At 45.2% G+C, this 288,358-nt stretch overlaps 3 protein-coding genes, 2 long non-coding RNA genes and 1 pseudogene across 9 annotated transcripts; 4 read left to right on the top strand and 2 right to left on the bottom strand.

The window, feature by feature from the left end:
* The first annotated feature begins 34,857 nt into the window (after window positions 1-34,857).
* On the top strand, window positions 34,858-56,961 carry LOC139267138 (uncharacterized). 4 transcript variants are annotated; one of them, XM_070884983.1, is made up of 3 exons: window positions 34,858-35,489; window positions 46,699-46,751; window positions 56,684-56,961. In XM_070884983.1, the coding sequence occupies exons 1-3, from the start codon at window positions 34,977-34,979 to the stop codon at window positions 56,784-56,786; spliced, it is 669 nt and encodes a 222-aa protein (XP_070741084.1). In that variant the 5' UTR covers window positions 34,858-34,976; the 3' UTR covers window positions 56,787-56,961. The 4 variants fall into 4 exon arrangements, 1 of the variants encoding a protein (XP_070741084.1); XR_011593836.1 differs by lacking the exon at window positions 34,858-35,489 and adding an exon at window positions 43,044-43,130; XR_011593834.1 differs by lacking the exon at window positions 34,858-35,489 and adding an exon at window positions 43,380-43,641.
* A 10,717-nt stretch (window positions 56,962-67,678) lies between these two features.
* LOC139267133 (Krueppel-like factor 11) lies at window positions 67,679-97,200 on the bottom strand. Of its 2 annotated transcripts, none has more exons than XM_070884980.1 (4): window positions 97,093-97,200; window positions 70,440-70,697; window positions 69,237-70,182; window positions 67,679-68,387 (listed from the first exon to the last, which is right to left on the bottom strand). In XM_070884980.1, the coding sequence occupies exons 2-4, from the start codon at window positions 70,686-70,688 to the stop codon at window positions 68,083-68,085; spliced, it is 1,500 nt and encodes a 499-aa protein (XP_070741081.1). In that variant the 5' UTR covers window positions 70,689-70,697; window positions 97,093-97,200; the 3' UTR covers window positions 67,679-68,082. The 2 variants fall into 2 exon arrangements, with proteins under 2 accessions (XP_070741081.1, XP_070741080.1); XM_070884979.1 differs by lacking the exon at window positions 97,093-97,200 and adding an exon at window positions 71,847-72,032.
* On the top strand, window positions 72,862-169,856 carry LOC139267137 (uncharacterized). The gene is made up of 3 exons (XR_011593833.1): window positions 72,862-72,930; window positions 162,850-163,088; window positions 169,492-169,856. It is a non-coding gene; the product is annotated as an uncharacterized lncRNA (long non-coding RNA).
* grhl1 (grainyhead-like transcription factor 1) lies at window positions 169,739-265,138 on the bottom strand. Its single transcript, XM_070884982.1, has 16 exons — window positions 265,058-265,138; window positions 263,331-263,398; window positions 252,998-253,379; window positions 244,486-244,562; window positions 242,829-242,985; window positions 242,226-242,337; window positions 238,139-238,233; window positions 202,265-202,423; window positions 193,277-193,326; window positions 192,213-192,214; window positions 191,248-191,375; window positions 189,819-189,856; window positions 183,137-183,222; window positions 175,543-175,628; window positions 173,197-173,261; window positions 169,739-169,930 (listed from the first exon to the last, which is right to left on the bottom strand). Exons 1-16 carry the CDS (start codon window positions 265,121-265,123, stop codon window positions 169,816-169,818), a joined length of 1,686 nt encoding a protein of 561 aa, XP_070741083.1. The 5' UTR covers window positions 265,124-265,138; the 3' UTR covers window positions 169,739-169,815.
* LOC139267136 (uncharacterized) lies at window positions 195,617-237,090 on the top strand. The gene is made up of 4 exons (XR_011593832.1): window positions 195,617-195,833; window positions 227,830-227,947; window positions 229,946-230,147; window positions 237,026-237,090. It is a non-coding gene; the product is annotated as an uncharacterized lncRNA (long non-coding RNA).
* Window positions 212,184-212,611, top strand: LOC139266774 (small ribosomal subunit protein eS26 pseudogene; annotated as a pseudogene).
* Window positions 265,139-288,358: the final 23,220 nt, after the last annotated feature.

Genomic DNA, 288,358 nt, shown 5'->3' with positions numbered 1-288,358 from the left:
TGGACCCTCGGTCCCCTAGTACATCCGAAAGGTTATTTGTGTCTTCCTTCGTGAAGACAGAACCAAAGTATTTATTCAACTGGTCTGCCATTTCTTTGTTCTCCATTATAAATTCACCTGAGTCTGTCTGCAAGGGACCTACGTTTGTCTTCACTAATCTTTTTCTCTTCACATATCTATAGAAGCTTTTGCATTCAGTTTTTATGTTCCCAGCAAGGAGGACAAAGATTTAACCTCTCCGTCTCCTGAAACACTGAGTTGTACTGCTGACTTACAGGTTGTCTGAATCTCTATCTGTCCTTTGAAATTAAAGTTAATAAAACCATATTAATAAAACCATATTTTAAAGCTTTAGTTGATATTGCATCTGATTACCTTAAAGAGTAAACAGAGTTAAAACAAAAGCCCTGGATTAGGTTGAGGTAGTCAGGTGGGGACTGGAAGCACAGAGGGCAGGTTGGTCGGAAACCTCTCAGACCGACCAGCAGGTGAACCGGATAGTTTATAATAAGCTCAGCACATCGGATCAAGACTAAGTTCACAATCTTTGTTTTGTTTGTATTCTCATCAATCATATTTTTCTAAGTGTTATCAGGAACAGCGCCGACATATTTGCATCATAAGGTCAAGTATCCCAGTGTCCTTTGAAATACAAACAGACCTCCATTTAAATGTAAAATGAAGACTGGCATTACTTTAGTCTTTTCGCAGCTGCCATGGAAACCAAACTGCTTAAATTATGTCCTAGAATAGACATTGGTACACAGGGATTATATAACTGCAATAAGTTCCCTAATTGAAACAAGATACGTAACAATAGCAAAGCATTTGTTCCTGTTTTCTACTTTATTTATGAAAAATGATTCATGTATTATAAATCTCAACATGCTTGAAATAAATCTACAACTTGAATTATTCAGTTGCAATACACTCACCGATGGTTACACCAATACAATATAGTTAAATACCAATTGTGCTCAATGTTGAGATAAAATACAAAAATGTTTTAGCAGCACTGCAAATTAAAAATATAAAAAGTAAATCTTCAATTTATAAGCTGCTTTTTGTTTAGCTTTCAGCTGTCATCTTGAGCTGGTATTCACAAATGACCCAGACAGTGTACAGGAAACAGAAGTTTCCTGTATGGGGAAAGAGCAGGGGGAGTGGGACTAAGTGGATAGCTCTTTCAAAGAGCCGGCACAGATACGATGGACTGAATGGCCTCCTGTGCTGTGTAATTCTAAGTTGAAGCACTCCTGAACATGAAGTGGGACCTGATTCAACCTAAGACCATGAGCAAGGTTTATAACTTTTTAGCAGGACTAAATTCAAAGAGATGAGGGAAATTTAAAATAATTGGATTGGCGGAGAACATTTAACTACATTTCCATAGAAGGCGAAGGGATACCAAAGATCAATAAGCTCCAACTATACAAGTATAACCTTAAATTAATTGACAAACAGGTTAAAAGTGAAATAAAGAATAAAATTACCTCTTCAAATCGTGCAGCAAGGAGGGGCTCACTGTAATGAATATAAAATCACGTGGAAAGAAGTTAAAAGTGTGATCAGAGAGGCAAAGAGAGACCTAGAAAAGCAGAGCTACAGGGGCACAATTGCACAGTAAAAAAAAAATCTATCAATACTACAACAGCAAGAGAACAGTAAAATGAGCAAATAATCTTGAAATTGAGCATTAGCACAGGATAGCAAATATTCTGTATGATTCCTTCCTCCGTATTTATAAGGGAACATGTAAATATTATGCCCTTCTCGCACCCTTACCCTCCCCCCAAAATCAAATGAGAACCAAGGCAAAATTCAGGATTTAGATATAAATGAAATGGAAGCATTAGACAAGCTGAAAGGATTTAAAACATGTAAATCCTTAGGGATAGATGTATTTATCTCAGTATTCAGCGAGACTAGTGAGGAGCTTTGCAAGGCACTGACAGTAATTGTGAGGAAGTCAATGGGCATTAAAGGGGTATCAGCAGACTGAAAACTAATGTGGTGCCAATATTCAAAAAGGATAACAAAACAAACACCGGCAACTGCAGACTCAATGGTCTTACTTCAATTCAATGTTCAATAATAGAATTGATCAGGAGTAAACTTGTGAATTATCTATAAAACAACCATCTTGTTAACAGCGGGCAATATGACTGTTGGCAGTAGAAGGTCCTGCCTGAACAACCTCTGATTTCTTTGAGGAAATTATAGTCTAAGTTGACTCTGGTAATTCTTACAATGTTGTGCACTTAGACTTCCAAAAGGCATTTGATAAAGTTCCACAAGAAAGGTCAGATATTCTGATGAAAGGTCATCGACCTGAAATGTTAACTCTGTTTCTCTCTGCACAGATGCTGCCTGATCTGCTGAGTATTTCCAGCATTTTGTGTTTTTAGGTTAGATTTCTAGCATCCACGGTATTTTGATTTTGCACAGCAGTTCATTTGATCAGTGCCACTGCCACTGGACTCAACATTCACCCTTTCATCACTGACTCACTGTGGCTGCAGTATGTACAATCTACAAGATGTACTGCAGGAACTCACCAAGATTACTTGGACAGCACTTTCCTTCCTTGCAACCTCTACCACCAAGAAGAACAAGAATGTCATGGGAACACCATTACTCCAAGTTCCCCTCCAAGTCACATACCATCCTGATTTGAACAATATTACTGTTACTTCACCAACAGTGGGTCAATTTCTGGGAATTCCCTATGTCACCATTATGGGAGCACCATCACCATAAGGATTGCAAGGGGGTAGAAATTCATCTTGGGTCGTGGCGTAAAATGGGTGATATTGCATCAGCCACCTGTTGTATGCCCTGATACACCCTGCCTGATTTTTCTGTTCTGTTGAAGTCATGATCAAACTGTGCAGTGCTCGGATCAGACAGGACCTTGAATACTGTATCTGATTCTGGTTAAAAAACAAGGGAGATATTCAGACAGCATTCCCTCTAAGCTGCATGGTCGCGGCACTCTCTGCCAGTCCCACACAGCATGAGGCCGGCTTTTCCAATGTTAAGCGTGTGCGAAACTGTGAATGGGCCGTGTGGCCACTCACTCCACAAAAATTGAGAGAGAACATTGCAGTCAGGGGATGAAGGCAATGCAGAGAAAAGTCATGAGGCATGTCCTGAGTGTCAGGAGTTTTGAGTTATTAGGGAAGACTGAAGAGACTTGGGCTTTTCATCCTGGAGAGGAGGTGTCTGAGAGTTGATTTTATAGATGTATATAGATAATAAATGGTATAGAAAAGATTAATCCTGAACACTACTTTAAATTAAACAATGGGAGAAGGACAAGGGAACACGGGTTCAAACTAGTGAAACATAATAAAGCTAGTATCAGAGGTTTTCTTCACACAGGCTATGGTCAATACTTGGAATGGATTTCCAGGTAGTGTGGTGGAGGCAGCCTGGAATCATCTAAGAAATAATTAGATGCAGCAATGGATGAATGCGGGCAGTACAGGGTTGTTCTGAATTGATGTAATAAGTTGGGCCAAATGGCCACGCCCTTCCATAAGGATCTTGTGATCGGAGTCTTACCCTATGGAAGTGCCTCCCTAAACCTCTTTGCCTTACTATTTCACTCCCCACCTCCAAAAGCCATTTTAAAATAATTTCAAACATGCTTTCGGTCAACTCCCACAGTGCTGTTACAGAGCGAGTACCAGGATTTTGACCCAGCAACGATGAAGGAATGGCGATATACTTCCACGTCAGCATGGTATGTGACTTGGAGGGGAACTTGGAGGTGATAGTGTTCCTTTGCGCCTGCTGCACTTGTCCTTCTAGGGGGTAGAGGTCGTGGGTTTGGGAGGTGCTGCCGAAGAAGTCTTGGAGAGTTACTGCAGTCCATCTTGTAGATGGTATGCACTGCAGCCATGGTACGCTGGTGGTGGACGGAATGAATGTTTAAAGTGGTTGATAGGATGCCAATCAAGCGAGCTGTTTTGTCCTGAATGATGTCGAGCTTCTTGGGTGTTGTTGGAGTTGCACTCATCCAGCAACTGGAGAGTATTCCATCACACTCCTGACTTGTGACTTGTAGATGGTGGAAAGGCTTTGGGGAGTCAGGAGGTGAGACACTCGCTGCAGAATAACCAGCCTTTGACCAGCTCTTGTAGCCACAATATTTATGTGGCTGATCCAGTTAAGATTCTGGTCAATGTTGATGGTGGGGAATTCGGCGATGGTAATGCCGTTGAATGTTAAGAAGCGGTGGTTAGACTCTCGCTTGTTGGAGATAGTCATTGCCTGGCACTTGTGTGGCGCGAATGTTACTTGCCACTTGCCACTTATCAGCCCAAACCTGAATGTCATCCAGGTCTTGCTGCAAGCAGGCATGGACTGCTCCATTATCTGAGGAGTTGCGAATGGCACTGAATACTGTGTAGCCATCAGTGAACATCCCCACTTCTGACCTTATGATGGAGGGAAGGTCATTGATGAAGTAGCTGAAGATGATTGGGCCTAAACACTGCCCTGAGGAACTCCTGCAGTGATGTCCTGGGGCTGTGATGATTGACCTCCAACCAATTCAACTATCTTCCTTTGTGCTAGGTATGACTCCAGCCAGTGGAGAGTTTTCTCCCTGATTCATAGAAATTTACAGCGCAGAAGGCGGCCATTTCGGCCTATCGTGTCCATGTCGGCCGACAAAGAGCCGCACGGCCCTTGGTCAGCAGCCCTAAAGGTTACATATAAACCTTTGAACAATGACAGAAAGGCAAAGGGCACCCAGCCCAATCAGTCTGCCTTACACAACTGCGACACCCCTTATACTGAAACATTCTACATTCCACCCCAACTGGAGCCATGTGATCTCCTGGGAGAGGCAAGAAAACAGATAAAAACCTAGGCCAATTTAGGGAGAAAAAAATCTGGGAAAATTCCTCTCCGACCCATCCAGGCAATCGAAACTAGTCCAGGAGATCACCCTGGCCATATTCGATTCCCTGCAGTACTTACCATTATATCTGCGCCGTCCAACAAAAGGTCATCTAGCCTAATCCCAATTACCAGCTCTAGGTCTGTAACCCTGCAGGTTACGGCACTTTAAGTGCCCATCCAACCATCTCTTAAAAGTGGTGAGGGTTTCTGCATCCACCACCCTTCCAGGCAGTGAGATCCAGATCCCCACAACTCTCTGCGTTAAGAGGCCCTCCCTCAAATATCCTCCAAACCTTCCACCAACCACCTTAAAACTATGCCCCTTCATAATAGACCCCTCCACCAATGGAAATAAGCCCTTAATATCCACTATGTCCAGGCCACTCAATATTTTGTACACCTCAATGAGGTCTCCTCTCAACCTCCTCTGCTCCAATGAGAACAAACCCAGCCTATCCAATCGGTCCTCATAACTAAGATTCTCCATTCCAGGCAGCATCCTAGTAAATCTCCTCTGCACCCTCTCTAGTGCAATCACGTCCTTCCTATAATACGGTGACCAGAACTGTATGCTGTACTCCAGCTGTGGCCTAATCAAAGTATTATACAATTTAAGCATAACCTCCCTGCTCTTATATTCTATGCCTCGGCCAATAAAGGCAAGCATTCTGTATGCCTTCTGAACCACCTTATCCACCTGGCCTGCTACTTTCAGGGATCTATGGATAAGCACTCCAAGGTCCCTTTGTTCATTTACATTATTAAGTGGCCTACCGCTTAATGTGTATACCCTTTCCTTATTATCCCTCCCAAAGTGCATCACCTCACACTTCTCTGAATTAAATTCCATTTGCCACTGCTCTGCCCACCTGACCAGTAGATTGATATCCTCCTGCAGCCCATGACTTTCCTCTTCATTATCAACCACACAGCCAATTTTAGTGTCGTCTGCAAACTTCTTAATCATACTCCCTATATTCAAATCTAAATCGTTGATATATACCACAAAAAGCAAGGGACCCAGTACTGAGCCCTGCGGAAACCCACAGGAAACATCCTTCCAGTCACAAAAACATCCATCAATCATTACCCTTTGTTTCCTACCTCCAAGCCCATTGACTTTAGTTTTACTCGGGCTCCTTGATGTCACACTCGGTCAAATGCTGCCTTGTTGTCAAGGGCAGTCACTCTCACCTCACATCTGGAATTCAGCTCTTTTGTCCATGTTTGGACCAAGGCAGTAATGAGCTCTGGAGCCAAGTTGTCCTGACGGAACCCAAACTGGGCATTGGTGAGCAGTTTATTGGTAAGTAAGTGCCGCTTGATAGGACTGTCGATGACACCTTCCATCACATTGCTGATGATTGAGAGTAGACTGATGGGGTGGTAATTGCCAGATTGGATTTGTCCTGTTTTTTGTGGACGGGACATAACTGGGCAGTTTTCCACATTGTCGTATAGATGCCAGTGTTGTTGCTGTACTAGAACTGCTTGGCTAGAGACGCAGCTAGTTCTGCAGCATAAGTATTCAGCATTACAGATGAGATGTTGTCGGCACCCATAGCCTTTGCTGTATCCAGTGCGCTCAGCCATTTCTTGATATCACGTAGAGTGAATCGAATTGGCTGAAGACTGTGATGGTGGGGACTTCAGGAGACGGCCAATATAGATCATCCACTTGGCACTTCATGCTGAAGATGGTTGGAAATACTTCAGCCTTGTCTTTTGCATTCACGTGCTAGCTCTGCCATCACTGAGGATTGGGATATTCATGAAGCCTCCTCCTTCCATTAGTTGTTTAATGTTCCACCACCATTCACAACTGGATGTGGCAGGACTGATGAGCTTTGATCTGATCCATTGATTGTGGGATTGCTTAGCGCTGTTTATAGCATGCTGCTTCTGCTTTTTAGCATGCATGTAGTCCCGTGTTGCAGCTTCCCCATTTTTAGGTACACCCGGTGCTGCTCCTGGCATGCTCTTCTACACTCCTCATTGAACTAAGGTTGGTCCCTTGGTTTGATGGTGATGGTAGAGCGAGGGATATACTGTGCCATGATGTTACAGATTGTGGTGGAGTACTATTCTGTTGCTGCTGATGGCCCACAGCACCTCATGGATGCCCAGTTTTGAGATGCTAGATATGTTCTGAATCTTAGCACGATGGTAGTGCCACACAACACGATGGAGGTTGTCCTCAGTGTGAAGACGGGACTTCGTCTCCACAATGACTGTGCGTTGGTCACTGGTATCAATGCTGTCATGGACAGATGCATCTGTGACAGGTAGATTGGTGAGAATGAGGTCAAGTAGGTTTTTCCCTTGTGTTGATTCTCTCACCACCTGTCGCAGGCCCAGTCTGGTTATGTCCTTCAGGACTCGGCCAGCTCGGTCAGTAGTGGTGCTACCGAGCCACTCTTGGTGATGGGCATTGATTCCCCCACGCAGAGTACATTCTGTGCCCTTGCTACTCTCAGTGCTTCTTCCAAGTGGTGTTCAACATGGAGGAGTACTGATTCATCAGCTGAGGGAGTGCGGTAGGTGCTAATCAGCAGGAGGTTTCCTTGCCCATGCTTGACCTGAAGCCATGAGGGGGGGTCCAGAGTCAATGTTGAGGTCTCCCAAGACCATTCCCTCCCGACTGTATTACCGCCACCTCTGGTTGGTCTATCCTGCCAGTGTGGAACAGAATGGTGAGGGAGGAATCATAGACATTGCTGAAAGGTATGGTCCTGTGAGTATGATTATGACAGGCTGTTGCTTGACTAGTCTGTGCGACAGCTCTCCCAATTTTGGCATGATTCCCCAAATGATGGTGAGGAGGACTTTGCAGGGTCGGCTAGGCTGGGCTGGTGTGTCATTTTTGTGTTCGAAGCCGGTGCTGAGGTCGATGCCAGGTGATCCGTCCAGTTTTTTTTATTCTTATTGTTTCTCGTAGTGGTTTTTTACAACTGAGTGGTTTGCTGGGCCATTTCAGAGCGCAGTTAAGAGTCAATCACATTGCTGTGGGTCAGGAGTCACATATAGGCCAGACCAAGTAAGGACTGCAAATTACCTTTCCTAAAGGACATTAGTGAGCCAGATGGGGTTTTACGACAATCCGATTCCAGATTTTATTTAATTAACTGAATTTAAATTCCACCACTGCCATGATGGGATTTGAACTTGCATCTCTGGACCATTATTCCAGGCGTCTGGATTGCTAGTCCAGCAACATAACCACTATGCTATCATTCCCGATTACTTTATTGCAGATTTTATTAGTATGTGAATCATATTGGATGCCGGATTGTCAAAAGGTTTCATTTTTCTGGAGCATTGCTGCTATTCCTGTTGTATTTCTGCAGGGCTGATATGTTCAAAAGGGCACTGAAAAATAAAGTTCCAGGTTTGAGAAAAAAACAGCCAGATGTGGGATATACAAACATGCTTAATGATGCAAATCAGTCATTTTGAAGCAGGTGTGGCAGAATCAAAACAACAGCAAAGGGTCAGCCTCTCAGAGGTGGCACCTCTCTCTTATGGAAGAGATCCGCAAACATGCATAGCTGAAATGCACAGCTCTAAAGTGTGAAATAATATTCAGTATAACTAGATCATATATTTGTAGTGTGTTTTACTATATTTCACTCTATAGTACAAATTAAATTCCACATATACTAAATTTTGAGACTAACTATTTTGGCACTTCTATGCTGGGAATGGGAACATTTAACTACTGAGGAATATATTATTTCAGTGTGGACTTCACAATGGATCAAAATAAAAGGTGTTTAAAGCTCAACAATATCTAACCCTCAGGAACTAAATCTACACCAATGAGGGCCCACTTTATGAAATGCAGTTTGAATTCACAACCCTCTATGTTAAAGGCAACGGGCTCAATTTTGCCCAAGCCCGTTTTCTGGCGTATTGCCAGGTTTTTAGGGCCAGAAATGCGCCTTAAATATTTATCCAAACTTTCCCCGATCGGTAAATGGAATTCCGAGCCGCGCAGCATGTCCAGTCACCTCGGGGGGTGGAGCCTGCTGTCTGCACTGAAAAATGAAGTCGGGCCTTCTGCGCATGCGCAGGAAAAAAACGTACATTTTTGACATCGCTTGAATGGACGCGTATGCTCAGTACAGCTCGGATTTGGCAATGTCGATAGGGCTGAGGTAAGCTTGTTGTGTGAGGGTCAGAGGTTTTATTGTGAAGGTATGAAGATGGTGCCGTGCAGGGGCAGCTGGGAGGGGTGATTTGTGGTGGTATATTAAGCCTGCCAATGGGGTTGCATCGGTGTCGGTAGCCGGGAAGGAGGGTGTATTTTCGGTGTTTTTAAACTTATGTCGACAGGGCGGAGGGTAAGGTGTGAGTTGATGTTGTTGGGCGGGGGTGAAGGGTGGCATCAAGCTGGTTCAGTGCAAGGTGGCAGGGCGGTAATTTGTGGTGGCGATGGAGGGAGGGAGGGAGGGAGTCAGTCAAGCCGGCATCTGGTGTAGTATTTCAGGTATAACTTGGCGAGGCAACGTCGGAACTGGTCCCGGTAAATGGCGTCTGCACTGGCTGGAGGAGCGGAACAGGACGCTGCCGAGAGTTTGCGGCTGCCTCTTTGTCTGGCGGAGGTATATGCCCTCCCGGTCAGCTGCCCAACCCTAGCCCAGGCCGAAGGACTTGATGGTCCGCTCCCCGCCCCTAGCCGAGGCCAAATGGCTTCCTCCGATTTCCTTACCTGCACCGATTTCTTTTACTCTCCACAAGGGTTTTCTGGAGAGGCCACATACGCTGGCCTAAGCAGAACTGGAGTAACTCTCAGCTGGCCAAAGTTCCCTAAATGGTCAGAATTGGTGTAGGTGGCTGGTTACACCCACTTTCGCTGAAAAAAAAACTTGCCTAAAAAAAATCGGAACTAACTGAGTTATGCTGGTGCAAATTGATTGGGGAAACTGTGGATTTTTAACTTAGGCCAAAAAAAGCAGCCTGCTCCAAAAAAATGGCACAAATCACTGCGGAAAATTGAGCCCTACGATACTACAAACTGAACTAAACTAAACTGGCACTTAGAAAGAAGATTGACAGTGGCATTTGTCTGACTGGCTTGTTTGTTTAACCTATTTGTAAACTATCTCCAGATTATAGTACTGCATCGTGTTGTTCAATGTCTTGTCTGTAAATAAATCCCGAGTGCTAGATTAGCCTGTTACAAAAAACATCTTACATCATTGAAATCATCCATCTTCTGAAGTGAAATAAGTTGCATAGAATCCTACACACTCATCATTATAGGCAGTCCCTCGGAATCGAGGAAGACTTGCTTCCACTCTTAAAATGAGTCCTTAGGTGGCTGAACAGTCCAATACGAGAACCACAGTCCCTGTCACAGGTAGGACAGATAGTCGTTGAGGGAAAGGGTGGGTGAGACAGGTTTGCCGCAAGCTCTTTCTGTTGCCTGCACTTGATTTCTGCATGCTCCTGGTGAAAGACTCGAGGTGCTCAGCGCCCTCCCGGATGTACTTCCTCCACTTAGGGCAGTCTTTGGCCAGGGACTCCCAGGTATCAGTGGGGATGTTGCACTTTATCAGGGAGGCTTTGAGGGCGTCCTTGTAACGTTTCCTCTGCCCACCTTTGGCCTGTTTGCCATGAAGGAGTTCCGAGTAGAGCGCTTGCTTTGGGAGTCTCGTGTCTGGCATGTGAACAATGTGGCCTGCCCAGCTGAGCTGATCAAGAGTGATCAACCTTCGTCGTCTCCAGGCCAGGTCCAAGACTACCCTAACCTCTGTCGTCGAGCTACAGTACGCAGACGACACCTGCGTCTGTGCACAAACAGAGGCTGAACTCCAGGACATAGTCGACGTACTTACTGAGGCATACGAAAGCATGGGCCTTACGCTAAAAACCCGCAAGTCAAAGGTCCTTCATCAGCCTGTCCTCGCCGCACAGCACTGTCCCCCAGTCATCAAGATCCACAGCGCGGTCCTGGACAACGTGGACCATTTCCCATACCTCGGGAACCTCTTATCAACAAGAGCAGACATTGACAACGAGATTCAACCTACACACTATGCAGTGGTGAGCTTACAGTAAAAAAGAGTAAATTGCTCATCTGATGGCCCACTATATCCCGTACAGTTTATAGGCTTGCCAATGGACTCTGTTTGATCTAGTAAGCATGAGTAAGGAGTACTGTGGAAAAAATCCTGAATCATAATAGAAGGCTCCCAGAGATAAATACATTCTTGTAAAAGTCATATGTCTTTGGAGGAATTAAATAGGGGTGTGATATAAATAGAAGGGTTATTGAATATATGAAATACCAAAACCCCATAACTTTTGTTTGCCTCTTTCTTCAAATGTAATTACAGGTACCAATTTAAGACGAGTACTCGTTTAGATTGATGCAGAACCTGAAAGCCCAGGTAATACAGCCTGCTCCATATTGTTCTTGTGCCAGAGAAAACAAAACTGCGTTGATACAAATGCCAGTCACTTCCGCCGGGTTCTTCTCACCATCTGTTGGAACTTCGGTGGAAACCCTGGCAATATAGCATAAATGGACATTTATACTGTTTCTCCAGGGTTTCTACTGATCTTCTGCCAAAGTTACAGTTGGAGATCCGGGAACCCCACTCCCCATAGGAATTCTATCCCAAAATATGAAGAAGATTAGGGCTACAAATTCTAGAACTTAAGTTTTATGTAGTTTGTCTTCATTGGTTAAATATACCTGTAAACTGCCACCTGACTTATTTGGGTAGATTTTGACTATGTGCGATAGTGTAAAATGGGTGATAGCAAATCAGGGGAGATGTAAAACGGGCTGCCGATTTGCTATCACCAGTTTTGCACTATTGCACAAAGACAAAATGTACTCCATTAAGTTTAACCACTACTAGTATGTGGCTGATCCATACAGGCCAGGAAGCTTCCACGTTTAACCTCTGGCCTGTGCTGAGTTAGCTGACCACAGTTGGGATGGCAGTAGCACAATTCTCAGCACCCTGGGTTATAGAGGAGAAAATAAACCAGGATTCCTACCTGATCAGGCTCAGTTGTGATGCCCTCTGTATCAACTAACCCAGTAACACTCATTGCAAGGCTCAAACATGAATAATAGCCACTTATGTGGAACCTTATCCACCTAGAAGGACATGGGCAGCAGGTGCACAGGAACAGCATTACCTCCATGTTCCCCTCCAAGTCACGCTGCATCCCGACTTGGATATATATCTCCCTACCTGACAGCACTGCGGGAGTACCTTCATCACATGGACTGCAGCAGTTCATGAAGGTGTCTCAGTTGAGATGTGCAACATATGCTGGCCTTGCCAGTGATGCCCATATCCCATGAAATAATTTTTTAAAAGTAAGGAATCAATGCCTTTTGGATAGAAGAGAAAATTGTTTAAAAGAGTGACAGAGAAGGATAACGGCAAGGCTTAGATGGAGCCCTTGGTGAACAATGCTTGTTTTTTGTGTAACCGGTATCAGGACCTTTGTTACACATAGCGAACATGGTAATCATTTCCTTGGTCTATTCTGGCAGTCTCGGGCCATATAATCAGATGTATGTTCCCACTTGGGTACTCAAATGAATCCCAACAATTTTACACCAGGACTACAGAGAGAAATCTCCTGGAGGGATCAAATAAAAACAGGCACTCACACACACAGGGTTGATCATTAACATATTTTCCTGGTCATAATTGCATCTACTTGTAGGACCCATAGTGTGTACTCTGAGATCTTGGATTAATAAACAACCTATACCTATAAAATTCAACCACAAAATACTGAAAATGCACAGCAGGTGAATCAGTAACTGAAAGCGAAAGATTAGTTGAGGTTTGGAGGATAAACCCGACCACCAGACTAGGGAGGCTGCAAAATGTGGGGGAAGCACTGAGTTGCCCCTGGAAACATGCCACAAGATTGCCTTTTAGCCCTCTTCAGAAGGGGCTGAAAAAAAATCACAGAAGAGAAAAATGTCTTTGAGGGTCCAGACCATGACCCAGGCCTGGACTCCCAAGTGGGCAGTATGCCTCCTTTCTTTGGCCTACTGGTCCACTATTGTTCCACCAGGCTGGGGGATAAAGAAAATCCCAGGCTGTGAGTTCCCCTTCTTTGGCATGTCACCTCTTGTGCAGGTGACCTTGATTCGAGTACCTCATTGAGACTAGCAGAAAAGGCCTTGATGCGGTCATTCTGGGTTCTGTTCAAAATCAGTTTTGAGTGCCTCTATTTATTTGATCCCTCTGGGAGATTTCTCTTTGTAGTCCTGGTGTAAAGTTGCTGTGATTCTTTTAAGCACCCAAATGGGAACATACATCCAGCACTTCCTCTGCACTCCCAATAGAATTGCGAGGGGAGTACGCCAGAACAGATGTAGCTTTTCAACCATGAAATGGGACGGATGCTGAAGTGGTGGAGTTCCATTCTTTCAAAACTGCAACCCATTTTCTGCTATTGGCTGCCTAATTTATGCCACGAAAACAAGCGACCAGGAGCAGGAAATCCGGTCTGCATCTTTAAGAACCAGATTAAGAAATTACGTTTACATACAAACCCAAAAGAGGGTTTAATTCATGGTTACAAAACAATTGCTGGGACATTGAATGAGCTTCAATCAGGCAGAACAAAAAATGCAGAAAGGCCAAAAGGAAAATTTATAAATGGACTGAGACACATAAGCAAAGACTTTTCAAAAGAAATTTCAATTTCTTAATTTCTCAAGAGAAAAACTTTACTTAACAAATGCTTTATTTATTGCAAATAAAAAAGGCAAGCTTGAGGAACTGTACTTTGCAGCCCTCTGGCCTTAGTATAGCCTTTAATTATGTAAATTGCTGGTTTCTGCCATTCACCATTTCCCTGGGACTACTGCCAATCTCCCGCCAAAGTGATGGTGATCCATCGGGAAAAACTCTGAGAAATTTCAGTTGAGAATCTCATCATATATTTTCTCTCTTCCCTCTTTTGAGAGAGGGGCAGTGTAGCATTCTCCCACAATTTATACCCAGAACTTTGAGTGGAGTTATCTCAGCATAGGGCTGCCTGTCATGTGCATTAACATCAGAATGGGACTCTGCTAGCAAACCAGTGTGATTCATATCTTTCTTATTCTGGCCTGTGCCTCTATGAAAGGAACTACTAATTTGTACCACGTAATTGGAGTTTTGTGTTATTGATATATGACTGTTCAGAACTGAGTTGTATTTACCTAGAAATGAAAGGACAGATGTTATGAATTCAGGTCTTGCTTTAGAAAATCCCTTGGGTATAATGGGCAGTTTCCATGTGTACGCTGGCGACACCCAGCTCTACCTCATCACCACTTCTCTCGACCCCTCCATGGTCTCTAAATTGTCAGACTGCTTATCCGACATCCAGTACTGGATGAGCAGAAATTTTCTCCAGTTGAATGTTGGGAAGACCAAAGCCATTGTCTTTCGACCTCGCCACAAACTGTGTTCCCTGGCCACTGTCTCAATCCCTCTCCCCAGCATCTGTCTGAATGAAGGGGGAATTAAAGAGTTAAACACGCTTTATACTAGCAAGGCAAAAATAAGTTGATGTAGCAAATCATCAGGTGCAAAGAGCAGTCTGCAAGAGCCTAACCACAGGACTTGTTTTTCAGAATAATGGTCCTAAGTTTATGGTGTTGGTTCCTTTATTCAGAACGAAAGTGTTACGTCTAGGGGGTAAGTTCCTGTTATTGGCAGGATGCAGTATGCCCAAGGAAGATACTGGAACAATCAGCAAGTTAAAATTAACAAGCTGTAACTAGACGAAAATTATCACGCGATAGAAGTGAATGACAACTGATACTGTAAATCACATGTGCCGGAATGACTTTGCAAAGATCTGATTCTGTATAAAAAAGCAGCTCCGAAAGTGTTCGGGGAGAATGGTTGGGAAAGCACCCAGTTGAGGAACTGGTGTAAACCGTGTCTCTCTTGATCAAGCAAATTAAACAATTCTTTTCTCCACAACAGACCTGTGTTGAGTATCTTTGTCATACTCCGCATCATTATGGTGTAGTCGGCAGGATACATTCGGGCGAAAGACAGAGGGACGTTTACAGACCATCACGAGTGAGTATATTTAAACTACCACTAAATAATCCGATGTAGTCTGTTACGAGACTTGTCAGTTGCCCGGAGTATCTGAATCTGTGAAAGATCTGTAATGGTGTAAAAGACTTGAGGGTAGTTAAGAGGTCACAATAGTAATTATTGAAGTAGGATCGGCTTCGTGGGTTTGTAATTACAGACCCGAGGTTTGAGGAAACCAGGTTAAAGGGGACAATAAACTGATAGAAGGGTAGATGTACCAAACATAGATGGCGTGCAAAGATATGCTAAATTGGGGACCGGAAGGTTCGCTGAGTAGGTATTTTGCTGACGACTATAAAAAATTGATAGTTATTATGCTAAGTGATGGATGGGATCTGCAGAAAAAAAATTAAGTAGAGGGAACCTAATTAATCAAAGGGAACCTAATTAAGGAAAGTTAAAAACCAAAAGCAAAGTTAAGAAAAAAAGAAACACAGGAAAATGTTAAAACTACAAATCTCAGGAAGATAAATCACCTTATCACAGTATAAACCAGACAGTTAGGCCAAGGCTAGGTCACATGGGGTGGTAAGAGATTACGGGAAACAAAGAAAAATCTCAACTGGTTGAGAGCAGATCAGACAAGAGGCACAGACCTGAGAATGATGTAGAACGTAACTTATCAGATAAAAGGCGCACAGGGGAGGTAACTAGGCTTGCTGTCAATATAATTGTATTAACCAATTAATATTTGTAATCATAATAGTTAGGCAAAACTTTGTAATGCAGCAGGGAAACAACAAATGGAAAGTTTCCACGCGGTACTTCATGATTTTGTATGTATTTTGACTATATAAAAACAGTAACCCGACAATTGTTCGATGAGAACAGCTGGTTTGGATCACTGAGTTACTGAACTTGTGTAGGAGCTGTCTCTCCCTCGATCGAGTACTTAATAAAGGATTATTTTCTCCAAAACAGACTTGTGTTGAGTATCTTTGTAATACTCCACATTAGGATCCCAGACATGAGCCCAGTAAACAGAAATTATGGTGGGAGAAACAAAAAATAAAAGACGGCCAAAGCAGGTTTGATGGTGGTCAGTCAATGTTTGCAATATAAGGCCATGGCCAGGCCTCAATTAGAGCAATTGCGCAAATTAAGAGTAGGAGATAGAGTGGGTCGATCTAAGAAGCATATAAAACCGACACAGAAGCTTCAGCTTTTGTGCCAAGAAAGAGAAAGATAAGCTTTGTTGAATGAAAGTGATTGCGTGGAAGTTTTCTTGACTGTAGAATATTTGAGGTGGGAGTTCATGAATTTTTCATTTGTCTGAAAGCCGGTCTTTTAAAAGAGAAATGGTGCATCTGTATATTTGTTTTAGCTCCACCCATTTTTTTCGGGCAATGAGCTGAAAGTTTTTAACCCTTTGTTGTGTTGTCCTAGATGTGGGAAGTTTTAGGAACGTGTGAATAAGTTGAATTGTGTACCTAGAATTGAATGACACTAAGTTAGAAACACAGATGTGGATTTATTTTGATGATCAGTTACGGAGCTAGGAAATATACAAAGGATGGGTTTGTTTAACAAAAGATAAAACTTTAATTAAAAATTTGTGGTCTCATTTTAAATCAATTAGAATCGTAACAAAGTGCTGTCTTTTCTATGTTTCTATGTTATTGCAAGCCGAGATGCCCAATTACTTGTTTAAAAAAAAACACATAATCATTGATTACATTGGGTTGAAAGACAATAAATTTAGTCTATGAATGAGATAAAGAAAGGAGAAGGGAGAGTATAATGCCTTTTAAAAAACGCCTGCATAGGTTTCTTGAGGTGACAGGCTGGGGGAAGCTCTGCCCTCGTTTTCCTTTGAGTAGAATCTTATTTTAAATGACATGAAAGCTTCTAGTCCAATAAAAGAGATTTAAATAAAAAGATTGGCAGTACAGTATTTGAATTGTGATTTTGAGATATTCTCCTTGATAAACATTTTGGTTGTATTGGAAAATCTTGGGTTTGGAAATTTTTTTGAAGAAATAATACTAAACAGTTTAGGAAAGAAAAAAATATTATAAAGTTTGGAAACAATCTAAAAATGCCATTTTCTCTGATGAGAGACTGAAATGCCGTTTGGGGAAAACGAGATATGATATGGAAGCAGCCTTGGAAATGAGTTGTGAGAACTTGAATTGCCAGCACTTGTATGTTAAAATAGTTTATAAACTATCACTTGTTTCGAATTTGATGTGTAAATTCGAGAGAGGATGTTTTGAAGATACTAATGAGGTTGCGCGCCACACCAAATCGAATGACAGAATTAACCCCCTATGAGCTAATGACTGGACGAGCAATGAAGTTACCCGAGGGGATAGTTATAGGAGGGGCAGAATTAGGACCATTACGAGACAGAATCAGGAAGTATTGAGTAAGCAGCTGAGAAAGATGCAGGGGGAAGTAAGAGATAGACAAAGGGACGAGGGTAAAGATAAAGGGACAAAAACCCCAAGAGGTAGTACTGGAGGTAGGAGCAAAGGTAATGGTTAAAGAATATGAAGTATTAATCAGTGGTGACACATGTGTGTTTATAAAATGAAAGGTTGGGGCCGATGGAAACATTGGTCCCAGCTGAAAGAATAGAAGGAATGGAGGGATGCATTAATAGATGAACTTTTCGGGGAAACTAGGATTAATATTTGCAATACTAGGGGTACCTGCCATAATAAAATGGACCTGGGAAAGGTCACATGCCCGGAGAAACGGTGCAAACAATCTGGTAGAAGTAGAAATGGTAAGAATCTAACTAAAATCCTGGAATATCCAGGATGTGTTTTATCAACAGAATGTATATAAATATGATCACCACCACCCTTATGATTCTACAAGGACAAGGAAGAAACTAGTAGCCCATCACCCACCCCAGAGGGAAGTACAAGTTGTGACAATCATACAGGAGGGGGAACGATGTTCTTGTGTAAGAGGAGAACTCCAAGGTGACCTCATTTAACGAAGGGGGGTTAGTAATGAAACACACGATGGAAACTATAATACATTTTGGAGTATGCCAGAAGATAATCACGATATTTCTAAATTTGACCAATCTAATGATCCCCAGTTTCTGCGGGTCAAAAACCATAAGTCTATATAAGAATCTGATGCTGCGGGGCTTAAAGGGACCCAAGTCTAAAACCCTGAGGTTTATCACATGATAGGCATGGGTTATGCGGCGGGAGTAGTGACGGTCAACAGCATAGATCTCCAGACTATAGACGAAAAGGTTGCCACACTCACCCAAACCCTAAAATTGTTGCTGGAAAGGGGAGAAGATAATGAGAAAATGCAGGCCCAATAGGGAGATAGGGCTGAACGAGAATTGTTACAAATGGCCCACACACTAAAGGATCATGCCAAGACAATTAACTTAATAAACGCGAACCAAAAGTACAAAAGTGAAAGTAGATGAAATGCAACGGTAGGAATGGAGTATGGATGATAAGTACAGTAGAACATAACTTAGAACAGCTACAAAATACAGGTCCCAGATTGGATAACCAATGATGTATTCAGGGAATGGACCTTGAGAAAAAGGGAAACAGATGCCTATGAAATCAGGCGAGCAGCCATGCGTGGATTCCTAAAACTAAATGTGTAACTGATCATCAGAATATAATTGGATTTGTACTGTCAATACCACAATATGATGTGACCAAGGGAAACCTCCTGTATAAAATTGATAATATAGGAGAAATATGAAACCAAACACGGGTGAGATACCACAAACTGCACCAATACATTATTAAGAAGGGAGATGATACTAAGGGTGTGTGCATTAAAGATTGTTATAAGAATAACCAGGTTGTTTTGTGCCGAGAACACCCCAAAATTGATCAGGACGACTTTGGATACAGCCGCACAGAATGATGCGTCCTGAGCATAATACCGCTGATGCTGGATTTCAAGACACCAGCAGCACCACGAACTAAAGGGCAATGGTGTGTCAGCACCACAGCCACTAACATGACTGTGGGAGGAGTAATGCACTGCCCCATCACTACCACCGACTTTTGCTTCATGACCAAAGAGGTTAATATTCAAGGACATATTACATACCCAGAATTTAAAAGAAGAAACTGTCAGTGGAACAGTGTTAGACACTATAAAAGCGGGGTACAAGGGCTTGGAAGAGCCTCAGAGAAAACCCATTCCCAATCTAAGTGAGGAACAAACAGCATTGGAAAAGAGTGTCCGTGAGCAATGACGAAAATACATCATCTTGATGAAAAAGATTGTTAAGCTGCAAAAGGACACAAAGAAAGTGCTGGCCAATCAACCTTGGTCTATACGACTATGGGATTTTGGACTTAATGTTCATGTACACCCTTACATAAGAATTATATCAAATGTATTAGTGATAGTTGGTTGTACATATGTTACTGTTTGAATGGTGCTTTAGATGTAGGAGGAGAAGGATGAAAGCGCTGGTAAAAGCCGCTCAGAAATATGAAAAGAAGCCTTTGCTGAAAGTAGGTAACAGGGGAGACGAACCAAACTAACACAAATACCTGATATGAGTTGTGAGTGTCCCAATACTATCAGTGTCCTGATCAACGAAATTGGGGCGGGAGACACACGAGTCTAGTAAGGTAACAAAATAAAATTGGTCATGGTGGGTTAATAGAATAACCATATGACCAAAGGGGGGATTGAAGGGGGAATTATAGAGTTAAATGTGCTTTATGCTAGCATGGCAAAAAGAAGTTGATGTAGCAAATCATCAGGTGCAAAGGGCAGTCTACAAGAGCCCAACCACAGGACTTGTTTTTCAGAACAATGGCCCTAAGTTTATGGTGTTGGTTCCTTTATTCAGAACGAAGGTCTTAAGTCTAGGGAGTAAGTCCCTGTTATTGGCAAGAAGCAGAATGCAGGATGCATCTGTTCATACCCAAGGAAGATACTGGAACAATCAGCGTTAAAATTAACAAGCTGTAACTAGGTGAAAATTGTCACGCGATAGAAGAGAATGACAAATGATAATGTAAATCACGTGTGCCGGAATGACTTTGCAAAGATCTGATTCTGTATAAAGGAGCAGCTCCAAAAGTGTTTGAGGAGAACGATTGAGAAAGCACCCAGTTGAGGAACTGGTGTAAACCATGTCTCCCTTGATCAAGCAAATTGAACAATTCTTTTCTCCACAACAGACCTGTTTTGAGTGTCTTTGTCATACTCCGCATTACTGAGGCTGAATCAGACTGTTCGCAACCAAGGTGTCAAACGTGACCCTGAAAGGAGCTTCCGGCCACATATCCATGGCCTATTTCCACCTCCGTAACATCGCTCGTCTCCGCCCTTGCCTCAGCTCATCTGCTGCTGAAACACTCATCCATGCCTTTGTTACCTCTAGTCTTGACTACTCCAACGCACTCCTGGCTGGCCTCCCTACATAAACTTGAGGTGATCCAAAACTCGGCTGCCCATGTCCTAACTCGCACCAAGTCTCACTCACCCATCACCCCTGTGCTCACTGACCTACAGTGGCTCCCGGTTAAGCAAAGCCTCGATTTCAAAATTCTCATCCTTGTTTTCAAATCCCTCCATGACCTCGCCCCTCCCTATCTCTGTAATCTCCTTCAGCTTCACAACACCCGCCCCAGATGCCTGTGCTCCTCAAAATCTGCCCTCTTGAGTATCCCTGATTATAACTGCTCAACCATTCGTGGTGGTGCCTTCAGCTGCCTAGGCCCTAAGTTCTGGAACTCCCTCCCTAAACTGCTCAGCCTCTCTATTACTCTTTCCACCTTTGAGACGCTCCTTAAAATCTATCTCTTTGACCAAGTCTGCCGTAATTTCTTCTTCTGTGGCTCGGTGTCAAATTTATTTGTTTTGTCTTCTAACACGCCTGTGAAGCACCTTGGGACGTTTTACTACTATATAAATACAAGTTGTTGTTGTAATTACTCCCGTAATTGGTTTGAGCCTAAACTGCTCAATATCTATCTGAAATAGCGTAAGCCAGGGGTATAACAATATATATTTTTGTGATCTGAACTGGATATTCATGTATTTTGCACATGCGCATCATCAATCTCTTCAAAGGTCACCCAAGAAAACATTTGAGGCCGGATACAAATTATTAAGCTGTCTTACTTTCCCCAGCATGTGTACATACAGAGCAACATTTAGACCAATATGTCGAGGAACCAACTAGTGGGGAGGCCATCTTAGACTGGGTGTTATGTAATGAGAAAGGATTAATTAGCAATCTCGTTGTGCGAGGCCCCTTGGGGAAGAGTGACCATAATATGGTGGAATTCTGCATTAGGATGGAGAATGAAACAGTTAATTCAGAGACCATGGTCCAGAATTTAAAGAAGGCTAACTTTGAAGGTATGAGGCGTGAATTGGCTGAGATGGATTGGCGAATGATACTTAAGGGGTTGACTGTGGATGGGCAATGGCAGACATTTAGAGACCGCATGGATGAACTACAACAATTGTACATTCCTGTCTGGCATAGAAATAAAAAAGGGAAGGTGGCTCAACCGTGGCTATCAAGGGAAATCAGGGATAGTATTAAAGCCAAGGAAGTGGCATACAAATTGGCCAGAAATAGCAGCGAACCTGGGGACTGGGAGAAATTTAGAACTCAGCAGAGGAGGACAAAGGGTTTGATTAGGGCAGGGAAAATGGAGTATGAGAAGAAGCTTGCAGGGAACATTAAGACGGATTGCAAAAGTTTCTATAGATATGTAAAGAGAAAAAGGTTAGTAAAGACAAACGTAGGTCCCCTGCAGTCAGAATCAGGGGAAGTCATAACGGGGAACAAAGAAATGGCGGACCAATTGAACAAGTACTTTGGTTCGGTATTCACGAAGGAGGACACGAACAACCTTCCGGTTATAAAAGGGGTCGGGGGGTCTAGTAAGGAGGAGGAACTGAGGGAAATCCTTATTAGCCGGGAAATTGTGTTGGGGAAATTGATGGGATTGAAGGCCGATAAATCCCCAGGGCCTGATGGACTGCATCCCAGAGTACTTAAGGAGGTGGCCTTGGAAATAGTGGATGCGTTGACAGTCATTTTCCAACATTCCATTGACTCTGGATCAGTTCCTATGGAGTGGAGGGTAGCCAATGTAACCCCACTTTTTAAAAAAGGAGGGAGAGAGAAAACAGGGAATTATAGACCGGTCAGCCTGACATCGGTAGTGGGTAAAATGATGGAATCAATTATAAAGGATGTCATAGCAGTGCATTTGGAAAGAGGTGACATGATAGGTCCAAGTCAGCATGGATTTGTGAAAGGGAAATCATGCTTGACAAATCTTCTGGAATTTTTTGAGGATGTTTCCAGTAGAGTGGATAAGGGAGAACCAGTTGATGTGGTATATTTGGACTTTCAGAAGGCGTTCGACAAGGTCCCACACAAGAGATTGATGTGCAAAGTTAGAGCACATGGGATTGGGGGTAGTGTACTGACATGGATTGAGAACTGGTTGTCAGACAGGAAGCAAAGAGTAGGAGTAAATGGGTACTTTTCAGAATGGCAGGCAGTGACTAGTGGGGTACCGCAAGGTTCTGTGCTGGGGCCCCAGCTGTTTACACTGTACATTAATGATTTAGATGAGGGGATTAAATGTAGTATCTCCAAATTTGCGGATGACACTAAGTTGGGTGGCAGTGTGAGCTGCGAGGAGGATGCTGTGAGGCTGCAGAGCGACTTGGATAGGTTAGGTGAGTGGGCAAATGCATGGCAGATGAAGTATAATGTGGATAAATGTGAGGTTATCCACTTTGGTGGTAAAAACAGAGAGACAGACTATTATCTGAATGGTGACAGATTAGGAAAAGGGGAGGTGCAAAGAGACCTGGGTGTCATGGTACATCAGTCATTGAAGGTTGGCATGCAGGTGCAGCAGGCGGTTAAGAAAGCAAATGGCATGTTGGCCTTCATAGCAAGGGGATTTGAGTACAGGGGCAGGGAGGTGTTGCTACAGTTGTACAGGGCATTGGTGAGGCCACACCTGGAGTATTGTGTACAGTTTTGGTCTCCTAACCTGAGGAAGGACATTCTTGCTATTGAGTGCAGCGAAGGTTCACCAGACTGATTCCCGGGATGGCGGGACTGACCTATCAAGAAAGACTGGATCAACTGGGCTTGTATTCACTGGAGTTCAGAAGAATGAGAGGGGACCTCATAGAAACATATAAAATTCTGACGGGGTTAGACAGGTTAGATGCAGGAAGAATGTTCCCAATGTTGGGGAAGTCCAGAACCAGGGGTCACAGTCTAAGGATAAGGGGTAAGCCATTTAGGACCGAGATGCGGAGGAACTTCTTCACCCAGAGAGTGGTGAACCTGTGGAATTCTCTACCACAGAAAGTTGTTGAGGCCAATTCACTAAATATATTCAAAAAGGAGTTAGATGAGGTCCTTACTGCTAGGGGGATCAAGGGGTATGGCGAGAAAGCAGGAATGGGGTACTGAAGTTGAATGTTCAGCCATGAACTCATTGAATGGCGGTGCAGGCTAGAAGGGCCGAATGGCCTACTCCTGCACCTATTTTCTATGTTTTCTATGTAACAGTTATGATTAGATTCAGTTGAATCAATACAAATTGTCTTTTGTGTAATGATATAAAATAATAAAATGCCATGCTTCCCCAAGTCAGTGGGTGGTAACTCCTAACTAATCTCTTGCATTCTCCTTCTGAGCCTGGCCAAAGCTTCTGTTTGCCGACTTGTCTGACTTCTTGTCCCTCCGTTCACAGCCAGTAAGGAAGGCCGGTCAGACAGATCGCCCCCGCTGACCAACCAGGACCAGATAGGGAAGCGACATCAGAGCTTAGTTCACTACGATTTTAAGCACCTGTAATCTCAGTACCATTTCTTAAAACTTCCATGAATGCACTTTGATTTAAAAATCCAACACTTAAAAGTAACTTATTTTTCAAATCCTTAACATAAAACATGTCAAGAAAGTTCCAAAACGTGCCAAACCCATTGTAAGAAACACCGTTTCTTACAATGGGTTTGGCACGTTTTGGAACGACCCATTTCACGAAGTTACGTTTTAAGTAAATTCTAATGGCGCCAACTTCCAGTGAGCCGATGTAGTGAGAACACCAGCGATCTGTACGGGTGCCTGCTCTCCACATACAGATAGAAGCTAAAGGGTAACTAGTGCACACCGCCCTCAATAACCCAAGGACCTTATTGCCCCAGGTTTTGCAGTGCATGTCGATTTAGGAACGTGCAGTTTGTACGATTATTGTGCTCTTTCCCCTGGGGTCCTGCCAATCACAAAGTTACCACTCAGGGATGAAGAGCAAAAGTCATACAGCCAAGTAAATTAACTGCATTTGTTGAAATTACTCGGCCACAAAACCTTTCATCACCTAACTGCATTTATTCTAACTATACAAGGGATGGTATATTTTGCGACAACTTTAGGATATTGCGGCTTTAAGTATTTGCAGCTGTTAAAAAATTTAATTTATACTCCAGAATGACCCCTTAGTTACGTTATATGGAAGTTTAACTATAAACATAATCGTTCATCTACGGCAGTCTAGTAAGCACCGCACTGAAAGTCCTTTAAGTTATCTGAATGAACGTTTTGAAGCGGCGTTCGTCAAATCATTTAAGAAAGAAAAATAGGGCAATATACTAAACTTTATATGGAGTCATAAGAGCATTCTATAAGTACGGCGCAGAAACGACCGTGGTAAATGAGCTATACAACTGTACAAACTATTTGAGGTCAACATTATCACTATAAACGTTCGTTTAATAAAAACTGGATCCGACAGTAGATATCACTCCCTCTCTCTCTCTCTCGCTCTCGTGCTCTTACTGTGCTGAATGCGGGCGGGACTGTGTTATAGTCCAACCCTGGTCTGTTAATGGTTTCGTACAAACAGACCTAATAAACTGATGGCTATTAGGATCTCGCGGGCACTGAGTCCGAAGGTTTGTGCAATGTGATCTTTTGTCACTGTCAGCTAAAGTAACGGAGGGAACATGTCATGCAAGGAAGGACAGTGCAGATTGGTCTGTGTCAATCGATGTCCATTTCAGCCGGAAAGGTTGTGATGGTCGGCAAACAGCACCAATCCATTGACGTACGACTCTAACCAACTTGAAAAGATGTAGCAGGGGTGGAATTTATCTACCGGTTCTGTTGCCTTAGCGTTGTAAAAACAAACTGAATGAATGGCTTTGTCACTGATCTCTGGGATGCCCTTCCTCCCAAGAAGGAATGTACAGCTCTTCACAAAGAGAAAATTCAATCATTTACCATCGGGATCCCAAGCAACAATTACAATAACTAAGAGAGCACAACGCTATTTAAATCGGGTCAATAAAAGCCATAAAAGAGAACGATTATACTGAGTATTCCAGCAAGTGTTGTGGCTGAGGTTATTCGGCCTTAATAAGAAGTGATTTCTAAAAAACGAAGGTTTCTGATTATAATTATAAGTGTATTAACGATTGTAATATCACACACAATTGTGGCTATATAAATTAACAATGTAATTCTTCAGAAAATAATGAATTCTAATTAGCCATTTGCTTACTCAACCATTCCATGCTAAAGCAGAGGTTTTCGGCTCACTTACATTATGATTTATTGGCAGCTAAATTTAGCGGTAGTTGGGAAATTAGCATAACACTGGCAGATCTCTTGTGGCATTACTTACCGGTAGCACGGGACCTGGAGGGGAGTATTTGATGTTTCCGGGAGTGCTGCAATTTAAAGGTGAATGCAATTCACGCACCCATAAGAGTACAGCAAATTTACTGGGCCAATATCTCACATAACTGACTCCAGGTAAAAACAATTATACATCTTACTGATACTGAAAGCTGCACACCTCACAAATCTATGTGTAATATTATTTACCTACCACTTTACAAAACTTGCTTAAGATGCAAGTACATTTGTTATTCCTTCTCCAAAACTTCTCATGGTAGATTTTACAAACCCAAAATATAAGAACATAAGAACTCGGAGCAGGAGTAGGCCATACGGCTGATCTGATCATGGACTCAGCTCCACTTTCCCGCCCGCTCCCCATAACCTCTTATCCTCTTATTGGTCAAGAAACTGTCTATTTCTGTCTTAAATTTATTTAATGTCCCACAGCTCTCTGAGGCAGCGAATTCCACAGATTTACAACCTCTGAGAGAAGAAATTTCTCCTCATCTCAGTTTTAACTGGATGGCCCCTTATTCTAAGATCATGCCCTCTAGTTCTAGTCTCCCCCATCAGTGGAAACAACTTCTCTGCATCCACCTTTTCAAGCCCCTCATAATCTTATACGTTTCAATAAAATCACCTCTCCTTCTGAATTCCAATGAATAGAGGCCCAACCTACTCAACCTTTCCTCATAAGTTAACCCCCTCATCCCCAGAATCAACATAGTGAACCTTCTCTGAACTGCCTTCAAAGCAAGTATATCCTTTCATAAATATGGAAGCCAAAACTGCACGCAGTATTCCTGGTGTGGCCTCACCAATACCTTATATAGCTCTGGCAAGACTTCCCTGCTTTCATACTCCATCCCCTTTGCAATAAAGGCCAAGATTCCATTGGCCTTCCTGATCACTTGCTGTACCTGCATACTAACCTTTTGTGTTTCATGCACAAGTACCCCCAGGTCCCGCTGTACTACGGCACTTTGCAATCTTTCTCCATTTAAATAGTAACTTGCTCTTTGATTTTTTCTGCCAAAGTGCAAGACCTCACACTTTCCAACATCATACTCCATCTGCCAATTTTTTTCCCACTCAGCCTGTCTATGTTTTTTTGCAGTTTTTTTGTGTCCTCCTCACACATTGCTTTTCCTCCCATCTTTGTATCATCAGCAAACTTGGCTACGTTACACTCAGTCCCTTCTTCCAAGTCGTTAATATAGATTGTAAATAGTTGGGGTCCCAGCACTAATCCCTGCGGAACCCCACTAGTTACTGGTTGCCAACCAGAGAATGAACCATTTATCCAGACTCTCTGTTTTCTGTTAGTTAGCCAATCCTCTACCCATGCTAATATATTACCCACAACCCCGTGAACTTTTATCTTGTGCAGTAACCTTTTATGTGGCACCTTGTCAAATGCCTTCTGGAAGTCCAAATACACCACATCCACTAGTTCCCCTTTATCCACCCTGTTCGTTACATCCTCAAAAAACTCCAGCAAATTTGTCAAACATGACTTCCCCTTCATAAATCCATGCTGACTCTACCTGACCGAATTTTGCTTTTCCAAATGTCCTGCTACTGCTTCTTTAATAATGGACTCCAACATTTTCCCAACCACTGATGTTAGGCTAACTGGTCTATAGTTTCCTGCTTTTTGTCTGCCTCCTTTTTTGAATATCTACTTCCAATGCATGAAGCTCTATGACTGGAGTGGAAATTCATAAAATCGACGCTCTTCCCATTATAATATGCTGGTCCACCTCCCACATTGGATTCTGAACTTGCTTCAGATGCAAGTACTTTATTTATTTTGAAAATGAGATCATTCCCCATGGTTCAAGCCTGGAAGGCTCGCTGACTCTGCCAAAAACATTGGAGGTTAGCATTAAAGTGCCTCATAAACATTGTCCTCTGACTCCTACGCAAATGTCAATCCCATTTAGCTTCACAAAAAAATCATCCCAAACAACACTATTAGCTTGGAATGGGGGCATGAATTGTTTAAAATTTGGGGAAATTGATTTGTTTTTTGTAAATTGTCTGCAGGTTTATCAAAGTACACTCTGGATATTGTAGTTGCGTAGCCGCACTGTGAGAAATGCAGCTTCTGTGATTCACCTTTTTGATGCATACAGTACTTGTCAACAAGAACCAGAACTCTCTAATTCTTTCCCACTGGATCAGGAAGTATCTGTTGTACTTGTGCACTCTGTCTATAGTAACTGCACAGGAGCAGGGTGAAAGATGCAACCCCATTATGCACCTCTCGCGCACACACAAAGAAATACACTCAAGACCCAGGTTCCTGGTGGAAAGTGATAGTTTAGGAGCTGGGCATGACATTGCAGAGGCAATGGACATTGGGGGTAGGGGATACTGGAGAGGGTGAGGAGCAGAAGAAGTCTATTATTGTACTGCACCTAGATGCATAGCTAAGATAACTGTCATTAATTACAATGTTCACATTTTCTAATTATCAACAAAATACTGAGAGCTTTCAAAATTCAATGAATTTGTATTTTGTTAGGAAAAAGCAAAAGGAATTAAAATTAGGACCAAGAAAGATACTGTCAGCCAGTCTCTATCTGTTTCTCTCTGTTTATGTGTCTACCTTTAGCTCTCTGAGCAGAAAAAAAAAGTTGATAACATAAAACATTGCCTGAAAAAATGTATTATGCAGCTCGACTGGTAAAACTCCAAAAAATCATTTTATGCCATTAAGGAGTTAAGCTATTCCATTTATAAATCTGACTGTCAATTACTCTGATAGAATCATACTGCTTCATGATAGGAAATTCACCATATACTCAGACAGTGCCATTAAGTTTTATGAATGTAAAATCATACAGGCTGTGTTGACCTCCATGCCCAGATTTTTGATATCCATTACCACTGTCTGAAATGCTGCATTTAGAACACTAATTTGTCAAATCTACCCCAATATCAACAAAGGACAGATGATGTAATTAGATTTTATCATTGTGGATCATTTATCAGATTTAAACATAAACAGAGCAAGTGATTGTAAGTAGCTTTCCAAAATTCAATGTGTCTTTTAAAGAAAAATACACTCAAAAATAAGCTTTCTAGCCTAATAAACAAAGAAGACGTACTGGTTTCACAATTCTATGATTAAAACTGTGCTCGCACAGCTTTTCCTTCTCAGCTTTTCTTTCTTTCTTGCTCCCCTCTCTGTGAAAGATTACCTGAAAACAGTGTTTAAAATTCATTCTCCAGGATGATTTGGAAACACAAAGAAGCTGTGAAATCCATTTGTACATGAACAGCACAGGCTACTACTTGGAGAATTGCAACAAATGATAATCAAAAAGCTAGTGAATGTATGAATCAAATATGAGCAAAACAATGAAGAACTATTATGTATACATGCAAGCAACAAAGCAGGCATGAGCAGTCACCCAAATCTGCTAATAATAAAAAGAAGCAGGGGTGCCAATAAAATATCTCCAAATATTTTTTGAAAATTCTTTTGGCTGCTATCTTGGTTTCTTCACTAAGCAGAGGACTTACAACTAGAAACAAGGTTTGTAGCATAAAAAAGACATAAAAAATAAGAGTTGTAAGAAAATAATTAAACTAACCTGTACTGTGGAATTTTCTCTATTTAAAATAAATTTTAACAATGTTTTCTGTCGGAGGCCCAGATGTCTCTGATAAGCCTGAGGCTTGAGTTTATGTGGAACCCAGGAACCTCAAAACAGTCAACACTACAACTCCCAGTATGCAGCTATGGCTACAATTCCCAGCTTGCATCAGCATGAGTATCTGCAGACAATCTCTGCGCTACTCCAATCCTGAGGAATGTCAGTCTGTTCTTGTTAAATATATCAAGAGAAGGTAAATTATGAACCTTGGAACTGATTTGCAGAAAGTTTTGACAGGAAAGCTAATTTCAAATAGTTGTTTATTTACAGAAAGGCAATGTATGAGGGAGCGAGACTGAGGGAGAGAATGAGAACAACGGTGTGTGAGGGAAGAAAGAAGACTTGCATTTATATAGCGCCTTTCACGACGATCGGATGTCTCAAAGCACTTTACAGCCAATGAATTACATTTGGAGGATAGTTACTGTTGTAATGTGGGAAACACGTCAGCCAATTTGCGCACAGCAAGCTCCCACAAACAGCAATGTGATAATGATTAGATCATCTGTTTTTGTTATGTTGGTTGAGGGATAAATATTGGCCAGGACACCAGGGATAACTCCCCTGCTCTTCTTAGAAATAGTGCTATGGGATCTTATACATCCACCTGAGAGGGCAGATGGGGCCGCAGTTTAACATCTCATCCAAAAGACTACAGGAGTGTCAGCCTAGAATGTTGTGCTCAAGTCCCTGGAGTGGGATTTGAACCCACAATCTTCTGACTCAGAGGCGAGTGTGCTAACCACTGAGTCACAGGGAGTGAGAAAGAGTGACAATCTATGTGAGGGGGAGAGAATCAGTGTGAGATAGGGAAAGACAGACAGAGAGAGAGACTGCAGGAGAGGTCAAGTGTAAGAGCGATAATGCATGAAAAAGAGACTTGTGTCAGTGAGAGAGACATACAAAGAGCAAGTGTGGCATGGAGTTCCAGACTTAATGAGAAAATAAAAATGAAAGACATACACACCAAACGAAAGAGAGAGCAAGATAGCAACTGTATGAGAGACAGTGAAGAGGGATTTAGACAGAAGGAACAAAACAAGTAACAAATGAACTTGCATTTATTCTGCATCTTCCATGACCTCAGGACATCCCAAAGCATTTCACAGCCATTAAAGCACTTTTTGAAGGGCAGTCACTGTTGCAATGAAGGAAACAAGACAACCAATTTAACCACAGCAAAATTCCATAAACAGCAATGAGATAAATAACCAGATAATCTGTTTTTGTTTGTGCATGTTGGGGGATTAATGTTGTTCAGGGAACCAGGAGAATTTACACAAAGGGAAGCAGAACTAAACCCAATACTATACAGACAACAAAAGTGTGTGAAGTGGACAGATAGAGCGAAAAAGACAGAAAGAGTAGAAGATAAATAGAGAGAGCATGAGTGAAAGATTTTCAGTGGGAGATAAGTATAAAATCAGTTAAAGGGACAGACATTTTTTTCCATTTCTTTTAACCATGAATAGTGGAATATAATTTATTTTGACAAAATTCAGGCTCTGTATTGGGATAAGGCTAAAATCTCAGGCAGTTGTGAGTTTTTACACTCACTGCCTTTTAATTTTAAGCAGAAGCATGTTTTAAAGTGCTCATGTTCTACTTCTGTTTATCCAACTAACATTGAAATAAGTTTCCAATTAATTGCTTTAGCAGCAACTGTTGGTCTCACCAGCACTGTTTAAAATTAGAGTTTGGATTAAATTGTTGGTAAACCAATTATAGGATAGAATAAAAGGAAAAGGAGGTGGGGTAGCATTGCTGGTTAAGGAGGAGATTAAGGCAATAGTTAGGAAGGACATTAGCTTGGATGATGTGGAATCTATATGGGTAGAGCTGCAGAACACCAAAGGGCAAAAAACGTTAGTGGGAGTTGTGTACAGACCTCCAAACAGTAGTAGTGATGTTGGGGAGGGCATCAAACATGAAATTAGGGGTGCGTGCAATAAAGGTGCAGCAGTTATAATGGGTGACTTTAATATGCACATAGATTGGGCTAACCAAACTGGAAGCAATACGGTGGAGGAGGATTTTCTGGAGTGCATAAGGGATGGTTTTTTAGACCAATATGTCGAGGAACCAACTAGGGGGGAGGCCATCTTAGACTGGGTGTTATGTAATGAGAGAGGATTAATTAGCAATCTCGTTGTGCGAGGCCCCTTGGGAAAGAGTGACCATAATATGGTGGAATTCTGCATTGGGATGGAGAATGAAACAGTTAATTCAGAGACCATGGTCCAGAACTTAAAGAAGGCTAACTTTGAAGGTATGAGGCGTGAATTGGCTGGGATGGATTGGCGAATGATACTTAAGGGGTTGACTGTGGATGGGCAATGGCAGACATTTAGAGACCGCATGGATGAACTACAACAATTGTACATTCCTGTCTGGCATAAAAATAAAAAAGGAAAGGTGGCTCAACCGTGGCTATCAAGGGAAATCAGGGATAGTATTAAAGCCAAGGAAGTGGCATACAAATTGGCCAGAAATAGCAGCGAACCTGGGGACTGGGAGAAATTTAGAACTCAGCAGAGGAAGACAAAGGGTTTGATTAGGGCAGGGAAAATGGAGTATGAGAAGAAGCTTGCAGGGAACATTAAGACGGATTGCAAAAGTTTCTATCGATATGTAAAGAGAAAAAGGTTAGTAAAGACAAACGTAGGTCCGCTGCAGTCAGAATCAGGGGAAGTCATAACGGGGAACAAAGAAATGGCGGACCAATTGAACAAGTACTTTGGTTCGGTATTCACGAAGGAGGACACGAACAACCTTCCGGATATAAAAGGGGTCGGAGGGTCTAGTAAGGAGGAGGAACTGAGGGAAATCCTTATTAGCCGGAAAATTGTGTTGGGGAAATTGATGGGATTGAAGGCTGATAAATCCCCAGGGCCTGATGGACTGCATCCCAGAGTACTTAAGGAGGTGGCCTTGGAAATAGTGGATGCGTTGACAGTCATTTTCCAACATTCCATTGACTCTGGATCAGTTCCTATGGAGTGGAGGGTAGCCAATGTAACCCCACTTTTTAAAAAAGGAGGGAGAGAGAAAACAGGGAATTATAGACCGGTCAGCCTGACATCGGTAGTGGGTAAAATGATGGAATCAATTATTAAGGATGTCATAGCAGTGCATTTGGAAAGAGGTGACATGATAGGTCCAAGTCAGCATGGATTTGTGAAAGGGAAATCATGCTTGACAAATCTTCTGGAATTTTTTGAGGATGTTTCCAGTAGAGTGGATAAGGGAGAACCAGTTGATGTGGTATATTTGGACTTTCAGAAGGCGTTCGACAAGGTCCCACACAAGAGATTGATGTGCAAAGTTAAAGCACATGGGATTGGGGGTAGTGTACTGACATGGATTGAGAACTGGTTGTCAGACAGGAAGCAAAGAGTAGGAGTAAATGGGTACTTTTCAGAATGGCAGGCAGTGACTAGTGGGGTACTGCAAGGTTCTGTGCTGGGGCCCCAGCTGTTTACACTGTACATTAATGATTTAGATGAGGGGATTAAATGTAGTATCTCCAAATTTGCGGATGACACTAAGTTGGGTGGCAGTGTGAGCTGCGAGGAGGATGCTGTGAGGCTGCAGAGCGACTTGGATAGGTTAGGTGAGTGGGCAAATGCATGGCAGATGAAGTATAATGTGGATAAATGTGAGGTTATCCACTTTGGTGGTAAAAACAGAGAGACAGACTATTATCTGAATGGTGACAGATTAGGAAAAGGGGAGGTGCAAAGAGACGTGGGTGTCATGGTACATCAGTCATTGAAGATTGGCATGCAGGTGCAGCAGGCGGTTAAGAAAGCAAATGGCATGTTGGCCTTCATAGCAAGGGGATTTGAGTACAGGGGCAGGGAGGTGTTGCTACAGTTGTACAGGGCATTGGTGAGGCCACACCTGGAGTATTGTGTACAGTTTTGGTCTCCTAACCTGAGGAAGGACATTCTTGCTATTGAGGGAGTGCAGCGAAGGTTCACCAGACTGATTCCCGGGATGGCGGGACTGACCTATCAAGAAAGACTGGATCAACTGAGCTTGTATTCACTGGAGTTCAGAAGAATGAGAGGGGACCTCATAGAAACATTTAAAATTCTGACGGGGTTAGACAGGTTAGATGCAGGAAGAATGTTCCGAATGTTGGGGAAGTCCAGAACCAGAGGTCACAGTCTAAGGATAAGGGGTAAGCCATTTAGGACCGAGATGCGGAGGAACTTCTTCACCCAGAGAGTGGTGAACCTGTGGAATTCTCTACCACAGAAAGTTGTTGAGGCCAATTCACTAAATATATTCAAAAAGGAGTTAGATGAGGTCCTTACTACTAGGGGGATCAAGGGGTATGGCGAGAAAGCAGGAATGGGGTACTGAAGTTGAATGTTCAGCCATGAACTCATTGAATGGCGGTGCAGGCTAGAAGGGCCGAATGGCCTACTCCTGCACCTATTTTCTATTAAAACTGTTATAAGTAGCATGAGAGAGGCAGAGTAGCAGTACTTTAAACCATAATGTTGATTAAAATTAAAGTGCCAGTGAGTGGAGAAAGGATATGGAAATTATGCTCTAGAATGAAAATCATAGGATTTGACAGGGGTTTTACACTTCAACACATATTTGCCCGAACCATAGCAATACATGCTGTATTAACTTTGATTAACGCTCAAGTTGTTATTAACCAACATATTTTAACTTATACAAAAGCAAAATTCTGCAGATGCTAAAATCTGAAATAAAATGAAAGGTCATCGATCTGAAACGTTAACTCTCTTTCTCTCTGCACAGATGCTGCTTGATCTGCTGAGTATTTTCAGCATTTTCTGTTTTAACTTGTGGTGAGCAACGCCACGGAAGATATTTGAATAATCGTGGTTATCACAATGAGCTCAGTTTGACTAAATAAAAATATCTCACCTGGACTGAATGGTTAAGCGTGAAAAGTTTTGCCCATTGGCCATTAAAATGGGCTTGCTCAGTTTGTTATTGCCAGGAGCACTTCGAATGGGAACCCAATCTGTTATGCGAGATACGAAACGCCAGAGATCAAAAAAAAGTCTCAGCAACTTCATCTGAATCTCAAATCTTTAAATAGAAATTCACTGTAGATCTGGATTTTTGATTGAGGTTGAGAGACGGAAAATACGGATCCCTCGTTCATTTGGGTCAGGAACGTGTCAAGTATCCGAAATCTGAAGTACCGCTTTCCCCTTTTGAAGCAATTTGTTCAGATTAGTTTATTAGACACATACACTGGGCACTGAATGTCCACATCATTCAGCCCAGGAAACCATTTGAATAAATGTGCTGCTGCCTCATTACTGTCCGACTGAGTGAATGTTATTGGCACCAGGGCCGGGAAACACCAGGCTCATTCCCATCATATTTTGGCCAGAGTTGAAAATTGACAAGTTCCATCTGTTTTCGGGGAGAGGGGATTGGGCTGGGTTATTTATTATTCTGTCTGCCCCGCCCATGGGCTGGATTGGTGAGCAGAGTCTGACGTGCAGCTGCTGTGTTAAACATTTATCCCCCAAAGTGGGGGGGGGGGGGAAACCCGTAAAAGGTGAAATGTAGAGGAGAGAGAGGAAAGGAGGGAAGCGGTTGACTTGCTGACCGGGGAGTCAGTGATGCAGCAAATCTAGAGTCCGCGTGAGAGGAAACGGCACGATGGGTGGCGGCAGCAGCAAATGGAAAAGGATTTCACCGGGACCCCCGGAGCCAGGTGAGTGCAGAAAGGCGAGGTGGCCAGAGGAGGGAGACGGCCAGCAGCCAGGGCAGGAGGGCAAGAGCGATGGAGGTCAGCGGAGACCAGCAAAGAGCGAGAAGAAAGAGGGTGGAAATTGGCAGCTTGACTGCGGCACCACGAGTGAGAACCGGCGCAACGGAGGCGGACGGCATCCTCCGGCCGGTGACTGCAGCATCGAGCAAGAGCTGGACAGGGTACTGGCGGAGTGCGAGGACTGGCGGCGCGGCTCCAACAGCAACCCGGAGCCCGGCTCCTTCCAGCGAGTCAACATTTACACGTGGACTAACTGCGGGTCCCCCTGCAGCGACCCGGGCTTGAACTCCACGCCCTCTACCCGGAGCCCGGCCGGGCAGGGTGAGGAATCAGAGCCGCTGCTCGCTTCACACACAGCTCGGCTCCCGAGGGCTCCCAGCAACCAGCAACACCGTGCCCACGTGAGTTTACATGTTTTGATTTTTTTAAACAGAGCGTCTGAATGTCGAGTGGAAATATTTAAACCAAATCAGTGGCTTTTAAAAAAAAAAGTAAGCCCAGTGATTTTCCTGCCGCACATTTCACTGAGACCGGTTAATGGGCACAGACTGTAGAAGACGTTTAATTTTAGTAAAACATTGTTCTTAAAAAGCATCCATTTAAGTCCCTTATTTCAGATACACAGCATTCGACAGTTAAGATATTAATAACGTCCTTGTTTATAGCGATTTGAATAAATATAAAAGTTAAATCAATAAATCGGCTAAACTCAACGAAATTCAAATTCAAATTGATCGAGCCGTGAAGCAGGAGTATACTCCGTGTCAAATGCACAGCAATCCGGAAGATTTAACTTGTATCGCTGTATCAGTAACCCATGACATGTGGCCGTGGATGTTTTATAAGTTTCAAAATCCAACTGCAAAGGCAAACATCTGCTTAATGTTAACCATGTGTCTTGAAGATTGTTTCTGATTTTACGTCAATAAATCATTTACCTGGCCGGGAACGCGTTAAGTGCCTGAAATCTGAAGTCTCACATTCTCCGTGTTTTGTGCAATCTTTCCTTGTGTTTACTTTCCCCGTCAGATTGGTGTATTAGACAAGGTGGTTACACACACGGGGCACTGAATGTCCACATCATTCAGCCCAGGAAACCCTCTGAATAAATGTGCTGCTATTGAGTGAATGTCATTGGGCATCAAGGCGAGGAAACAAACTGCAACATCCCATCTGGCCGGCTGCTGCAGGCACGGGACTGACCACCAGTTCAAACAATGTACCAATAAACCACACCAAATGTGGTGAGGCTCTTAACAATTTAGCAAGGCTATCCTTTTTTCTTTTAAGTATCCTACAATATTCAGGGCTTTGCATTAGTGATATTGTTTTCTTCATTTATTTTCTCACCCTGGTCAAGGTAACAAGCGTCAGTGATGGCAAATCCAACACTCTCCGCTACAGAGTACAGCTCTTTCTGCTCTGCCCCAACAAATGGCCTTATATACGACTCTTCTGGAGTTGGGTTAAGTTCCTTTTCTCAAATACCATTAGGCTCAGGAAGCAAGCTGATGCTCACTGCCCAGGGTTTCTGAGTAGCGTCAGTGTTGAGTCGATAGCGGCGAGATTCCGCGGGAGCTCGCTTGCCGGCAGCGGGCGACTCGACTTCACCTTCGCCCCACAAATCGATCCTATACGCACTTTTGTAATCTTTGAGACACGGGTGAGCTCACTTTTTTTTGATAGCATGTAAGTGGGCTTAGTGAGTATAAACACTTTCCACTTTAGAGGTTGTTATGAATTAGGATTACACTAAAAGGGGCAGGGTTTCCTGCTGTCCTACCGGGTTTTTAGCTGGGGGGGGGGGGGGGGGGAGAGAAGAAGAGAAGTGAACCGGGGTCCGTTATCCTCACATCGCCATGCACTTTATCAACTTTTCAGCATCACTTCCGCCTGCTGCAGGAAACACCTGCCCTCAACTAGGCGAACATATTTAAACGAGGTGGTAATGATATGACATTTTCTGTCATCATCTTAGCAATGTTGGATGTAAATCATGCTCATTAATAACGGATGTCCAGTATTGCTAGGCGCTACAGAGAAAGCAGAAATACATTTAAAGGGCACAGCAAGTGAAGCCTAGTAAAACCTCCGACCTGTTTTCTGCTGCTTACTATTGCTTTGCCATCTACCCTTGTGCCTTCTGTTGTGGAACTCTCACTTCCCCCCCCCCCCCCCCCCACAGTATTATAGAGGGCACAATGGTTCTCATTGGGAATGTGCCAGTATCATGTTTTTTGTTGGAGGAACAACAGGCTGGTCAGTCACCATAGGAGCTGCATGATATCTACCCACCAGTATTCCACGCTAGACTATATAGACCAAGGTGATCCTACCTCTACTTAATGCTTGTGGAGGGTGTGCTTTACAAAGAAAGCCATCAGAGGGTTACGTCACAGAAAAACATAGAAAAACAGGTGCAGGAGTAGGCCATTCGGTCCTTCGAGCCTGCATCACCATTCAATAAGATCATGGCCGATCATTCACCTCCATACCCCTTTCCTGCTTTCTCTCCATACCCCTTGATCCCTTTAGCCATAAGAGCCATATCTAACTCCCTCTTGAATATATCCAATGAACTGGCATCAACAACTCTCTGCAGTAGAGAATTCCACAGGTTAACAACTCTGAGTGAAGAAGTTTCTCCTCATCTCAGTCCTAAATGGGTTACCCCTTATCCTTAGACTGTCCCCTGGTTCTGGACTTCCCCAACATTGGGAACATTCTTCCTGCATCTAATCTGTCCAGTACCATCAGAATTTTACATGTTTCTATGAGATCCCCTCTCATCCTTCTAAACTCCAGTGAATACAGGCCCAGTCGATCCAGTCTCTCCTCATGTGTCAGTCCTGCCATCCTGGGAATCAGTCTGGTGAACCTTCGCTACACTCTCTCAATAGCAAGAACATTCTTCCTCAGATTAGGAGACCAAAACTGAACACCATATTCCAGGTGAGGCCTCACCAAGGGCCTGTACAACTGCAGTAAGACATCCCTGCTCCTATTCTCAAATCCCCTAGCTATGAAGGCCAACATACCATTTGCCTTCTTCACCGTCTGCTGTACCTGCATGCCAACTTTCAATGACTGATGTATCGTTGCACCCCCCCCTTTTCCTAATCTGCCGCCATTCAGATAATATTCTGACTTCGTATTTTTGCCATCAAAGTGGATAACCTCACATTTATCCACATTATACTGCATCTGCCATGCATTTGCCCACTCACCTAACCTGTCCAAGTCACCCTGCAGCCTCTTAGCATCCTCCTCACAGTTCACACCGCCACCCAGCTTAGTGTCATCTGCAAACTTGGAGATATTACACTCAATTCCCTCATCTAAATCATTGATGTATATTGTAAATAGCTGGGGTCCCAGCACTGAGCCCTGCGGTACCCCACTAGTCACTGCCTGCCATTCTGAAAAGGACCCGTTAATCTTGACTCTCTGCTTCCTGTCTGCCAACCAGTTCTCTATCCACGTCAGTACATTACCCCCAATACCATGTGCTTTAATTTTGCACAACTTGTGTGGGACCTTGTCAAAAGCTTTTTGAAAGTCCAAATACACTACATCCACTGGTTCTCCCTTGGCCACTCTACTAGTTACATCCTCAAAAAAATTCCAGAAGATTTGTCAAGCATGATTTTCCTTTCACAAATCCATGCTGACTTGGACTGATCCTGTCGCTGCTTTCCAAATGTGCTGCTATTTCATCTTTAATAATTGATTCCAACATTTTTTCCACTACTGTGGAAGGCTAACCAGTCTATAATTACCTGTTTTCTCTCTCCCTCCTTTCTTTAAAAAGTGGTGTTACATTAGCTACCCTCCAGTCCATAGGAACTGATCCAGAATCGATAGACTGCTGGAAAATGATCACCAATGCATCCACTATTTCTAGGGCCACTTCCTTAAGTACTCTGGGATGCAGACTATCAGGCCCCGGGGATTTATTGGCCTTCAATCCCATCAATTTCCCTAACACAATTTCCTGCCTAATAAGGATTTCCTTCAGTTCTTCCTTCTCACTAGATCCTCGGTCCCCTAGTATTTCCATAACATAATTTGTGTCTTCCTTTGTGAAGACAGAACCAAAGTATTCGTTCAACTGGTCTGCCATTTCTTTGTTCCCCATTATAAATTCACCTGAATCTGACTGCAAGGGACCAACGTTTGTCTTCACTAATCTTTTTCTCTTCACATATCGATAAAAACTTTTGCAGTCAGTTTTTATATTCCCAGCAAGCTTTCCCTCCTACTCTATTTCCCCCCCTCCTAATTAAACCCTTTGTCCTCCTCTGCTGGATTCTAAATTTCTCCCAGTCCTCAGGTTTGCTGCTTTTTCTGGCCAATTTATATGCCTCTTCCTTGGATTTAACACTATCCTTAATTTCCCTTGTTAGCCACGGTTGAGCCACCTTCCCATTTTATTTTTACTCCAGACTGGGATGTACAATTGTTGAAGTTCATCCATGTGATCTTTAAATGTTTGCCATTACCTATCCACCGTCAACCTTTTAAGTATCATTCGCACGTCTGTTCTAGCCAATTCACGTCTCATACCATCGAAGTTACCTTTCCTTAAATTCAGGACCCTAGTCTCTGAATTAACCGTGATACTCTCCATCTTAATACAGAATTCTACCATATTATGGTCACTCTTCCCCAAGGGGCCTTGCACAACAAGATTGCTAATTAGTCCTTCCTCATTACACATCACCCAGTCTAGGATGGCCAGCCCTACAGTTGGTTAACGACATATTGGTCTAGAAAGCCATCCCTAATACACTCCAGGAAATCCTCCTTCACTGTATTGCTACCAGTTTGGTTAGCCCAATCTATATGTAAATTAAAGTCGCCCATGATATCTGCTGTACCTTTATTGCATGCATCCCTAATTTCTTGTTTGATGCTGTCCCCAACCTCTCTCCTACTGTTTGGTGGTCAGTACGCAACTCCCACTAATGTTTTCTGCCCTTTGGTATTCCGCAGCTCCACCCATACAGATTCCACATCATCCAAGCTAATGTCCTTCCTTTACTATTGTGTTAATTTCCTCTTTAACCAGCAATGCTACCTTATCTCCTTTTCTTTTCTGTCTATCCTTCCTGAATGCTGACTACCCTGGATGTTGAGTTCCCAGCCTTGTTCACCCTGGAACCGTGTCTCCGTGATGCCAATTATATCACATTCGTTAATTGCGGCCTGCGCAGTTAATTTGTCCACCTTATTATGAATACTCCTCGCATTGAGGCACAGAGCCTTCAGGCTTGTCTTTTTAACACACTTTACCCCTTTAGAATTTGGCTGTAATATGGCCCTTTTTGATATTTGGCTTGGCTTTCTCTGCCCTGCACTTTTGCTTTTCTTCGTTCTATCTTTTGCTTCTGCCCCCATTCTACTTCCCTCTGTCTCCCTGCATAGCTTCCCATCCCCCTGCCATATTAGTTTAACCCCTCCCAACAGCACTAGCAAACACTCCCCCCTAGGACATTGGTTCTGGTCCTGCCCAGGTGCAGACCGTCTGGTTTGTACTGGTCCCACCTCCCCCAGAACCGGTTTCAATGTCCCAGGAATTTGAATCCCTCCCTTCTCCACCACTCCTCAAGCCACATATTCATCTTCGCTATCCTGCAATTGCTACTCTGACTAGCACGTGGTACAGGTAGCAATCCTGAGATCACTACCTTTTTAAGGTCCTACTTTTTAATTTAACTGCTAGCTCTCTAAATTCAGCTTGTAGGACCTCACCCTGTTTTTTACCTATATGCACCACGATAACTGGCTGTTCACCCTCCCCCCCCCCCTCCAAAATGTCCTGCGGCTGCTCCAAGGCATCCTTGACCCTTGCACCAGGGAGGCAACATACCACCCTGGAGTCTCAATTGTGGCCGCAGGAATGTCTATCTATTCCCCTTACAATTGAATCCCCTACCACTCTAGCTCTCCCACTCTTTTTATCCTGCCCTGCTGTGCAGCAGAGCCACACACGGTGCCATGAACTTGGCTGCTGCTGCTCTCCCCTGATGAGTCATCCCCCCCCCCCCCCCCCCCCCACAGTACCCAAAACGGTGTATCCGTTTTGGAGGCGGCTGACCGCAGGGGACCCCTGCACTACCTCCCTTTCACTGCTCTTCCTGCTGGTCACCCATCCCCTATCTGTGTAACCTTTACCTGCGGTATCATCAACTCACTAAACATGCTATTCATGACATCCTCAGCATTGCGGATGCTCCAGAGGGAATCCACCCGCAACTCCAGTGCCGCAATGCAATCTGTCAGGAGCTGCAGCTGGACACACTTGCCGCACATGTAGTTGTCAGGAACACGAAGCGTTCGCAAATAGCACAGGAGGAGCATGACATGTGTCCAAGCTCTCCTGCCATGACTTAACCCCATAGACTAACTTAATTTGGCAATAACAATGATAAAGGAAAAACTACTTACCAATCACTTACCCCCTTGACTGTGACATCACCCTTCGATTACTCCAACCCAACCGAGAGCCCACCTCCTCCACAAGCAGTACACAGCTAGTGGCTGTAAAGGTAATACGCTCCTTGAATGTTTACAATATGAAGGTCTTCCAGACTACCATTGGGGATGTAATGCTTCATCATGCTAGAACAACAAAAAAATGATTAAGAAAGGGAAGATAGATTATGAAAGTAAACTAGCACAAAATATAAAAACAGATACCAAGAGTTTCTACAGGTATATAAAAAGGAAAAGAGTGGCTAAAGTAAATGTTGGTCCCTTTTTAGAGGATGAGACCAGGGAATTAGTGATGGAGAACATGGAGATGGCAGAAACTCTGAACAAATATTTTGTGTCAATCTTTATGGTAGAGGACACTAAAAATATCCCAACAATGGATAGTCAAGGGGCTAAGGGGGAAGGGACTTAACACAATTACAATCGCCTAAGGAGGTGGTACTCAGTAAGATAATGGGGACTAAAGGCAGATAAATCCCCTGGACCTGAGGCTTACATCCTAGGGTCTTAAGAGAAGTAGTGGCAGGGATAGTGGATGCATTGGTTGTAATTTACCAACATTCCCTGGATTCTGGGGAGGTCCCAACAGATTAGAAAACTGCAACTGCAACTGTAACACCCCTATTGAAAAAAGGAGGCAGACAAAGAGCAGGAAACTATAGACCAGTTAGCCTAACATCTGTGGTTGGGAAAATGTTGGGTTCCATTATTAAAGAAGCAGTAGCAGGACATTTGGAAAAGCATAATGCAGTCAGACAGAGTCAGCATGGATTTATGAAGGGGAAGTCATGTTTGACACTTTTGCAGGATCTCCTTGAGGATGTAATGAGCAGGGTGGATAAAGGGGAACCAGTGGATGTGGTGTATTTGGACTTCCAGAAGACATTTGACAAGGTGCAACATAAAGGGTTACTGCACCAGATAAAAGTTCATGGGGTCGGGGGTAATATATTAGCATGGATAGAGGATTGGCTAACTGTTTTCTGTTAGAGAGTCTGGAAAAATGGTTCATTCTCTGGTTGGCAATCAGGAATAAGTGTGGGACCCCAAATATTTACAATCTATATTAACGACTTGGAGGAAGGGACTGAGTGTAATTGCTGACGATACAAAGATGGGAGGAAAAGCAATGTGTGAAGAGGACACGCACAACCTGCAAAAAGATGTAGACTAAATGAGTGGGCAAAGATTTGGCTGTTGGAAAGTGTGAGGTTATGCACTTTGGCAGAAAAATCTAAAAGCAAGTTATTATTTAAATGGAGAAAAATTGCAAAGTGCTGCGGTACAGCGGGACCTGGGGATCCTGGTGCACAATACACAAAAGGGTTAGTATGCAGGTATAGCAAGTGATTAGGAAGGCAAAGGGGATGGAGTATAAGAGCAGGGAAGTCTTGCTACATTTATACAGGGTATTGGTGAGGCCACACCTAGAATACTGCGTACAGTTTTGGTTTCCATATTTAAGAAAGGATATACAGGAAACTCTCGTTTATCCGGGTCGCTCGGGGATTCGGGAATTCGGGGTAAACGAATTTTCCAATAAGGCGAGTTTACATTTTAAAGTTAATATTTGTATATATATATATTTAACAACTCATTGGAAATAAAAATTCCCACGGGTATGTTAGTGATCGCCTACTTAATAGTCGCTGCATCTGAAGTAACTAATTGCAAGAAGAGCTGTGAGTGGTTTCAATGTGAGAATGTGCGAGGCAAACGGTTCATGCGCGACCATCGTTTCTGCAGAAGTTGCCAGCATGCAATTACTTCCCCCGGACTGTAATCGTAGAGGGACGAAAGCTGCACTGGGAGTGGCTGCAGGTGGCCTCGAGGAGGAGATTGTCTAGCTCCGCGGTCCTGGAGCGCGCTCTCCGGGCTGCGTTCTGTGCCTGGAACCCGGCGCCGGCACTGCCCCCGTTCCCAACGTCAGCGGCGGCCGCGAGAGACAGCGGGTGCAGCAGCACTCTCACACCAGCAAAGCAAGGGCAGAGGAGAGTGAACTTGTGTATTAAGTTTTTAGATTTTTACGGTAGATTTTGTGAGTCCTTGCTCGTGGTGAGTGTGACGTTTGCAAATGTTAGCGATTTTGCAACAGAAGTATCTGGATATGATGTATGTCGAAGTGTTACGTGCAGGGCCACCAGTCGGTGAGAAGTGGCGACGCAATATTTTAAATTTCGTAACGGCGGTTTTCCGTTAAATCCGTATCCGGATAAACGAGCGTTTCCTGTACTTGCTTTGGAGGCTGTTCAGAGATGGTTCACTAGGTTGATTCCGGAGATGAGGGAGTTGAGTTATGAGGAAAAGTTGAGTAGGTTGGGCCTCTACTCATTGGAATTCAGAAGAAGGAGAGGTGATCTTATAAAAATGTATAAGACTACGTGGGGGCCTGACGAGGTGGATGCAGAGAGGATGTTTCCACTGATAGGGGAAACTAGAACTAGGGGGCATAATCTTAGAATAAGAGGCCGCCCATTTAAAGCTGAGATGAGGAGGAATTTCTTCTCTCAGGGTTGTAAATCTGTGAAATTCGCTGCCTCCGAGAGCTGTGGAAGCTGGGTCATTGAATAAATTTAAGACAGAGATAGACAGTTTCTTAACCAATAAGGGGTTATGGGGAGCAGGCAGGGAAGTGGACCTGAGTTCATGATCGGATCAGCCATGATCGTATTAAATGGCGGAGCAGGCTCAAGGGGCCATATGGGCTACTCCTGTTCCTATTTCTTATGTTCTTATTGTCAGTTCTTTCCCATGGACAACCAGCAGCAGCATGACCGGACACTGCAATTTTCACAATGATTGGGTTACCCCAAATAAGAAGCTCCAAGATAGCACACACGTAACCATAGGTGCTACCTTCATTAGTGCCATGACTTAACAGCAACAGGAAAGAATTCACTCTATGTCTAACTTGTTTCTAATCAGGAGCACTGCACCAATTAATTGAAAAGTCTTTTTCTGAACAACTCCCACAATGTCTTCATTTTAAGGCAGTCCACTGTTCCAACTGTCTTTCACCCAGAAAAGCAAGTCTCTAGGTGGAGACTGAAAGATTAAGGCTACCCTATACAGCACTGTCAATGAGCCCTGTATGCTTTTCTGGGACACCATCTGAGCATTGCTATAACAAGGTCCCATTCCACCACCAGAGTTTTCAGATAGCACAGTTGGAATGCTGATGGTATGCTTCAGATGCCGAGATCAGTCTCTGGGTGTTCTACAATACTGTCCAGCTAGGATCTCGGCTAGTGGTGACGTGCTACCTGCAGCACAATTTTACCTTCAAAGAGGCTTCGTGATTGGAGCCCATGGAGAAGAAGGACACCCAAGGGCAGGAGAGCAAAGACAGCAGGGAGGGAAATAAATTTTTATTTCATTTAACATGTAAAATTTACCTGACTTGTGGGAGAAAAATAACAAAATGGCATAAGGCCCTGGGTAAATCGGAGCATTGAAGCACCTAGTGGCAAGAACACCGAAGATGTTTTCCATCGCAAAATATTGATGTATTATTTTTCCATTATAACTGTTGACATAAAAAGCGTGACAGAAAAATTAGGATAACGTGAGGTAAGAAGTGTGCATTATGAGCAAAATTTTATATTAAAAAAAACTACTCCCAAATGCACCAAATAAATTGTGAAAAATCAATGTTCTGGGAGAGCATGCTCCAAGATCTCTCTCTCTCTCTCTCTCTCTCTCTCTCTCTCTCTCTCTCTCTCTCTCTCTCCCCCTCCACCCCCCCCCCCCCCCCATCACCTTCCCAAAAATAAATACTATTCATGAAGTAAACTTGCTCCTCCAGTTGCCTGGTTATAATGTAATCCTGTGGTTGATAGTTTTCCTTCTTTATGTCAAGTGCTCGCAACCATGTATTATATTGTAGATGTACACCTTGTGTCATTGACTTTTCTTCATTGGCAGCATTTCTGAATTCAGTATCGTTTCCTCAGATGCATGAATAACATTACCATGCAATTGATATGCTTTTGATTTTACAACACATATAACATTGCATTCCTGATTTACTTCAGGATCATATCTGCCAACTATTCTATATAACATGGACCATGTGCTCAGCTCCATCAATACGACAGTGGCGCCCACCATCATGGACCCTCTCCTGACAGCTCTCGCAGCTTCCATGGAAACTCAGATGGCTGCCAGCTTGACTTTGGGAGCCACTGTTGATGGAGCCACAGGAGTGTTGAGGTGCAGTCCCAGGAAACTGGCCTTGGCTCCATGGGAGATGCACCTACCTGCTGGTCTCTCTCGGGATGATATCACACCTGCTTCCCCGCCACCAACTCTGCCAGTGCCCTTGTTAGTGCCACACAGCCGGGCCCTCAAGGCCCACAGCTGCTCAGATTCCTTGCTACTATGCTATCTGAAGTGTCCTCAATGACACAGACACCTCCTACCACCCAAGCTGTAGCCAGTGGGAAAACACTTTGTGAGAGCACTAGGATATGTAAATGGGCAAAGAAGATGGGCACCAAGGGCTTGCACTAGGGCGATTCATAATTATGTCTGTTAACTATTAATTACAGATGAAGTTGAATTGTTAAATTTGTTTTGTTCTGGATTTGGTGTTGGTGTTTATATTTGTAATAAAACGAGGACAAGACCCATAAGGCTAGACTGAAGGAAGGCAATCGGGTGGTGGTAGTAAATATAGTGGTAAGGATTGTGGAACTGTTGGTCTATTGGGGATGGGAAGGATGTTTTCGGTGACGTGCTCTTCGATGATCTGCTTTGATAGCTAGGGGCACTGGTGATTGATGCCTCTCCTACTCTTCTTCCTCCTCCTCCGTCTGCACTTCCTGCTGTTCAGGTAGTGGTAAGGACTAGTCCCTTGTGATGGCAAAGTTGTGGAGCATGCAGCAGATGTCCATAAATCTGGATACTCGCTCAGGTGTGCAATGCAAATCTTAAAGTTTTTGTTCACCCCTCCCAATATCCTCCTCCGGCTCCGTGTCCATTTTGTCCTTATGCCCCTGTGAAGTGCCTTGGGTATATTTTGCTATGTTAATGGCACTATGCAAATGCAAGTTATTGTGGATATTTAGAAGCTTCATCTAATTTGTGTGTAATTGTCTTTTAACTTTCCAGGATTTACTCACTATAAGTACACAGGACATAGAAAATAACAACTTGGCAAATGGGTAAGTACTATATAAACATGCCAACACTGGTGTGGGACCTTGGAAAGCTAAATATCTTATTCAATTGCCTCTTATTCAAATATGGAGATTGGGGTTCAGTCCCTCTCCACATTGTCCTCCTAATTACCTTAGTCCGTGTTAATAGCAAGCATGTTAACCATTACGAGTTAATTTTTATCTCCACATCTCTCGCAAGTATAAACATTTTAAAATCAGCAGTTTAGGATGAAACTTGAATGAGAAGTTTGTGTGCTTTCCTGAAGTTAATGTTATGGAGTGAGTTTAATTCATTTGTATTTCTGTAATATTTTAAGTGCAAGAGAGTTAAGGAACTGAAGTTTTAAGTGGCTCATTGGCAAGAGTTTAGCACGTAGTTTTGTTTGGGTGATTAATCTAGGCTAACACACCAGGGCAGCACTGAGGGAGTGCTGCACTGACTGGGGTGCCATCTTTCGGATGAGACATTAAAACCAAGGCCCCGTCTGTTCTCTCAGGTAAAAGATCCCATGGCACTATTTTGAACAAGACCTAGGGGAATTATCCTGGGTTCCCTGGCAATATTTATCCCTCAATCATTGGCTTCATTGGCTATAAAGTGCTTTGGGAATAAGGAAATGGCAGAAACATTAAACAAATATTTTGTATCTGTCTTCATAGTAGAAGATGCAAAAAGCACACCTAAAATGGTGGGGAACCAAGGGTCTAATGAGGGTGAGGAACTTAAGTAATTTAATATAAGTTAAGAAAAAGTACTAGAGAAACTAATGGCACTAAAAGTCGACAAATCCCCTGGACCTATCAGCCTACATCCTCGGGTTCTAAAAGAGGTGGCTGCAGAGATAGTGGATGCATTGGTTTTGATCTTCCAAAATTCCCTAGATTCTAGAATGATCCCAGCAGATTGGAATGTAACACCGCTATTCAAGAAAGGATGGAGAGAGAAAACCGGGAACTACAGGCCAGTTAGCCTAACACCAGTCGTTGGGAAAATGCTGGATTCCATTATTAAGGAAGTGGTATCAGGGCACTTAGAAAATCATAACACGATTAGGCAGAGTCAACATGGTTTTATGAAAGGGAAATTGTGTTTGACAAATTTATTAGAATTTTTTGAGGATGTAACTGGCAGGGTAGATAAAGGGGAACCAGTGGATGTAGTATATTTGGATTTCCAAAAGGCATTCGATAAGGTGCCCCATAAAAGGTTATTACACAAGGGCTCATGGGATTGGAGGTAATGTATTAGCGTGGATAGAGGATTGGTTAACGGACAGAAAACAGAGTAGGGATAAACTGCTCTTTTTCAGGTTGGCAGGGCGTAACTAGTGGGGTGCTGCAAGGATCAGTGCTAGGGCCTCATCTATTTACAATCTATATTAATCTAGATGAAGGGACCGAATGGAATGTATCCAAGTTTGCTGACGATACAAAGCTAGGTGGGACAGTAAGCTGTGAGGAGATCAAAGTCTGCAAAGAGATATAGATAGCCTAAGGGCTCAATTTTCCCGGGTCATTTGCGCCATTTTTTTAGGCATGCGTCGTTTTTTCTGCCGTAAGTATTTAATTCAAAGTTTCCCCCTGGAATTTGCGCTGGCGTAACTGCTTTAGTTATGATTTTTCTACGTTAGGTTTTTTTTGATGTTCTCTCGTATCTGCGCCAGTTTTCTTCATTTTTCGCAGTTGGCCCAAAAATTTTAAATCTTAGGTCGGAGTATCTGGCCACTTCTGAAAAACCTTCTGGTGAGTTAACAGAAAGCAGCGCACATTGAAAAATCAGCACTGAAAGATGCCATTGTGTTTGGAGAGAGTCAAGAACACTTTAAATATCCACAATAAGGTTCAACTTTTTTTTTAACCTTTCAAATGAAGTACATTGAACTTTCTTGGATTTCTGAAGTTTTCATTTTGTTTTTACTCCCACGCCACCACCGAACATCTTCAAGCAGTGCTGGAGGGTCGTAGCATTGGCCGTCAGAATCGGCCCTGCGCCCGGACAAAGGGGCTCTAGGCTCGGCTGGAAAACAAGCCCGGGGGGAGAGGTGGCGATCGGAAGGCTGCTGCACTGAGCCCGGGGAGGGAGGTGGCGATCGGAAAGCTGCTGCACTAGGCACAAGACTGCAATGCGTTTGGGGGGTGGGGGGAGGAGGAGAAGGGGAGAAGTCAAGACCTGGGTGTGATCCATCCATACAGACCTTGGGGAGAGAAAACAAAGAAACTGTCCTGCTTGCCTTCCTGCCATTTTGTGCTTCTTGCAAAGGTAAAATTTAACTATTGGGCAATACTGACAATGCCATACCTTGTGCGAGCCATCTGCATCATGGTGCTACGTAGGAGACAATTGATTCAACGTCATTGCATGAGGGACACCAGAGCCCGTAGGGTGCTGAGCTCTGATTTCTCCAATGCTTTCACACAGCACTCAATGTTGTCACACACACCTGGATCTTTAAAGATGGCTGATTGCCAACCCGGAGTTGTACTGCGCATGTGCATCCATTGAAATAACGAATCTTCACTTTTTTCCCCCCAATGCACATACACATTGTTTTTTCGGTGCAGACAGCCGGCTCCACCCCGAGACGACTGGACACGCTGTGCGCTGCCAAATTTGAATTCTACATCGGGGAAACTTTTTGGCAAAATATTTCTGGCCTAGAGAAATAGGTGTAACTCTGGCAGTATGCTCGAAAACTGGCTTGGGCAAGATTGAGCTCTGAGTGAGTAGGCAGTAAGGTGGCAGATGGAGTATAATGTAGCGAAATGTGAGGTCATTCACTTTAAGAAGAGTAGAAAAACAGAATATTTTAAAAATGTTGGTGTTCAGAGAGATTTGGATGTCCTCGTGCAAGAAACTGAGTGAACTAGAATTCAGGTACAGCAAGCCATTAGGAAGGCAAATGCATGTTGTCCTTTTTATTGCAAGGGGGTTGGAGTATAAGAATAAGGAAGTCTTTCTACAATTGTACAGGGCCTTAGTGACACCACACCAGGAGTACTGTGCACAGTTTTGGTCTCATCTAAAGGATATACTTGCCTTGGAGGCGGTGCAACAGAGGTTCATTAGATTGATTCCTGGGATGAGAAGGTTGTCTTATGATGCGAGATTGTGTAGAATAAGGACATAAGAAATAGGAACAGTAGTAGGCCATACGGCCCCTCGAGCCTGCTCCACTATTCAATAAGATCATGGCTGATCTGATCATGGACTCGGCTCCACTTCCCCATCCGCTCCCCATAACCCCTTATCCCCTTATCATTTAAGAAACTGTCTATTTCGATCTTAGATTTATTCAATGTCCCAGCTTCCACAGCTCTCCGAGGCAGCAAATTCCACAGATTTACAAAATTTCTCCTCATCTCAGTTTTAAATGGACGGCCCCTTATTCTAAGATCATGCCCTCTAGTTCTAGTCTCCCCATCAGTGGAAACATCCTCTCTGCATCCACCTTGTCAAGCCCCCTCATAATCTTATACGTTTCGATAAGATCACCTCTCATTCTTCTGAATTCCAATGATTCGAGGCCCAACCTACTCAATCTTTCCTCATACGTTAACCCCCTCATCCCCGGAATCAACCTAGTGAACCTTCTCTGAACTGCCTCCAAAGAAAGGATATCCTTTCATAAATATGGAAACCAAAACTGCACGCAGTATTCCAGGTGTGGCCTGACTAATATCTTGTATAGCTCTGGCAAGACTTCCCTGCTTTTATATTCCATCCTCTTTTCAATAAAGGCCAAGATACCATTGGCTTTCCTGATCACTTGCTGTACCTGCATGCTATCCTTTTGTGTTTCATGCACAAGTACCCCCAAGTCAATCTTTGCAAACTTTCTCTATTTAAATAATAATTTGCTCTTTGATTTTTTTCTGCCAAAGTGCATTTCTGACATTATACTCCATCTGCCAAATTTTTGCCCACTCACTTAGCCTGTCTATGCCCTTTTGCTCATTTTTTTATGTCCTCCTCACACCTTGCTTTTCCTCCCATCTTTGTATCGTCAGCAAACTTGGCTAAGTTACACTCAGTCCCTTCTTCCAAGTCGTTAATATAGATTGTAAATAGTTGGGGTCCCAGCACTGATCCCTGTGGCACCCCATGAGAGGTGATCTCATTGAAACATACAAGATTCTGAAGGGGATTGACAGGGTAGATGCTGAAAGGATGTTTCCTCTGGCTGGAGTGTCTAGAACTAGGGGGCACAGTCTCAGGATAAGGAATAAGTCTGGGATGAGGAGGAATTTCTTCACTCAGAGGGTTGTGAATCTTTGGAATTCTCTGCCCCAGAGGGCTGTGGAAGCTGAGTCTCTGAATATATTCAAGGCTAAGATGGCTAGATTTTTGGACTCTAGAGGAATCAAGGGATATAGAGATCGGGTGGGAAAGTGGAGTTGAGGTCGATGATCAGCCATGATCTTATTGAATGGCAGACTCGAGGGGCTGTATGGTCTACTCACGTTCCTATTTCTTATATTCTTAGCTCCTGAGGTCATGAAAGGCACTATAATTCTTTAATTTTTCAAGATAGAGCACCAAGTCTTGCAAGGGATGGAAATCACTTCATACAAAGATGACATAAACAGTGAGAAAGGATCTTGGCTCGGAAGATCAGGAAGTAGAATCAGTATGGGTGGAGATAAGCAAGAACAAAGGGGCAGAAAACACTGGTGGGAGTAGTTTATAGGCCCCCTAACAGTAGCTATACCATTGGACAGAGTATTAATCAACAATTAATAGGAGCGTGTAACAAATGTAATGCAATAATTGTGGGGGACTTTAATTTTCATATAGACTGGGTAAATCAAATTGGCAAAGGTCGTCTGGTGGACGAGTTCATTGAATGCATTCAAGACAGTTTCCTAGAACAATACGTCATAGAACCAACCAGGGAACAGGCTATTTTGGGTCTTATATTGTGTAATAAGTGAGACGGGTTAATGAGTAATCTCATAGTAAAGGATCCTCTGGGGAAGAGTGATCATAATATGAAAGAATTTCACATTGGGATTGAGAGCAAAATAATTATTAAATGTTGGTGTTCAGAGAGATTTGGGTGTTCTCGTATAGGAAACACAGATAGCATGCTGGTACAACAAACAATTAGGAAGGCAAATGACATGTTAGCCTTTATTTCAAGGGAGTACAAGAGTAAGGAAGTCTTGCTACAATTGTACAGGGCTTTGGTGCGACCACACCTGGAGTACTGTGTACAGTTTGGTCTCCTTATCTAAGGAAGGATATACTTGCCTTCGAGGGTGTGCAACAAAGGTTCACTAGATTGATTCTTGGGATGAGCGGGTTGTCCTATGAGGAGAGATTGAGTAGATTGGGCCTATACTCTGGAGTTTAGAAGAATGATAGGTGATCTCATTGACCGGATCTTCCCCAGAGGATCCTTTACTATGAGATTACTCATTAACCCGTCTCACTCATTACACAATACAAGATCCTAAACCCACGACCTCTACCGCCTAGTAGGACAAGGATAGCTGGCGCATGGGAACACCATCCCCTCCAAGTTCTCCTCCATTGCACACCATCCTGACTTGGAAATTTATCATAGTTCCTTCATCGTCGCTGGGTCAAAATCATGGAACCCCCTCTCTAATAGCTCTATGGGAGTACCTTCGCCACATGGATTGCAGCAGTTCAAGAAAGCGGATCACCACCACCTTCTCAACGGCAGTTAGGGATGGGCAATAAATGCTGGTCTTGCTAGCGCTGCCCACATCCCAGAAACAAATTTAAAAAAAAAAAGGAAACATATAAGATTCTGATGGCGATTGACCAAGTAGATGCTGAGGTGATTTCCCCTGGTCAGAGTTTAGGGAGCATAGTCTCAGGAGAAGGGGTTAGCCATTTAAGACTGGGATGAGGAGGAATTTCTTCACTCAGGGTTGTGAATCTTTGGAAGTCTCTGCCCCAGATGCTGAGTCTCTCTGAGTGAGTATTTTCAAGGCTGAGATGGATAGATTTTTGAATTCTAGGGGAATCAAAGGATATGGAGATCGGGCAGGAAAATGGAGTTGAGGACGAAGATCAGCCATGATATTGAATGGTGGAGCAGGGTTGAGGGGCCATATGGCCTACTCCTACTCCTAATTTTTATGTTCTTGTGATGCATGATTCTCTAATAGATTGTACAGTAATAATCAATAATAAGCTCTATCTATAGTGATTGCTGCTAGTATCCTCTAACATGTGAAAGTTTGTATAATTCACAATCAAAATAAGCTTGCATGCTTTATGAAGTAGTTCATCCAGCAACATTGCTTGTATGGCGACATTTGCATCATAAGAATAGGAATGTGCCATTTAGCCCCCTCGAGTCTGTTCCGCCGTTCAGTTAGATCCATACCTCATCTCCATTTACCAACCTTTGTTCCATATTGCATGATGTCCTTGCCTAATAAAAATCCACCAATCTCGGTCTTTGAAAATTTCAATTTTCCCAGCATCCCCACAGCCTTTTGAGGTGAGTTCCAAATTTCCAGCAACCTTTTGTGTGAAAAGTGTTTCCTGATTTCACTTCTAAATTGCCTAGCTCTAATTTTAAGATTATACCCTGTTGTTCTGGATTCCCCCACCAGACGCAGTAATTTCTTTGTATCTACCCTTGAGAATCCCTTCATCATTTTAAATACCTCGATTACACCACTATTCAACCTTTCGAAGGCCAATATATCTTTCTTGAGGTTCAGTGCCCAAAACTGAGCACAGTACTCCAGATAGGGTCTGACCAAAGCTCTCTACAACTGAAGCATCACCTCCTCACCTTTTTGTATTCCAGTCACCTTGAGATAAAGATCAATATTCCATTAGTATTTGATTACACTTTGTATCTGTGCATGAGCTTTTAGTGATTTGTGTACATGGACACTTGCATGCTTTTGCTCCCCCACACTCTCACCATTAAGAAAATATATCTGATTGTCTTTCACAGATCTGAAATGGATGATTTCACGTTTCCCCACATTGAACACTATCTGCTATCGTTTTGCTCACGCACTTACTCTGTCTGTGTCCCTTTGTAGCAACTTCCTCCCATCCATACAACTCACTGTGCCTCCTAACTTCGTGTCCTCTACAAAAGTGAATAAACAACACTCTCTTCCTTCATCCATGTCATCGTGAAATGCTGAGGCCCCAGTATAGATATAACGAGCATGGTGGATAGAGGTGTACCAATAGATGTGGGTGTGGCACCTTATCAAAAGGCATTTGATAAGGTGCCACACAAAAGGTTACTGCAGAAGATAAAGGTATGCAGAGTCAGAGGAAATGTATTAGCATGGATAGAGAATTGGCTAGCTAACAGAAAGCAGAGAATCTGGATAAATGGGTTCTTTTCGAGTTGGAAGTTGGTGGTTAGTGGTGTGCCACAGGGATCGGTGCTGGGACCACAACTGTTTACAATATACATAGATGACCTGGAAGAGGGGACCGAGTGTAGTGTAACAACATTTGCAGATGACACAAAGATTAGTGGGAAAGCGGGTTGTGTAGACGACACAGAGAGGCTGCAAAGAGATTTAGATAGGTTAAGTGAATGGGCTAAGGTTTGGCATCTTGGGGGAGAAAAAAAACAGTAAAAGGGAATATTATTTGAAAGGGGAGAAATTACAACATGCTGTGGTGCAGAGGGATCTGGGGGTCCTTGTACATGAAACTCTTTTAGGAGTTAACAGAAAAACATTCAACCGTGCCCCCCGATCTGGGGGAAACACCAACATTTACAATGCCATTTTTTTTTAAAAGTTAGTTTGCAGGTGCAGCAGGTAATCAGGAAGGTGAATGGAATGTTGGCCTTCATTGCAAGAGGGATGGAGTACAAAAGCAGGGAGGTCCTGCTGCAACTGTACAGGGTATTGGTGAGGCCACACCTGGAGTACTGCGTGCCGTTTTGGTCACCTTACTTAAGGAAGGATATACTAGCTTTGGAGGGGGTACAGAGACGATTCATTAGGCTGATTCCGGAGATGAGGGGGTTACCTTATGATGATAGATTGAGTAGACTGGGTCTTTACTCGTTGGAGTTCAGAAGAATGAGGGGTGATTTTATAGAAACATTTAAAATAATGAAAGGGATAGACAAGATAGAGGCAGAGAGGTTGTTTCCACTGGTCGGAGAGACTAGAACTAGGGGGCACAGCCTCAAAATACGGAGGAGCCAATTTAAAACAGAGTTGAGAAGGAATTTCTTCTCCCAGAGGGTTGTGAATCTGGCATTCTCTGCCCAAGGAAGCAGTTGAGGCTAGCTCATTGAATGTATTCAAATCACAGATAGATAGATTTTTAACCAATAAGGGAATTAAGGGTTATGGGGAGCAGGCGAGTAAGTGGAGCTGAGTCCACGGCCAGATCAGCCATGATCTTTTTGAATGGCGGAGCAGGCTCGAGGGGCTAGATGACCTCCTCCTGTACCTAATTCTTATGTTCTTATGTTTTTATCCCTGGTGAAAACTACCTTTCACATATTTCCAATCAGAGAATGAATCCTTTATTCCTACTGTTTTCTACCTCCCAACCAATTACTAACCCATATCATAAGATTACTCCCAATTCCATGTGTCCTTATTTTTTTTAAATAATCTCTTGTGCAAAACCTTATCAAATGCCTCCATCCATGAAAACTCCCCTATCCACCATGCTAGTGACCTCCTCAGACAATTAGATTAATCAAACATGACCCAATCATCACACATCCATGCTGACTCTTTCACTAACTGATACCTGTCCAAATGCCAGTCATTCTGTTGATAGATTCCAGTAACTTTCCCATAATTCATATTAAATTGTAGTTACCTGGTTTCTCCCTCAGTTCTTAAATAATGGAGTGGCATTTGCAATATTCCAATCTATTGAAGCCTAAATTTAGAGAGTGTTGGAAAATTATAATTAATGCATTTATAATTTCTGCACCTATTTCTTTTAATATTTTGGAATGGAAACCATCAGGTCCTGGAGTTTTCTCTAGTCCCATTATTTTCTCCATTACCTTAAAAAAAAATTATGTTAAATTCACTAAGTTCGTCTCCTTGACTTATTTTAAGGTTCAATTTATACTGTTGGTATTTTGTCCTCTTCCTCCTCTAAAAACAGATTAAAAGTACTCACTTACCATGTCTACATTTTCTTATCTATCATAGTCTTGCCTGCTTCTGTCTTTTTAATGGGCCCATTTTCTCATTTACCACTCTTTGTCTTTATTATCTACGTATATATATTTGCTGCATGCTTTGATATCTCTTGCAAGTTTATTCATATTTCCTTCTTGCATTTCTTTGTGTTCCTTCGTTGTTTTTTATAACTCTCCCAGTCTGCTGGATTTCTACTTCTCCTTGAATTTGTGCAAGATTTTTCTCTTTGCTTCATCAAATGACCTGCCTGCTGTCCGCAGCAGCAAAACTTCACCATCCTTGGAACACGGGATAACTGTCAATAAATCAATAATTCAATCTTGGCATTCAGATGGCAAATACAATCTATTCTTTTAGAGATTATCCTTGCCATTGTAGCAAATGTTTATTCTGGCCTTCAGACATTCAAATATGCCATGTGGTGAGATTGAAAGAGTATTTTCTTATCTAAGTATGAAAACTGGGGTGTTCATATGGTAATATTGATCTTAAATATGACAGGATTTTACCATATTGAGATTGCTACTGGCTTTAGAAAAGCAGGACAAAATCATTTTGATTATGAATGTGGGAATACAGCCACAAAATGTGATAGGTGGGTAAACCTACCCATGAGCAAGATGGACCAAAATGTAAACTCTTGTGGCATTCCAGGCATACTTTTAAACTAATCATCATTCTTCACTTCCTGAAATGTCATGACTTTTTTTTTTAAAAACCCTCTTCTAGCCATAAATGGATGGGGGCATTCACAAGTACATTTAGAAATGTGTTCCCGTCTTCTCTTTCAGATTCCATATCAATGGAAACAATACCTCTCCCAACTCAATTCCAATTCTGTACGATTATTCCGAAGAGGAACTAATGGCCAGTATTGAAAAAGAATACAGCTGACCAGGAGTTAAAATGGGAATGAAATCTGGTCCATTTGACAGAATCCATGCACTTTACCAAAGTGAAAAGGAACTTTAAATGTATTCAGCACTTTGCAACAGCGTTGCAAAATACATCAGTAACATCCATTATTTTGTATATCTTTTTTTTAAGAATAAATGATTTGTATAAGGAATTCAGTGTTGGATGTTAACAATTACTGAGTATCAGTGATTGTTTTTCTGAAGCTGGTTTTTAAACCGCTTGGTGGATGTAATTAGTAATGGCCAGAGGCAGGCGCACATACTTTGCAAGGGATGTGCGATCACAGAATGTGCTTTGTACAAACAGCAGCTAAAAGCCAATAATTCAATAGTTTAAATGTAAAAGCAAGTGATCTGCTGCAGGATATTACATTCAAAATGTGGTAAGAACTACTGGTAAAGTAGCAATTTAATCAATAAATATACCTTAATGTTTACTTCAAAATCATTCACAATTGAGCCACAACATGCAGCTACTTTGGCTAATCAGTAACTAGGCTGCAGTAGGCGATGAAATACAAAATCTTCCTGTCCTTGGCGAGTATGAGTACTTTTCTTGACCTTTTTGATTGCTCTCAAAAGCTGACCATTTGCAGCCTTTATGGTAGAAGTATGCATTCACTTTTTAGGACAATTGAGAGAAGGCTGCACACATCCTGCAGCCGAGCTGAAGCTGCATCTTTCCTTTTCCTCCCTACACGCTCCTGCCACACTTCAACATGCACCAGACAAATAGGGACTGAAATTCACCGTCCCCGAAGGGACGGCTACCTCGGAGTTTAGACAGGCAACCAATTAAAATCAATCGGCCGCCGCAGTTAGATGATTTACCCGAGCCGAGCCGTATTCAGCTTGGGTGGGGGGGGGGATTTGAGCGGTGTGCACTTCTGCTGGAAACGACGCGGTGAAGCCACTGTAAGGGAGAAATTCCAGCGGAGAGCTCTGCAGCCTGCAGGCCGCTAAAAAGCGGCAAGAACAGGGATTTTCAGCTGCAAAAAGGTAAGGCTTTTCCCAGCGGTGCCCCCGCGTGGTATTTGAGTCAGTGCTCGAATGGGACACCGTTGGACTGTTGCTGTGATCGGGGCCCTTTGGTAGGGAAATAGTTTTAATTTTAGTGTTTTTATTTAAGATTACAGTATCCACTGTATTTTATCTTTTCATAGTTTTATTCGTTGTTTTGGCTCCATTCAACCTGCTGAGTGCTGCTCAGAGGTTTGCACATACTCTTGTACAACTTTCAGGTCTGACTCTTGAGTGGAGGCCTGTGGGCTGCAGAGACCTGCTTGGCAGGGTTCACCCTGAGGATGGGAGGAGTGTTGGGAGGGTGACACCTGGTACATCTGGTCAGAAACAGGGCAGCACACAGGAGAAGGTGTCACTGTCAGCACTGTGCAGACAGGCAGCGGGCAAGAGAGGCAGCAGCCATGATTTGTTCATTCTGCGCCAGACCAGTGTGCCTGAGCAGTCAGGATTGCGATTGGCTGCTTGGGGACAAGGGATATCTCCTGTCCACTTGGCTGCTCACTCCTCTGTGGAACCCCAGGACAGCACCAGAGCTGCATACAATGACACTCATTGTGCCACCAGGTGCATCATCGAGCAGTGCATAGGCATCCTTAAACAGAGGTTCCGGTGCCTCTGGTGGCACCTTGCAGTACTCTTCTCAATGGGTCTCCATCATCGTGGTCTGCTGCATGCTGCACAACCTGACCATCATGAGGGGACAGCTGCTGGAGATCAAGCCAGCAGTACCACCTGAGGAGGAGGAGGAGGATCCCCATTGCCCCAGAGCTAGGAGGCGTTGACCCATCGCCACCCTGGAAGGGCTGGGTGCAGAGTGGCCAGCACACTCCTGGGAGAGTGCATCCTCACATATGGAGGGGCCTGACACCTCCCCTGCAATCTCCCTCCATGCATTATGTACTGGCGGTCTGCCAGGTCTCCCCAGGTCAGGAAACACTATTCTTCTATCCTCCACACCGTCCATCAGTGTCTCCAGCTCCATATCAGTGAACCTGTTGGCTCTCCTTGTGCCTCTTACACCAGCCATCCTTCCAACCTCCTTCCCCCCCCCTCAGGGGCTTGCTGCAAACCCTGGCCGAGCAGCTGACTCATTAGAAAGCCTTAACCTGCATGCTGAATTTCTCAGTGGTGATAACACTCAAATTAAGACCGTCACATCACTGAAAAATCCAGTTTGGAAGGGTTCATTAGCGCTGGAACCCATTTGTTCACTTTTAGAGCTGAATATGGGGTGGCCCAGCCATGATATAATTTTTGCTGCTAATGGCCACAAAAAGTTGGAGGGAGCACCAGCTTTCCAGCGGTACTGAATTTCGGACCCATAGTACCCAGCTTGGTGTGGTTTGTTTTGTGGGAAGTCCATTTAAAAAATCATCTCGTACCCCAACACACATTCTCATGTAAAATATGGTCCTTTTTTGAAAAATTCTGTACACGTTGCTCAAATACAAATCTCTTTCTGTCAACTGATAGCTGACTTGCCTCAGCTGCAAATATTAACATGTAGGAAATCTTAAATTTGATGTGCAAGCAAATCTACCATTGGATGAATTATATGTCCCTCGTTAACATACGAAAGGGGGCAATGCCTGTTTTAGGTGGCCATCAGTGGCCTAACTGTTTTAGTGAGGGAAATTGCTACCTTCCAGTCTGTACCATCCATGATTTTTAGATGAGTTAAGATGGAAACTGCATTGAGGTCTTTACTGGATTAGACTTCCTAGGGCAGTGTCCTAGGTCCACCCATCTTCAGCTGTTTCGTCAATGACCTTCAATCCATCATAGGGTCAGAAGTGGGAATGTTCGCCGATGATTGCAGTGTTTAGTTTAATTTACAAATCCTCAAATAATGAAACAGTCTATGCCTGCATGCAGCAAGCCCTGGATGTCATTCAGGCTTGGGCTGATAAGTGGCAAGTAACATTCGTGCCACACTAGCGTCACAGGAGAAAGTCTAAACCACCGCCCTTTGACATTCAATGGCATTGTCATCCCAATCCCCCAACATCAACATCCTGGGGGTTACCATTGACCAGAAACTTAACTGGACTAGCCACATTAATTACCATGGCTACAAGAGCAGGTCAGAGGCTGGGTATTCTGTAGCGAGTATCTCATCGTCTCACTCCCCAAAGCCTTTCATAAGAACATAAGAAATAGGAGCAGGAGTAGGCTATTTGGCCATTCGAGCCTGCTCTGCCATTCAATAAGATCATGGCTGATCTGATCTTGGCCTCAACTCCACTTCCCTGCCTGCTCCCCATATCCTTTTTCATTCAAAAATCTGTCTGTTTCCACCTTAACTATATTTAAATGACCCAGCATTTCCACCATCTACAAGACACAAGTCAGGAGTGTGATGGAATACTCTCCATTTGCCTTGATGAGTGCAACTCTAACAATACTCAAGAAGCTTGACACCATCCAGCATAAAGCAGCCCACTTGATTGGCACACCATCCATCACCTTAAACATTCACTCCCTCCACTACTGGCGCACCATGCATGCAAGTGTGTACTATCGACCTGATACATTACAGCAACTCGCCAAGGCTTCTTTAATCCCCAAATCCGTGGACTCTACCACCAAGAAGGACAAGGGCAGCAAGTGTATGGGAATGCCATCTCCTCCAAGTTCCTCTCCAAGTCACACATTATCCTCACTTAGCAATATATCGCCGTTCCTTCATTGTCGCTGGGCCAAAATCCTGGAACTCCCTCCCTAACAGCACTGTGGGAGTACCTTCACCACACGGACTGCAGCAGATCATGAAGGCAGCTCCCCACCACTATCTCAAGGGCAATTAGGGATGGGCAATAAATGCTTGCATCGCCAGCGACACCCACACCCCAGCTTCAGCTGTGAGTTAAAATCAGCCTTTAGGCCCTCTGTACCATATTTAACTTAAAACTGAAAGGCTCGGATTTTGTGGTAAAATAGTGAGACTATCAACTATAAAGAGTAAATCAGACAACATGTGCAGTTAAATGCAGAAATCAGGAAGCTCCTATCTGTGTTGCCCGGCTCCACCAGAAGCTTTGCTATAACAGTATCTCGCCGAGTGACTTGGCATTGAAACACATGGAAGGGTGTGAAGTTGCTGTATTTACATGATAGATACCCACTAAACATGCCAGAAAAAGTTAGGCCTTGTCCATTCCAGTGTAAATACATTTTTAATAGCGTGATAAGTCATCAAGGTTCTCTGAAACTTACCTCCGATAAAATTCTGAAGTTCACATTTACCTTTAGTATCCCTGATATTGAAGCATTCTCTAGTTATCCTAAAGTTTTATTTTGAAGCAGTGATCTGCTATTTTACCACCATCTTATTGTGTAGAGTCCTTTAGTGTTGGGTACCTAAGCACTTGTACCCACTAGCTCAGGCTCTGAACAATCCCCCGAAACTCCATCTAAATACGTATCAGTTCATTAAACACTACTATTCCAGTTATTCAAACTGCAGTATGGTTAGTATACTATAAAACCAGACACAGCCTGGTCTGAAAATGCCCATAGCATTTGGGAAAATATATATTTAAGCAGGTGTAGTGTTTGCTGCAACATAAACCATTTGCAAGACATCGGCCCAGAAGTGAGACATCTCGTGGCGTGCCTTCTTAGTTAGAATTGTTTCCCTCAACCTTCAGCTCGCAAAAAATGTTCCCCTGCAAGTTACTGAAGGTGCAAGTTGATAGCGTGCAGTGAGGGCAATGGGGCATCTCCAACCATGTTGAACAACGGGACCAACATAAACCAGAGATTTAAGTTTTTGTGAAAGAAGCTGAGGAATAGCGAATAGGGTTAATTACAGTCAAATCAGGTACAGAGAGAAGGAAAGACAGATTGGATTAAGAGAGAGGGGTAAAAAAAGTGAAAAATAATTAAAATGTTAAAAGCTCTAACAACAATTTACTACCTGCAGGAATGAGACTCCATCATTTCAATTGCTCTCTTTCTTGGCCAGAAAGATTGAGTGGCATTGCAGGAACATAACTCTCATAATTAAAAAGGTACTTACGCTGTTAAATAGTAACCTTAACCTTCTCAGAGAGTTTAATTGGCAATTATTGTGCAAATGCAGCAATTTCATGAAAATAACGGAGGTTTTTGTGAGGCTAAAGGCGGAGTGGCGCAAATCGTCCAACAACTTGTGCCGATTCAAAATTCACGGGGTATATCTTTCATACTACAAGCTGTTGAACAATTTACACCTTAATAATGGTGAGCGGCATTAAATGCTTTGGCAGCAAATTCTGCGCCATTGATTAATTTTACTACAAATTTCAAAAGCTTATAATGGAATAGGTGCTTATCAATTATGCTATGCCACTGACCATCCATTCATCATTAATAAACCTGGCAAGGAGTCTTTACACATGGTAGCAGACAGTAATAACTTTGTAATAGCTAACTTCTTGTCAAAGTAATTATTTTATGCTGGCCAATAGTAATGACTTCCATGGAGCAAACAAATTAAAATCTGTATAATTATTCTGTATGAGTGTATACTGGGAGCCAACTGCAATATGTAGCCCCACTGAAAACATTATACTGTTTACCAAGCATACAAGTACACAGAAGGACATTTTGACTTTAGATGATGATGTAAAACAGGCGATATCAGATCGACCGCCCATTAAAACATTTCTCCCGATTTCCGTTTCCATTGATAGTCTAATGCCAAAACTACCCTCACTATGTCATGAAATAAGATGTTTTAGACAGAGATCGCATTTTCACTGAATTTTTGTCCTGATTACAGCTGTAAACCTGTGATTTTTTTTTTTCTGAATGGATGACACATACCTGTTGCTATCCCAAATGTGATATATTCACAGAGCAAAAGCACACACAGCTTCCAACATGGCAGGCAGCTCTCTCGGAAGCCTCCAGAAATCTGCCTGGTTCTGTTTATTATTAACCCCGCACTTGCAGTACACAATACGTCCACATCCACAGTGTGGAGCTACAAGCATTATAAGCTTACAGACATTACACTTCTCCATCCTTAATGAAGAAGTTATTATAACAAACATCATACATAACTTTCATGTTTTATACATAACACAGGATATAAACTTATTTTTTTCCATATTTACAAATTCAACTTTACCACTTGTTTTCTGTTTCGAAGAGGATACCTTCACTCTCGAACAGAACATGATGTCGAATCTAAACTCATTCGAGGCTCATCCTGAGGAACGTTTTCCTCCACGGAATTGCCTTGATTTTCACTTGAACTCACTCTAACTTCAGGCTCTTTGTTTTCCTGACTCGGACTCGGACTTTATTTCTGATTCTCTCCTTGTTTCCAATACATTGAATTTAGGATTTGCTACTGGTATATCAAAACTATCTGATGATTCAGAAATAATTGAATCATTCCCACCTTCAACTCCTTCCATGTCTGTAGGTAAAATATCAATATGAACAAACCTAACCTGTCCATTATCAAACATCTTTACCAAATATGTGCGAGGACCACATATCTTCACCACTCTTCCTGGTAACCACTTTAACCATTTATGGTGATGGTTCTTCACTCTCACCTTCTGGTTTAATTTCAGACTTCTCTCTTTTACTCTACCTCTATCATGATTCTCTTTCTGTCTTAATTGTGTCTCTTCTACGGACCGTGCCAAATTTGGCTTTAACAACGACTTTGTGGCTGTCGTTTGAGAAACAACTCTGCTGGTGTTCTACCAGTAGTTGTATGAGGAGTATTTCGAAAAACTAGCCCATTTGTGATCCAATGACAACTGTCATTTCCTTGGATTTGGTTCTAACATTTGTTTTATGAGGGCACGTTTTACAATTTGTACAGTGCGCTCTGCTGCACCATTCGAAGCAGGATTGTATGGTGGAACCTTGGTATGTTTCACACCATTTTTGCTCGTGAATTGTGCAAATTGTTCTGAATGAAATTGTGGTCCATTTTCCGAAACAATTTCTTCAGGGAGGCCAAATGAAGAAAATAATTTTTGTAAAATGTCCAATGTTTTACTTGTTATTTTCCACATTGGAAACACCTCAACCCACTTCAAATGGCTATCAATCACAATGAACAATTGTTGTCCCTTCTAACTCAGCAAAATCAATACGTAGCCTTTGCCACACCCTGGGAGGCCATTTCCATGTCTGTAATGGTACTGGTGGTTGCTTGCTTACTGATTGACATGTCGTACACTGACTCACGATGTGCTCTATATCTTTATCAGGACCTGGCCACCATAAATAACTGCGTGCAAAACTCTTGGTCAAGCACATTCCCAGGTGCTGGTCATGGAGGTCTCCTAATAATTTGGACCTGAATTTATTTGGTATAACCACTCTTGCACCCCACATGATACAATCTTTATCGACTGATAATTCATTCCTACGAATGAAGAATGGATGTGTATCTTTGTCTGTTACCTGGTTTGGCCATCCATTTGCAATATACTCATACACCTTTGACATCACTGGGTCACATTTGGTTGCTCTACCAATCTCCTCAGCTGTGACTGGCAGTTCATCAATGTATGAAAAATAAAACACTTCTTCCCTATCGGGTGTAACTTGTGATAGGGAAGGCAATCTAGGCATTGCATCAGCATTACTGTGATCAGCTGATCATCTGTATTCAATATCATATGTATATGCTGACAAAATCAAAGCCCATCTCTGCATTCGGGCTGCAGCTAATGTTGGAACTGGGGACTTTAGATAGAGGATTGCTGTTAGGGGCTTATGGTCTGTAACGATGGTAAACTTAGGACCATACAAGTATTTGTGAAACTTCTTGTCCCCAAAAATTAATGCCAAAGCTTCCCTTTCAATTTGCGCAAAATTACTCTCACTGGCACTGAGTGCGTGAAGCAAAAGCAATTGGTCTCTCGTCCTCACTACTTAATACATGATAGATTACTGCCCAACTCCATACGGAGAGGCATCACATGCTAGCTTAATCTCTTTAGATATGTCATAGTGAACTAACATGGTGCTCTCTACCAATTTTCTTTTACACTCCTCGAATGTTGTATCGCATTCTTTTGACCACTTCCAATGGACCTGTTTTTTCAAAAGTTTATTCAGTGGATGTAATACTGTAGCTAAATTTGGTAGAAGATCCCATAATAGTTCAAAAGACCCAAGAATGAACGAAGTTCAGTGACATTCCTGGGAGTGGGTGCATTGCTAATTGCATCCAATTTTTCCATGGTTGGATGTAAACCATCTTTGTCTACTCTGTACCCTAAGTACTCCACTTTTAAATAACTCACTTACGAGCAAACACTCATACTCTGTGCTTCTCTAGCCATTTGAGGACTTCATTCAATATGTTATTATGAATTTACCTATTTGGTGCTGAAATTAGTATGTCATCCAAATAACATACTACCCCTTCAATACCTTGCAAAATCTGGTTCATCACCCCTTGGAATATGGCAGGGGTGGAAGACACTCAACGGTAGCCTATTAAATTGATATAGGCCTAGATGAGTATTTATAGTCAAACATGACTTGGACTCCTCATCTAGTTCAAGCTGTAAGTAGGCATTCGTAAGATCCAGTTTTGAGAAGATCTGACCACCTGTCAGTGTTGTGAACAAATCTTCGATATTCGGCAATCTATTGGGGACATTACCCTCTAGAACCTGGTTTACGGTTACTTTATAATCACCACACAATCTTACCTCCCCATCGGATTTAGGTACAACAACAATGGGTGTAGCCCAATTACATCGATCTATCTTACAAATAATGTTCTCAGTCTCTAGTCTTTTGAGTTCTTGCTCAACTTTCTCCTTGAGTGCATATGGTACAGAATGTGGCTTGTAGTAAACTGATTTAGCATCCTTCTGTACCCTGACACTCGCCTTGAAGCCTTGGATCGGACTGTCCTTCGGATACTTCTTGATAACCTCATCCGTTGATGAAAATCTCGCTTCCACACAGAAAATCTTACTCCAATCCAACTTCAGTGAGCTCAACCAATTTCTTCCTAGTAAGGCGGCTTGTCTCCTTTCACTACTATTAGAGGCAAGTTCTGAAATTGATCTTTATATTTCACCAGTACAGTGATACGACCTACCTCAGGAATTTTCTCTCCCGAGTAGCCTCGCAGCTCTATCTTGGATTTCTCCAGTTGAAAATCACACAATTTGTCGTGATATAGTGACTCTGGTACTACACTCATGGATGCACCCGTGTCAATTTCTATTGGTATCTTGAATCCCGCAATATCTATGTGGATTTTGATGCTTTCCGAATCGCTGTCCGTTAACCTCGTGCTCCTGATGGCGTGTAACTCTTAACATCTCCTCGTCCTGTTGTTGTTCTTCCACGCTATGTAGTCTCTTGAGATTTCTACTCGTAGCTTTGAACGCTGGACTCAGCTTTGGAAGCTGGTTTACCCTTCGGTCGGCATGCCTTCGCAAGATGCCCAGTCTTCCTGCAGAAAAAACACTCTGCCCATACGTGAAGGCAATGTGTTGTCCCAGACACCTATAGCACGACTTCGACGCTCTGTTAGACTTTCCAGTTTGAGACTTGGGCCCTCACCCTCTTTTACCTTGAACCTGCAGGTGATTTACCTCAGTTGACTGACGACCGTAATTATTTAATTTTCGGGAATATTGTTCGGCTATGCCCATCGACCTCGCTGTCTGACAAGCAATCTCAAAAGTCAAGTCATCCGTCATCAATAATTTCCTTCTGATCGCATAATTTTTCACCCCACAAACAGAACTATCCCGTAATGCTCGGTTTTGAAAGTTTCCAAAATTACAGTGCATAGATAGCTTTTTTAATGCAACGATGTAATCACTGATACTTTCATCAGTCTTTTGATTCTGAATCCCAAAATGATAGCTTTTAGCAATTTCTAACGGTTTGAGGTTATAGTGCTGCTCCAGCTTCGTTAAAATCTCTAAGCGTTGTGTCCTTTGGCTCGTCAGGCACAAGCAGATTTACAAGGGTTTCATACAATGTCGGACCCGCCACCGATAAGAAGATCGCTTTCTTGCATTCCAACACAACCCGGTTCTGGACTGCATTGTCTGGAACTTCGATTGTGTGATTTGCAGTGAAATACATTTCTAGCCTACCCCCATATGCTTTAAAACGTTCCCGGTCGTGTCTATATTCCCCCAAATGTCCGATTACACCTGCCATTTTAATCTCTGGCTGTTCACAGTGTGCTGTATTTTACCTCAGATTTTGTAGTATTTTTCCACAGACAGAAACTTCCAAAGTCTCTCTGTCGGCTGGCTGAATCCTTCACCAACAAACTTTAAGCTTTAAATCATCTGAAAAATCCCAGCCTCATCGCCAAATGTGATCTATTCACAGAGCACAAGCACACACAGCTTCCAACATGGCAGGCAGCTCTCTCGGAAGCCTCCGGAAATCTGCCTGGTTCTGTTTATTATTAACCCTGCACTTGCAGTACACAATACGTCCACATCCACAGTGTGGAGCTACAAACATTACAAGCTTACAGACATTACACCGAACAGGATGTTGCATACAGCCACACGCAATTTGTCCAATTCATTGTCATACTGAAAAGAGGATGTATAATTTCATGAGAGAAAAGTGTGAATGCTGGGCATCTACAATAAGGTGCCTAATTCCATACTGTCTTGAGCGCCATTAAATATATAATGCATTTACAAAACTCTGCACTTTTTAAAAAAGTGCATAATTTAATCATTTCGATTCTTCACCGGTTAATTGTTGATTTCATTAGGTTAGAGACTAACAGGAGATTGCTCAAAACTTTTGCTTAAAAAGCCACTTCTAGCAACAAAACAATTCAATGTTCTTCCTGTATTGGGAAAACAATAAAAAATTCCAATGTTTTTCATCTGTTATACATGAAAATTGTTTTATTAAATAGAGGAAGTATACAATGTGCATAGCAAATACTATTTACAATACACTTACAAATGTTTACAATATGATTATTTTCCATGCTGAACATTGGTGGAATTCTCCCCCTGTGCATTACAAATGAAAGGAAAATTCCACCCTTATGCTTGTCAGATTTTCATGTTCAACCAGTTTACAAATGTATCTTGTTACTACTCACATACATAGGAAAGAAAAATGAACTCATACTTGAGAATCCAGTAAAACATGCAGCATTCAGAATTGCTTTAAAAGTCCATCAGACAACAGCTGCTTGTTCAGTTCCTGCTGACCATTTACTCAGATTTAATTTTCTGAAGATAGAGTGCAAAATTTGTCCTCCAAGTTCTTACTTAGGCGGAAGTTAGCGGAGGAATCAATACGCTTGTTATAGGGATGGCAGAATTCCTGACAGAAGGGGCTGAGGTGGCAATTTTATTCAGTTTGTTAACCTCAGCCTGCCAGTTCGGTACTTTCTTTGTAGTCATATGACGCCGAGCATGTTTTGTGAGGTGGTCACTGCGCATGAACCGTCGATCACAAACTGGGCACATGAACTTTTTCTCTCCAGTGTGAGTCCTGCGGTGTCGGGAAAGCTCGTCTGAGCGTGCAAACTTTTTGTCACACCCTTCCCAGTTACAGTTAAACGGTTTCTCGCCTGTAAAGATAAAACCTGTCATTAGTGCACAATTCCAGCACTTCACCCAAGTTTCTTAAAACTAATTCTACCATACCATCTATTAAAAGTAAACCATAGTTTAGATTAAGAAGCTTAATTTTGTTTTGCTGAAATGTATTTAAAATTGGTTCATCTCCCGTGGCAATGTTCCGAGGTTCCAAAAGAAATATAACAGGAGAAGGTGACTGTGTATTGCTGGTAAGTGGCAGAGTTCCTCTAGACCCAGTTAGGCCTCTGGAAATAAACAATAACAGAGGAATGTGGAATATTAAAAAGAGGCAAGTGTAAGGGTAACTTTAATCATTTTAGAGGGAAATTATAAAATGTTTATTGGCTTGTTATCTTATACGTGTTATTTAACTTGGTCAGAAATAAAAATATTGACTGAAACCAATGAACAATTAAATGCAGATATGTTTAATATTGTCTTTCAGGTAGTTGCCTTTTGCTTTTCTGTGGTCTTTATCAGAAAATGAATATGGTTCTGTAGTTTATTTGAACCAATGAGTAAAGCATTTCACTTTTTTTTCTTCTACAAACAGATTTAGATGCTATTTTATACATTTAATATGTGATGCGCAATATGTTAGACCTTTAATTATACAGATAGATGTACATGAATATTATCACTTAAAATTGATTTAATTTGCTTCTAAAATCAGTTAATGCAATGGAAGCAAGAACTGGATATGAAAAGAAATTGTAATAAAATATGCAATCTTTGAGGCTAAAACGTATCATTTTCATTTCAAAATTGAGATAACTTAACATTGAAATGGAGGATTTTATGACATTGGAATACATTATTATGGTCAAATTAAAGAATACCTGTGTGAGTTCGGAGATGTGCTTTTAAGTGTGAACTCTTGAAGTAGGTCTTTCTGCACCCAGTAAAGTTGCAGATATAATTACGCCTTCTAGAGAAATCCATCTGTGGTACACAGTTTTGGCCTGATGAGACAAAGACTGGAGCGGGAGCAAGTGGCAATAACTTTGTGTTGCCAACTGTCATTACCGTCTGTTGACCGGGAGATGCTGGTGTGAGAGTTGGCTGCGGTAGCACAAACATCACAGTCCCTTGTGGCATGGATGTTCCCACCAGAAGAGGATGAGAAACTGGAGCTGTCTGGGTAAGTGCAGGCTTTACACAGTTAGTCTGCGTTTGGATGAATGCTGAAATGACACCTCCCCTTCCTCCTCCATTCATTGGAAACATCTGACAGATAACTGGAGTGTTTGCCACAGGTACCGGTGGTAAGTGTGCTGGTAAAGACCGGACTAGGTTCCGATGTTCAGTTTCAACTTTGTTTGGTGCGCAAGGCAGTGCCAAGGAGGGCACTCGTTGGTCCTTGGTAACTGGGCTGGTGAAATTCTGCTGCAAACAGCATTTACTTTCAAAATCTGTGGAGGTACATGTGTCCTTAATGTGCTTACATTGGTTCGATACTTTTAGTTTCACTTCTGTCCTACTTGAGTCTAGTCTTTCAATCACTGGTGATGAAGGAATACGGTTGCACGGAGAATTATCAGCAGTGTGGCGGATGACACTAGTGGCCACTGACCTGCAGTGATGAGCAACACTTTGTTCAGCTGAAGGAGGCTTCTTGCATGAAAACTCCTGAATGTTCACTAAAGCAGGCTTTGCAGTCATAGTGCTGACTGAGTAGACTCCAGTGTTTGCGGTGACTGTTTTTGGCTTTGTGTAAGTAAGTTGTGTCACTGGGACAGCATTACTTGATTCAACAACATCAGGACTGTGTGGTGGTGTCATGCACTGTAAAGACAAAGGAAACTTTAAGCTTAGTTTGAAGTCAGAACAAGGTCAATGATGTGCCTTCTTTATCTACTGTGCTCACAAATATGTTTTTATCCTTTTATTACCTTTGATCCTAAATATATTACAGTAACACCTACAATTACACTTACATACCAGATTTATAAGCTCATATTGAAATAATTGCCAAGATTAACATGTTTGTTTTTGACTCCATGATTACAAATAGGCATCATTTAGAATAATTGTATACTTACAAGTAAAGAAAATGAGTGGTAATCCCTCTGCAACAGTGGGGGAACAGATTCACAGTGCACAGAATCTGTGTCTGAAGCAGGTGTAAGTGGTCGAATTTTTAAGAGATCCGCTTTTTGTGTCCTTTGACCCCAGGAACTCATACAAACAAGAGCCTCCACAGCTTCAATATCATTCTGTTCCAATGTACTGCCAGAGGACCTTTCACTGTCATGACGTTTCCTTTCTAGTATCGACTCATAAATGCCCATGATTTCAACCTGGAGGCAAAAAAGCATCTCAATTTTAAATTAAAAATCAATTGCATACAAGACCTTGAACTGACAGTCTATTTTGATGCTCTTTAAATTTAGGGAATAAAGTATCACCATTTCTCCATCTGTTGCCATCATAGAAACATAGAAAATAGGTGCAGGAGTTGTGCGATTACAATAATAACACGCTTTTATATAGGGCCTTTAAGTAAAAAACATCCCAAACATAGAAGTGTTGTCATAAAATTGGCAGAAAAAGTTTATAATTTTAAAGATAAATTGCATTTATAATTTTAAATTGCAATGCAGAAAAATTAGGTACACAGCTTTAGAACAGAGTACAATTGAAGTTTTGATTTTTTTCATACCTAATCTAAAACACCCCATTACATTTGGTTACATTAGTTGATTAAATATCTATTAGCCGAGAATTTGAAATAAAGTACCACTCCAGACCAAATGTAATTGCTATGGTAATGCTAATGTACGGGGTCTGGCAACATCCACGGGGCATTGGGTGCAGGCTAGATTCAATGACCCTGATCGCCTCCCACTCCAAATATAGAATCATGCTCACGTCATCGATTAAGCAGCCATGTGAAGTCTGCATGTCTACAGAGCTTCTACCAGGAAGTCCCCTCCTACAACATCTCTTTGTCCAAGAAAACAAACTCAAAGAATGATCTAGCTTAATATGACATTCAATTCTGTTCATATTCCTTCCAGACCATTACCCCACTCTTGTCTGAATGGAAGTGTTTTATCTGTTAAAATGCTACGTGCTGCTATAATTATTTGAATTTGCACGAATACGTTGTAATATTCAAATCCGCAAAAGGTCTTATTTTCGACCATGAAATGCGTATCATTTGCACCACGCTTAAGGACTGATTTGCAACTAAGGGATTTGTCGTTACCACTGGCGGATACACTACTGGCTACGCTACACAATGTATACCTATTACCCCCAAACAGCGGACCATTGCCATTGTTGCATCCAAAGCCTTTCCATATTTTTCCGACCAGTTCAACATCTTTCTTAAAACGCAGTCTCAGCATTACTGTAAGCATTAGCGACAGACACAAAATTCTTATAAGCACCAACCAGCACTGTCTATTTAAATGTTATCCATTGCTGCATATTAATATACTCACGTTACGTGAATCTTCCATTTCTGCAACTTGAGGTGGAGAATTACACCGCATTTTAATTTTTTTGTATGAAAAATCCCCAATCGCAACAATATAACACTGGAGAAGCAAGGCAAGGAGGGAGAAACCTCACAACTGGTAGCAACACAAATAACAAATTCACTCCAGGGTGGACATAACGACCCAGTTGCAACACGCACAGAACAACAAAAAATACATTACAGCTGGCGGCGCTGAAGCTCCCACCAATGGGAGACAAAGGTGTAGCAAGCGCCGGCCAATGGGGGCGCAGCGAGCGCGTGATCAGGAGCTGATGGCTGGCGTGGCCCCGCTCCGTCACCGGCGTGATTGGCGGGGAGGCTGCGGCTGGCCCCGCCCCCGCCCGCCCTGCGTTCACCCAGGTCCGCCCACACGCCGAGTCACTGGTGTCACTGTGAACTGACTGAACTCGGCGCTGCAAACTGGGGGAAAGGTTAGGTGGCGTCGGGCGCTGTTAAACCAGTGATGCTGCTGCTTCCCAGCGTCCGCGGCGGCGTAAACATCAAGAGATTAGCTAATAGACCATCTGGAAATGGGTTTTTCCTTTTAAAGGCTGAAGTCAGCAAGTTTTGTTTTGCATGGCTTTAAAAAAAAAGCCACTTCTTCACACTTGCTTAAAGGAGTTGACCTGTACATATTTTAAAGGAAATAAAAAATAAACACTTGGATTTATATAGCGCCTTTCACGACCACCGCACGTTTCAAATATGTATTTTTAGTCCCAATACAAAGGAGGCAGTCTTAACTTTTGATAAATTCTCGTCGGATGCATTATTTTCTTTTGGAAAACTGCACGTATTGCTTCCAAAAGGGAGTGTACGCCAATTGCTGCTCTGCAAATGTTCCAGGATTACTTTTCATGAGCTTTGTGCTCACCGCTGCCAAGCGGCTTCTCCGTCTAGTACACACCATGACCTCTCTCTCACACCCTAGATGGGAACAGAAACCCATCTCCACCCTTTCATCACCTGGCGCAGTATCTAAGAAAGAGAAAATGCAATTGCTGCAAATTTGAACGAAGAGCAAAAAAATGACGGAAACATAGCAGGTTTGTCAACATTGGGGCTGATAGATACAGAAACCGCTTTCTAACAAAATGTAATGCTAAAACTAAGCTCCAAATGGAGACAAATTAAGTGGAAGATGGTTTGGGAGAAACTGACAGAAAAATGGGAGAGGCAGTTAAGGCCTGAAGTTAAAGGGCTACAGAGTGCCAAGAAGAAAGATGAAATACTGTTCCTTAAGTTTGCTGAGTAGTGTAGGAGGTCAAAGATGGACATATCAGGAGTGGGAAAGAAAGGGAAAGTTGAAAGGGTAAGACACAAGGAGGCCAGGGTTGCATTTACAGACTGAACAGAGAAGTTCAGCAAAGTGCTCACCCAATCTGCATCTGCTCTTGTGGAAGAAGCTTCGCTGTGAGCACTGAATATAGTATACTGGAGTGGAGGAAGTCTGTTTAAGTTGCTGAGAGTTTAGCTCCCTGGACTTGGAAACAGTGCAGAAAGAAGTTCAATTACCTGATCTGGGATGCTAAGCTAAGAGTCCCATTCACGGTCTTGCCATTATCAGCATAGCCCTGCCTACCTCTTTGACCAAACTTTTGGTCATCTGCCCTAATATCTCATTATGTGGATCGGTGTCAAATTTTGTTTTATAACCCTCCTAGGAAGTGCCTTGGGATGTTATACAACTGCACTTATGAACTCCCAACTGTCCAGCCTTTGGCCCTCCATTCACCTTGACATTTCTGCAGCTACTGATCTGCTCAATCACACCCTCACCACCACCTTTGATGCCCTAGTCCCTGTTAAAACAATTATTCCCTCTCACCCTGTCCATTCCCCCTGGTACAGCCCTGATCTTCACTCCCTCAAGTTCAAAGGATGCAGATTTGAACGGATGTGGCGGATAACTGGTTTAGCCATTCACCGCCAGATCAAAGCATTATCGGGTCCTGCTCTCGTCTGCCAAAATCGCTCACTATTCCAGAATCGTTCTGTAATGTAAAGATAAGCCCCGGCCTCTGTTCTCCACCGCTAACCATCTTTTTAAACCCCTCTCCCCAGTCTCCACCCTCACCTCCAACAATAAATGTGAGGAACTCCTGGACTTCTTTATCTCTAAGATTGAGACCATCCGTTTGGCTGCCGCTGCCTCTTCCCTTCCTTCCCCTAGTCCACCAGGCCAAACTTCCTCTAAGGAAGCCGCCTGCCCTAGCCCTGACCTCACATCTTTCTCCAGTTTCTCTCCGATCTCCTCTCATGACCTTTCCAAGCTCATCCTGCCCATGAGACTCACTTCCTGCTCCCTTGACCCTATTCCCACCAAACTGTCACCCTCTCCCTTAAATCTGTCATCATCATCGCTCTCAAAAAAACAATCCTCGTTCCCTCCGTCCTTGCAAACTACCGCCCCATCTCTGACCTCCCTTTCCGCCCCAAAGTCTTTGAACGTGTTGTCGCCTCCCAAATCCGTGCCCATCCTTCCTGCAATTCCATGTTTTAATTCCTCCAATCCAGTTTCTGCACTTGCCACAGTACCGAAACGGCTCTCATCAAAGTCACAAATTACAACCTTTATGACTGTGACAAAGGCAAACTATCCCTCCTTGTCCTTCTTAACTTGTCTGCAGCCTTTGACACGGTTGACCACTCCATCCTTCTCCAACCCCTCTCTACCCCCGTCCAGCCGGGTGGCACTGCACTTGCCTCATTCCATTCCTATCTAATCAAAGCCAGAGAATCACCTGCAATGGCTTCTCTTCTCGCCCCCGCATTGATACCTCTGGTGTCCCCTAAGGATCTATACTTGGCCCCCTCCTATTTCTCATCTACATGTTGCTCTTTGGCAACACCATCCGTAAACACAGCATCAGTTTCCACATGTACGCTGATGACACCCAGCTCTACCTCACTATCACTTCTCTCGACCCCTCCACGGTCTCTAAATTGTCAGACTGCTTGTCTGACATCCAGTTCTGGATGAGCAGAAATTTTCTCCAATTGAATATTGGGAAGACCGAAGCCATTATTTTCGGTCCCCACCACAAACTCCGTTCCCTAGACCCTGAAATGAGCTTTCGACCACATATCCACAGCATAACTAAGACTGGCTATTTCCACCTCCGTCCTTGCCTCACATCATCTGCTACTAAAGCCCTCATCCATGCTTTTGTTACCTCTAGCCTTGACTATTCCAACGCACTCCTGGCTGGCCTCCCACATTCTACTCTATGTAAACTAGAGGTGATCCAAAACTCGGCTGCCCATGTCCTAACTCACATCAAGTCCCACTCATCCATCACCCCTGTGCTCACTGACCTACATTGGCTTCCAGTTAAGCAATGCCTCGATTTCAAAATTCTCATCCATATTTTCAAATACCTCCATAGCCTCGCCTCTCTCTATCTCTGTAATCTCCTCCAGCTCCACAAGCCCCCCAAGATGTCTGCATTCCTCTAATTCTGCACTCATGAGCATCCCTGATTATAATCACTCAACCATCGGTGGCCGTGCCTTCTGTTGCCTCGGCCCCAAGATCTGGAACTCCCTGACTAAACCACTCCGCCTTTCTTTCCTCCTTCAAGATGTTCACAAAATATACCTCTTTGACCAAGCTTTAGGTCACCTGTGCTAATTTCTACTTATGCAGCTCCGTGTCAATTTTTTTGATCTCATAATACTCCTGTGAAGCACCTTGGAACATTTCACTATGTTAAAGTCGCTATATAAATACAAAATGTTGTTGTTTTACTATGTTAAAGGCACTATATAAATACAAGTTGTTGTTGTAATACAGGTGCAGCATCCAAAATCCTGAGTTCCAGAATCCGGAATATTCTGGAATCCGGACTCTGGACCGATCGGTGATAGGGTGGTTGGGAATCCAGATCCGCTGACCCTGTCGACCTTGGGGCCCCGCCCCGGCCAAACCTCAGTCCTCGCCACCGCCGTTGCCCTTACCTTGCTGCCACTCGCTTCGCCCTGCTTGCCGCCGCTGCCCTTACTTCGGGGCCTCCTCACCAGCCTGTCCTAACACCTCCTCTGCGACGAGACCTGCTGGCCCGAACACTTCCTTGGCGGTGGGGCCCCGCCCAAACAGCTCCTCCTCGATGGGGCCCCGCCCAAACAGCTCCTCCATAGTAGGGCCCGCCCGAACACCTCCTTGGTGGCGGGGCTCCGCCCGAACAGCTCCTTGGTGGCGGGGCCCCACCCTGAACAGCCCCTCCTTGGTGGGGCCCCACCCGAACACCTCCTTGGTAGCGGGGCTCTGCCCAAACAGTTCCTCCTCGACAGGGCCCCGTCCAAACAGCTCCTGGCGGGGACCCCCCTACCTGACGTTCTGAAATCCGTAAATACCCGGACCTGCACTCGGGTGTTTAGGGATTCATGACGTCAGAAAGACGATCCAAAGTCTGGAAAAGCGCGAAATCTGGAACGGCCTCGGTCACGAGGGTTTTGGATTCTAGATGCTGCACCTGTAGCACCAATGAAAATCTTGAACTCCCCACTTTACTTTCTTCTCATCGAATCACCGCAACACTCTTCTGCTGCCACTTCCAAACTCTGTCATAGCGCTCACAATTAATGTCCCCCCTTGTACACACCTGATGCTTCTTCCTAACACCAGACAAAGTATTCTACTCTCACCCACAGATGTTCAGAACTGTTCAGCATGCCACTCACTAAAACACTCCCTTTCCTCTTGAGGAACAAACTAGTGCACAATGCCAGGGTAGAGGACCTGCACACGAGATGGGACTGTTGTTTCACAAGCCCTCGTCTGCCGAAGAGGCTGCTGTGGATAACCTGGTGTTAGAGACATGGACCATGTACAGAAGACACCTCAAGTCGCTGGAGAAATATCACCAATGATGCCTCCGCAAATCCTGCAAATCCCCTGGAGGACAGACGCACCAACATTAGTGTCCTCGACCAGGCCAACATCCCCAGCATTGAAGCACTGACCACATTTGATCGGCTCTGCTGGGCAGGCCACATCGTTCGCATGCCAGACACGAGACTCCCAAACCAAGCGCTCTACTCTGAACTCCTTCAGAGCAAACGAGCCAAAGGTGGGCAGAGGAAATGTTACAAGGACACCCTCAGAGCCTTCCTGATAAAGTGCAACATCCCCACTGACACCTGGGAGTCCCTGGCTAAAGACAGCCCTAAGTGGAGGAAGCGCATCCGGGAGGGCGCTGAGCACCTCGAGTCTCATCGCCGAGAGCACACAGAAATCAAGCACAAGCACTGGAAAGAGCGTGCGGCAAACCAGTCCCACCCACCCTTTCCCACAACGACTATCTGTCCTACCTGTGACAGGGACTGTGGCTCTTGTATTGGACAGTTTAGCCACCTAAGGACTTATTTTTAGAGTGGAAGCAAGTCTTCCTCGATTCCAAGGGACTGCCTGTGTTGTTAGAGGAAGTATTTATTAATAATTGGATGACCTATCTATTCCTCGAAATTAATAAGGCTCTTGAAACATTAATGTTACGTGCTTATAAATTTATTAATATTATACTATTTACAATCCCACCAGATGATTGGGAATCAAACACGTTACAGTTCTGAGCTCAGTCTCCGAATCCCCATTACAATACACTACTTTATATACCTTAATTGCTTAAAAGTTTCTTATCAAAATGTTCTTATATGGCATGCTCGGCATGACTTGATCACATCTAACTATACATTTCTGAGCTACAGTAGAATGATCAGTTTTTGATTTACAATGATCCTATTGACATGGATCAAAATGACTCAACCTTGAGTCAACCTGTTTTCAGGTTTCTTAACTTGACTAAAGTAACTAAGTTCCCCTTATCTTTTCTTTTGAAGTCACCAGACCATTCTCCAATTAAGTTTTAATGAAGTTAGTAACAGGGAGAATGAATGCCAGGTGGGATTTAGCAGAGATTGGAATCTCTGTTTCTTGATTTTACTGGAGCCGGCATTCTGCATTTTTCATGCACGTCTCCTTACACTGGGTAGAGGGAGAGCCAGAGCTGTTGTAGAGGCCGAGGCAGGAAGAAACGTGCCACCAGGTGGTTGGCTGTACAACCATCAATTCTTTTATTATTTAACTATCCCCCTCACTTAATCTACATCACAGCTTGCTGCTTTATTGAGCAACCACTGTTTTGCAACAATATACCACTGCCTCTAGCTGCTGACCAATTTCTCTATTCCCTCTTTCCAAGTCCTGATGAAGTCCCAGGTCTATTGGCAGTAGAAAAGGAGGAAGAATCTGCAACTGAAGATGCACCATCATTCACTCATGCATTTGCTCAGAAATTGGTACCCGCAACCTTTAGATAGTGACTTAGAGGGGTCCGCACTGGGGGATGCAGTGCGTACACATTGCAATACATTGGAGGTGTTTATTTTCAACTTGTGTGTGGCAGTCACATATGGCGTTGAGTCACTGCAGTCTATCATGGAACATATGGTGACCTCTCACCACAGATTGCAGTTGGGCTGTTATCCAGGAGTCTCTGGCAGCAGTGATGGCATCTCTCAGGAATGCTCATAATGAGGCCATGAAGACTCTGGGCTCCACCATTTCCTCCAACTTATTAAACTTGAAACAAAATAGACATTCTTGCTATTGAGGGAGTGCAGTGAAGGTTCACCAGACTGATTCCCGGGATGGCGGGACTGACATATCAAGAAAGACTGGATCAACTGGGCTTGTATTCACTGGAGTTCAGAAGAATGAGAGGGGATCTCACAGAAACGTTTAAAATTCTGACGGTTAGATGCAGGAAGAATGTTCCCAATGTTGGGGAAGTCCAGAACCAGGGGTCACAGTCTAAGGATAAGGGGTAAGCCATTTAGGACCGAGATGAGGAGAAACTTCTTCACCCAGAGAGTGGTGAACTTGTGGAATTCTCTACCACAGAAAGTTGTTGAGGCCAATTCACTAAATATATTCAAAAAGGAGTTAGATGTAGTCCTTACTACTAGGGGGATCAAGGGGTTTGGCGAGAAAGCAGGAATGGGGTACTGAAGTTGCATGTTCAGCCATGAACTCATTGAATGGCGGTGCAGGCTAGAAGGGCCGAATGGCCTACTCCTGCACCTATTTTCTATGTTTCTAAAGCATGGATAGGACCTGCCAAGATGTCAAAGCACACTTACAGTCTTCTCTCCCACAGATCAGTGAGAGTGCGGAGGCAACTCCCCATGTGAGTGGCAGTGGCACGATGGGTGAGGTGCATGTTGCCTTCTCTCAGGATGACAGCATGTCTGCTCCCCCATCAATGCCTGTGCTAGCCCTGGTGCCATGAAGCCAGCTAGACCAGACTGTTGCAACAGCAGCTGAGGTGCCACAGTCTGCAGCCAAGCTGTCTGAGGTCGGCGGCCAATAGCCATCTCAAGTTCCTTCATTGGAAGCCCAGCAGCTTTCTATATACCACGTTGAAACACTTGGGGAACAGCCCATAGGAGGCACTTAAGACAGACACTAGGGGTTTGCACAAGAGTAGTTAATAGCAAGTGTAAGAATCACTTTAAATGTTTTTATTGGAAGAGCTCTTGAAGGCTGGCAGGATAGATGGGCCTCGCTCTTCATTATCCTCAGTATCTTCCTCTCTCGCATGCACCTCCACCTTCATGTTTACCTCTGCAGTTGGCTTGATGGATTGGTCCCTCTGGATGGCAAGGTTGTGTAGCATACAGCAGGCATTGACAATCCTGGAGATGCTCTGGTGGCTATACTGCAGGATATCTAGGAAGTGCTGCTTCAGGAGGCCTATGGTCTGTTCTATCAGAGCTCGAATGGAGGCACAGTACTGATTGTACCTCATCCTTGAATCTGTGCTCAGGTTCCTGAGAGATGCCATTAGTGATGTCTGGAGAGTATAGTCTTTGTCCCCATGCAGTCAGCCTCTGACCCAATGCTTGGGGTCAAAGAAAGGAGGGAATGAGGACTGACACAGGATGAAGGCATCATAGTGGGGACCAGGAAACCTGGCACAGACCGACATGATATGCTGCATGTTCTTGAACACCAACTGACTTTAGTCAGAAGTTAGCCAGAAGTCCCTGGCCAAAAGTCTTCTGCGAACTCACCAAATTACTTTCACAAATAATTACTGCTGGTTCCAGAAGCCAATACTCCCAAAAAGCTCAAAAGGAGCACACTAGCAGTCCAAATAAACTAACCAGAGATTTACCAGTGAGCAGCTGATAATCCCTTTAAATATTATCAGAAATGGTGCCATCCAGGCTGTTCATGCCCAGGATTTCTGTGATTGATGTAGAATTGGTGAATATGACACCAAAGTTGTTGATAAAGGCAGAACCACAATCAGAATGCGGATATAGACAGGTGTGCTGGACACCGAAAAGAAACCCCCTTAAAAGTGGCAACTGGCAAATTCTGTGTATAAAATGGGCAGATGACTTTCAGTGCCTTGGTGCTCATTGTTTTGGAGGTAAAACTGGCATTCCCAAGTTGAAAATTCCCCTGTTATTTCACTGTTGGTGTTGATAGGAATCATCATCATCATCATAGGCAGTCCCTCGGAATTGAAGAAGACTTGCTTCCACTCCTAAAGTGAGTTCTTTGGTGGCTGAATAGTCCAATGCGAGAGCCACAGACCCTGTCACAGGTGGGACAGATAGTCGTCGGGGTAAGGGGGTTGGAGGTGGGACTGATTTGACGCACGCTCCTTCCGCTGCCTGCGCCTGACCTCTTCACGCTGGTAGCGTTGAGATTCGAAGAGCTCAACACCCACCCGGATGCACTTTCTCCACCTAGGGCGGCCTTTGGCCAGGCTCTCCCAGGTGTCAATGATGATGTCGCACTTCACCAGGGAGCCTTTGAGGGTACCCTTGTAACGTTTCCGCTGTCCACCTTTGGCTCATTTGCCATGAAGGAGCTCTGTGTAGAGCAATTGCTTAGGGAGTCTCGCGTCTGGTATGCGGACTAAGTGGCCTGCTCAGCGAAGCTGATTGAGTACGGTTAGTGCTTCAATGCTGGGGATGTTAACCTGGGCGAGGACACTGATGTTGGTGTGTCTGTCCTCCCAGGGGATTTGCAGAATCTTGCAGAGACATCATTGGTGATATATCTCCAGCGACTTGATGTGTCTTCTGTACATCGTCCATGCCTCCGATCCATACAGGAGGGCAGGTATTACTACAGCCCTGTAGACCATGAGCTTGGTGGTAGGTTTGAGGGTCTGGTCTTCAAACATTCTTTTCCTCAGGCGGCCGAAGGCTGCACTGGCACACTGGAGGTGATGTTGAATCTCCGCATCAATGTCTGCCTTTGTTGACAAGAGGCTACCGAGGTATGGGAAGTGGTCCACGTTGTAGAGGCCCGCGCCATAGATCTTGATGACTGAGGGACAGTGCTGTGCGGGGAGGACAAGCTGGTGGAGGACCTTTGTCTTACTGATGTTAAGCGTAAGGCCCATGCTTTCATATGCCTCGGTGAATATATCGACTATATCCTGGAGTACAGCCTCAGAGTGTGCGCAGACACAGACGTCGTCCACATGCTGCAGTTTAACAACAGAGGTTGGGGTGATCTTGGACCTGGCCTGGAGGCAGCGTAGGTTAAACAGTTTCCCACGAGTTCTGTAGATTAGTTCCACTCCAGCAGGGAGCTTGTTGACAGTGAGGTGGAGCATTGCAGTGAGGAAGATTGAGAAGAGGGTTGGAGTGATGACGCAGCCCTGTTTGACCCCGGTCCGGATGTGGAATGGGCCTGTAATGGATCTGCCGGCAAGGATCATGGCCTGCATGTCGTCGTGGAGCAGGTGAAGGATGTTGACAAACTTTTGGGGGCATCCAAAACGGAGGAGGACGCGTCATAAGCCCTCACGGTTGACAGTGTCAAAGGCCTTTGTAAGATCGAAAAAGGCCATGCTCCTTGCATTTTTCCTGCAGTTGTCGTGCTGCAAAGATCATGTCCGTTGTTCCCCGTAGGGGACGAAATCCACATTGTGACTCCGGGAGGAGCTCCTCGGCCACAGGGAGAAGGCGGTTAAGGAGAACTCTAGCGACAACCTTCCCAGTGGCTGATTACAGGGTGTTTCCCCCGTAGTTGCCACAGGTGGATTTGTTCCCCTTTTTAAAAATGGACACGATCACTGCATCTCTCAGATCCCCCGGCACGCTCTCCTCCCTCCAAATGAGAGAGATGAGGCCATGTAGGAATATAAGTCATAAAGCTAACATTCAGTTCTGAATGTCAGTTCTGCAAACTGCTTCCAGGCAATTTGGCATGCAGTATGCCCGATATAAATCACACCAATGTGAAATGGGTGTCCAGTTTGCTAGGCAGCAGTAAGTACAGTGGAGATCATAGAAAGGATATGGTAATATTAAGGTAAGCTTAGCTCAGCCATTTCTGTATTGGTTTTTGTTGTTCTTTTTACTGCTGACACTGAAGGGCAAATGAGAACTTTGCGGCAGTGATTGTGTATTGTTTACTATTTGGCCGAGCTCCATTACTGGCAACAATGGGTTGTCCGAACGGAATCCCCTCTGTTACAAATTTGGGTCTTCAGGGGTTCAATGGTGTCAGCATTTTGTTTTCATGGAAGTTGACTCACACTGTCCTATATCTACTTGTACAATAGCACAACCCAAGGACGGGATGAGGGTTGGAGGGTGTCGTTGTAACAATAGCACACCCTTGTGACCAAAACTGGATATTCATGTCATCTGTACGACCCTCACATGCCTCTCTAATCTTTCAAATGGTGGCCCGGATAAGATAAGTCCAGATATGAATTATTTAGCTGTATATAGAATCTTAGAATGATATAGCACAGAAGGAAGCCATTCGGCCAATCGTGCCTGTGCCAGCTCCTTGGTAGAGCTAATCCAATTAATCCCCTGCTCTTGCTCCATAGCCCTGTAAATTTTTTCTCTTCATGTATTTATCCAATTTGCTTTTGAAAGTTACTATTGAACCTGCTTCCACCATCCTTTCTGGCAGTGCATTCCAGGTCACAACTTGCTGTGTAAAAATATTTTCCTCGTGTCACCTCTGTTTATTTTGCCAATTACCTTAAATCTGTGTCCTCTGGTTATCCACCCTCTACACAGAAAATGTTTCTCCTTATTTACTCTATCAAAACCAATCATGATTTTGAATCCCTTTATCAAATCTACTCTAAGGAGAATAAACCCAGTTTCTCCAGTCTCTCCAAGTAACTGAAGTCTTTCATCCCTTCAGTCTGAAAATCAATTATTCACCACTACTCTCTGCTTTCTGTCCCTTAGCCAATTTGGTATTCAAGCTGCTACCACCCCTTTTATCCCATGGGCTTTAATTTTGCTAACAAATCTATTACGTGGTACTTTGTCAAGTACCTTTTGAAAGTTCATATAAGAACATAAGAAATTGGAGAAGGAGTAGGTCATATGTACCCTCAAGCCTGTTCTGCCATTCAATAAGATCATGACCGATCTGATCTTGGCCTCAACTCCACTTTCCTACCTGTTCCCCAAAACTCTTGACTCCCCCTATAGTTCAAGAATCTGTCTCTCTCAGCCTTGAATATATTCAATGACTCAGCTTCTGCAGCTTTCTGGGGTAGAGAATTCCAAATATTCACGACCCTCTGAGAGAAGAAATTCCTCTTCATCTCCTTCTTAAATGGGCGACTCCTTATTCTGAGACTCGGAACCTTGTTCTAGATTCCCCCATGAGGGGAAATATTCTCTCAGCATCTGATCTGACAAGCCCCCCTCAGAATCTTATATTTCAATAACATCACATCTCATTCTTCTAAACTCCAATGAGTACAGGCCAAATCTGCTCAACGTTTCCTCATAAGACAATCCCTTCATCCCAGGAATCAACCTAGTGAACCTTCTCTTAATTGCCTCCAATGCAAGTATATCAATGCAATTAAGGCTAACATTTCATTTGCCTTCCTAATTATTTGCTGTACCTGCTTGCTAACTTTTTGTGTTTCATGTACGAGGACATCCAGATCCCTCTGTACCACAGAATTCTGTAGTCTCTCCATTTAAATAATATTTTGTTTTTCTATTCTTCCTATCAAAGTGGATGATGGTGATGATGATCCCTCCTTAAATAAGGAGACCAAAACTGTATGCACCAATCACCCTGTACAGTTGCAGCAAGACGTCCCTATTTTTATACTCCATCCCCCTTGCAATAAAGGCCAACATTCCATTTGCCTTCCTAATTACTTGCTGTACCTGCACACTAACCTCTTGTGTTTCATGTACAAGGACCCCCAAATCCCTCTGGACCACAGAATTCTGTAGTCTCTCTCCATTTAAATAATATTGTTTTTCTATTCTTCCTATCAAAGTGGATAACTTCACATTTCCCCACATTGTACTCCATCTGCCATTTTTTCCCCACTCACTTAATCTGTCTATATCCCTTTGTAGACTCTTTGTGTCCTCACAACTTGCTTTCCCACCTATCTTTGTATCATCAGCAAATTTGGCTACAATATACTCGGTCCCTTCATCCAAGTCATTATCGTAAATAGTTGAGGCCCCAGCACTGATCCCTGTGGCACCCCACTAGTTACAGTTTGCCAACCTGAAAATGACCCATTTATCACGACTCTCTATTTTCTGTTAGTTAGCTAATCCTCTATCCATGCTAATATATTACCCCCAACCCCGTGAACTTTTATCTTTTGTAGTAACTGTTATGTCTTTAATACACTTATGAATGACTCCACGAGGTCTAGTATTGTACTTGAGCTGTTGTGACCTTAGTCCCATTTATTGCAACTCCAGAGTGAGGCACAAGCATGGTGGGCAGTCTTTTATACTGGGCCCTGCACACCTATGCAGGTGACCCTCAGGTCTCTCACCGCAGTGAACTCTGGTGGCACACCTTATGTGACTATACAGTTAGTATACATGGTCTACATACTGACATCACTTCCCCCCCCCCCCTGCAAGTTCTTAATGCAAATTGACTCGTACATTGACGGTGACCTGGGCTTTGCTCTTCCTGGTTGACCATTGGAAGGTCGTTTCTAGCTTGGGTGTGAGATTTGTTGCCAGTGGAGGTCCCCGTGGTTTCTGGTTGTGAGTCCATGACTATTCCATTCTCTCTCCCACACAGATCATGCTAATGGCCCGTTACATGCAAGTTGCATTCAAGTTCATCACATGGGTTTTACATTTACATCTCGGCACATTTGATGGGTGGATTACAGTTGCGTTTCTTCTTTGTGGTATATTTACATGATCAGTACAGGTATCTTAGTACAGGTACACAAGGACAGTCTAGTTCCAGCACGGCCGGATGAGATCCGGGTCGTCTGGTGGTGGCGCAGCGCACCATGCTAGTGGGTCTGTGGGCGAGGTGAGCTCATTTTGCTCGAGTTGCCTGAGCTCAAGGCTCTTGTCGTTACTCCTAGTGTCGGGTAGGCCCAAAGGGAGCTGATGTGTCTGTGACCTCCCTATCCTTTTCATTTGCACAGTGTCGCTGCTGCTCCCTGGGAAGCGGTCTGAGCGAGTGAGCGTTTCGTCTAAGCGACGGTGAAGCTGCCTCGTCTTGTCTAGCAGTTTGCAGGGGACTACTGACTCGTTTTCCTTGAGAACACCATTGTGAGCACTCTCTAGTTTGGGATCCTGGTTGGTCCAGGTCCAATTTGGAGGAGCCGTTGCGGGTCACCCTTCGCTCTTGGGCATTGCCGTGGTGGCGAGTGGGTTTGTGGGCTGTGCCTTTTCCACCCGGGTAGGTGGGCGATGGTAACCAACTGCAAGCATAGGTGCAGTTTACTGTTTCTGGTCCGTGGCGGATCATGCCATCAGGTGTCTGCAATGTTAAACCGGTCTGAGGCAGGGTATCGCTACCGGTGTCTCTGCTCTCCGGGGATCGTTTACTCTGCAACTTGTCTACTTCTGTCAGCTGTGGGGACACTTCATGATATATCGTTCTGGTCCCGGCAATGCAGGCTACAGCATTGGGTAGCCCGCTGGACCTATATATGACAGTTAGGTGTTCGCCCGCTACACATTGGCTGATTGCTACACATTGACATCACTCGACAACATTTTGCTCGTTACAGCTGGACTTTTACATTGGTTACCAATTTCAAGCAGTTCATTCAAAAATGGCGGGTTGCTGGTCTCCTTTAAAATGGCCTACTACTTTTACCCCAATCGTCTTCCTTGCGTGGAACCATGTGTCATTGCGCCATTAGCGCTGCACCTCGGTTTGGACGCCATCTTTTCCCTGTCCATGATGTCGACAGCCGCGATCTTCTTTCCCAGGGATTCTGCCACTGAAGCTGGGAAGGTGCCCTCGGATCCAATCTTCCTCCCCAGGAGTCCTGCCACTGAAACCGGGAAGGTGCGTTCGGGTCGACTCGGCCGGATCATTGCCACGCAGTCTTGATGAGCGGTCTGTGCCTCGGGGGCTGCATCGATCTGCTCTCCAGTGTCTGGTCCAACCAAATGTAGGGGCTTGCTCTGCCTCTGAGCACAGGTGACATCGATCGCTGGAGGGATGAAGTCTTCTCAGTTCCAATGAATCTTCCTCATCCATCTTCTTCCCATGATTCTTAATGATACTTCAAGGGTTGACGGTGGATAGGCAATGGCAAACATTTAAAGATCACATGGAACTTCAGCAATTGTACATCCCTGTCTGGAGTAAAAATAAAACTGGGAAGGTGGCTGAACTGTGGCTAACAAGGGAAATTAAGGATAGTGTTAAATCCAAGGAAGAGGCATATAAATTGGCCAGAAAAAGCAACAAACCTGAAGACCGGGAGAAATTTAGAATTCAGCAGAGGAGGACAAAGGGTTTAATTAAGAGGGGAAAAATAGAGTATGAGAGTAAGCTTGCCGGGAACATAAAAACTGACTGCAAAAGCTTCTATAGATATGTGAAGAGAAAAAGATTAGTGAAGACAAACATAGGTTCCTTGCAGTCGGATTCAAGTGAATTTATAATGGGGAACAAAGAAATGGCAGACCAATTGAACAAATACTTTGGTTCTGACTTCACGAAGGAAAACACAAATAACCTTCCAAAAGTACTAGGGGACCGGGCGTCTACTGAGAAGGAGGAACTGAAGGATATCCTTATTAGGCGGGAAATTGTGTTAGGGAAATTGATGGGATTGAAGGCCGATAAATCCCCGGGGCTGGTAGTCTGCATCCCAGTGTACTTAAGGAAGTGGCCCTAGAAATAGTGGATGCATTGGTGATCATTTTCCAACAGTCTATCGACTCAGGATCAGTTCCTATGAACTGGAGGGTAGCTAATGTAACACCACTTTTTAAAAAGGGAGGGAAGAGAAAGCGGGTAATTATAGACCGGTTAGCCTGACATCAGTAGTGGGGAAAATGTTGGAATCAATTATTAAGGATGAAATAGCAGCGCATTTGGAAAGCAGTGACAGGATCGGTCCAAGTCAGCATGGATTTATGAAGGGGAAATCATGCTTGACAAATCTTATGGAATTTTTTAAGGATGTAACCAGTAGAGTGGACAAGGGAGAGCCAGTGGATGTGTATTTTGACTTTCAAAAGGCTTTTGACAAGGTCCCACATAAGAGACTGGTGTGCAAAATTAAAGCACATGGTATTGGGGGTAATATACTGACGTGGATAGAGAACTGGTTGGCAGACAGGAAGCAGAGAGTCAGGATAAATGGCAGGCAGTGACTAGTGGAGTGCCACAGGGCTCAGTGCTGGGACCCCAGCTCTTTACACTATACATCAATGATTTGGATGAAGGAATTGAGTGTAATATCTCCAAGTTTGCAGATGACACTAAACTGGGCGGCGATGTGAGCTGTGAGGGGGACACTAAGAGGCTGCAGGGTGACTTAGACAGATTAGGTGAGTGGGCAAATGCATGGCAGATGCAGTATAATGTGGATAAATGTGAGGTTATCCACTTTGGGGGCAAAAACACGAAAATAGAATATTATCTGAATGGTGGCACATTAGGAAAAGGGGAGGTGCAACGAGACCTGGGTGTCATGGTTCATCAGTCATTGAAAGTTGGCATACAGGTTCAGCAGGCGGTAAAGAAGGCAATTGGTATGTTGGCCTTCATTGCTAGGGGATTTGAGTATAGGAGCAGGGAGGTCTTACTGCAGTTGTACAGGGCCTTGGTGAGGCCTCACCTGGAATATTGTGTTCAGTTTTGGACTCCTAATCTGAGGAAGGACATTCTTGCTATTGAGGGAGTGCAGCGAAGGTTCACCAGACTGATTCCCAGGATGGCCGGACTGACATATGAGGAGAGACTGGATCAATTGGGCCTTTATACATTGGAGTTTAGAAGGATGAAAGGGGATCACACAGAAACATACAAGATTCTGATGGGACGAGACAGGTTAGATGCAGATAGATTGTTCACAGTCTTAGGGTAATGGGTAGGTCATTTAGGACTGCGATGAGGAGAAACTTCTTCACACAGAGAGTTGTTAACCTGTGGAATTCCCTGCCGCAGAGAGTTGTTGGTGCCAGTTCATTGGATATATCAAGAGGGAGTTAGATATGGCCCTTATGGCTAAAGGGGTCAAGGGGTATGGAGAGAAACCAGGAAAGGGGTACTGAGGGAATGATCAGCCATGATCTTATCGAATGGTGGTGCAGAACTCGAAGGGCCGAATGGCCTACTCCTGCACCTATTTTCTATGTTTCTATGTAGTGTTGGTCAATCACCTGAAACAATCCACAATGGTAAATTGTGCATCGCGCCATCATAGGATACACTTACATCTGCACTACCAAAAACTGATATCAGTTCCTTGATGTAGGTGCGCAGCTTTGCCTGAACCTGGACCAGCTGGGTCATTCAGCTTGATCGTTCCATAGCCTCTCAAAGGCTTCCTGGCTCATTACTGACTGACTCGCCCCCATGTCCACTTCCATGAAGACTGGAATGCTATTTATCTTGACTTCAGTTATCACTGGAGGACAATCTGTGGTGCAGGTATATACTCCATACACTTTGTCCTGGGACTGAGCTGCCTCTCAAGCCATCTCCTCGTAATTCGCACTGGATTCACAGCCATCTGCTGACTTCTCTTCCACGTGGTGAGTCACAGCTCTTTTGCACATTCGCTGGAGGTGGCCCTTTGTGCTGCAGCCTTTGCACACATAGTCTCTGAACCGATACTGATGAGCCCTGTGATTGCTTCCGCAACGCCAGCATGGTACTACTCGACTTACGTTTGCACCACTCGGCGAACTCTGAGTTAAAGGACTCTGGGGGGGGGGGGGGGGCCTGTACACTCTGCCCTGGGCAGATTCACGTTCAACCGTTCTGCCTGTGAAAGGTGCCATTCTATTTACAGTACTTGCCGGGTTTGAGTCCTGAGAGTGAGTCATCATCTGCTTGGAGCTGCAGCTTGAGGTCATGAACGCCTGGCTGATGCTAATGGCCTTCTGCAGAGTAACGGTGGTTTCGGCAGACAGTAGCCTGTGAAGAAGGGCCTCATGACAGATGCCAATTACGAAGATGTCCCGCAATGCATCGACAAGGGATGCGCCGAGTTCACATGGTCCTGCCAGCCTCCTGAGGTCGGCAGTGTACTTCGCGATTTCCTGGCCCTCGGGGCGGCGGTGTGTATAAAATCGATGCCTGGCCATGAGGATGCTTTCCTTCCGTTTGAGTTGGTCCCGAATTAGCACTTTCAGCTCCTCGTATGACTTGGTCGCTGTTTTCTCTGGTGCAAGCAAGTCCCTGACAAGGCCGTAGACCGCGGGCCCCCAACTGGTCAACAGGATAGCTCTGCGCTTATCTGCCACAGTGGCCGGATCATCGCCTACCAAGTCGTTTGCTACAAAATATTGGTCGAGCCACTCCGTAAAGGCTTTCCAATCTTCACCCTCTGAGAACTTTTCTAATGCACCAACGTTAGTCATTTTTGTGTGAAAGTTCATAATCTCGTCGCCAGTTGTTCTGTCTTTAATAGTCTTATGAATGACTCCACTTGAGTTGTTGTGACCTTAGTCCCATTTAGTGTAACTCCAGAGTGAGGCATAAGCATGGTGGGCAGCCTTTTATACTGGGCCCTGCACACCTATGCAGGTGACCCTCAGGTCTCCCACCGCAGTGCCCTCTGGTGACACACCTTATGTGACTATACAGTTAGTATACATGGTCTACATACATGACAGTAACCTTTTATGTGGCACCTAATCGAATGCCTTTTGGAAATCCAAATACACTATATCTACTGGTTCCCCTTTATCCACCCTGCTTGTTACATCCTCAAAGAACTCTAATAAATTCTAACTCAAATGTGATTTCCCTTTCATAAAACCATGCTTGATTGTATTATGATTTTCTAAATGTCCTGCTACTACTTCCTTAATAATGGATTCCAGCATTTTCCCAATGGCAGATGTAGGCTAACTGGCCTATAGTTTCCGGCTTTCTGTCTCCCTGCTTTCTTGAGTAGGGGCATTACATATGTGGTTTTCCAATCTGCTGCCACCTTTCCAAAATCTAGGGAATTTTGGAAGATTACAACCAAATGCATCCACTATCTCTGCAGTCACTTCTTTTAAGACCCTAGGATGCAGGCCATCAGGTCCAGGGAACTTGTCAGCCTTTAATCCCATTTGTTTGCCTAGTACTTTTTCTCTAATGATATTGTTTTAATTTCCTCCCTCCCTTTTACCGCCTGATTTTCTACTATTATTATTGGGATGCGTTTACTGTCTTCTACCATGAAGACAGATACAAAATATTTCTTCAGTCTCTGCCAGTCTTCTTGCTTGTTTACTCTCATAATCTATTTTCTCTCTCTTTATTATTTTTTTAGTCATAATGTTTTGGTTTCTAAAATTTTCCCAATCTTCTAGCCTGCCACTAGTCTTCACAACATTGTATGCCTTTTCTTTCAATTTGACACCATCCTTAACTTCCTTAGTTAGCCATGGATAAGTTCATCCTTCTCGTACCGTCCTTCTTTCTCAATGGAATATATTTTGTTGAGAATTATGAATTATCTCCTTAAATGTCTGCCACTGCTTATCTGCCATCTTACCTTTTAATCTATCTTCCCAGTCCAACTCTGTCTTCGTACCTTTGTAATTACCTTTATTTAGGCTTAAGACACTAGGTTCAGATCCAAGTTTCTCACTCTGAAACTGAATGTGAAATTCTATCATGTTATGTTTACTCTTCCATAGAGGATCCTTTACTATGAGATTATTAATTAATCTTGTCTCATTACACATTACCAGATTTAAAATAGCCTGTTCCCTGGTTGGTTCCACAATGTATTGTTCTAAGAAACTGTTCCAAATACACTCTATGAACTCGTCCTTAAGGCTACCTGTGCCAATTGATATGTCCAATCTATATGAAGATTAAAGTCATCCATGATTATTACAGTACCTCTATTACAAGCCCTTATTATTTATTGATTTATACTCTGTCCTACAGTGTAGCTACTGTTAGGGGAGCCTGTCGACTACTCCCACCAGTGACTTCTTTCCCTTGCTATTTTAGACCATATTATAGGAAGGACGTTTGCATTGGAGAGGGTGCAGAGTGTTATGTATTTAACCCTTGGTAACCTGTATCACACCACCACCAGAGGGCCTACCTGTTGGAGTCCCAAGGGATCCCAGCATCCCTTGGGAGCACTGTATATAAGCAGACCACCCACAAGGTACCTACACTCTGGAGTCTTATTAAAGGATCTAAGATCACACTTACTCATTGCTCAAAGTACTCTGTTTCATCCTTTATTATGAACATATCAATTGGTGACGAGATAACGAACAACCGCACGAAAATGCAGAGAAGTGTTGGTATCCTGGAGAAGATCTCAGAAGGGGACGATTGGGAGGCCTTCGTGGAGAGACTCGACCAATACTTCGTGGCCAACAAGCTGGAGGGGGATGACAATGCTGCCAAATGAAGGGCGATCCTCCTTACCGTCTGTGAGGCAACAACCTATGGCTTCATGAAGAATCTTCTAGTTCCGGTAAAACCAACAACTAAATCCTATGAAGAATTGTGTACGTTGGTCTGGAAGCACCTAAATCCTAAAGAAAGCGTTTTGATGATGAGGTATCGGTTCTACATGTGTCAACGGTTGGAGGGCCAGGAAGTGGCGAGCTATGTCGCCGAACTAAGGCGCCTCGCAGGACATTGCGAATTTGAGTGATTCCTAGAACAATGCTGAGAGACTTTCTTGGCCATGAGGTAATCCTCCGCAAACTATTGACTGTTGAAACTTCGAATCTGAGCAAAGCCATAACGATAGCCCAGGCATTTATGTCCACCAGCGACAACACCAAATAAATTTTGCAGCATAAAGGTTTCGACCAGTACTGTGCATAAAATAACGTCGTTTTCGATCAGGAATATACATGGCAGAACGTACACGCTGGCTCCTGCACGACCTCAGATGACCCAGAGTCCGCCATCAATCGTTAATGTGAGGCAGTTAACACCCTGTTGGCATTGTGGAGGTGATCATCGGGCCCATCAATGCTGCTTCAAGCACTATGCGTGCAACGGCTGCAGAACAATGGGACACCTCCAGCGAGTGTGCAGGCGAGCTGCAAATCCTGCAAACCCTGCAAACCACCACATTGCAGAGGAAGATTGATCCACTGTGGATCAGGCTGAATTGGAAACTTAAACTGAGGAGGCAGAAGTGTACGGGGTACACACCTTCACCACGAAATGTCCACCAATAATGTTGAAATTGAACTGAATGGAATTCCAGTATCCATGGAACTGGACACGGGTGCGAGTCAGTCCACAATGAACAAAAAGGCCTTTGACTGGCTGTGGTGCAACAAGGCACACAGGCCCAAGCTCAGTCCCATTCACACCAAGATAAGAACTTACACCAAGGAACTGATCTCTGTAATTGGCAGTGCAGAAGTCAAAGTCATCTATGATGGAGCAATGTATGAACTCCCACTGTGGATCGTGCCAGGGGATGGCCCCACGTTGTTTGGCAGAAGCTGGCTGGGAAAAATCCGCTGGAACTGGGATGACATCCGAGCGCTTTCGTCCATCGACGACGCCTCATGTGCCCAGGTTCTGAGCAGATTTCCATCGTTGTTCGAGGCAGGCATTGGAAGCTTCTTGGGGGCGAAAGTGCAGATCCATTTGGTTCCCAGTACGCGACCCATCCACCACAAGGCACGGGGAGGGGGTGGGTAGAGGGGGGGGTGGCCGGGGGGTACTGTATATGATGCGTGAGAAAGTGGAAATTGAAATGGACAGGCTGCAGCGAAAAGGCATCATCGCGCCAGTGGAATTCAATGAGTGGACCAGTCCGATTGCCCCGGTACGTAAAGGTGATGGCACGGTCAGAATTTGTGGGGACTATAAAGTAACGATGAACTGTTTTTCGCTACAGGACCAGTACCCGCTACCCAAGGCAGACAACCTATTTGCGACCCTGGCTGGAGGGAAGACAATCACCAAGTTGGATCTGACCTCGGCCTACATGACGCAGGAGCTGGAGGAATTTTCGAAAGGCTTCACCTGCATCAACACGTACAAAGGTCTGTTCATCTATAACAGATGCCCATTCGGGATTCGGTCGGCTGCGGCAATCTTCCAACGGAACATGGAGAGTCTGCTAAAGTCGGTCCCTCGCACCGTGGTTTTCCAGGACGACATACTAGTTACAGGTCGGGACACCATTGAGCATTTGAAGAATCTGGAAGAGATTCTTAGTCAGTTGGATTGCGTGGGACTCAGGTTGAAACGCTCGAAGTGTGTTTTCCTGGCGCTGGAGGTTGAGTTCTTGGGAAGAAGAATCGCAGCAGACGGCATCAGACCCACTGACGCCAAGACGGAGGCCATCAAGAACGCGCCGAGACCACAGAACATGATGGAGCTGTGGTCGTTCCTGGGATTCCTCAACTATTTTGGTAATTTCCTACCCGGGTTAAGCACCTTGCTCGAACCCCTACATGTGCTACTGCGCAAGGGAGACAGGGGAAATCACAAAAGGCTGCCTTTGAGGAAGCCAGAAATCTGTTGTGTTCAAACAAACTGCTTATCCTGTATAACCCATGTAAACAAGTAGTGCTAGCTTGCGATGCGTCGTCATAAGGGGTTGGGTGTGTGTTACAAGAGTTTAATGAATCGGGGATTTTGCAACCGGTCGCTTATGCGTCCAGGAGTCTGCCCAAGGCCGAAAGGAGCTACAGCATGATTGAAAAAAAGGCTCTGGCGTGTGTTTACGGGGTGAAAAAAATGTACCAATACTTGTTTGGCCTCAAGTTTGAGCTTGAAACTGACCACAAGCCGCTCATATTGTTATTCTCTGAGAGCAAAGGGATTAACACCAATGCCTCTGCCCGCATCCAAAGATGGGCGCTCACGCTGTCGGCATACAACTATGTAATCCGCCACAGACCGGGCACAGAGAACTGCGCTGATGCTCTCAGTCGACTACCATTGCCCACCACCAGGGTGGAAATGGCACAGCCTGCGGACTTGCTCATGGTAATGGATGCATTCGAAAATAAAAAGTCACCCGTTACAGCCCGTCAGATTAGGACTTGGACCAGCCAGGATCCTTTACTGTCCCTGGTAAAAAAAACTATATCCTCCATGGGAGCTGCTCCAGCATCCCAGCGGAGATGCATGAAGCGATTAAGCCGTTCCACAGGCACAAAGACGAAATGTCCTTGCAGGCGGACTGTCTGTTGTGGGGTAATCGCGTGGTCTTGCCCAAGAAGGGCAGAGAAATGTTCATTTGTGACCTACACAGCACCCACCCATGCATTGTAATGATGAAAACCATAGCCAGATCCCATGTGTGGTGGCCCGGCATCGACTCAGATTTAGAGTCATGCATGCACCAATGCAACACTTGCTCTCAGCTGAGCAATGCACCCAGAGAAGCATCGCTCAGTTTGTGGTCGTGGCCCTCCAAACCGTGGTCGAGGATCCACGTGGACTATGCAGGCCCATTTCTAGGCAAAATGTTCTTGGTTGTCGTGGATGCTTATTCAAAATGGACTGAATGTGTAATAATGTCTATAAGCATGTCCACGGCCACCATTGAAAGCTTATGAGCCATGTTTGCCACACACAGCCTGCCTGATGTCCTAGTCATTCAATGGCCCGTGTTTCACCAGTGCTGAATTCAAGGAATTCATGACCCACAATGGGATTAAGCACATCACATCTGCCCCGTTCAAGCCCGCATCCAACGGCCAGGCAGAACGGGCAGTTCAGACCATCAAGCAAAGCTTGAAACGCTTGTCGGAAGGCTCCCTGCAGACCCGACTGTACCAAGTGCTGCTCAGCTACCGCACCAGACCCCACTCGCTCACCGGGGTTCCCCCAACCGAGCTGCTCATGAAAAGGTCACTCAAAAAAGGCTCTCTCTTGTCCACCCTGATCTCCATGATCACGTGGAGGACAGGCGGCATCAACAAAGTATGTACCATGACCGCGCAAACTTGCCACGTGATATTGAAATCAATGATCCTGTGTTTGTACTCAGTTATGGACATGGTCCCAAATGGCTCGCTGGCACGGTCATAGCCAAAGAGGGGAGTAGGGTGTTTCAGGTCAAATTGGCAATGGATAAACGTGCAGAAAACATTTGGACCAAATCAAATTGCGGTTCACCAACAGCTACGAACAACCCGAAGAGGACACCACCAACTTTGACCCTTCAACACACACACAAGTGGCAACCGACATCATGGTGACCATGAAGCTGAACTCACCATCCCCAGCATTTGTACCGAGACGATCGACAAGGGAGCGAAAAGTCCCAGATCATCTCACCCTGTAAATAACTGTACTATTAGCTTTACGAGGGAGTGGTGTTATGTATTTAACCTTTGGTAACTGTTATGTAATGATGTGTGTATCGTCTCAGTACCTTAAATGTAATGTAAGCACTATGCCACACCACAGAGGGCGCTGTGGTGGGAGACCCTGGTAGTACCTGCAACAAGGACTATATAAGGCTGACCACCACACCTGGGAGGCACTCTGGAGCTGAACAATAAAGGACGAAGGTCACAGCAGTTAGACTTACACCAGACAGTGTGGAGTCTGTGATTTGTGTGCTACATACACCACATTGGCGATGAGGAAGCGGATGAACTCCACGCAACCATGGCTACTCTGGGCTCGCTAAAGGATTTTACCGTGGGCAATGATTGGGAGGCCTTTACGGAAAGGCTCGAGTACTACTTCACAGCAAATGACCTGACGGAGGACACATACGCAATGAGAGAGAAGCGTAAGTCGATATTGCTCTCCGGTTGTGGAGATGAGGTTTATTATCTCGTCAGGGATTTGCTGGCACCTGGGAGCGCCAGGGAGAAGTCATACGAGGAGCTGACTGAACTCATTCGTGACCAGTTGAAACCGAAGGAGAGCATCCTCACGGCCAGATACAAATTTTACCATCACTGCAGACCCGAGGGCCAGGATGTCACCAAATATGCTGCGGACCTCAGGAGACTCGCGGCGCCGTGTGATTTTGGGGCACACCTTGACGAGGCTTTGCGGGACGTTTTCGTTATGGGGATTGGCCACGAGGGCCTCCTTCACAAGCTACTAGCCACGGAACCCACAGTCACTCTGACAAAGGCCATCACCATCAGCCGGGCACATATGACCTCGACTTGCAGCACCAAGCAAATAATCCACACAGTCTCGAACCCGGCAGCCACTGTCCACAGGATAGCGCCCACCACGGACAAAACTGCAGAACGTGGCTCTGCCCGGGGCAGAGAGCACGGACCTCGGGATCCTGGAACTCAGAGTCCGCCGACGGGGGCCAATCAAGCAGCACCATGCTGGCGTTGTGGAGGAAGCCATGGGGCTCACCGGTGCAGGTTTGCGGAGTACACGTGCAATACCTGCCACGTTAAAGGCCACCTTCAGCGTATGTGTAAAAGAAATCGGACTCACCATGTGGCTGAGGAGATGGGGGATGATCCACCATCCAGCGAGGGGCAGGTAGAAGAAGATGAGGTGCTTGGACTGTATACGTGTACCGACGATTCGCCCCCAGTGATAAGGAAAGTAAAAATCAACGGAATCCCAGTAAGTATGGAAGTGGACACGGGCTCGGGTCCGTCGTTGATGAGTCAGAGAACTTTTGATAAATTGTGGATTAACCCAGCTGCACGACCCAAGCTGGTCCCGGTCACGGTGAAGCTGCGTACCTACACCAGGGAACTAATACCTGTTCTCGGCAGAGCGATGGTGCAGGTATCGCACGGGGACGAGACGCACGGTTTACCTTTGTGGGTCGTTGCAGGCGATGGGCTGACACTCCTCGGCCGGAGGTGGATGGGGACGGTCCGTGGGAGCTGGGAAGACTTCATCACTCCACAGGCTGCTGCTCCCCGGAGTGCTGCCGTGCCCCGGGTCCCCAAAGAGCAGCGCCGACCGAGCTGGAGCTGCAGCCTCAATCCCCCCACAGGCAAGCCCCAGGCCTGGCCCTCACACCGAGATCCTGCAGCCCCAGACCCCACAAGCAAGTCCCAGGCCCGGATCTCACACAGAGACCCTGCAGCCTCAGCCCCCACAGGCAAGCCCCAGGCCCGGACCTCACACAGAGACCCTGCAGCCCCAACCCCCACAGGCAAGCAGCCCTGCACAGAGGGGCCTAGTGGGGGGGAGGGGTGAGCCGGCGGGGCGCTGCGGGCGGGGCGCCGAGGGATCCAGGGGCCGGCGGTTCGGAAGAACCCCGCAGAGGAAGGTGCCGTCGGGTGGGCCCCGCCGAGGAGCTGCTGGCGTCGGGCGGCGGCAGCAACTGGAGGTCGGCGGCCATGGCAGCTGCAGGGGAGGCCACTATGGAGGCCGCGGGGGACGCGGCAAGTGCGGCCGCTGGAGAGGCGGCAAGTCAGGTGGCAGCGGAGGGGAGCGGAGGCTGCGACGGCGGAGGGCATCCGGAGCGGCGGAGAAGAAGATGGCGGCAGCATCGTGTCGTTGCTGCAGAGCATCAAAGATGGCGGCGCCCAAGGAGAAGCCTCGTGGAATCCTCCTGCATCAAAGATGGCGCCTTAAAAAGGAAATGCACCCGGGAGTCTTAAAAGGGCCTTACAAAGAGGTGGTCCCCACAAAGGACTTCTGTTCGGCAGAGCGAGTCTAAAATGAGTAATGTTAATGTGAGATAGTGAATTTATAATAAGAATTACTTTTTTAATGCTGAATGGCCACTGTATTTGTGTAAAATAATGGATGAAGTACAATTAATGTTAACGGCTAACAAGGAAATCAAGGATCCGCTACCAGTCAATAACCAGTTAATGTACCAGATAATATGTACCATACTAACGCACTGTCTATGCCCACCTGCCTTCCGTTGGACAAGTGTGATGTTATGTAATGATGTGTGTATCGTTGTCCTGTGTCCTGGTAGGGGGGGGGGGGGGGGGGGAAGGTGATGTTATGTAATTGATGTGTGTATCGTCCCAGTACCTTAAATGTAATGTAAGCACTATGCCACACCACAGAGGGCACTGTGGTGGGAGACCCTGGTAGTAAGGCTGACCACCACACCTGGGAGGCACTCTGGAGCTGAACAATAAAGGACGAAGGTCACAGCAGTTAGACTTACACCAGACCGTGTGGAGTCTGTGATTTGTGTGCTACATACACCACAGTAACCTGTATCACACCACCACCAGAGCGCCTACCTGTTGGAATTCCGAGGGATCCCAGCATCACAGTACTCTGTTTCATCCTTTATTATGAGCATATCACAGAGGACATTTACATGGATGCTGCCTGGAATGGAGAATCTTAGCTATGAGGACAGATTGGATAGGCTGGGTTTGTTCTCCTTGGAACAGAGGAAGCTGAGAGGAGACCTCATTGAGGTGTATAACATTTTGAGGGGCCTGGATATAGTGGATAGCAAGGGATATAGTGGTGGAGGGGTCAATTACGAGGGGGCATAGGTTTAAGGTAGTTGGTGGAAGGTTTAGAGGGGATTTGAGGAGAAGCTTCTTCATGCAGAGGGTTGTGGGGGTCTGTAACTCACTGCCTGGAAAGGTGGTAGAGGCAGAAACCCTCAAAAGGTGCCTGGATGGGCACTTGAGGTGCTGTAACCTTCAGGGTTATGGACCTAGAGCTGGTAAGTGGGATTAGACGGGATAACTTCTTGTTGGCTGGCTCAGATATGATGGTCAGTACTTCAGGGAATCTAATATGGCCAGAGTGATCTCCTGGACTAGTTTCGATCACCTGGATGGGTCGGAGAGGAATTTTCCCAGATTTTTTTCCCCAATTGCCCTGGGTTTTTATCTGTTTTTTTCCCTCTCCCAGGAGATCGGATGGCTCTGGGTGGGGTGGAATGTAAAATGTTGCGATACATGGAGTATCGCAGTTGTGGAGGGCGGACTGATTGGGCCGGATGCTGTTTACCTGTCCGCCATTGTTCATTGTTCATAGGTTTATATGTAACCTTCAGGGCTGCTGACCGAGGGCCGTGTGGCTCTTTGTCGGCCGGTGAGGACACAATGGGCCAAAATGGCCTCCTTCTGCGCTGTCGATTTCTATGTTTCTATGTTTCCATTTCTTATCTCCACCCAAACTGATTTTACATCTTGATCTTCTGAGCCAAGATCATTTCTCAATACTGCACTGATCTCATCCTTTATTAACAGAGCTATCCCATCTCCTTTTCCTTTCTGCCTAGCTTTCTGAAATGTCAAGTACCCCTGAATATTCAGTTCCCAGCCTTGTTCATCATGCAACCGCATTTCTGTAATGGCTATCAGATCATACCCATTTATTTCTATTTATGCACTCAGTTCATTTATCTTGTTACAAATGCTGCGTGCAGTCAGATAAAGAGTCTTTAATTTTGTCTTTTTACCATTACCAATTTTCCCTACTCTGACCCTATTTGCTGGTGCACTATTATGTTTGTACGCTCTGTCCCTTCTTGTCACACTCTGGTTATCATTACCCATATCGCTACCCTGCACTTTTGCCTTGTCCTTTCTCTTTAACTTTCTAAATTTCCCCTCACCTGACCCCTCGCCCCATTTTACACAACATCAACCGCACTACCCTCATCAACCTTCTCTGTTACTTCATCGAAGAGCTCAATCAAGTTAGTCCAACATAATTTGCCTTTAACAAATCTGTGCGGACTTTCATTTAATAATATATTTTTTCAGACAGCAAATAAACTTAGAGGGATCCAGTTGTCATCAAAACCCACTTATTCTACTCAGATTCACTTTGTTGCCCATTCTTAAAGAAAATAATAAATTCCACACACTATTCCACATTGTCTTATTCATATTTTTAGAATCATCTAACTTTCTGTACAACTACTGGCTATAAGGAATTGAACCCCTAAATTTTTGCCATCAGCCCAGAGCGGATTCTCGTTTCCATGCTCACTGACCTACATTGGCTCCTGGTCCGGCAACCCTTCGGTCTTAAAATTATCAACCTTGTTTCCAAATCCTCCAGCCCTCCAGCCCTCCGAGATATCTGTGCTGCTCCAATTCTGGCCTCTTGCGCATCCCCAATTTTAAATGCTCCACCATTGGTGGCCGTGCCTCACACCTTCAGCTGCCGAGGCCCTAAGCTCTAGAATTCCCTCCCTAAACCTCTCCGCCTCCCTGCCTCTCTTTCCTCCTTTAAGACGTTCCTTAAAACCTACCTCTTTGACCAAGCTTTTGGCCATCTGTCTTAATATCTTCTTATGTGGCTTTGTGTCAAATTTTGTTTGATAACACTCCTGTGAAGCGCCTTGGGATGTTCTATTACGTTAAAGGCGCTATATAAATGCAAGTTGTTGTTGCAGTTCCCTGTCTGGTTCTTTTATCAGCCTGACTATCTTTTCCTCAAGAGCGGAATCGACCTGGTTCATAACTTGGTAATGAGTCCTGCTGAATTTTTTCCATTTACTTCTGCGACTAATGCTGCGGGGCCATTAATCTTGCCAAGACTGGCAATAAATTTTCATAATCAACAAAGTAAGCCCCCTCTTGCGATTTCTCCCTTCAACTTTCTACTTGGTAAATGGCAGCAACTTTAGGAGCTGTTACTCTAACTTTAGGAGTCAGCACCATTCGGAGAGAAGGGAAGCAAACTGGGGGATGGGAGGAGGGGGGGGAGGATGGAATATTATGTCTCTCTTCATCACTATGATTACATGAATTCTTTTAGTGGAATGAAATATTAATACGAGGACTGAAAAAGAAAGATGGAGATAAATGAGTGAAAACTTTCCTGGCTGGAGGGGATGCAGCAATTAATTTTAAATGCACAATTATAGCTCACCGCAGGGTCCAACTGATTGATTGCAGGTCACTGAAGCAGTCTTGCAGATCTGAGTGGCAGACTTGAGGGACAGTCATAGTCTGCTACACTCCACATTTGTTTCATGTCAGCATGTATATTGTTTGCGGGTTCTGCATTTACATGGGCAACAATCCAAGTATTAATTTGTTCTCATGCCTCCCGACTAATTGGCTTGCCTTCCATGCAGATTGACGGCATTACTGCAGATCAGCAGGAAGCAGAAATGACTGTCACTGTGTTCAATTCACCGACAATTGTGTGTGACCTTGAATGTTTGGCTGCCCCTGAGGCAACGAGAATTTCAGGTAACACCAGCACTTACATACCACAGGTTTCAGTTTGGAATTTGAACCCCCCTCCTTTATGGATCTGATCCAGCTAAAAATTGGCAAATAAAGGCCCCCTCTCCTACTGTGTGATGTTGGTAGATTTGCTCAACACACAGGCAGTGTACCTTGCAATCTGCTCTTTTGACAAATGATGTAAAATGCTTTTATTTCTCTCCCTTGACAACCATCCTTAAGAGGATTTGTTTGCTGTAGCTAATTATCTTCTAACGTGCGTATCTGCAGTAGCCCAGTGCCAGTTAGAGTTATTGTCACGTTAGCAGGAAGAAGTGAAATGATAATTGCAATGAGTCACAAGTCTCAGTGATGGGGTTTTATGGTTAGAAATAATAATGGTGGTGCTGGGTGAGGTCAGAAAAATCCACAGCTTTTACGCAATACTTTTCTCTCAGAAAAACAAATCTTAGGTTGCACTTATACTGCAAGTGTAGGGTCGGGGTGAAGCAGTTACAGTGTAAATGTGGCCGGAATCCAGAATCACCAGAGGAAAATGGAGTGAAACTCCCTGGAGTAGATAGTCTGACTCTGCTTCACTTCAAAGTCAGTTCGGGCCTTAATGCTTGATTTGCGCTCTACAAGTTTAGAATTAGTGTGAAACCACTTCACACTGACAGTAAACTTATTGTAAATGCATCAACAGATGATTCTAAACTAAGTTTCAATCTAGATAAATTCATCTGTTCAATTTCCCTGCTTTTATAAAAAAGGGCTTCAAAATTCATCGAATGCATAATTTTTTTTAAAGAATGGCACACCCATAAATGATAAAATCAAAATGGTAGGTCTATCAGCATCACGAAAGGTAATAAGCAATGGTCATCTGTCCAATTTCAGACTGGTAGCAACTTAATATAGTTTTATGCCACTGTTCTGTAATTGCACATTCTCTGCTATTAGTTACTAGTTTACCTACCTTTTAACTAATTTACTAGAATTCTTGCAGCATTTTTATCACTAAATGACAACGAGCTAGAAACTAGTTGATAACGCGCCTGTATAACAGGCGTAAAATGGGCGCCCTAGCATCCAATGTTTCTGGCAGCATGCATGTGTGCCTATATTCCGAACCAGAAATGTGCCACTCGCAATATTGGTAAAGGCAGGAAAAGAGGCATCCCGGGCCTGCGCCTGAAGCAGCTATTAGGCCCTTTACGTATGCAACTAAGGGGCCTAACATCTGTTTGAGGCCCCCTTTGCGAAATTGGTCTGCCCTGACTGCAGCTGGTACTGGGCCTGCTGTGTTCTGGAAAACATGGTCTACATGTGGCCTAACCAGCAGTCCGAAAAAAGGCTGCCACCGAAAAAGTAAGTTTGTTAAAAAATTATTTCGCTGAATGTGGAACCTGCAGCCTCTTTTTGCATAGAAACAGCTCCAGGCTTTGTTAGTTCCAGTTTCTGTCACTGGTCACAAAGTTTGCAGGTCATGTGGTACATTTGCTGTCATGTATGTAGACCATGTATCCTAACTGTATAGTCACATAAGGTGTGCCACCAGAGGGCACTGCAGTGGGAGACCTGAGGGTCACCAGCACATGTGTGCAGGACCCAGTATAAAAGGCTGCCCACCATGCTTATGCCTCACTCTGGAGTTACAATAAATGGGACTAAGGTCACAACAGCTCAAGTACAATACTAGACCTCGTGGAGTCATTCATAAGAGTATTAAAGACGTAACAACTGGCGACGAGATTATGAACTTTCAGGCAAAAATGACTAATGTTGGTGCATTGAAAAAGTTCTCAGCGGGTGAAGATTTGGAAGCCTTTACGGAGCGGCTTGACCAATATTTCGTAGCAAATAACCTGGTAGGTGATGATCCAGTCACGCTGGCAGATAAGCACAGAGCTAACCTATTGACCAGTTGTGGGCCCGCGGTCTACGGCCTCGTCAGGGTCTTGCTTGCACCAGAGAAAACAACAACCAAGTCATTCGAGGAGCTGAAAATGCTAATTCAGGACCAACTCAAACCGAAGGAGAGCATCGGTTGAATGCAATAAAGGTACAACAGTTATCATGGTCGACTTTAATCTACATATAGATTGGGCTAACAAAACTGGTAGCAATACGGTGGAGGAGGATTTCCTGGAGTGTATTAGGGATGGTTTTCTAGACCAATATGTCGAGGAACCAACTAGAGGGCTGGCCATCCTAGACTGAATGATGTGTAATGAGAAAGGACTAAATAGAAATCTTGTTGTGTGAGGCCCCTTGGGAAAGAGTGACCATAATATGGTAGCATTCTTTATTAAGATGGAGAGTGACACAGTTAATTCAGAGACTAGGGTCCTTAACTTAGGGAAAGGTAACTTCGATGGTATGAGACGTGAATTGGCTAGAATAGACTGGCGAATGATACTTAAAGGGTTGACGGAGGATAGGAAATGGCAAACATTTAAGGATCGCATGGATGAACTTCAACAATTTTACATCCCTGTCTGGAGTAAAAATAAAACGGGGAAGGTGGTTGAACTATGGCTAACAAGGGAAATTAAATCCAAGGAAAAGGCATATAAATTGGCCAGAAAAAGCAACAAACCTGAGGACTGGGAGAAATTTAGAATTCAGCAGAGGAGGACAAAGGGTTTAATTAGGAGGGGGGAGAAAAAGAGTATGAAAGGAAGCTTGCTGGGAACATAAAAACTGACTGCAAAAGCTTCTATAGATATGTGAAGAGAAAAAGATTAGTGAAGACAAACATAGGTCCCTTGCAGTCAGAATCAGGTGAAATTATAATGGGGAACAAAGAAATGGCAGACCAATTGAACAAGTACTTTGGTTCTGTCTTCACGAAGGAAGACACAAATAACCTTCCGGAAATACTAGGGGACAGAGGGTCTAGGGAGAAGGAAGAACTGAAGAAAATCCTTATTAGTCAGGAAATTGTGTTAGGGAAATTGATGGGATTGAAGGCCAATAAATCCCAGGGCCTGATCGTCTGCATCCCAGAGTATGAAGGAAGTGGCCCTCGAAATAGTGGATGCATTGGTGATCATTGTCCAGCAGTCTATCAACTCTGAATCTGTTCCTATGGACTGGAGGGTAGCTAATGTAACACCACTTTTTAAGAAAGGAGGGAGAGAGAAAATGGGGAATTATAGACCGGTTAGCCTGACATCAGTAGTGGAGAAAATGTTGGAATCAATTATTAAAGATGAAATAACAGCTCATTTGGAAAGCAGTGACAGGATCGGTCCAAGTCAGCATGGATTTATGAAAGGGAAATCATGCTTGACAAATCTTCTAGAATTTTTTGAGGATGTAACTAGTAGTGTGGACAGTGGAGAACCAGTGGATGTGGTGTATTTGGACTTTCAAAAGGCTTTTGACAAGGTCCCACATAAGAGATTGGTGTGCAAAATTAAAGCACATGGTATTGGGGGTAATGTATTGACGTGGATAGAGAACTGGTTGGCAGACAGGAAGCAAAGAGTCTGAATAAACGGGTCCTTTTCAGAATGGCAGGCAGTGACTAGTGGGGTGTCGCAAGGTTCAGTGCTGCGACTCCAGCTATTTACAATATACATCAATGATTTAGACGAAGGAATTGAGTGTAATATCGCCAAGTTTGCAGATGACACTAAGCTGGGTGGCAGTGTGAGCTGTGAGGAGGATGCTAAGAGGCTGCAGGGTGACTTGGACAGGTTAGGTGAGTGGGCAAATGCATGGCAGATGCAGTATAATGTGGATAAATGTGAGGTTATCCACTTTGGTGGCAAAAACACGAAGGCAGAATATTATCTGAATGGCAGCAGATTTGGAAAAGGGGAGGTGCAACGAGACCTGTGTGTCATGGTACATCAGTCATTGAAAGTTGGTATGCAGGTGCAGCAGGCAGTGAAGAAGGCAAATGGCATGTTGGCCTTCATAGCTAGGGGATTTGAGTATAGGAGCAGGGAGGCCTTACAGCCTTGGTGAGGCCGCACCTGAAATATTGTGTTCATTTTTGGTCTCCTAATCTGAGGAAGGACGTTCTTGCTATTGAGGGAGTGCAGCGAAGGTTCACCAGACTGATTCCCGGGATGGCAGGACTGACATATGAGGAGAGATTGGTTCGACTGGGCCTGTATTCACTGGAGTTTAAGAGATTGAGAGGGGATCTCATAGAAACATATAAAATACTGACGGGACTGGACAGGTTAGATGCAGGAAGAATGTTCCTGATGTTGGGGAAGTCCAGAACCAGGGGACACAGACTAAGGATAAGGGGTAAGCCATTTAGGACTGAGATGAGGAGAAACTTCTTCACTCAGAGAGTTGTTAACCTGTGGAATTCCCTGCCACAGAGAGTTGTTGATGCCAGTTTGTTGGATATATTCAAGAGGGAGTTAGATATGGCCCTTACGGCTAAAGGAATCAAGGGGTATGGAGAGAAAGCAGGGAAGCGGTACTGAGGTGATGATCAGCCATGATCTTATTGAATGGTGGTGCGGGCTCGAATGGCCGAATGGCCTACTCCTGCACCTATTTTCTATGTTTCTGTTTCATCCTCACGGCCAAGCATCGATTTTATACACACCGCCGCCCCAAGGGCCAGGAAATCGCGAAGTGCGCTGCCGACCTCAGGAGGCAGGCAGGACCGTGTGATCTCAGCGCATCCCTCGCCGATGTGTTGCAGGACGCCTTCGTAATTGGCATCGGTCATGAGGCCCTTCTTCACAGGCTACTCTCTGCCGAAACCACCGTCACTCTACAGAAGGCCATCAGCATCAGCCACGCGCTCTTGACCTCAAGCTGCAGCTCCAAGCAGATGATGACTCACTCTCAGGACTCAAACCCGGCAAGTACCGTAAATAGAATGGCGCCTTTCACAGGCAGAATGGTTGACTGTGAATCTGCCCAGGGCAGAGCGTACAGGCCCCCCCGAGTCCTTTAACTCAGAGTTCGCCGAGGGGTGCAAACGTAAGTCGAGAAGCACCATGCTGGCATGGTGGAGGTAATCACAGGGCTCATCAGTGTCAGTTCAGGACTGTGTGTGCAAAGGCTGCAGCACAAAGGGCCATCTCCAGCGAATGTGCAAATGAGTTGTGACTCACCATGTGGAAGAGGAGTCAGCAGATGGCTGTGAATCCAGCGCGGATTATGAGGAGATGGCTTGAGAGGCAGCTCAGTCCCAGGACTAAGTGTATGGAGTATATACCTGCACCACAGATTGTCCTCCAGTGATAATGGAAGTCGAGATAAATGGCGATCCAGTCTTAATGGAAGTGCACATGGGGGCGAGTCATTCAGTAATGAGCCAGGAAGCCTTTGAGAGGCTATGGAACGATCAAGCTGAACGACCCAAGCTGGTCCCGCTTCAGGCAAAGCTGCGCACCTACACCAAGGAACTGATATCAGTTGTTGGTAGCGCGGATGTAAGTGTATCCCATGACGGCACGGTGCACAATTTATCATTGTGGATTGTTTCAGGTGATGGACCAATGCTACTTGGAAGAAGGTGGATGGGTAAGATTCATTGGAACTGGGAAGACTTCATCCCTCCAGCGATCGACGTCCCCTGTGCTCAGAGGCAGAGCAAGCCGCCACATTTGGTTGGACCAGGCACCGGAGAGCAGATCCACGCAGCCCCCGAGGCACAGACCATTCATCACGACTGCGTGGCGATGATCCGGCCGAGACGACCTGAACGCACCTTCCCGGTTTTAGTGGCAGGATTCCTGGGGAGGAAGATTGGATCTGAGGGAGCCCTCCCAGCTTCAGTGGCAGAATCCCTGGGAAAGTAGATCGCGGCAGTTGACATCATGGACAGGGAAAAGATGGCGTCCAAACCATGAGGTGCAGCGCTAATGGAGCAACGACACGTGGTTCCACGCAAGGAAGACGATTGGGGTAAAAGTAGGCCAGCAATCCGTCATTTTTGAATGAACTGCTTGAAATTGGTAACCAATTGGTAACCAATGTAAAAGTTCAGCTGTAACGAACAAAATATTGTTGAGTGATGTCGGGTGCAAATTGCAATCAGCCAATGTAGCGGGCGAACACCTAACGATCGTATACAGGTCAATGGGCTACCCAATGCTGTGGCCTGCGTCCCTGGGACCAGAACGATATATCATGAAGTGTCCCCACTGCTGACAGAAGTAGACAAGCCGCAGAGTAAACGATCCCCGGAGAGCAGAGGCACCGGTAACAATACACTGCCTCAGATCGGTTTAACATTGCAGGCACCCGATGGCGTGAACCGCCTCGAGCCAGAAACAGTAAGCTGCGCCTATGCTCGCAGTCGGTTACCATCGGGTGGAAAAGGCACAGCCCACAAACCCACTCGCCACCACGGCAATGCCCAAGAGTGAAGGGTGACCCGCAATGGCTCCTCCGAACGGGACCTGGACCAGCCAGGATCCAAACTGGAGAGTGCTCACAACGGTGCCCTCAAGGAAAGCAAGTCAGCAGTTCCCAGACAAGACAAGGCAGCCCCACCATCGCTTAGACGAAGCGCTCACTTGCTCAGACTGCTTCCCAGGGAGCAGCAGCGACACTGTGCAAACAAAAAGGACAGGGAGTCACAGACACATCAGCTGTCTTTGGGCCTGCCCGACAGTAGGAGTAACTGCAAGAGCCCTGAGCTCCGGCAACTCGAGCAAAATGAGCTCACCTCACCCACAGACCTACTAGCATCCGGCCGTGCTGGAACTAGACTGTCCTTGTGTACCTATACTGAGTTACCTGTACTGATCATGTAAATGTACCACACAAAAAGATACGCAACTGTAATCCACCCAAGAAATGTGCCAAGATGTACATGTAAAACCAATGTGACGAACTTGAATGCAACTTTCATGTAACGGGCCATTAGCATGATCTCTGTGTGGGGTGGAGAATGGAGTAATCATGGGCTCACAACCAGAAACCACTGGGACCTCCACTGGCAATTTCACACCCAACCCACCCAAGCTAGAAGAGACCCTCCAATGGTCAACCAGGAAGAGCAAAGCCCAGGTCACCGTCAATGTATGAGTCAATTTGCATTAAAGACTTGGGGGGAAATGATGTCATGTCATGTCAGAGGAAGGCTAAGCATCAGTTGTTGAAGGTTTGACATTTTTGAATGTGATCCCCTAACCCCTTAAACTGGTTTCACATTCAAGAGTAATTGCAGGCCATGTTTATTATCAAATGCTGAGTCATTCTGTTACTTTTGACATTGAGAGCTTGGCTACCTAGGAATGTAACTCTGGACAGGGCGAGGGGGTAGGGGGGGATAAAATTTCATCTATCCTGTCACAGTCTGCCTTGGAAGATCAATTATATATCGTAGTATGTACAAATAAAGCACATAGAATAGCATGGTTGATGGGGTGGAGATGCCAGCGTTAGGCAAAGGAAGATGATTGAGATTGTTGGAGGATAATCATCTTAACTTAACCCCAGGACATCACTGCAGGAGTTCCTCAGAGCAGTGTCCTAGGCCCAACCATCTTCAGCTGTTTCATCAATGACCTTGCCTTCATAATAAGGTCAGAAGTGGGGACATTCGCTGATGATTGCACAGTATTCACTTCCATTCACAACTTCTCGGATAATGGAGCTGTCCATGCCCGCATGCAGCTAGACCTGGATGACATTCAGGCTTGGGCTGATAAGTGGCAAGTAACATTCGGGCCACACAAGTGCCAGGCTGGTGGTTAAACTCGCGCTTATTGTAGATAGTCATTGCCTGGCACTTGTTAATGGTGGTCACCATTGAGCAGAAACTTAACTGAACCAGCCACATAAATACTGTGGCTACAATAGCAGGTCAGAGGCTGGTTATTCTGCAGCGAGTATCTTACCTCCTGACTTCCCAAAGCCTTTTCACTATCTACAAGGCACAAGTCAGGAATGTGATGGAATACTCTCCACTTGCCTGGATGAGTGCAGCTCCAACAGCACTCAAAAAGCTCAACACCATCCAGGACAAGGCAGCTCACTTGATTCGCACCCCATCCACCACCTTAAACATTCACTCCCTCTACCACTGGTGCTTCGTTGCTGCCGCGTGTACCATGTACAAGATGCAGCAACTCGCCAAGGTTTCTTCGGCAGCACCTCCCAAACCCGCGACCACTATTACCTAGAAGGACAAGGGCAGCAGAACACCATCACCTCAAAGTTTTCCTCCAAATTACATACCATCCTAACTTAGAAATAAATTGCCGTTCCTTCATCATCACTGGGTCAAAATACTGTAACTCCCTCCCTAAGAGCATTGTAGGAGTACCTTTACCACAAGTACTACAGCAATTCAAAAAGGCGGTTCACCACCACCTTCTCAAGGGCAATTAGGGATGGGCAATAAATGCTGGCCTTGCCAGCAACGTCCACATCCCAGGAACGAATATAAGAAAAAATCTTTTGTGTGTGATTTTTCAGAGTTGGGTGTCATCTGCATACCCAACCCATTGACATATACGAAAAACATAAACATGGTGGAAAGCACTGTCCTAATAGTGATAACGTAGCTGCAGCAAGTCACTGATTTAAAAAAAAAATTATTCATGGGATATCGACGTCGCTGGTAAGGCCAGCATTTATTGCCCATCCCTAATTGCCCTTGAGAAGGTGGTGGTGAGCCGCCTTCTTGAACTGCTGCAGTCCATGTGGTGAAGGTACTCCCACAGTGCTGTTAGGGAGGGAGTTCCAGGATTTTGACCCAGCGACGATGAAGGAATGGCGATATACTTCCAAGTCAGGATGGTGTGTGATTTGGAGGGGAACTTGGTGGTGTTCCCATGTGCCTGCTGCCCTTGTCCTTCTAGGTGGTAGAGGTTGTGGGTTTGGGAGGTGCACTCATCCAGGCAAGTGGAAAGTATTCCATCACACTCCTGATTTGTGCCTTATAGATGGTGGAAAGGCTTTAGGGAGTCAGGAGGTGAGATACTCGCCACAGAATAACCAACCTTTGACCTGCTCTTGCAGCCACGTATTTATGTGGCTGGTCCAGTTACGTTTTTTGGTCAATGGTGACCCCCTGGATGTTGATGATGGGGAATTCAGCGATGATAATGTCGTCAAAGGGCGGTGGTTAGACTCTCTCTTGTTGGAGATAGTTATTGCCTGGCACTTGTATAGGGCGAATGTTATGTGCCACTTATCAGCCAAAGTCTGAATATCATCCTGGTCTTGCTGAAAGCGGGTATGGATTACTCATTATCTGAGGAGTTGCGAATGGCACTGAACACTTCTGGCTTTATGATGGAGACAAGGTCATTGATGAAGCAGCTGTTGATGGATGGACCTAGGACACTTCCCCGAGGAGTCGAGGAGAGGCAGGAGTTCCGGGGTCGGATGTGGCAGACCTACAAAAGGCCCAGAGTGCGAGCAGAGTCAGAGAGTCGATGAGAGGCGGGAATTCCGGGGTCGGAGCGTCGGGAGGCCTACAAAAGGCCCAGCTTGTGCAGCTGCAGCGGGGAGACAAAAAAGAAGTAGAAAGAAATCAAAAGGTGACGTCACAGCCAAGGGGGTAAGTGATTGGCTGGTGATTGGTAAGTAGCTTTTCTTTTTCTTTTCTATTTCAGTAAGTAACCTTTAGCGTTGTTGTTGCCAAATTAAGTTAATCTAGGTGTTAAGTCATGGCAGGAGAGCTCGGACACGTGTTATGCTCCTCCTGTACTATGTGGGAAATCAGGGACACCTCCCTGATGACTAGGTGTGCAGGAAGTGTATCCGCCTCCAGCTCCTGACCAACCGCGTTGCGGAACAGGAGCTGCGGGTGGATTCACTCTGGAGCATGCACGATGCTGAGAATGACGTGAATAGCACATTTAGTGAGTTGGTCTTACTGCAGGTAAAGGGTCCACAGCCAGATAGGGAATGGAAGATTCAACAGGAAGAGCAGTGCAAGGAAGGTAGTGCAGGGGTCCCCAGCGGTCATCCCCCTGCAAAACAGATACACCGCTTTGGGTACTGTTGAGGGGGATGACTCATCAAGGGAGAGCATCTGCAGCCAGGTTCATGGCACCATGGCGGACACTGCTGCACAGGAGGGCAGGAAAAAGAGTGGGAGAGCGATAGTGATAGGGGATTCGATTGTAAGGGGAATAGATAGACGTTCCTGCGGCCGCAACCGAGACTCCAGGATGGTATGTTGCCTCCCTGGTGCAAGGGTCAAGGATGTCTCGGAGCGGGTGCAGGACATTCTGAAAAGGGAGGGTGAACAGCCAGTTGTCGTGGTGCATATAAGTACCAACGATATAGGTAAAAAACAGGATGAGGTCCTACGAGACGAATTTAGGGAGCTAGGAGCTAAATTAAAAAGTAGGACCTCAAAAATAGCAATCTCAGGATTGCTACCAGTGCCACGAGCTAGTCAGAGTAGGAATCGCAGGATAGCTCAGATGAATACGTGGCTTGAGCAGAGGTGCAACAGGGAGGGATTCAAATTCCTGGGGCATTGGAACCGGTTCTGGGGGAGGTGGGACCAGTACAAACCGGACGGTCTGCACCTGGGCAGGACCAGAACCAATGCCCTAGGGGGAGTGTTTGCTAGTGCTGTTGGGGAGGAGTTAAACTAATATGGCAGGGGGATGGGAACCAATGCAGGGAGACAGAGGGAAACAAAACGGAGGCAGAAGCAAACGATAGAAAGGAGAATAGTAAAAGTGGAGGGCAGAGAAACCCAAGGCAAAAAACAAAAATGCCACTTTACAGCAGAATTCTAAAGGATCAAAGTGTGTTAAAAAGACAAGACTGAAGGCTCTGTCCCTCAATGCTAGGAGTATTCGGAATAAGGTGGACGAATTAATGTGCAGATAGCAGTTAACGGGTATGATATGGTTGGCATCATGGAGACATGGCTCCAGGGTGACCAAGGCTGGGAACTTAACATCCAGGGATATTCAGCATTTAGGAATTTTAGACAGAAAGGAAAAGGAGGCGGAGTGGCGTTGCTGGTTAAAGAAGAAATTAATGCAACTGTAAGGAAGGACATTAGCTTGGATAATGTGGAATCGGTATGGATGGAGCTGCAGAATACCAAAGGGCAGAAAACACTAGTGTGAGTTGTGTACAGGCCACCACATAGTAGTGAGGTTGGGGACAGCATCAAACAACAAATAAGGGATGTGTGCAATAAAGGTACAGCAGTAATCATGGGTGACTTTAATCTACATATTGATTGGGCTAACCTAACTGGTAGCAATGCGGTGGAGGAGGATTTCCTGGAGTGTATTAGGGATGGATTTCTGGACCAATATGTCGAGGAACCAACCAGAGAGCTGGCCATCCTAGACTGGGTGATGTGTAATGAGAAGGGACAAATTAACAATCTTGTTGTGCGAGGCCCCTTGGGGAGGAGTGACCATAATATGGTAGAAATCTTTTTTAAGATGGAGATTGACAAAGTTAATTCAGAAACTAGGGTCCTGAACTTAAGGAAAGGTAACTTTGATGGTATAAGGTGCAAATTGGCTAGATTAGACTGGCAAATGATACTTAAAGGGTTGACGGTGGATAGGCAATGGCAAACCTTTAAAGATCATATGGACGAACTTCAACAATTGTACATTCCTGTCTGGAGTAAAAATAAAACGGGGAAGGTGGCTCAACCGTGGTTAACAAGGGAAATTAAGGATAGTGTTAAATCCAAGGAAGAGGCATACAAATTTGCCAGAAAAAGTAGCAAACTGGAGGACTGGGAGAAATTTAGAATACAGCAGAGGAGGACAAAGGGTTTAATTAAGAGGGTGAAAATAGAGTACGAGAGGAAGCTTGCTGGAAACATAAAAAATGACTGCAAAAGCTTCTATAGATCTGTGAAGAGAAAAAGATTAGTGAAGACCAGCATTGGTCCCTTGCAGTCAGATTCGGGTGAATTTATAATGGGGAACAAAGAAATGACAGACCAATTGAACAAGTACTTTGGTTCTGTCTTCACAAAGGAAGACACAAATAACCTTCTCGATGTACTAGGGGTCCGAAGGACTAGTGAGAAGGAGGAACTGACGGATATCCTTATTAGGCGGGAAATTGTGTTAGGGAAATTGATGGGATTGAAGGCCGATAAATCCCCAGGGCCTGATAGTCTACATCCCAGAGTACTTAAGGAAGTGGCCCTAGAAATAGTGGCTGCATTGGTGATCATTTTCCAACAGTCTATCGACTCTGGATCAGTTTCTATGGATTGGAGGGTAGCTAATGTAACACCACTTTTTAAAAAAGGAGGGAGAGAGAAAACGGGTAATTACAAACCAGTTAGCCTGACATCGTGGTGGGGAAAATGTTGGAATCGATCATTAAGGATGAAATAGCAGCGCATTTGGAGAGCAGTGATAGGATTGGTCCAAGTCAGCATGGATTTATGAAAGGGAAATCATGCTTGACAAATCTTATGGAATTTTTTGAGAATGTAACTAGTAGGGTGGACAAGAGAGAACCAGTGGATGTGGTGTATTTGGATTTTCAAAAGGCTTTTGACAAGGTCCCACACAAGAGATTGGTGTGCAAAATCAAAGCACATGGTATTGGGGGTAATGTACTGAGAACTGGTTGGCAGATAGGAAGCAGAGAGTCAGGATTAACGGGTCCTTTTCAGAATGGGAAGCAGTGACTAGTGGAGTGCCGCAGGGCTCAGTGCTGGGACCCCAGCTCTTTACAATATATATTAATGATTTAAATGATGGAATTGAGTGTAATATCTCCAAGTTTGCAGATGACACTAAATTTGGTAGCATTGTGATCTGTGAGGAGGACACTAAGAGGCTGCAGGGTGACATGGACAGGTTAGGCGAGTGGGCAAATACATGGCAGATGCAGTATAATGTGGATAAATGTGAGGTTATCCACTTTGGGGGAAAAAACACTAAGGCAGAATATTATCTGAATGGCGGAAGATTAGGAAAAGGGGAGTTGCAGCGAGATCTGGGTATCATGGTTCATCAGTCATTGACAGTTGGCATGCAGGTACAGCAAGCGGTGAAGAAGGCAAATGGTGTGTTGGCCTTCATAGCAAGGGGATTTGAGTATAGGAGTAGGGAAGTCTTGCTGCAGTTGTACAGGGCCTTGGTGAGGCCCCACCTGGAATATTATGTTCAGTTTTGGTCTCCTAATCTGAGGAAGGACGTTCTGGCTATTGAGGGAGTGCAGCGAAGGTTCACCAGACTGATTCCAGGGATGGCTAGGCTGTCATATGAGGAGAGACTGGATCAACTTGGCCTTTATTCACTGGAGTTTAGAAGGATGAGAGGGGATCTCATAGAAATATATAAGATTCTTACTGGACTAGACAGGCTAGATGCGGGAAGAATGTCCCGATGTTGGGGAAGTCCAGAACCAGGGGACACAGTCTTAGAATAAGGGGCAGGCCGTTTAGGACTGAGATGAGGAGAAACTTCTTCACTCAGAGAGTTGTTAACCTGTGAAACTCCCTGCCGCAGAGAATTGTTGATGCCAGTTCATTGGATATATTCAAGAGGGAGTTAGATATGACCCTTACGGTTAAGGGGATCAAGGGGTATGGAGAGAAAGCAGGAAAGGGGTACTGAAGGAATGATCAGCCATGATCTTATTGAATGGCGGTGCAGGCACGAATGGCCTAATGGCCTACTCCTGCACCTGTTTTCTATGTTTCTATGAATTCCTGCAGCAATGTCCTAGGGCTATGATGATTGACCTCCAACCACCACAACCATTTTCCTTTGTGCTAGGTATGACTCCAGAGAGTGGAGAGTTTTCCCCCTGTGTCCCATTAACATCAATTTTACTAGGGCTCCTTGATGCCACACTCGGTCAATTGCTGCCTTGATGTCAAGGGCATTCACTCTCACCTCACCTCTGGAATTCAGCTCTTTTGTTCCTGTTTGGACCAAGGCTGTAATGAGGTCTGGGGCCATGTGGTCCTGGCCGAACTCAAATTGGGTATCGGTGAGCATGTTATCGGTGAGTAAGTGCTGCTTGATAACACTGTCGACTACACTTCCCATCGCTTTGCTGATAATTGAAAGTAGACTGATGGGGCGGTAATTGACTAGATTGGATTTGTTCTGCTTTTTGTGGACAGGACATACCTGGGCAGTTTTCCACATTGTCGGACAGATGCCAGTGTTGTAGCTGCACTGGCTCAACTTGGTTAGAGGCGCGGCTAGTTCTAGAGCACAAGTCTTCAGCACGACAGCCGGGATGTTGTCGGGGCATATAGCCTTTCCTGTATCCAGTGCACTCAGCTGTTTCTTGCTATCACGTGGAGTGAATCGAATTGGTTGAAGACTGGCTTCTGATATTCTTCAATTCTCATTAGAGTGACTGGCTGACATTGTGAGGACGGCGGCTATTAGTTGAAAATTAGGGGTGGTGGTGAGGGGGCGGGGGGGTGGAAGGTTGGTAGCTCGGCCCCTCCATCGACGGCTGATGCAATTATCAGATGATCTGAAAATGGGCGAGCAGCCTGCCCGCCTGTTTCTGGTAGGAGGCAGATTAAACATGCAAATCAGGGACCTATGCTGATTGTAGGAGACCGATTGTGACTTTCAGGTACAAATGGGTTTTTCATTTTTATATTTGTGGACCCACAAAAAAACTCCATTCTGCTGCTGCCCCCACCCCAGGATCACCTCCTCACCTCCTCCCCCCCACCCCCCCCCCCACCCCAGGATCACCTCCTCACCTCCCCCCCCACCCCAGGATCACCTCCCCCCACCCCAGGATCACCTCCTCACCTTCCACCCCCCACCCCAGGATCACCTCCCCCCCACCCCAGGATCACCTCCTCACCTTCCCCCCCCCCACCCCAAGATCACCTCCCCCCCACCCCAGGATCACCTCCCCCCCACCCCAGGATCACCTCCTCACCTTACCCCCACCCCAGGATCACCTCCCCCCCACCCCAGGATCACCTCCCCCCCACCCCAGGATCACCTCCTCACCTCCTCCCCCCCACCCCAGGATCACCTCCTCACTTCCTCCCCCTCACCCCAGGATCACCTCCTCCCCCCCCCACCCCAGGATCACCTCCTCACCTGCCCCCCCCCACCCCAGGATCACCTCCTCACCTCCTCCCCCCCACCCCAGGATCACCTCCTCACCTTCCCCCCCCCCACCCCAGGATCACCTCCCCCCCACCCCAGGATCACCTCCTCACCTTCCCCCCCCACCCCAGGATCACCTCCCCCCCACCCCAGGATCACCTCCCCCCCACCCCAGGATCACCTCCCCCCCACCCCAGGATCACCTCCCCCCACCCCAGGATCACCTCTCCCCCACCCCAGGATCACCTCCCCCCCACCCCAGGATCACCTCCCCCCCACCCCAGGATCACCTCCTCACCTCCTCCCCCCCACCCCAGGATCACCTCCTCACCTCCTCCCCCCCACCCCAGGATCACCTCCTCACCTTCCCCCCCCCACAGGATCACCTCTCCCCCACCCCAGGATCACCTCCTCACTTCCTCCCCCTCACCCCAGGATCACCTCCTCCCCCCCCACCCCAGGATCACCTCCTCACCTGCCCCCCCCCACCCCAGGATCACCTCCTCACCTGCCCCCCCCCCACCCCAGGATCACCTCCTCACCTCCTCCCCCCCACCCCAGGATCACCTCCTCCCCCCCCACCTCCCCCCCACCCCAGGATCACCTCCCCCCCACCCCAGGATCACCTCCCCCCCACCCCAGGATCATCTCCTCACCTCCTCCCCCCCACCCCAGGATCACCTCCTCACTTCCTCCCCCCCACCCCAGGATCACCTCCTCCCCCCCCCACCTCCCCCCCACCCCAGGATCACCTCCTCACCTGCCCCCCCCCCACCCCAGGATCACCTCCTCACCTCCTCCCCCCCACCTCAGGATCACCTCCTCACCTCCTCCCCCCCACCCCCCCCCACCCCAGGATCACCTCTCCCCCACCCCAGGATCACCTCCTCACTCCTGCAGAGTGCCCTCCTTCCTCTCCTGGCAATTGTTTCTGCTCTATAATGTCTTGCTTGCTGCTCTGCCATCCCCTCTGTAAAGTCCTGTCCCCTCAGTACAGATTCACATGAGGCATGTAGTGAAGTCAAGGTCACTCTGGACCTGCACCTTTATTTCACAGCCTTGGAATGCTGCACTTTCCTGAGACCTCTCCTTATATACCTGTCGCTTGCAAGTGCACCCCTGGTGGTAAGGTATGCTGGTGGTTACAGGTCATATCTTATTTTCATTCATGTATAGCATGTTAGGATACAGTTATATATAATAATGTAAGATACATGACATCACCCTCCCCCAAGGTCTTATTGTCTTTATAGGTTCAGTCTCTCAGGTGGTCTACGCTCTCGCGTGGAGCGTCTGAGTTGTGGTTCAATTGTTTGCCTTGGTGTCTGTTTTTCTTTGGGTGTGGTTGCTGGTATCTCGCCTGGGCTGACTGCTTTGATTGGTGTGATTGTTGTTGACTCGCCTGGGCTGTCTGTTGGGATTGCCCTTTCCTCAGGTTGTTCCCTCTGTCTGTCCACCAGGTGTTTTGCGAGTTCCACATTGCAGTCTGCCTCTGGTTCCGCAGTGTTGTTGGTAAATCTGCTTTGGACTTGGTCTACATGCCTCCGGCAGGTTTTGCCATTGTCCATTTGTACTACCAGTAGCCTGTTTCCTTCTTTGCCCATTACTGTCCCTGCAAGTCATTTGGGACCCCTGACATAGTTTAGTACAAACACTTTGTCCCCTATCTCATTCCATCTCCCTCTCGAATTTCTATCATGGTACTCAGTCAGCTTACGGCGCTTTGCCTCAACGATTTCGTGCATGTCTGGGAGGATTAATGAGAGCCTTGTTTTTAAAGTCCTTTTCATCAACAGTTGCGCGGGGGGGATCCCAGTCAGTGAGTGCGGACGAGATCTGTATGCCAGCAGCAGTCGCGACAGGCGACCCTGCAGCGTGGGACCTTGGAATTTAAGCATGCCTTGTTTAATGATTTGCACTGCTCTCTCCGCCCGGCCATTGGAGGCCGGCTTGAACGGTGCCGTCTTGATGTGATTTATGCCTTAATTGATTCTTAATTTATAAGAATTTTAAAGTCTTGGAATTCTGCGCTGGTGAAGCACGGTCCATTGTCACTGACCAATATGTCAGGGATTCCGTGCGTTGCAAGCATGGTTGCGAGGCTCTCCACAGTGGTGGAGGTTGTGCTCGAGTTTAAAATGGTGCATTCGATCCACTTTGAAAATGCATCTACAACTACGAGGAACATGGGCTTGCCCGCATAGTCTATGTACACCCGCGACCACGGTTTGGTAGGCCAGGGCCAGGGGCTCAGTGGAGCCTCCCTGGGGGCATTGCTGAGTTGGGCACAAATGGTGCACCTTCGGACGCAGAGCTCCAAGTCCGCGTCAATACCAGGCCACCAGACGTGGGATCTGGCTATGGCCTTCATGAGAACGATCCCCGGGTGCTCGCGGTGGAGCTCCCGGACAAATGTCTCTCTGCCTCGCAGAGGCATGACTACTCGGCTGCTCCACATCAGGCAGTCTGCTTGTAGTGATAGCTCATGCCTGCGCCTGTGAAAGGGTTTTAATTCCTCGGGGCAGGCATCACGAGCCTCTGCCCAGTCACCGGTTAGGACACATCTTTTTACTAAGGATAACATGGGGTCGCTGGCCGTCCAGGTTCCGATTTGGCGAGCCGTCATGGGCGAACCTGTGGACTCAAAGGCATTGATTGCCATGACTATCTCACAGTCCTGTTCGTCAGACTCTTCCGTGGTCGCCAGGGGTAGCCTGCTGAGCGCGTCGGCACAGTTGTCTGTGCCTGGTCTGTGCCTTATGGTATAGTCGTAGGACGCCAGCATGAATGCCCACTGTTGGATTTGTGCTGAGGCGTTGGCTTTTATTGCCTTGCTCTTGGATAGGAGGGACGTGAGGGGCTTGTGGTCTGTTTCTAACACGAACTTGGCCCCGAAAAGGTATTGGTGCATCTTTTTGACACTGTACACGCACGCGAGCGCCTCCTTCTCTACCATTCCATACCGCACTCCGCCCGCGAAAGTGACCTGGAGGCATAAGCTATGGGTTGTAATTTGCCCGCACTATTGACATGTTGCAAAACGCACCCGACCCCATACGCTGACGCATCGCATGTGAGGCTTTTTACCTGGATCAAAGAAAGTCAAAACACTGTTGGAACACAGAAGGTTGCATGCCTTATTGAAGGCGCGTTCCTGGGCGTCCCCCCCAAAACCAATCGCACCCCTTCCTGAGTAGCACGTGGAGAGGCTCCAGCAGCATGCTTAAGTTCTGCATAAAGTTCCCAAAGTAATTGAGTAGCCCGAGAAAGGCGCGCAATTCTGAGACATTCCGGGGCCTGGGTGCCAGGCGAATTGCTTCTGTTTTGGACTCTGTTGGGCGGATTCCATCAACGGCAATCCTTCTGCCCAAAAATTCAACCTCGGGTGCGAGAAACAGGCACTTGGATTTCTTGACTCGTAGGCCTACCCGATCCAACCTCTTTAGTACTTCCTCCAAATTACGGAGATGGGAGTCGGTGTCCCTGCCCGTGATAAGTATGTCGTCTTGAAATACAACCGTCCCCGGGATGGACTTGAGCAGACTCTCCATGTTGCGCTGGAATATGGCAGCTGCTGACCTGATGCCGAATGGGCATCGATTGTACATGAAAAGGCCTCGATGTGTGTTGATGGTGGTGAGTAGCTTGGATTCCTCGGTCAATTCTTGCGTCATATACGCAGATGTGAGGTCTAATTTTGAGAAAAGTTTACCTCCAGCCAATGTGGCAAATAAGTCCTCCGCTCTGGGCAGCGGGTACTGGTCCTGTAGGGAGACTCTGTTTATGGTAGATTTGTAGACCCCACAGATTCGTACGGATCCATCAGGCTTCATGACTGGGACGATGGGACTTGCCCAGTCGCTAAATTCCACAGGTGATATAATGCCTTCCCGCAGAAGCCTGTCTAGTTCGTGTTCAATCTTTTCCCTCATCACATGGGGTACAGCTCTGGCCTTGTGATGGACCGGTCTCGCATCCTGAGTGATGTCGGTTTTGACTTTGGCCCCTTTGAAAGTGCCCACACCTGGCTGAAAGAGATGTTCAAATCACTTTATAACTGTTGAGCAGGAGGTCCGTTCCTCTAATGACATGGCATGGACATCATCCCATTTCCAGTTTAGTTTTACCAGCCAGCTTCTCCCCAGTAGTGCTGGGGGGTCTCTGGGGACAATCCACAGGGGAAGTCGGTTCACTGTCCCTTTGTGTGTGACAGAGAGCATGGCGCTGCCGAGGACTGGTCCTTAGTGTGGTGTCGACCCTTGTGAGTTTTGGTCTGTCTCTTTTATGCGGCCACAGTTGTTCAAATTGTTGAGCGCCCATGAGAGATTGACTCGCTCCCGTATCCAGCTCCATGTTGACAGATATCCCATTGAGTAGGACCCTCATCATTATAGGAGGCCTCCTGTTGTAGGAGCAGCAGCCATTTATCGTGTTGACCCGCTGTACACCGGTGTCCCGGGTACTGTCCCCTCCATCTTCTGGTCTGCTTTCCGATCCATCTGATTCGTATACCAGCCGAGCTGCCGTTTTTTTGCACATGCGGGCCAAATGCCCTGTATATTCACAATTTCTGTAAACAGCCTGCTGAAATCGACATCCCCTTGACAAGTGCCCACTCGCACACCTCCAGCACAGACCTGTTCCATTGTTCAAAGAGTTCCCAAAGAATGAGCTGTGTCTGGCTGATCTCTCTTGAGCTTCTCTCAGTTTGTAGTTGATTGCTCGCATTGTGGGTTGATGAGGTGTGAACGGCCGTGCCTGTGGCCCTTGATGGCCTCTGCCTGCTATCGAGAGCCTGTTCTCCCGGTTTTGTCTGTGTGTGGGGGTAGCAGCTTGATGGCTTCTGCCTGCTGTCGAGAGCCTGTTCTCCCGGTTTTGTCTGTGTGTGGGGGTAGCAGCTTGTTTAGTGCTGTGAACTTCTTCTTCCGATATTTCGTTAGTTGTCGTACCTGCATTGTAAATCAACCTCGTTTCTTCTTCCCCTACCAAGAATGTCTGTGCAACCAGTGCTGCTGCCTCTAAGGTCAGGTTCTTGGTCTCTATGAGCTTTCGGAATATGCCTGCATGGCCTATTCCTTCAATGAAAAAGTCTCTCAGCATTTCTCTCCTCAGTTCATCGGAGAACTCACATAAACTAGCCAACCTCCGAAGTTCCGCCACAAAGTCGGGTATGCTCTGGCCCACACCGCGTCTGTAGTTGTAGAACCTGTGTCTGGCCATGTGTAGGCTGCTCGTTGGCTTCAGGTGGTCTCTTACCAGTGTGCTCAATTCTTCAAACGACTTGCTTGCTGGTTTCTCGGGTGCTAACAGATCCTTCATTAAAGCGTGTTTTCGAGCCACAGCTGGTCAAGAGATGGGCTCTTCTCTTGTCTGCCTTATCGTCGCCTAACCAGTCTTTGGTTACAAAGCTTTGCTGGAGCCTTTCTATAAAGTCCTCCCAATTGTCTCCCGCATTGTACTTTTCATCTGATCCGTTGTTCGCTATTCTGTGGATTCTGCAATCCTGTAACCCGTCGCCACTGTAAAGTCCTGTCCCCTCAGTACAGATTCACACGAGGCATATAGTGAAATTAAGGTCACTCTGGACCTGCACCTTTATTTCACAGCTCTGGAATGCTGCACTTGCCTGAGACCTGTCCTTATATACCTGTCTCTTGCAAGTGCACCCCTGGTGGTAAGGTATGCTGGTGGTTACAGGTCATATCTTATTGCAGTCATGTATAGCATGTTAGGATACAGTCATATATAATAATGTAAGATACATGACACCCTCCAGCCCCAAAAAGCAGCCTTGGAGACCACCGATGAGTGCAGTCAAACTGTTTCTGAGGCAGACAACAACAATACAACACCAGCCAATTAAAGAATAAATAAATAAATAACCTTTCACTTACCTTTCTTTGCAGAGTACTCACCTACTGCCCTGTTTAAGCAGCTTTTACAGGGCGGTTCCCTCGGCGATTTGGAAGGGCTTCCGTTGAGGCCAAACTTACGCCCTGCCGATTTTCTTGGCGGTGCATGTTGGTGGTTTGATCCCGGTGGGCGTTTTGAGATTTGGGCGATACCACTAAAAAGCTAAGGGGGAAACTTTCACTGGGCAGTTTCTCCGGCAAAAACAGCTGAATCGCCGAGAAAATTGCCGAAAACCTGCCGAAAATGAAGGTGAAAGTTTAGCCCTTGGTCTGTTTAGACAAAGTGAACTTTCCAGAGTGCTAAAACACATCAAAAAAGTCCAGCAGTTAACCAGCAGCCTGAAATGCGAAACCAGCAACTAACCTGTAAGTAGGCTCGAGTGGATCATAAATGCCAGCATAGACTGGTTGAGCCGAACGGCCTGTTTCTGTGCCATATATTGCATGTACCGCATGATCCCTTTAAATGTCGTGGTGAGAGGGCCTTCCTGCCAATTAGCGGCATGCTGTGCTGTGCAAGTTCGGTATTGTGTATGGAGAAAGAGTCAGACTGAACACTGTGAACTCAAAGTAATATGTGACTGTAGTCTTTTATTGCAGGTCTCCAGAGTGTCTCTCCAACCTGTGAAGCCTTCTTAAATACCTGTGCTCCCAAGGGATTATGGGATCCCTTGGGACTCCGGGGAATGAGCCCTCTGGTGGCTATACAGAGTAAATACAAGTCCACATATATAACAACATTCCCTCCCCAAAGTCAATAGTGTAACTATTTACAATGTGAATCGACCTGGGGCCCTTCTTGCCCTGGTTGATCGTCTCGGTGTGAAAGCTGATGTTGCTGAATCATTTGTTGGGCCCTCACTGGGCTGCTGTGCAGCTGGCCTTGCTGGGCTGCCTGGTGTGTTGAGCCCTGCAGGGTTGCTGTGGCTGATGGGTTCTGCTTCGTGGTCAACCGTGGTGTCGGTTGCCACTGGTGTGTGTGTTGGGGGATCAAAAAAGGTAGGGTTGCTCAGGGTAGTCCGTGAATCTGAGTTTGATTTGGTCTAAGTGATTCCGGTGAATGAGTCCATTTGAAAGTTTAAGCCAAAACACCCTGCTCCCCTGATTGGCCATGACAGTGCCGGGAAGCCACTTGGGACCTTGTCCATAATTTAATACAAATACAGGATCACTGACTTCAATCTCACATGACACATTTGCGCTATCATGGTATGCACTTTGTTGAAGCCGCCTGCTCTCTACCTGTTCATGTAGATCAGGGTGAACTAACAAGAGTCTTGTCTTAAGTGCTCTTTTCATGAGCAGTTCAGCAGATGGGATCCCAGTGAGTGAGTGGGGTCTCGTGTGGTAGCTAAGCAGGACTCGGGATAGGCGAGTCTGCAGTGAGCCTTCAGTTACCCTCTTTGTTGGGGGAAGACCCCGAGGTAGAAATAAATCTACTTCGAGACTATGTTAGAGAGCTTGAAAACATACACAGTTTATTAATACAAGGTACCAGGGGAGCTGTAAAGGCTACAACTCCACTTGGGTTTACAAAAAATGAGTATTTAAAGCCGTAAACCGCAAAGGTCACACGTCACTGCTTCTATATCTGTCATTGCAAAAAGAGTCTACACAAAATAATTTTTTCGTCTTTGTCTGGGCTTACTTCATCATCTTCGGCCAGTGTCTGGTGTTATTGGTTTCTTTTTTGCTCATCGTCTTGTGACCTTTTTGCAATTGCTTATCTCATTCTGTCATAGTACATTAATACAAGCACAGCAATTTTGCACTAATGCGATTAACCCTTCAGTCCCTCATTTGGCCGAAATTTTTCATATACATAATTCTAGGCCAACGTATACCCGGTATTCATGCAGAAATTGGTGATGTGATGTGCCGATTCCTGAGCCCCGGGGTCTCCACTCCGGGGTCCAGGTTCCCATCTCTTGTTGCACCTCATTCTGCTGCTTGTAAAACCTCATCATATAGGTGTTTTGGGTGTGTGTACGCCACCTTCTGAGACACCGCTAGGTTCTTGTAGTTTGAGCGCTGTTGGGTTACAGGTCTGCTCGATAGTAAAAATGACAGTGCTTTGCTGATGCAACATTTAATTAACATACATAGGCAATACAGCATTATTACCACCACCACAAAGGTAACCAGATCTTGGATTAGTGACCTTCCCATAGATCCTAACCACCCTGAGAACCAGTCCCATAACAAGCTGGTGGTTGCTTAAGCTTTTTAACCTCTTCCTGGATATGCTCTGCCAGATTAGTAATTTCTTCCGAGCTATCCGGGATGTATGTACAACATTCGGCCCCGATGAGGGCATAATTTCCCCCTTTTTCTACCAACATATAGTCAAGGGCCATCCGATTTTGCAGAGCTACTGTGCGGAGGGCTACCATCTCTGCATTAACCTTAACTAGGGCTTCAGCTGTATCATTGGCCACCTGTTCCAGGACGGAAGCCATGTGAATGGATTCCCTTGCCAATTTACCCACTCCATACCAGGGAAACGCAATGGCCCAGAATCTTTCAGTCTCCGCGATGGCTTGTCTGGCTCTCCGGTGGAGGTCCTTCAGAGAACCCAGATGATACATGTAGGGTACGATATAAGCCAGATAACAAGAACCCGTCCATTCTCGGGGCCCTGTGACCGCACACAAAATGAATCCCGTTGTAGGGTGTATATTTATTTATCGCTGGGGAGGGTCCCATTGGACCGAAAAGTCACCGTTTCCATTTAATGACGGGAATGTCACCCTACCCCCTTTGGCAGGTAAGTTAAGGTTATATGTGCAGTTACTGTACCCCACAATAGGATCTTCCGATCGTCCCTGCCTTGTGAGACATAGCCTGCCTCCCTGTCCCTTCTTACACCTTGTTCTCAGGAATGGTGGTAGATAGGAATCATTATAGGTTGATCGTCTCCACCCACTACACTGTTCGGGATTATACCCATGTCTTTTAAGTTTTATTATGGTGCTGCTGTCTGCCTCTATGGCATAAGAGCCAACGTGTGTGAATCCTGTTCTAACTCCCAAACATCCAGCTGGCCGTCTCATTATCACTAAATGGGATTGATTGTAGGGGGATTCCTTCCTCCGAGTGTGTGGGGACATGGGCACAGACCCAACAGCTGGCAACATTGGCTTTCTTGGCATAGGTGAATGACATGTACAAAAAGGTGTTCACATACAACTCTCTCTTGGTCCATGGGGGTACTCTGGCCTGAGTTCTCCCTAGGCTACATATTACAATTACACAAAAAAGCAAACTGCACATAATATCGCATAACACATTCATCTTGGATCGTCTTTATTTCTTCCGGCGTTTTCTGCTGATGCGTCCGCCTTCAGTTTCCTAGAATGTGTATGAAGGCAGGGTTATTTGTTTTGTTCGCTTGTGCAGGGGTCATTGGATTCATATTCTTTGAGCTGAGACCAATGTTTCCATCGGCCAACCCTACCCATATTTATGCAGGCCCACGTATCTCTGCTAATTAGGACTTCAAGTGGGCCAGACCAACGGGGAACAAACTCCGTTCGTCCTGGCAGACATTTTACCATTATCCCCTGCCTGCTTGCCGTTCCCTCACTTCCTTCCTCAATTCCTTAAGTTGCTTGCTCAGTTCCAAGACGTACTTTCTAATCCGATCCCTCAGGGGTCCTACGTCGGATCTCCCAGTTATGATTCCTTCTGGCAGGCGCATCACCCGGCCTGTCATCAACTCAGATGGAGTTAATCCCGTCACTCGGTTAGGAATTGCCCTTTGTCTCATCAAGATTGTTGGTAGTAAATCCGCCCAAGCTTGTCCTGTCTCTTGGATGGCCTTTGCTAGGGCTGTTTGAAGTGTCCTGTTCATCCGTTCTACCATCCCAGAGCGTTGCGGGTGGTAGGGGATATGAAACTTCTGTCTAACACCCAACATAGCACACACCTCCTTCATTATTTGTCTGGCAAAATGGATTCCCTGGTCGGAATCGATTTGGATAGGGACGCCCCAACGTGGGATTACTTCCTCTGCCAATATTCAGACCAACGTGATTGCGGTGCAGTTTCACATGGCGAACGCTTCTACCCACCGTGTAAACTGATCTATTATTACTAGACAGTATGTCTTGCCTCTTGAGGATGGTAAAGGTCCCATGAAGTCTATCTGTATACACTCGCACGGCCCCCTTGGTCGTGGTTGGTGAGTCATTCTAACCTTAACGGCCTTTCCTGGGTTGTGCTGGGCACACGTGACACATTGCTGACAGTACTTAGCTACGTCCCGTCCCATTCCTGGCCACCACCAATCCCCAGTTATGTTTGTTATCATGACGTTCCGTCCAACATGACTGATGCCGTGGTGTAGTTCCATGAGCATTTGTCTGATACAATCCGGGGCTATCACCTCCCCATCTTTCCTCCATACGAAGTTGTCACCCTGGCTCCCTCCTTTTGTGCCCCAATCTTTCTTTTCTTCATCAATTACATCGGCATGTAATCTCACAATGTCTATTTCTTCCGTGGTAATGATACTACATACAACTTCTTCCTGCACTTCTAAGGATATACCTGCTTCCTGTGCTGCTTTATCCGCTGCTTCATTGCCCCGTTGGACATTGTTTACTACTTTCTGGTGAGCCTTAACCTTGATCACTGCTGCCTCTGCGGGTTTACTGGCGGCGTCTAATAGTATTCTGATTCGGCCCTCATGTTTGATAGCCTCCCCGCCCGAAGTGACGAACCCTCTCCTTGCCCAGGCAGTCATGTAGTCATGGACTACCCCGAAGGCATAGCGGCTATCCGTATATATATTTGCCCGCCAGCCTTCGGCCAGCTGGAGGGCTTCAGTCAGGGCAGTGAGTTCAGCTACTTGAGCCGACAGTCCTCCGTCTAACCTTTCCTTTCGGACAGTGTTTAGCGCTTCGTCTACCACCGCCCATCCCGTATGCGGGGTCCCCTGAATATATTTCCGAGACCCATCCATGTACAGGATCAGCTCGGGGTTTTCAAGGGCAATCTCACTTATGTGTCCCGGTGAGTCCTCCCATTCCTGTGCCTGGCACTCATGAGGCTCACCCACGGATAAGAGGCCCTCTGCCGGGTTCTCCCCCGTGTCTCGTACAATTTTTATGGATTCATGTAAGGGAAGTAATAATGCTTCCCATTTGGCCTGGCGGACGTTGGACACGGAGCGCAATTTCCCGATGTTGAGCATTTCCACCAAGGTATGCTTGGTATGTAATATAACATCCCCTGTCATTACTACTGGCTCACTAACTTTCACCGCCCACGTTGCGCAGTCCAAGGCTGCTACACATCTTGACAGACCTCCTGCCACAGGCGACTGTTGGGTGGAATAGTAAGCTACTGGCGTGCTCGGTCTCCATGCATTTGAGTAACTACTGCTCCCTAAAACCCGCCTCGTTTTTACAATGAATGTGAAATGGTGCATTCATATTTGGCAATCCTAGGCCTGGTGTCGACATCAGGGCTTCCTTTATCTGGCCGTATGCTGTTTCTTGTTCCGTACCTCACTCCACACTTTCTAGAGCTGGTCTTCCTCCTTTAACTAGTCTCTGTATGGGTTTCGCGATTGCTGCGAAGTTGCTCATAAAGTTCGTACAGTTGTTAAAGAGTCCTAATACTTTACGCACTCCTCGGACTGTTTTCGGTCGGGGCATAATGCACATTGCTTCCTTTCTGTCGTGGGGCATTGTTTTTGTCTCCTGCGACAGTTGGTGTCCCAAGTACTGTACCTCCTTCAATCTGATCTGAGCTTTCTTGGGGTTTACCTTAAATCCCGCTTTCTTTAAGGCTTCTAGGGTTTTTATTAGAGCCCCCATATGTCCTCTCTCGTCCTCATCGGGCCCAGGAATGACCACTGGCTTGGTCTTTACCAGCCCACAATCCTGCTTTGATTGAGCCCACACTTCCCTCATTTGTTCGCATAATGAGCCGCAGTCTCCTGCTGTATCCCAATCTCGGGTGAGAAGTTGCACACTTCCGACCTTTGCGTGATTGTGCAAATTAGTCTGTTCCCCATACGTCATGATTTTGCGTCCTCCCTTATTTCTCCAAACTATTCTCTTATTCTGTGGGTCTATTATTGCCCCTAACTGTTCCAGGAGGAGGATCCCCAATATGGTCCCTTCTGCATTTGGACATACATAAAATTGTGCCGGGATCAGAATACCGGCTATCTCCAATAGAATTACTTCACTGTGGTGGGCTTTGGTGGCAAATCCTCCCACCCCAGTTATATGGACGACATGTTTAGTTGTGGGTAAGGGAATATCTGTCATAGATACCGATGCTCCGGTATCCACTAACATATCACACTGCCAGCCCCCTAACCGCGTTGCTCTGTGAATACGCGGATCCTCTCCCTGCCCCACGGGGGCCGCTGGCCTTCAGTCTCTTCCTAAGTCCCTCAGCGCTGTAATTAGCTGTTGTCGGGTTCATCTCCTCTACTCTAAGGCCTGACTGACTATTTCTTTTCTCCTTGGGTGCCCAACATTTATCAGTGGCATGTCCCTTTTTCTCACAATTGTCACATCGGACGGTTGGTCTTTTGGGGCCCCTACAGTCGGCGGCAAAATGACCCGTCTTGCTACAGTTGTAGCATTCCCCTCGGCCCGCACTCCTACTACCCTTAGCTGTGGCCACTTCTTGTTTTATTCCCCCAGAGTTAATGTGGCATGCCCACTGGACAGCTTGGTCATAGGTGTCCGCGACTACCACCCCCATTTTTAATATCTTTTGATGGCCAGCCGAAAGGTCGTTAATAAACATTTTCACGAAGACTGGGTCGTCTCTGTTCGGGGCCGCCTGTCCTGAGGATTCTTGGTATTGGAACCATAACCTTTCTCCGTAGTTATTGGCGTTTTCTCTCTTTTTCTGGCGGGTCTGCATTATCAATCCCCAACTTGGAGTGGATGCTCCCATTAAGGCCTGTACAGCCTGGACAAACCCTGTTCTGGCAGCGTCCCATTGTGCCCTTGTGGCACCCACGGCAGGTATCCATGTGCCGTCACTGTGAGGGGGTGCTAGCCCTGTCCACCGGTCCTCTGGACACTTAGCCCGAACTATTTGGTGGACATCTCGCTCATGCATACCGTGGGTCTCATACAATTCTTCTAACTTTTGCCAAAATTCTACATTTCTCTTCCGTGGTTGTAGACACTCCCCAAATCCTGATTCATCATTTGTTTTTCTGTGGGGGTGAAAGTGTAGTATTGATATCAGGGGTTCCCTCCCTGTACGCCCTGGGTTACCCTAAGAGGGGCTGCCCTTTCTGTATTTACTGAATTTGACCCTTGCATCTCGGTCTCCTCATCAAAGTGAGGAGCCGAGGCCGCTACTGCGGCAACATAAGTCGGAGGGAGGTCATAATCTGATCCCCCCCACTTGCCGGTTTGTTCATACCGCTCTCCCCATTTCTTATTCTCGGCTTCTGCCTCCTTACTTTTCTCTACTAATTGTTTGGTTTTACTTTGTAACACACATAACTGATATACTAAAAGTACTCCGGCTTTCTTTGCCTTTTTCTGTTTCTGTTTCTCCCACCAATTCTTTTGCTCCTTGGGGACAGCCGTGGGTTCCCACCCATCTTTAATCATTTTATCGATTAAGCCCTTCTGGTCGTCTGCATAGAACCTACTAAAAGACCCTCCCGGCCCCCATTCAAGGTCTTCCCCCGAAGCCATTATGTGATCTGACCTTCCTTCGCTTCCTCTGCGAACGAGTCTCTTCAAGCGGGCCTTCTTCTACTCTGTCACTTATTTATTGCGATGGGATTATCCCTCAACTCTCCCACCAGTTCATGTGTATCACACAGTCACTCACAGGTTTCCACCGTCACTTTGTCCTCCCAGTGTTCCCTTCGACCTTAATCCTTGGCCATCACGTGGGGCATTTGCCCTCTTAATTCCGGCTCAAGTTAGGTGATTGAGATAGTTTGTGACAATTGAAGTGACGGGGACACTCGTTTCTCTTACACACCACTTATCTTACTTATATTCTACTTTATTTCTACTCACTGTATCTGTTATCAAACCTCTCCGAGTCTCACTTGTTCGTTAGGTGTTCGGCAGCCTCACGCCTGCCGGTTCGACGTCCAATTTCTGATATGTCGTGAAATCCGACCTTATCCCCGTATGTTCGAGTGTGGGTCAGGAGGGCTTACCAGTACACCCTGCTCGCAGCGCCAAAACTGTTGGGGGAAGACCCCGAGGTAGAAATAAATCTACTCCAAGACTACGTTAGAGAGTTTGAAAACATACACATTTTATTAATACAAGGTACCAGGGGAGCTGTAAAGGCTACAACTCAACTTGGGTTTACAAAAAATGAGTATTTAAAGCCGTAAACCGCAAAAGTCACACATCACTGCTTCTACATCTGTCATTGCAAAAAGAGTCTACACAACAGAATTTTTTCGTCTTTGTCTGGGCTTACTTCCTCATCTTCGGCCAGTGTCTGGTGTTATTGGTTTCTTTCTTGCTCATCGTTTTGTGACCTTTTCGCAATTGCTTATCTCATTCTGTCATAGTATATTAATACAAGCACAGCAATTTTTCACTAACGCGATTAACCCTTCACTCTTCAAGCCTTGCTTGATGGTTTGCACTGCTCTCTTGCCTGACCATTGGATGCTGGTTTAAATGGGGCAGATGTGACATGTTTGATCCCGTTACGGGTCATGAATTCTTTGAACTCAGCACTGGTAAAACATGGCTCGTTGTCGCTCACCAGTACATCGGGTAAGCCGTGAGTGGCAAACATGGCCCGCAGGCTTTTAGTAGTGGCAGCAGACGTGCTAGCCGACATTATCGCACATTCAATCCACTTGGAGTACGCGTCTACAACCACAAGGAACATTTTTCTCAAGAACGGGCCTGCATAGTCGCCATGTACCCTAGACCATGAGAATTTATAATGGGGAGCAAAGAAATGGCAACCAGTTGAACAAATTCATGAAGGAAGACACAAATAACCTTCTGAATGTACTAGGGGGCAGTGGGTCTAGTGAGAAGGAGGAACTGAAGGATATCCTTATTAGGCGGGAAATTGTGTTAGGGAAATTGATGGGATTGAAGGCTGATAAATCTCCAGGGCCGGATAGTCTGCATCCCAGAGTACTAAAGTAAGTGGCCCTAGAAATAGTGGATGCACTGGTGGTCATTTTCCAACAGTCTATCGACTCTGGATCAGTTCCTATGGACTGGAGGGTAGCTAATGTAACACCACTTTTTAAAAAAGGAGTGAGAGAGAAAACGGGTAATTATAGACCAGTTAGCCTGACATCATTAGTAGGGAAAATGTTGGAATCAATTATTAAGGATGAAATAGCAGCGCATTTGGAAAGCAGTGACAGGATCAGACCAAGTCAGCATGGATTGATGAAAGGGAAATCATGCTTGACGAATCTTCTGGAATTTTTTGAGGATGTAACTAGCAGAGTGGACAAGGGAGAACCAGTGGATGTGGTGTATTTGGACTTTCAAAGGGCTTTTGACAAGGTCCCACACAAGAGATTGGTGTGCAAAATCAAAGCGCATGGTATTGGGGGTAATGTACTAGCGTGGATAGAGAACTGGTTGGCAGACAGGAAGCATAAAGTTGGGATAAACGGGTCCTTTTCAGAATGGCAGGCAGTGACTAGTGGAGTGCCGCAGGGCTCAGTGCTGGGACCCCAGCTCTTTACAATATACATTAACGATTTAGATGAAGGAATTGAGTGTAATATCTCCAAGTTTGCAGATGACACTAAACTGGGTGGCGGTGTGAGCTGTGAGGAGGACGCTAAAAGGCTGCAGGGTGACTTGGACAGGTTTGGTGAGTGGGCAAATGCATGGCAGATGCAGTATAACATGGATAAATTTGAGGTTATCCATTTTGGGGGCAAAAGCACGAAGACAGAATATTATCTGAATGGCGGCAGTTTGGGAAAAGGGGAGGTGCAACGAGACCTGGGTGTCATGCTTCATTAGTCACTGAAAGTTGGCATGCAAGTGCAGCAGGCGGTAAAGAAGGGAAATAGTATGTTGGCCTTCATAGCTAGGGGATTTGAGTATAGGAGCAGGGAGGTCTTACTGCTTTTGTACAGGGCCTTAGTAAGGCCTCACCTGGAATATTGTGTTCAGTTTTGGTCTCCTAATCTGAGGAAGGATGTTCTTGCTATTGAGGGAGTGCAGCGAAGGTTCACCAGACTGATTCCAGGGATGGCTGGACTGTCATATAAGGAGAGACTGGATCAACTGGGCCTTTATTCACTGCAGTTTAGAAGGATGAGAGGGGGTCTCATAGAAACATATAAGATTCTGACGGGACTGGACAGCTTAGATGCAGGAAGAATGTTCCCGATGTTGGGGAAGTCCAGAACCAGGGGATATAGTCTTAGGATAAGGGGTAGGCCATTTAGGACTGAGATAAGGAGAAACTTCTTCACTCAGAGAGTTGTTAACCTGTGGAATTCCCTGTCGCAGAGACTTGTTGATGCCAGTTCATTGGATATATTTAAGAGGGAGTTAGATATGGCCCTTACGGCTAAGGGGATCAAGGGGTATGGAGAAAAAGCAGGAAAGGGGTACTGAAGGAATGATCAGCCATGATCTTATTGAATGGCGGTGCAGGCTCGAAGGGCCGAATGGCCTACTCCTGTACCTATTTTCTATGTTTCTATGTTCTATGTTTCCATGTTTGGAGGGCCAAGACCATAAACTTAGCGGCACCTCCCTGGGTGCATTGCTTAACTGCGAGCATGTATTACATCTGTGAATGCAGAACTCTAAGTCCACATCGATACCGGGCCACCACATGTGGGATCTGGCTATCGCTTTCATCATTATGATGCCTGGGTGGGTGCTGTGAAGGTCATTGATCTATGCTCTTCTTGGGGACCACTACTCGATTGCCCCACAGAAGGCAGTCTGCTTGTATAGACATTTCATCTTTGCGCCGCTGGAACAGCTTTATCTCTTCCTGCATTTCCACTGGGACACTAGACCAGTTCCCGTGAAGCACACAGTTTTTGACTAGAGATAATAAGGGGTCCTGGCTTGTCCAGGTTTTGATCTGTCGGGCAGTGACGAGCGATTGCTCACTCTCAAATGCTTCCATAACCATGGCTAGATCTGCGGGCTGCGCCATTTCCACCCCCGTGGTGGGCAATGGCAGCCTACTAAGAGCATCGGCGCAGTTTTCCATGCCTGGCCTATGGCGGATGGCGTAGTTGTATGCGGACAACATGAGCGCCCAGCTCTGGATGCAGGCTGATGTGTTGGTATTTATCCCTTTACTCTCGGAAAACAGGGATATAAGTGGCTTATGGTCAGTTCCCAATTCGAATTTTATCCCAAACAGTTATTAATGCATTTTCTTTACCCCACAGACACATGCTAACGCTTCTTTTTCAATCATGCTCGAGGCTCTCTCGGCCTTAGGCAGACTCCTGGACGCACAAGCAACCGGTTGCAGTTTTCAGAAATCATTAGTTTGTTGCAATACACACTCGACGCCATATGACGACGCATCACATGCTAGTACCAAACGCTTACATGGATCATACAACACAAGCAATTTGTTTGAGCATAACAATTTTCTCGCTTTTACAAAGGCATTTGCTTGGCTTTTGCCTCAAACCCATTCGCCCCCTTTTTGTAGTAAGACATGTAGTGGTTCTAACAGTGTGCTGCGACCTGGTAAGAAGTTACCAAAGTAGTTCAAGAGTCCCAGAAACGACCGCAGCTCCATCACGTTCTGTGGCTTCGGTGCGTTCTCGATTGCCTCCGTCTTCGCGTTGGTAGGTCTGATGCCGCCCACCGCAATCCTCCTTCCCAGGATCTCCACTTCAGGTGCCAGGAAAATGCACTTCGAGCATTTTAACCTGAGCCCCACACAGTTGAGTCGACTAAGAACCTCCTCCAGGTTCTGCAGGTGCTCAACATGTGTTCCGACCTGTGACCAAGGTGTCGTCCTGGAAGATCACGGTGTGCGGGAGCGACTTCAATAAACTTTCCATGTTTCTCTGGAATATCGCCGCCGCTGATCGGATTCCAAATGGGCATCTGTTATAACAAAAAGACCTTTGTGCGTGTTGATGCAGGTGAGGGCCTTCGATGATTCCTCCAGTTCCTGCGTCATGTCGGTTGACGTCAGATCCAGCTTCATGAACATCTTTGCTCCCGCCAGCGTTGCAAAGAGGTCATCAGCTTTTGATAGTGGGTATTGGTCCTGCAGGGAGAAACTTTGATAATTAATTTGTAATTGCCACAGATTCTGACGGTGCCATCTCCCTTGAGGACTGGGACAATAGGACTGGCCCACTCGCTGAATTCAATTGGTGAGATGTTGCCCTCTCTTTGTAGCCAGTTTAGCTCGATCTCTACCCTTTCTCTCATCATGTATGGTACTGCTCTCGCCTTGTGATGGATGGGTCACGCTCCCGGAATTAGGTGGATCTGCACTTTTGCTTAAGACCTGGGCACACGAAGTGTTGTCAGCAGGCGATAGCGCTCGGATCTCATCCCAGTTCCAGCGTATCTTTCCCAGCCAGCTCCTGCCGAGCAGCATGGGACCATCACCCGGTTCCACCCAGAGTGGTAACTTGTGCACCGCTCCATCATAGGAAACTTTTAAGGTCGCACTGCTGATTACAGGAATCAGTTAGTTTGTGTAAGTTCGTAGTTTCGTGCGAATTGGAGTCAAGACTGGCCTTGAGGCCTTGTTGCACCACAACCTTTCAAAAGTGTTTTTGCCCATGATGGACTGGCTTGCACCCGTGTCCAGCTCCATTGACACCAGGAGTCCATTTAGTTCAACATTCAGCATTTTTTTTTTTTATTCGTTGCCAATCTTTCCAATTCTTTGTCAAATCACAAACGCCAGAGGTCACCTTGCACACATCAAGGATCACTCTGCGCCAATGCTCTTAGCCAAAAGGCCTAGAGCCACTGCACCATTCCTGGAAGTACTGCAATACCAGGTTCGTGCCATGGAGGTGGATGGGTCAGGCCCCCCACACACCTCCGTGGAGGTGGATGGGTCAAGCCACCCCACCCACCTCCTATTCTGTTCAACATTCAGAGTACTTAAGGAGGTGGCCTTGGAAATAGTGGATGCGTTGACAGTCATTTTCCAACATTCCATTGACTCTGGATCAGTTCCTATCGAGTGGAGGGTAGCCAATGTAACCCCACTTTTTAAAAAAGGAGGGAGAGAGAAAACAGGGAATTATAGACCGGTCAGCCTGACATCGGTAGTGGGTAAAATGATGGAATCAATTATTAAGGATGTCATAGCAGTGCATTTGGAAAGAGGTGACATGATAGGTCCAAGTCAGCATGGATTTGTGAAAGGGAAATCATGCTTGACAAATCTTCTGGAATTTTTTGAGGATGTTTCCAGTAGAGTGGATAAGGGAGAACCAGTTGATGTGGTATATTTGGACTTTCAGAAGGCGTTCGACAAGGTCCCACACAAGAGATTGATGTGCAAAGTTAGAGCACATGGGATTGGGGGTAGTGTACTGACATGGATTGAGAACTGGTTGTCAGACAGGAAGCAAAGAGTAGGAGTAAATGGGTACTTTTCAGAATGGCAGGCAGTGACTAGTGGGGTACCGCAAGGTTCTGTGCTGGGGCCCCAGCTGTTTACACTGTACATTAATGATTTAGATGAGGGGATTAAATGTAGTATCTCCAAATTTGCGGATGACACTAAGTTGGGTGGCAGTGTGAGCTGCGAGGAGGATGCTGTGAGGCTGCAGAGCGACTTGGATAGGTTAGGTGAGTGGGCAAATGCATGGCAGATGAAGTATAATGTGGATAAATGTGAGGTTATCCACTTTGGTGGTAAAAACAGAGAGACAGACTATTATCTGAATGGTGACAGATTAGGAAAAGGGGAGGTGCAACGAGACCTGGGTGTCATGGTACATCAGTCATTGAAGGTTGGCATGCAGGTGCAGCAGGCGGTTAAGAAAGCAAATGGCATGTTGGCCTTCATAGCAAGGGGATTTGAGTACAGGGGCAGGGAGGTGTTACTACAATTGTACAGGGCCTTGGTGAGGCCACACCTGGAGTATTGTGCACAGTTTTGGTCTCCTAACCTGAGGAAGGACATTCTTGCTATTGAGGGAGTGCAGCGAAGGTTCACCAGACTGATTCCCGGGATGGCGGGACTGACCTATCAAGAAAGACTGGATCAACTGGGCTTGTATTCACTGGAGTTCAGAAGAATGAGAGGGGACCTCATAGAAACATATAAAATTCTGACGGGGTTAGACAGGTTAGATGCAGGAAGAATGTTCCCAATGTTGGGGAAGTCCAGAACCAGGGGTCACAGTCTAAGGATAAGGGGTAAGCCATTTAGGACCGAGATGCGGAGGAACTTCTTCACCCAGAGAGTGGTGAACCTGTGGAATTCTCTACCACAGAAAGTTGTTGAGGCCAATTCACTAAATATATTCAAAAAGGAGTTAGATGAGGTCCTTACTGCTAGGGGGATCAAGGGGTATGGCGAGAAAGCAGGAATGGGGTACTGAAGTTGAATGTTCAGCCATGAACTCATTGAATGGCGGTGCAGGCTAGAAGGGCCGAATGGCCTACTCCTGCACCTATTTTCTATGTTTCTATGTTTCTATTATCAGGGGACAATTCATGGTGAATGTGTATACCCCATGTATTTCTGCCTCCTCTGTCTGAGGATCTGTTTCGTCATGATCCTCCTCTGCAATATGGTGGTTTGCAGGTTTAACAGGCTTAGCAGCTCGCCTGCACACTCGTTGGTGGTGTCCCATTGTTCCACAGCCCTTGCTAACATATCCTTTGAATCGGCATGAATGGAAACAATGATCACCCCCGCAGCGCCAACAAGGTGTTAATGGCCTTGCATTCATCACCCTTGATGGTGGACTCAGACATCTGCGGACGTGTAGCTGCAAGTATGTGTGACCTGCCCTGTACGTTACGATTCGAAAACAACATCACTTTGTTCACAGTACTTGTAGCAGCACTTGTGTGCTGAGAGATTTGCTTAGTATGGTCACTGGTGGCTATGAATGCCTGGGCTATAGCTATGGCCTTACTCAAGGTTGGGGTCTCTACAGTCAAAAGTTTGCGAAGTATGGTTTCATGGCCAATGCCAAGTACGAAAAAGTCTCTGAGCATGTGCTCCAAAAGTCCTTCAAATTCGCAATGTCCTGCAAGGCGTCTTAGCTCGGCGTCATAACTCGCCACTTCCTGGCCTTCAGATCTTTTGTAGGTGTAGAACCGGTACCTCGTCATCAGAACATTTTCCTTCGGGTTCAAATGCTCTCGGATCAGTGTGCACAAATCGTTGTCTGATTTCTCCAGGGGTTTTGCTGGAGTGAGCAGATTCTTCATGAAGCCATACATTGGTGCCCCACAGAAGGTGAGGAGGATCGCCTTTCGTTTAGCAGCACTCTCTTCCCCATCTAGCTCGTTGGCCACGAAGTATTGGTCGAGTCGCTCCACAAAACTTTCCCAATCATCTCTTTCCGAAGATTTCTCCAGGATGCCCACTGTTCTCTGCATCTTTGGGTTCGCTATCTGTATCTCGTCACCAGTTGTTGTGTATGGAGAAAGTGTCAGACTGAACACTGTGTGCTCAAAGTAAAGTGTGACAGTAATTTTTTTTGCAGGTCTCCAGAGTGTCTCTCCAACCTGTGACGCCTTCTTAAATACCTGTGCTCCCAAGGGATTATGGGATATCCTTGGGACTCCGGGGAATGAGCCCTCTTGTGGCTATACAGAGTAAATACAAGTCCACATATATAACAGGTATGTGGCAAGTTAAGTGCTGAGGCATTCTAATATGGAAAATGGGCCCTGCAAGAAGCACAGGACCATAATTTGAATAAATTACTTGACCCGTTAAATGTTCCTGACATGCGCTCCTAACAGCAGCGCAACCTCATTCATCAATATAATGGGTGGCACACTTCCTGCCGGGAATGTGTGTGTGCTTCCTGTCTGCCATACGGGCACCTTCGTAGGCTGGTTAATGCCCAAAGAATGGCCGCTGCACATCCAAATCTCTAGGCCTTTGTGTTTTTCTACCTAGATTAAAGGTCCTCAGTTACCAGGACAAAACAGGCTTAGATAGCTGGGCCGTTACACTTTGGAAAATCATAGATTTTGAGGAGATATAATTGAGGTCTTTAAAATAATGGAAGGATTTTACTTGGTCGAAATGGATAAACTATTTGAGCAAAGTAGATTACGGAGAACCAGTGGGCTTCAGTATAATTTACAAAAGTATAGAACTAGGTTGTATGCTACAAGGTACTTCTTTTTGCAGTGTCATTGACCTCTGGAATATGTTTTCGGCATTGCAGTGAGTGTGGATTCACTGCAAGAATTCAAAAGGGACTTGGATGAGTTCCTGAGAGTGAGAAACATGCCTACATATATTAATTAGGTAAGTCATTGGAGTTGTGTCACCAAGTAACCACAGTCTCCTGGAGTTTGCCTGATTGCAACTGGAGGTCAGGGAGGAATTTCCCAGACTTTCTTTTTGAAATAGTTTTTTTTCCTCTCCCAGGAGATTGTGTGCGAGAGTAGAGGTGGGTAGATGGGCCGTGCTGTGAGGAAGGATGGGACAGGCTCAATAGGCCAGCTAGTTTGTTTATGTCTTTTTTTGTACTTTCAAAGCAGGTAACTACAGGAAAAGATGCTTTTAGTCAATCAACCTTTAGATATCACAAAGAAGTTTCATACCTGGAATACAAAAGCAGTGCCATACAACCCAACAAAAAGGGAAGCTTTGTGTTGTATCTCAGAAGTGCTGGCACTGGTGTGATGGGCTGAATGGCCTCCTTCTGTGCTGTATCATTCTATGGGGCCGATTTTCATCATAGCCTCCGCCCGCCCAAGTGCTGTCGATGGCCACCGAGGTACCGGACGGTACTTTGGGCGGGATAGTCATCGCCAAGGTCCCTCAAAGGTCGATGAGTGGCAAATGGACGACGTACTCCACCAATCTGGGCGGCAGCGGGCGGGAGCTCTCATTCTTGGCGGCAGAGGCGCTTGCTGCTCAAGTGCCGCCGAGGATGGAGTCGGGCCCACGGAGGGAAGAAGACCTGAAAAAACAAAACACCAATAAAAAATACAAAAACTATCTGAACACCTTCAGGGGACTCCATGCAGGTAAGGCGCTGTTGAAATTTTTTTTTAATCTGTTCACTTACCTTTTTTTCAGGTTCTTCAGACTTACCATTAGGGACAGACCAGCCTGTAGCCAGTGGTCTACCCCTGTTCTGCCGCCGAGTCCTACCGATTCCTGGCCGCCTGGCCACTCGGCCATCTGCTGATGTCAGCGGGTGTATCGCGGTGGCTCTCCCTTCCTGCCCGCTCCAGGCCACCCCGAAAATGGCACTGGGTGGTTCTTCAGGGGGAATGTCGGTGGGAGTAGGCAGCAAACCGGGCAGCGGGCGGTGAGGTGCTGAAAATCGGCCCCTATCATTCTATCTGTCTTGTGCTGTACCTGAGGAGGGAATACTTAGTAGAGTTGTAGTGTCTCTGCACCTTGTGACAAACTCACACGAGGCATGTATATATCAGACACGGTCACTCTGTGACTTTATTCCCAGGACCAAGGAGTGCTGACCCTGGGTGGGACCTCCCCTTTTATACCTGGAAGCCCAGGCGAGGTGTGTCTCCCGCAAGCTCACCCCCTGTGGTCAGGGTGTGCATTTCAGGGGTACAGGTACAGTGTGCATGAGTAAGTGTTACATAACTATTGTCATTGCAAGATGGTGAAATACATGACATCACCTCCCCCCTTAAATCTTTTAGTTTCAGAGGTTAAGTCTATCGTGTGGTCGACGCTCTCTCGTGGAGCGCCGCAGTTGTGGCTTTGGTGGCTGAGCCTCAGCACGCGTCTCTGTCACTTGAGATGATTCCAGCCTGTCCGGGCTGGCCGCCGGGACTGTGCATGCTGAGGGCTGTCTTTGTTGCTCGTACGCTGGCAGTGTGTGGGTGCCATCTCATCGTGTCCTTCTTCCGGTTCCTTTGTGTCTATGCTGAACCTTGTCTTTACTTGGTCCAAGTGTTTGCGGCATATCTGCCCATTGATTAGTCTGATCACCATGACCCTATTTCCTTCTTTGCCGATTATAGTGCCCTCAAGCCACTTGGGTCCCAAAGCATGGTTAAGAACAAATACCAGGTCATCTATTTTTATACACCTCCCCCTTGAGCCTCAATCATGGAGCTCGGTTTGGGATTGGTGCTTGCCCTCAACAATGTCTGCCAGGTCTGGGTGAATGAGGGACAGCCGCGTCTTGAGCGTGCGTTTCATGAGGAGTTCCGCTGGCGGGACTCCCGTGAGCGAGTGCGGCCGGGACCTGTAGGCCAGCAGGAGGCGCGATAGACGGTACTGAAGGGAGGGTCCTTGGATGCGTAGCATGCCCTGCTTTATGACTTGGACCGCCCGTTCCACCTGGCATTTGAAGCAGTCTTGAACGGCACTGTCCTGACGTGCTTGATCCCATTGCCCAACATAAACTCCTGGAATTCATGGCTGGTAAAACACGGGCCATTGTCGCTGACCAGGATGTCCGGCAAGCCGTGGGTCGCGAAAACCGTACGCAGACTCTACACAGTGATGGATGTCGTGCACGAGTTCAATATGATGCACTCGATCCACTTCGAGTATGCATTGACAACGATCAGGAACATTTTCCCCATGAACGGGCCCGCATAGTCTACGTGAATGCGTGACCATGGCCTGGTGAGCCAGGGCCACGGGCTGAGTGGAGCCTCCCTGGGGGCATTGTCCAGCTGGGCACACTTCGTGCACATGCAAACCCAGTGTTTCAGGTCTGAGTCAATCCCCGGCCACCATACATGTGACCGGGCAATGGCCTTCATTAACACGATGCCAGGGTGCTCACTGTGGAATTCCCTGATGAACGCTTCCCTTCCTTTCTGGGGCATGACTACCCGGCTGCCCCATAACAGGCAGTCGGCTTGGATGGAGAGTTCATCCATCCGTCTCTGAAACGGTTTGACTTCCTTGGGGCACGCCCTGTGTGCGGGCACCCAATCCCCAGTCAGGACACATTTCTTTATCATGGATAGGAGGGGGTCCCTGTTGGTCCAGAGTTTGATCTGGCGGGCTGTGATGGGGGAGCCTGCAGTGTCAAAAGCCTCAACGGCCACGACCATCTCAGCGCTCTGCTCCGACGCTCCCACGGTGGTGGCCAGTGGGAGCCTGCTGAGTGAGTCAGCGCAATTTTCGGTGCCTGGCCGGTGCTGTATGGTGTAATCATACGCAGCCAGCATGAAGGCCCATCGCTGTATGTGAGCTGACGCATTAGCATTGACAGCCTTGCTGTCGGACAACAGGGATGTTAACGGCTTGTGGTCTGTCTCTAGCTCGAACTGTCTACCGAAAAGGTACTGGTGCACCTTTTTCACACCGTACACACACGCGAGTGCCTCCTTCTCGACCATGCCGTAGCCACGCTCTGCCTGGGAGAGCGACCTGGAGGTGTAAGCCACCGGTTGGAGTCGGCCGTCATCGTTACCCTGCTGCAACACACACCCAACCCCGTAGGATGACGCATCGCTTGTTAAAACCAATTTTTTACAGGGGTCATACAAAGTCAACAGTTTGTTGGAACACAGCAGGTTCCTCGCCTTATTGAAAGCCCGTTCTTGACAATCCCCCCAAAACCATTCACACCCTTTACGGAGGAGCATGTGTAACGGCTCCAACAATATGCTTAAGTTTGGCAGAAAGTTCCCAAAATAGATCAAAAGTCCCAGGAATGATCGCAACTCTGACGTGTTGCCAGGCCTGGGCACCCGGCGAATCACCTCAGTTTTTGAATCAGTGGGCCGGATCCCATCTGTGGCAACCCTCCTGCCCAGGAACTCGATCTCTGGGGCCAAAAACACGCACTTGGCCTTTTTCAGCCGCAAGCCTACCTGATCAAATCGGCGTAGCACCTCCTCCAGGTTGCAGAGGTGTTCCTCGGTGTCTCGACCTGTTATAAGGATGTCATCTTGGAATACGACCGTTCCAGGTATGGACTTGAGCAAGCTTTCCATGTTTCGCTGAAAGATAGCCTTTGCCGAACGAATGACAAACGGGCACCTGTTGTAGACAAATAATCCTTTGTGCATCGTGATGGTGGTCAGAAGCTTGGAATCTTCAGCCAGTTCCTGAGTCATGTAGGCCGAAGTGAGGTCCAGCTTCGTGAACAGCTTTCCACCTGCCAGTGTGGCAAAGAGGTCCTCCGCTCTCGGAAGCGGGTATTGGTCTTGTAGCGACACTCGGTTGATAGTGGCTTTGTAGTCGCCACAAATCCTAACCGAGCCATCTGCTTTGAGGACGGGAACGATGGGATTTGCCCAGTCACTGAATTCAACGCCCAAAATTATGCTCTCTCTGAGCAGCCTGTCCAGTTCACTTTCAATTTGCTCACGCATCACGCTCTGGCTTTGTGGTGCACTGGTCTGGTGTCCGGACTGATGCGTATCACGACTTTAGTGCCCTCGAACGTTCCGACACCGGGTTGAAAGAATGACTCGAATTTTTGCAATACCTGCGAGCATGAACATCGCTCCACGGATGAAATGGCGTGCACATCCCCCCATTTCCAATTCATCCCAGTTAGCCAACTCCTCCCTAAAAGCGCGGGGCCATTTCCCAGCAAAATCCAGAGTGGCAGCCGATTCTGTAATCCATTATGCGTTACCACCAAGTTTGCACTGCCCAGCATTGGGATGATCTCTTTGATGTACGTACGTAGCTGCGTCTCAATGTGTCCCAGTTTGGGCCTGCTAGCTCTGTGTGGCCATAGTCTCTCAAATTGTTGGACGCTCATGAGTGACTGGCTAGCTCCCGTATCCAGCTCCATGTGCACCGGGATGCCATTCAGTAAGACTTTCATCATCATGAGTGGCGTTTTAGTGTATGAGCTGCGGATGTCAGCCACATGAACTCTCTGAGCTTCAGCATCCATGGTTATTCCCCAGGCCTCATCCTGCATTGCAGACCCCTCGTCTGGTTCCTCTGTCTCGCAGACTAGCCTCGCTACTGCTTTTTGGCACATCCTGGCCAAGTGTCCACTGACATTACAAATCCTACAGGTATAAAGCTGGAACCTGCAGCTTTTGGCAGTGTGTCTACCCCCATACCTCCAGCATGAGCTGAGATTGCTGTTAACAAAAGGACTGTTCCCAGGCATTCCTCTCTGATGGCCCGTTTGGCTGTTTCTAAGTACTCTGATGGAGGGTGTTATTGGTCCCATCACGGGATGCATTCTTCCTCGTGATGGCGTGAATTGCCGATCCCCTTTCCATTGTCCCTGTTGCGGGCTCACCCTGGAGCTTGTTGCTGCCTGGGTGGTGTCGAATTGCCCTTGCCTGCCTGCGGTTCTGTGTTCTGGGTTCTGTATCACTTTTACAACATTAACTTCCTGGTTCATCGCAACGTTAAAACCAGGGCTGTGTGCGTAAATTAGCTTGGTCTCCTCTTCCCCTGCCATAAAGGTCTGAGCTATCAACGCCGCCCCTTTTAAAGTCAAGTCCTTAGTCTTTATGAGCTTCCTGAAAATGCCGGCATGGTTAATGCCCTCGATGAAAAAGCCCCTTAACATCTCCCCCCTGCAGGCATCGGAGAACTTACAGAGACTGGCCAAATGCCGCAGTTCCGCCACGAAGTCCGATACGTTTTGGCTCTCCCGACGCCGGTGAGAGTAGAACTGGTGTCGGGCCATGTGTACGCTACTTGCCGGCTTGAGATGCTCACTGATCAGCTGGCTGAGCTCTTCGAAGGACTTGTCCGCTGGCTTTTGGGGTGCGAGCAGGTCTTTCATCAGCGCATATGTCTGTGGACCACAGCTGGTCAGTAGACGCGCCCTCCGCTTGTCAGCCGCTGTCTCTTCCAGCCAGTCCTTTGTGACAAAGTTCTGCTGGAGTCTTTCCACAAAGTCGTCCCAGTCCTCACCCACACAGTAGCGTTCCTCTGTGCCACCGGTGGTCATCCTCATGGTTTGGTGATTCCCGTTTATCGTCGCCAGATGTGATGTCTCTGCACCTTGCTACAAACTCACACGAGGCATGTATATATCAGACACAGTCACTCTGTGACCTTCACTTTATTCCCAGGACCAAGGAGTGCTGACCCTGGGTGGGACCTCCCCTTTTATACCTGGAAGCCGAGGTGAGGAGTGTCTCCCGCAAGCTCACCCCCTGTGGTCAGGGTGTGCATTTCAGGGGTACAGGTACAGTGTGCATGAGTTACAGTTACATAACTATTGTCATTGCAAGATGGTGAAATACATGACAAGAGTCACAGGAGAATGGGTAATGGTTCATTTCCCAGCATTGTTAACCTTATTTTGCTAATGTATCTGTCTATCTAAAATATAATAAAAATCTTACATCTGCAGGCACTTTTATCCACTTTTTCTGTTATAAATTATTATATCTGAAACCTAATTGCCACCTGCATTCCATTCCAAGCTACAATTCCTGACATTAAAGGTTTGATTTCCCGACTTTGCGTTTCCTCAGCTGCCAGGACCACATTGTGGAAATTTTGGCACATTTGCTGCATAATTTTCAATTAGAACGGAAACTTTATGCAGCACACACTGGAATTTCTAATAGTTCCTCTGGGCCTGTGAAGCTCCCCGGCAGGAACTGAAAGTTAGAAAATTGTCCCTTGACTTTCAAAATTGTCTAAAGAATCATGACACGAGGTGGCCATGGACTTTAGTGAACCTTCAGTACAGTTAAATAGTGTTTAAATAGAGGATAGAGGATATATTGAAATAATAAAAGTTACCTCTCAGTAAAAGACAAGATTGAATCTAATCGAAGTGTTTAGATGGTAGCATAAACTACAAGGGCAAAGTTCAAATAGTTATGTTAAGAACATCAACAACAACAACTTGCATTTATGCATTTATATAGCGCCTTTAATGTAGTAAAATATTCCAAGGTGCTTCACAGGAGCGATTATCAAACAAAGTTTGACTCCAATCCACATAAGGAGAATTAGGAGGGATGACCAAACGCTTGGTCAAAGTTGTAGATTTTATGGAGTGTCTTAAAGGAGGAGAGAGAGGTATATTGGTGATAAGGTTTAGGGAGGGAATTCCGGAGCTTAGATTTTAGACATGGCTGCAAATGGTGGAATGATGAAATTTGAGGATGTGCAAGAGGCCAGAATTAGATATTGGCTATTACCTGATTTCGCTGAGTGCTAACTGATATTTTTTATAATTGATCTTATTGTGAATTCTTCATCTATATTTTATTTCCTACCTTTTCTGTCAATGTTTTCTAATCTTACAAAATCTAGCGTAATGGGGCCGGTTTTTACAGCTTCTGTTGTGTGGGAACAGGATAAAAGCACTTTGAAAATTGTCCCTTTACTGTCAAAATTGTCTGAAGAATCATGACACGAGGTGGCCATGGACTTACCAGATACCAACAAGTAACACAATCACTAGGGAACTTGAATTACCGCCTCATTCTCAAGCCTTCACAAGGCCAACCCAGGCACACATAAGAACATAAGAAAGACGGAAGCAGTAGGCCCCTCGAGCCTGCTCTGCCATTCAATATGATCATGACTGATCTGATCCTAGCCTCAACTCCACTTCCCTGCCCACTTCCCATAACCTTTGACTCCCTTATCTTTCAAAAATCTGTCTATCTCTACCTTAAATATATTCAATGACCCAGCCGCCACAGCTCTCTAGGGTAGAGAATTCCAAAGATTCACAACCCTCAGAGAAGAAATTCCTTCTCATTTCCATTTTAAATGGGCGACCCCTTATTCTGAAACTATGTCCCCCTCGTTCTAGATTCCTCTACGAGGGGAAACATACTCTCTGCATCTACCCTGTCAAACCCCCTCAGAATCTTATACGTTTCAATAAGATCACCTCCAATGAGTATAGGCCCAATCTGCTCAACCTTTCTTCATAAGCCAACCCCTTCATCTCAGGAATCAACCTAGTGAACCTTCTCTGATCAGCCTCCAGTGTAAGTATATCCTCCCTTAAATAAGGAGACCAAAACTGTATGCAGTACTCTAGGTGTGGCCTCACCAACACCCTGTACAATTGTAGCAGGACTTTCCTACTTTTATTCTCCATACATCTGTTTAAGGCAGGAGTTTCGTTACAGTATTCAAATGGGGCCATTTTTACCTGGATTTGTGGAAGTTATGCGCAATGCTGGACTTGCCCAGTAGTAATGGGTGGTACCGGCTGAAAGCAGCCATTTGAAACATTATTTAAAGGGACACTCATCTACAAGTACTCAGATCATTGGCATCCGTCTGGAGAAAAACATTGCTCAATTCATAGTGATGTTGTTGACTTGGACATTACTGGACTTTTGGTACAACTTGCTTCAAACTCTTCAGGAAGCTCAGGGCACTTCTGGATACTGCACAACGTGTCAGTTGTCTTAGCCACTCCATTCAAGTTAGTGCAAGAGGAGCAGCAGCAGCAGGGGGGAGCTGCAGTTGGGGCTGTTTGGAGTCCACAAAGGAGGACTGTTTGCAGGTGTCCATTCCCAGCCCGTAGGTTCTATAGGCCCAGAGTTATCTGCCCCCAGTTTACCATAAAGAGGCTGTGCTTCTCCAGAGAGACTTTCACCAACCTGTGCGACCTCTTATAGCAAGACTTACAGGAGAGCAGACTCTATGAGATCTATGACGTGAATGAAGCTTCTATCACTGTTTCCTGAGCCTTTTGAAGGTAGTGGAAATTATGGAGTCCAGAGCCTGAATGGCACCAATTTGAGCTTTGATCTAAGTCGCCACTGCTGGTGACACAGACTCCTGGTGTAAGAGCCCAGCTGCAGTGTTCATAGAGGTGACCACATGCTCCGTGGTAAAATACAAAGTGCTGATGTCAGAACACCACATAAGCTGGAAGCAGGCTGCTCCTTACTGTTAGACGTGTTGCGGGCAGACTGTCCAAAGTCTCAACTAATTGTTGGTGCGTACAAAAGATATTCCTTTTGAAGAGTGGAACTCTGAAGTCACCATCTCTATCCTCTTCAGTACAGCTAGTATCTGAGCCATCTCCTGGGCTGTCCTTTCCACCTGTACCTGGTGCTGGGTGATTCACCTTGCACAGACCCCTCTAATTTGCTCAGAACCCCCGAGTGCCACTGCTGAGCCATGGCGAACACCATCTCTATCCTCCGCGAGGTCGGGCGGTGCGTCGCTGAGTCGGGAGCAGCGTGAGGAGGTGCGTGGTGAGGCGTGCTTGTGCAGCTACAGGGAGAAGGCAAAAAAGAAGTAGAAAGAAATAGAAAGGTGACGTCACAGCCAAGGGGATAAGTGATTGGCTGGTTCTTCTATAACAGTGAGTAAACTTTAGCATTGTTGCCAATTTAAGTGTATCTAAGGGTTAAGTATGGCAGGAGAGCTCGGTCACGTGATATGCTCCTCCTGTACCATGTGGGAACTCAGGGACACTTCCGGTGTCCCTGACGACTACATGTGCGGGAAGTGTATCCGCCTCCAGCTCCTGACGGACCGCGTTGCGGAGTTAGAGCTGAGGGTGGATTCACTCTGGAGCATCCACGATGCTGAGAATGACGTGAGTAGCACGTGTAGCGAGTTGGTCTTACCGCAGGTGAAGAGTCCACAGCCAGATAGGGAATGGAAGACCAGCAGGAAGAGCAGTGCAAGGAAGGTAGTGCAGGGGTCCCCTGTGGTCATCCCCCTGCAAAGCAGATACACCGCTTTGAGTACTGTTGGGGGGGATGACTCATCAGAGGAGAGCAGCAGCAGCCAAGTTCATGGCACCGTGGCTGGCTCTGCTGCACAGGAGGGCAGGAAAAAGTGTGGGAGAGCGATAGTGATAGGGGATTCAATTGTAAGGGGAATAGATAGACGTTTCTGCGGCCACAACCGAGGCTCCAGGATGGTATGTTGCCTCCCTGGTGCAAGGGTCAAGGATGTCTCGGAGCGGGTGCAGGACATTCTGAAAAGGGAGGGTGAACAGCCAGTTGTCGTGGTGTACATTGGTACCAACGATATAGATAAAAAAAGGGATGAGGTCCTACGAGAAGAATTTAAGGAGCTAGGAGCTAAATTAAAAAGTAGGACCTCAAAAGTAGCAATCTCGGGATTGCTACCAGTGCCACGAGCTAGTCAGAGTAGGAATTGAAGGATAGCTCAGATGAATACGTGGCTTGAGCAGAGGTGCAGCAGGGAGGGATTCAAATTCCTGGGGCATTGGAGCCGGTTCTGGGGGAGGTGGGACCAGTACAAACCGGACGGTCTGCACCTGGGCAGGACCAGAACCAATGCCCTAGGGGGAGTGTTTGCTAGTGCTGTTGGGGAGGAGTTAAACTAATATGGCAGGGGGATGGGAACCAATGCAGGGAGACAGAGGGAATCAAAATGGAGACAGAAGCAAAAGACAGATAGGAGATGAGTAAAAGTGGAGGACAGAGAAACGCAAGGCAAAAAACAAAAAGGGTCACTGCACAACAAAATTCTAAAGGGTCAAAGTGTAATAAAAAGGCAAGCATGAAAGCTCGGTGCCTCAATGGGAGGAGTATTCGGAACCCAGGAGAGGGCTCTGAACTAGTTAGAGTGGGTGAGAGCTCAGATGAACAGGACCCCAAGAAAGAATGCAAGAGGCAGGAGGCAACAGAGCAGAGTAGCACTGGGGTAAGTGTAAACCACAAGGTGATAGGAAAGGACAATATGTATGAATATAAAGGGGCTGCAGAAGGGGTCAAAACTAAAAATCATGGTTTAAAAACTTGTATTAAAACACTCTACCTAAACGCACGCAGCATTCGAAATAAAGTAAATGAGTTGATGGCACAAATCATTAAAATGGGTATGATTTGGTGGCCATTACAGAAACGTGGTTGCAGGGTGGCCAAGACTGGGAATTAAATATACAGGAGTATCTGACAATTCGGAAAGATAGACAAGAAGGGAAAGGAGGTGGGGTAGCTCTGTTAATAAAGGATGATATCAGGGCAGTTGTGAGAGATGATATTGGCTCTAATGAACAAAATGTTGAATCATTGTGGGTGGAGATTAAAGATTGTAAGGGGAAAAAGTCACTGGTGGGCGTAGTTTATAGGCTCCCCAAATAATAACTTCACGGTGGGGCGGACAATAATCAAGGGAATAATGTAGGCATGTGAAAAAGGAACGGCAGTAATCATGGGGGATTTTAACCTACATATCGATTGGTCAAATCAAATTGCACGGGGTAGCCTTGAGGAGGAATTCATAGAATGCATACGGGATTGTTTCTTAGAACATTGTTTCTTAATGCCATTTTAAGAAACTGCAGGCCTTTGAGTCATGCAGCAACACACTATTTCCCACCTCCAAAGAGGTGAGCTCCCGATGATGGATGTTTATAATACCTGGAGCTCAGGCCTAAAAATGCCGCAGGACTAGTGCTGGAATGGTCAGACAGGCAGAAGTCCCACCCACCACACTTGAATGGTGATCTTGGCACTGAAGAATATCTAAGCTATAGGCCGTAATTTACAGTCAACGGTGAAGCAACGGTGATCGCCGCTGACTTTGGGGAGAAAATAGCGCACAGTGATCGTGCACTCTCTGGTGAGAACTTTAGCTTCCACGACGTGAAATTGATTGTAGCGCTGTCGATAAGGAATTCCTAGCGTAGAGCAGCAGTGACATTATCAACCCGTCTCAGTAGCCAATCACATTTAAGAATTCTAACAGTCAGCAAACCAGGAAATAAAAAGCACTCATTATCTGCACTTTTGAAAAATGTTAGAGAGTGCAATTAAGATTGGGATCTACACATGGGATTAAGATAGAAGATGAAATATCATGAACAAACTTTTTTTTAAAATCTTGTAATTTTTATCATCATGGAGAAATTTTACATTCCACAAATATAAAATTAGTTCTTCAGGACCAGAACGGTTGTTTAGCAGTTAACATGCTGTTAAAAGCCCATTTACACCTATTCCAATAACAACAACGTGTATTTATATAAGTGCCTTAAACGTAGTAAAACATCCCAAGGCCTTTCACAGGAGTGTTATAAAACAAAATTTGACATTGAGCCACACAAGGAGATACTAGGGCAGGTGATTCAAAGAGCTAGGTTTTAAGGAGCATCTTAAAGTGGAAAAGAGAGGATGTGGAGAGGTTTAGGGAGGGAATTCCAGAGCTTAAGTCTTTGGCAGCTGAAGGCACGGCCACCAATGGTGGAGCGATTCAAATCTGGGATGCTCAAGCGGCCAGAATTGGAAGAGCCCAGATATCTCTGAGGGTTGTGGAGCTGGAGGAGATTCGAGATAGGGAGAGGCGAGGCCAAAGAGGGATTTGAAAACACGGATGAGAATTTTAAAATCGAGGCCTTGTTTAACCGGCGCCAATGTAGGTTGTTAGCGAGCACAGGGATGATGGGTGAACGGGACTTGGTGCGAGTTAGGACACGGGCAGCAGAGTTTTGGAAAACCTCAAGTTTATGCAGGGAAGAACGTGAGAGACCGGCCAGGAGTGTGTTGGATTAGTCAAGTCTAGAGGTAGCAAAGGATATTGATGATTTCAGTGGCAGATGAGTTGAGGCAGGAGAGGAGTCGGGCGATGTTATGAAGATAGAAATAGGTGGTCTCAGTGATGGCGTGGATATGTGGCTCATCTCTAGGCTAAATATGACATCAAGGTTGCGAACAGTCTGGTTCAGCCTCAGACAGTTGCCAGGGAGAGGGCTGGAATTGGTGCCTATGGAACAGAGTTCTGGTGTGGACCAAAGAAAATAGCTTTGGTCTTCCCAATATTTACTTGGAGGAACTTTCTGCTCATCCAGTACTGGATATCGGACAAGCAGTCTGACAAATTAGAGACGCTGGAGGAGTCGAGAGAGGTGGTGGTGAGGTAGAGTTGGGTGTCATCAGCGTACATGTGGAAACTGACGCTGTGTTTTCGGATGATGTCACCGAGGGACAGCATGTAAATGATAAATAGGAGGGGCCCAAGGATAGATCCTTTGGGGGATCATCAGAGGTAATGGTGCAGGAGTGGGAAGAAAAATCATTGCAGATGATTCTCCGCCTACGATTAGATAGATAATAAATGAACCAGAGGAGTGTGGTCCCACGAAGTTGGACTACGGTGGAGAGGCATTGGAGGAGGAGGAGGATGTTATGGTCAACCGTGTCAAAGGCTGCAGACAGGTCGAGGAGGATGGGGAGGGATAGTTTACCTTTGTCACAGGATATCAGTAGTGACTTTGATAAGAGACATTTTGATACTGTAACGGGGGGAGGGGGGGGGGAGATTCAAACATGGAGTTCTGGGAAAGATGGGCATGGATTTGAGAGGTGACAACACGCTCAAGGACTCTGGAGAGGAAAGGGAGATTGGTGATGGGGCGATAGTTTGCAAGGATGGAGGGATCAGGAGTTGATTTTTTGAGGAGAGATGTGATGACAAAACATAAAAACAGATAGTAAAAGCTTTTACAGATATATAAAACGGAAAAGAGTGATTAAAGTAAATGTTGGTCCCTGAGAAGATGAGAAGGGGGATTTAATAATAGGCAATGTGGAAATGGCTGAGGCCTTAAACAATTATTTTGCTTCGGTCTTCACAGTAGAAGACACAAAAACCATGCCAAAAATTGCTGGTCACGGGAATGTGGGAAGGGAGGACCTTGAGACAATCACTATCACTAGGGAGGTAGTGCTGGACAGGCTAATGGGACTCAAGGTAGACAAGTCCCCTTCCTGATGAAATGCATCCCAGGGTATTGAAAGAGATGGTGGAAGTTATAGCAGATGCATTCGTTATAATTTACCAAAATTCTCTGGACTCTGGGGAGGTACCAGCGGATTGGAAAGCAGCTAATGTAATGCCTCTGTTTAAAAAGGGGGGCAGACAAAAGGCAGGTAACTATAGGCCGGTTAGTTTAACATCTGTAGTGGGGAAAATGCTTGAAACTATCATTAAGGAAGAAATAGCAGGACATCTAGATAGGAATAGTGCAATCAAGCAGACGCAGCATGGATTCATGAAGGGGAAATCATGTTTAACTAATTTACTGAAATTCTTTGAGGATATAACGAGAATGGTGGATAGAGGTGTACCGATGGATGTGGTGTATTTAGATTTCCAAAAGACATTCGATAAGGTGCCGCACAAAAGGTTACTGCAGAAGATAGAGGTACGCGGAGTCAGAGGAAATGTATTAGCATGGATAGAGAATTGGCTGGTGAACAGAAAGCAGAGAGTCGGGATAAATGGGTCCTTTTCGGGTTGGAAATCGGTGGTTAGTGGTGTGCCACAAGGATCGGTGCTGGGACCACAACTGTTTACAATATACATCGATGACCTAGAAGAGGGGATCGAGTGTAGTGTAACAAAATTTGCAGATGACACTAAGATTAGTGGGAAAGCGGGTTGTGTAGAGGACACAGTGAGGCTGCAAAGAGATTTGGATAGATTAAGCGAATGGGCGAAGGTTTGGCAGATGGAATACAATGTCGGAAAATGTGAGGTCATCCACCTTGGGAAAAAAAACAGTAAAAGGGAATATTATTTGAATGGGGAGAAATTACAACATGCTGAGATGCAGAGGGACCTGGAGGTCCTTGTGCATGAAACTCTTTTAGAGTTTATCTGTAAAACATAAAACATTAAACGGTGCCACCCGACCTGGGTGACACACCAGACATTTACAAGGCCCTTTTTTTTCCTTTTTTTTTTGTGTTTTTTTTTTTTTTGGGGCACTAAAATCACAATTTTTCCCCAGTGCCCCCTATAAAAGGGAAGGGGACACTAAAAGCACCGGCAATTAAAAACAAATTAAACTTTAAAACATAAAATCAAATTAAAATTTGGTTGCCGGGCGTGATGATGCACTCCAGTCCCTCCGGTGCCCACCTCTCGCGGAAGGCAGCGAGCGTACCGGTGGACACCGCGTGCTCCATCTCCAAGGACACCCTGGACAGGATGTAAGAGCGGAAGAGAGGCAGGCAGTCAGGTTGAACGACCCCCTCGACCGCCCGCTGCCTGGACCGGCTGATGGCACCCTTGGCCGTGCCCAGGAGCAGTCCTACGAGGAGGCCTTCTGACCTACCCGCTCCCCTCTGCACAGGGTGCCCAAAGATCAGGAGAGTGGGACTGAAGTGCAGCCAGAATTTCAGGAGCAGCCCCTTCAAATAATAAAACAGGGGTTGCAACCTCGTGCATTCCATAAAAACATGGAACACGGACTCTTCCAGACCGCAGAAATTGCAGGCGGCCTGGGAGTCCGTGAACCGGCTTAAAAATTTGTTGCACGGCACGATGAATAGTGGGAGGACCCCTGCATAGAGTGCCCTCCATCGGGGACCCCCGCCTCCTCCGGACGGCAAGATGGTATGCCATGGCGTGTCCGGACGGCAGGCGAGGATGGCAAAGTTGAGAGTGTGCAGGAGCAGCACGTACAGGAAACCCCTCCGCGCAGAACTGAAAGGCACGGAGGGGATTTCCCCGAGGCGGCTCAAGTTGTGAGGCGCCGGCCCCCGAGGGAGGTTCTGGGGTTTGGCGCCGATGAGGAATTCCGTCCGGACGGGGGTCAGTTCGGACGGGATCTCCCCACGTGCTTGAGCCTCCTCGGAGTCAGGGCCCAAAGCTGTTTTTAGCGACTCGATGGCTTCGGCCGCGCGGCGGACGTCGGCTGAATTTAGGCGCCGCGCTCCTTGTGCATGAATCCCAAAAAGTTACTTTGCAGGTGCAGCAGGTAATCAGGAAGGCGAATGGAATGTTGGCCTTCATTGCGAGAGGGATGGAGTACAAAAGCAGGGAGGTCCTGCTGCAACTGTATAGGGTATTGGTGAGGCCGCACCTGGAGTACTGCGTGCAGTTTTGATCACCTTACTTAAGGAAGGATATACTGGCTTTGGAGGGGGTACAGAGACGATTCACTCGGCTGATTCCGGAGATGAGGGGGTTACCTTATGATGATAGATTGAGTAGACTGGGTCTTTACTCGTTGGAGTTCAGAAGGTGAGGGGTGATCGTATAGAAACATTTAAAATCATGAAAGGGATAGACGAGATAGAGGCAGAGAGGTTGTTTCCACTGGTAGCGGAGGCTAGAACTAGGGGGCACAGCCTCAAAATACGGGGGAGCCAATTTAAAACTGAGTTGAGAAGGAATTTCTTCTCCCAGAGGGTTGTGAATCTGTGGAATTCTCTGCCCAAGGAAGCAGTTGAGGCTAGCTCATTGAATGTATTCAAGTCAGTGATAGATAGATTTTTAACCAATAAGGGAATTAAGGGTTACGGGGAGAGGGCGGGTAAGTGGAGCTGAGTCCACGGCCAGATCAGCCATGATCTTATTGAATGGCGGAGCAGGCTCGAGGGGCTAGATGGCCTACTCCTGTTCCTAATTCTTATGTTCTTATGTTCTAACAGTATGTTACAGAACCTACAAGGGAGCAAGCTATCTTAGATCTGGTCCTGTGTAATGAGACAGGAATAATAAACGATCTCCTAGTAAAAGATCCTCTAGGAATGAGTGATCACAGTATGGTTGAATTTATAATACAGATTGAGGATGAGGAAGTAGTGTCTCAAACGAGCGTACTATACTTAAACAAAGGGGACTACAGTGGGATGAGGGCAGAGTTGGCTAAAGTAGACTGGAAACACAGACTAAACGGTGGCACAATTGAGGAACAGTGGAGGACTTTTAAGGAGCTCTTTCATAGTGCTCAACAAAAATATATTCCAGTGAAAAAGAAGGGTGGTAAGAGAAGGGATAACCAGCCGTGGATAACCAAGGAAATAAAGGAGAGTATCAAATTAAAAAAACAATGCGTATAAGGCGGCCAAGGTTAGTGGGAAACTAGAAGATTGGGAAAATTTTAAACGACAGCAAAGAATGATTAAGAAAGCAATAAAGAAAGGAAAGATAGATTACGAAGGTAAACTTGCGCAAAACATAAAAACAGATAGTAAAAGCTTTTACCGATATATAAAACGGAAGAGAGTGATTAAAGTAAATGTTGGTCCCTTAGAAGATGAGAAGGGGGATTTAATAATGGGAAATGTGGAAATGGCTGAGACCTTAAACAATTATTTTGCTTCGGTCTTCACAGTGGAAGACACAAAAACCATGACAAAAATTGCTGGTCACGGGAATGTGGGAAGGGAGGACCTTGAGATAATCACTATCACTAGGGAGGTAGTGCTGGACAGGCTAATGGGACTCAAAGTAGACAAGTCCTCTTCCTGATGAAATGCATCCCAGGGTATTGAAAGAGATGGTGGAAGTTATAGCAGATGCATTCGTTATAATTTACCAAAATTCTCTGGACTCTGGGGAGGTACCAGCGGATTGGAAAGCAGCTAATGTAATGCCTCTGTTTAAAAAAGGGGGCAGACAAAAGGCAGGTAACTATAGGCCGGTTAGTTTAACATCTGTAGTGGGGAAAATGCTTGAAACTATCATTAAGGAAGAAATAGCGGGACATCTAGATAGGAATAGTGCAATCAAGCAGACGCAACATGGATTCATGAAGGGGAAATCATGTTTAACTAATTTACTGAAATTCTTTGAGGATATAACCAGCATGGTGGATAGAGGTGTACCGATGAATGTGGTGTATTTAGATATCCAAAAGACATTCGATAAGGTGCCACACAAAAGGTAACTGCAGAAGTTAAAGGTATGCGGAGTCAGAGGAAATGTATTAGCATGGATTGAGAATTGGCTGGCTAACAGAAAGCAGAGAGTCGGGATAAATGGGTCCTTTTCGGGTTGGAAATCGGTGGTTAGTGGTGCGCCACAGGGATCGGTGCTGGGACCACAACTGTTTACAATATACATAGATGACCTGGAAGAGGGGACAGAGTGTAGTGTAACAACATTTTCAGATGACACAAAGATTGGTGGGAAAGCAGGTTGTGCAGAGAACACAGAGAGGCTGCAAAGAGATTTAGATAGGTTAAGCGAATGCGCTAAGGTTTGGTAGATGGAATACAATGTCCGAAAATGTGAGGTCATCCACCTTGGGAAAAAAAACAGTAAAAGGGAATATTATTTGAATGGGGAGAAATTACAACATGCTGCGGTGCAGAGGGACCTGGGGGTCCTTGTGCATGAATCCCAAAAAGTTAGTTTGCAGGTGCAGCAGGTAATCAGGAAGGCGAATGGAATGTTGGCCTTCATTGCGAGAGGGATGGAGTACAAAAGCAGGGAGGTCCTGCTGCAACTGTACAGGGTATTGGTGAGGCTGCACCTGGAGTACTGCGTGCAGTTTTGGTCACCCTACTTAAGGAAGGATATACTAGCTTTGGATGGGGTACAGAGACGATTCACTAGGCTGATTCCGGCGATGAGGGGGTTACCTTATGATGATAGATTGAGTAGACTGGGTCTTTACTCGTTGGAGTTCAGAAGGATGAAGGGTGATCTTATAGAAACATTTAAAATAATGGAAGGGATAGACAAGATAGAGGCAGAGAGGTTGTTTCCACTGGTCGGGGAGACTAGAACTAAGGGGCACAGCCTCAAAATACGGGGGAGCCAATTTAAAACCGAGTTGAGAAGGAATTTCTTCTCCCAGAGGGTTGTGAATCTGTGGAATTCTCTGCCCAAGGAAGCAGTTGAGGCTAGCTCATTGAATGTATTCAAGTCACAGATAGATAGATTTTTAACCAATAAGGGAATTAAGCGTTATGGGGAGCGGGCGGGTAAGTGGAGCTGAGTCCACGGCCAGATCAGCCATGATCTTGTTGAATGGCGGAGCAGGCTCGAGGGGCTAGATGGCCTACTCCTGTTCCTAATTCTCATGTTGTTATGTTGTTATGAGTGGCAGTGCAATGCAGTACCAGGTTACTACGTTGCTTGTATGTGTGACTGCTTGAAGAGAACAGGAAAGAGAAAGAGATAACCTGCTGTATGTCGCCGGAAGCTTTGCTAGCACCAACACTTATCGATCTGCTTGATTCAATTATCTGTAGGGCTTCCCCCTCCATCTTGCGGGGGTGGAAGGGCGATGGAGGTACTCTTCTTCTTAGGTGGTTCCTCTTATCGAGGATGACTTGTTTCCACACCAAAAAGCGATGAGTTCACAGGTGTTTCAATGAAGGACCGGACATTCCAGGTCCCGAACTACATATTGAAGGGTGGAAGGATTTTTTTTTAAATGTGTGGTGACCGTTGCACCCCATCCACCACACGGGCTTGACAGAGCTCGGTCTTGGTCCATTGGCAAAGATTAACCAAGACAACTGGAGACCAGCTCTGCGGCATGGATCTAGTGCACACACATATCGCAGTGTGGGCTGGCCTGTGCTGCCCCAGGGGCCTTGACTCTTCTGTGCCCCAATCTCACACCTCTCCTAGTCCACGTTGCTCTACAATCTCTCGCCGCTCCTTCGCCCCGACCTCGCCGCTCCTCTGCTGTTTGCCGCCTTTCCTGCTGTACCTGCCCACGCTCCAATCAGCGACCTGGATTTTGGTGACGTCCAATCCAGTCACCCTTCTCCAAGTCGTTGCCCTCCTGCACCAGCTCGTGCTGCTTCCTGAAGTGGCCTCCATGCTGTTCTCGGGCCGCTGCACGTCCGCTCCTTTTATGGCCCGGACCTGTAGAATTACGTGGGTTGTCACTGGAGGTGTCATGTATGTAACTTCTATGTAACACCACTGCAATACTGTATATACTGAAGCAATGCACACCTTGACCACAGCGGGTGAACTCCTTACCTGGTCATCCAGGTATATAAAGGGAGGTCCCACGCAGGGTCATCACTTCTTGGTCCTGTGAATAAAGGTTCAGGTCATAGAGTGACCTTGTCCATAGAATGTGCCTCGTGTGGCTTTTGTGCCATTGAGTAAGGCCATTGCAGGAGGGAGTAAGTTAAATATATCATTTTGGATGTTTGCAATAAGGATTTGGATTTGTAAAGGCCCAAGATACTGAGCGCAGAACTATAACACGTTTGAATCCCCAACCAAATCATGGAGGTACTACTGTGGTAAGGACTAACGTGAAAAATAGAAATATCAAGACATAATTCTTACCCTTGATGTCCTGGTAACGTGGTTGAACTTTTAGTGGCTCTGAACTCATGTACTGGGAGTGATGCTTCTGGCATTCATACTTTCTGCTACCTCCCTGCAGGCCTGTTGCAGCGTCTGCTTGGGTACCTCCTGCCGTCCCAGGGGAAGAAGGCCTGGCTGTTGGTCCTCACCTGCTCCACCAAAGCCATCTACCGCTGCGTCACTCAAGCTTAAACAAGTCATCTAACATATCAAGGGCTGGATCTTCGGCGTTGCTGATTTCGGGGTGCTAATGGCGGCGGGCAGTAAAGTTTGCACCCGGGAACAGTTTGCGCCTCAGTCATCAAAATTGGGCAGCTGGGCCCTGAGTGTGGGGCGCAGCGAAAATTATGATTTTAGTGCCCAAATAAAAAAACCCACAAAAATCACCATAAAAACAAACAAAAAAAAAAGGGCACGTGAAAAGTGTTTGGACTGTCCCCCAGATCGGGGGGCACTTGATTTAATGTTTATTTTGTTCCCCCCCCCCAAAAGAGTTGTGGGGCGCAGCGCTAGAGGAGGCATTGTATGCCTCTCTTAGGCTGCTAGGCCGACTGAGCATGGGAGAATCCTAAGCTAAACAGCCGGCCCGGGAGTACTCAGAGAGATCTGGAGGGGAAGGGGGGGGCAGGGGGAAACCTGAAAAAACCCCACCAAAAACATTCCCAATACATAGCCCCTGCCACCACAACATAAATCGCTAAAATAATTAAAAGAGAAAACAATCAAACTTACCTGAGGTCGGCATTACTTACCTCACTGCAGCCGTATAGGCTGGTTCGCCGTTTTCACAGGCAGTCCCAGCAGGCCACACTGCGGGGCAAGCGGATCAGGCGGGACTCAAAAAGCGAGCGGGTGTCGCAACCAGGGGCGTTGCACACCGGCTCAACGTTTCTGGGTGGTACTGCTCTGCTCCCCTGCAAAACTGGCCCCAAAAACCCCCATGGGGCGCAGGAAGCTGACCGCCCATTGCCACCCCTCCACGGCAAAAACAGAAGCACACATTGTTGTGTATGTATAATATAAGTATACTCCCTGTACACTCAATGTACAGTTACATAAGACTACTGGATGTACCTTCACACTGTATATAATATGCTTGTACCACCAGAGGGTGCAACTGGTGGAGACCTAGGGGTCACCTGTACACGACAGGTAACCAGGTATAAAAGGGAACTCACCTTGCTGTACCCTCACTCAGGAGCTGTAATAAATGGACTAAGGTCACAACAGTTCAAGTACAATACCTTACCTCGTGGAGTCATTACTAGAGCGCTTACAGACACGATAACTGGCGACGATATTACGAATTTCCACGCGAAAATGGCTAACCTTGGCACGTTTCAACACTTCGCCGATGGGGAAGATTGGGAGGCCTTTGTGGAAAGGCTCGAACACTTCTTTCTTGCGAACGACCTGGTGGGAGACGGCCCGGCCTCGCTGGCAGATAAGCGCAGAGCTATCCTGCTCAGCAATTGTAGGCCCATCATCGATGGCCTCGCTAGGGACTTGCTAACTCCAGCGAAAACAATGACCACAATATATGAGGAGCTTGCAACGCTAATACAGGAACAACTCAAACCCAAGCGGATGACTCATCTCTAGGACTCTAACCCGGCAAGTACTGTGAACCGTCTGGCGTCTTTTATACACAAGGCTGCTGCAAGCAGTCTCCCTCAGGGAAGAGAGAACAGAACCCCGAGTCCCACAACCCTGAGTCCGCCACATGGGGCCAAACGGCTAACCCCGTACTGGCGCTGTGGAGGAAATCACACAGTGCTGCTATAAAGACTATACATGCAAAGGCTGCAACACGAAGGGCCACCTCCAGCGAATGTGCAAGAGAAATTTTACTCACCGAATCGATGAAGAGAGAGTCCATGAGGCAGCTCAGCCCCACGATGAGGTGTACGGAGTATTTACCTGCAACACCGAGAGTTCCCCATTGAAAATGGAAGTTGAACTCAACGATGTTCCAATCACGACGGTGGTGGACACAGGGGCAATCCAGTCACTAATGAATCGGGCGATCTTTGAGAAACTCTGGGACAATCCAGTCGCACGACCTAAAATGATCCCGATCCAAGAGAAGCTGCTCACCTACACAAACGACACCATCCCAGTCGTTGGCAGCGTGGATGTCCAAGTGTCCTGTGATGGCGCGATGCACAAGTTACCTTTGTGGATCATTGCTGGTGATGGTCCAATGCTGCTAGGAAGAAGATGGATGAAAAAGATCCGTTGGAGCTGGGAAAACCTCCAGCCTCTGGCGATCGACGTCCTACGCGGCCCAAAATTTGGATCCAGCACAACACCTGAGAAACCAGCCGCTCAACTCGACTGCGTGGAGATGACACAGACCGCTCAATCCAACTGCGAGATGATCCAGCCAAAACCACCTGACCTCACCTTCCGGGCTCCAGTGGCAGGACTCCGGAGGAAGAAAATCGGCGCAGAAGGTAACTTCCCTGTTTCCGTGGCAGAACCTGGGGATAAAACGATCACCGCAGCCTACCTCATGGAGAGAAAGAAGATGGCGCCTGCACCACAAGGTGAAACACCTGAAGTAAAGATGGCGGCGGCCAGACCACGAGGGGCAGCGTTGATGGAGCAACACGTGATGCTGAGCAGCGAACCGGATTGGGGTAAAGATTGCAAGGCCCTCTTAAAGGAGACCAGCAATCCATCACAATTAAAAGGACAGTTCCACTCTTTATACAGCGATGCCGGTAAAACATATGTAAAAGATGTAATTGACAAATGCAAGTATGTAAATGTAACTAACCATGTTAAGTCGGGCAATTGCGGTCGGAACCAATGTATTATATACAGTAAATGAAGTAACGATGTGCGATGCTGGGTTCTACATGTACGCCGACAAAACCAAGGGCAACCTCCCGTCGGAAGCACCCAGGTCCAGCGGACTACCCGATCATGTAGCCTGCACTTCCGGGACCAATGTGATGCCCCAGGGAGTGTGGCCACACACAGAGGAAGCATACCAGCTGCAGGGCCAGCGGTCAGTGGATGGCAAAGGCACCACTATCGGTACCCTGCCCCTGATCGGCTCTACCACTCGGGCTACCAGGGCCAGTACCGGGAGCAAGAGACCAACACCCTCCAGCTCTCCCAATGGGACCTGGCGCTTACCAGGCTCCCACTATCGCTGAAGGGCAACAGGGAGACACCGCAGCCCTCAAAAGAGGACAATGAGGCCACACATTCCTGTGACTCTGCCCACCACTAGGCAACGGCAAAGGCCCTGAGACTCAGCCAGGTGTGCGATCCGAGCCCACCCAGCTGGCAGGAGGCACAGCGCCACCATCGGACAACCTGGACACAGTCCGGTCATTCTGGAACTAGCGTCCTCACCCAGCTGCACCTACACAACCCAGGGGCAAGACTGTGATACCACGTATGTACCTTACCTGTAAAATATACTTGTTCCACTACTGCAGAACACAAACAGTGATGTAATTAATCCTATGTTTTTTTTTTAGTTCTTTCCTTCTGCACATGTATGCACATGCAGGTGTTGAGCCACACACATGGTCTATATATGGGGGGGGGGGGGGAAATGGTTGTATGTAGCCATGGGCACACATGGATCACACCCAGAACCCACTCAACCCCCACTGCAACCTCAAACCGTCCACTGCTGACCATTTCCCAATGTTGTGGCAATGAGGACTTGGGGGTCAACAGACAGAGAGAGCCAAGCCAAAGCACAGACAATGTGCAAAGGCTTTGGACACTCAAGTCTAGGGCCAGAGCACACAATGCAAAGGCCAGTGGCACAAGACTTAGGGGAGAGTGATGTTGTGTATGTATAAGTATACTCCCTGTACACTCAATGTACAGTTACATAAGACGACTGGATATATCTTCACACTGTATATACTATGCTTGTACCACCAGAGGGTGCACCTAGGGGTCACCTGAACATGACAGGTAACCAGGTATAAAAAGGAACTCACCATGCTGTATCCTCACTCAGGAGCTGCAATAAATGGACTAAGGTCACAACAGTTCAAGTATAATACCTTGCCTCATGGAGTCATTACTAGAGTGCTTACAGACACAATACACAACATGTGAAAATCTGCCCAAATCATTGAATCACATCTACTATTACACCTCGCTTTAAGAAGTGCAAGCACTCTTTAACCAGGCTCGAGGCCCATCTGAAATCCCACCCTCCAATTCGGTTGAGTTGCCCACCATCGCGGAAAATGCTTGGGCTGGTCGCTAATAAGTTTCAAATGCAGTCCAATTATCAAAATGGATTCAGGTCTTGCACTGATGACACCCCAGCCATCGCCTGTCTGATGAAAGTCAAAATTGTCCCGAAAATTTTCCTTAAAGTTCCCTAGTGATTATGTTACTTGTTTGTTATGAGGTATTCCTCACTGCTATAATACAACCTGTATTCCACAAATGTATGAGCGTCTCATATTTTAGCAATATTCCATTCATCCAACAGGTAAATTTTCATCTTCACTGCCTGAGCAATAATCTGGCGGATCGGATCGCATGCCTGTCATAAACTTGCCTGATTTTCAATCCATTGACAAAGCTAATGAAGATGGTAGACTCCAAAGCTGAACAGGATAAGCTGCTGGAGGATTTGAATATACCTGGGAATTGGCCAGACAGGTGGCAGATGAAATTCAATGTAGAGAAATGCAAAATGTTTCACATGAGGACAAACAAAATAGTGAGGTAATGCTGCCACTTTATAAATCATTGGTGTGACCGCAGTTGGAATATTGTATTAAGTTCTGGTTGCCACAGTACAAAAAAGATATTCCAGTTATTGAAATGATAAAGAGGGCAAACAAAATGATTTGAGAGGATGGAGGGATTGGATTATGATGAGCGATTATGTAAATCGGGCATTCTCTCATTCGAAAAGAGAAGATTGAGGTGTGATATGATTGCTATTTTTAGAATTTTAAAGTAGACCACGATATAATGTAGACCACGCCATGCTGTTCACCTTGTCCAGAACAGTAGAACTAGAGGACATGGCCTGCACTTGAAGGGTACTGAAGTTGCATGATCAGCCATGATCATATTGAATGATGGTGCAGGCACGAAGGGCCGAATGGCCTACTCCTGCACCTATTTTCTATGTTTCTATGAAATAAATTCAGAACTAATCTGCACGAACAATATTTCAGTGAGTGACTGGTAAATCTATGCAGGAGGCTCCTAAGGATACAGTGGAAGCTGATAGTCTTGATTCGTTCAAATGCAAATTAGATAGATTTATTTCAGAAAATAATATTTTGGAATACAGTATGCGAGTAATTTGAGACATGACGTGGGTGTAGCATACTTGGGAGAAACAGTTGTTTTTTGACCTATAGTTCCCAAAACTCTCCACCCACTGCTGTTTTCTTCACCTCATGGCTGGGTCTGTTGTAGACTAATTGATTGCTATGATTTGTCAACAACTCCATTATTGGTATAGCAGGCAGCTACCAGGATGGTAGAAGGCGAACTTGATGGACTTGGTCTTTATTCGACCTACAATTCCTATGTTCTTACGCTGCTATGATTTCAATGGAATGAAAATTGCACGGGTTCTACAATGTGGGCGAGTCGCTCCAACCCATTACCCCCCAGCTGGTGAAGACAAACATTTACCCCATGGTTTTCACCACTCAGTTGCTATTATGGAAAAAATATGTTCATATGTGCCAACTGAACATGCTCAAAAATAAATATGATCTCATTGAACAAATAATAAAATCAGCTGTGTGCGCACGCATGCTGTTACCTGGATTATGGACGGTGCAGAGCTGTTGTGGTATTAGTTTTGGAGAATGAAAATCCTGTTTCATGCCAACTCAATATAAATGATGAAAATAGATATAAACAGGTAAAATGGTGGTATAATGGTGGGAAATTTATAGGACTTTTAGTATTCTAAGACAAGTGTGATAGGTGAAGATTTTGGCTATATCAAGAACTGCATATTATAAGAATGGTATATTGATAATGTGGGCTCAGCAGTTTTATTGCATCAGATATCCAATGACTTAGAAGAAACACTATTGATGTAGCTTATATCATAAGTTTGCTAAATCATTACAGTTACTCAACATTTAAAACACTGTGGTATCAATAGATGAAAGGCAATCATAGACAGGAGTGGATGTAACATAAGGTGGTTCATAATTGACTCCATTATTACTAGAGGCATAATTTTTACAAATTGCCACTAGAATTGCAGACAAGTCATAGTGACTTTGATAGGCACTGACCTTTGACTATGGTTAAAGTGCACAACAGCTGGCACTGACTTATCAAATGGAAAAAATGCCAGGGAAACACAAACACATGGGATTCAAACAAGGGAATATGTAACTAGAATGGTGATTCAGTCGTGAGTACAAGAAAAGGAATAAAACTTACCTTGGAGGAAAGACAAACAAACATTGCCCACAGTACAGGAAATCACCGCGAATAGGATAGAAACTAGAATACAAACCACTATTTATTAGAACCATAGACGCTTACAGCACGGGTCATTCAGCCTATCGTGTCTGTAGCGTCTCTTTGTTAGAGCAATGGAAAACGAATCCCATACCTCGCTTCTTCCTCATAGCCCTCTATCTTCCTCTGCTTCAAATACTTCCAGTTTCCCACCCCAAAATTTGGCCTCACCCAATCCCTTTGGCAGAGCAGTGCAGTCTTCAACAACACTCTGCTGAAAGACATTTCTCTTATCCTCTCTCCCTTAGTGACTATTTTGAATTGATTATACCTCAATATTGACTCCCCAACCAGAAGATATAACCTTTCCCTATTCACCCCATCAGAACGCTAAATCATTTTTTGAACCTCTTATTAAATCTCGTTTTAGCTTTCTCTGGTCTAGTGGAAATAGTCCCAGTGTCTCAGGTCTCTCCTCATAACTACAGGTTCCTATCCCCGGCATCATCCTGGTGAATCTACACTGAACACGCTCTATGGTTTCAAGTCCTTTCTATGAAGCACCCAAAACTGTACACTGTGCTCCAGCTGTGGCCTGACTATTATAAAACACAAAATGCTGTTGGCCTTTACTTACCTGCACTTTCAGGGAATTAGGTATTTGAAACCCTATGGCCGGGGACTTCCTGAACTGCAGAAGTGTGGTGTGAACGCTATTTACATACCGTAAAGAAGGACTTGCTTTTATATAGCACCTTTGGTGACCTCAGGACATCCCAAAGCACTTTACAGCCAATTGAAGTAATTTTAAAGTGGAGTCACTGTTGTAACGTAGGAAACACAGCAGCCAGTTTGCGCACAGCAAACTCCCACAAGCAGCAATGTGATAATGAAGCAGATAATCTGTTTTAGTGAGGTTGGTTGGTTATTTACATACCATGGGTGCCATTAGGATGTGGGATCCTCCCCACCTGATTATCCATTATACATTCTGCCTGGATTATTTAGGACCAAGCACTAAAGAGGAAAACCTGCTACCAAAATGTCATGGTCTTAAATCTTTTTGAAGGCATTTTCCGGTTATCTGCGCCGTTTTTTCTGGCCTAAATTAAAATATCCAAGTTTCCCCAAAGTTTCTGCACCAGCGTAACTCAGTTAGTTACGATTTTTTTAGGTTAGTATTTTTTTTGGGTCATTAGGGGCGTAACCTGCCACCCGCGCCAGTTCTGGCCAGCACCGATTTACTCCAATTTTTCTTAGGACGACGTATGTGACCACACTGGAAAAACCTTTTGGGCAGTTAATAAAATCGGCGCAGGTCAGAAAATCAGTGCAGCAGATGCAGTTCCACGGCCCAGATAGTAGCAGCAGAGAGGGGGGGTGGGTGGGGGGAGGAGAGAGGAGAGGGGGGAAAAGAGGCCTTTCGGCCAGGGTTAGGAGCAGTAACCAGCCCCGGGAGGAGGGAGGCCCTTCGTCCAGGGCTAGGAGCGGTAACCGGCATCGGGAAGGAGAGGTCCTTCAGCCAGGGCTAGCAGCAGCAACCGGCAATGGGAGGCCCTTCAGCCAGGATTAGGAGCGGCACCGAGCACCAGGAGGCCTTTCGGGCAGGGTTAGGAGTGGCACCGGGAGGTGGGGAGGCAGAGGGCAGGGGATAGACTTTTGGCATAAACACTTTAATAATTTAATGATGGAATGTTGCTGCAATATGTAAGGCGCTTGTGCAGGTTGCTGTGAGCTCTCCAGAATGTGTTGTATGTTTCACTTTCCAGCCTCAGTCCGCAGTATGTCCCTTGTTACCCTGGCAACACAATATTTTTGGCGCAGATCTTAGACTCCATCCCAAAGCTAAAGGACAGGCTAGGCGGCGCCAAAATTAACAATTCAAACGGGGAAAGTTGGATGATTTTTTTTGGCGTAGTTGGGCCTCCAAAAAACGGGCGTAACTCTTCAAGTATGCCAAGAAATGGCTTTGGGGAAAATTGAGCCCATAGTTTTGGGGATGGATTCAAAATTGTTTTCCTTTTCTTTTCCTACTGGTCACTCCCAAGATGTTATATTGCAGTTGTTACATTGATACAAAGTGATTATTGCATTGAATCAACACAAAGCTAGAATAATAACTACATTGATGGATCGGAAATCGGTCTGTTTGAAACCATAGTTTAATATTAAGTAAGGTTTTTGCATGGTTTAAAGACAATCAATAACTGTGTGACTTAGTGTAGAAATGTCCATATAAAATTTATTCCCTTTGGTATACAATAAAGCTTGAATACATCTTTTCAAATGCATATCAAAAGTCAGAAAAACACTTCAATAATACAATAAAAACAGTCGCGAATTTTCTTCTGAGAAAATTTGGATTATAATTATCGGATGTCCGGAAGATGTCAATGGTACTCAATTGCAGCATGACCTCTTACCAAAAATATACATATAGAGATGTATGTCTTTCTTTCTTATGTAATTGTATAAAGCTGCAATAATTTTTTTCTTCAGCTATTAAAGACCAGGCCCTTATTTACCAGACATTGCGCGTTTTAATGTTTGCATTTACTGAGTAAATTGAATTTAAGATTTTGTAACCTTTTGTTTCATTTATACGTTGAAGGATGTCAATAAGTGTATTTTTTTTTGTTAATTCTCTACAATAGAATGCTAACAAAAACATTTGCAAGTAGGGAAATTATTTTGTCAAAATATTTCACTATCCTTCTGCTGTGGTCAAAAAGATGAGATGTGATTAAGAATAACTTGTTGCTCTAACAATTGTAGAGCTTTAAGACAGAACATCTGTAACAGGCAGCACTATCACTAGTCTTCCATATTTGTTTGTCAAAATGTTACACAAACATGTTAATGCTTTCATGCATAATTTTTTCCATCCAATGTTCTTCTCTTCTAAAAATGCTAATATTGGATATAACCCCTTGAATAAATGTATATTGTATCTGGTACTTTGGCCAAGTGGCCATTCTTCATATATGAATCCAGGCAATGAATGTCAGTGTGACATTCGACCGTGCCAGTAACCCCTGTGGACCTGGCACAGTCCGCCACAATATGTGGTCTCTTCAATGAGCAATCACCCGAGGTGTGTCCCCAGGTACATGGATGCTGCCATTGGGATTCAGAGTAGGGAACCTCCGTGTGATGCCACAATGTTCACTGCGGCCAGCGACAGACATCCCCAACGGATGTAACCCAGTATTTGCACCACAACCTGCATCGTACAGACATTTAGCCCCTTAGTCTGTAAGCCTCAGTTCCATACTATTTGGTGCAATAGGTGGAGCCTGCCTCGAGATTTAAATTTAAAAACATTTTAAAACCACTAATTATTCAATTAAAAGACCAACAGAAATTTAGCAGTGCCCTGTAACAGACTGCAGCAGATGTTTGGATACCTCAGCCGTTTAGTCAGATGTGCAGCTGCGCTAGTAACGTGGACACGACAAATTTACAATGTGGTGTGAAAAAGATGTGCCATAAAAATATATTAGCAAGTTTTGAAAATATTGATAGTTACTGAAATTATTGGTTCTGTTATTCAAAATCAAATCATCTGCCAAAGGTTAAAAAATAAAGTAATTTTTCAGTGCGCACTTCATTTTAGATGAACAATAAAGAGTCCTTCATACCATAAGGATGCAGTAAAACATAGTTTACAGCCTGTACTGGATTCGATAACAAAATTAATGTTCACATTTCTATAATTACTTCATTATGGCAGAACCTTTCTGATCATGTTTGCAGTGACCTAGTTATTGATAGTCGCTGTCAGAGCCAGTGTACATTCACAGCTGACTATTTGTTTTAAAGCAAAACATTAGCCTGGCCTCAAATTTGTAGATTACTGGAAAAGAAAACTGCACATTTAATAACCCTTTATATTTTCCCAGGAAACCAAAAATAGTTTTAAATTTACCTTAACTGTTTTTCTAAAAAAAAATATTGTTCCATCGTAAACATTTAGAAATACAGTTGAGGTATTTTTTAAAAATAAAATTAAACAATAAAGTTTATCTGTAAAACTTAAAGACCCAGACCCTCATCCTTAGTAAACCTTTTTTTTTGTAAATGACAATGATAAAAGATGGTACAAACGTAGATATTTCTGTGATAATATATTGCACTTAATATACAAAAAACATGGCTTTAATTCTATGGCTTCTTTAGCCATTCACTGCATTTTCCTGTAGTTCAGACAGTCCAACACCTATACAAAGGAGTCCTACCGCCATTTGTGTGAAAATGTCACAAAGGACATTCTTCAAGTGCTCCATCTCAAATGTTAATTCCTGCAGTTGATTTTTTTTAAGTTATAAAAAGGTAACATTTAAATTTCTAAAATCTGAATTCAAGACAAAACATGAATTTAGATAATACAGTATTCACCTTCCATAATAAAAATAGGTTACACAATTGCTGAGGCATCTATTACAAGGGTGTAATGCAACAAGGAGTTCAAGTGCTAACACCTGAACCCCGAGTTGTAGCTCCAGCTTTGAAAGACACTACTATGCACTTTTTATTCTATATATATATATATATAATATATACAAGACTAACAAGGGCATGGTTTGTTTTTATTGCAATTTTTCTTTGGTTAAAATATGTTGACATATTTTATGCATTTTATTCTAGATGTTTTATGCTTATATCAATGTTGTTATCACAGTGGTGGAGCTCAGAGGAATGAATAGAAAAAGACTAAAGAAATTATTGGTGGAAGCCCGAAGATCAATTGGCTGTTACTTTACTGTGACGTCTCACTAAGTGATTATGACTGTATACTGTACACGACACTCAATGGGGTATTACATGGTTTCACTTTGGAGGTCAGTATTGACTTATGCAATGTGTCTGGTATATATTATATTTTCATACTGTCTTCTTTTCTTTTATTCCTCTGTTCTCACGTTGTTTGTGTGCCATTAACCTGGCCAGTAAATGCATAAGACCGACAACGAGCTATAAAATAGTATCTACTGGTCAATTCTCTTCATATCTCAGCAAAAGTGAGCTTGTAGGATCCTGCAATTTCTTCAATGTTTAGTTGGAATGTGTCTTCATTAGAATAGTGCTTCACAATATTATCATCCATATTCACCAAGATGCTAGCAACAGAATGAGAGCATGTCAATATATACTTTTTGACAATATTCCAAAAACGCTGATCCATTCTTGTGCCACTTTAACATTTCCAAGTTTTTAATAGCAAAGTGATCACAAAAGTCCCAGATGCTTAAGTGCAGCACCACGAAGATTGAAAAGAAGAGACGGATGGATGAATCAATTTGCATTAAGTAACACCAAACATGGCTTTTAAAGCTGGCAGATTGTAGGAGGGAAGAAGGACTAAAACGAGGCAAAACATTCCACACTTTTGAGGTCCTGAGAAAAAATAAAGTACTGTGTGATAAGTCTTCATTTCAACACAGCGAAGATGCACAAAGCAAGAAGTGTGTGTTGGACAGTGTATTCAGAAGGATCAATAGTGGGCTGTAACTAGTGGGAGAGATTGAGTAGACTAGGCCTGCATTCTCTAGAGTTTAGAAGAATGAGAGGTGATCTCATTGAAACATACAAAATTCTTACAGGGCTTGACATGATAGATGCAGGGAGGATGTTTCCTCTGGCTGGGGAGTCTAGAACCAGGGGTCACAATCTCAGAATAAGGCAACGGCCATTTAGGACTGAGATTAGGATAAATTTATTCACTCAGAGGGTGGTGAATCTTTGGAATTCTCGACCCCAAAAGGCTGTGGAGGCTCAGCCATTGAGTATATTCAAGACAGAGATTGATAGATCTTTGGATATTAAGGGAATTATGGTGTTATGGAGATAGTGCAGGAAAGTGGAATTGAAGTAGAAGATCAGCTATGATCTTATTAAATGGCGGAGCAGGCTCAAAGGCCCGAATGGCCTACTCCTGCTGCTATTTCTTATGTTCTTATGTTCTAATAGAGGCAAGTAAAGAGTGCATTGATCAAAGTAGCACCAATAAAATAGATAGAGGATGCATCAAGAATACAAAATGGATATTTTGAAAAGCAGGTTCTATGCCCAAGGAGGTTGAAAGCAGTTTGATATTGTTGTTCTGGGACTGTAGACATAAAGCAAGGCAGTTGTGTTGAGAAGGCTGAAATTTCCTTAAAATGCTCCAAGCACATTAAAGGGAAGGCACAAAATTAATGGAACAAAAATAAAATCAAAACAGTTGAAATTTTCAAGACTGAGATCAACAGATCTTTATTAGATAAGGATATCAAGAAAGCCTTAATCAAAGGCGGGTAAATGGAGTTGGAAGTACAGATCACCCATGGTCTAATTAAATGGCAGAACAGGCTCGAGGGGCTGAATTGGCTATTCCTGTTCCTAAAAGTCATCAACAACAACTTGCATTGAAAGAGTGTCTTTAATGCAGGAAATACACCCAAAGCACATTATAAGGGAATCAAAAGGAATGGCTGTTAAACTAGGGTGAGCAAGGCTAGGAAGTGACTTAAAGCTTGATAAAAAGGATGGGTTTTAGAAGACTATTAAAAAGTGGAGAGAACAGCCGGAGGGAGTTTTGGACAGAAGAGCTGAGGCAGCTGAAGTCTCTGCCTTGGTGCCATGAAGGGAGGAAGGGATGAACAAAAGAGCACAATTGGAGGACCGAAGGATGCGAGAGGCTGTGAAGATTGTGGAGGTAGGGTGGGGTGAGGACTTGGAGGGAATTGAAGACGTGCAATGATTTTAAATTCAATGCATTGAGGATTGGAAACAAGTGTAAATCAGCAAGGTCAGGGGTGGTGGATGAGTGGGTTAGTGCAGGACAGGTTATGAGCAGTTGGATTTTGAAGAGTTGGTGTTTATGGAAGGTGCAGGACAGGAGGTCAGCAAGGAGAGTGTTGCAAAAATTAAGTCTATAGGTGAAAAAAGGATGGTTAAGAGTTTCAGTGGTAGGGGTGAGGCTGGGTGGTCTTACTGAGATGGAAGTGGTCTTGGTAATGAATTAGATGTAGGGCTTGAAACTCAACTGTGGATCGAAGGGGATGCCAAGGTTTCACATGGCCTGAGCAAGTGGCTGGGGAGGGGAATAGTGTTGGTGGGAGAAGAGCAGGGGCTGAAAAATAACGGCTTTGGTCCTCTTGGTGTTCAGTTGGAGGAGGTTTTGGCTCATCCTTGATTTACTATCAGACAATGCAGAGTGGTCATGAGGTGAGGAAGAGCCGAGTGTCATCAACATAACAATCTAGGCCTGGGCCCACAGAAAATATCACCAAGGAGCACCACATGGGTGAAGAAAAAGAAAGGGTCAGTAGCAGATACTTGGGGAGCTTCAAAGGAAACGATGCAAAGGCTGGAACAGATTCCATTACTGGAGATACCCTAGCTGCATCGAGACAGGCAGGAGTAGAACCAGATAAGAGCAGTCCCATGGAACAGTATAAGAGGAAGCGATTAAACAGAACATCATAGTCAACCATGTCACGTACAAGGGGATGGTGAGGATGACAAGCAGGAATAACGCACCCAAATTGCAATTACAGAGGATGCCAGTTGTGACTGGCCAGAGTTGTCCTAGTGCTGTGTGTGGGGCAGAAGCTGAATTGGAGGGATTTGAACAATACATTGTGGGAGAGGTGGGCATAGAACTGAAAGGTGTTGGTATGTGGAAGGACCTTATAAAGGAAAGTGGAGTTAGGGATTGGATTGCAGTTGAGGAGCATGAATGAGTCACATTGGGCTTCTTGAAGAGAGGGAAAAGAAGAGCGACAGCATCTGAGCAAAGGGAGTTATTAACAATGTCAGCTAGTAAAGGTAATTGAGTGATCAGGAGTTAGGGCTCAAGGAAAGAAGAGCTGGATCTTGTAGAGGACAGGCAGAGGGAGATGGGAAAGAGACTGCAGAATGCTGGAACAATGGTGCTGAATGAGAGAGGAGCTGAGCAGTTGTCAGGAGTGGGTGAGGAAGAGGGGGGAGGGGTGGAAGAATAGATGTAACTCTGCAGATGGGCTCAGTTTTTGAGAAATCCACATGCTCTTCACACTGGTTAGAGGTGAAGGGGGTAGGGAAAGGGGTTTGGCGAGGCAGTTCGTCATGAAGAAAGGGAGCCCTTCGTTGTCCCTTGCCCTCCAGGATAACCCTGGAGTAACAGAGTTTGGCTGAGGAGAGGGAGGAATGGAAGTCTTTAACATGGTTGAGCCAGACCTATGAATAAAGGACTAGACCATCTTGTATTAGGTGCACTCAAGTTTGCAGCTCTCTGAGTTAATGGAGTGAGGATGGAAGCTATCTTGGGAGAGTGGCAGATATTATTGTATAGTTCATAAACTTACTGTAGGATGATTTTCCCCAAACAACCAACACCAACTGCAAAGTAGCATTTACTCACCCTTTCTTGCATTTCTTATAGACCTTTGCAATTTTCTCAAGGGGTACTTCATATTTTTCTGAAATCTAGAATAACAGACCAAACAGTCAAGCTGGTCCTTTTATAATCAGTTGCAATCTCACAGAATTATACAGCACAGAAAGGCACCATTCAGCCCATTGTACCTGTGCTGGCTCTTAGAAAAAACTCTCCAATTAGTCCCACTCCCCTGCTCTTTCCCCACAGCCCTGTAAATCTTTCCTTTTCAAGTATATATACAATTCCCTTTTGAAAGTTACTACTGAATCTGCTTCCACCGCCCATTCAGACAGTGCATTCCAGATCAGAATAGCTCACTGCGTCAAATAAATTGTCAGCTCCTCCTGGTTCTTTTGCCAATGATCTTAAATCTGTGTACTCATGATCCTCCTGCCAGTGAAACAGTTTCTCTCGATCTACTCTATCGAAATTCCTCATAATTTTGAGCACCTCTATTAAATCTCCCCTTAACTTTCTCTGCCCTAAGGAGAATAATCTCATCTTCTGCAATCTCTCCACATAACTGAAGTTCCTCATCCCTGGGACCATTCGAGTAAATCTCCGCTGCACTCTCTTCAAGGTCTTGAAATCCTTCCGAAAGTGCACTGTCCAGAATTGGACACAATACACCAGCTGAGGCCTAACCAGTGATTTATACAGATTTACCATAACTTCCTAGCTTTTGAACTCCATGCCTCTATTTATAAAGCCAAGGATCCCATATGCTGTTTTAACCACCTTATCGACTTGTATGTGAACTCCCAGGTTTCTGTTCCTGCACTCCTTTTAAAATTGTACCATTTTGTTTATATTGCCTTTCCTCATTCTTCCTTCCAAACTGCAACACTTCACACTTCTCTGCATTAAATTTCATCTGCCACGTGTCTGCCTATTTCACCAGTCTGTTCTCCTCAAGTCTGCTACTATCCTCTTCACTGTTTACTATATTTCCAAGTTTTGTTTCATTGGCAAATATTGAAATAGGTCTTTAGTCTATATACAGATAAACATGTAGTGAGAGGAATTTAATCCTCGTACGTGTGAATACATTGATTATATGAAGAAAAACTCATAAAACACTGATGTTCAACACTAGAGGTGGCTAATGGCAATTACTATATTATAATTTAAGCCTTGATGCCCCCTCCTGTGTGGTTAGTTCAGAGGTATATGAAGAACCTGAACTCAGCCAGTAAGTGCATCACAAGTGACTTCGTCAATGCTGAGCTTGAGACAGTAAAAGGAAATGACAGAGCTTTCAGTTTTAGATGCTGTGCTTTCTCAGCTTTTTATGTTTTTATTAATTATGTCATGTTTATTAGTCCTTTTTGAAATATATGGAAATCTCCTCACAGTTTTAAATTATTGTTTTCCTTCTGTCAGCAGCTAGGAAGATGGTCACTAACATAAAGAAAGCACGATTCCGTTCAGTACCTGTAATAACTATATTTTACGAAATATATATATTCTTAAAAAATAAAATCTGTGGACACAGCAAGCACTGCAGCATCATCTGCTACCAGTGGGCCACTAAGGATCCCTCTAAAAATACAGAAGTGAGAAATATCCACATTGTGACCTGTATTTACTGTGTAGATGGAATAATCAGAATAAGAGAAAGTTATAAGATGCCAAAACACATTAAATGGGCTAGAATTTCCACTCCATGTCCGGCAGTTTTCTCGGCGGTTCTGCTCGTTTTTGGCGGGACACCACCCAGCACAAATTTCCCCTCCATTTCTGAGAGTTCCGCCAGCGTTTTCAAAATAAATATCGCTGGGGAATGCACCGCTGGTACCGCCAAAAATACCGCTACCGCCCAAATTTGGGCTCGGCGGTGACCCATAGGTAAAATCGAAAAAACTGCCCACAAAAAAGCAGCTGGAGCTGGGCGGTAGGTAAGTAGCCCTGCAAAGAAAGACAAGTTAAAGTGTTCTTTATAAATTATTTTAAAATTCTTTTACAGCAATTAACTTAAAAAGAGTCTTGAGAATGTTTTCTGATTTTTTAATTTTTTGTTTCTTGGAAAAAATATTTTTTCTATTTTCCCCCTCCCTAGGCCCAACTGCAGCCTTGGTCTAAATTTGAGTAATTACCATCCGCTTTGATTAAGAACCGTCCAATTTGCCCAGGATCGCGTTTAATCGGCGAGAATCTGCGTGTAAGATCCATTTTCTCGCCGGGCGGTATTTTTTCCCTTTTTTTGTGCAATTTTTCGCCGGTGTTAATTTAAGAATCTGAGCGATCTTTTTGGGCGTCAATCCGGCAGTGGTGGGTTTTATGGAAATTCTAGCCCACAGTTTTCAGAACCAGTTTTCTTTTACTTACTGCCTCCATTAGGCCTTTCAGCGAAGGAGTTTTCAACATTAATGCATCAAACACTTCTTCACATTCCTTCCTGACGTAAAGCAAAACTGAAAAGAGACAGTTAGAATCTGAATGTAAAGTAAAACACAGATCGACCTTCCAGACATTTGTGATCCCTTCCTTCTCTGGCTCTGTAACTAAAGCACTATAGCTTGATACAGCATAGTCTATATATTTTTTTGACGAGTTTGGAATCTAAAGGGACTTGGACTTGTTAAAAGTATCAGAATTTTAGGATATCTGCGTAGGATACAAGCAGCAAATAACTCACTTTTTCACGGTTGTCACACGTGAGATTTTGACAGAGCCAAAGTGGATGTTCTACATCAATAGGAAACTACTGTTAATCTGGCCAACTAAACAACTGAAATGAGTGAAGGTCGTATAGTTTGGAACTTTCCACTGTCCAGGTTTCTGGGCCAATGCTGGATCCAGTCTCCATAGCTGTGCTTGTCAGCATAGTGTTTGTGAACAGAGTTTAGATGCATACTTACAAAAGTACACTGCACCCGTGCCAGTTGTTCTTTGTTCACCATTGCGCTGCCAGCAACTAATATCAACAAATAACAGTGATTATATGAAGGGAGCTTGAATCTACTTTCATGTGGTGCATGAACTTTAGTCTGTTGATGGCTAGAACTGCTCCACGTCACATGTTGGAAAACACTTCTGGGATAATGCTTCATCTCTCATCTGTGGTGTAATACTGAACAAACTACCCTGAACACATGTACAACCTCCAACGGAAAATCAAAGATGTTACTTTAAAATGACATATATACATAATCTGGGCCCAGCTATCTGACAGATCGTCCTAACTGTTTCTGATCATCTAATAAATGAATCAAATAGTAAACGAGGAGATTGATTGTTTTTCAAGGTTAAGCAGAAAACCCCATGCAAACAAAAAACAAACAGTTGCCTGATCTAGTCTTTCATTTTTCAAATTTATTTTATCCATTTTTTTCTTTGCATCTTTAGCTCCAAAGCAGCCCAAATTCTTCAACCCACGCTCCACGCGGGTACATCATCTTCATAGGAAATTGAGGAAGACTTGTTTCCACTCTAAAAGTGAGTACTTAGGTGACTGAACAGTCCAATACGGGAATTACAGTCTCTGTCACAGGTGGGACAGACAGTCATTGAAGGAAAGGGTGGGTGGGACTGGTTTGCCGCACGCTCCTTCCACTGCCTGCGCTTGTTTTCTGCATGCTCTCGGCGACAAGACTCGAGGGCAGGATCGAATGACTCAATATATTCCTGGTGCACTATGCTCTGTGCTGGGAGGAGTAAGACTATATTCTGTCCCTTAAATTTATGATTACTAATAGAAACACCAGAGGTATTTGATCCCAGAGTCAGGTGATATACATGAAGCAACAGGTTACAGCTGCATCTCTTCTTGGTGAAAAACAATGTGTGGGATCTTCCTATGCCATTCCTGCAGTACTGGGTGTGGGCAGCAGAAGAAAATGGGCTGGAGATCCGTTACTTTGGATCCCCGACCATTTTTGTGTGCATTACATTTTTTAGTGTCTGCATGGCTGCACGCAATGGAAGTACTCCACCAAATGTGGGCAGGTGCATTCCGACGAGGCAGTGCTGATGGAGTGATCTTATATTTTGCACCATTATCACTTTGGCAAGCATAGCAACATAGAAAATAGGTGCAGGAGTAGGCCATTCACCCCTTCGAGGCTGCACCACCATTCAATATGTTCATGGCTGATCATTCAACTTCAGTACCCCATTCCTGCTTTCCCTCCATACCCCTTGATCCCTTTAGCCATAAGGGCCATATCTAACTCCCTTTTGAATATATCTAATGAATTGGCCTCAACGACTTTCTGTGGTAGAGAATTCTACAGGTTCACAATTCTCTGCGTGAAGAAGTTTCTCCTCATCTCGGTCCTAAATGGCCTACCCCTTATCCTTAGACTGTGTCCCCTGGTTCTGGACTTCCTCAACATCGGGAACATTCTTCCTGTATCTAACCTATCCAATCCCATGAGAATTTTATATGTTTCTATGTGGTCCACTCTCATTCTTCTAAATTCCAGTGAATATAAGCCTAGTCGATCCAGTCTTTCTTCATATGTCAGTTCTGCCATCCCGGGAATCAGTCTGGTGAACCTTCGCTGCACTCCCTCAATAGTAAGAATGTCCTTCCTCAGATTACGAGACCAAAACTGTCCACGATATTCAAGGTGTGGCCTTACTAAGGCCCTGTACAACTGCAGTAAGACCTCCCTGCTCCTATACTCAAATCCTCTAACTATGAAGGCCAACATGCCATTTGCCTTCTTCACTGCCTGCTGTACCTGCATGCCAACTTTCAATGACTGATGCACCATGACACCCAGGTCTCGTTTCATCTCCCCTTTTCCTAAACTGTCACCAAGTCCAACTGTGGCAACTACAGAGAAATTTTCCTGTTATCAGCCACTGGGAAAGTTGTCGCTAGAGTTCTCCTTAACCGTCTTTTCCCCGTAGCTGAGGAGCTCCTCCCAGAGTCACAGTGTGGATTTCGTCCCCTACGGGGCACAACGGACATGATTTTTGCAGCGCGACAGCTGCAGGGAACAGCACCAGCCCTTATACATGGCCTTCTTCGACCTTACAAAGGCCTTTGACACTATCAACCGCGAAGGTCTATGGAACGTTCTCCTCAGTTTTGGATGCCCCCAAATGTTCGTCACCATTCTCCGCCTGCTCCACGACGACATGCAGGCCGTGATCCTTACCAACGGATCCATCACAGACCCAATTCACATCCGGATCGGGGTCAAACAGGGCTGCGTCATCGCCCCAACCCTCTTCTCAATCTTACTCGCTGCCATGCTCCACCTCACAGTCAACAAGCTCCCCGCTGGAATGGAACTAAACTACAGAACCAGTGGGAACCTGTTCAACCTTTGCCATCTCCAGGCCAGGTCCAAGACCACCCCAATCTCTGTCGTCGAGCTACAGTACGCGGACGACGCCAGGACATAGTCGACGTATTTACTGAGGCGTACGAAAGCATGGGCCTTACGCTAAACATCCGTAAGACAAAGGTCCTCCACCAGCCTATCCTCACCGCACAGCACTGCCCCCCAGTCATCAAGATCCACGGCGCGGCCCTGGACAACGTGGACCATTTCCCATACCTCGGGAGCCTCTTATCAACAAGAGCAGACATTGACGATGAGATTCAACATCGCCTCCAGTGCGGCAGTGTAGCCTTCGGCTGCCTGAGGAAAAGAGTGTTTGAAGACCAAGCCCTCAAAACTGTCACCAAGCTCATGGTCTACAGGGCTGGAGTAACCCGCCCTCCTGTATGGTTCAGAGACATGGACCATGTACACTAGACACCTCAAGTCGCTGGAAAAATACCACCAACGATGTCTCCGCAAGATCCTACAAATCCCCTGGGAGGACAGACGCACCAACATTAGCGTCCTCGACCAGGCCAACATCCCCAGCATTGAAGCACTGATCATACTTGATCAGCTCTGCTGGGCAGGCCACATTGTCCACATGCCAGACATGAGACTTACAAAGCAAGCGCTCTACTCGGAACTCCTTCACAGCAAGTGAGTCAAAGGTGGGCAGAGGAAACGTTACAAGGACACCCTCAAAGCCTCCCTGATAAAATGCGACATCACCACTGATACCTGGGAGTCCCTGGCCAAAGACTGCCCTAAGTGGAGGAAGTGCATCCGGGAGGGCACTGAGCACCTCGAGTCTCATCACAGAGAGCACGCAGATATCAAGCGCAGGCAGCGGAAAGAGCGTGTGGCAAACCAGTCCCACCCACCCCTTCCCTCAACCACTATCTTTCCCCCCTGTGACAGGGACTGTGGTTCTCATATTGGATTGTACAGCCACCTAAGAACTCATGTTAAGAGTGTAAGCCAGTCTTCCTCAATTCCAAGGGACTGCCTATGATGATGATGAATGCTGGATGCGAGGAACACCAGCATTCAACAGGTACCCTACGTTGCATGGGGAGGCAGGATGGCAAAAACATTTAAATGAGCCAAGACAGCAGCATAAGACGATATCGACAGCACAAAATGGTAGTTTATCATTAGATTTTGCCACTTCGTCAGTGTCAGAATTTAAAAAAAAAATCTTCAATGCTTAGCTCCTTTAAGCTGCTGCAAGCATCCGTCTCCTGCAGCAGAAGACATTCCACCCACCCCTTCACCTCAAGCAGCCAGCTCTCATCTGCAGGCGTGAATAACTCCAGGAGCCTGTGAATGGATCTGACCCAGGAAATTCACCAGTCTGCCTGATCAGACTTCTAGCACCAGGGCCACCAGAAAGTAACAGTCCGGCCATCAAATTTTCAGTGCCCTAGAAGTTACTTTCAGTGTTAAGACATTTCAGTTTAATGAGGCAAGGAAATCAGGAGTGCTTATTTCCCCAAGTATTTAGATTTTTTTTCTCAAATTGGTCTAAAGGCAGACAGGCTTCTGACCACAAACATGCATAACATGGGCGTCGGTACAGTTTAGCTTATTGTTGCTGGCACACTTGGTGTTAATTGCATCATTCTGACCACCCACATAAACTGAGCATTGCAGCACAGCCAACGGATCGGCTGTGGAGGTTAATAAGGAAACTGCAGCTCTTTGCGGAGTTTCAGCAAACACAATGTGCACTGCAGTGGGGTTTGATTTCAGTCCTAGCACACAACTTATCTGAGGAGCTTCAGTAAGGACAGGAAAGGTAAAAACAAAAATAATGGCAAAGAATTGTCAGATCAATGATCGGATTTTAATCACAACTCTCACCAACTTTTGAAAAAGGTTCTATGCAAGACTATTTAGCTTCGAGGATATAAAGGAAGGGCTCAAAAGGCCAGTAAAATGGGATATGGAGAACTAAATTGAAATAAAAAGTTACACATCAATGTGTTAAAGGAACTGCTCACACCCAGGTCGGGTTGAGGCTTCATACTCTGGGCTGTACTGTTCAGTCCATCAGGCAACACTCAATGAATAGTTTTCACAAAACTACTTTTGTTCCTTATATGGGTATCCAAGAACAAGCAACAATCATCTACTCACCAGAACAAAGTACATTTTAAGTAATTAAGACATCAAGGCCTAGAAATTTGTCTCGGGCAGTGACGCAAAATGGACGGTATCAGACCGGCCGCCCAATATACGCAGTGCCTGATATTCAGCTCTACTGCAATCAATGACACTGAATATCAGGCGCTGGGTATAACAGGCGGCTGATCCGATATCGCACGTATTTCACTATCGCCCGAGACAAATTTCCAGGTCTAAGAATTCCTGGCTAAATATGACTATATTGGATTTTCACACCGGAGAACCATCCTTTGATGTTACTACCTTTGTCTCTTTCCTAAATCTTCTACCCCTATTTTAGCCCTGCCCCTGCATCACACCGAATCTGAATACTCTCCCTCTCACTAAGCAGGGCTTCTTGTAGCACAGCAATGTAGCAGCCATTGTGCATGCAATCTATTACAATATTATTTCTCCCAATCAAATGATTTATTGCTTTCACAGCAAAAAATTTAATTTAAGTTTTGCTTGCTTCAGCTCACCCATGGGAAATTATCTAATGGATCTCAATTGGTAGTGCAACTGATGCTCTTTAACCTCACAAATTAATTAAATCACATTCCAGCCACCTATTTGTGGCATTCCTGAATAATTTCTTAGTATGAATAGAAAGTTTCTAAACAGGAAAAGATTGGTGCAACAAGCCTTGTGACAAGTGGTTAGAATGCCAGTGAGGAAACAGTCAGCACCCCCACCTGGGCTGCAACCCCAAGAGTCTCAGCGAGGCTCTCATAGCAATATGACAATCATTCTCCCTTGTTCCTACGGTGTTTGGAGTTGAAAGTATGTCCCGGAGTTGAAAGTGTGTCCTGGAGTTGTCCCCTCTGCTCTACTATTGTCAGGATGGCCTTTTATACAAGGCAAAAGGGGAGTATAATGGAGGACTGGTTGTCAGACAGGAAGCAAAGAGTAGGAGTAAACGGGTACTTTTCAGAATGGCAGGCAGTGACTAGTGGAGTGCCGCAAGGTTCTGTGCTGGGGCCCCAGCTGTTTACATTGTACATTAATGATTTAGACGAGGGGATTAAATGCAGTATCTCCAAATTTGCGGATGATACTAAGTTGGGTGGCAGTGTGAGCTGCGAGGAGGATGCTATGAGGCTGCAGAGTGACTTGGATAGGTTAGGTGAGTGGGCAAATGCATGGCAGATGAAGTATAATGTGGATAAATGTGAGGTTATCCACTTTGGTGGTAAAAACAGAGAGACAGACTATTATCTGAATGGTGACAGATTAGGAAAAGGGAAGGTGCAACGAGACCTGGGTGTCATGGTACATCAGTCATTGAAGGTTGGCATGCAGGTACAGCAGGCGGTTAAGAAAGCAAATGGCATGTTGGCCTTCATAGCGAGGGGATTTGAATACAGGGGCAGGGAGGTGTTGCTACAGTTGTACAGGGCCTTGGTGAGGCCACACCTGGAGTATTGTGTACAGTTTTGGTCTCCTAACTTGAGGAAGGACATTCTTGCTATTGAGGGAGTGCAGCGAAGGTTCACCAGACTGATTCCCGGGATGGCGGGACTGACCTATCAAGAAAGATTGGATCAACTGGGCTTGTATTCACTGGAGTTCAGAAGAATGAGAGGGGACCTCATAGAAACGTTTAAAATTCTGATGGGTTTAGACAGGTTAGATGCAGAAAGAATGTTCCCAATGTTGGGGAAGTCCAGAACCAGGGGTCACAGTCTGAGGATAAGGGGTAAGACATTTAGGACCGAGATGAGGAGAAACTTCTTCGCCCAGAGAGTGGTGAACCTGTGGAATTCTCTACCACAGAAAGTTGTTGAGGCCAATTCACTAAATATATTCAAAAGGGAGTTAGATGAAGTCCTTACTACTCGGGGGATCAAGGGTTATGGCGAGAAAGCAGGAAGGGGGTACTGAAGTTTCATGTTCAGCCATGAACTCATTGAATGGCGGTGCAGGCTAGAAGGGCTGAATGGCCTGCTCCTGCACCTATTTTCTATGTTTCTATGTTTTTCCAACAAAACAAATCCTCCCATTGTGCATCAAAGCAAAGAGCATAATAAAATGTGAAACATACAGCCGGCAATAGTGGGACGAAGGGAAGGGAGTTCCACAAAAGGCCAGAGTCAGAAGAACGAAGCGTTTGTAAGGTGGGTGCAGGGCAGGAGGAGGTTACAGCGATAGGGAGGGGTGAAGGATTTCAACATGAGGATGGGGATTTGAAATTCGAAGCATTGGGGGACCAGGAGACATTGCCGATATCACGGTGTCATTTCAAACCCATAGAATTTTTTTTTAAAAAGAGTGAAACCAAACAAATTACATCTCAAACCAAAACAGGTCACGTTATTTATTCTTGGAAGTCATGTTCTTTTTCCCCAAAACTATTTTTAGTTCACATGGACTACACAAAGTTGGTACAGTTGCGACTTCTACCATTTCGCAATGACATTTTTGATGAAATAACATCTACTCCATATCTCCAGTCCACCAGAAACATTTACCTTTCTTTGGTTCTTCTATCCTGAGGATCTTACAGGGTGAACCAAACTCTTCATCAGGCAGGTACGACAGCCTCTTTATCCCTGATCTGAAAGATTAATTGCAGAAAAAGGTTAGTAAAGACAAACGTAGGTCCCCTGCAGTCAGAATCAGGGGAAGTCATAACGGGGAACAAAGAAATGGCGGACCAATTGAACAAGTACTTTGGTTCGGTATTCACTGAGGAGGACACAAACAACCTTCCGGATATAAAAGGGGTCGGAGGGTCTAGTAAGGAGGAGGAACTGAGGGAAATCCTTATTAGTCGGGAAATTGTGTTGGGGAAATTGATGGGATTGAAGGCCGATAAATCCCCAGGGCCTGATGGACTGCATCCCAGAGTACTTAAGGAGGTGGCCTTGGAAATAGCGGATGCGTTGACAGTCATTTTCCAACATTCCATTGACTCTGGATCAGTTCCTATGGAGTGGAGGGTAGCCAATGTAACCCCACTTTTTTAAAAAGGAGGAAGAGATAACAGGGAATTATAGACCGGTCAGCCTGACATCGGTAGTTGGTAAAATGATGGAATCAATTATTAAGGATGTCATAGCAGCGCATTTGGAAAGAAGTGACATGATAGGTCCAAGTCAGCATGGATTTGTGAAAGGGAAATCATGCTTGACAAATCTTCTGGAATTTTTTGAGGATGTTTCCAGTAGAGTGGACAAGGGAGAACCAATTGATGTGGCATATTTGGACTTTCAGAAGGCTTTCGACAAGGTCCCACACAAGAGATTAATGTGCAAAGTTAAAGCACATGGGATTGGGGGTAGTGTGCTGACATGGATTGAGAACTGGTTGTCAGACAGGAAGCAAAGAGTAGGAGTAAATGGGGACTTTTCAGAATGGCAGGCAGTGACTAGTGGGGTACCGCAAGGTTCTGTGCTGGGGCCCCAGCTGTTTACACTGTATATTAATGATTTAGACGAGGGGATTAAATGTAGTATCTCCAAATTTGCGGATGACACTAAGTTGGGTGACAGTATGAGCTGCGAGGAGGATGCTATGAGGCTGCAGAGCGACTTGGATAGGTTAGGTGAGTGGGCAAATGCATGGCAGATGAAGTATAATGTGGATAAATGTGAGGTTATCCACTTTGGTGGTAAAAACAGAGAGACAGACTATTATCTGAATGGTGACAGATTAGGAAAAGGGGAGGTGCAACGAGACCTGGGTGTCATGGTACATCAGTCATTGAAGGTTGGCATGCAGGTACAGCAGGCGGTTAAGAAAGCAAATGGCATGTTGGCCTGCATAGTGAGGGGATTTGAGTACAGGGGCAGGGAGGTGTTGCTACAGTTGTACAGGGCCTTGGTGAGGCCACACCTGGAGTATTGTGTACAGTTTTGGTTTCCTAACCTGAGGAAGGACATTCTTGCTATTGAGGGAGTGCAGCGAAGGTTCACCAGACTGATTCCCGGGATGGCGGGACTGACCTATCAAGAAAGACTGGATCAACTGGGCTTGTATTCACTGGAGTTCAGAAGAATGAGAGGGGACCTCATAGAAACGTTTAAAATTCTGACGGGGTTCGACAGGTTAGATGCAGGAAGAATGTTCCCAATGTTGGGGAAGTCCAGAACCAGGGGACACAGTCTAAGGATAAGGGGTAAGCCATTTAGGACCGAGATGAGGAGGAATTTCTTCACCCGGAGAGTGGTGAACCTGTGGAATTCTCTACCACAGAAAGTTGTTGAGGCCAATTCACTAAATATATTCAAAAAGGAGTTAGATGTAGTCCTTACTACTAGGGGAATCAAGGGGTATGGTGAGAAAGCAGGAATGGGGTACTGAAGTTGAATGTTCAGCCATGAACTCATTGAATGGCGGTGCAGGCTAGAAGGGCCGAATGGCCTAATCCTGCACCTATTTTCTATGTTTCTATGTACTGTTCAGAAGACCAGTGTAGTGGTATATTGCTAATCATTAGGAATTAAATGCACAATTTTCTGAAAAAAACATTTTCTGCATTTTCCCCTTATGGATTGCCAAAGTTGCAGTTTTCATTGTTTACAAAGAGGTCGTTGAAATTGTGAAAATTGCAGATTTGTTGAAAATCGATCACAAATGGGATATGTATGTGCACTGTCATCTCGGGCACTCTAAAAGGATCGGGACTGATACTATTTGGTACAGTAAACAGAGGTTGGATTTTCATGGCGATAGATCTAAAGGAGATGCATGTTTGATACAATAGATGTTTCAAATACTGTTAAGAATCCAAGTTGGCCTTGACCCACTTGAAACTAAGTCTCTTTGATGCTCTGACCCTCCCTGTCTCTTCGGTTCAGCTTTACTTCTGAATTTGTACCTACAAATACATTCAGTACTACAAGTCTCCCATAGCCAGCTTCATCCTCCATAAACTGCTTTGTCCTGTTCACCTTTGGCCATTGAATGTGGACCCACATAAACACTGAGGAGTAAAAAGAGGCTAAAGTACTCAGCAGAGGTGGGAGTTGGCTTTGGTATTGGCAGTGTTGGTGGAGAAGGCAACCACTTCTCAAACCATCTGAGATGTCAGAAACACCCAGTGGGCAGAAGATTGCTACTGCTCCAAGAATAACAGCTGCTTCGGTCAGGCTACCAGTAATGTTACCACACAGAGAAACACTGGGTGTGGGCAGGAAGGTCAGCCCCCTACTGGCAGTCTTAGTAATAGCTTCTTATTTACAGGGCGAGTAAGTAGTGGAAAGTTATACACTTGGCAATTTTAATGTTAGCATCAGGTGGAAAAGTGATTGCACCGATTACAATCAGCAGAAATATCTAGCCTATTACATAGTGAAATAAGGGAATAAACTGCAGAGTGAGAGTGCATGTCCACTCTGTATTGAGATTAGTCCTCATAGTAGTAGGGAAATGTAACTATTAATCAGGATTATGTGAAGGGCTTTATCTTCTCAAGCATTACGCTGTAAACGCATCTCTTGTATTTAAAATCACAAAGTATTTAGGATAAAGCAGAAAGAAGGAAACTCAAGAGACAACAGCGTGGATAATTCAAATCAATGAGGATAATAGACTTGTAAGGTTTCTATACAGCTACTATTCCTATAAGATATTTTATTTTATCAAACCACTACTGCCCTCCCCAACCATTTGCCCCTGCCAACTCCTGCCCTGCCTCCCCTACCCCTGCCCTGTCCCCATCTCCTGCCCTCCCCCTTCTCCTGCCTCTGTCATACCAACCAACAAAAAGTCAAACAAATAATTCATTTGGCTTTCCTGTTTCTCAGTTATTTTCTCTTTCCAGTGAATAAAAGAGTTTAAGAAGAGCTCATAGCCCTGGTATATTGCATGTTTCGCTGGTAACTTTCTGAAATAAAATCTAACCAGTTTCTGTAGTTCCAGATGTACGATCAGCATGAAAAATATAGAAGATACAGGTATAAATTTTCAACAGATTGCAATGCCAGTTAATAGGTAAAATATTCTTGCATCTTTAAACCAGTGTCATGAATAAAACCTCTTTGTACAAATGCGCAAATAAATACAATTAAACAGAACAAGCTAATTAAAAGTGAAGGGTTACACATATAGGGCTCAAATTTGGCCCCTGCCATTTTTCGGCGCACTATCTTATTTTCTAGGATGAGAAGTGCACTGGAAAAAATCCTCCCGACTTTGTACGCTGTCCGGCCTCTCCCAGATCCTCGCGTAGCGTGGCCAGTCGATTCGGGGGCGGAGTTAGGGCCCTGCGCCAAAAACAGTGCCGGCTGCTCTCCACATGCGCATTGGAGTGTGCGCGCATACACAGTAGCTCCTCGCCCCCTCAGCATCTGTGCGCGCGTCCTGCCCCTATCCCAGGCCGAGTGGCCTCCCCCACAGGCCAGCCCGATGCCTTCCCGGGCTGAAGATTGACAGTCTGGCTTCAGGTCGGGGGGGGGGGGGGGGAATGCTGGATAGAAGGCCACAACAAGCAGGTTGGTGTGGGGCCCAAGCCGGGGTTGCAGGGATGGGTGGGGGAGGGGGAGGGGAGTTTTGATCCCCGGGGGTGGGGAAATTCCGAACCTCAGGGTGGTTTCGATCACTGACCCCATGGGGGTAGGGGGTTCCGATCCCGTGGGCAGTCTGATCCTCGACCTCTAGGGGAGATCTGATCCCCAGATATGTCCGATCTCTGACCCCAGGTGCTGTTCTGATCCTAGAGGGTCTGATCCCCGACTCCAGGAGGTAGAGTTGTTTGTAAGGGGTGGGCTGATGGTGGGTGAGCTTAGGCGACTGGGAGAACATAAGAATTATGAGCAGGAGTACTTCTAATTTTCATTTGGATATTTTGAAAAAATTAAGTATGTTTTGTCTCTTTACTTCTTTTATTTTTGTAGTTTACGCTTCCATGAATGCTTCTGTTGTATAGTAAATTAACTTTGAAGTTTGTCATATGATATCCTGTATAGCTGTTTGATCCTATTCACATTCTTTAGTCAAGTCATTAAGTTCTGCTGGCCTCCGATGTACCTACCTGCGCTGATTTCTTAACTCTCCGCAAGGGTTTTCACAAGCGGCCACATATGCTGGCCTAAGTTAGTTTGGAGTAACTATTAGCTGGCCAAAGTGGCCTAAGTGGCCAAAACGGGCATAGGTGGCTGGTAACGCCCCTTTTGAAAAAAATAAAACTAAACTAAAAAAATCATAACTAACTCACTTACACTGGCGCAAATTGAATGTGCAAAATGTGGATTTTTAAGATACTCCAGAAAAATCAAGTTGCTCCAAAAAAATGGAGCAACTCCTGGCCAATTTTGAGCTCATTATTACTATTATTAATATTTGTGGAGGTGGAAATTTAAAAAACTGGATGTCATAAAAAGGATATAGTCATCATAAAATTATTGGGCAAACCTGATGGTCTGCACTGCTCATGTTCCACCTGAACTGCAATACAATCACATTTTAACTTCGTCCTTCCAATTTTCCCCCGTTTTTATTTCTCTTCTATCCTGCGGGAAGCACTGACTCAGACTGGGCGGCAACAATAACTTGTATATATATAGCACCTTAAACATAGTAAAACGTCCCAAGGTGCTTCACAGGAGTATTATGAAACAAATAAATCGACACCAAGCCACATAAGGAGAAATTCGGGCATGTGATCAAAGGCTTGGTCAAAGAGGTAGGTTTTACAGAGCATCTTGAAGGAGGAAAGAGAGGCGGAGTGGTTTAGGCAGGGAATTCCAGCACTTAGAGCCTAGGCAACAGAAGGCACGGCCACCAATGGTTGAGCGATTATAATCAGGGATGCTCAAGAGGGCAGAATTAGAGGTGCGCAGATATCTCGGGGGGGAGGCGGGGGAGGGGGAGGGGTTGTGGGGCTGGAGGAGATTACAGAGATAGGGAAAGGCAAGGCCATGGAGGGATTTGAGAACAAGGATGAGAATTTTGAAATTAAGGCATTGTTTAATCGGGAGCCAATGTGGGTCAGCGAGCACAAGGGTGATGGGTGGGCGGAACTTGGTGCGAGTTAGGACACAGGCATCCGAGTTTTGGATCACCTCCAATTTATGTAGGGTAGAATGTGGGTGGTCAGCCAGAAGTGCGTTGGAACAGTCAAGTCTAGAGGTAACAAAGACATGGATGAGGGTTTCAGCAGCAAATGAGCTGTGGCAAGGGCGGACACGAGCAATGTTACAGAGGTGGAAATAAGCGGTTTTAGTTATGCCACGGATATGTGGTTGGAAGCTCATTTCAGGGTCAAATATGACACCAAAGTTGCGAACAGTGTGGTTCAGCCTCAGACAGAAGTTGGGGAGAGGGATGGAGTCAGTGTCTAAGGAACGGAGTTTGTGGCGGGGACCGAAAACAATAGCTTCAGTCTTCCCAATATTTAATTGGAAAAAATTTCTGCTCATCCAGAACTGGATGTCAGACAAGCAGTTTGACAATTTAGAGACAGTGGAGGGGTCGAGAGAAGTGGTAGTGAGATAGAGCTGGGTGTCATCAGTGTACATATGGAAACTGATGCTGTATTTCTGGATGATGTCGCCAAGGGGCAACATGTAGATGAGAACCAGGAGGGGGCCAAGGATAAGTCCTTGGGGGATACCAGAGGTAATGATGCGGGAGCAGGAAGAGAATCCGTTGCAGGTGATTCTGACTACAATTAGATAGATAAGAATGGAACAGGCAAGTGCAGTCCCACCCAGCGGACGACAGATGAGAGGCGTTGGAGGAGGATGGAGTGGTCAACCGTGTCAAAGGCTGCAGACAAATCAAGAATGACGAGGAGGGATAATTTGCCTTTGTCACAGTCACAAAGGATGACTGGGTGAGAACAGGATCAGCCTTGGTTGTGATGCACTCCACAGTTGAATAGCCTGCCGACACTCATCGTGTGGGCTTACTAATGATGACTTTTCCGAGGTGCTGAAGGTTAGTTACCAGCTGGAACTATGATCTTGTACAGTCAGCACTTCAAGAGGAAAGGGAAGAAAATTGGATTTAAAGAAATCTCCGCTTTTTCTCACTCAACGTGGTTGTTGTTTAACCCACACTGTCAATCGTGCTGTTGACACTGACATCTTTATTGTATTGCAGTATAACTGGGCCACAAATAAACTACAATATAATGGAGAATAAAACATATGAAGAGTGAACTGAATATCAGCATAAATTTTGAAATGAATTGAAGAACAAACTTACCCTTCACCTTCTAGCTCATTGGCTCCAGCAGTGAATCCCTGTGAAAAGACACAGAATGCCATCACTAGTTAATCTGACTATAATAAAATCCCAATTGTCATAAAGCTTAATAACTTGGAGTATTTAATAACTTGGAGTATCCCTGCTTCAGTAATCTACCAACCAATCCTCAAGTTCAGAATTAACTAACTAATGGCCTTGGAGAGCTTAGGAGAATTTGAGGAGCAGAAAGCATCTGCTTGTATGTTCCTGCAATGAAGTATAAATAATTTCTGTAGTTCTAGAGGCAGATTTTCCTTTTTTGTGCTTGAGGGTATTGTATAAGATATAGGGGCTGAAATTGCTCCTTTCTATTGCTCCTTTCTGAATGCGGCAACCACGGGTGGATGCGGACTGGCCGTCTAGTCGCCACTGAGGGGCCGCCATTTTGGATATTGCCCTCCTTTATTTTTGGAATGGTGTAGGGGACTGCCCAGCCCATTTTCCCGCCGCGTCGTGCCTGGCCGACCCCTTACTGACCGGCGGCGACCCCCTTTCCGAAATTGCCCCATGGGAAATTGCCCCTATCCGGAATTGCCCCGAGGGAGCGGTGCCAGGGCCGGCCGGTGCCACTGACAGCTTTTTCTGTCGGTACCTTTTTTGTGGCTGGGCGGCGTGACGGCCTTTAAAGGGGACGTGGCGCTGCCGGCGACTCAATTTTACTTTTCATTGTCGGCTGACTGCCAGGCCGGGCCGACAATTATGCCTGCCGGTTCGGCCAGGCTGCCAACAGGCAGAATGGCACCCCCCCCCGCTGAAACCCTCCCTGGTGGCCCAGTGTTTGCCACTAAAGCGGCTGCAGAGTTCGCAGCGGCCCTCCCTTTTAACCGAAGGGGAGGGACGTTGTGACACGCCATCGCGATGACGTCATCAGCGCGGCGCTGATGACTTGGAGCGTCGGCTACTCCGCCACGCCCCCCCACTTCCGCCCCTCTCCCCACACCAACACCGCTCCGACTGGAGATCTAAGCCAAAGAGCTGAAAATCGCCGGAATATCCGCCCCATGCATTGGGGCAGACAGAGCACCGGAAAAAAAAAATCGGTAGGTGCACCCCATTTCAGGCGGATGGCAATTTCGGCCCCATAATCTCTTAAAATCACATCCAAATCCAACAATATCAAGAAAGTATTAATGGTGAACAATTTTTAACTAAAACAAAAAGGTGGGCCGTTGAAGTTGAACTCTCTTTTTCTGATGAAATAATTGGTTATACCCAACTGAAAAGGAAATGTCAGAAGCCATTCTGTTTTTCTTGAAAAGTAAATTACTTCTGTAGCATTATCAAGTAATGCATTCTGTTACTGCAATGCTAAAAGTGAAATCAGCTACAGCACAAATCATTCACAAAAACACAAAGAAGCTCATATCAAACTAAAGGTGAGACGTACAAGCACAGGTCGCTGCTGGACTTCAGGAATGAAGAGAACTGGCTGAATGATAAGGTCGAGAATTAACTTGAAGATAGTGGCCTCCGTCTGCTTGTAGCTGGGAATCAACGGTAACTTTGGGTCGTGCACTGCAAACAAAAATCACAAAATGGGAGTAAGAAGAAATGATTGTGCAATGACCAATGGTGATGAATTGCATTAGTTGGGGATTTGACCCAGTACATATTAAAGTGACATGGTTAGGTTGTTTTGAAAAAGATCAAAAAAATCAACCAGCAAGTTTTAAACTGACAGTCAAATTAAATGTTAGCTGCCTACAATTAAATGATCATTACTCAGAAGTTGGTTGTTTATAAGATTGTGTCTATAACAGTACTTTTAATAAATGATAGAGCAATGTCTTTATCCATTGGCATTGGACTATCACACTTCTGTTAACCTACAGTACAACAAATTCTCACTGGAACCCCCAAACTATACCTAATATTTATACAATAATCATCACAAGAAAGTATCTCAAAATTGATAATTTTTCCATAAGGCAAAGAAAGGGAAAGTATGTCTCAATGATCTCCTGAGCATAAGAAATAGGAGAAGGAGTAGGCCATTTGGCCCCTCGAGCCTGCTCCGCCATTTAATAAGATCGTGGCTGATCTGATCTTGGGCTCAGCTCCACTTCCATGCCTGCTCCTCAGAACCATTCACTCCCTTATTGCTCAAAAATCTGTCTAACTTAATCTTAAATATATTCAATGACCCAGCCTCCACAGCTCTCTGGGGCAGGGAATTCCACAGATTTACGACCCTCTGAGAAAATAAGTTCCTCCTTATCTTAATTCTAAATGGGCAACCCCTTATTCTGAAACTATGCCCCCAAGTTCTAGATTTCCCCATGAGGGGAAACATTCTCTCTGCATCTAACTTGTCGAACCCTCTCAGAATCTTATACGTTGCAATAAAATCACCTCTCATTCTTCTGAACTCCAATGAGTATAGGCCCAACCTGCTCAACCTTTCTTCATAAGTCAACCCTCCCATCTCAGAAATCAACCTAGTGAACCTTTTCTGAATTGTCTCCAATGCAAGTATATCCTTCCTTAAATACGGACACCAAAATTGTATGCAGTACTCTAGGTGTGGCCTCACCAATACTCTGTACAGTTGTAGCAGGACTTCCCTGCTTTTATACTCTATCCCCTTTGCAATAAAGGCCAACATTCCTTTTGCCTTCCTGATTACTTGCTGTCCTGCTTGCTAACTTTGTGTTTCATGCACAAAGACCCCCAGATCCCTCTATACTGCAGCATTTTGTAATTTCTGCCCATTTAAAAAATAATTTGCTTTTTTATTTTTTCTGCCAAAGTGGATAACCTCACATTTTCCCACATTATACTCCATCTGCCAAATTTTTGCTCACTCACTTAGCCTGTCTATATCCCTTTGCAGATTTTTTGTGTCCTCCTCACAACTTGTATCATCAGCAAACTTGGCTACATTACACTCGGTCCCTTCATCCAAGTCATTAATATAGATTGTAAATAGTTGAGGCCCCAGCACCAAACCCTGCAGCACTCTATTAGTTACAGCCTGCCAACTGGAAAATGACCCATTTATCCCCACACTCTGTTCTCTGTCAGCTAGCCAATCCGCTATCCATGCTAATATATTGCCCACAACCCTGTGAGCTTTTATCTTGTGTCGTAACCTTTTATGTGGCACCTTATCGAATGCCTTCTGAAAAATGTAACAAATCTACAGTGCATTGGTCAGATTGAAAAAATGATATTTGCAAAATTTACAGGTTGTTCTTATTTTGAAAACTGATAAATGTCACAATTACCATGTTAAAAAAAATCAAAATGAAACAACCCTCTAGCTCAATCTGTAACCTCAAAACCTGTGTAAAACCTAATATGTGACATCTTTTTACTCTTTACAATATCCACACACATTCTCCTGGTTTTGTAACTTTTACATACTTCAATACTCACAGGTGTTCAGATGGGAACTGCCGTCACTGGATTTGGACTTTTTACGAGATTGCTTACGCTCCTCATCACGTATCTTTCGTTCGGCACCCTGTATATCAATGTCACATGCAAAAAAAAATCATCTTACTAATTTCACTGCCGTTTCCAAGATTATTTACACGGCATTAAAGGAGAAATTGCTTTAAGCAGGTCATCTCAATAACATGGCCACCAACAGAGCTCCCAGCACATGCCCCTGCGTACAGTTCAGTCTGCTACACTAGTTACTCAGCATAAAGAGGGAACCTTCCTTCCTCTACCTGAAGTATAGGTAGCTGAATACTGGACAGATTTCCAGTCCCAGCAATTGTACTAGTTTGCAAAATATTGCTCCAACAAGCAAATAAAAAGGCAAAATACTCACAGCAAGCACTCTAAATAATATCCAACTTTTGCAGTGAGGTATCTACCTCTGGCCTATAGAATTTATGGAATAGTCACAGGAACATAAGAAATAGGAGCAGGAGTAGACCATACGGCCCCTCGAGCCTGTTCCACCATTTAATACGATCATGGCTGATCCGATCATGGACTCAGGTCCACTTCCCCGCCTGCTCCCCATAACCTCTTAATCCCTTATCGGTTAAGAAACTGTCTACCTCGGTCTTAAATTTATTCAATGTCCCAGCTTCCATAGCTCTGAGGCAATGAATTCCACAGATTTACAACCCTCAGAGAAGAAATTCCTCCTCATCTCAGTTCTAAAATTATGCCCCCTAGTTCTAGGCTGCCCTATCAATGGAAACATCCTCTCTGCATCCACCTTGTCAAGCCGCCTCATAATCTTATACATTTTGATAAGATCACGTCTCATTCTTCTGAATTCCAATGAGTAGAGGCCCAACCTACTGAACCTTTTCTCATAAGTCAATCCCCTCATCTCCGGACTCAACCTCGTGAACCTTCTCTGAACTACCTCCAAAGCAAGTATATCCTTTTGTAAATATGGAAACCAGAATGTGACCATTTTTGTGGCCTGTCAAGAACAAAGCAGAGTTGTTGTTTGGTAAATAATTTGTCAAATAGATTGGAGATAATTTTAGCTTTGGGCAATAGTGTAAAATGGTGCTATTTGATCAACTGGCCATTGTACACCTCTCCTGATCATCATTTCTATTGACTTCAATTGATTTGTAACGGGTGGCCAATCTGATAGCACCCCACTTACACTACTGCCAAAAGTCAAAATTACCCCCATCATCTTTTACATAATGCTAAATGTGCCTCTTACAAGCCTGCTACCTAAACAAGGCTGGCATTTAGAAAAGAGCACTGTATTATTATTCACTTCCAATCTATGTGCATTTATCATTTATTTTTCAGTTGTATAGGAATGTAAGTATGCAATGAGAAAAGGACAGTTTGATCAGCAGGCTGTTCCCTTTGCAGACAATGTGCAATTTGCCCTATTACATGGTCCTGTGAAGAATGTGCTGGACGAGTTGTAACTTTATACGAGATGCAGTCCTTATTATATTGTTGCTTGGCTGCCCTCTGTTTTACCATCTATCAAATGTATTTTGTGCAATACTTTCTTCAACTTAAAGAAAGACTTGCATTTATATAGTACTTTTGACAACCTCATGACATCCCAAAATGCTTTACAGTCAATGAAATACTTTTTTGGAGTGCAGTCTGTGGCTCAGTGGGTAGCGCAGTTGCTTCTGAGTCAGAAGGTTTTGGGCTGAAGTCCCACTCCAGGAACTTGAGCTCATAAATCTAGGCTGACATACCAGTGCAGTGCTGAGAGAGTGCTGCACTGTCGGAGATGCCGTCTTTTGGATGAGACGTTAAATCTCAGATGGATGTAAATGATCCTATGCTACTATTTCAAAGAAGAACAGGAGAGTTATCCCCAGAGTCCTGGCCAATATTTATCCCTCAATCAACAGATTATCTGATCATTATTACATTGCTGTTTGTGGGAGCTTGCAGTGCGCAAATTGGCTGCTGCATTTCCCACATTACAACAGTGACTACACTCCAAAAGTACTTCATTGGCTGTAAAGCGCTTTGAGACATCAGGTGGTTATGAAAAGCGCTATATAAATATAAGTTTTTCTTTTATAGGGTGGATTTTGCAAGGTGCTACTCCTGACATGGAGCAAGTTGGTCCATTAAAAGCTACAGAAGAGAATGTCGCTATTCTTGAGGCCAGAGCAGTCGGTGAGTTCAGGAAACCCAAGGAGGTCCGTGAGTTCGGGAGCTCCGTGAGTTCAGGAAACCCGAGGAGTTCCGTGAGTTCGGGAGGTCCGTGAGTTCAGGAAACCCAAGGAGGTCCGTGAGTTCGGGAGCTCCGTGAGTTCAGGAAACCCAAGGAGGCTCGTGAGTTCGGGAGGTCCGTGAGTTCGGGATACCCGAGGAGTTCCGTGAGTTCGGGAGGTCCGTGAGTTCGGGAAACCCGAGGAGGTCCGTGAGTTCGGGAGCTCCGTGAGCTCGGGAGGCCCGGAGATCTGAGAGTTCGGGAGGTCAGGAGTCCGAGGAGCAGGAAGGTTGGAGGTCGGCGAGGAGCTCACAGCTCTCATCTGGGCAAGTAAATGGCTGGCTGTTTGATTGGTAAGTATCTCTCTCTCTCTCTTTTTATTCTTAATCAGCTAAGTTTAATTAGAGGGATGACAGGGCAGCTCAGTCCTGTGGACTGCACATCCTGTGGCATCTGGGAAGTCGTGGACGCTTGGCGTGGCCTAGACAACCATGTGTGCAGGAAGTGTCTCCATTTTCAACTACTCGAGCTCCACGTTTCAGGAGGTGGTCACCCCACAGCTTAAAAGCATGCAGGGAGAGGGGAAATGGGTGAACACCAGACGGAGGAAGAACACTACGCAGGTAGTGCAGGAGTCCCCACCAAGTTCATCTCACTTTCCAACCGATATTCTCTTTTGAGCACCGATGCCTCTGGGGAGTGCAGCCAGAGCCAAGCCCAAGGCACCACGGGTGGCTCAGCTGCACAGGGGACAGGGACAAAAGATAAAAGAGCTGTAGTGATAGGGGATTCAATAGTTAGGGGAATAGAGAGGCTTTTCTGCAGCTGTAGACGTGACTCCAGGATGGTATGGTGTCTCCCTGGAGCCAGGGTCAAGGATGTTACAGAGCGGACGCAGGGCATTCTGGGGAGAGAGAGTAAACAGCTAGAGGTCGTGCTCCATATCAGGACCAATGACATAGGTAAAAAGAGGGATGAGGTCCTACAGGCAGAATTCAGGGAGCTAGGAGAAAAATTAAAGGGTAGGACCTCAAAGATAGTAATCTCCTGGTTGCTACCGGTGCCACGTGCTAATGAGTACAAGAATAGAAGGATAGAGAGGATGAACACATGGCTGGAGAGTTGTTGTAGGAGGGAGGGCTTTAAATTCCTGAGGCATTGGGACCACTTCTGGTGGAGATGAGACCTGTACAAACCAGACGGGTTGCACCGCAACAGTGCCAGGACCAATATCTTCGCAGGGAGATTTGCTAGTGCTGTTGGGGGAGAGTATAAACTAGCTTGGCAGGGGGGTGGGAATCTGAGAACAAATTCAAAAGGGACGGAAGTAAAGCTGAAATTGGAAAGCCAGAAAGTAGAAAGTGAATCTGTAAGATAGAGGAAAAATGGATTAGTAAGTAGTAATCAAGGGGGTCTTCCTCTGCTAAATGGAATATACTTCAATGCAAGGAGTATAGCGAATAAGGGGGATGAGCTGAGAGCACAGGTAGATACATGGGAGAATGAAATTATGACCATTAGAGAGACGTGGCTGAAAGAGGGGCAGGTTTGGCAGCTCAATATTCCTGGTTACAGGATTTTTAGACAAGACAGAGAGGGGAGGGGGGTGGTATTGATTAAATGAACTATTACAGCTGTGAGGAGGGTGATGTGTTAGAGGGATCATCAAATGAGGCCATATGGGTCAAACTGAAAAATATAAAAGGGGCAATCACACTGCTGGGCATATATTATAGATCCCCGAACAGTGGGAGGAAGATAGAAGAGCAAATATGTAGGCAAATTTCTGAGAAGTCCAAAAACCATAGGGCAGTAATAGTAGGGGATTTCAACTCTCCTAATATTGATTGGGGCAAATATAGAAACATAGAAAATAGGTGCAGGAGTAGGCCATTCAGCCTTTCGAGCCTGTACCACCATTCAATAAGATCATGGCTGATCATTCCTTCAGTACCCCTTTCCTGCTTTTTCTCCATACCCCTTGATCCCTTTAGCCATAAAGGCCATATCTAACTCCCTCTTAAATATATCCAATGAACTGGCATCAACAACTCTCTGCGGCAGGGAATTCCACAGGTTAACAACTCTCTGAGTGAAGAAGTTTCTCCTCATCTCAGTCCTAAATGGCCTACCCCTTATCCTTAGACTAGATCCCCGGTTCTAGACTTTCCCAACATCGGGAACATTCTTCCCGCATCTAACCTGTCCAGTCCCGTCAGAATCTTATACGTTTCTATGAGATCCCCTCTCATCCTTCTAAACTTCAGTGAATAAAGGCCCAGTTGATCCAGTCTCTCCTCATATGACAGTCCAGCCATCCCTGGAATCAGTCTGGTGAACCTTCGCTGCACTCCCTCAATAGCAAGAACATCCTTCCTCAGATTAGGAGACCAAAACGGAACACAATATTCCAGGTGAGGCCTCACTAAGGCTCTGTACAACTGCAGTAAGACCTCCCTGCTCCTATACTCAAATCCCCTAGCTATGAAGGCCAACATACCATTTGCCTTCTTTACCGCCTGCTGTACCTGCATGCCCACTTTCAGTGACTGATGAACCATGACACCCAGGTCTCCTTGCACCTCCCCTTTTCCTAATCTGCCACCATTCAGATAATATTCTGCCTTCGTGTTTTTGCCCCCAAAATGGGTAACCTCACATTTATCCACATTATATTGCATCTGCCATGCATGTGCCCACTCACCTAACTAGTCCAAGTCACCCTGCAGCCTCTTAGCGTCCTCCTCACAGCTCACACCGCCACCTAGTTTAGTGTCATTTGCAAACTTAGAGATATTACACTCAATTCCTTCATCTAAATCGTTAATATATATTGTAAAGAGCTGGGGTCCCAACACTGAGCCCTGCGGCACTCCACTAGTCACTGCCTGCCATTCTGAAAAGGACCTGTTTATCCCGACTCTCTGCGTCCTGTCTGCCAACCAGTTCTCTATCCACGTCAGTACATTACCCCCAATACCATGCGCTTTGATTTTGCACACCAATCTCTTGTGTGGGACCTTGTCAAAAGCCTTTTGAAAGTCCAAATACACCACATCCACTGGTTCTCCCTTGTTCACTCTGCTAGTTACATCCTCAAAAAATTCCAGAAGATTCGTCAAGCATGATTCATAGCGTGAAAGGTATAGAGAGTGTGGAATTCTTAAAATGCATTCAAGAGAACTTTTTTAGTTAGTATGTAACAAGCCTAACATGGGAGGGGGCAGTTTTGAATTTCATTTTAGGGAATAAAGCTGGGCAGGTAGAGGGGGTATCAATGGGAGAGCACTTGGGTGCCAGTGACCATAATTCAGTCAGATTCAAGATATTTATGGATAAGTACAAGGATAGACCAGGAATAAAAGTCCCAAATTGGGGAAAAGCTAACTTTTCTAAGTTGAGAAGTGATTTGGCCACAGTGGACTAGAAACAGATACTTGTGGGTAAATCAGTGTCGGAACAGTGGGAGGCATTCAAGGAGGAGATCTGGAGGGCTCAGGCCAAACATGTGCACTTAAAGAAAAAGGGTGGGAATAACAATTCTTGAGCAGGGGCCCCTGGCTCTCTGGGGACTTACAGGGGAGGATAAAGAAAAAAAGGGAAGCTTATGTCATATACCGATGGCTAAATACTATAAAATCTTTGGAGGAATATAGAAAGTTTAGAGGTAAAATTAAAAAAGATATTAGGAATGCTAAGAGAGAGCATGAAAAATTATTGGCAAGTAAAATTAAAGAAAACCCAAAGATGTTCGATAAATATATTAAGAGCAAGAGGATAACTAAAGAAAAGTAGGGCCTATTAGAGACCACGAGGGTAATGTTGGTATGGTTCTTAATGAATACTTTGCGTCTGTTTTCACAAAGAAAAGGGGCAATGTGAAATTCTGGATTAAATAAACAGTGAGAGAGGAGGTATTAAGGGGTTTAGCAGCTTTGAAAGTGGATAAGTCCCCAGGCTGTTGAGCAAAATAAAAAACAGGAAATAGCACAGGCTTGACTATCATTTTCCAATCCTCTTTGGATTTGGGCATGGTGCCGGAGGACTGCTGATATGGTACTCTTGTTTAAGAAGGGAGAAAGGGATAGGCCGAGTAATTACAGGCCTATCAGCCCAACCTCAATGGTGGGAAAATTGTGAAAAATCTTGAAGGACAGGATAAATCTACATTTAGAAAGGCAAAGATTAAATGGGGACAGTCAGCACAGATTTGTTAAGGGAAGGTCGTGTTTGACTAACCTGATTGAATTTTGAGAGGAGGTAACCAGGAGGATCGATGAGGGTAGTGTGTATGATGTAGTGTATATGGACTTTAGCAAAGCTTTTAATAAGGTCCCACATCATCATCATCATATGCAGTCTCTCGGAATCAAGGAAGACTTGCTTCCACTCTAAAAATGAGTTCTTAGGTGACTGAACAGTCCAATACAAGAACCACAGTCCCTGTCACAGGTAGGACAGACAGTCGATGAGGGAAAGTGTGGGTAGGATTGGTTTGCTGCACGCTCTTTCCGCTGCCTGCACTTGATTTCTGCATGCTCTCGCGGATGAGACTCGAGGTGCTCAGAGCCCTCCCGGATGCACTTTCTCCACTTAGGGCGGTCTTTGGCCAGGGGCTCCCAGGTGTCAGTGGGGATGTTACACCTCATCAAGGAGGCTTTGAGGGTGTCCTTGAATCATTGCTTCTGCCCAACTTTTGACTCATTTGCTGTGAAGGAGTTCTGAGTAGAGAGCTTGCTTTGGGAGTCTCATGTTTCAGGCATGCAAACAATGTGGCCTGCGGAGCTGATCAAGTGTGGTGAGTGCTTCAATGCTGGGGATGTTAGCCTGGTCGAGGACACTAATGTTGGTGCGTCTGTCCTCCCAGGGGATTTGCAGGATCTTGCGGAGACATTGTTAGTGGTATTTCTCCAGCGACCTGAGGTGTCTACTGTACATGGCCCATGTCTCTGAGCCATACAGGAGGGCGGGTATTACTATAGCCATGTAGGTCCCACATGACAGACTGGTCACGAAGGTAAAAGCCCATGGGATCCAGGACAAAGTGGCAAGTTGGATCCAAAATTGGCTTAGAGATAGGAAGCAAAGGGTAATGGTCGATGGGTGTTTCTGTGACTGGAAGGATGTTTCCAATGGTGTTCTGCAGGGCTCAGTAATGGATCACTTGCTTTTTGTGGTATACATCAATGATCTAGATTTGAATATGGGGGTATGATTAAGAAGTTTGTAGATGACACTAAAATTGACTGTGTAGTTGATAATGAAGAGGAAAGTCATGGACTGCAGGAGGATAACAATCTACTGGTCAGGTGGGCAGAGCAGTGGCAAATGGAATTTAAGTCGGAGAAGTGTGAGGTAATGCACTTGGGGAAGACTAATAAGGAAAGGATATACACATTAAACGGTAGGCCAATTAGTCGATTAACAAAGGGACCTTGGAGTGCTTGTCCACAGATCCCTGAAAGTAGGCCAGGTGGATCAGGTGGATAAGGTGGTTAAGAAGACATACGGAATGCTTGTCTTTATTGGCCGATGCACAGAATACAAAAGCAGGGAGGTTATGCTTAAATTATATAATACTCTGGTTAGGCCACAGCTGGAATACTGCATGCAGTTCTGGTTGCCGTAGGAAGGACGTCATTGCACTGAAAAGGGGGCAGAGGAGATTTACGAGGATGCTGCCTGGAATGGATAATAGCTATGAGGACAGATTGGATAGGCTGGGTTTGTTCTCTTTGGAACAGAAGAGGCTGAGAGGAGACCTCATTGAGGTCTATAAAATATTGAGGGGCCCAGATATAGCGGATAGCAAGGGCCTATTTCCTTTGGTGGAGGGGTCAATTACGAGGGGGCATAGTTTTAAAGATGGTTGGTGGAAAGTTCAGAGGGGATTTGAGATGAAGCTTCTTCACGCAGAGGGTTGTGGGGGTCTGGAACTCACTGCCTGAAAGAATGGTAGAGGTGGAAACCCTCATCACATTTAAAAGGTACTTGGATGGGCATTTGAAGTGCCGTGACCTGCAGGGTTACTAGAGCTGGTAAGTGGGATTAGACTGGATAACCTCTTGTTGGCTGGCACAGATACGATGGTAAGTACTGCAGGGAATCGAATATGGCCAGAATGATCTCCTGATCTAGCTTCAATCGCCTGGCTGGGTCGGAGAGGAATTTTCTCAGATTTTCCCCCCCCAATTGGCCTGGGTTTTTAATTTTGTTTTTGCCTGTCCCGGGTTGTCGCATGGCTCCGACTGGGGTGGAGTGTAAAATGTTGCGTTGCATGGGGTGTTGCAGTTGTGTGGGGCGGACTGGTTGGGCCGGATGCTTTTTCCGCCATTGTCCATTGGTTTATATGTAACCTTCAGGGCTGCTGATCGAGAGCCGTGTGGCTCATTGTCGGCCGGCGCGGACACGATGGGCCGAAATAGCTTCCTTCTGCGCTGTAAATTTCTATGTTTCTATGTTTCTTTAGCCCAGGCAATCCCAGACACAGGACGGGCTGGGAACTAAACTCTTAATTGAAGATCACAGCCAATTCTCCAAAGCACAAAGTACAAAATGGTGGAGGAAGCAATGCTGTTGCTCCATAAAAAATGCACTCGGTCATTTCCTTACTGCTTATACATAAGGAGGCTTGTTACAAATTTATGTTGCTAGCGTGGAGCTTTACAGTTTAGTACTTGGTGCAAACTAACCACGTGATATTGTCTGTCTTCATGATGTATGCTTGACCAAAAAAAAAAGCACCATAAAGGGTAAAATTAAGCCCCTTATTCCATCAGCATACCTTGTCACAGAAGACTTTAATCTGGCAGTAGGCCCTGTGGATGGGTTTGTTGCTTCGGGTGTTGTAACTGTATGTATCGATCTGGATGTTCAATGGTAGCCCTTTGACTCCTTTTTGAGATGAGAAGTCTGTGCTGAGACAGTTGACTGAGACAAAAATCTGTAACAGGAAGCAGTCAGAAACCTTAAGCTGAGCAAGTTAGGGATAAAGTAGTAAAGCAGACAAATACTTTTAACTATACTGTGACAGCAGTAAACACCGCCGCATATTTAGTTTCAATACCTGTACCACAATGTAAAAGTGGGAAATAGAGAGGTCCAGGCTCCATTTCTAGCATTGAGCTTCACCAGTTGCAAGTGTGGTGATGAAGACAGTAGCTCCGATTTTACAGCCCATGCTTATTGCCAGTTTGGCTCTGTACCAGGAGCGGTGCCTCACAGAATTCCCCCGTCAATCACTAGATCAAATGAGCAATGATTTTTCAGTGGACTTGAACTTATGACCTAAATGTCCCTTGGGTGAGTTTACCACATTCAGTATTTATACTGGGAAGGGTCGATATCTGTATTGATCTATCCCTACAACTAGCATATTTGATGGGCTGGAACACTAATGAAAACATGACCAATATGTATAGAAAAGCACTGTTTCTGGTTTCCTAGTTGCGCTGAAAACTCCATTCAATAGACCTGGTGGGGCTGGAGTTGCAGGGGACGGCAAGGGGAGAGATTTCCTCAGTGGGTTACGTGAAATAAAATCATAATCCAGAACTGGCGTACAATTTTGTTATACATGCGTGACAGAGGTATTCTCTCGTGCATTTAAAAAACAATGTCATGACTGAAATCCATTGATTACAGAGAATTTCTAATAATATGTAGAATAATTATGGAAAGACGAATTGCTTTTTTGTATCTCTTTCTATGCAGTTGTCTTGTCTACAGGTGAAAAATATAGCCACCAATATTTTAATTTATATGCAACTAAAAATTTTATTTTTCAAATCAGACAGAAAACACTTGCGTTTACACAACTTCTCACATCCTCAGGATGCCCCAAAGCACGTTACAGTCAATGAATTACTTTTTAAACACGGTCATTATTTAGACAGACAGGACAGCCAATTTGTACATAACCAGGTCTCACAAACAGTAAATAAGATAAATGACCAGTTCAGAGTTGGTTGAGGGAGGATTGTTGGCCAAGGCACAAGACGATCTTCTTACTATTCTTCTAATCGTCTCATAGAATCTTTTATGCCAACCTGAACAGGCAGACGGAGCTTCTGTTTAGAATTTATTTTTTCTACTCCCTGTTTAGCATTTCAAATGGCAGAGACCATCTCCAACAATGCAGCATTCCCTCAGTGCACTGCAATAACAGCCCAGATTTCTTCCTCAAAGCATCAAGTGGGGCTTGAACCCACAACCTTCTAACTCAGAAAATGACAAAATAGGGCACTCTTAGAAACTTGCTGCGATTTACTCCAGCCCCAGGCTCGAGTTTCTTCTCGATGAGTCCCTTGGTTTCCTCGGTCATGCCCACTGTGGCACTCATGGTTGATGGTTTGCCCAGAACATCAACCTAACTGCATCAGCCCCTGTTCCCAGCAACCATCCTGCCCAGCTCATTCAGGGTTTAAACTCATTAATCTCCTCTCACCGTCACTCCTATTACCGCCCTTTCTCCCCCCCCCCCCCCCCCCCCCCCCCCCCGGCCACCAACAGCATTTACCTGACAATGTGGAAGATTGCCCAGGTATGTCCTAGCCACAAAAAAGCAGGATAAATCTAACCTGGCCAATTACTGCCCTATTAACCTCCTCCCAATTATCAGTACGCGATGGAACAAGTCATCAGCAGATGGAGGAGCAGAATGCCAGAGGAGGTAAAATTAGCAACATCTAAACAGCATTTCAGCAAGTATGGTGCTGAGGAGCTCTAGCAAAACATGTCAATGGGAGTCAAAGGCTAAAACCTTCCAGTGGCTGGAGTCATACCTGATGCAAAGAAAAGTGATTATGGTTATCAGAGACCAGTCAGCCCAGTCCCTGGACATTACTACAGGTGTTCCAAAGAGAATCATCCCGAGTCCAAACATCTTAAATTGCCTAACACCATTGCGGGAGCACCATCACCACAAGGACTTCAGCAGTTCAAGGAGAAAGCCCAGCATCACCTTCTCAGAGCAACTCGGGATGGACAATAAATGCTGGCCTGACAATATTAACAACATTCCAAGAACAAATAATCATTTTTAAATTCCGAGAGAAGGCAGCGCTGGAGAGCTCCACTGAGAATAATCCCGATGTAACTGATGGGATTGCGGCCTGCAGATTTTTTATGGCCCAGATCCCTAGCTGAACGTGGCAGATGTGGTACAAAATAGGCGAAAGAGATATATAGAGTGAGAAAGTCTGAAAGGAAGAAAGACCATTCAAGCTAACAAGCCAGCTCCATCAAATGGACCATACTATCTCTGACTGCAGAAATTGTGTGGCATACACATTGAATGCAAATCCCACCAATGAGAGAAGGGAAAAAACAGCTTTTGTTTTCAAGCAGAGTTTAATTAGATACAAAGTAGAGACACCCATGAATAAGGTTATCACATAGATGTCATTTTACAACTTTGCTCCCCTAATTGCTCCGATTATATATGAAATAGGTCTGGGATAGTGAAAGCCACTCAATGTGTTTGGGCATGTTGAAGAATGGAAACCACCTGCTTGTATTTGTCTTTCAGTATGTGGTGCCCTCTGCTGACAACATGTAGCAACAACTATTTTTCTCTGTCTATTTGGCAATATATTAGCAAGTTACAACCAGAGACAACACCTGTCTCCCAAAATTGACCCTGGGGAAGGCAGGGAACACAGAGTAACTCAGAGAAATTGTACAGTGGCACCATCAGGTAATATTTTTACCATCAGGTAATATATTTTCCACAACCAGATACATCTTGATGTTTAATCATCTACTTATAAAGGGGCACTATTCCTGGTAATACTACAGTTCTGTGATGAAATGGACACCACTCACCTCAGTCAAAATTACACACATTGGCCCAATTACATAGAATATATAGCACAGAAAGAGTCATGCTGGTGTTTATGCTCAAATTGAATCAGCTCCCATGCTTCCTCATCTATCAGCATAACCCTCTATTCTCTTTTCCCTCATATGGTTATCTAACTTCCCCTTAAATGCATCTATATGATTCGCTTCAACCACTCATTGTGGTAGTGAGTTCCACATTCTCACTACTCTCTGGGTAAAGAAGTTTCTTCTGAAATTCCTCATTTGATTTCTTGGTGACTATCTTATATTAATAATCTCTCGTTTTGCTCTTCCCCAAATGGAAACACTCTCTGTGTCTACTCTTATCAAAACCTTTCATAATTTTAAAGACCTCTATTAGGTCACCCCTCAGCTTTTTCTTTTCGAGAAAAGAGACCCAGGCTGTTCATCCTTTCCTCATAGTTCTGGTATCATCCTTGTAAATCTTTTTTGCACCCACTCCAGTGTCTCTATATCCATTTTATAATATGGCAATCAGAACTATACACAACACAGTACACATCTACAAGATGCACTGCTGCAACTTGCCAAGGCTTCTTCGACAGCAGCTCTCAAACCCGTGATCTCTACCACCTATAAAGACAAGGGCAGCAGGCGCATGGGAACATCACCATCCCTAAGTTCCCCTCCAAATCACACATCATCCAGATTTGAAAATATATCGTTGTTCCTTCATCGTCGCTGAGTCAAAATCCTGTAACACCCTCCCTAACAGCACTGTGGGAGTATCTTCACTACACAGACTGCTGCAGTTCAAGAAGCCGGCTCACCACTACCTTCTTGAGGGCAATTAGGGATGGGCAATAAATACTGGTCTTGCCTGCAACGTCCACATCCCATGAACAAATACAAAAAATAAGTGTGGTCTAACCAAGTTGGATATAAGTTTAGCATAACATCTCTAGTTTTCAATTCTACCCCTCTAGAAATAAAACCTAGTACTTGGTTTCCTTTTTTATGGCCTTATTGCCTGTGTCACAACTTTCAGTGATTTGTGTATTTGTACTCCCAGAACTCTTTGGTTCTTTATCCCATTTAGATTCCGATTTTCCAAGTAATTTGCGACCTCCTTATTTTTCTTACTAAAATGTAATACCTCACACTTATCTCTGTTGAAATTCATTTGCCAATTATATGCCCGTTCTGCAACCAATGTACCCGTTAAAAATTTTGCACACTTATATATGGTTGATATTTTATAGACTGGTGTAGATCAATAAATTAATAATCTGTTGCTTTCCTTATCAACTCATGTTCAGAACCCACTCTTCTCGCAATTTGATGACTGAATGTTGAACAACCCATCCTTTGCTATTAATCAAAACTAGGCCAAATAAAACTCACAAATTTGTCAAAACCATACAACTAATCTGTGTGAATAGGGTTATTGTTGCTACCTAGAACAAGATAGCATCAGGAGTTTGTCATGGATATTGTGCTCTGTCCATATTTCCATCAATAGCTTCATTATTTTAAAGTTGGAAATTACCCAAAAACAAACAATTCATGTGGAATTTTTATTCATTAATGCAATAAGTCGTGCATTGTACAATCCAGTATCCTAGGAGTTCTGTCCTGATTTTTATGCCAACTGGCTGTCTAGCAAAACAAATCATTTGTGCAAACATACATTTCTCACCCTGCAATTTTCAGTCCATAAATGCCTACTTTTATGGTGCACAATATTAATATTGCTGGGTCAACAGGAGATCGGGATATTCTCTGGGCATTTTCTAAATGTTTAAGTGTTAAATACAGAAATTATCTCATAAGAAAACATGAGGGAGTTGTGTAGGTCTTAGCCAAATGTAAAATAATATGTATATTTAAGGCCTAATTGGCAAGTATGGTATTATTTTTGAAGGAACAATGCAGTAAGCACTTTATTTGTCCTCTTAATATTTGTCTTTGTCAGAGGCCTTTCCTGTTTGTGTAATTTTAACAAAATGTATTTAATGACAGCAACAATTTGCATGTATATGGCATGTTTAACATAATACAATATTGCAAGGTGCTGCACAGGGCAAGAGCAGACAAATAATGATAGTAGGAGGAGGGAACTGACAGTACGGTCAAAGTAGTAGATTGTGAGAAAGAGGTAGCAAGGGAGAGAGATTTAGGGATACAGTTCCAGAATGCGAGACCAAGGCTTTGCCAGTGAGGCGGGGGTGGAGTGAGCACTCGGGCTGGAGGAGTTTGTAGAGGTAAGAAGGAGTGATGTTATGAAGGGAGTTGTAAACATGGGCAAGAATTTAGAATTAGTGTTTGGGTGTGGGGAAGAAATGGAGATTGGCAAGGATAAGGATGAAGGGGAGTAGGGCATGGTGTGAACTCCAGAGGAAAGCAATGGCCAAGTCAAGCCCGGAAGTGACAAAAGGATGAGCATATTAGTGGCACTAGTGGTGAAAGCAAGAGCAGAGATAGCAATAGTGTGGAGGTGGAAATAGCGATCTTGGTGATGGATAAGATATGTGTTGGGTTCCTTAGGGGTTCTCCTGGTTGGCCGGTGTAACTTCAGCAGTAGAAATCTAGGTACACTGTGTAATGGGGGTTGCACCAATCTTCCGCCGAAGATACAGTGACCAGGAACTCACTATAAATTTTTAGTTGGGACTGATCTTGAAAGATTGCACAAGGTCAACCCTTGTGAAAAACAGGGGACATAATGCTCATTGTGATCCACTCCCTCTGCCTCAAGGTTTGAAACAAAACACTGATTATAGTCCTGAAGGGAAGGAGAACTGCAGTTGAATGGTTAGATCATATGTTGAGAGCTGGACTGAACAGCTGGATATTCAGATCCCATTTTCCCAAATTACTCTTCTGTAACTTGAAACATCTTCCTGTGTACTTTCCTATTAACTGGGAAAAACAAAATACAGCCAAAAATATTTATTGCAATATTACAAATGTGGCATTACTTTGCTAAATAATAAGTTAATAAATACCCTTTGTTATCTACTACTGAGGAAACACCATCCTCTGGGCCATTATTACCAAGTTAGAAGCTCACATCCACTGAAATAAAACTGGCCTGGGCCAGCAAAACAAGGGAAGGGAAGCCAATCTCTGTGCAGAACTATTTTTAGTGCCGCTTTCCTTTGGACCCCTGGGTCAATGACCCAAGAACAAAACTGAAAGGTCCTTGGATTGCTGCCCATCTATGAAAGCAAAGATGTACCTGGTTCATATTATGTAGGCAATCATACCTCTCTCGCCTCCTGTGTACATCATCTGTGTCAGAGTGTCACTAGTTGCTTAGGCAACTCATTCTCTGAAGATTTACAGCTACGGGGTGATATTTTACAGAAATGCTGCTTCCCATCAACTACAATTATTATATTTTGAGTCAACATACATCCATATCACTTCATCAAAGTACACAAGAAAGTGCAACATAAATGCAAATTGGTGACAAGTAAATGTAGAGCAGTAACCAGGAAAAATCGCTACTCAGCGAGCTAAATGTTTGGAATAATCTAACAAGCAAGGCAATAAAGGCAAAAATATTGGGGTCATTCAAAATACGGTAACATACCATAATGGAAGAGCTAATGCACTATGTGGGGGGGGGGGAAATGAGCTTCTAAAGGGCTTTTCCTCACCTAATCTTCTTCCTGTTGTCTGTGCATTGCAGGCACTTCAGCTGGCCAACAGGGGGCACTCATGAACTATTACACAGGAATGAGTCAGATTGCCGTAGGCAAGAACTCCAAGGGAGCTCATTGGGCAACCCAGCAATTAATTCTGTGTTATTTCTGCAACCAGGAGATTAATTCACTGCATTTTGAGGGGGGAAAAAACTTGGAAAGACCGGCTTGTCTGCTTGTTAGAAACAAACAAAATATTCCACTCCTATAAATATTGCCTCAGTTTCTCCCTCCTTTAAACTTATTCCTTTAATGACTCATTGTGTATTATATTGGCTGTCAAATTTATTAGATGAATCAGACCCTGGTGTTGATTTACAGTTGAATTAGTTTTATAAGGCCCCAGGAAGGGACACCACTGCACCTAACTCTTCCCACCCTTCCATTACTGGCTTCCTTTCCATGCAGTCAATTCCCTTGACCATCGCACAGGACTAACTTGAAAAAAGATAAAAGGAAATTTGATTTGATTTCTGAAACTGATACATGATTCATCGAAATTAACATGCAAATACAATGTTTCTTTTGTATGTAAACAGGATGTACTTTATTACTCCTCATATCTAGTATATATAGCTGAGAATATTTTTTTATTTATTCTTGGGATGTGGGTGTCACTGGCAAGGCCGGCATTTATTGCCCATCCCTCATTGCCCTTGAGAAGGTGGTGGGGTGGGCCTTTGTCTTAAACCACTGCAGTCCGTGTGATGAAAGTACTCCCCGCCCCCCCCCCCCCCCCAATGCTGTTGTTCATGGTAGCAATTTGATACAACGTTGCAGAACACCCTACAGACTGGGCTGTAGCTTTGACCCATCTGCTGCTACAGGAGTATAAGGTAAATTCAGTGTTACACTGAGTCTCAGCTGCCCGTCACAGTTTGGCCCAGATTCAACAAACCCCTGGGCATATTTGCTATTTGGGAGGAAAGAAAGTCTGTGCAAATCAGTCAAATTTGCATCAAAATGAACTAGCGTGTGATTTTGTCAGTGGGCTCTGGGAGCCCAGAACTGAATATCTGTCTTTTATTCAAATTAGAATAAAGTGAAATCACAGACTCACCAGATTACTTTAAATTGCATGTAGGAAAATATCACTAGCAGAGCTCAGGAAAGGCCATCCCATTATTCCTCCCCTCACTGAATCATTAAAAGTCTATTCTTTATTCATTTAGTCTATTCATTTAAATAGCATCCGATGGATTCTGGGGTCCATTTCACCATTTTCTGCACTGATTGCTCTATGCAGTGGTGGTACATAAAAACATGGCATTGAAGTAAACGTTGGCAATAAAGAGGTGACAGGACTGTCTGCTTTTTAACAATATGTCACCGGTATACAGAAACTGTTATGTCTTTAGATGCTCTGATAATGACTCCACGAGCCAAAGTATTGCACTTGAACTGTAGTGACCTTAGTGCATTTAATATAACTCCAGAGTGATGATCACACCTGGTGGCCTGCCTTTTATACTAGGCCTGGCACACCTGTACAGGTAATCTACAAGTCTCCCACTGCAGTGCCCTCTGGTGGCACACCTTAGTGACCATACAGCTGGTGTACAAGTTTCCCATGGTAGTGCCCTCTGGTGGCACATCATGTATAATAGTACAAGCAGTAAACATGTCTGGATACATGACAGAAACCACCTTTCATGATGACAGGACATGTAGGAAGCACAGTAGCCAATTTGCGCACAGCAAGGTCCTCAAACAATAATATGATAATGACCAGATAATCTGTTTTACTGGATGTTGATTGAGGGATAATATTGGCCAGCACACCGGGGATAACTCCCTTGCTCTTCTTAGAAAAAGTGCCATGGGATCTTTTACATCCAGAGAAGCCAGACAGCACCTCCTCCAACATTGCAGCACTCCCCCCGGTACTGCATTGAAGTCTCAGCCTACTGATAACCTGCCGATGTCAGAGCTTTTATATAGGACAATGCAGAAAAATGAAGTGGGAACTGCACCATTGTACATTCTATACACAGAAAGTGAAAGAGCAGTGGAACATAATTCAACAGTCAACTGTTTCACACCCGGGATTTTGAAAAGAGGGCTTTATATAGAAATGGTCATATCTCTTGTAGATTTATACGCACATCATGGATTACTAGGTACTTCTAATTAAAATAATTGGTGTATATGAGAAGGAATATTTTAATTGTTGAACTTAAATGAAAGAGGATGATGTGGTCTGAGGTAATGTGTTATCAGTTATATACTATTCACCAAATGGGCAAGGATGTCATTTAGCTTTTCAAGTTTAAAATAAAAAACACAATTCAATATGCTCAGATTTTTACATTACTTTAAAAATATAAGCTCTGTATTAAAAAAAACTAGAACTCAAGGTTATTATGGACTTCACAAATTCAGCTCGGTTTCCCATCACATTTTTATTAATAGCCTGTCTAAAATTGCATGTTGGGCAGACTTTAATTTGTGGAGACAGACCAGAGGCAGTTTAATATTAAAACATGCTCTGCACATTTAATCCCATTATTAAGTTTCCCTTACCGCATCAATATCCTAACTAAATGCTTCCCATTAAAATTAATTGCCTTCAATTTCCACAGGGATTCTCTGGTGGACGACTGGTGGAACCCTTGGAGAACCAACAGTTAAAATAGATAAAAACAGCCATTTCTGACATTTCTCCAGAGTTTCTGCTGATCTTCCGCTGAAGTTACGGCAGATCATCGGGCATACCCCGGGGAAATTCTCATCCAATAGAAGCAAACTCCACTTCATACAACAGCTGCACAGGGCACACAAAAAATGAGCTAATATCCAAACCGATTGTTCAGTTCTCGCCAGTCCGTCACTGACCAGAACACCAAGCACTTTCATCAGAGAATAGTGACTGGCAAATGAAGTAAAAGCAAATGAAAACCCGGGTTGGAAAAAATAATAAAATGGGTTTGATGATATAAGCCCTGTTTCACGACCCATTACTGCATCTAGTTGTGGTAACAGCTCCATGATGCAAGCACGCAGCTACACTGAACACCTCTATGCAGCACAAAAGGGATGATAATCGCATGGCAGTTTGGAAAATCTGGGCCTGTAAAGCTGTCAGAACCCCTTCGTACTACGAGGAGCTGTGCAGGCGCATTGATGACAATCCCTTAAATGCCACAGCTGCCGACCCGCACAGCAGGTAACAGAGGAGTGCAGCTCTTTGCGACTCGTGCTGAAGATGACTAAGAAGCGAAGGAACAACGGACGTGCCAAGAAGGGCCACGGCCATGTCCAGCCAATCAGGTGCACAAACTGCGCCCGCTGCGTCTCCAAAGACAAAGCCATTAAGAAGTTTGTTATCCACAACATTGTGGAGGCTGCTGCAGTCAGAGATATTTCGGAGGCCAGCGTCTTTGATGCATACGTTCTGCCCAAGCTCTACGTGAAGTTACATTACTGCGTCAGCTGTGCCATCCACAGCAAGGTGGTGAGAAATCGCTCCCGGGAGGCCAGGAAGGACCGAATCCCCCCTCCACATTTCAGGCCAGGCGCCAACATCCCACGTGGACCTCCTCCCAAGCCTATGTAAACATTAACAGATCCTATAATTTGGTTTGAAATAATAAAAATGTTGGACCACTGAAAAGAAAGAGGAGTGCAGCATATAGGAGTTAACCATATAGGTGGCAAAAAAACACTTCATTTTAAATAAAATTGTTGCTTAAACCCAAAATAAGGCAGTGGGAAATGAAGGTTAATCGGGTACCGAGGGCTACTGCTGCAACCTATGTGCATCGACTTCAAATTCCCTCCTTCCCCCCCACTGCAGGAAAATAGGCTGCCTGACCCCAGAACACTGCGCTACGTGTAAATTAAACAAAACGGACCTGTCTCTTTCATTTCAGATACAAGCAGAAAATAGTCACGGCATTCCTACTATGTCAAGCGAGCTCTTTTCATCCAGTGTGCGCACCAGGAACTCCAGCACACCAACCTAAGCAGTCAGTTCGTGCTACAAAATGGCCCTTTTGCACCTCAGTGAAAGGAGTAAAGCAAACATAAGAACATAAGAATTAGGAACAGGAGTAGGTCATCTAGCCCCTCGAGCCTGCTCCGCCATTCAACAAGATCATGGCTGATCTGGCCATGGACTCAGCTCCACTTACCCGCCCGCTCCGCGTAACCCTTAATTTCCTTGCCACTCAATACAAAGTGTCATCGGCTGCCTTGGGAGTCGAAGTCCGCCCATGGTATAAGGATATAAACACTTGAGTTCATCATCATAGGCAGTCCCTCGAAATCGAGGAAGACTTGCTTCCACTCTAAAAAGGTGAGTTCTCAGGTGACTGTACAGTCCAATACGGGAATTACAGTCTGTCGCAGGTGGGACAGACAATCATTGAAGGAAAGGGTGGGTGGGGAGTCTGGTTTGCCGCATGCTCCTTCCGCTGTCTGCGCTTGGTTTCTGCATGCTCTCGACGATGAGACTCGAGGTGCTCAGCGCCCTCCTGGATGCTCTTCCTCCACTTAAAGCGGTCTTTGGCCAGGGACTCCCAGGTGTCAGTGGGAATGTTGCACTTTATCAAGGAGACTTTGAGGGTGTCCTTGAAATGTTTTCTCTGCCCATCTGGGACTCGCTTGCCATGTAGGAGTTCCAAGTAGAGTGCTTGCTTTGGGAGTCTTGTGTCGGGCATGCGGACAATGTGGCCCACCCAGCAGAGCTGGTCGAGTGTGGTCAGTGCTTCGATGCTGGGGATGTTGGCCTGATCGAGTTATACACTGATGTAGACAATGCATACACTCTAACTGAAATTAAACAATGGGTGTTATGTTCAGAATAAATCCACAGGACTGTATTGCAAGCTCAAACTGTTGTGACCTTGGTCTCTTTATTCAGACTCCAGAGTGGGGAAGCAGCATGGTGAATCACCTTTTATATCTGCTTGCCCCAGTGTGCACAGGTGACCATTAGGTCTCCCACAGGTGTGCCCCCTAGTGGCAAGTCTTACATTTTGGTAAGGTTTACATACATACATAACATCACTCCCCCCAAAGTCTTATGTGCAAGTTATTTGCAAGTTGAGACGATCTGGCGCCCCACGTCGATCTGCTGGGTTGAAGTCCTGACATGGTGGGTTCATCCTCGTGGTTGACGGCGAAGTTGATCGTGTTAGTGGGTCGCTGGAGGCCAGGTCCTTTCACAGTCTTTCCTGGTTATCTGTGGTTCACAGCTTGGTCTAGTCCAAATGCTTTACACATTAGCCCAGAGCACGGTTTCACAATCAAACGCTACATTTGCAACACATACACGCCATTCCCCCACCCCCACTTGGCTAATGCGGTGCTAGTGGCCCAATAAGGGCCCTGACCATAGTCTACATCACTTATTCTGATGTCGCGTGGGGGGAGCCATGCATTCTCTGCTGATGGCCTACAGAAGGCTCGGTTCGGAATGATTCTGTCTGGTGACTGCGTAGTACCCAGGATAACTGGGTTTGTAGGGAGTCTACCGTGATACGTGTGGTGCTAGGTTTAGCGATTTGGGCTGCCTGCTCCGGGCTATTGTCATTGACTCTGAGGTCTAGCAAGCCCAGGATGGCCGCAATGGCCCTGAGACTTTTGGTAGTGGCGCGAGGCCTAGTGGTCCTGGGCCGTAGTATGGGGGCCCTGGACCAGTGCCCTGTCTTACTTTGCAACGTTGGGATGGGCCTTTCATCTTTGCGACGGATAGGTTGCAACATCCCGTCGAGCAGTTCACCTTTGGCTGGCGGTAATGTGGGATCCTGGCTGGTCCAGGTCCTAAGCTGGGGGGCCGTTACGGTTGACCCCTCGCTTTCTAGCACTTCCAAGACCGCGAGTGGGTCTGCAGGCTGCGCCGTTTCCACCCCGGTGGTGGGCAACGGTAACCAACTGAGTGCATTAGTACCGTTCTCAGTGCCTGGCCCGTAGCGGATCATGTTACAGTGCACAGACAGTGTTAGACATTCTCGAAACAACGCATCGATAATGGCGCCACTGCTCTCCCAAACTCGTGGGATGGGCAGCTTGTCTGACTCGAGCACATATTGGGACACTCTTTGGTACGTCTCTTTAGTCCCGTGTATACAGGCTGCTGCTTTATTTAACTTATTGGATACATGTTCAATTGTTTGGGGCTCGCCCGCTACTTTTGCTTGCTGCACAACACTCCCGACTCCAAGTATTTTGTCAGATACATATACGACCGGTTGGTGTTCGCCCACTACTTTGGCTTGTTGTAAGGTCCCCCCGACCCCATGCAATGGTACATCATTGGCCGCGAAGGACCGTTCACATGGGTTACACAGTGCAAACAACTTATTGGAATGTGGTGGGTTCCTGGCCTTCTCAGCGGCTGCCCCTTTACCTTTGACCCAAACCCAGTCATCTCCCTTGCTGGGCAACACATTCCTCTGTTCCGTTGCGACGACCTCCCGTGGTCTGGACGCTCTCTCGTCCCGTGGTCTGGATACACTTTCATCCCGTGGTCTGGATACCCTCTCGTCCGTGTCAGTGATGTCGACTGCTGCGAGCTTCCTCCGCAGGGATTTTGCCTCTGGCGTTGGGAAGACGCATTCGGATCATTTCGGCTGGAGTCCCACTCCGCATGGTCGACCTGGAGCCTCTTCCATCATTGCAAAGAGGTCATCGGCTTTGGGTGGTGGGTACCGCGCCTGTACCGCTGCTCGGTTGATCTTCACCTCCTCGTGGTCGTGATGAGCGGCCTGTGCCTCGGGGATCTGCAAATGGATCTGCACTTCGATGCCTGGTTCAGCTGAAGGTGGGGGTTTGCTCAGCATTTAAGAAGAGGAGATATCATTCACCGGAGAAGGTACGCAGAGGTCTTCCCAGTTCCATCGAATCTTCCCCATCCACCTCCTGCCAAGCAGTGTTGGCCCATTACCTGAAACAATCCACAGTGGTAAATCGTGCACTGCTCCCTCAGGGAATACTCTTGTATCCACACTACCAATATCAGTTCCTTTGTGTAGGTGCACAGCTTTGCCTAAATCGGGATCAGCTTGGGTCGTTGTGCTCTGTTGCCCCACAGCCTCTCGAATGCCTTCTGGCTCATAACTGATTGACTCGCCCCCGTGTCTAGTTCCATGGAGACTGGAGTGCCATTAAATTCAACTTTTAACATTATCAGAGGGCTTTTGGTGGTGAAGGTGTGTATCCTATATACTTCCTCTTCATCCTCAGGTTCAGTTGCCTCTCCTGCTCTTTCATTGTGATCCTCGTTGGATCGGTCGTCCTCTCCTGACTCTGCCATGTGGTGAGTCAGAGATCATTTGCACATTCGCTGGAGGTGCCCCATTGTTTCACAGCCCTTGCACACATAGGGCTTGAATCGACATTGATGAGCTCTATGGCTGCCCCCGCAGCGCCAACATGATGCTAATGGATACGCATTCATGCCCCACAGCGGACTCTGAGTCACTCTAGGCCTAGGTCTGGCCTCTGCAGTCGTGTGGGCCCTGCCCTGTGCCGTTCTGCCTGATGAAAACATCATTTTATGCGCAGTACTTGCCGGTGAGCTTCGATTCTGTCAAGATATCTGTTTCGTGTTATCGCTCGTGGATATGATGGCTTGGGCTATCGTGATAACCTTGCTCAAATCTAGGGATTCGGCAGACAGCAGTTTGCGAAAAATGACCTTATGGCCAATATTAAGCATGAAAAAGTCCCGCACATTTCCCCCAAGGATCCTGCAAATTCGCACTGTCCCGCAAGGCATCTTAGGTCGGCGGCAAAACTCACCATGTTCTGGCCCTCGGAGCGACAGTGCGTGTAAAAGCGATACCTGGCCATGAGGATGCTCTCCTTTGACTTGAGGTGCTCCCAAACCAGCGTACACTGCTCTGTGTAAGATTTGTCCGTTGGTTTGACTGGTGCCAGCAAATTTTTAAGGAGGCCACATACCGATGACCCACATACGGTGAGGAGAATCGCCTTGCGCTTGATCGTTGGCCACAAAGTACTGGCCAAGACCATCAATGAAGGCTTCCCAATCATCACCCTCAACAAATCTCTCAAGAATAACAACGGCAGCCATTACGTGAAAGTTCGTGATCTGTTACTCGTCGCCAATTTGTTATGTTCAGAATAAATCCACAGGACTGTATCGCAAGCTCAAACTGTTGTGACCTTAGTCTCTTTATTCAGACTCCAGAGTGGGGAAGCAGCATGGTGAATCACCTTTTATACCTGTTTGCCCCAGGGTGCACAGGTGACCCTTAGGTCTCCCACAGGCGTGCCCCCTAGTGGCAAGTCTTACATTTTGGTAAGGTTTACATGTATACATAACAATGGGAAGGGCCAGCTGCTGCACAAAACCCCAAATTATCATAACAGCCATGAAACTGAAACAGTTCCTGTTGAAGTGAAATAAAAATAAAGATGCATAGCTCACTGAATATCAGCATCTGAGACCAGAAGAAAGCTTAACATTCCATTCGAAATGGCCATTTTCCATTTTTATTTTAGATTTGTACTGTTTCTTTTTAGCTTAATTGAAATAAAATGAAAAATGGGGCTGGGCTTTCCTCTACTATACTGCCCACAATAAGGCGGTGGGAAATGAGGGACAGTCAGGCACAGAGGCCTGCTACTGCTGCAGCCCACATGCCATGACTTCAAATTCCCTCCTTCCCCCTCTGCAGGGAGGATCCCCAGAACACTGTGCTCATGTAAATGGCGGCAGGAGGTAAGGCCGAGTAGCTCACCCGATCTCCCTCCTTTCTACCTCTCCTTCTACTGACCACAGGGAGCATCAGAAGATGGATGGTGGTGCATCCTAGGGCAATGAGGAAAGGCTTGCTATTTGGTTGTTTGGAGGAAACAGGGCAGAGACGTGGCATCTCTCCCTTCATAATGGCCCTGAAACACGCATCATTTGAGCGCCGCAATTCAGTCAGAGGCCTTCATTTCAAAATTGTGTGAAGTCTTCAGGACACATCTTACCATCTTTAAACAGCTCCTTTCTCTTCTGTTTTTGCAATGTCAGATTCCCTGTTGGTGTTGGGGTTCCCACTGGAAGCCTGCCCTGCTTAACTAATGACACCCAGCCCAGGAAAATGGATCGGGGTCACAGTGAGGTCGAGAGGCAGGGCATAAGTATTGACCCGACAGATTCCTCCAGTGGCAAACCCAACCCAGAGGAAAGTCTGGCCCACAATCTCCCAAAGAGGTGCGATGACTGTTGCCTGAAAGCAGGGGAGTGAATTTGCTCAGAGTGCTTCCGCTCTACTGCCGTAACTTCAGTAGAAGTTTGTCAGAATCCAGCTTACACGTGTAAACAGGGGTTCGACCGAACTTACGGCAGTGTAGCAAGAGCAGCTCTGGAGAAATTCACCCCCGAGGAGTTAAATGCATGTCTTATTCTGGTAAGAAATCTGGGTGTGGCTTTTTCATTAGAGACAATCAATCAGGTTCTACAGGTTTTTGCATCCAGCCTGCATAAATTAGTTGCAGAACAGGTCCGGTCATCAGTCAAGCATCCTTCAGTACTTTATCCTATGAGTTTCTGGTATTTTCATTGTTTAGGAAATCATTCTTATCTTCTGATTGGCACCTGATAACACTAAGGTGAGGTATAGATGAGCTGGATTCATAACTTGGGATAAGCTGAAAAGTAGTTTCAAAACACTGAACAAAGATAACTACAACTCCAGTATTCAGATTATTCTAATTCCATCCAGCTCGGGCATTGGATGCCACCGGTTCCCAGTTTGAACAGAGATGTTTCAGTTCAAAACTCCACAGGATTCACCAATGAAACCACAAAGGAATCTGCTTTCACTCCCCAGGACCAATGTCAGATTCAAAGAGCCCAAGTTTCGGGCCGCGCCTAAAACGGCGCAGCCCGGACCTGGACGCCCATTTTTCGCGCCAGAAAGTGCGCCTAAAAAAAAACTTACCTATTCTCCGGCTCCCTGCAGGTCCTCTGGAGCTGGGCGCGGTGCAGCACGAGCTGTAGGGGGCGGAGCCAGGTCCCTGCGCTGCAAACAGTGCCGGGACCTCTGCACATGCGCGCTACAGTGGGCACGCATGTGCAGTAGCTCCAGGCGCCCAAAACTGTGGGAGGGGCCCGAAGCACGCAGCCCCTAGCCCTGGCCGAATGGCCTCACTGGGGCTGCGTGAATAAGGCTCCTCCCACCCGACCGGACCTGACCCCCGCTCTCCTCCCGGACCTCCGCGACTCTCTCCCCCCACCGCCCCGGACCTCCGCGACTCTCTCCCCCCCCCGCCCCCCCCCTCCCCGGACCTCCGTGACTCTCTCCTCTCTTCCCCCCCCCCCCACGCGAACCTCCGCGACTCTTCCCCCCCCCCCCCACCCGGACCTCCGCGACTCCCCCCCCCCCCCGGACCTCCGCGACTCTCTCCTCTCTTTTCCCCACCCCCTCCCCACGCGAACCTCCGCGACTCTTTCCCCCCCCCCCCCACCTGGACCTCCGCGACTCCCCCCCCCCAGACCTCCGCGACTCTCCCCCACCCCCCCCCGCGACTCTTCCCCCCCCCCCCCCCACCCGGACCTCCGCGACTCCCCCCCCCCCCCGGACCTCCGCGACTCTCTCCTCTCTTTCCCCCCCCCCCCCACGCGAACCTCCGTGACTCTTCCCCCCCCCCGGACCTCCGCGACTCTTCCCCCCCCCCACCCCAGCGACTCTCCCCCTCCCCCCCCCAGCGACTCTTCCCCCCCCCCCCTCCGAGACCCGACGCCACCTACCTGTAAATCCAGCCCGAGGTCTTGTTCCCGGCCGTTCAACCTCCTTCTCTCCCTTCCCCCCCCCCCTCTCCTTCCCTCCCCCCAATCTCTTCTTCCCTCTCCCCCTCTCCTTCCTTCCCTCCCCCCCTCTCCTTCCTTCTCCCTCCCCCTTCTCTCACTTGCCCCTCCTTCTCCCCTCCCCTCCTCCCTCCCCTCCCCCTTCTCCCACTCGCCCCTCCTTCTCCTCGCCCCTCCTTCTCCTCGCCCCACCCCTCCTCCTCCCCCACCCCCTATCCTCCCACCCCACCCCTCCTCCTCCCCCACCCCCCAGAGTGAAAACAGGCGTAAGTAGCCGGACACGCCCCCTTTTGAAAAAAAATTCTGTTCCAAAGTGAAACTGTTCTAACTGACTAGAACTGGAGCAAACTAAATGCCGAAAATTCAAATTTCTAAGATACTCCATTCTAAACCAGTTGCTCCAAAAAAACAGGAGCAACTCAGGCCGAAACTTGGCCCCAAAATGTCTAATCTATAGCGTGAATCACTCAAGACAAACAGCTAATTCCAAGACATTTTTATGCCTGCTATCTGAATGAAAATGTCAGCAAATTAGCGTTTGCTGTTTTCTGTGAAGTTGTTGCTAATTTTTCCAGATTGTTTTTCCCACCTTGTAGAATGCATTGGGTAGATATTATAATCTGACAATGGCATGAATGTCCTTTGTTTTACTAACACACTGTTCGACAAGTAAGTAGGTCACAGGTTTGTGTCCGGGATTCTCCGCAGAGAACCTGAACTGATGATTGGCGTGAAGGCTGGGTCTACCTGGATGGAGGACTCGAACCTGTCCTCTCAGCTGGGGAGTGGTGCACTCGGGGAGAGAATTTTTAAAAAAGTGTTGACATTTCCTGATCCAAGGGAATGCCAATCGTGTCTTTGTCTCACACATTTTGCTTGCACGGCAAGATTAATTCCTGCTAAGAAAACTGCCTTTGTGCACAGTTCCTCATTCCTTGCAAATTGTGGAATCAACATTAATCATTTGGAAATGTACATATTCTAAAAATTATTCTAAAAATCTGAAGTAGGAAACGACCTTCTAATTTTCTTATCGGATGCCTTTTTAATTAGCAGGGGTGCAGATCACAGAATTTTAATATCCTGATTAGTAAGGGATGCCAATTGCTCAAATAAAACATGATTGGATCAACTCTCATCTTTCAGTACACCTCAGGGATGTTCTGTTGCCAGGCAACACTCAGTCTTTCACAACTGCGGCTAAAATCTAAAAAAATCTTTGCTCTTCAAAATAAGGAGTTTCTTCCTGCATTCCCTGCATAGAAACAACATTAAGCACCAACCACTGCAATTCTCATTTAAGTCAGAAGTTGTGGGGCAAGCTGCTAAATGAGGCATTATCACAGCTCAGGGTTGGACATACCAGGCGGGGGAAACATTGAGGGCATCACAGTTCAAAGCTACCCATCCTTCCAGCCAAAATAAGAAATGCAGTGAGGAGGAGGGGGGGGGGGGAAAGGTGAACTTGTGAAACAAAAACAGAAAATGCTGGAAACACTCAGGTCAGCCAGCATCTACGGAGGGGAATTTTTACCTCAGGTGTGATCCTTCGTCAGAACTCACCTGCTTTGACGAAGGGGTCACACCTGCAATGTTAACTCATCTGTTTGCTCCACAGCCGCTGCCTGACATGCTGAGTGTTGCCCTGCATTTTCTGTTTAAGATTCGGGTTTTCTGTATCTGCAGTTTTTTTGCGCGGTTTGAAGGCATTTGTTAAAAAAGCTGGACGAATACATGTTTAGTAATGGGGTTGAAAGCTATAAGGATCAGCGGAGACACAAACAATCAAATAGTCCGTAAAATATACTGGTTGCCAACTGTAGTGGCCATAGAAATGTCATCTCATGAAAATCAACCAGAAGTGAATAATGTAAGTTGTATGGCAGATAAATATTCTAGAGTTTCACTCTAAGACATTGGGCAGGCGATAGGGAGAAACTGTACAAAACATTCCTTGAAACTATTATATTAATTGGGTACAGTCCATAGAGTCTCTGGGGAGTCATTGGCTTTTTCTTGCTGCATTATTTTCTATGTCCTTCTGTAAGAGGAAGAAGCATGGGCCGAGAATAAAAATGGATCCATTGAAAACCCAGTTGGATCCATGAAATTTGAACCAGTTAGAAAAATAGAAATCTATGGCGCAGAGGGAGGCCATTCCAGCCCATCGTGTCCGCGCCGGCCGACAAAGAGCCACACGGCCCTCGGTCAGCAGCCCTGAAGGTTACATATAAACCTATGAACAATGAACAATGGTGGACAGGTAAAGAGCACCCAGCCCAACCAGTCCACCCCACACAACTGCGACACCACTTACACTGAAACATCCTACACTCCACCCCAACCGGAGAGTTCTCCACTTTTCTATTGTAGTGAATATTGTTTGTCAAGATACGCAAAGTTCTTTTGCACCTTGACTATTATGGAACTTCTTAACGTTCTGTTTCTGTAACTTATTCTAGTGTGCCAACATTCAGTGTTGTATACTCAAGATAATAATGACATGCATTAGAAGGAAGTTCATAAACCTTTTTATTCAGGTGAAACCATAGAAAGCATTTTGGGACGTACTTTAAACACTAACGAGGGTCTTGTAGAGATAGGATTTTTTTTTAAATGGAGTTTTTTTTCCAAACAAAGACAAACCACACAAACTCCATTTGAAAGTCACTGCAACTGCCTTGTGAGAGTGGGAGGAGCTTGTGATTGTGCAGTCAAACACATCTCAATATAATGGCTGAGGTGTGTTCAATATTTGCATGAAGGATGTCCGCTTAACCATGGCCACAAATTTCCGGAAACTTTATAGTTCTTTAAGTTTTCTTGTTAAGTTTTTAAGAACATGCTCCTCAAATGTCAGTTAGACAGATACCGTTTTATACAAGACTGTATAGCAGTCTGCTTAGGAATGAATTTTGGCAGGAATATTTAAACAATCTAGTTAGTTACTGTCAGTGTTCGTTCCTATAGTCCTCTGGTCACTAATATGAGCTAAAAGGTCGGTACAAAATAAAACTAGAAACCCCATTTTAGATTCACATTGTGAGGCCAAGAAACGATTGTTATTTATTGCATTCATGAATATAAATTTTTCAAGTTCAAAATGATACCATTGCCACTGAAAAATAACATAGGCAGTCTTTCGCACTGATGTGTAAATGAGCAAATTGATTAAAATATTCACATTCTAACAAAATAATTTGGGTTGAATAATGTCAATGTGTTGTAAAAATGTCACTACATGCCATGCAAATGGTGTCAACTCAATGGGGGCTAAATTTGTTATGGTCTGGTTTCAGGCTCATAATGGGCAACGCGCGTCTGAATCAAGAGGCCTGAGGACCATCCAAAATGATCCTTTGGCCTGATTGCAATAATCTGAGTGAACTGCCAGTACCTGTCGCACTCTCAGGTAAATCCTTAAAGGGGACCGGGAGAGGGGGAGCAACCGGGAGGAAGGAAGCTGTGGCTGGGATTGGAGAGGGTCAAAGTTGCAATCAGGGGGATTGAGGTCACGATCGGGGTGAAGTGGGGGGGTGGGGGGGGCGAGCGGTGGTCGCTGCAGTCCACGTGGTTTGAATGTGGATCCAGGAAGAGCTCTCCGGCTTCTCCTGGATCCACATTCAGGTAAGTAATTTTAACAAAATTTCCTTTTGGTAGTAGCATGCAGCCCTCCTTTTTAGGACTGCCTGTCAGATGCATATAGACCTGTTTTTCCTGAATGCAGCAGCAATGGCACCAGCTGCCTTAGGACAACCTAATCTTGCAGTGGGGGCTTCAAACAAGAGTTAGGCCGCTTATTTGCAAATGCAAAGGGCCTAAAGCCAGGTGCGGGCTGAAACGCCTATTTTTTTTTGTTGCCTATACCAATATGGCGGCCGGTGCATTGGCGGCTCGTAATGAGCGAATGCTTTCTGCCTGCCATATTGGAAGCCCAGGCAGCCATTTGGCCTCCAAAAAAATGACACACCATCAAATTTCTAAGCCCTACCATTCGTAATAAACTTTTCCACTTTGCAATTCTTCTCAACTGAGATTTCACTAAGAACAGTTTCGATATGATGGCGATATCTAAACATTTTCGTGAAAAATATGCTCTATAGCCTGGCTACTATTTTCTGAAGCTTCACAATAGCTGAGTGTTTCTTCCTAAAGCCAATTTTACGCTAACTCCAGTTAGTTTGGATTCCAGGAGTCCGACATCCATGAACCTTTCCCCATGTTTACCCTGCTAAGTTCAACTCTCCTATCCCAGCAGCAGAGTTGTGGACCCCTGAACATCTCGGTCTACAATTCTGCTGTTGGGATAATGGATTTAATAATCCAAACACAGGGAGCTAGTTCATGGATATCCATACCTAACAAAAGTCTATCAATCTCAGTTTTGAAATTATCAATTGCCATAGCCTCAACAGCTTCTCCGGGGGGAAGATTTCCAGATTTCCACTACCCTTTGTGTGAAGAAGTGCTTTGCAACATCATCCCTGAATGGCCCAGCTCCAGTTTTAAGGTTATGCCCCCTTGTTCTGGACTTCCCCACCAGAAGAAATAGTTTATCTCTATCTACCCTATTGAATCCTTTAATCATCTTAAACACCTCAATTAGATCATCCCTTAATCTTCTATACTCAAGGGAATAAAAGTCTAGTCTATACAATCTGTCCTCATAATTTAACCCTTTCGGCTCCGGTATCATTCTGGTGAATTTCTAGCCCAGTCTATGGCCTGTCTTTTGCAGCCTTTGTTGGAACTGACTGACCATGTATTTTTTCTTTTTATTACCTCTCAGCACACCAAGTGTTCTCGTTGCCTCCCCCCTAGCCTATCCAACGATTGGCAGCTATGTTGACCAATCAAACCTGCTACCCACCCATCCAAAGAATGGCTTCTCACCAAGACTACCCTGATCCCTACTAAGCTAAAATGAATAGTGCCATCTCAACAATATTAGATGTGGATGTTTCCTGGGAGCTCAAACAAGATAATGAATTACTTATTATCCCCAGTGGTTGTGGAACGCATCATCAATTTCAGGATCGTTAACATATCAAACCCCACTTTGTCATGGCAGGCACAGTGAAGAGAATTTTAAACCTTTGCAAACCCACTTTAATTTAAAACACACTACAGGTTGGACCTCTCTGGTCTGGCACCCTCGGGACCTGACTGATGCTGGAACAGAGAATTTTCCGAACCATGGGAGGTCGCGCTGAGCCGAAGTTTACCGGTACCTGTAGACAGCGCCCAGGCTCCTGAACGCCTCAGCTGTGCTCTGGCCCAGGCTGCAAAACTCGGGCCTCTCTCTCTCTCTCGCCACAGCAGTGAACACTGAGAGCCAGTAAGCACAGGAAAGCAGGACGCCACCCACGCAAAGTGGCAGTTGCGCATTGATCATGAGAGCCAGGAAGCATGGGAAACCAATGCCGAATCACGCATGTTTCCGGACCAGAGGAGTCCAACCTGTACTTAAATGTTCCTTTCTTTGGAAAATTAGTCACAAAATCCTAAAACACGACATTTACATGGCCCCTATTTCCCTCTTACTTTTTCTTTCAATTTCACTTTACTTTTTCCTAACTAATATCTTACCCATTCTAATTTTTCTCAATAGATTCTAAAACAGTTAAAGGAGGGTAGCCCAAGGAAACTAAAATGATCTTCTGCTGAGTTTGATGACAGCTTGGGTTTTCGGAATTGCATTAAATCGTGGTATTGCTGTAGCAGTTTCTAACGGCTCAGTAATGGACTCCCTAATCGAATCATTGCTGTGGGCCCCCTTCTTTCAGCAGACAGGGTGGCCCATCATCCAATAAACATATAAAGCACAAACCGGTTTAAAAATACACACCTATGAGGAGAACTTCTGGTCAGTGGAGTTCAGAAAAGAAGGCTTAATGTACTCACATTTTCCTGTGCGTGCTATTGATACACAGAGATTAATCCACTAATGGATGATCTAGCCTTAGATTGTACTTTCCACAGAGTAATTATGCAATAGTAACCATGTTTGCTGAATTTCAGGAGAATGTATTCTGTGTTGCTCTCCTGACAGTTGTCTCACCTGTGTGTGTATCTCTATTTACAGATATTTGGGGAGCAGTCTCCAAAAAATCATGCCACAGTAACCGGCGAGAATAGTTTTCAAAGATTATAGGTTAGACTCAGGTTACCTAGATTACAAATACTTTTTTTCATTGCTATTTTCATTTTATGTCTAATTTTCTTCTATTTTACTTTCCTCACCTGCCCTCCCTCATTCACTAACACATGGACCCTGCCAACTGAGACAATGTTGACCATGGACAACTCCATGACCTTGATGGCTGGCTCCCAAATTGTGGGATTCAGCATTACTTTTATTCCCCTTCTATATGCTGCAGCCTTCACCGCAACTTGTGTTGTTTAAACTTTTCCACCCCTTACTTTTGAAAGTCATAGCTGGCTTACACTGTTATTTTAATAGATCTCTTGGCTCAGAAAGATGTGATGGTCTATTTGCACATTGACATCACCATTTACGCCCATGTTTGCAGATACAGTGTTTTGTTCTGCTAGACATTAAGAGCCATTGTAAAAACCACAACCTTCAATTTATTATTTACGTTCCCTTATTACCTTCCACATGGACCAAAGAGTTCCTTTATTTCTCAAAAACCACAAACCCACACCCATTTTTATTTGGTAATGTCCAACCATCTCTTGAGTAATGAGATGTTGGGGCCCCTTTTCTAAATAAAGTTTTAATTGCCCTTATTTCAATAAAACAAATGTACACAACAAAATCAAAACGCAAGGTGCTCACAATTTTGCCGCCGATTACTTTGTGCAATGTGTCTCTGCTATGGGAATGCCACAACAAAGACCAACCAAGCAGAGGGTAATATTCCTTTCACCGTCCTCAAGCAGCTAAATAGCAATTTAATTTGAACAAATGACAATTATTTTGTACTTCCAGCTATGGAGTACACACAAGTTTAGAAAAATGGCAAAATGAGAATAGAGGAAAGTGTGAGGGCCCTGACTGACAATATTTTCAGCAGCGCAGATAAATATTTGGAAAGAGGGCTGAGAGACTCCACTGGACACAAACAGTAGGGCAGTACACCACAGACTGGGGAAGCGAAATTGGCCCTGTCCGAAAGCTCGAAAATCCGGGAGGCGCGATAAGGACTTTTCACCCGGGGGCAGGCGGTGGCAGTGACCCAGCCAGAATTGTCCCCGGGATGCCCCGGGCGGAAACGGCTTTGTGCCACGCCCCATACCTTTCGCCCCAGGCGGCAGCGCACATGACGATTACATCATCGTCATGCGCGCCGACCCTTTTACATCCTGCGAGGAAATTGCCCCATGGGAGCGAGGTTGGCGCTGGGCGATGCTTAACGTGGCGCGAAGCTGCCAGTGGCTGGGGCGCACCGGCCACCCTTAAAGGGAAGCGCCTTGCTTCGCGGCCGCCATCTTTTTGTTGTCGGTCGCTGATTTTGCCAGACTGCCAACAGGTAGCCCAGCACCCCCACTCGGATGCTAGGCCGCTGACCCAGCCGAAAACTTCCCTGGTGGCCCTCGAGTATACAGCGCTTTGAGCTCAAACTTTCCGGGACGAATCCAAAGCCCCGCAAGAATTTGCCACTTTTTATGAAAGGTCATCAAACTGAGACATGAACTCTGCTTCTCTCTCCACAAACACTATCAGACCCGCTGAGTATTTCCAGCATTTTATGTTTTTATTTCAAATTTCCAGCATCACAGTATTTTGCTTTTGCCTCTTCTTATACCTTTCAGAGCTACAGGTACAAATCACTAAAAGGTATACAGCTCTAAAATACAAGAACAATTGATGGACATGTGTGAGATGACTTCATTTATCATGCTATTTCCCACATTCTGAACTTCCCTATTGCTGTAGAGACAGGCTGTATTCTCTCTCAGGGTAAAGGTGCAGGTGCTTTAAGACATCAAAGCCTTCTTTCTAATGAATGGAGTATTTTTCCTCTTTCTAGTTTTGGTACACAGGGAGCCTTTCTACCAGTCTGTGTTGCTGACATTAGTAACCCTTTCTTACCCAAGACCCAGAGAATAGCAGACCTTTGGAATAGACTTGTGCGGTGGACGTTAATTCGCTGAACTCCTCCAAGCAAGAGCTGCATCAGTGTCTGCCTGAGGCAGAGATCACCCCCTACAAAAGGTAGGTATTGGATAGAATTTGCAGGGCCAAAGTGATCTCCTGGGATAGTTTTGATCACCAAAGGGGAGGGGTCACAGAGGATTTTCCCAGATTTTTTTATTCCCGAATTGGCCTGAGTTTTTTTAACCTGATTTTTCACCTCTCCCAGGAGATCACATGGTCTTGGGTGGGGTGGAGAGTGTGTATATATTGTGAATACATAATGTATCACAACTTGTGTGGGACAGGCCAGATGGACAAAGGGTCTTTTCCTGTCCGTATTGTTCGCATGTCTCCTTCCACATCAGCTCAAGGTTGACTACTACAAATCCCAATGAAAAGGTCATGTGATACTATTTGGACACCAGAACGGAGGGGCTCACCAAATTTGAACTTTAAAAAAAATAAATAGTATTGAGGTTGATGCAGTGTGGGAGGTGTTTCAGTGAGGAAGGTTTTGTTGTGGCAACCTCTTTCTGCTAATCCTGTGTTCTTTGTTGCTGTGGTCTTGGGGTGTTTGGGAGGGAGCTCACAGGAAGGATGCCCAAATTCCCAGATATTTCCCCAGCTACCGACACAATCCATGCTTGACTCATTTTGATTGGCATAAGCCGATGGATGGACATTCTTCCAGTGAAAAATGAGAACTCTATAAGTCTGTGAGCTCTAGAAGCCCTTTGCCTTCTTGGCAGTAGGTGCTGAATAGCACAGAGCCTGATCTAGGGCCAGGACCTCTGCCCAGAAGTCTAGAGGCAGGGACACCAGTGTTCATCTGTCAGAGCAAGGTGCAATTTATGCAGTTTGTACAGAGCAGTGGCTCTCAAACTGGGGTCCGTGGGTCCGCAAAATAATGTGAAAGTGCAGCCGGAGGCGGGCTTGGTGCGAGCCGTGAGGCGGGAGGAGAATGCGGCTGCCACATGTGCTGTGCAGTGTGGCCTGTCCGTCTCACCGAGGAGAGCAGCGTGTATGGAGGAGGAATGGGACTAGCTGAATTGCTCTTGCTCTGGAGGAAGGTATATAGTGGTGTTCCGCAGGGGTCAGTTCGAGGACCACTGCTTTTCTTGATGTATATTAATGACTTAGACTTGGGAGTACAGGGCACAATTTCAAAATTTGCAAATGACAAAATTTAGAAGTATAGTGAACAGTGAAGAGGATAGTGCTAGACTTCAAGAGGACATAGACAGACTGGTGAAATGGGCGGACATGTGACAGATGAAATTTAAAGCAGAAAAGGGCGAAGTGATACACTTTGATAGGACGAGTGAGGAGAGGCAATATAAACTAAAGGGTACAATTCTAACGGGGGTGCATGAACAGAGAGGGGTATATGTGCACTAATCATTGAAGGTGGCAAGGCAGGTTAAAAACGCCGTTAAAAAAGCATACAGGATCCTGGACTTCATAAATATAGGCATAGAGTACAAAAGCAAGGAAGTTATGATGAACCTTTCTAAAACACTAGTTCAGCCTCAACTGGAGTATTGTGTCCAATTCTGGACACCGCACTTGAGGAAGGATGTGAAGACTTTAGAGAGGGTGCAGAAAAGATTTACAAGAATGGTTCCAGGAATGAGGGACTTCAGTTACGTGGATAGACTGGAGAAACTGGGATTGTTCTCCTCAGAGCAGAGAAGGTTGAGAGGAGATTTGATAGAGCAGTTCAAAATCATGAGGGGTCTAGATCAATTAGAGAGAGAGAAATTGTTCCCATTGGTGGAAGGGTCGAGAACCAGAGGACACAGGTTTAAGGTGATTGGCAGAAGAACCAAAGGCGACATGAAGGAAAACATTTTTACGCAACAAGTGGCAATGATCCGGAATTCACTGCCTGAAAGGGTGGTGGAGGCGGAATCAATCGTGGCTTTCAAAAGGGAACTGAAGGAAAAATATTTGCAGGGCTGTGGGGAAAGAGCAGGGGGAGTGGGACTAACTGAAGTGCTCTTGGAGAGCCGACATGGGCTCGACAGGTCAAATGGCCTCCTTCTGTGCTGTAACCATTCTATGATTCTATTCTAGGAGCACTGAGAGCAGCATGAAGATTGGCAGAAGAGGAGCTATTGGAACTGTCCTGTGACCGATCACTCCAACTTTCTTCACACACCATCTGTTGATCCCCTATTTTAGGGATACTTTCCCTCCCTCACCTGGGGAAAAACATCACACCAAGGACAGACAGACTTTGCAGTAGGAAGCAAGCACACCCATCTCACTGATATCTGTAAGTAAATACCCATTTTCTTAAAAGCATAATTAAAAAACACTTTACATTCAGCGCTTTCATATTATGAACATTACATACCATCTACCATCAATGGCACTATTTGGCACTGAGCTTGCGGCCAACATCTTGCCGTAGGCAATTAGGCTTATACAGCAGTGCCTGGTCTCCAGTCATCTTGGACCCCCTTGCCACTGGACCAAGACCTTGTTCAGCTAAGCCCGTGTGGTTGCGGTGTGCGGTGTCCAAGTTAAAAGAACTCACGCTCAGGCATCTTCCACTTAGCTAATATGAAATTCGGGACCTGGAACTTCAGGATCCTCATGGACAATTCCAACAGCAACAGGCCGGAACACCACACCGCCATAGTTACCCGGGAACTTAAACGTTTTGACATTGACATCGCCGCCCTAAGCGAGACCCGGCGGGCAGGGGAAGGCCAGCTCAAGGAACATGGTGGAGGTTACACCTTTTTCTGGAAAGGAAAACCAAAGGAAGAATGCCGCCTTCATGGAGTCGGCTTCGCCATCAAAAATGAGCTGGTCGACCGCCTCAAAGACTCCCCCTGCGGGGTTAACGAATGCCTCATGACTCTTCGCCTTACCCTATCCCGGAACCAATGTGCCACAGTCATCAGTGCGTACGCTCCAACACTCGATGCAATGGATGAGGCCAAAGAGGGTTTTTATTCCATCCTAGAAACATTCCTGTCCCGTGTCCCCACGGGCGACTAATTAATCCTCCTATGTGACTTCAATGCCAGGGTCGGCAAAGACACAGCCCTCTGGGGAGGCGTGATTGGCAGAGAGGGGTAGGGAAAGCCAACTCCAGCGGTATCATCAGGACCAGGGGACTTGTCTACCTTGAGTCCCATTAGCCTGTCCAGCACTACCCCCCTAGTGATAGTGATTGTCTCAAGGTCCTCCCTTCCCACATTCCCGTGACCAGCAATTTTTGGCATGGTTTTTGTGTCTTCCACTGTGAAGTTTTGGTCACCTTACTTAAGGAAGGATATACTAGCTTTGGAAGGGGTACAGAGACGATTCACTAGGCTGATTCCGAAGATGAGGGGGTTACCTTATGATGATAGATTAAATAGACTGGGTCTTTACTCGTTGGAGTTCAGAAGGATGAGGGATGATCTTATAGAAACATTTAAAATAAGAAGGGGATAGACAGAATAGAGGCAGAGAGGTTGTTTCCACTGGTCGGGGAGACTAGAACTAGGGGGCACAGCCTCAAAATACGGGGGAGCCAATTTAAAACAGAGTTGAGAAGGAATTTCTTCTCCCAGAGGGTTGTGAATCTGTGGAATTCTCTGCCCAAGGAAGCAGTTGAGGCGAGCTCATTGAATATATTCAAATCACAGATAGATAGATTTTTAACCAATAAGGAAATTAAGGGTTATGGGGAGCGGGCGGGTAAGTAGAGCTGAGTCCACGGCCAGATCAGCCGTGATCTTGTTGGGTGGCGGAGCAGGCTCGAGGGGCTAGATGGCCTACTCCTGTTGCTAATTCTTATGTTCTTATGTTCTTATTAATGTTGGGGAAGTCCAGAACCAGGGGTCACAGTCTAAGGATAAGGGGTAAGCCATTTAGGACCGAGATGAGGAGAAACTTCTTCACCCAGAAAGTGCTGAACCTGTGGAATTCTCTACCACAGAAAGTTGTTGAGGCCAACTCATTAAATATATTCAAAAAGGAGTTAGATGTAGTCCTTACTACTAGGGGGATCAAGGGGTATGGCGAGAAAGCAGGAATGGGGTACTGAAGTTGCATGTTCAGCCATGAACTCACTGAATGGCGGTGCAGGCTCGAAGGGCCGAATGGCCTACTCCTGCACCTATTTTCTATGTTTCTATGTTTCTATGTGTACCCTACTCCTGACAAAATGACTAGAATACAAACTCATCACCAACACCCTGTTCCGCCAGAGGGACAAATACAAGGCATTGTGGCAACACACTGGCATCTGCTCGACTATGTCATCGTCCGAGCCAGGGATCGCAAGGGTGTGCGCATCACCCGCGCCATGACAGGAGCAGACGACTGCTGGACGGACCACCGCCTGATCCGATCCATCATCAATATAAACATAGCCCCAAAGCAAGGGGACAGCAGAAGCAGTGCCGCAAAAATGTTAATGCCGGGGCACTTAAAGACCCAGCTAACAGAGCCCTATACAACCAGCGCCTCACAGCTAATCTGGCATGCCTTGATGACCCGGAGATACTGAATGCCCACAGCGCTTGGTCTGCTCTCCAAGTCTCTATAACCAGTGCCTGTGAAGAGACACTTGGTCACTCAACCAGAAAACACCAGGACTGGTTTGATGAAAATGATCTGGAGATCCAAGAACTAATAGATCGCAAGCGTAGAGCATTTCTGAGCCTTAAGCAACAACCCAACTCGGAAACTGCAATGGAACGTTACAGATGGCTCAAGGCTGAGGTCCAACAGAAAACCTGGGACCTAAAGAACAGGTGGTGGATGGAGAAAGCACAGGAGATACAACAACTGGCCGACAGCCACGATATGCGAGGATTCTTCATTGCAGTCAAGGCCACCTACGTTCCAAACTCCGAAGGCCCCACCCCACTCTTGGCCAAGAACGGGGAAACACTCATTCAAGGACACCGAGGCTGTCAGGGCCCGCTGGCAGGAGCACTTTGAAGATCTCCTCAATCGAGACTCTGCCCTTGACTCGAGTGTTCTCAACTCCATCCCGCAGCATGCGACCCGCCACCACCTCAGTGAAACCTCAACGCTGCACGAGGTCGACAAAGCCATAAATCAGCTCAAGAATAACAAGCCAACGGGAACAGATGGAATTTCTGCTGAGGCGCTAAAGTATGGCAGAGAGGCGCTGTTGGCGCGGATACATGACCTCATCTCTCTCATCTGGAGGGAGGAGAGCATACCGGGAGATCTCAGAGATGCAGTGATCGTGACCATCTATAAAAAGGGGGACAAGTCCGACTGCGGCAACTACAGGGGAATCTCCCTGCTATCAGTCACTGGGAAGGTTGTCGCTAGAGTTCTTCTCAACCGTCTTCTCCCTGTGGCTGAGGAGCTCCTCCCGGAATCGCAGTGCGGATTTCGTCCCCTACGGGGCACAACGGACATGATCTTTGCAGCGCGACAGCTGCAGGAAAAATGCAAGGAGCAGCGCCAGCCCTTATACATGGCCTTTTTCGATCTTACAAGGTCTTTGACACTGTCAACAATGAGGGCTTATGGAGCGTCCTCCTCCATTTTGGATGACCCCAAAAGTTTGTCAACATCCTTTGCCTGCTTCACGATGACATGCAGGCCGTGATCCTTACCAGCGGTTCCATTACAGACCCAATCCACATCCGGACCGGGGTCAAACAGGGCTGCGTCATTGCTCCAACTCTCTTCTCAATCTCCCTTGCTGCCATGCTCCACCTCACAGTCAACAAGCCCCGCTGGAGTGGAACTAAACTACAGAACCAGTGGGAAGCTGTTTATGCCGCCTCCAGGCCAGGTCCAAGATCACCCCAACCTCTTGTTGAGCTGCAGTATGCGGACGACGCCTGCGTCTGCGCACATTCAGAGGCCGCACTCCAGGACATAGTCGATGTATTTACTGAGGCATATGAAAGCATGGGCCTCACGCTCAACATCCATAAGACAAAGGTCCTCCACCAGCCTGTCCTCGCCGCACAGTACTGCCCTCCAGTTATCAAGATTCACGGCGCGGCCCTTGACAATGTGGACCATTTCCCATACCTCGGGAGCCTCTTATCAACAAAGGCAGACATTGATGCAGAGATTCAACATCACCTCCAGTGCACCAGTGCAGCCTTCGGCCGCCTAAAGAAGAGTGTTCAAAGACCAGGCCCTCAAATCTACCCACCAAGCTCATGGTCTATACGCCTGTAGTAATACCCGCCCTCCTGTACGAATTAGAGGCATGGACAATGTACAGAAGACACCTCAAGTCGCTGGAGATATATCACCAACGATGTCTCCGCAAGATCCTGCAAATCCTCTGGGAGGACAGGCGCACCAACATCAGTATCCTCGCCCAGGCTAACATCCCCAGTATTGAAGCACTGACTGCACTCGATCAGCTTCGCTGGGCAGGCCACATCGTTCGCATGCCAGATACGAGGCTCCCTAAGCAATTGCTCTACGCAGAGCTCCTTCACAGCAAATGAGCCAAACGGTGGGCAGCGGAAACATGACAAGGACACCCTCAAAGCCTCCCTGGTAAAATGCGACATCACCACTGACACCTGGGAGTCCCTGGCCGAAGACCGCCCTAGGTGGAGAAAGTGCATCCGGGAGGGTGTTGAGCTCTTCGAATCTCAACGCCGCGAGTGTGAAGAGCTCAGGCGCAGGCAGCGGAAGGAGCATGCGGCAAATCAGTCCTACCCCCCGCTTCCTCCGACAAATGTCTGTCCCATCTGTGACAGGGTCTGTGGCTCTCGCATTGGATTGTTCAGCCATCAAATAACTCACTTTAGGAGTAGAAGCAAGTCTTCCTCAATTCCGAGGGACTGTCTATGATGATGATGATTATATTCTCTGTAGTATTATAATTTAGATGCGGGCGGTCCGTGATTACTGATCAATTTGAAAAGTGTTCCTTCAACCAAAATAGTATAGAGAGAGATATGTTTGCAATACAGAGAATTCACTCTGTCTAGTTCTGCTGCAAATGGAAATTGTGAGGACCAGCCTTTGAGTGCCTCTGTAGATATTGGTTTTCTGTATTTTGTGTTGTCATGGAGGACAATATAGGAATAGGGGAAGGAAATGCACCTTTGAGGTAGCTCTGGGATATAACTGAGTGGCTTCCTAGGTCATTTCAGAGGGCAGTTAAGAGTCAACCATGTTGGTGTGGAACTGGAGTCCTGTAGGCCAGACCGGGTAAGAATGACATTAGTTGGATTTTACAACAATCTGCCAACTTCATGGTTGTCTTGCATTAGAATTTCAGGAATATCCTGGAGATTGTGGTCCATGTGGAGGAAGAGGAAAAATAAGCCAATTATGTGATGTATGACTTGTCACCCAGCTGCTGAATAGGGTTATTTCCATGATTCAGGGTAAAGTCTCCATCTCTGACCCAGATCAGAAAGGTTGCAGTTTCAATCGCTGGTCTGCAGTGAACTAACAGATCTCAGTCAGGGAAGCAGTAGAGACTCTACAATTGGCAGTTCCTCGAAGTTAGAGGAGAAAATTTGTTCGGTTTACTGTGTCCGACCACTAATAAAATGACAGAGCTCAGCTTGTTGCTTGCATTCAGAGTCAATAAAAAAATACTGGGAATGTACAGCAGTTTTGCTGCATTCGAAAGAGAGGACAAGTAAATTTGAGGTGGGTGTGCGTCATCAGGGAAACATTCATCTGGCTTTTCTCTTTCAGATGCTGACAGATCTGTGCATTTAATGGACTAATAATCCAGAGAACGCAAGTTCAGATCCCACTATGGCAGTTTGAGAATTTGAATTCAGTTTTTTAAAAATCTGGAAATAAACAATGGAATCAGTAAAAGTTATCATGAAGCTGTCAAGATTGTTGTAAAAACTGAACTAATATAGGGCTTGAATCGACATTGATGAGCTCTATGGCTGCCCCCGCAGTGTCAACATGATGCTAATGGATATGCATTTCACGCCCCACGGCAGACTCTGAGTCACTCGAGGCCGAGGTCTGGCCTCTGCAGTCGTGTAGGCCCTGCCCTGTACAGATCTGCCTGCTGAAAACATTATTTTATGCACAGTACTTGCCGGTGAGCTTTGATTCTGTGAAGATATCTGTTTCGTGTTATCGCTCGTGGATATGATGGCTTGGGCTATTGTGATGGCCTTGATCAGATCTAGGGATTTGGCAGACAGCAGTTTGCGAAGAATGACCTCGTGGCCAATTCCAAGCACGAAAAAGTCCCACAACATTTCCCCCAAAGATCCTGCAAATTCGCACTGTCCCGCAAGGCGTTCTGGCCCTTGGAGCAACGGTGCGTATAAAAGCAATACCTGGCCATCAGGATGCTCTCCTTTGGCTTGAGGTGTTCCCAAGCCAGCGTACACAGTTCTGCGTAAGATTTGTCTGTTGGTTTGACTAGTGCCAGCAAATTTTTAAGGAGGCCATATACCGATGACCCACATACGGTGAGGAGTATCGTCCTGCGCTTGGTCGCTTTCGGCTGTGTCCAATTTGTCGGCCATAAAGTATTGGTCGAGGCGCTCAACGAAGGCTTCCCAATCATCACCCTCAACAAGTCTCTCAAGAATACCAACGGCAGCCATTACCATGTGAAAGTTCGTGTTCCGTTACTGTCTCCAATTTGTTATGTTCAGAATAATCCACAGGACTATATCGCAAGCTCAAACTGTTGTGACCTTGGTCTCTTTATTCAGACTCCAGAGTGGGGAAGCAGCATGGTGAATCACCTTTTATACCTGCTTGCCCCAGTGTGCACAGGTGACCCTTAGGTCTCCCACAGGTGTGCCCCCTAATGGCAAGTCTTACATTTTGGTAAGGTTTACATACATAAATAACACCCATCAGCTTGAGAGGGAAGAAAGGAAGGAAGGAGTGGGGGAGAGGGGAGAGAACAGAAGAGTGGGGGTGGGGGGGGGGAGGAAAGGGAGAGAGGGTGGAGGGAAAAGAATTCCCCAGCAGCTTGGGGGTGGGCTACTCCCAAACCTTAACTCTCCTCACGCTTGTAGAAAATGAATCTTATTCTATGCTCTATGATCGTAAATTATGAATGAACGGAAAGAGGGGCAGGGGAGCAGTGCACTAACAACTCAGCCCCTGCAGCCTCTAGCATGGAGCCAGGATATGAGCGGCTTGGAATCCATTACATTTTAGACACGGATTAATGGCGGCTTTTACTTGTAGGTCAGTCCATCGACGGAGAAGAGTTGATGGCTGGTGAGACCATCCTTGGATCGACTCGGGACCCCTGACTGACTCAGAGCCCCATTCACCTTCATGTGTTGCATGGCCCTAACACACATGAAGCCCTTGGAGATGTTTCTGAGATATATGAGAAAGTGCTATATAAATGCAAGTGTTTCTGTTCCTTCATTTGGTGGTGCCCTACACTGTGGACTTTGGTCCTTCACCTAGGTTACCTAACTAAAAACAACTTAAAATAGCTATTTACTCAGATACACACACGTTAAAAAGTCACAATTGTTTGTTAAAGCCTCCTGAATGTCATTAATCAGGCTCGTAAAGAAAACCATGTACATTACATAAGAACATAAGAAATAGGAGCAGGAGTAGGCCATACGGCCCCTCGAGCCTGCTTCGCCATTTAATACGATCATGGCTGATCCAATCATGGACTCAGGTCCACTTCCCTGCCCACTCCCCATAACCCCTTATTCCCTTATCGGTTGAGAAGCTGTCTATCTCTGGTGCGGCTGGTCATGTATTCTGATGTTAGTAACTGCAATTGCTCTCGCAAATTTGTAAATCAAGTTCTGATTGGCCCAAGAGCTGAGCTTGCCCGAGATGACAAGCATCATTTTTTAAACCACCAGCAACATTTCTATCAAAAATTTTAAAACCTTTTTGGGTGAATTGTTCTTCTCATCCTGGTCAGGCAAGTCCGTGCTGGTGAAGGAACATGGCAGCCAGTGTCAGTCAGCAGTAGGCAATCCAAGGTTGGATATCACACAAGAGTGACGGTCCCTCTCCTAATGATAATGCATGTCAAATTACTTACCATTTTGGGTTGAGCTGCACCCAAGAACCAGGTTGAAATGATTAAACCCACCTCATGGTGGATCCCGAGAGGCAATAGAGAAAGAAGCCCTTCATCCATTTTGCTCAGGCAGGATTTGAACCCAAAGTTTAAAGGTGAAGTGATGCATTTACAGAGGCACTGATTGGAGGGACAGACAAGTTTAAATATTCACATTTGTGCCTCCTTGTCTGGTGAAAACCCAATGAAGATAACACAAATTGAAATATGCTGCAGTGTAGGGAATATAGTCCTCCTACCTTAGCTTCGTCATTGATGTCCCATGTAAAGGAGATGGCATTGTAAGCGATTTCTTCAATGTTGCTAATTGTGTTAAAACTTTCTTTGTAATCAGCTGCAGAAAAACAATAGCATAAGGAGTTGACTTTTTTTTTAATTAAAAAAGCGTTTTAATAAGCCATCCCACATTTGAACTCCATAAATTCTGCCTCCACACGCACACACACATACCCGAAGATACATAGAAACACATATAGACACACAGGGGCCGAAATTCAGGGGCTCAAAGAGACCCATTAATGCTCATTTGCAGCGGTCATTCCTAAAAATCGAATGGCCGCCGCTTTGGGGTCAACAGGCCGACCCGATCAAAATTCAGGCCGGGGATTTTTCAGCCTGGACTCCATCCTGCCCAAGTAGATGCACCGCCAAATTAAATGAATAAAAAAATACTTACCAGCCATTTTCACCTCCATCCATCGATCCCCCACCACGCAGTGCCCCCGGCAAGTTTATCTGCCAGTGCACCCTCTGAAGATTGAGTGCGACCCGGCAGTGCGGCCACCCTTAAAGGGGAGAGCCCACTGCTGCAGCCGCAATGCAAAAAGTTTTGCCGGCCGACTTACTGATCGTCCGGCAAAATACTGCCCCCCAGGTTCAGTCGGGCCGCCAGTGGGCAGACTGGTACCCTCTCTTGGGTGCCAGGCCGCTGGCCCGGCCGAAACCCTCCCTGGTGGCCCAGTGGTCAAAGTTAAAAAATGATTGAATCTCTCTCCTTTAACGGAGGGGAGAGAGCATGGTGACGCACACGTGCAGTGATGTCACCATGTTGATTGACCGGTGGACGGCCTAACCGAGCCATTTTCAGCCAGTCAGCCTGGCTTTGAGTCCAAAGCCCGCCTCCATTTCCTGTAGGGCATTTAAAAAATTTGAAAGTCCTGAAAATGGATTTACTCACCGCACCAAGAGTTCCAGCGGTGAGTACCTGCTTAAAAACTCATAGGTGCGCCAACTTTCTGGTGCACCTGAATTTCGGCCCCACAATATTTTGCCATTGCCAGAATTTCTGTCCGTACAATGAATCACCATTTTGTCAGTAGCCACACCACATGGAAATGATTTATATTTATGGGTAGATTTTCTGAACTGACATGGATCTTCACACACTTAACACACATATTAGGAACTCAGGTGTCGAGCTCAGTGGCCCTGAGGATTTCCGATCCATCAAAGTTAATGGCTGGAAAATCCTGTGGGCACGCTGGCCTCAATGTCCCAATTCTCAATGTGCGTTCCCAATGTGTGAATCACCATGTTGGAAACACAAATTCATAAAATGCATCCTTAAATTTATTTGACCCCAGAGAGTGCCCAAAGAGAAACACAATTTAAAACATTGATTTTGAAGAAATTAAATTTGTACCAAAGGTTGAACTTCAGCCTCCACGAGAATAGAATCAGTAATTAAAATGTCCTCCCCAGTTTTTCTTTTCTTCAGAAGGTAATATAAATATAAAGGATTCCTCACTACTTATCTGAGCTTGTAATTTTCTGGGGACGGGAGAATTTGAATATGAATATGGGGTATAGCAAGTGCTAATCTGCTCAGTTCCCCCTTCTATAATATTTTAGGTTGTGTTACTGCCTTCAGACCCATCTGCTTTTCATCGTGGTCTTATTGCTTCACCGAGTACCCGAGAATTGGCATACTCTGGCAGTCTGGCTGGTAGGGGCCATACGTCTGGATTACCCATTCCAAATGGTCTGAGTGAAGTTTCAAAGCTGAGGGCCGAGGGGCTATCTGTCCAAAGCATTAGTTTTCTTAGTAGTCTGGAAGAGCTGGAGGGTAAGGAGGAATTCACTGTCTAAATTGGACATTTGCCTGGTGCCAAGTAAAGCTACTCATCCGAGGTGCTCATTTTGCTGACACTCCAGAGAGCCACCTCCCTCACACACTAGCAATTTGAGTTTCTTAAGAAGTCTAGATTCATTTAATCTGAATATTGGTGCCCAAGGCCTGTGGTAATCTGAATCTTGTCTCTTTATACCCTGCACCATGGCTCCTTCACTAGGCTAAGTATCTTGTCTAAAACATGTACCTCAGTATACGTGATGTGTGCAAGGCTCTCAAAGAGGTTTAAAGAAAGGTTCTACTCTGTTTACTTTCACCTTCAACTTTAAAATTCTGTTGCGAAATCAATCCAGGGTTTCATGAGAAACTATTAAAAAAAAATCTATTCAGATCAGACTCGTATAACAATAGTCACTGACGCCTTGCATGACAACCAACTGTGTCTAACCTATAATTATCAAAGCTTTGCTATTGGTTTTAGATTGTAAGATAAAACTCTGCCTTTCAGCAGTTTAAGTGGAGGAAAGAAAGGAATTAGCATATATCAGCTGACATCATCAACCTCCTCATGACTATGACTAGACATCCTCCTTAAAATCTTCGATCGTGAAGGATCATCTAGTCAAGCCTGCTGCAATAAAATCATCCTCAGCCTGATCCTGGATTTCTGCCGAGCTGCAGCCAGGCATGCACCCACTCTGACGGCTGCAGTTGGACACTGTCATCAGTCAAGATTGATTGATCCACTATGGAAAAATAATCCAATCCATAATAATTGTGTATTCGTTAAGGCCGAATCAGGACAACTTTAAAAATAAAAATCCTATTCCTTCTCCTTGGCCTTCGGCCAATGGCCATTGAAATCCAGGATCCTGTGCCTGGGCAGCACATCCTCTTCACAACTTTAGAACATCGCAAAAGGTATGCCCCTCACCCCAGAGCCACCAGACAGTGAGTCTGTGGGCAATCATAGAAGTGTAACCTAACACTGCCACCCGCCCAGAATTAGTCCTCGGAGTCACACACAAGTCAGACTACAGTGAAAGATTCACTCTCTATCACACTCTACCATATGCACTGCATCTTGTACACTATGAATATAACAATGTGACATTATATGACAACGTACAATCTACTCTGATAATTCAAAGTAATTTTTACTCTCCAAAATATTAATTATCCAATAACTTGAATTAAGTAACTTTGAATTAAGGAGAGTATTGGAACCAGAGAACAATTGCATATAAAAAGAATCCTCGGGTGTAAATTACAATGGCCGAGACATCTTGTGTGTGGAGGTGGATTGTACCCATTGTCTTCAAGTTTTTTGTACTCAAAGTGAGAGTCATTAGTAACGTGGACTCTCCAGTGGCCAAGCCCTCCACTACAGGCAGGCCAGAGACTCATGGATCTCATGCAAACCATGGTCATCTGATGAAATTAAGACCCCAACATGATTTTAACTAGGAAAAAAATAGCTACAGTCTGGCCCATCACCTAGCGGGATTGATTCAGAGTCAGGAGTATTTAAAGAGCTCAGGAGCTGCAGGCACTCAGATCAGTGGCATCTATGTGTTTCGTTGGAGTAGGAGTGAGTTGTGACTTTAGAAATTACTTATTTGTGATTCTTCCTTTTGGTTAGTTGCCCTCAATAAGCAGTGAAACTTTATAATGGGTGGTGCTCTAGATGCGTGGTACTGGAGGAGGAGAAGATGAAGAGCAACAGGAGTAAAAGAGCCTTCAACAATCAGGAGGAGCTGCAGTTGGATTTCTGAGAAGACACCAGGTAAGGGGACCAGCTCGCAGAAGGTCTCACCCACTCAACAGGGTATACAGGATAAGGGTGGCCTTTCGAGAAATGTTTGAGGAGACGGCATTTCTCAAGGCAGGTCGTCTGACATTAGCAACCTCCTGCAGGAAGACTTGCTGTATCAAGGGGCCCTGCCTTGCCAGTGGCTGTAAAAGTGACAAGTGCCCTGAGCTTCTTTGCCTCAGGATTGTTCCAGGGTATTACCGTGGACATTTCACGCATCTCACAGTCAGCCACCCACAAGTGCATCAAGGAGGTGACCCATGCTTTATTTTCCAGGGGGGACCAATACATATCATTTCTCATTGACGACCACAGTCAAAACGAGAGACCCAGTCAGCAAGGGACAGTGTGTTAGCACACTGCACCACACCGTCCCACTAAATGGTTAGTTCTTTAAACAAAGTGGTTTATATCTGAAGGCAAGAAGTTTCAGGTTCCATACCAATGTCAACGCAGCGCTGTTTTGCAGTGTGCTGCCGGGAGTGCCAGTACTTCCAGTGCCTGAGTTGCTCATCGCGGATTTTATCATCACCAAAAACAACCATTATCACACTCTGAAAATAACAGAAAATTCATGGTAAGGAAGTGGAAACTTCTACCAGGACTATTTTTCACAGAAAGTAAATTATGTGGTTTGTTCCAATCCCTGCATCCAATCCTTTAAAAATATTGATGTAGATTTTGACTTTCTATGATAGTGTAAAACTGGTGATAGCCAATCGGCAGTCCGTTTTACAACTCTTCAGAAGACAATGAAAAAATAAAATCGGGAGGCATGATAAATGAGCTGCCGATTCGCTATCACCCATTTAACACTATTGCAAAGATTAAAATCTACCCCACTTAGAGGGGTTGGGGCTTCAGCTAAGTAGTAAAAATATTTCACAACATGGATGCTTCTTTCAACGACTATGCCAAGAAGTGCTTTTTAAAAAAATTATTTATTTTTTAAATAAATTTAAATTGAGTTAGAGTACTAGTACAGTTAACAATTAGAACTTATTACAATAAAACATAGAACTTCATCCAAAACATTAACACTTACTCTGACTTTGCTGACCGGGTGATGGATTTCTTTGTTGGGACCCATTTCTTTGAGTGTGATAGGATAAAACTGCCCCTTGTTCAGGTACGTCATAGTTCCATCACCTGTCTTCTGTTTAAGGGACTTGGAGGCTTCCAGCACATATTCAAATGTATTTCTATAAAATAGCAAATAAAAAATTGAACCATATAGCCAATGCTCAGTTATTCAACTCAGCTTACATATGTATATGTATTTCCTCTTGGAAATAATTAACACAGATCTCTAATTCTTGAGTGCATAGGATGTAGTTTCTCGCTGCCCTGAGATCTCAACTGATGTACTCTGGGTGGGGGACTTCAATGCCCATCACCAAGAGTGGCTCGGTAGCACCACCATAGACCAAACTGGCCGAGTCCTGAAGGAGCTGCCAGACTGGTCTGTAGCAGGTGGTGAGAGAACCAACACAAGGGAAAAACCTACTTGATCTCGTCCTCACCAATCTACCTGTCGCAAATGCATTGTCCATGACAGCATTGATAGCAGCGACAACCACACAGTCATTGTGGAGATGAAGTCCTGTCTTCACACTGAGGGCACCCTCCATCATGTTGTGTGACACTACCACCGTGCTAAATGGGATAGATTCAGAACAGCTCTAGCAGCTCAAAACTGGGCATCCATGAGCTACTGTGGGCCATCAGCAGCAGCAGAATTGTATTGCATCACAATCTGTAACCTCATGGCCCGACATATCCCATTACTCTACCATTACCATCAAGCCAGGGGACCAACCTTGGCTTAATGAGGAGTGTAGATAGCATGCCAGGAGCAGGACCAGGCGTACCTAAAAATGAGGTATTTTGGTGTTTTTCTTCAGCAAATTAAATTGGTGCGGTGAAGTCCATGATAAGGTAGATTGTAATTGGTCTGTGGTAGAAATGAGCTTGATGGGCTGAACGGCCTTTCCTGATCCTTTGTTTTTCTGTGCACATATTGTCCACAGAAAAACAAACACTTTTTGCCAAACATCATTCAGTTCCGTATTGCTCTAATGTTTGAACAGCACCGATTACATCCATGGAACATCTAGAAAACCTGAGAATCCCACAAAAGTAAAGGTTCTCTGCTCATTGTTCGTGTGAAATATTGGTCTTTATTTATTAAAGATCAAGCTACTGTTGGAGTGTCGGTCATTGTGATAGGGTACAAGCCATCATGAGGGGTTCTTGATTATTTCCAGTACATTGTCTCAGCTATGAAGCAACAATGTACTTTCTGATCCCGACACCACAGAAAGATCAGCTATAGTTATTATGCCGGAGTGGCTATGGTTATAGCCAACACTCTCTGATGTGGAGTGCCATTTTGAAGTTTTGTTGAACAGCTAATGACCCACAGAAAGTAGTACTGATCGCGTTCTGTATTCCGCAATAGATTCATAGAATGTTACATCACAGAAACAGGCCATTTGACCATCAAGCATTTGCTGGTGCTTCCCTCCACATGAGCCACCTGGGTCCAATCCTACTTTCCTGCTTGATACGAGGTATTATCCATTTATCACACGCCATTGCTGGCTGCATACACATAATGTAGGAACATTTCAGACTTACGAGAGTTACTACTGAAATAATAGCTCTCACATAAAGGTGATAGGAGCATTTTAAATACATACCTCATTCGATCAAAGGCATACCCCTCTGAACCCATGGTGGGCATTCGAATGTGGAGATCAGCAGGAAAGCCAAACACCTGTTGATGAAACAAAACAGAGAAACATGGAATGAAAAAAGGCCACTCAACCCATGACAGCACTCCTTCCACAGACTTTATACTATTTATCCTATCGTGGGCTCCAATTTCTTTCCGAGGGAAAGTTCTGTAAAATTTCACCCCGACCCCAAAAGCAATGATAACCATACAACATATATTGGGCTGGCAATTCTGGCCTCCCTGGGTCCGTACGAAGTGCTCACGGACCCGACGAGGCCTCGCAAAAGCTGGTTTACTGGGCGCGATGTGCATGCGCCGAAAACCAGCTTTTCTGATCTGTCAAGATTTCTCTTGACAGATCCTCCTCATCCCCGCAGGAAGGACATCCGTGCAGGAGAGATTGGGCTATTTGCCCAACTCATGCCCAGCGAATGTCCTTCAAATTCTTATGCCTGGTAAAAGCAAGCGCAGCTTACTTTTATCAGCATAAAGAGTGTTAAAACATATAAAAATTTAATTTAATCATTCATTTTCATGTCAAAAACCCTGTCCATTAAGGTAAGTTTATTTTATACCGTATTAAAACAATTAAAAAATCCAATTTTCTTTTTCCAAAACATTTTATTACATTTAATTTTAAATACGAGAGGTTGTTTTAATTTATGATGATGTGTTTCTTGTTTAAAAGGGTTATTCTCATTGATAGTAATGGGAACTTGTAAAAACAGAGTTCCCATTATTATCAATGAGAATACTACCTAGTGATTAGTGGTCCCGGCCTACGTGACTCCAGCATTTCTGTACATACGGGGAATTCATCTCCCTGTACGCGGCACATCGAATGAAGGCCTCCGACCGGAATCAAAGATGCCTCCGTGACCACTAGATATTTTCGTAACATTTTTTCGGGTTGGAGGCGTTAGTCTGAAGGAAGCATCCGTAATGCAATTTCCACCCCCCCCCCCCGATTATTGCATGCCATAAATGGTACCTTCCTAGTCCAGCATTCTTAACTAGATCTTCTTCAGTAAGAATGTATGGACTGAATTTGTGTTTGCAGAAATCAGTTTTCATAGAGAGTTTTGGTGTTCTATATGCAATAAAAACAGATTTTCTTTATTGCAAAAGTCTTCGATCACATTCTTTATTACAGTTTGCACTGAGCAATGTATCCTTTTCAATAGCTTCTTAACTAACTTCAGTCTGATTCTGATCTATAAATAGACTAAAGCTGGTGGATAAACTTAAAAACAATTTTTCCTTGAATGGTCAATATTCTTGACTAGGTTGAGAAGCACAAATTCTATGTGTATCCGTGTACTTACTACTTGCTAATCCAGGGTGGACATCAAAACATGTTTGCATTCATACAGTTAGAAGCTTTGCTCTGTCCCTGTGGAGGCTGTGCACTGATGGTACAGGGTCAGCCTGGTTCAGTTGGTAGCATTCTTCCCTCAGAGGCAGAACATTGTGGGTTCAATCCCCACTCCAGGACTTCAGTACATAAATGTATGCTGAGATGTCAGTGCAGCACTGAGCATTGCTGCATTGTCAGAGGTACCATCTTCCAGACGAGATGGTAAAATGAGGTTCCCGTTTGACTGTTCTTGTGGACATTAAAAGGTCTCATACCACTATTTGAAGAAAAGCAGGCAACCTTCTGACTCGGAGACGAGAGATCCATCATTGAGCCACAGCTGACACAGGTGACCAATGCCAAACCACACGTTTTACACTACTGATGAAGACGAATTTCTACCCCAAATTTTCCAGTGGCATTCTCCCAATGTCGAACTGTAAACTTCGGCGGAAGATTGGCAGAAACCTCAGGAGAAACAGCACAAATGGCTCTTTATACCATTTCTCCAAGGTTTACGCTGATATGCTGCCAAAGTTATGACTGGAGACCAGGAGAACTCTCACAGAAAGTGTACTCCAATCTTACTAACTTGTTTGTCAGACTGCATCTGATTTTGTATTCCACATACATTCACAGAATGAGAAATGTGATTGTTTGCAGGCAGAAAACAAAGGATAGTATAGGTCCAGGCTGCCTTGCAGACTGTTTGATCTAATCTTTACATGGATTCATGTGGCTTTGAAGATAATACTGGAACATAAAAGACATTTGCACTTTGGCTAATGTAGTTTAAAATAAGTACAATTGAATGTGTCAGAGACTCAACACATCAGCTCACCAACATGTCCTAATTTAGTACATATATAAATAGCTGGGAGTTTAGGTGAGATATAAAACTGGACAAAGATAATAGTTTTTCTGCATTATTGATAATTGGGCTGATATATGATGTGCACAAATGAGAAGGGATAAGATTCATGTTTGTAGCCTGAGATTCATGGCTAAATTATTGTTATTTTCTCTGTTTGGTGTGCTGCATTTATATGTAACATATAAACCATTCTAGTGTATTGTTTATATGCAACTGTGGCAAATGGGAACCACTGTAGTGATATAACCTGTTTCGTTATTTGTTATAGAATGTACTAGATTACTGTAAAATGGTGTGGTAAGTGCTGTAATGGAAGTTTCTAGTCAGACTAGGAAAGTTCTAATTAATTATAGCCTTGGTGTGCAGTTGCTCTAAGTGATGGCGTAATTGTTCTATATTATGAAATAGAACACAAAAGTATTTTATAGCTGAAAAATGCTATCAGACCCAACATCATCAACTTGCATTTATATAGCACCTTCAATGCAGTAAAACTACACAGGGCACTTCACATGAGCGTAATCAACCAAAATGTGACACCAAGCCACATAAGGAGAATATAGGATAGATGACCAAAAGCTTGGTCAAAGAGGTAGGTTTTAAGGAGCGTCTTAAAGGCGGAGAGAGGTGGATAGGTTTAGCGAGGGAATTCCAGAGGTTAGGGCCTAGGTAGCTGAGAATTGAGTCGAGATGCAGAGTTGCTGGAGGGCTGTAGGAGGTTGCAGAGATAGGGAGGGACAAGGCCATGGAGGGATTGGAAAACAAGGATGCAAATTTTAAGATTGAGGCGTGGCTGGGCTGGAAGCCAATGTAGGTCAACGAGCCCAGAGGTGATAAGTGAACGAGACTTGGTGCAAGCTAGGGTATGGGCAGCAGAGTTTTGGATGAATTCAAGTTTATGTAGAGTGAGAGGCCAGCCAGAACATTCCTATTCCTTTTACTATGTCTCAAACATGCCTATCATCTTGTCATACCTTGCAATCCCTTCTGTCTCTCTTTCTCTCTCTCACTTTCTCTCTAGTGATGCATCGAATTGTCTCTGGAACCCATTTATATTTTGTTTCTCTCCAATTTTTCCCCCCTCAAATTTGTATTGTGATCAGAAGCAGTAACCCTGGCTGATTTTTTTATTTTCCAAACAGTTGTAGCAACCCTGCTACTGGTGTGACTGAGGACAGCCAAATCAGAACAGACCAGGGATTCATTCTCGGCCTCTCCAGGTCTGATGACTCTGAGACTCAAGCTTTAAATGCGAGCCATCAGGATGATCCTATGCTGTCTACTTCAATTGACTTCCTTGATAACTTTTTTCACAACTCATTGAGTAAAAAAGTTCAACCTGACTTATTTTCTTATCGTAACTTGCACATTTTTAACAAAATATTTTAACTAATGTTGCTACGTTTGCAAGGTGATTGCATGAGAGTATAACTGTTCATCAATGTATGTGACACATTAGGTGATCAGACTCTGGGAAATTCCTTCTATCAAGCAGATAAGCATACTGAATCCAGTCAAGAAGAATGGCCAGGAAGCTACTGCATAGTTCACATTAGTAGTTACTGTAGCTTTCAAATGGCAGTACTACAGTTCAAATGACTCTCCACTAGCTAAGGTTCCTCCTTTGGGGCCCTTTTGACTTGAATAGGCAGTATTATATAATAACTTATCTTATCAATTTGATTGATACCTAAGGATAGAGATTGATCATGGCCAGATTTTGGCATGGATCATGGCCAGCTTTTGGCATGGAACATGCACCCCAATCGGGAGGCCCGAGGTTTGCCTCATTTGCTGAATTTGGGCAATATGCCTCCACATACAGCTCGCCCATTTTGTCTACACGAATGACAGTCCGCTTGCCGGGAGCGGCCTGAAGGCAAGTCCGAACCGATGGGGGCGGAGGCAGGGGAGTATCACAAATACTGTGGAGTCAGGGAAGTAGTACTCCTGGTCATCCTGGCTCCACAGCAACCTTTTAGAAGTTATTTTTTTATAAACTATCATTCTGTTGGTGGCCACTGCTGAGGCCATAGCGGCTACTGAATAACCCTGAGTGGGTCAGGCCCAATACCTGCTCATCGCAGACCAATTTCTGTAAGGGGGCCGAAAACAGGTGTTGGGTCTCATTTGCATATGTAAATGGGACCCAATGCCTGTTTTAGGCGTCAGCAAGGTTGCCTGAAAAGTAGCCAGACTCAATTTCGGGTTGGATGCCTTTCAAGCATCCTTGGGGTGCAGGATGTTGGTCCCCAAAATTGAGACTCGTTGTGCCCATTTTACCCCTCTAAAACAGGCATAATAAGGTTCAATTTCTGGCCCCATGGCTTTTGAAAGCAACTGAAATACTTTGTCAATGTTTATTAAGGACTTATATAATATAGCACTGAGGAACAAACTGGGTAAAGAAAACAGAAATTATATTGACATGGATTAAGAGAGTGATTATACTGGATTTAAAGCCAATGTAATGATTAAAAATGATTTACTTCTGGTCTATATTTTTAAAAAGGGCAGCACTTCAAGCTCTGTATAATAATGCAGTATATTTTGTTAAATGGGGCAAATAAGTTTAAAAGCAAGATGACATGTAATTTTGTTCTAAAACCCAATTTCTCTCAGAATATGCAAAAAACAATTCACACGTCCTACATTAGGTTGTGGGTGAATAATATTGTGATTGATGATTGAAAACAATCAACAAAAAATGTTTTATTTTCACAAAACAGGAGCATTTCATTTGTAAAAGGTCATCATAAAAATGAATTCAGACATGGAATTGGTTTCCTTACAGATTCCAGCAAATTAGGCCAACATCAATTAGCATTTAAAGAATGGAGATAGAATCCCAGTCCAGCGCACAGTCAGTAGGAGCAATTAGATGAATAATAAGTCTCTGCATTTGTAAAAGTAATTCACTGTGCTATGTAAATACAAGCATTTCTTTCTTAATCAGAGGTCTTTAAAGAAAAAATTATAAGCCCTTAATTTTGTTTAGTTATTTTTAGCCTCCCTTTATGTCACGCACAATTTTAAGGAGATGACTTTGCCTCCGGCCTCTGTTAATACCATATGTGAGTGAATGCTGATGACTGTCAACTCACTCCTAGATTCTGGCATGCCCCGCCACCTCCCCTCCCCCCTCCGCCCTGCCCAAGCCCCCCGCCCTCCCCACTGCGCTCCCCCCCCCCCGCCCCGCGTTGGCGGCCCGGCCCATTCAGCCTCTCTCCCCCACCCCCCCACCTCCCACTTCTACCCCCTTCTCTCCCTCCCTCACCCCTCCTCTCCCTCCCTCACCCCTCCTCTCCCTCTCTCACCCTCTCCCTCCCTCACCACTCCTCTCCTCTCCCTCCCCCTCCTCTCCTCTCCCTCCCTCACCCCTCCTCTCCTCTCCCCTCCCTCACCCCTCCTCTCCTCTCCTCTCCCCTCCCTCACCCCTCCTTTCCTCTCCCCCCCCTCACCCCTCCTCTCCTCTCCCCCCCCCTCACCCCTCCTCTCCTCCTCTCCTCTCCTCTCCTCTCCCTCCCCTCCTCTCCCCTCCTCTCCTCTCCCTCCCTCACCCCTCCTCTCCTCTCCCTCCCTCACCACTCCTCTCCCCTCCCTCCCTCACCACTCCTCTCCTCGCCCTCCCTCCCTCACCACTCCTCTCCCTCCCTCACCACTCCTCTCCCTCCCTCACCACTCCTCGCCCTCCCTCCCTCACCACTCCTCGCCCTCCCTCACCACTCCTCTCCCTCCCTCACCACTCCTCTCCCTCCCTCACCACTCCTCTCCTCTCCTCCCTTCCTCACCACTCCTCTCCCTCCCTTCCTCACCACTCCTCTCCTCTCCCTCCCTCACCACTCCTCTCCTCTCCCTCCCTCACCACTCCTCTCCCTCCCTCCCCACTCCTCTCCCTCCCTCCCTCCCCACTCCTCTCCCTCCCTCCCTCCCCACTCCTCTCCTCTCCCTCCCTCACCACTCCTCTCCTCTCCCTCCCTCACCACTCCTCTCCTCTCCCTCCCTCACCACTCCTCTCCCTCCCTCCCCACTCCTCTCCCTCCCTCCCTCCCCACTCCTCTCCCTCCCTCCCCACTCCTCTCCCTCCCTCCCCACCTCACTGTCAGAAACACAGAGACACTGACAGAGACAGAGAGACACACTGGAGGGGGCTCCATCCAAGCACGCTGTTGGAGGGCTCCCGGTGCTGCAGTAGGTGAGTAGAAATAATTTTTTATTTATTGATTGATTTTTTGTTATATTTTATTTTAAAAAATTTTTTTGATTGATTTATTGATTTATCATTTATTATTGATGATGGCTCTTTATTTGTAAAAGTGGAGTGTTTAATATTTGTAAACTTCCCTCCCCGCCCCCATCTCTCGTTCCTTATGCCTGATTTCTAAGTGTAGGCAAGGTTTTTCTGAGCGTACAAAAATCTACACTTACTCTATTCTAAGTTAGTTTGGAGTAAGTTTTCGCTGCCTAAACTTGCAAAACAGGTGTAAGTGGCTGGACACGCCCCCTTTTGAAAAAAAAAATCTGTTCCAAAATGAAACTATTCTAATTGACTAGAACTGGAGCAAACTAAATGGCAAGAATTGCAATTTCTAAGATGCTCCATTCTAAACTAGTTGCTCCAAAAAAATAGGAGCAAATCAGGCTGAAACTTGAGCCCATAGAAACATAGAAAATAGGTGCAGGAGTAGGGCATTCGGCCCTTCGAGCCTGCACCACCATTCAATATGATCATGGCTGATCATGCAACTTCAGTACCCCATTCCTGCTTTCTCTCCATACCCCTTGATCCCTTTAGCTGTAAGGGCCACATCTAACTCCCTTTTGAATATATCAAACAAACTGGCCTCAACAACTTTCTGTGGTAGAGAATTCCACAGGTTCACCACTCTCTGAGTGAAGAAGTTTCTCCTCATCTCGGTCCTAAATGACTTACCCCTTATCCTTAGGCTATGATCCCTGGTTCTGGACTTCCCCAACATCGGGAACATTCTTCCTCCATCTAACATGTCCAATCCCGTGAGAATTTTATATGTTTCTATGAGAGCCCCTCTCATTCTTCTAAATTTTAGTGAATATAAGCCTAGTCGATCCTGTCTGTCTTCATAGGTCAGTCCTGCCATCCCGGGAATCGGTCTGGTGAACTTTCGCTGCACTCACTCAATAGCAAGAATGTTCTTCCTCAGATTAGGAGACCACCACTCGCCTGTTGTCAGCTCCAACCTCCTCTCCCGGGACTTACATTCAGGCCGCGGAGTATTTGAGTGAACTGCAGGTAGAGGCTGGAAGCCCAAATTTGGGACGTCCCAGTTGGGACTCGTGCTGCCAGCGCAATGCTGATTCTCGACAGCCCCATTCAGATAGAGAACTTAAGGAGTATAACTGCAGACACAAGCTTGCACAAATGCCCCTGAATGCTGCATCCCTAAATCCATTTAAAGTCACAAATGGCATTTTTCTCAAAATCCAATGAAATATTCAGAAACCCGGGCATGCCCCAATACAAGGAACATTACAGTACTCTCATTTGTTCCCATTGAGGCCGCTTGCAACTCATCACATTTTGTGTAATTATCCAAGCGGAAGCCAGCCGCCCACAGAGAGGCAAAGGGAGGAATGTGAAGACAGTGAGTAAGGAAGAGTCATAATGATCCCGCAGGTTCAATGGGGGTGAAATTCATCAATGTTAGCGCAAAGCGGCGATAGTGAATCAGCAGCTTGTTTTACCCTTTGCCTCATTTTCTTTTCGGCCGGGTTGTCGAACGGGCTGCTGATTTGCTATTACCCATTATTGCACAACCACCCAATATAAACTTCATGCCCAGTGATTTACTGGTCACTGAGTAAACTCAGCAATCAGATTACATGGCGCATTAAGATTCAGCTTCGATTAACAAAGCCGCAAGTGGTATGTGTCGTGGCCTATTGGAACACCACTTGATGGCACAGTGGATTGACGGGAGCCTAGTTGAATTCCTCCCATCCAATTCTGCCGAGTTCTCAATCTCCGTCACATTGCTGCGAACTCGCATCAGCAAGGATAGAAATTCAGTCATCCCAGGCACACTCCTACAGACTTCATAGCACAGGCTCAAAGCAGTATTAACAGAGGACTGGGAGGCGATCCTCTCCCACCTGTCCTCAGGGCAACCGGAGTTAAAATAGAGGGACATCATTCCATCATAAGAGAGGCAAAGAAATAACAAAGTTGCATCATGCTGTGCAATAAGTATATGTCTGGTTTACCTCTTGAGACCCTTCCTTGAATGTCTCTGTAAAGGTGGTGTCCGGAGTCCTTCTTTGTGAAGACTGTGCTGTTGAGGGGAAGTGCTCACCATGCATATTTCGGTCATAGATGACAACGCGCTCAGGATGCTCGCTGGCATACACCACTGGTGGGATTCCCACTGAATAGTTATTAGGGTGCACTTCTGTTTTGATGGAATGGGATGGTACTGTGGTGACGGAGACAGTGACAGTAGTGTCTGGGGCTGTAAAATGATTCACTTTCTCGTGTCCTATGGGATGGCCAGGCAACACCAAATTGACCGGCAAAACTCTCAGTGGATGCACTCGGCAGTCCGCTGAGGAAATGACTGGTTGATCCGTTGCAGATGCCACGCAACTCCTTGAAAAGACAAGAGGGTAATTGCAAAAATTCTGTAATACAGCAACAACATAGCAAAGCACTCATCAAATATCCAGGCTGACTTCTCAACTTGTTCCTTACCTTCTCAACTTGTTCTTTAACCCTCTCAAAATGCGCAGGCTCTATTTTAACATCGTGAAGATTTTGACCGGTGGAGTGCGCTGATCAACCGCCCATTCCGGTGTCGAAGTTCCCCCACCCCCTCCATGATCTTGAGGATCCATCACAGGACCCCCATTTCCATATTAAAAAGGAGCCTCTCACCTGAATCAGGTGAGTACTTTAGACATCCGGGGATAGGCCGCTTTTAAAATGGCGGCAGCTGCATTGCCCCATTTTCAGACCGTTACTGACCCGTTAACGTCAGGCGAGGCCACTCAAAATTGACCCCATTGTTCTTACTATTAAAAAGGGTTACCATTTCCATTATAGTAAATAAATGAAGTGTCGTGAAGTGAAATGAAGAGGAAGGCTTCGTCAATCTGATTTTGTTCAAAATGTGACAAAGTTGTAATTTTTGTTTCGCAAGCCCAGCATTTCCGAAAGATTTGTTGAAAAGTTAGGTCATTCATCGGCTGGCGAGAAAAGCAGATCAAAACTTTCCTAACTTTCTTTATCACAGCTGTAATTGTTTCTTAAAGAAACAGTTACAACTGTGAGGAGGGATGATATATTAGAAGGATCATCAAATGAAGCCATATGGGTTGAACTGAAGAACAAAAAAAGGGTCAATCACACTGCTGGGAGTGTACTATAGACCCCCAAACAGTCAGAGGGAGGGAGAAGAGCAAATATTTAGGCAAATTTCTGAGAAGAGCAGTAAGAGCAGGGGATTTCAACCACCCTAATATTAACTGGGATAGAATCAGTGTAAAAATAGAGGTACAGAATTCTTAAAATACATTCAGGAGAACTTTTTTTTAAGCCGGTACAAAGCAAGCCCAATAAGGGTCAGTTATGGACTTAGTTTTAGGGAAAGAAGCTGAGCAGGTGGAAGGGGTATCCATGGGAGAGCATTTTGGTGGTTTAGATTTAGCATAATTATGGGAAAGGACAAAGATAGACCAGGAGTAAAAGTTCTCATTGGGGAAAGGCCAATTTTACTAAGCCGAGATGTGATTTAGCAAAAGTAGACTGGAAACAGCTATTTGAAGGTGAATCCGTGTCAGAGCAGTGGGAGGCATTCAAGGAGGAGCTAGTAAGTGTTCAGAGAAAATAAGGGCCCAAATTTTTTTTCCACGCACCTCCGAGCTCCCTGCCGACTTTTTACCTCAGAAGCAGCGCCGAAAAAACTCCCTGCAATCATGGCCGATTCTCGGGCCATCAGTGGAGCTGGCATGGCGTACAATGAAGAGAGGGGTGCAGAGCTAAGTGCCGGGACCTCTGCACATGCACGCTGGAGCCTGCGCACATGTGCAATAGCTTCTGGCAGGCTGTTTCGGCAAACGCGCGCTGCAGGCTGTGTGGGAGGGGCTGAAGCACACTGTCCCTAGCCCTGGCCGAATGGGCTCCCTCATCAGCGGCCCGCTGCGTTCCCTAAGGTAGTACTTCTATTTTTTATTTGTTATTTACTGATTGATTTTGGTGTTTTAGGTGCAGGGTTCCTTCTATTTTTTTTTTATTTGTTATTTATTGATTGCTTATTACTTTGGTCTTGGTGCTTTAGGTGCAGGGTTCCTTCTATTTTATTTGTTAATTAATTGCTTATTACTTTTTGTGCTTTGTTTTGTGCTTTGTTTGGTGCTTGAAATGTTGTTACTTGCACCGATTCCTTAACTGTAAGGTCTTTCTGTGCAGACAAAAGTGGACACATACGCTGCCTTAAGTTAGTTTCGTATAACTTTTTTCTGGCCAGATTGGCATAAATGGTGTAAGTGGCTGGGAACGCCCTCTTTTGAAAAAAAAACAGACCTAACACAAAACCTAACTAACTCACTTACACTGGCGCAAATTAAATGGCCATATTTGCAACTAAAAAGATACACCAGAAAAATCAAGTTACACCAAAAACAATGGTGAAACTCATGGGGAAATTTGGGCCCTATGTTCCCACAAAGAAAAAGGGTGGGACTTCCAACTCTAGAGCCTCCTGGATGTCAAGGGGCATACAGGGTAAGATAAGGTAAAAAAGGGAAGCTTTTCAAAAAAATTTGTTCATGGGATGTGGGGGTCACTGGCAAGGCCAGCATTTATTGCCCATCCTTAATTGCCCTTGAGAAGATTGTGGTGAGCCGCCTTCTTGAACCGCTGCAGTCCGTGTGGATTATGTCAGATACCAAAAGCTAAATACTGCAGAAAGCCTAAAGGAGTTTAGAAAGTGCAGGGGCGAAATTAAAAAAGGAAATTAGGAAAGCAAAGAGAGGGAATAAAAAATTATTGGCAAGTAAAACACAAAGATATTTTATAAGTATATAAAGAGCAAGAGGATAAGTAAAGAAAGAGTAGGGCTTATTAGAGACAAAAATGGTAACCTTTGTGTTGAGGTGGAAGGCATGAGTATGGTTCTTAATGAATACTTTGCGTCTGTCTTCACAAAAGAGCAGGACACTGCAGACATTGTAGTTAAGGAGCAAGAGTGTGAAATATTAGATGAGATAGACATAGTGAGAGGAGAAATATTAAGGAGTTTAGCATCTTTGAAAGTAGATAGGTCACCAGGCCTGGATGAAATGTATCCCACGCTTTTAAGAGAAGCAAGGGAGAAAATAGCAGAGGCTCTGACCATCAATTTCCAATTCTCTCTGGCTACGGGTGTGGTGCCAGATGACTGGAGGACTGCTAACGTTGTACCGTTGTTTAAAAAGGGAGAAAGGGATAGACCAAGTAATTACAGGCCAGTCAGGTAGTTATTGGAAAAAATTCTGAGGGACAGTATTAATTGTCATTTAGAAAGACATGGTTTAATCAAGGACAGTCAGCATGGATTTGTTAAGGGAAGGTCATGTCTGACTAACTTGATTGAATTTTTTGAGAAGGTAACATGGAGAGTTGATAAGGGTAGCACGTTTGATGTAGTCTGTATGGATTTTAGCAAGGCTTTTGATAAGGTCCCACATGGCAGACTGCTTATGAAAGTAAAAGCCTATGGGATCCAGGGCAAAGTGGCAAGTTGGATCCAAAATTGGCTCAGTGGCAGGAAGCAAAGGGTAATGGTCAACAGGTGTTTTTGTGACTGGAAGGCTGTTTCCAGTGGGGTTGTACGCGTTTTCTTGCTTTTTGTAGTATATATCAATGACTTAGACTTCAATCTAGGGGTATGATTAATAAGATTGCTGATGATACAAAAATTGGCGTGGGGAAGAAAGCTGTACATTGCAGGAAGATATCAATGGACTGGTCAGGTGGGCAGAAAAGAGCAAATGGAATTCAATCAGAGGAAATATGAGGTCATGCACTTACAGAGGACTAACAAGCCAAGGGAATACACAATAAATGGCAGGACACTAAGATATGTAGAGGAACAGAGGGACCACGGGAATGCATGTCCACAGAGCCCTGTTAGCAGGACAGGTAGATAAGGTGTGAAGGCGGCATACGGGATATTATTAGTCGAGGCATAGAATACAAGAGCGGGGAGGTTATGCTTGAACTGAATAACACACTATTTAGACCACAGCTAGCGTACAGCGTACAGTTCTGGTCACCATATTACAGGAAAGATGTGATTGCACTAGAGAGGGTACAGAGGACATTTACAAGGATGTGGCCAGGACCGGAGAATTTTAGCTATGAGGAAAGATTGGATAGTCTGGGTTTGTTTACTTTGGAACAGAAGAGGCCACGGTGAGATTTAATTGAGGGATCTAGATCCCTTAGCAGAAAGATCAAAACCGGAGGGCATAGATTAAAGTAATTCGTAGAACGATTAGAGGGGAGTGGAGGAGAACTTTTTCACCCAGAGGGTGGTGGGGCTTTGGAATGCACTGCCTGAAAGGGTGGTAGAGGCAGAAACCCTCATCACATTTAAAAAGCTATTTGGATATGCACTTGAAGAGCTGTAGCCTACAGGGCTATGGACCATGAGCTGAAAAGTGGGATTAGACTGGATAGCCCTTTGTCAGCCGGCACAGGCACAATAGGCCGAATGGCCTCCTTCTGTGCAGTAACTTCAATGATTCTATGAAAACAAGGAGGCCTTGCAAATGAATGGAAATATCCCAAATCTGCCACTTGCTACGGAATTGAAACTGATGTAGAAAAGTAGGACACAGTAAATAAAAAATGTGAGTAATCTTTCGGAATGACCTGGGGATGGTGACACTGAAGTAGCGCACCCCAGGAGGGGGAGTTGACACTGTGAAATAGCCCACCCCAGAGGGGGAGCCGACACTGTGAAGTAGCCCACCCCAGGAGAGGGAGCCGACACTGTGAAGCAGCCCACCCCTGGAGGGGGAGCCGACACTGTGAAATAGCCCACCCCAGGAGGGGGAGCCGACATTGTGAAGTAGCCCACCCCTGGAGAGGGAGCCGACACTGTGAAGCAGCCCACCCCAGGAGGGGGAGCCGACACTGTGAAGTAGCCCACCCCTGGAGAGGGAGCCGATCCCTGGAGAGGGAGCCGACACTGTGAAGCAGCCCACCCCAGGAGGGGGAGCCGACACTGTGAAGTAGCCCACCCCAGGAGAGGGAGCCGACACTGTGAAGTAGCCCACCCCAGGAGAGGGAGCCGACACTGTGAAGTAGCCCACCCCAGGAGAGGGAGCCGACACTGTGAAGTAGCCCACCCCAGGAGAGGGAGCCTACATTGTGAAGTAGCCCACCCCAGGAGAGGGAGCCTACATTGTGAAGTAGCCCACCCCAGGAGAGGGAGCCGACACTGTGAAGTAGCCCACCCCAGGAGAGGGAGCCGACACTGTGAAGTAACCCACCCCAGGAGAGGGAGCCGACACTGTGAAGTAACCCACCCCAGGAGAGGGAGCCGACACTGTGAAGTAGCCCACCCCAGGAGAGGGAGCCGACACTGTGAAATAGCCCACCACAGGAGAGGGAGCCGACACTGTGAAATAGACCACCCCAGGAGAGGGAGCCGACACTGTGAAATAGACCACCCCAGGAGAGGGAGCCGACACTGAACGGTCAATCTGATCGGTCTCAAGAGGGTGACTAAACCAAAGTGGGCGACAAAATTAAACGTCATCAGAATGCAGGTAGATGATTGGTGGCATCCCTTGGAGCATGGTGGAGCCTAGTGGAGTGGTTGGGACCCAAGAACAGGAGCAGGAGAAGCAGAGGTCGGAAGGGACATGGAGTGGAGGGAGGGACGGGCGAGAAGCGGAGAGCGTGACCAGCGAGATCCGGAGGGCATGACCGGCAAGGTCCGGAGGTCGGAAGAGGAGAGAGGAGAGGACAGGACGGACAAGGCACTGAGGAGCGGAGAGGTGGAGCAGCGTGGACAAGACCAAGGGAAGGTGCAGCACGGACCAATGGCGAGGCTGTGAGGTCATGAGGCTCACATTGTAGTCCTGTAGAAGGAGGAAGGAAGGAGGACAGTAGGAGTATGTTTGAGTTTGTGTGTATGTATTGGCACATGCGATGGAGCCTGGTCTCCCGTTGTCTTGGATCCCCTTGCCACTGGACCAAGACCTTGCTCCATCAAGCCCATGTGGTGTCTGGTGTGCAACGGCCACCCCACGTTAAAAGAATTCACTCACGGGCATCTTTCACCATTTAAAGTGAGTTCATCAGTCACCTGAGTACTCATTTTTAGTGTGGAAGCAAGTCATCCTCGATCTTGAGGGACTGCCTGTGATGATGATGACATAAAACAGTAAGTATTCTAAAACGGGTTCACTTATAAAGCAAAAGTACACATCACACAGGGAATTTACTTGTTTCCACTAAAAATATTAAAGAAGCACAGTTGATATATTAACAGGCCCAGAGAACTGACTCAACAACACAATAAATATTAAGTGTTGCGAGAGTTTTTTCTGATACACCATACGAGCATATGAAAATGAGGGACAGGAAAAGACCAGCTGGTTCATCAAGCCAACACCACACGACGACAGCTGGATCGTGATGGCGAAACACTTCTTCCCTCCCTTGCACTGCCCCACAACCCTCTCCCCCCCCCTTCTCCTCCCCCTCCCCTCTCCTCTCCTCCCCCCCTCTCCGTTCCCCCCCCTCTTCCCTTCCCCCCCCTCTTCCCTCCCCCCCCCCTTCTTCCCCCCCCCCCCCTCTTCTCCCTCTTCCCTTCCCCCTCACTGACCACTTCACACCCACCCTCACAACCATGTAATTTCCTGGGAGAGGCAAAAATACAGGAAAAAACGGAATTAATAAAAGGGAAAAAAATACTCTGGAAATGTTCTCTTCGACCCCTTCTGGTGATCGAAATCAGTCCAGGAGATTGCATGGGCCAAGTGTTATCTATAAAGGCACTTAGCTTCTACGTTATGTGTTCTCTATCAGGAACTGTTCCAGCTCCCTCTTGAAGGTATGTAGAGATTCAGCATGATGTTGTGCTGTCAGTCAGTCACATATCACCAATAAACATTTAAAAAATACTCTTGTCCTGGATTACACAATTACTATCCTGCGGTGTATTATTTGACTAACTTGTATTTCTAGCTGGCCCTGTTTTTATTTCCCATACTTATATATATATTTTTTTATGTCATATTTGAGCACTTGGCCTTCCAGTCCTTCACTACTTTCCACAGCCTAGCCTTGAAACACTGGAAGGTAGCAGTGATTGAGGTTATTAATTATACCTTCTTACTCTGAAATAAGTTTTTACAGAGAATGCATTTTCTGAACTAATACTTAACAAATAGTGCTGTTTAAATAACCTTTCCTGATAATTCCTTTAAAAAAGTCAATGTAAAAATGGAGATTCTCATAAATATTAATGTAAATGTTTGTCATACGAGTGGAATAACATACTCTTTGCATTTATCAAAATATTATCTTTCCCCTTCCATCACAAAGGATGTGACTCATACTGAGGTATAATGCAGAGATGGCAATCATGCATGAGCCTAGAAAGTGCACATCAGCAGACTGTTCAACCATGGAGATTATCACAATCAAACCCAATCTTGTTTTTACCTGATGTCCATGTACATGCGCATGCCAGCTCGGTTACTGGTTGCTATTAAGCCTGGTTGATTTTCCCCTCCTCACTAGCAATTTTTATTTCCTGACCTCTAAAAACTGCAATGCTTGCAACAAAATCAGAGTTACATGAAGTAACTTTTAGAAAGCGTCCTCTAAAGCCCTTGTTTACATTTTCTACCCATAATTCCAAGCAGCATTAAAGGTCCCTGACAATTCAGATAGCCTAAGAAGATGATCTGTGTTATTCCAGAGCAACCAATTAAGAAACACGCTGAATAGTTATTTGGAAAAAAAGAAGGAATAATGTAATGAGAGGTTTCTCACTTGCGTGTAACTTTCTTTAAATACTATAAGCATACCTGAAACACCTCAACTTAATTTAACATCCCTTTGTTCATCAAAAGTTGTCATCCTTACAGATTGACCACGTTGAATAATTAAAACTTGAGCTTTAAACAGGATAAAGCATGTTTCAGTAACACCAGTAGCAGTACACTTGCCTCCTGACTGGAAAGTTGCTGGTTCAAGTCTCAGGGCTGACGGATACTCAAATCTGCCCATGCCACTTGGTTGAGGTTAGTTAGTTCTCAATTAGGCTATTTGATGGAGCACCACATAACAACAGCCATTGTATATCAGAGGAAGCAAAATAAAAAAGCCTGATGCTGCCAGCTCACCCTGTTTGAATTGTGCCTCCTTCTGGACGATCGTAAAGCGGCATTGTTGTTGGCTGTGTAGAAGGCGGCATGCCAGATCGTACTCCCCTTCTAGTGCGAGGGGGATGCAAAGTGGTGAGCAATCTTCAATGAGCAAAACAAAATGGAGAGAAATAATAATTGTTGCAATAAAAAAAAACAACAGAATAAACACGTTCATCAGATCTCACTGTCAGTTTGGGTAATTATTCATAATCTTCATTCATCATTTTGTAGCACAGAGGTTCCTGGGATTACTGGTCAGGCTTCCAAATTTGTTCAAAGAATTGAGAGTGGTAGCCTTGTGTCAACAATTTACGATTCTTAAAGAATAACAAATCATGCTTGATTCAGCCAATCAAGTATGTTGGTTCCACCGACTGTATGTAATTTACCTTTTCATGGCTCATCTCAACCCACTCAAACTTCTGAGGGAAGCAACAGGTAAAACCTTTGAGAAGATAAAATTCTTGTGAAACTTGTACATGATCACTGAATTTACTCGACCAAACTTCAGCACCTCAACAGGCCATTCAACTCTGATCAGCCTATGTGCACAAAGGACAATATTTCCATCCCCTCAGGAGCACAGGAACCATTGTATTACCCAGAAAGTGCCTCATCCAAGCACAGAAGGAACAAGACATTCACACCTATCTTTTTAAAGGATGGATATTTCTAAACCTCGCTAGCCAAAATTGGGATTATTTTACAATTACTCAATTTCAGTCATATCCCTATGACCTAGATCCCAAATCACATTGGTGGGGGTCACTTTAACTATTGGCGATAATGTAAAAAAGCTGATATCAGATCAGCCGCCCATTATACACCTCTCCCGTTGGACGTCATGCAAACGAAAATCAAGAGAGGTGTATGACGGGTGGCCAAATCAACATCGCCCAATTTACACTATCGGCAGAAGTTAAAATGACCCCCAATGTGAGTCATTGGTAATATTGGCAAATGCACTAAAATACAGAATACGACATCCTCCATTATTTGCAGAATTAGCGCAATATTTAACAACTGGGGCATCATATTCAGGCTTCTGATGGTCTTCAAAGAGTTTCTGTTGGATATCCCGTAGCATTGCTCATGGGAGACTTGGGGGTTTGGAACATCTGTATAACCCTTACCTACTAAACTGACCAGTCCCTTTAATGCCACTGATCTAAGATCAACAAATCTAGTTAATTGTAGTTGGTTGCAAATTTCAGGTAATATGTCAATGACTCGGTTTCTTTCTTTTGTTAAAAAAAAAAGATTGTTTTGCATCTGCAATAAACTGTAATGTCTGGTCTGTGACATATGGAGCATGAATGAAGTGTGCTGACAAGACTTTTACACATATAGAAGTATTATTAGGGCCGAAAATTTGCGGTTGTTCCGACAGGAGTTCACAGCAATGGCTGGGACCTGGTTAAGTCAAGTTTCGACCTAGTACCAAAGTTTGTGGGACCGGAGTATCCACCCATAAACGTAAGGGGCGAGAGTTCTTGCATCCCAGGTGTACTTAAGGACGCGGTGCACGGCCAATCCTGGACTGACCCACTTGCAGAGTTCAGGTCTATCGGGGAGTTGGTTCAGGTCAAGAGTGTGGATCTTTGGAAAGGAGAAAAGAAAATGAGGTGGGAGTCCCATTTATGATCACCATTCAGTGGAGCCTCCTGGAAAATGTCCATGGTATTAAGCTCGCTTCTGATTGACGCAATGGTTAAACAGGCAACCAACACTTGCTATCTGAGCTCACACAAAAAGAACAACTTGAGATTTAATAGAGCCATTGAAAATTATGAAGGGGTTTGACAGAATAAATAAAGAAAAACTGTTTCCACTGGCAGGAGGGTCAGTAACCAAAGGATACAAATTTAAGCCAATTGGCCAAAGAACCAGAGGGAAGTTGAGGAGGATTTTTTTTTACACAGAAAGTGGTTATGATCTGTAATGCACTGCCTGAAAAGGTGATGGAAGCAGATTCAATAGTAACTTCCAAAAAGGAATTGGACCTATCCCTGAAAAGGAAAACATTTCAGGGCTATGGGGAAAGAGCAGGAGAGTGGAACCAATTAAACTGCTCTTCCAAAGAGCCAACATCGACACGATGGGATGAATGGCCTCCTTCTATGATTCGAAACTTGTGTCAATAGTTATAATACTTTTGTAGCTCTACCTTTTATTGTGTTCTGAGTCAGTATTGGAATTTTTTTCTAGTGGTATATTCCTCTTCTCCCTGGGAACCTAAAAAAAAGTACAAAAGTATTAAGATGCTTCTGTATCAACGTGTTATGAATGTCATTTTATTGGCAGAAAGCAGAGCAAAAGTTTTCTGTGATTAGTTGCTGTACGCCCAGAAAATGCCTACTAATGCACTGTTAACCTGTTGCATGAGTCACTCACAGTTTTGACCAGATTGAACGAGGGGTTCGGTTGTCAACCTCAAGCTAAACAAAAGTCCCTTTGCTATGTTAGACTCTGCCTAAAGTAAAATACACTTTTGTCCCATCCTTTCTATAAAAAAGGAGGAATTTCGCACAAATTCATTCATATTCATTCACGAATATCTGCGGCATAATTTCAGAGCCTATTATTTCTGTGACATGGTTAAAATTATACTTAAACAGAATAGTAACTCGCAAAGTAAGCGAAATTCTTTAATTTAAACAGAAACTGAATTAGAATCGACCCCCGGCAACGCTGGTTTCATTTACATTTCAACTCAGCTTCACTCAATAAGCCAATCATACGATGGCTAAAATCTGATTTAGCCTCTAATTTAAAAAGGATCTATATGCTTTATTCGACACATCCTAGGTGAATGCATTTAAATTTCAGCGAGTACAGTTTCAATTTCTAAAATTAATTTCAAGCAGTATCACTTTTTTTTTTGTCCTTTGCTTTACTGACTGATTTTCTCCCTCTCCTCTCTGAAGGTGTTGATCTTCTGGGGCACGGCTGCATGGGTGTTTTTAACTCTCTGATTGGCTATCCTTCATGTATGAGCCTAGAAGGTGAATGTCAGCGAGCATTCAACTGTTTGAGGCAACACAGCCATGCCTGATCCTGTCCACACTTCCAGCAGGGGTTTGTTGGCTAGTGATCTGCAGCAGGAACCTTGTCTGATTATTTATTTTGGCCACCTCCAAACTCAGGGAGCACAGAGGACAGGATCAGCGAACTCAGCCCAGGAAAAGATTGAAACTAGAACCCTGGTGGTCTTTATGACTTTAGCTATTCACCAGACAAGCTCACTGGTCCGTCAAGTGAGCGTTCCGGAATCCCGCTCCCGCTCCCGCCCACCGGCGATGTCCATCAGGCAGGGGAGTCCGACTTCTCACATGGAAATGAGGCCCGGCGGTTAAAATCTCGGAGAACTCATGCAGTGTGGTCGTGCACGCTTTCTGCTCACCCTGCCCCCGCACACCGCTCTCACACTTGGCGTTAAAATCAGGGCTCAAGAGTTTCAAAGTTTTTATTTTTAATTCAATTTTAGTTTTACATTTAGGGTTGATATCACAGTGTTTGATATTCTAGTAGCCCTAGAATGTTGTCACAGTAAATAAACTGATAACTAGCTGGTCCAGGAGGACCGTTATTTCCTTGAACCTGCCTGCAGTCCAAGAGTTCAAATAAAGAACAAAATATTTTACAGGCCATTCCTTCAATATTTGTTAATCAATTTAATTTGGAAAAATCAATTTATAAACGGCGTCAATGGCAGCACATTCATTCGGAGGTCAGTTGTGCTGGACAATGTCTGTTAAAAATAGCAACTAGCAGAGCCAAACCAAACAACGAGCAGTTAAGCTAGCACTGGGTGATTTGAGCATGGCTCGAGATTCAAACACGGTATCTGTGTCACTCTCTGTATGGAGTATATCGTCTGCTGGGATCACATACCTTGTAATAATCGTAAAGTAAACCCAAAGCAGCGGCGCTATCATCATCGCCATTGATGCTCATCATGGCCTTGGTGGCAGCAGTCAGGGGATTTTCCAGGAATGATTTCCATGCTTCATCTTCACTGGTATAGGAGCGCCTTTGGGGATAAAGTTGCTCATTCTGTAGCACCAAAATTGCTCTTTTACTGCAAAGGAGGGGGAAGAAAACCTATGAAAAACTTTTTAATCCCTTTAAGAATCAAGAGAAAATGTGTTTGTAAAAATAAAATTCCATACTTATGTCATAAGTTTAGAAACAGACAAATACGTTCATCGGTAGTCAAAAAAACAAATTAGCCAAGCTCCTTCAAGAATATTGCAAAATCTGTAGTCTTGGAGTTGGTCCAAATAGCTCTTTGTATTTGAAAAACTAGTTTGGCAACAATAGCTTGTGACATCATTTCATATTTAATTGTAATTCTTTCATTCTGTCTTCAGGTGCACAGGATCTCTGAGTCACTCAGAAGGTACGACAGATTCTTAGCATAATGTCCATCATGTACATAAGGAAGCTACATACAATTTGGACATCTCTACAGAGCACAGCAAAGATTTCTTAGTAGCTGTTGGCCCCATCCTTATGTCCAATCTGGAATACTGCAAGTGTTGGATTTATGACTTCATCTATACATCGAATAATAAATATGAACAATGAGACACCTCATTGTCATTACCTCTTAATTACTTGCTTGTCCTAAATCACTCAAGTCAGTGTATGTATGTTAAGAGGGTGTGTCATGGTAGTTCCTGAAGCATCTGTTAACTGACAAACAACCCAAAATACTTCAGCCTTGACATCTAAAAGATTACTTTTGCAGGTTGACAGTCCCCATTGGCGTGTTTGGCCAATCCCGTTTTAAATGTGAAGCCAACGCCTTCATGCCATTGTCCCTTAGTTGACAATAGGCAAATCAATAACTGCTTCCGACATACACGAAGTCTGAATCAGAGCCTTTCACACAGGATTCACAGCCGGGACAGCAAGCAATGCTCACTCCATAAATGATCACAGTAAAGCACAGGACAGTCTCATAATACATGCTTCATAGTGCAACCTGACAGTGCCATAATGTATCTTAATGGTCCAATATTCATACAAAACAAGTGATGGGGCAGTCATGCTTCAGTCCAGCACAGCTCAGCTCAATTCATTTCATTTCAGAGAAATTACACCTTAATCCTAGGTCCAAAACTGTCTAAACCATCATCAGATCATTTTTAAATGCTCTGAAGTATTTTGCTTTTGCAAGAATACAAGAAAGCAAGGAACAAGAATAGGTTATTCATCCATCAAGCCTGCTCCTTCCACAGTCTATGTACAATCTTGTTTTATATATTTCACATTTGTGTATTTTTCATACAGACCAGTGTACCAATACATATGGATGTCAAACTTGATTTAGCGGAAACACTCTTGCACAATTCAGAAGGCTGTGGATTCAAGCCTCACTCCAGACACGTGAATACATCATTTAAGTTGACATTTCAGTGCAGCACGATCAGAGGTGCTACCTTTTAGAAGAGGAATAAAACCTCTCAGTTGGATATAAAGGACACCAATCAAAGAGCATAGACGTTCGCCCATTGTTCTGGCCAATATTTTTCCTTCAACGAACACCACAAAAACAGACTATCTGATAAATTATCTTATGGCTGTTTGTGGGATCTTCCTGTGCACAAATGAATTGCCACGTTTCCCTACATTACAGCAATGACTACACTTCAGAAGGACTTTATTGGCTGTGAAGTGCTTTGCAGGACCTACAGGACCTGAAAGGCACAATATAAATGCAAATTCTTTCTTTCTGGAATTGAGATTGCCATAATGTGTGACTCAAGCATCGACAACTTTCCCTATACTTTCTCCTCTCCCCTCTAATCCAGAGTATTCACTTTATTTGAGACGGTGGGACAGTTTAGCTTCAAGTTTCATTTTTTTTGTCCTGATAGCCCACTTACCATGGACCACACAAACTCTACAATAGAAATGCCAAATTTAAGGTATATCAGTGTGATGGAGGGAAAAAGTTGAGGCCATTATGTGAGTGGGTTTCAATTTGAGAAAATGTATTTTAAAATTAAAGATTAATTTTTCATATTTTTATATTGATGAGAGTGAGAGATGTGGCAAGTGTAGGGTTTTAGCGCAGGGACGAGGTTGAGCAGATAGAAAATAGCTGCTTTTCAATTCATGTTTATAATTCTCTAAACATGTATTTCATTATGCTTGGTAATCTCAGGGATCATTCTAATTGACCTGTCATAAACACTTATGGTACAACTGTAGACATTCAGCCATCTGAGGTTGATTGAAATACAATGTCTGCACAATGCAAGTGATGTTTAATCTTGCTGCCGATTACAGGCATATTGTTATCCTCTGCTGAACTAAACATTTTTTCCTTCCTAAAATGTTTCCCTCCAATGGACTGCCAGGCACCCCAGTCCACAACTACTGTCGTTGCAGTCTATAGGAGTTAGTGGAATCATGGCTGCTCCACGCAATCAGTGGCAGGAGGATACATTTCATCTTCTGCAATGGTCAAAGAAAAGAAACACTTAGGATAATGTCACAGCTAAGTGACAACTTCAAACTGGTACTATACCAGCAATAAAATCTCTAATTACAACAGGAAACATACCTAGCTGGAACTCACGTGCTTTTACAGACCATGTAACCAGGCCACACGACCCCCATCACCCCGCTAACAGACATTTGCATCATTTGATCAATATCAGTTTTTGGTCAGTCCACCTCCATGGCCAGTTTTCCCTTCCTTGCATTACATCACTGGACAAAGAGACATCATGTCCTCTCAGTGTAGTAGTTCATCCGATTCTCAGTGATGGCTCAAATTCAAATTTGAGCATCTTAATCGACAGTGTGGACAATTTGGACAGTCACTTTCATGGCACAACTCACGAATTTACCAATGTTTCATCACAATAAAACATATGCAAATTTCTATTTAACTTTGACAAGAAATACAAAAACCCAAAAGCACTGTGAAACAGGTCATCAGTCCAAATGTTTGACACATTAAGTCATGATCCTCCTGATTGTAGTGAACCACTGCACCCCATTTCCAATCAGATGGCATTTTAAATAACAATGAAAGTAATCAATCTTTGTCAGCTTATTGCAAGGATCAACTTTTGGCAGCCATGAGTGATGGGCAACTAAAAAAACAAGTCATTTCTCCATCTCATTTAAAACAGCGGTGTTTGGAATAACTGAACATTAAAAACTTTGGCAGTACCTCGCCTCAATGTGTAACAAAATCCTCCCGAAGTGGATGACCCATTGCACTAAATTAAGAAATTGCTTCTGCAGGAAGGCAGATAGAAACAGACACAGCAGAGCTGAACCATGAGAGGTCAGAACAGCATACAGCTGAAGAGAGAGGACCACAGGATATGGGAATAGAAAGAGAATGCAAACCAAGAAACATACAGCATAAAAGAATGAAAAATTGAAAGACTATAATATTAATGATAAAAGCCATTTAGCCCATCATGCCCATTCCTTCCACAGACCATGATGGATTCGACTTAGCACACTCAATCTCCTCAGGCAAGCAAACAACCACATATCAGGCTCCAAGATAAAGCTCCATGAACTGTCTCTCCAACTCCTGACCACTCCCCACCCAAGCAAAAGTCTAGAATATGAATACAAATTAATAACCTACAATTACAGTATTGACCACCGATGGTCACTGCAGTGCATAAATCATGAAATGTTTAGCTACATGTTTTCATTCCTGTCTCTGGTTTAAAAAAAGGTCATCAATGATGCTCCCAGCTTTATCAGTGGGAGTGCACTGGATTGACGAGCACTTTCTCTGAAGTCTGCAATACTGCATATCCCATCTGAAGGAGAACAGCTGCTTCTACCCAGAGGTTCCACCACCCACCTCCCCTTCCGCCAGGAGGTGAGCACTTGTCATTAATAATGCTTACCTCATATCAGCGATCTGCGGATTTGTACTAAGTGTGGAAACAGAAGGAAGGCAGATCACTTTAGAGCAACTGACTAACCCAGGCTCACAAAGGCTGAACCCAAGGACACTCGAACCCCGACCATTGCAGGCAGCCATCAAGCAAGAGAGCCACAACCCCCCCCCCCATTACCAGCATACAGTAGCTTCATGGGCATTCCTTCCCACCATGCCCTAGAGACGGTGACCTCCTGTAATCAGCCCACCACCTGATCCCAATGCTGCTGATTCTACTCACAACCCAAGTCCCTGGCCCCTCTTGCCTCTAACTCAACCACTGATGCTACTATTTCTCTTAAAAAGAAAATGTGTAAATCCTTATTCAACAAGGAGCAAAGGGATAGCCACCTTGCACTAAAGTAAAAAGAAATGATAATGTCTGAGTCCTGTCCATCGAGATATTAGACAGTTTTATTAGGCCTTCTCTCATTCCTATCTGCCCATGTCATTTTCCAGAGCTACAGACAATGAACGAGAGAGGAAGTGATTTCAGAAAACAAGATGCAGCAATGAGACAGAGAAAAAGACTGCATGCAGCTGAAAAAGGAGAGAGAAAACTAATATTGCACAGGACATGTTTGGCAATGTTCAGGGAAATTAGTCACTGGATTTAAGAGATTTATTTTCACAACCTCTGGAAAATGCTTCTGAAATTACAAAAAGGGATTGTTTTTTTAATTCAAATGATATTATAATAGACCTGCCCAGGCTCCTGCCTACACATTACTTTTTCACAATGACAGACTGAATCTATCCTCAGCTTACAGTTCAGTTTTTACTTTCTAACAGAATGATTTTAAGTTAAGTGACTTTCTTTAATCGACATTTTGTACTGTCACCTTTCTCCTTTTTGAACCCTAAATGCAACTGATAAATTTTAAACAATTGATTCCTTTAACACATATGGGAAAGGGCTTTGCAAGTAGGACCATAAAATTACTAAGAGTATAATTATGTACAGAAATTACATTCCATGACCACACCTCATTTTAAGTGCGCACCCCTAAGCTCTATCCGATTAACCCTCACACACCTAATCATTTTCTACCACAGCTCTGAGTTCTCAGTGAGCTCGCATTGCTGCCAATAATGAGTAAACAAAACAATACAAATATCTTGTTTTAATCATTCAAGCATTTAAGCTAAGATTATAATTTTGTTTTTAAATATTTCACTCACTACATATTTTGGAGAAGTGCACTTTAATTATCTATTAATTAGTACTGTGTTCTACTATGCCCTGCTTCAGATCAATATCTGAAACATTAAGAAAATTGTTATAGATGATACCATAACAAAATACCTCAGATATGGTATCTTCCGAAATAATGATCTTGAAAAGTGCTTCCCACACTGGTTAAAGTGTCTTGCAAGGCACTTTACCAGGTTTATATGAAGTGGAGGAGGGGAATGCTGTGATAGGATAGAAATGCTTGGAGTCACTGATCATATCTGGTACCACAAACTATATATTAATCAGTTTGAATAATAAACATAAAAGAAAACAATATAGATCAGCCACGTTCCACATTTAATTCTGGTGCCAATGGCGTTGCACTGAAAATGTTTTTAATTATTCAATAATTTGAATTAAGCAATGTAAGTAACACAGCAAAGTGGGAACTTATAACAACAACTGCTTGTATTTATATAGCATCTTTAACATGGAAAAATGTTGTGGAGCAGAAAATGGACAGCAAGCCAAAAGGCGGCAATATTAGGAGTGGTGACCAAAAGCTTCCTCAAAGAGGTGGGTTTTAAGGAGGGTCAAAGGACAAGTTGGAGATGGAAAGTTGGAGGGTTTCAGGGAGCAAATTTCAAAGCATGGGGACCTTCAGCCACCAATGGTGGGGCTGAGGGATGCACAAGAGGCCAGAGGAGTGCAGAGTTTGGGGGCAGGGGGCGGGGTTTGCAAGGCTGCTGGACATAACATATATAGATGGGCAAGGCTATGAAGGGATTGAAACAAAGGTGATTATTTTAAATTTAAGGTGTTGGGAGACAATGGAGATCAGGAATGGCAGGAGTGATGGATGAGCAGGACTTGGTACAGGACAGGATACAGGCAGCAGAGTTTTGAATACTGAAGTTTACAAAGGGTGGAAGATGGTAGGCCGATCAGGAGAGCATTGGAATAGTCAAAACTGGAAATGACAAAGGGATTGATGAGGGTTTTGGCAGCCAATGGGCTGAGGTAGGAGCGGAAGTGGGCAATATTACTGAGGTGGAAGGAGGCAATCTTTTTTGGAGAAGACCTGGGGTTGGAAGCTCAGCTTGGGGTTGAATACAATTTCAAGATTATAAACAGTATTGTTCATGCGTAAGACAGTGGCTGGAGAGGGCGATGGAATCAGTGGCAAAGGTACAGCGCTTGTAGTAGGGGCTAATTTACCTCTCCCCACCTGGTGGAAACCCAGTGGGAGGGAAGGCAAGTTAAAATGAGGGCAGTGACTATTTACCCCTCTGATCCTGCTGCCTCCCTGCCATGTCCTGATATTAAAGTGATCTTTTGAGCAGGAGAGGGGGACACCCACAGGAAGGAAGCGGTGACCTTCTTTAAATATGCAGATTGGGACCAATGACATCATCGGGAGTTAACTGCAATTTTATCTGGAGGTCCGAGTGGGGGAGCAGTGACGGCTTACCCATCAGGCCAGACCTGCCAGGAGGTGGATCATAGGCCAGAAGAGGCCCAGGCAGACAAGTCTTTATGTTTTTTTAAGGTGTCCTTGTGGACGAGGAGGAGGAGGCGTGTTCCTCCAGGCCCTACAAACACGCCATAGGCCTCCTTTGCCACAGATTTCCCCCTCCCCCGTTCACATCCAGAACTGCCTACCACCACTTATTTGACTGCCGGGGACCAATCCCCGACTGTGGCCCCGTCACCATATTCCCGCTCCCACCTGCTGGTCAGGTAGTGGGTCTCACTAGCCTCAGGCGAGTCACCAAGAACATTAATGAAAATGAGGCCCAGGCCTCCATGTCTCTGGACTTCCCAGGTACGCCACCCATTTCAAGCCTCACACGCATACACACATTGTCACTTTAAAATCGGGGGCAATGGCTTTGGGTTTTCCCAATATTTAGCCGAAGGGAATTGCAACTTATCCAAGACTGGATTTTGGACAAGCAGTCTGATAAGACGGTAGTAGTGGAGGAGTTGAACCAAGCCAGGATAGTCCAATGAGCTCAACAATGAAGGAGAATGATAGAGTTGCCCATATCAAAGGCTGCGGACAGGCAAAGAAGCACAAGGAAGGGTAATGCACCATAGTCGCAGTCATAGAGAATGTCATTTATGTCTTTGTTTAGTGCAGTTTTGGTATTGTGTCAGGAGCAGAGACTCAAGTGAAGAGAATCAAACAGCAAGTTGTGGGAAAGATAGGCATGGTTTTGGGAGGAGACAGTACATTCAAGGACTTGAGGGGAATGGGAGGTTGCCGATGTGGCAGTAGTTTGCAAGGGTAGAGGAGCTGAAGGAGTGTTTTCTGAGGAGGGGTGTTGACAGTGCTTTTGAAAGGAAGGGCGACAGCCCTCCAGGTCCTTTTGGCCCCACAAAAAAAAAAGTCACTTTCCTTTATGGAGTCACTTCCACTTCACCACCTGGTATGAGCAGAGGGGAGTGTACACATGCAAACTCTGCCCACTTGTAACTGAGCTTCACCCATTTACACACCTGCACTTTCATGAGGCTGTAGAAGATTACTTGAACAGCAGGGGAGTTCTCCTGGCCATTATTTATCCTGCAATTATCACTAAACAGATGACCTCACTGTTATTTGTGGGATCTTTTGCGCAAACATTAGCTGCTGCATTTCCCTACATTATAACAGTGACTACACTTCCAAAGTATTTCATTGGCTTTGAAGCACTTTGTGCCATTTTGAGGTTGTGAAAGGCACTTTATAAATGTAAGTCATTCTTTTCTTTTTTCTTTAAAGGATCTGTGTCAAACAGACTCAGTGAATAAGAAATGTTTGAAGGTAAGTTAATGAACTTCTACATGGAGCAATCAAGTGGTTAGTACCCATCAAGTGGTTAGTAACCACCAAACATGTAGTATTCACCAATGTGAACTTGATGTTATGTAATCTGTTCAACAATAGACAACAAACCACATGTATCTGCAGCAAATTCTCTGTTTGATGGAGGGAAAGTGTCTGTAAAACGGCTACTTTGGGCTGCTGAGAATAGACATGGTCAAGACACAATGGGGGTAATCTTCACTTATACCAGGGCGGATAACTGGTGGTAGTGGGTTAGCAGCCCATTATACACCCAGAACACCCAGACAGATTTTCCTTTCCATTGACTTCAATTTATATTGACTTCAGTACAACGGGCAGTCAATCCACCAAGGACACTTTTCCGCCCCTGTCAAAAGTGAAGATAACTGCAATTTCTTCTTAGGTTCATGTGCTACAGTAACTACAATGTTTTTGTTCAAGAAATAGTCTTGGATTACTTCCCAATAATAACTGCATGTGCACAAACATTAGAGTCCTGCTCAAATGAAAGACAAATGGCATCTTCAAGTCAATATTCTAACAGAGACTTTACATCCTCTTGAGTTAAAAGGAGAATTAATATGCTGGATTTCTCAAACAAAAATGTGCTCTCTCACCAGTTCAGATTGGATCAGCATTTCGCAGAGTTTGGTAAGAAACTTGCAACTTCTTCCACCTAATACAGACTGAATTCTGACACCTTCAGAACTGCTCCGGGAAATATGCTCATGAATTACCTGTCGGTATGGCCAGAGATACTTTCCTTAAGGAGGAACTGGCAGCTTCTCCAGTGGCCCAGGCTCAGTTGAAAACACAGTCTAGTATGAAACTGAGAAGGAGGTTCCTGTGTGCAGTTAACTGATCTGAAGGTCTCTGATAGGGATACTACAATTGGTATACTGCCCCTGGGAATGGAGGATGGTAAAACATCAGTGAGGGTGCCTGATGCCATTCGCTAACCAATCATTTTCGCTGGAAAGTGTTTGTGTGGATGTCAAGGAGGACTGGATTGGGTTCAGCACAAAATTACCAGGAATCTACAGTAGAGAAACAGGTCATTCAGCCCAACTGGACTATGCCGGTGTTTATACTCCACATAAGCCTCCTTATACTCTAATTATATCTTTCCATCCTGCCCCCTTATCCCTCTATTTTCTTCTCCATTATGTGTCGCAAGCCTCCCCTTAAATGTTTCTAATCTATCTGTTTCAACTACTCCATGTGGAGCGAGTTCCACATTCTCACCGCACTGTATAAAGAAATTCCTCCTAAATTCTTTGTTTGATCCATTCGTGGCTATGTTTTATTTATGTCCCTTTGTTCTGGACTCACCCACAGGTGGAAACCGTTTCTCCACATCTGCTCTATCAAACACCTTCATAATTTTGAAGTCCACTATCAGATGTACTCTTAGTTTTCTCTTAGTTTCCTCCACAATTTTTCCTGAGAATTGCATCATCTCAGTTCTGGTAACATCCTTGTAAATCTTTTCTGCATTTTCTCTAGTGCTTCAGTATCCTTTTTGTACTATGGAGACCAGAACTTTGCACAGTACTCCACGGTGGTCTAACCAAGATTCTGCATAAATTTAATACTACCTCCCTGTTTTTGTGTCGTATTCCTCTAAAAACAGTCACCGTCACGTATAACACCCACAGTTAAATTAAAAAGTAGGACCTCAAAAGTAGTAATCTCGGGATTGCTACCAGTGCCACGTGCTAGTCAGAGTAGGAATTGCAGGATAGCTCAGATGAATACGTGGCTTGAGCAATGGTGCAGCAGGGAGGGATTCAAATTCCTGGGGCATTGGAACCGGTTCTGGGGGAGGTGGGACCAGTACAATCCGGACGGTCTGCACCTGGGCAGAATCGGAACCAATGTCCTCGGGGGAGTGTTTGCTAGTGCTGTTGGGGAGGAGTTAAACTAATATGGCAGGGGGATGGGAACCAATGCAGGGAGATAGAGGGAAACAAAAAGGAGGCAAAAACAAAAGACAGAAAGATGAGGAAAAGTGGAGGGCAGAGAAACACAAGGCAAAGAACAAAAAGGGCCATTGTACAGCAAAATTCTAAAAGGACAGAGGGTGTTAAAAAAACAAGCCTAAAGGCTTTGTGTCTTAATGCAAGGAGTATCCGCAATAAGGTGGATGAATTAACTGTGCAAATAGATGTTAACAAATATGATGTGATTGGGATTACAGAGACGTGGCTACAGGATGATCAGGGCTGGGAACTCAACATCCAGGGGTATTCAACATTCAGGAAGGATAGAATAAAAGGAAAAGGAGGTGGGGTAGCATTGCTGGTTAAGGAGGAGATTAAGGCAATAGTTAGGAAGGACATTAGCTTGGATGATGTGGAATCTATATGGGTAGAGCTGCAGAACACCAAAGGGCAAAAAACGTTAGTGGGAGTTGTGTACAGACCTCCAAACAGTAGTAGTGATGTTGGGGAGGGCATCAAACATGAAATTAGGGGTGCGTGCAATAAAGGTGCAGCAGTTATAATGGGTGACTTTAATATGCACATAGATTGGGCTAACCAAACTGGAAGCAATACGGTGGAGGAGGATTTCCTGGAGTGCATAAGGGATGGTTTTTTAGACCAATATGTCGAGGAACCAACTAGGGGGGAGGCCATCTTAGACTGGGTGTTATGTAATGAGAGAGGATTAATTAACAATCTCGTTGTGCGAGGCCCCTTGGGGAAGAGTGACCATAATATGGTGGAATTCTGCATTGGGATGGAGAATGAAACAGTTAATTCAGAGACCATGGTCCAGAACTTAAAGAAGGCTAACTTTGAAGGTATGAGGCGTGAATTGGCTGGGATGGATTGGCGAATGATACTTAAGGGGTTGACTGTGGATGGGCAATGGCAGACATTTAGAGACCGCATGGATGAACTACAACAATTGTACATTCCTGTCTGGCATAAAAATAAAAAAGGGAAGGTGGCTCAACCGTGGCTATCAAGGGAAATCAGGGATAGTATTAAAGCCAAGGAAGTGGCATACAAATTGGCCAGAAATAGCAGCGGAGCTGGAGACTGGGAGAAATTTAGAACTCAGCAGAGGAGGACAAAGGGTTTGATTAGGGCAGGGAAAATGGAGTATGAGAAGAAGCTTGCAGGGAACATTAAGACGGATTGCAAAAGTTTCTATAGATATGCAAAGAGAAAAAGGTTAGTAAAGACAAACGTAGGTCCCCTGCAGTCAGAATCAGGGGAAGTCATAACGGGGAACAAAGAAATGGCGGACCAATTGAACAAGTACTTTGGTTCGGTATTCACGAAGGAGGACATGAACAACCTTCCGGTTATAAAAGGGGTCGGGGGGTCTAGTAAGGAGGAGGAACTGAGGGAAATCCTTATTAGCCGGGAAATTGTGTTGGGGAAATTGATGGGATTGAAGGCCGATAAATCCCCAGGGCCTGATGGACTGCATCCCAGAGTACTTAAGGAAGTGGCCTTGGAAATAGTGGATGCGTTGACAGTCATTTTCCAACATTCCATTGACTCTGGATCAGTTCCTATGGAGTGGAGGGTAGCCAATGTAACCCCACTTTTTAAAAAAGGAGGGAGAGAGAAAACAGGGAATTATAGACCGGTCAGCCTGACATCGGTAGTGGGTAAAATGATGGAATCAATTATTAAGGATGTCATAGCAGTGCATTTGGAAAGAGGTGACATGATAGGTCTAAGTCAGCATGGATTTGTGAAAGGGAAATCATGCTTGACAAATCTTCTGGAATTTTTTGAGGATGTTTCCAGTAGAGTGGATAAGGGAGAACCAGTTGATGTGGTATATTTGGACTTTCAGAAGGCGTTCGACAAAGTCCCACACAAGAGATTGATGTGCAAAGTTAGAGCACATGGGATTGGGGGTAGTGTACTGACATGGATTGAGAACTGGTTGTCAGACAGGAAGCAAAGAGTAGGAGTAAATGGGTACTTTTCAGAATGGCAGGCAGTGACTAGTGGGGTACCGCAAGGTTCTGTGCTGGGGCCACAGCTGTTTACACTGTACATTAATGATTTAGATGAGGGGATTAAATGTAGTATCTCCAAATTTGCGGATGACACTAAGTTGGGTGGCAGTGTGAGCTGCGAGGAGGATGCTGTGAGGCTGCAGAGCGACTTGGATAGGTTAGGTGAGTGGGCAAATGCATGGCAGATGAAGTATAATGTGGATAAATGTGAGGTTATCCACTTTGGTGGTAAAAACAGAGAGACAGACTATTATCTGAATGGTGACAGATTAGGAAAAGGGGAGGTGCAAAGAGACCTGGGTGTCATGGTACATCAGTCATTGAAGGTTGGCATGCAGGTGCAGCAGGCGGTTAAGAAAGCAAATGGCATGTTGGCCTTCATAGCAAGGGGATTTGAGTACAGGGGCAGGGAGGTGTTGCTACAGTTGTACAGGGCATTGGTGAGGCCACACCTGGAGTATTGTGTACAGTTTTGGTCTCCTAACCTGAGGAAGGACATTCTTGCTATTGAGGGAGTGCAGCGAAGGTTCACCAGACTGATTCCCGGGATGGCGGGACTGACCTATCAAGAAAGACTGGATCAACTGGGCTTGTATTCACTGGAGTTCAGAAGAATGAGAGGGGACCTCATAGAAACATATAAAATTCTGACGGGTTTAGACAGGTTAGATGCAGGAAGAATGTTCCCAATGTTGGGGAAGTCCAGAACCAGAGGTCACAGTCTAAGGATAAGGGGTAAGCCATTTAGGACCGAGATGCGGAGGAACTTCTTCACCCAGAGAGTGGTGAACCTGTGGAATTCTCTACCACAGAAAGTTGTTGAGGCCAATTCACTAAATATATTCAAAAAGGAGTTAGATGAGGTCCTTACTACTAGGGGGATCAAGGGGTATGGCGAGAAAGCAGGAATGGGGTACTGAAGTTGAATGTTCAGCCATGAACTCACTGAATGGCGGTGCAGGCTAGAAGGGCCGAATGGCCTACTCCTGCACCTATTTTCTATGTTTCTATGTTTCTATGTTATGGCGAGTAACCACACCATCATCATAGGCAGACTCTCAAAATCGAGGAGGACTTGCTTCCACTCTAAACGTGAGTTCTCAGGTGACTGTACAGTCCAACACAGGAATTACCGTCTCTGTCACACACCGTTGTTGAAGGAAAGGATGCGTGGGGACACTGGTTTGCCGCACACTCCTTCCGCTGCCTGCGCTTATTTTCTGTATGTTCTCGGTGACGAGACCATAGAGGGTAACCATACCAGACAATTAACGACAACCATTTTCTTTCACCGTAGTAATTAATTACAAGGCGCCGCTTACAAAGTATTAGGCATGCTGGCTATTTCGGGCCATTCAGTAAGCTCTTCGCACCTCATTAAGGTGTGATTAGTTTAATTATTTACCACTCTGTACCTACTGTTTAAAGTTATAGGTTAAAATAAATTAATTAACTGAAGACAGATTTCCTTGTCATTTGAAATTTACTCAATTTGCACAAATCACACTAAAGGAGGTCGAAGCCACCAATGCCGCAGGGTGAACAGCAGCAGCGATTGCTGCCTACAACCTTTGAGCTGGTTAATTTCAGAGTTCTTGAACCTGCTGCCGCCTTTGAAACACGGAGTTTTCATTTCTCATTTAATAAGGTGATGAGGCAAATATATTAAAAACAACTCAAGTGTCAGCACTCTTGTGTGTAATTTATTTGATTCAGCCTCCAGCATGTCATGTGCTGCTCTCTTTAACACACTTAAGAGTTACTTTGTAACTTTTAAGGATATACCTGTACTCGGAATCCTCAAGAGGGTGTCTGGGGCTATGATGGCGTTATGTCCAATGCTTATAGCAGACGAATAGTGTTAACACCAACGTGCCTGCTAGAAGCAGTGCAGACTACTTTGTTTGCAGTCTTTCATCATCATCATCACAGACAGTCCCTCGAAAATCGAGGAAGACTTGCTTCCACAAGTGAGTTCTCAGGTGACTACAGTCCAATACGGGAATTACAGTCTGTCACAGGTGGGACAAACAGTGGTTGAGGTGGATTTTGGTGACCGGGAGAGGCAGTACTATGTGGCGGGGTGAGGTTGGTGGAGGACTCTTGTCTTACAGATATTTAGTGCAAGGCCCATGCTTTCGTATGCCTCGGTGAAGATGTTGACGATGGCTTGGAGTTCGGCCTCTGAATGTGCGCCGACACAAGCATTGTCCGTGTACTGTAGTTCGATGACAGAGAATGGGACGGTCTTGGATATAGCTTGGAGGTGACGAAGGTTGAACAGGTTCCCACTGGTTCTATAGATTAGTTCTACTCCAGCGGGGAGCTTGTTGAGCGTGAGATGGAGCATTACAGTGAGGAAGATCGAGAAGAGGGTTGGTGCGATGAAGTAGCCCTGCTTGACCCCTGTCCGGACATGGATTGGGTCTGTGGTGGATCTGTTGGTCAGGATCATAGCATCTCTGAGATCTGCAGACATGCACCACTCCTTCCAGATGAGAGAGATGAGGTCATGCATTAGTGCCAATAGTGCCTCTCCGCCATACTTTAGTGCATCAGCAGGGGTTCCACCGGCTCCTGATGCCTCGTTGACGGATGGCCTTTTCTACCTCGTGCAGGGCTGGGGTTTTGCTGAGATGGTGGCAGGTAGCATGCTGCGGGATGGAGTCGAGGACACTCTTGTCAAAGGCAGAGTCTCGATTAAGGAAATCTTCGAAGTGCTCCTTCCAGTGGGCCCTGACTGCCTCAGTGTCCTTGATGAGTGTCTCCCCATTCTTGGCCAACAGTGGGGTGGGGCTTTGGGTTCTTGGGCTGTAGGTGGACTTAACTGCGCTGAAGAATCCTTGCACGTCATGGCTGTAGGCCAACTGCTAATCTCCTGTGCTTTCCCCACCCACCATCTATTCTTTAGGTCGGGGGTTTTTTGTTGGACCTTGGCCTTCAGCCGTCTGTAGAGCTGCTTTGCTGCTCCAGAGTTGGGTTGTTGCTTTAGGTTTGGAAATGCCCTGTGCTTGCCGTTTATTAGCTCCTGCTCATTCTCATCAAACCAGTCCTGGTGTTTCCTGGTTGAGTGCTCGAGCATCTCCTTCCTGGCGCTGATTATGGTGGCGATGAGGGCAGATCAGGCACCGTGGGCACTCTGCATCACGGGGTCATTGAGGGTCACTAGGTTGGCAGTGAGGCGCTGGCTGTAGAGGGCTCTCTTAACTGGGTCTTTGAGTGTCCCGGCGTTGATTTTTCTACGGCATTGCTTCTGTTGCCATCGTCGCTTTGGGGCTACAGTAATGTTGATGATGGAACAGATTAGGCGGTGGTTCGTCCAGCAGTCGTCGGTTCCTGTCATGGCGCAGGTGATGTGCACGTCCTTACGATCCCTCACTCGAACGATGACATAGTTGAGCAGGTGCCAGTGCTTGGAGCGAGGGTGTTGCCACGATGCCTTGTACTTGTCCCTCTGGTGGAACAAGGTGTTGTTGATGACAAGGTCATGTTCTAGACATTTTGTCAGGAGTAGGGTACCACTGGAGTTGGTTTTCCCTACCTCCTCTCTGCCGATCACGCCTCCCCAGGGGTCTGTGTCCTTACCGACTCTGGCGTTGAAGTCGCCGAGGAGGATCAGTTTGTCGTTCATAGGGATGTGGGACAGGGATTGTTCGAGGCTGGAGTAGAATTGCTCTTTGGTCTCATCTGTTGATCCGATTGTTGGAGCATGCGCAGTGATAACTGTGGCGCACTGGTTCCGGGCTAGGGTGAGCCGGAGAGTCATCAGACGTTCGCTAATTCTGCAGGGGGAGTCTCTGAGGCAGTCGACCAGCTCATTCTTGATAGTGAAACCAACTCCATGGAGGCGGCATTCTTCTTCCGGTTTGCCTTTCCAGAAGAAGGTGTAACCTCCATCTTGTTCTTTGAGCTGGCCTTCCATTGCCTGCCAGGTCTTGCTTAGGTAATGTCGACGTCAAAGCGTATAAGTTCCGGGCAACGATGACGGTGCGGCATGTCGCTGTTGGAGTTGGCCATGAGGGTCCTGACATTCCAGATCCCGAACTTCATTTTGAAGGGTGGAAGATGCCTGTGCGTGAGTTCTTTTAATGTGGGGTGGCCATTGCACACCAGTTACCACACGGGCTTAGCAGAGGAAGGTCTTGGTCCAGTGGCAAGGGCGTCCAAGACAACTGGAGACCACGCACTGCTGTATGAGCCTAGTTGCCTACGGCAGGATGCGAGCCGTAAGCTCGGCGCTGAGCAGCGCACTTCGGTGAGGTGGTAAGAAACCAAGGCCTGGTTGAGGGCAGGCATTGGAATGGTCAGAGGTCCACTTTATGTAAGGGGGAGAGGTTAGACAGGTCAGAGTGACCACAGTCATTGTGCACACCACGTGCTCGACAGAGACTCCGCCATTGAATAGGGCCAGCGGCCGGTGGGGGAGGGGGAGGGGGAGGGGGGGGGGAGCCCAAACATTGTCGGAGGGATGGAGGTCCAAAGGAGGGGACGGGGGGGGGGGGGGGGGGGGAAGGCTCGTGCGTGAGGGCGAGGAGTGAAAGTAGGGCCCAAACCTGTGGTTGGAGCTGGTCGGAGGCTCACTGCCGTTGAGATTGCCGGGAATCGGTTGGAGCAGTTGAGTCAGCCAGTGGGGAGTGAGAAGCAAGAGTCCAGTTGAAGGGACTTGGCAGCAAGGGTTCGATCTGGAAGGTAAGTCTTGATTGGGGGATAGGGGATGGGCATTGGGCCCTTGCAGCATGGGTTTTAGGGGTAAGAAAATAAGTTGGGGGTCGAAGTGTACCCAGTTGGGACCAAGGGGAGCTTAGGCAGTTGGGGGGGGGGGGGGAGATTGAAGGAGAGAGAGGTGAAGGATGGCAGCAGATGGCCAGAAGAAGGTTTGTTCGGGGAGAGCTCCCTCAGGAGCTGCTATCCCATCTGCCATTACTCTGCATTCTTTATGACCTTATCAACTTGCGGTGTTACTTTTAGTGAATTATATATCTGTATTCCCAGCTCTTTTGGCATTTATCCACCCACTCAGCAACTCTTTTCAGGTCTTTTGTATTTTGGTGCCATCTTCCACATTATAAACTACACCCCTAATTTGATGTCATCTGCAAATGTTGACACGATACCTTCAATTTCTGAGTCCAATTCATTTATATAGGTAAACAACAGGGGTCCCAACAGGGATCCCTGTGGAACACCACTTTCCACCAGTCCAAGAAACTTTCCTTAACTCCTACCCTCTGTTTTCTGTTTTGAAGTCATCTTTCAATTAATTCTGCTACCCGACCCGACTCCACAAACCTTGACCTTTGCCATGAGTCTCTTATGTGGCACCTTATCGAAGGTCTTCTGAAAGTTAATGTATACCACAATCCACTGCAATGTCCTTGTGTACTCTTTCTATTATTTCTTCAAAGAATTGAATAAGGTATGTTAAACATAACCTTCCTTTTAGAAATTACTTTATATTATTATGTTCTCTTTCTCTGGATGTTTTGTTATCTGATCTTCTAGCAAAGATTCTAGTATCAGCTATCATTCCAGTCAGTGTCAGCTGTGGCTCAGTGGGTAACACATGTGCCTCGGAGTCAGAAGATTGTGGGTTCAATCCCACTCCAGGAACTGGAGCACATAAATCTAGGCTAACACTCCAGTGCAGTGCTGAGGGAGTGCTACACTGTCAGAGGTGCCATCATTCAGATGAAACATTAAACTGAGGCCTTGTCTGTCCTCTCAGGTGGATGTAAAAGGCGCTATTTTGAAGAAGAGCAGGGGAGTTATCCCTGGTGTCCTGGTCAATAACATTGCTGTTTGCTGTGTGCAAGTTGGCTGCCGCATTTCCCACATTACAACAGTGACTACACTCCAAAAGTACTTCATTGGCTGTAAAGCGCTTGGAGATGTCTGGTGGTTGTGAAAGGTACTATATAAATGCAAGTCTGACTTTCTTTCTTTTATCTTTCCGACCACTGACATTAAGCTAACTGGTCTACAGTTCCCTGGATTAGTTCTATCTCCCTTTTTGAAGATAGGAATTACATTTGCTGCACGCAAGTCCTCTAGCACGATTCCTTTTTCTATTGATATTTATATACTGTAAGGATACCAGTGCCTCCGCTATCTCCTCCCTAGCTTCATTGAGTATCTTCAGGTGCGAATCATCTGGGCCTGGGGTTTTCCCTTCTTAAGTTTGGTTAGCTTGTCTAATATATCCTGTCTTATTATCATAACTAATATCCCGCTTGACCTCTTCCACTATTATCATCTCCTCTTTGGTAGCTTCCTCAGTGAAAACTGACACAAACTATCTGTTCAATATCCTTATCATTTCGGTATAATTTCCTGAGAGTTTATTTTGCTCTTAGCGGTCCTATCCCCATCTTAATTCCCCTTTTGTCACTAATGTTCATTTTCATATATTTTCATTTCATATTTCCTCTTGGCCTTCGTAACTGTCTTTTGCATCTCTTTCCTGAGAACATAATTTTGTCAGCCATTCTTTATTGTTTATGTGCTTTACATATACCTTTTTCTTTAGATTCAATATTATCTTCTTTTTTTGTCCATGGTGATGCATTCTTGACTAGTTTGTTCTTATTTTATAGTGGAATATATTTCTCCTGGAATCTCTGTCTCTTTTAAATATTGCCAACTGTTGGTCTAACTCAGTCAATATTTTCTCCAGTTAGCACCAACCCCATTCCATCATAGTTGGCTTTATTCCAATCTATAATTTTGGTCTTTGTACTATCTATATATATCTCCATCATTACCTTAAACCATTTATATTGCCATCACTAATCCCTAGATGTTCTCTCACACTTATTTCTCCATCTCTTTGGTCCATTTCCCATTACTAGATCTAGCACCACCTCCTCTCTTGTTGGGCGGAGCCCTGTAAACACTAAAAAAAAAATCCAGCATCATCTTCTCTTTTCACTTCCTCTCCTTGCCATGTCGCTTGGGGATAGTTGAAATCTCCCATGTTTATGATTGTGTTTTTTTTAATTTATTTCATAGATTTGCCAACTTATTTCCCTCTCTAAATCCTTTCCACTATCTGGTGGTCTGTCATTTACCTCTAACAGTGTGGTTGATCCCTTCCTATCTTTTATCTCAATCCATATGGATTCTGTTTCTATCGCTTTATTAGTTATGTCCTTTCTTGCTACTGCCATCATGTCATTTCTAATTAACACAGCTACTCTACCATCCCTTCTTCTTTCCCTATTTTTTCTAAGTACCTTATAGCCTGCAATATTTAACTGTCCTGTCTGCAGCCATGTTTCTGTAATCTCTATTACATCGGTTTCCTCACTCCAACCAAATAACCTTGACAAACTTCACTGTCTGGACACACACGTGAAGAATAATGTTCTGGGTGAGAAACCAGAGGGCTGACCACATGGATCAACATCTTCAGAAGAGGAGGGAGGAAGGAAGGAAACAGAAGAGGTAAAAATATCAATTAAAAAAAGGAGGCATTGACCTTAGGTTATTTTTCATTTGCAAGACAGAAAAACGTGATATAAAAAAATCATTCTGTCTGCACCATCCAATATAATGGCAGAATGCATGCCCCACAGCTAACTTTTGAATAATATATTTGAAGAGTATAAACAGTACATATTTCCAGACAGAAATATTTAATGCTACACTCTGAGACCAGCGCTACTAAAAAAGATCTCAGCAGACTCACGGTTAACCATCAAATCAACAGTGCCATACTATCATTACTGATAAGTTAAATTATGGAGACTCGCCCTATCCAACAGGTCATCAATGCCCCTTTAAAGAAGATCGCTTCACTGTTTTCATTCCAGTGTTGTCATGTATGCAGTGAGTTGCAGTTTATCGACCAATATAGTCTGAGCCTGGCAGTATGTGGGTGAAATTATGGAAAGAACAAACTTTGCATAGGGGACCTCTCTGAGTACAAGTTAAATGATAATAATAGGGGTTTCTGAAGTAATTAGATAAGCTACACCTTTACCTGTGCTTATACAGCTTCTAGTGCAATAATGCATATAACAAGTCTGTTCTGTTATTTCAATTATTATTGAATTAGACTGTAATTTTACACAGTATTAGAAATTTAGCAAAAGGAAAAAAATCTAAAAAGTGTTTTTAGATAATGACTGATGAGATAACATAAAAACAGTATTGTTATTAGACAATCTTTTTGAACTGTGTAGGTCAGAGTTCTTTTTTTAAAAAGTATTTAAATGGTGCTTACCATTAGTAAGCACAAATACTAATTGAAGGTTAATTTTCCTGACATTTTTAATAATTAAATTAACTTATTTATTTAGAATGCATTTATTTATTTATTTAGAGTTTAGTAAGTTATTTAGAATTAATGTAGTTGAAATGATTGGAGGGCATCTGATCAGCCAGCACTTCCAGTATTTGGCTAACATATTGTTGATGTTCTAGCCAAAATAGCTATACAAAAATTATTCCTCAGGTCAAATACTGACTGATGTGCCAAAAGAACAATGATTATCTGTACTGCTTTTCTTTAGTTAGCGAACACTGTTTTTCAGAAGTTACAACAGGGCCCCTTGGGAACCTATCAATATTTGCAGGGTGCTTCCACACAGAAATGTTTGAGCTAAATCAGAGATTCGATTTAGAAACCAGTGCAATTTTCTCACCCACCACAAAAATGTTAGCCCCGGATTTCAGATTATGCATCCTTCACTGTCCTGTCTGCAGCCATATTTCTGTAATCCCTATTACATCGGTTTCCTCACTCCAACCAAATAACCTTAACAAACTTCACTGTCTGGACACACGCGTGAAGCATAATGTTCTGGGTGAGAAACCAGAGGGCTGACCACATGGGTCAGCATCTTCAGAAGAGGAGGGAGGAAGGAAGGAAATAGAAGAGGTAAAAAAAATGTAAAAATGTTTTTAAATTTCCCAGCATTCCCCTAGTTGGCATTTCTCAAAGCACTTTAAACCCAAATGAAAACCTTGTTAAACTTTAATATCAGGTTATCACTCCAGAGTCCCAATCATGAATAAACTGAAGAGTTGTGCAAGCAATGTCATTCCTTGCAAAAGCTAATTATGTGTCTAGCTCGAAGGAAGGAAGGGGGGGGGGGGGGATAAAGTGAGAAAAGAGCGAGAAACTATTTTAAGTCTTAACTAAGAATTAGGATACAAGAGGGAATGAATAATAAATGTGAAGAAAAAAATCCTTACTATCAGACGCGAAACCTGAAAGCGCAGCGGCCTGCAGTTGATCACATTAGTGTCAGTGAAACGTTGCCTGGGGTTGATGTTGTTCACGGGAGTGTATAAAACCAACCGTGTCACAGGATTAGCAGATCAGTGATCAAACCAAGGTCACACCAGTGCACTTTGCTGAATCCTCAGCCCCCCGTCCCTGCACACTGGAGAAAGGGCTTTCTGGCTGAGAAGCTGCCAGTCGCGTCTTCTCCTGACTCAGAGATTTTAAAGGGATGGCGGCCAACGCCTAGCAGGTGTCGTGTTTCAGTCCTGCCAAGTGTCTCCACGCCATGTTTCCTTCACGTCTCCTTGTCGAAACTAAACAAGAAAACTCTGGCCAAAAATTAAGAAATCCCACTGTGCCTCGGGGGTATGCTGCTCTGATTTATGATTCTTAACATCACTGCTTTGCCACATACTTGTGACTATAGACTAGATTAAAAAGAGGGAGGGGGCCGGGGGGCACTTCCTTGACCATTGAACAGACCCCCTCCCCCGAGCTGGCCGTGCTCTCGCTGATTCGGGCAACACGTGGTGACTCTCACCCAGAGTCACCTCCCCTCCCTCACCCAGAGTCACCTCCCGCTCAGCCCTCCCCTCCCCTCTCCTCCCTCACCCAGAGTCACCTCCCCTCCCCTACCCAGAGTCACCTCCCCTCCCCTACCCAGAGTCACCTCGCCTCCCAGCCCTCCCCTCCCTCACCCAGAGTCACCTCCCCTCCCCTACCCAGAGTCACCTCCCCTCCCTCACCCAGAGTCACCTCCCGCTCAGCCCTCCCCTCCCCTCTCCTCCCTCACCCAGAGTCACCTCCCCTCCCCTACCCAGAGTCACCTCCCCTCCCCTACCCGGAGTCACCTCCCCTCCCAGCCCTCCCCTCCCTCACCCAGAGTCACCTCCCCTCCCCTACCCAGAGTCACCTCCCGCTCAGCCCTCCCCTACCCAGAGTCACCTCCCCTCCCCTACCCAGAGTCACCTCCCCTCCCTCACCCAGAGTCACCTCCCGCTCAGCCCTCCCCTCCCCTCCCTCACCCAGATTCACCTCCCTTCCCCTACCCAGAGTCACCTCCCGCTCAGCCCTCCCCTACCCAGAGTCACCTCCCCTCCCTCACCCAGTCACCTCCCGCTCAGCCCTCCCCTCCCCTCCCTCACCCAGAGTCACCTCCCCTCCCCTATCCAGAGTCACCTCCCGCTCAGCCCTCCCCTACCCAGAGTCACCTCCCCTCCCCTACCCAGAGTCACCTCCCCTCCCTCACCCAGAGTCACCTCCCGCTCAGCCCTCCCCTCCCTCACCCAGAGTCACCTCCCCTCCCCTACCCAGAGTCACCTCCCGCTCAGCCCTCCCCTACCCAGAGTCACCTCCCCTCCCCTACCCAGAGTCACCTCCCCTCCCTCACCCAGAGTCACCTCCCGCTCAGCCCTCCCCTACCCAGAGTCACCTCCCCTCCCCTACCCAGAGTCACCTCCCGCTCAGCCCTCCCCTACCCAGAGTCACCTCCCCTCCCTCACCCAGAGTCACCTCCCGCTCAGCCCTCCCCTACCCAGAGTCACCTCCCCTCCCCTACCCAGAGTCACCTCCCGCTCAGCCCTCCCCTACCCAGAGTCACCTCCCCTCCCTCACCCAGAGTCACCTCCCCTCCCTCACCCAGAGTCACCTCCCGCTCCCCCCTCCCTCACCCAGAGTCAGCTCCCGCTCCCCCCTCCCTCACCCAGAGTCACCTCCCGCTCCCCCCTCCCTCACCCAGAGTCACCTCCCGCTCCCCCCTCCCTCACCTAGAGTCACCTCAAGTCATTCCGGATTGACTTTCTGCCACCTCCTCGCCCTAAATCACTATCGCCGAGCTCGCCCGGCTGCTAAACTCTCTGCTCACCTTTCACTGCTTTTGATAACCTGGGTCTTGTGCCGAATCACACACCGATGGCGCTTCCTGCGGATGTGGGGCCAGCGCCAGTCCCCCTCTGATGGTGACCCCAGGCTCCCTCCGTCCCTCTGATGGTGACCCTGCAGATCTTCTGATGATGACCCCAGGCTCCCTCAGTCC

This window comes from Pristiophorus japonicus, chromosome 7 (assembly GCF_044704955.1).
Source record: "Pristiophorus japonicus isolate sPriJap1 chromosome 7, sPriJap1.hap1, whole genome shotgun sequence".
NCBI lineage: Eukaryota > Metazoa > Chordata > Chondrichthyes > Pristiophoridae > Pristiophorus > Pristiophorus japonicus.
Note: the sequence above shows the minus strand (reverse complement) of the source record. Positions and strands in the feature narration are given on the sequence as shown.

What these genes read in the sequence shown, in the direction of transcription:
- LOC139267138 (XM_070884983.1), top strand. Translation starts at nt 34,977, where the DNA reads ATGGGTGGCGGCAGCAGCAAATGGAAAAGGATTTCACCGGGACCCCCG. An exon ending in ACCAGCAACACCGTGCCCAC is followed by an intron (nt 35,490 to 46,698) that starts GTGAGTTTACAT and finishes TTAACTTTCCAG; the next exon opens with GATTTACTCACTATAAGTAC. An exon ending in AATAACAACTTGGCAAATGG is followed by an intron (nt 46,752 to 56,683) that starts GTAAGTACTATA and finishes CTTCTCTTTCAG; the next exon opens with ATTCCATATCAATGGAAACA.
- LOC139267133 (XM_070884979.1), bottom strand. Translation starts at nt 71,897, where the DNA reads ATGCGGTGTAATTCTCCACCTCAAGTTGCAGAAATGGAAGATTCACGT. An exon ending in AAATGGAAGATTCACGTAAC is followed by an intron (nt 70,698 to 71,846) that starts GTGAGTATATTA and finishes TTTTGCCTCCAG; the next exon opens with GTTGAAATCATGGGCATTTA. An exon ending in ACCACTCATTTTCTTTACTT is followed by an intron (nt 70,183 to 70,439) that starts GTAAGTATACAA and finishes TTGTCTTTACAG; the next exon opens with TGCATGACACCACCACACAG.
- grhl1 (XM_070884982.1), bottom strand. Translation starts at nt 265,123, where the DNA reads ATGATGAGCATCAATGGCGATGATGATAGCGCCGCTGCTTTGGGTTTA. An exon ending in TACTTTACGATTATTACAAG is followed by an intron (nt 263,399 to 265,057) that starts GTATGTGATCCC and finishes ACTTTTTTTTAG; the next exon opens with GTTCCCAGGGAGAAGAGGAA. An exon ending in TATGCCTTTGATCGAATGAG is followed by an intron (nt 242,986 to 244,485) that starts GTATGTATTTAA and finishes GCTATTTTATAG; the next exon opens with AAATACATTTGAATATGTGC.